General features: G+C 35.1%; 3 protein-coding genes and 1 pseudogene across 4 annotated transcripts; 3 read left to right on the top strand and 1 right to left on the bottom strand.

The window, feature by feature from the left end:
• Positions 1 to 52,848: 52,848 nt before the first annotated feature.
• Positions 52,849 to 66,554, top strand: SHISAL2B (shisa like 2B). Its single transcript, XM_016123517.2, has 3 exons — positions 52,849 to 53,054; positions 57,162 to 57,319; positions 66,393 to 66,554. The coding sequence occupies exons 1-3, from the start codon at positions 52,864 to 52,866 to the stop codon at positions 66,527 to 66,529; spliced, it is 486 nt and encodes a 161-aa protein (XP_015979003.1). The 5' UTR covers positions 52,849 to 52,863; the 3' UTR covers positions 66,530 to 66,554.
• Positions 66,312 to 102,892, bottom strand: SREK1IP1 (SREK1 interacting protein 1). 2 transcript variants are annotated; one of them, XM_016123520.2, is made up of 5 exons: positions 102,648 to 102,892; positions 92,690 to 92,737; positions 83,949 to 84,092; positions 74,972 to 75,044; positions 66,312 to 72,611 (listed from the first exon to the last, which is right to left on the bottom strand). In XM_016123520.2, exons 1-5 carry the CDS (start codon positions 102,862 to 102,864, stop codon positions 72,422 to 72,424), a joined length of 672 nt encoding a protein of 223 aa, XP_015979006.2. In that variant the 5' UTR covers positions 102,865 to 102,892; the 3' UTR covers positions 66,312 to 72,421. The 2 variants fall into 2 exon arrangements, with proteins under 2 accessions (XP_015979006.2, XP_036082086.1); XM_036226193.1 differs by lacking the exon at positions 92,690 to 92,737.
• A 174-nt stretch (positions 102,893 to 103,066) lies between these two features.
• Positions 103,067 to 273,537, top strand: CWC27 (CWC27 spliceosome associated cyclophilin). The gene is made up of 14 exons (XM_036226192.1): positions 103,067 to 103,327; positions 109,275 to 109,371; positions 115,558 to 115,670; positions 117,912 to 118,055; positions 119,460 to 119,558; positions 120,204 to 120,307; positions 122,130 to 122,199; positions 133,269 to 133,348; positions 134,334 to 134,355; positions 136,371 to 136,528; positions 195,224 to 195,327; positions 244,735 to 244,844; positions 248,705 to 248,808; positions 273,101 to 273,537. The coding sequence occupies exons 1-14, from the start codon at positions 103,286 to 103,288 to the stop codon at positions 273,261 to 273,263; spliced, it is 1,410 nt and encodes a 469-aa protein (XP_036082085.1). The 5' UTR covers positions 103,067 to 103,285; the 3' UTR covers positions 273,264 to 273,537.
• Positions 237,152 to 237,270, top strand: LOC118607427 (annotated as a pseudogene).
• Positions 273,538 to 284,361: the final 10,824 nt, after the last annotated feature.

Raw genomic sequence — 284,361 nt, 5'->3', positions numbered from 1 at the left:
AGGCTGCAATGAACATGACTGTGGGAGCTAAAACAAACGTCTCTGAAGATAACAAACGTGCCTTAGCAATCTATATCACCTATCTCCATGTTGTTATCTGCTAAATTATTTTATTAATAACATGAATCTTTGTACAGAAAAACTTGTTCACTAAATCAATTAACTTCTGTAAGCCTCAAATAAAATGGAAATAATAATATCAACATCCCAAAACATTCAATCTAATAACTGTCCAATTACTTGCCTCTTACCGAAGCTCACAGTATTTCTGAGGTCTGCCTATATATCCTGAAAGTTAGTACCCAATATTTCAAGATGTCCTCTGTTTTAAGAGCCTATGCCACACACTCTTGGGATGGCAGCATCTGCTTGGTGAAATATGTGTAGGAAGAGTAGACCCCACAGTCATGTTTTCACTGACATGCCCCTATTACTATAAAGTGGGGCATTTGGTTTTAGGCAATGTTTGTAGGATTCCACATCACTAGATCAGAAAAACTCTTTGTGAGTCTATGGACTGGTGCTGGCTGAAGCTCTGCCTACAGTATTGGCAAACCCATACCCAGGAAGCAGGTTAACTCTAGTCAGGGTGGATATAGTCAACTTGTCACTATGTAACAGGCTGTTCTCCCCCAAGGAATGGTATTGAATCAAGGCACAGTATCAATCTCTGTTGCCAACGAAATAGATATTCAGCAGTGGCTGTAAATAAGTTGACCTTGGTTAGAAAAGTCTGCACTAGTTTCTTATTGCTGCTGCTATAACAAATTACCACAAACCTAGTGGCTGAAAATGACACAAATTAATCACTTATATTTCTAGAGGTCAAAAATCAGTTCTACTGGCCTAAAATCAAGGGGTCAGCAGGCCTGCATTGCTTCTGGTGGCTTAGAGGAAAATCTATTTCCTTTCCTTTTCCGGCTTCTGAAGGCCTTCTGCATTCCTTGACTCGTGGTCCCTCTCTCCATTTTCAAGCCAGTAGAGTAGTGTCTTTCTTGTTTTTAATTCCCATTCTCTCTCTCTCTCTCTCTCTCTCTCTCTCTCTCTCTCTCTCTCTCCCCGCCCCCTTCCTCCTTTCCTCCCTCTTTCCCTCTCTCCCTCTGACTCCTACTTCCACCGTCACATATCCTTCCTGAACACTGACTCCTCTGCCTCCCTCTTATAGAACCCTTGTTTTTACACTGGGCTCACCCAGATAATCCAGGATAAATTTCTTATCTCAAGATCCTTAATATTATCAGATCTGCAAATTCTCTTTTGCCAAGTACCATATTTACAGATTCTAGGGGTTAGAAGGCAAACATCTTTTTTGGGGGGGTGGGAGGGTATTATTCCCAAAGCCAATGCTGTTGGACCCATTCATGGCCTTCACCTCTGCCAGGATCAGCTTTTCGAATGGAATGTTATTCTCTGCTGCAGAGAGCACAGCCTTTTCCTAGAATTCTAAGAGTCTGTGCCATGACTCTTTTATTGGAGTTTGCCAGAGTCTCCATAGCATCCTTTTATACCCCAAATACCTCTAGTACCTGGCCTCTGCCAGAAGACATGGCCCAAGTGACAGGACTCTTATGCTGAAACTGGAACCTGCTGCAGGGCCTCTTCTTGTCCTGGGCCCCACTTAATACTAACACTCCTAGCACTACCCAAACAATAAGTCAGAGCTCTTCCCTGCGTGTGAAATATGCTGCCTTCGAAATCTTGAAAGACTGGCCAAGCCTCATGTTTCTTAGTGATAAAAGATGCAAGGTATAGTACTTTGCTATTACTTTGAAGGGGTAACTCAGCATCCCCCAGACCATGAGACTCCTAAACACTTCACTGATGGAACCAGCCTCTTAATTTTTGTAAGGTTTATCCCCCAATCCTTTGGAGTCTGTATCTTACCAGGGCATGTGGAGTAATCACCACTTCATGCCCATCAAGTCCAGGTAACATGAAGTCATTAACATAGTGGACAAATGTGATGTCTCCTAGAAAGAACACTCAGATCGATAGAATCTGACTATGCTGTTGTGAAGCATGGCAAGGTCTTTTAAGGACAGAAAAGCTAAGTTCCAAAAGGTCGTCTGAAGACATGGAGTTATGTCAAGCCCCAGGTACCCAATCACTAAATGATTAAAACAAATATTATATAGTGAGAGCATAAAGTGCTGTAGACATGTGAGGTCTACTAGAGATAGAGAAGGCTGGTTCCAAAAGGTCATCTGAGGACATGGAGTTGGGCTATACCACAAGTACTTGGCTGCTAAGTAATAATATTGCACAATGAGTACATAGAGTTCTATTTCCTATGTTCTCATTGTTAGATAAAAGCCCAATTTGGCATAATTTGTACCAGTGCCCATGCACTTGCTGGTTGTTAAAACTTATCCAGGGCTTGCAGGGATTTCCTCTCCACCTGTCCCTAGTAAAACCTCTGCTGGAGACACTTAAGAATAGTGAATTTGTTGCATGGAAGCTAAAAGTAGCAACCATCATTAGGGACCCGCAGCATCTCTAGAATCCTGACCCTCTTCAAATTTCTTGTATCTTTTTCTGTCTAATAAAGGACAATTAGTAGAGATCTTTGGAACTGTGTTAAAGTCTCACGACACATACCCGAGTCTATATTAATCTGATCTAGTAAAAATACCACATGGGACTTCTTAGATAAGTTTGTGGCACTACACTTCAACGGCCACAATCCATCCAGTTTTTGAAGGAGCCAAACTGGTGAATTAAATGGGAGATAAAATAAGAACCACCACCACTGAATCTCTTTCATTATCCTTGATTTATAATGATTTTTTGATTAACTGCCTTGGTGAGGATGGAAGAAATTTCCGGGAACTTCTATTTAGCTTTTCCTACCACAATAACTCTTCCTTCACATGTCAAGAAATCAATATGATGGTACTGCCAACTGCTAGGTATGTCTATAAACTCATGTTTGGGAACTAGAGAAATGATTACCAAGGAGGTCCATAGACACAACTGATCCGCTGTGAGGCAGATCTGGGCCAGGACTCCATTGATGATCTTACCCCCACTTGTTCTACCCTTGATAGATGCTGAGTCCCTAGGTATCACTGTCAATTCAGATCCTATATCTAAAGCCCTTGAAATATCTAGATATTCTTCTTTCTGCATCTTTTGGTCACCTAGGCTAATGGCCAGAGACCCCTTTAAGGAAGGACTAGAGGAATCACTACCATATAAACTGTGTAAGTCCTGCAGGGATCATCTTAATGTCTATGCAGCTTCTCTTTTGGTAGGTTCAGGTTTGGATAACTGTCTCAGGTCTGGAAATTGGGTAAGAAATTGTCACTTTCCTTTGATGAAGCTGATGTCAGCCTCATGTTCATTCATGTTTGCTCTCTTCAAATTCTGTGTGTTGAGTAATAACCTGCCCACTTGTCTTACCCCTGGGGTTACCATGATCACCATATATTAGCCATCTCCAAATATCCCTGTAGGTCAGCCTCTCCTGCCATTCTGACTTTTCACCTATTACAGTAACTATGCCCACCTTGCCCCTGATGATTATGAGCTCTCTTCTGGTCTTTGCTAATCCAGGATCCCATCATCCCCAATGCCACTAGGAGCCTAGTTCAATAATAGCATTTACAATGAGCCCTGGCCTATAGAGGATGGATACCAACCACCATTTCCTTATTGATGTTGTTGTTTCATTAGCATAATCCTTATTTCCCTGGAAAATAAAGTGTCCTCTGGGTCCTCCCAAGGAAGAGTCAGCTGATGAGCTTTTTGGCCTCATAGTGGATCCTTTCTAGCCAATTTCTTCCTCTACACTTTGCTATGGGAGTCTGGTATCTTGACTTTATTTAACATGACCCATTATTTTTTTTCAAGCTTCTAAGTACCATATTAAACCCATCTTCCAGGGCCCTTACTAAAGTTTTAAACACTGTGTTATGAAAGAGTGTCTTTATATCTATCTGTTATACTCTGTCACCCCTTGATCCAGCAGCCTTTCATTCCACTTCTAGGCATGCTCTATCAGTTTCTGCTGTCCACGTGAGTCAGCTCCTTTGGTGTGTAATCTGTCACTTGCCTTCCTAAGCCCAGCACTTGAACATTGTACACCTGACCCTAGTTATTGATTTATAGCCAGAACATGAAATGGAGGCAGATCTTAAAGAAGCCGGGCATTGTTTCATAAGGCCCCTGTCTCGTTTGAGGTGTCTGCATCATCTTAAAAAGGGTAGATGGAAACTCTATTTCCCACAAGGAGGAGTATTCGCAGTTCCAGAGGGTTCAGAACAATCTGGGGATTGAATATGCTCACATGAAAACACTCAGAAGTTCCCTTTGCAGATTTCAAGAAAGATCTCTGGGTATTGAGGATTCAGTCTGCTCTGAAATTCTGCCACTCTTACATTTAAGTCTAATATCTGGTTTTCAGGTACAGGCGATGAGAGCTTCTTTAAGTTCTTCCCAAAAGGCCCACTGACACTCATACTTTGCTTTAAATTGTTGATTGATTGCCCTGAGCCTGTCATTTTCTCTCATCCATGACCACCCAATTCCAGAGCCCTCCAAATTCCTAGTTCTCCTATGCCAGAGATATCACATAAGTCGGTGCATCCCCTCCTACCTACATCCCATCAAAGTTCACCAGAGGTGGCTACCTTAGCAATTATACTGCTACAACATGCCAGGGCTCAGTGCTCTATCTACCATCATGATTAGGATAGGTTTCATTGAAACAGATCTTAACAAGGATTTGTATGCATGTAATTTTTTTTTTTTTTTTTGAAGGAATGCTCCTCGGGGCGGGGGGTGGAGAGGGAAGCAAAAACAAAAACAAAACAAAACAAAACAAACAAAAACCTGGGCAGGAGAGAAGGAAGCAGAATAGAAAACGGGAAAGAGCTGACTGTCTCAGGTAAGATCTAGGCTGTCAAGGGTGGGAGAGAGAGGGTCTTGAGCATGAACCACATTGCTTAATTGTACCCCCTTGAGACAAGAAGGCCAGCCTTTTTACTCTAGTATTCATCAGTCAATGGTGTGTACCACCTGGCAAGGGACTATGTAGAGAAACCTCTTATAGACGAGGTAACTGAAACACAATGACCCAGGTCACATAGGATGAGACAGGTATCTCGCAGTCAAGGAAAGTGCTCTGTGAACCATCAGTGGCAACCAGAAAAAGGTGCACTGTCTCGGGAAAGGGAATTTGGGCCATATACCAACAGCATCTTCTAGAGTCACCCTTCATTGAGGTCTTACATGATAACCTTATTTTAAAAAGGTGGCCTAGCACTCCCCAGGTTTCTTTCCTCATTTAATTTCCTCCAGAGAGATTATCAGATTCTAACATATGGCAGAATTTACTTATTTTTACTCACATCTCTCTTGACTACGATGTAATCTTGATGAGATTTATACTAGAAAAAATGAACTTCGACTCTTACCTTTCACCATACTCAAAAATTAACTCAAAATTTGAAGTTCAAATGTAAAATTTAAAACTGTAAAATCTAAAATTATAAAACTTCTAGATAAAAAAAAACAGAAGAAAATATTTGAGTTAGGTAAAGGTTTCTTAGATATATGAAAATCACAAACCATGGAAGAAACATTGATATTTTGGAGTTCATCAACATTAAAAACCTCTGCTCTTTGAAAAACCAAAGAAAAAAATCAAGTAACAGACTGGGAGAAAGCGTTAGGAAAATACATATCTGATGAAATGTTGATATCCAGAATATATATGGAAAAAAAAAAAACCCTCTTGAAATGCAAAATAAAACAAAGCAAATAAAAAGGTAGGCAAAAGATTTAATCCAAGAAGATATACAGATAGCTAATAAAAATACACAAATAAATGCCCGATATCATTAGTTATTGGGAAAATGCAAATAAAAGCACAATAGGATAATACCACACACCTATTAGAAATTGGGGGAAAATAACCCTGACAATATAACGTGCTTCCAAGGGTATGGAGCATCTGGAACTCCATGCCACTTCGGTGAACAGTGTGGCAGTTTTGTATTAAGTTAAACTATACACTTACCACCCCCCATCAATCCCATTCCAAAGTATTTACCCAAGAGCAGTGAAAACACGTCCACTCAAAAGCTTGTATGTGAATGTTTATAGTGTCTCTATTCTATAATTGCCAAAAACTGATAATAGCTTACATGTCCATCAACTGGTGAATTAACAAACTGTCAAGCATCCATCTAATGGAATACTTATTATGATAAAAAGGAAAAATGACTGATACATGCAGCAACACAGATGAATGTCGAACATATTATGCTAAGTGAAAGAAGCCAGACTCAAATGGCTATGTACTGAATGACTGTACTTACATGACATTCTGGAGAAGGCAAAATTATAGAGATAAAAAAAGAGGTCAGTGTTTCTGGGAACTGGGGGAAAAGGGAGGCAATTGACTTGTGAAAGGGTATGAGGGCACTTTCCAGGGTGATGAAAACACTCTATATCCTGATTCTGGTAGTTACATGACTATGTATCGTTTGCTGAAATTCAGGAATATTCACTCAAAATAAGTGTATTTTATTATAAGTATATTATACTCAATACTGTAACTTTAGAAAGTTTTCTGAAGTGTCAACTCATTTCCTGGCCTAATTTACCTCAACCTGGGACTCTAGGACTCAGCCTTAAAACCTGATTTGACAGCAGTCTTGGAAGAATCACACTAACATATTAAGAATCACATTAAATTCACAAATATTGATGCATAAACAGAATTCCAATTAATTAATTTGTAATAAGAAATGGAATTGCCAACATTAATAGATATTTATGTTTTCTGGTCAAGTTGTTCTCTTCCTGTAATCATACTTCATGGGAAACTAAATTATAATCAGATATTTATGTTGTGATTATAGAGTCAGAGTATGGAATGTTAGCTGTAACTTGAACATCTGAAAATAACAAGCTAAAACAGACTGATCTACCCATATTCAGAAAAAAAAAAAAAATCTGTAACCAGAAGAAGGTTTAGGCACCCTTTCTGCAGGACAGGTGTGGCTGGGCTCTGCCAACCCATGGCTTCTGGGACTCACTTTCTTAAGCATAAAGGGATGACCAACATCACTCTCACTGATATACCCTCCTTCATAAAAGGTATTCTTCCACTGAGTCTGGCAAACTCGGGGACAGTTTTGCCTCCTTAAGGACATTGTTTTCGGTGCTGTGATGTATTGTGAGCTAACACTGCAGTTTAATTCTTAGAGGGTAACTTCATTTCTGAGTACCTAGGGGACTTTTCATTTCCTTGTACCATCTACAAAGTGGTCATGGATTAATATGCAATCATTCCCTAAATTGTTTTATAAAATGTAATCTTGAAGATGACTCGTCATAACCCACAGGAACGACCCCCTACGGGAGGCAGCGTGTTACATTAGAGAGCACTCAACTTGAAGTCAGAAGTGCTGGATTCCATCCTTAGCTCCACCTGCTACGTAGCAGTAACAAGTTGGCAACCTCTGTCCATAACTTATCAGAGGTAATATCTGTCCTGCTGATAATATCTGTCCTGCTGATATTCAGAACTATTATGAAAGTTCTATAAATTGTAAAATTCTATAGAAATTCAGCAGACCAAAATAGGGGAATTTCATCGAGCAATTGGGGAAAGTACCACCATTCTAAAGGATATTTTGATAAATTCACCGCATACCTGTGCACACCATCCTGCTTTCACTCAGCTCACTGTGCAAGAGGCAGACGAGCCCTGAGAAGAATAATGTGTTGTTGGCAATAAGAAAGCATTTAAATAATTCGAATCTACCTGCCTAATTAGGGGAAGAAGCTACTTTGCAACCCTAAGCATGAGTGCTGGACATTCTCCTTTTGCCCCTCCAGATCCACGTCCATTCTTCTCCAACCTGCTCTGTGCTCTAGGACAATGACCCATGTGAATTCCATTCATGGGCTCCCCTAGACATGTGTGTATGCTGATGAGACTTACCTAGCAGAGACAAATTAATCATGTAAAAAAAGGGGGGAAGGTAAGTGAAGGAACAAGGTGTTGAGGAGATGAACGTGAATAAGATCCACTTTATAAGAGGAGCTGCCCACTTACAGAGGGCTCGGATAGTCTAAATTCTTGGTTCTAAATTCCAGCCATATATTAGAATGCCTTAAAAATTAAAAAAAAAAAAATCCTATACCAGTTAAACAATTTAGACTCTCTAGGAGTGAGATTTGGGAATCAGGATTTTTTTAAAATTCTACATATGGGCCCTGTTGATAACCACTGATGCATTGAAACAGAAGAGGGAGAGTACAAATGAAGGTAGTTTGATTGAACTGGTGGCTGAAAGATGAAGCAGCTTTCCTCTGATTGCTTCTATTTTCTCAGTGAAATACGAAGCAAGGCCTGAGCTGAGAGGGTCTGGTTGGTTTAAAGAGAGAGAGGGTTAGGGTATAAAATAATTTAGGAAGAAGGAAAGCAAATCTACTCATGAAATATAATAGGATTGCAAGGATTTGCAGAGCTAGAACTTGAGATTTGTGGTGATAAATGTAATGTGAGACTAAATTAGCACAGCTGTGTTTCTTCTCCAGCTACATCCATCCGGGTACAGGCAAGGAGTAGGTGGAGATGTTCTTTCTTGACATTTAAAACAGTTGCCACTACTTGACTCCTGAGTGAAGTTACAGAGTGGAGGCGAGTTGTCCTTGAAAATTTTCTACCTCCTTCCTGCTTCCTAAACTAAGATACTCCAGGCTGACCTAACTAACCCCGATCACCACCCCAACAGAATGTTATAAAAAAGAAGCTAGTAAACCCAAATAGAATTCTAATTGGTGGAAAGGTTTAGGGAGAGGAAAGGAGATTTTAACAGTACCTTATTTAGCCACAATTTACATGAAGTAAAAACGTACAAATCTTATGTGTACTGCTTGACAACTTCGCCTATTTATATGCACCAATATGTGATCACCGCTAGATCGAGAACGTTCCCATCACCCCCACAAAGTTCCCCTCATGCCAGCACTCACATTCCTAGGATGAGAGGCTCTAAGGCTGATTCTCTGATTCCCACCCTCAACCCAGAGTTCAGAGTCAGAAAGGACTAACCCCTGACACAAGGGTTTCATTCATTCATTAATTCATTCATCTGTGTATAGATACATGGGTGATACATACATGTAGAGAATGGAGGTCCGTTGTCTCACCCTGTGCCAGAGATTGCCTATCACCTCTTCCTGGGCACCTCCTGGAGCTGAAACCTACTACTCTCCCAGTTGCTGAATCCCCAAGTTGAGCTCGGGGGCAGCAGACAGGAAGCCATCTGCAAGGACTAACTTCTAATGTTCCTTCCAGCTTTAACAGCTAATCATTCCAAGAGACCAGCCTCATCAATATTCATAGCTCTGCAACAGGTGTTAGTCGTTGACTCAATTCCTTATGATTGATCTAGTAGCTAAAAAGCCTTTAGGCTCTACACCGGTGACGGTAATCACTGTTGCTGATACATTTAAAATGTAACTACATTGCTTTTGAAAAAAAAAAAAAATTATTTGAACTACACAAGAGTGTAATTCAAAATATGTCCTAAAGATGGCAGTACAATAATACTTTGTGATCTACTGTATCCTCAAATATTTTTAACTGGTAAATTATAAAACATGCTGAGGAGAAAACTTCATTATGAGAAAATGGAAACAAATAGAATTTTTATTTTCTATTATTCTATTACTGCTACAGGAACATGTCTGCAAATAATATTACACATCTGCATAGTACTTTAAAATATGCAAAACATCATGATTTCACTTAATCCTCACAACAAATCTTTATTTTCATTTATATCATGAAGTTCAGAGATCAAGTATGATTAATTTAATGTCACTTAGCTAGTCAAGCAGCAGAACCAGTTTCCAAAGACCAGAACTCTTTTCCGAACATCACTGCGTAGCAAAAAAGCAAAGATCTAAAGGTCCATACATTACTTCAAATATCAGGGATTATTATGATTTAGCAGAAATTTGGAGTTAAAATGGTAGAATTTGGAGCTGAGGTTGTCTGATAAGAAGAGTGACCAACTCATCCTGGTTTGTTTGGGACTGAATCACATCCCACCTCCTGGGAACCCCGCGAGTCCCAAGCATATTGGGACAGTCAGTGATGAGCGCCCTGAATCACCTTGTCCACTGGTTACTTGATGGCAGTCCAACAGTTCTGTGAAAACTCTGCCAAGCGGTGCCCAGCACACTGCCTTGCTCTTAATACTATTCAATACACGTATATGAAATTATAATTCAGTGTTTTGTTCCGGAAAAAAAAATATTTTCTGCTGTATCCTAGATAGGATGGAATCTTTAGAGTTACTCTTGTCGATTCCAGACTCATCAGCTCAACTCATTTGGCACCATTTTCCACTCTGGTCCCATCTAGCCTTGGCTTGGTTCAATCTTCCTTGAAGTTTTAATATTCTATTTGGGAGCGGCTTTTTGAGAGAGGGCAGCAAAGTACAAGAGATGAAAGATACTGTGAGTGAAAAAGAAGGATATTTCTCTACTTACCTCTACCCTAACACAAGGTAAAGCAAAACCAAGTTCTGCCAGACTTCAGATGCTTACGCGCTTCATCAATGTCAGTCTTTCATTACCCTTTAAACTGTAGATATGCGAAGATTAGCATGCCCTCTGGAGATATAAAAACAAAGTCCAGACTCTCAAGAGTTAGTTTTCTTTCTTCTCCCCAGTAAATTAAGTTCTCAGGCAGGAAGCCATTACGGCCCCTCAAAAAAGAGGAAAGGAGTGAAAAAGACCCCTCAGGAAGAAGGATGTGATGGAAGGGAAGTTGTAATACGACAGGAAGAAGTGGTGATTTGGACTCTTTCAGGCTCCAGGAGATTATGGAGAACAAAAGGGGACAGACATAGAGAAAGCAAGATTTGAAATATTTGCTGCCTAATTTCTGATTTCTGGGCTGATATCACAGAGAAGACAGGGTGAGAATAAAGATGCAGATTTCACAGAAGTACCTAAGGACCTTGCATCACATAATGTCAGAGGGCACAAGTATGTGAGCAGCCCTTTGAAACTCGAGGCAGGTGCTTTAGAGTAAAACTGCAAGGGTTATGAGATTGCATGGCCTTGGGGGGCTGCTGATGCTTCTTCAGCTCTTGGTGATATTAAAAGTTGGTAGTAGTTCCCATGTGGCCTGTGGTAGAACACATAGGAGCTGACGTTGCTGGCTGGTAAACTTTTGGGGGTCTGTGAGAGCCATGTCTCCAGGACCATGACCCAGGGTAAGAACCAAATAGGATTCACAGTCAGAACTTAGGTGGAATAATGCAGCGTCACCAAGAGCTGAGGTGGGTCTGAGTCATCAGATTAGACTACTCCAAGAAAAACTAGACCACGAATTCTCCAGCAATTTTAGCAGACTTAGCGATGGGAGCCAGCAGGAAGATCAGGAACAAGATGGACAAGCAACATTCTTTCTACAGAAGCACAAGAATCTACTCACAGATCAGGGCACTCTCCCCTACCCTCGTCATTGCCACAAGAACACATAAGCCATGACCCCAAAAGCCACCTTTGTCAGGGACAAGGTGGAGAATGAAGAACTATGAAATACGAAAAAATAAACATTTACTGAAAGGGCATAAACTAAAAGGAAACATTTGAAATCAGAATATAATGATAAATCCTTAATTTAAGTTTAACAAGGAGGGTAGGCATTTGGCAGTGGGGATAGGGTTACTTATAAGGAAGATTAAGTTAATTGTTGAAAAATAAAATAGCCATATTTTCTTTGCATTTTTGTGGATAGAATGAGTAAACATGCCATTCTGCTGTGGTAGTTAATGGAATGAAGTTTTTAGTGTATTGGTAATTCAGCAAACGGGTCTTTTGATGAATTACTCAATCAGCTAATTGCTAGTCCATAAATCATGATCTGGTGAACTGGTACTCAGCAAATTAGTTTTTCAGCAAACTGATCTTTTGATAAACTGCCGTGAATTGATCTGTTTCAGCCTCCTGGTAAGAAAACAGAATCCCCACTTCCATGATGTTTATTTTGACTGTGTTGTCTTAGCAACTCAAACTTTGCACTAGTTGAAAACACCTTAAGATACATTTATATTGCTTTCATATTAGCAACTGCAGCTTCATCATTTTGGCATAAACACAAAACCTCATGAACCATGCATGACTAAGTCACAAATCTGTTGGCTCTCCAAATGCAGTTCTAGCCTTTCCAGAACCCTTCCAGGCTTGATCAGAATGCAAAAGAGGAAAGGAGGAAAATGAGGTGTGGGAGGAGAGTGAAAAGGTCGAATGATACAAATAACCCTGAAGTAACCTGCACAGATGTCATGAAAATCCACAGAAAGGGTACAATGCTTTCACGGCTGGAGCTTGCATGCCTGATGCTCACTTTGAGATAATCTTCCTGACCTCAAATCACTCTGTAGTTCCACAGCACATAGAATTCTTTCTCACGTCTAAACTTTATTGGCGCATGGTATGTCACCTTTTTTCTAAGGTCTGCTTTGTATAAGTTGGGACGTTAGTGTCCCTACCATATCTGTAGTGAGACATTCTTACAATAAGAATCATACCAATGTCATATTCCACAATGTGGAAGGAAAGCCCTCCCTGCCTGACTGGCCCCATTCTAGCTTTCTCCGCTCCAGCTCAATGCAAACAAGTCGGTGTCTTCAACATCTCCCAGACGCCGCAGGTCATTCACTCCTGCCACGGCACTGTCTCCTGTCCTCCATTGTCCTGCCATGCCTACTCCCTGCTCAATGACCATTTTTTCCAGGCTCTCTGATCTCAACAACCAGACTACCTCAGCCCACGCTGATCTCTCCATTTCTTGAAGACCCTATAACTGCCTGCTTGCATCACTTATTTTGGCTCTCAAACTCCATACACCTCGTACTTTACTCCTTTCGTATATGCATCACTCCAAACCCATAAACGTCCTGAATTGAGGTGTTGCGTCTGATATTTCCGCATCTTGTTCTGTGATGAGAACATCCACATCCACTCTAATAAAGGCTTATGAAATTGAATGGAATTTTTTTTCAGCTGTAACTTAAACCCTTTGCTCTGATTTAGAAATAATTTTGCTTTCTCATATGCTCAAAATAAACACCATATCGAATCATTTAGTAGAAAGAATGCTTTCAGAAAGATTTTTATAATGACAGGGAAAGATGGTATTTGGAAATGGAACTGAATTGGTTCTTTGAAAAACAACTTTGGAACACAATAATATTCTTACAATTTTGTTGAACAAAGTGTACGAATCTAGCATATACAGATATTTCATGGGTAAGGGATAATTTTATGATCCAAATAGAGACAGAGATCAAGTAACTCATTTAATAGGGAAAAACTTTACAAAATAAAAGACAAGAAAATAGAGAAATAAATTATCTTCATGTCACAATAGGTCATAAATTAATGTAAGGATACTTTGACTGAATATGACATTGGAGTAGAGTGAATAAGACATATACTACTAGTAAACAGGGATCTAAAAATAAAATAATTTTTGATGAAGGGCTCATACACAGGTCTATCTTTAAATAGTAAATTCTTACAGTTTCCGTACATAAAATCAATTTGTTACTGTAGTTTACACATTTCTCATGAATACATCTATTAAATTCTTGTAGGCATTAAGATATATTCTTTATATCCTATTGCAATTAGTTAATCTTTAAGGTACTGAATTTTCACTTGGGAACCTCATCCAGAGGTATGGGGAAATTTGAGTTAAAAAACAAGTGAAATAAAGACTAAAAAAAATAAAGCAAAGCTTAAAGATTTTGTAAGCATGATTTTATCTCTGTAACTACTTTTGATGTATATATATCAAAATGTTACCATTATTTATTTAGAAATAAACACCAGAAGAAAGAGCTTAAAGATTTGAAAATAATACCTCTGTAAACGGAGATAGAACAGGATAGAGAAAATGGGTCTATTTTTTTTTCATTATAGCTTTGTAATACTAGTAGTTTTTAAAACTATTTATGTATTACTTTGAAAAAACTTAAAATGAAATGTTTTTAACAGTGCGAGATGCTGAGGAGATGGTGAGAGGTGCGGCAGACCTGGGCGGAGCTTCTCAGCGGGCGACTTTCACTCCGGGACCATCGGAGGTTCAGTGAGGTCTGTTCTCGGGAGCCATTTTCTTGACTTAAGTTAATAGTGTCTACAGTTGAGCAATCAAAATTTCAGTATATGTGTATTTCTCGATATATGGAGATTATCACCAGAATTAAACAGACGTTTCCTCTAAGAAGGAGTGATAGTGAGGAGGACAGAAGGCCAAATGTCACTTTCATTTCAAGCCCATTTTAACCATATTCGTGTACTACTGGGAACACTTTAAAAACTTAAAACTTGGCATATGCCTGTGGAGTTTCCCCACAAGGAATGTGGGGAGGGAGTTGGGGGCTGGCAGTCCCAACCATGCCCGCACCCCACCCCCATGGCCACAGCACCCCTTCTGCGTCTCTAGTGTGACTTCCCGCAAGCACAAGGCCGGAGCACCAGAACCTTCCGCGTTTAAAAAAAAAAAAAAAAAGTAAAAGCTTTTTTTTTTTTGCTGTAATCCATTATGCGTGTTTTCTAAAACCATTTCCCATTGTAATTGTGCCATTTTAATACTTGTTTATTTCACGTTACTGAGTTCAGAGCTTTTCACATACTAAGTAATCACTAGTGTTGAATGAATGAATGAACCTTGCTGTATCTACCTTTGCTGTACATCCTCCATTTGCCATACGAGATTAGTCTCTAACTGTATCACTCTTTGTCTGTTGGCTTCCAATTGGCTCAGCCATCCGGAGGCCCTTCCAGCAGATCTGATTATTGGGAAGAGAAAGAGGCCCTGGTATTTGCTCCATCAGACGTTCTCTTTTCCTCTCTCTCTCTCTTTGCTAGGTCACGATTTGGCAGAGGCTGTGTTCTCCCGCCCAAGTTCACAGCAGCCTTTCTCTTACAGCTTCAGCTCTTGCCAGGTGCTAGAAGCCACACTCTTTGTCCCTTCAGACCAAGCGGAGGCGACAGCTTCCTGCTCTTTCTTCACTACCTTCCCTTAACCCACAACTTTGTAAACAATCCTTTCTTTACATTTCTTCTATTTCTCTTTTGATTCTTTTTCTTCTTGATTCCTCTCCTATTTCCTGCTCAAACCTTGACAAATTCAACACGTACTTAACATAATGAGTCTAATTCAATGGACCTTTAGGGTACGAGGCATTGTGCAAAATAATGCAGGGCACACGGTCTTATCATTTAGTTTTTAAGATATCATTTAGTTGTTAAAATTCAGTCTTATTTTTTAGTTGTTCAGCCCAGTAAGGAAAATGAGAAGACATGCAAATAATTATATATTCAACATACAGATCGATTTTATTCATCACAGAAAGATAAAATATTAAAATAGACTAATTGGTAAATTCGGAGAGGGTGGAGAGCTTTCAAATTTGCTGTTCCACATTTGTTGCTAAATTTGCTCTTCAAGGGAGAGTAACTGAGTGGGCCTATGTCTGCCTTATCCTTTGTTATAACCAGGCTAGAATAATTACCTTAACATACATGTTTCTGGACCTGGGACTCACTCCAGCACCTACCTGATTTACATTTATGAGCTTTGAAGGGTGATGTTACTGGAGGAAAGGGGTCCGTTTTCCTATGCCCATCCAAGTTATCCAATGAGACATATACAGGTTTTGCAGAAAAGAAAGTGAAGGTTTATTTTAGAGAGTTGCAAGTCCCAGAGGCACAGGAGAGTTGCTTCTCAAAGACTTGGCTCCTTAACTGTCTGAGGGAATGGATTATATAGCAGGAGAATCATTAGTCATGGAAACTAAGGCAGTTGGGGTCATGGGTGCTGCTGATTGGACGGAGCTTGGGTAATTGATCATCGAGTTCAGTTCCAGAGTCAGTCGTGGTGTCATTCTGTTTGGTCCCATGGGAAAGTGGTCAGTGTGGCTGTTCCACCTGGATGGGCCTGGGGCTGAAACACACCTGAAGCCAAGAGTTATCCTTAGTTTAACTGAAACTCATTGTTCTCATTGTTCTGATGATCAGTAGATCCGAGGCTTTATTCTGGTCAGGAACTTTATGTCCTAAGGCTTAATGATTAAGGGAGTAGGCATGCCAAGATGAAAGAACAAGGGCAGAAAAAAGCAACCGTGTCATAATGCCATTATACTAGGCAAAGCCTACTTGAATTACAGAAAAGGCTATTTTAAAGGAGTAAAATCTATGAGTGGTTAGCGGTTACAATGTAGGGCAACGAGATGTATAGCAAAGGCTCAGATTCTTTAGTATTTATGAATGCATATATATATATTTTTGTTTTGTTAAAAAGGGAAGAATACCAAGACCTCAAGGATTTAAGCCAGAGATTTCCCAGGACAAAAAGAAAGAAAATCCCTTTTCCTCATCCTGTCCCCTTTTGTCTACCCTCCTCGTTTTTGTCATGTGAGTGGTTATGGTGTTTTCTGGAAGGAGAATGGAATTTGTAGACCAGGATCTTTTAAATTAATGCAATAGGCCGGATGACTTACCAGTTAAAGGCAAACTGCTGGGGTCAATCTTGGCTCTGCTACTTCCTTAGAGAATCTATTTAGCATTTCTGTTCTCAGTTATCATACCTGTAAAATGAGAATAGGCGCAGTACTTAACTCATAGGATCACAATAAAAATTAGGTGAGTCGATATGAGCCAAGCATTTGCACACAGTACATGACATACAAGTATTAACTGTTGTTCTTGTATTTTTGGAGTTTATAAAGTCATTATAAAATCCTTTTTCTGAATTAGTTGTCCCAACACTGACTCTCTTGACGAGAAGAATTCCTCTTGGCCAGTAAAACTCTTAAAATTCTGCCAGGTATAAATGTTTCTGTCTTAATTTATATTTCCTAAGATGAATCCTGATTGGATATAACACTAAGAACCATAGCAAAATTTAATATTAATTTAAGAACTCTTTGAACGGTAAGTTATAGAGGGCTCAAAGCAGGAAGAAATCCTTGTTGATTGGGAACAAGTCGGGAGACACTTCACAAAGGCGGGTCTTTGAGGTGGGACATGAAAACAATCACTGGGACTTAGAGGAGGACGAAAGGAAATGTACTCTTGCCTCTTAGGAAACGATTTTTAGTTCCTATGTTGTGTTTGTGTTTGTTTATTCCAGGGTACACTTTCTAAAAGCACTTAATCTTCCCAAGGACAGCACTAATAGTCTCTGATATTGTCTATTCTGGAAAAAAGAAAAAGAAACACAAATAAAGGTTATGTAACCATGTCACAATTTAAATTCTTTGTGTTCCACTTTGCCAGAATTTCATTAAAGGCTGAAATATTTACAATATTTAGGTGCTGAGTGTGTGCGTGTGTGCATGTATAATCCATATTCCGGCCCTTCTTTCTCGACTTCTGTTATCTTCTTCTAGGTTATTTTTTTCTTTGAGGTGGGGATGAGTAAGGGATTTGTCACATACCTGTCCTGAGTCGGTTTCATGGCGCAGCTTCTCCTCTCTGCCTCTGTTAGTGTCCCCACATCATTCACTTTACTGCCGGCTGCTGCCAGGACACTAACCTAAAGTGCGTCACTACCTCCTCACTGTAGGTGTCAGCAAAGGGGTGACTACGAAGCTGGCATTGTTACTGCTCTGACTTTATTTCCCCCATCACTAGCCCACAAGGTTGTTCTGACAAATTATATTTTAACTGAAGATTTAGGGAGTTTACTTACTAACGACGCAACTTATAATCGTGTATTAAATGTCCTTAGTCTTAAATGTCTTCTGGCTACTCCATCATTAGGAATTTTCTTCCTCCTCCTGTCTTATTGTCAAATCTCTCTCCTTTCTGAATCCTCTATCCTTCTGGATTCACCCCAGTATAAAAAAAAAAAAAAAATCTGTGTTTATTCTTATGCAGACTAATTTATCTATCTTTTTTGTTTTACCATTTTTCTCTAAATACTTGCCTTCAGGGTCTCTCTTTCTACCCAGACACAGCTCATCAAGGCATTTTCCTAAACAAAGACATTAAGACAACTCTGAAGACAATTCTGGCACCAGGTGCTAAATGGTAAATAAATTTGGTGAAATAGAGAGGGATTCTGAAAGGAAAACTGTACAAGGCAGACCTCAAAGATTCTGTGGGTTCCGTTCCAGACCATGCCAATAAAGCAAGTATCACAATGGAACAAGTCCGAATTATTTTGCTGGTGGAGGGTCTTGCTTTCAATTTTTTTTTTTTAAAAAATGCAACATTTGTAAAGTGCAATAAAGCAAAGTACAATGAAATGAAGTATGCTATAATTGAATATGAAAGGATCAGCCCGGATAGTTACCCCTCCACTAATGTGCTAGCAATTCTACAGATAGTAGCGAAGTGGAAGACCATCTTTGCTTAGTCAGGTTAAATGTTAGATGACTGTCTTAAGTTGAATTCCCTAGAAATAGAACTGAGACAGGAATTACTAAGCAAGTATTTCATTGAGAGAATGTCCTCAGGTGAAACCTGTAGAGGAATGGGGAAAGCAGGATAGCGTCAGGGAAAAAGCCAAGTAAAGATGTGAGTTCGATCAAAATCCAGGCCTATCTTGAACCCATAGGAAACTCTGGAGCAAGAATAATACCACAGACAAGGGGCCCAGGCTGTTAAACCCACTTATCAGTCAGACATTGGCTGTAGGCCATTCTTAAGGGGAAGGTGTATATCCCCCCCCCCACACACACACACATTTCTAGGTGAGATATCTTTTGTTGCCCAAGGGCTGTCTTAAAAGAAGGGCATGCCTGTGAGCTACTGACATGGGACATCACTTGTAAAATTCTTAATCTTTTACCAGGAAATGAAAAGGGGCATCTCTTGTAGAGTTCTTAAGTTCTTTTCTATCCTCCTTTCTTTGGGAAAAAGGCCCTCTCCCTCAAATCTCCATAATTGCCCTGAAACTGGTGACTCAAATCCTCTGGCTATTGTTAAGGATCATGGGCCCTTTGTAAGCAGAAATGCCTTTAAGCCAGGAAGGGCCCTTACGGTCTGAGGGGGAGGGGACTTTAGGCCAAAGGCCTTTTTATTCTTTAAGAAATACATTGACCAAGCCTGTTTTCCTTTACTCACTTAATAGACAAATCAATAATAGAAAATTAATAGATATATAATTTAAATAACAAGTTCATATCTCCTTTTCCTTGTCTAGGGACTGAGGTGGCACTTTGGCAGGAAACTCAAGACCCCACCCTGACTAAGGCAGAAAGGGAAAGAGCTCCATGAAACCCCAGTAGGCAGGGACTATGGCTATTCTCAGCAGGAACCAGATACAGAAGAGACCTTCCTTCCTTCAACATCCATACTAATAAAGGGGGTTCATGGCTCTTAGAAAAGAGTTAGGCAGGAAAATTAGTTAGGGGGTCGGGTCTGTCTGCAAGGACACTGAGGTCATCTTATTCCAGAAGGAGTCCACCCTAATCTGCCCACAATTAAGCAAGCCAGAAGTCATTTTGGGACTAAAAGTAACTCACAGAAGGAAACAAGTGAGCAGAAAATTGGGTACTAGTTTCAGCCAGTCACTCGTAACTGCGCAATAAGGACCCCCAACAACCTTCAACTCACCTAAGCCTCATTATACTATCATTATAATATGATGCATGTGCCCAGAAGTTCATTCATATCATTATAACAGACTGAATTCTAGAACGAACACATGCAGAAAGCAAGTGATGAATCACTGAGTCCTGTCAATCTTAATTGTCAATCAAGGAAGCCCACCCCTCTAAGTAAAGTAACCACCCACAGCATATAAGGATAAAAAACCCCAAAGGCATTGTTACCAGGCCTTTGAGCCATGCTTCTCTTGCTAAGTCCTGGTTCCACATCTGGAAGTGTACTATCGCTTCTAATAAAGTTTTCTATTCTGTTATATTTTGGTGTCTTGCTCAGTTCTTTTTTTGAGACGTCAAGAACCTGGACAACACACCAGGAAGGGAACTCCACTCTCCAGTAACACTGTTACCAACTAACATGTAAAGCAGAAAATGGTTACACCAGCCTCATGAGGAAGCTAGGAGCAGAGGCAATAATAGCATCCACCATAAGGAGCAATACCTCACCGCCCATCCTGATAGCATCACAGACAAGAATGCTTAGAACTGAAGACTCTAACTTTCTGCCCTTCATAGCCCCTGGCCTAGGACCACCAGTGAACAGAGCTTGTTTTAGAGATGCTAAGAACTTTCAACACTTTGTGCTGTTGAGTAAGTCTATATACTTCCCCTCTCCATTTGCTGTGCGTTAACCTGTGTGGGCACCTGATTGGTTTATCTAAGAAGGTTCCACTCAATAAGCCTGGGATTGTGGAAATACAGAAATGCTTTCAAGGGTGTTGCTTAAGCAGCTGCTTTTTTTGCTCACGACACTTCAGATTTGTTGGATTACTTGTACAGGTGACCCTTGCATAAAGTAAAGGTTTGAGGCTCCAACCCCCCACAGTTGAAATCCCATGTATAACTTTTGACTCTCCAAAAACTGAACTACTGATATAGCCTACTGTTGACTGGAAACCTTACTGATAACATAAATAGTCAATTAACACATATTTTGTATGTTATATGTAATATACACTGTATTCTTAAAATAAATTAAAGAAAATGTCAAAAAATCATAAGAGAAAATATATTTACAGTACTGTACTGTTCTTACTGATACCATAAGTTTATGCCATCTATTTACAAAATGAAAAAAAATCCACCTACAAGCAGACCCATGCAATTCAAACACGTTGTTTAAGGATCAACTGTACATTGATTGACCCAAATCTTAGCTAGAGAGGCACAGATTCACAAAAATTTGATTGCTCTTGCAAAAGGAGTAGATATATTCATTTAATGTTTTATATAGCAGTTTTTTTCTAAGCAAATATTTGACAATGTCCTATTCATCTGACAACTATAGATAAACATAATCCAAAACACAATGTAGGAAAAAGAATGGAAAACAGATGTGCACAATTGTATAGTATAGTATTAGAGCCAAGATTTTTCAGTTGTAAAGAAAAATCAAAATAATTCTACTAAAGAGCGAAGTTAATTTCAAGGACACAGAAACTGCACAGACTCCAAGGACGGACAACACTGAGGGCTGGGATTTCAGAAGCTCTCTCTTTCTTAGTGGTGGTGTGGTCTCCTTCATCTCTGATTCTTTCTACAGTCTAGCCCAATTGTCATGGTCTCTCAATTATCTTTCTTTACTTCCTCACTCACTCCACATTAGACCCCTAATGACTGAAATCTCCCTGTAGGCCTCTTGGTTCAAATCTTTGAGACAAAGAATCTAATTGAATGAGATGACTATTCCTAGACTAATGAACTCTGGACAGAATCATCCACTGTCCACTTAGCATGCCTGTAGCAAGAAAATTTAAACTAGAAAATTAAATTGGATATAAGAGATACACTGATTGGTATTTATGAGACATAGAATTTACACAAAAAACACCCATTCACATTCAGTAACTGAGTATTTCACATTTTCCTGGTTAGGCCAGAGGAAAGTTTATTCTGGTATAGCCTAAGGCATGGAGACTAATAAGGCCTTGAACAAATAAGCCTGTTGTGTACTCAGTTTACCGTAGAATAGAATGGATTCTGTGGGTGGAGTAAGCAGGAAAGAAAAAGGACATCTGGGAGAAGTTTTAGCTCTGGACTATGTCTCTCTATTCAGGGACCCAGACGAGGTAGAAAAGTCAGAGGGGGAAAAATGTCCCTAATCTTTTTCCTAAAGTCATTTTTGTTTCAACTGAACTTGAAACTAAGATGAAAGATTCTGCTCTCATCACCACTTCTCCATCTCGTCCAGCTTTCTGAAGCTCCAGGAAGGTGTCTGGCTCACAGACCAGCCTTAAGCTTTTGAGGAACAACGATACGGTGTTACATATAGTGTGATTGGAGAAGCTTTCAGAAGGCCACGTGCAAAAAATTGATCACAATGCCTGAAATTTCATCATGAGCTTCTAAATACATTCCCTACTAAAAGACATAGCACATCTTGGAAAATGGCAGATTCCAGGTCAGAGGCAGGGAAAGTTCAAAGTAAGCCTGGGACATCTTATCACACAAACTACAGAAGTGCTTGAAAACTAACTGGGTTATGTCAAAGGGACATAGAATCTGACTTGCAAGCATTTTCACTGGTTAAATTTGAAACCATTTGAGCACTGAAAAGAGTAACAATGACAATTGATTATAACCTCTTAAATATAAGTTATATTTAAGAATGAGGAAAACTCTTCTTTATTAAAGAATGTAGCTAATAAAGGTAGATGAAATGATAGAAGGAAGAAATCAACTTTTTATAACCCTTGATATAATAATTGACTGAGATAAGAATCCTTAGTGGATTTTTCAATTATTTTTATAGGTGCTGGTGTTGATTCCTGGAATCCATACCTCCCTCTTGCTTCTACAGTTAGTCCAGAGTTGCTTTCGAGCATAAGAACTTGCAACGCCCAGGCCAGTCTGCCATTTCAGCAGAAAGCAGAAACTGAGACATTTTAATAGCTCTTGGTCGATAGTGGATCCAACATTTTGTAGCCAATATAGGCTCCAAAAATACTGAGGCAATTTACACAGCCTGTAGAATGTACCATAGTGCCTACTATTTTGTCCCCTCACAAGCAATGTGTCTACTTATATATTTTTCTAGTTCGGTGGGGAGAAAAGTACAACCCATTGATTGGCTTGCATTTTTCTGTTCATTAATGAAGTTGAAATTTTTTCCAATGTTTATTGACTTCATAGATTTATTTTCATGAGAATTTAAGATTTATGGCATTTGCTTATTTACCTTTCAAGGCGTAGTGTTCTTTTCACATTTATGCAGTCTTCTATGATTTATTTTAGTTTATGACTTATCATGATGTATTTTGACTGATAAAAGTTCTTTATAGTATGATAAAAGCAATAAAAGAATATCTGATGATACTACAGAAATAGGATTCTCCTCCAAGAATTCTCTATGAAATAAAAACTGTAACTCCTTTTGTGTTTCTCGTGTGATGTTATTATTTGTATGTTCTCAAAACTGTCAATATTTTCTTTACTATTTTATCTATTATTTCTAAGCTTATAATTACAAAAATCTCTCTTCACAATCTTCACAGATGTTAAATTATATTTTATTCTAATTTCTAAACCTTAGAATTTTATTAGCCAATCTTTTAAATCCAACTGAAATGAATTTGGGAGTCAAGAAAAAATTGTTTAAAATGCAAAAATTACAAATTGACGTTCAAAATGGACTTTCTCTTTACCTTTTACACAGCTAAATTATTACTACAGTGGGTGGAAGAAGACTATGAATCCAGGCATTGCAAAGAAGATAAATACTGTGTTGTCAAAAAAAAGATTGCTCAGCCAAAAGAGAATAATGATAGAGAAGAAACTCATAAAATGTTCTTACTGAGAGACTATTTTGGTTTTATTTTGTTGTTCTGATAGCTTGATTGTTGGGGGAAGGGCTGCTAAGAGAAATGGAAACTGCTAGCTGATTTTAACTCTTTTTCTTACTGCAAAATTGCCTGAATAATATAAGAGCAAGCTTGAATTGCTACAGCTGGAGCAGGCTAGCCTAGACGACATAGAGTTTCAGGGAGAAGCTGAACAGTAACTATTACACTTTGCTGAGCTGATAATCCTTTTATTTCCTGAATAAACTCAGTAGCTATGAATCATTTCTTTATTTTTCTTCTGTTTTCCTTTGATGAAAATATTAATAAATTTATAATGTAACTTATGTTCTTTGATGAACATATTGTTCATAGATTACAAACACTCAGCTCCTTTCTCCTCACTGAGATTGTCTTCAAAGATGATTATCTTTGGCTTGTAGGCAGTCTTTGTAAACCAAGGAAAAATCGTGTGGTCACCTTTTTGCTAATTTCCTGGAAAAATAAGATAACCTGATGACAGAAATGTTCTCAGTACCCTTCCTGTGTGCTTTTTCTCTCTGGAAATAATTTGGTTTGTTGAATTTATACAGTTCTTACCTTCAGCCTCGTGGAAGGTATTTATCAAGCTGCTTTCAGACTTCACGCCTGGGTAATTCTGTTGCTTGAGCTCATTTTCACATTGGTTGTCAAATAATTTGAACTAAGTCTGTTTTTCTTCGTGCCTTAATGTTTTCATTTCCAATTGCACATAGCTCCTATCTATAGAGGATTATATTATTCAAAATAGATTTGTACAAATGTTTGAGGCTCGTAGTTGAATGATGTTTCATAATTGCAAAGGAGAGGTTAGAAAAGGAATGAGAAAACTTATGGTTAGTTTTAGACTATCAACCCTAACAGGCAATAGTGGCTGCTAATTCCTAAGGTGATATTATCTGGCCTTTGTTTTAGATGTGTTTTTTATTGTTGTTATTAAAACCACAGTGTCTTACATTTATAAGTATTCCTTAAATAAATGAATGAATGAAATCCAGCAATCCAAATTTTATACTCCAGAATTCACTAGACTATACAGCAGCCTAAAATCAACCCATTACAGTGACTAATTTGAAGAAAGTACAGTAAAGCATTTGACAGCTAGGTCCATGCTTCATTTGGAAAAATTTAATTCTATTTTACAATTTTAAAAGCTAATACCACAAGAAGGCAATTATGAACAGCTCTGTGGTGCTTTGATTTATTCTGGCCTCTTCTTATTCTATTAGAAACAGCTGATTAATATTCCTGCTGGATGTGTAGAATTCGGATTAAATAAAGGAAAAAAACACACTTTCATATTTTGAAAGGCGTTTATTTATTTATTTTAATATTTTTGTACTGTGAGATCTGGCTCCTACTAGCCTTTACTACCCAGTATTAGACAAGAAACGTTTCTTAGGTGGATTTTACCCATTAAAAGCCCCTGTGAAATGCTAGATTCTCAAGCTGTTGTTCTCTTATTATATTAGCTAGCCTGTTCCTATCCCCATGGCCTTCCTGAGGCATAGATTTAATGTGGGTATATTGTGCAGCAGGTAAGGGGTGAAGAGAGGATGGGAAATGCTGGGGTAGTTAGAAGGTAGCAGGAGGACACTAGGCATCTGTCTCTGTTTAGAGGGGAGGGGAGGGAAGGAAGAACGATAAAGGAAATGGGAAGACAAAAAGAATAAGAAATATAAAGAATAAAAATAATTTCACCCTTAATAGTCCTTTAGATAATCCGTCAACCAACATTTATTGAGTGCCTGCTGTATGCTGGCATTGTGCCAGGTTCCATGGCAGCTGTGTAGTTGTCGAAGACAGCTTCCCATCTTCAAGGAATTTTATAATCTAGAAGAAGAGACAAGATGAAGACATGATGATGTTGGAAGAAGGTAGAATGAGAGAAAGACCATGCAGGCATTCATTCATCCTTGAATTCCTCTCCTCTCGTTTTCTCTTAAATCTACTCTAAACAGGTTTTTAGCCCCATCGCTCCTCCAAAACTGCTTTCATAAAGGTCACCAGTGACCAGTTCTCAGTCCCTTTCTGACATTAGCAGCATTTGTCACAGTTTATCATTCTCCCTGAAATATTGTCGTTCCCTTGGCTTCCAGAACTCTTGGTTTTCATCCTCTCTTTTTGAATCCTTTGTTAGTGCATCACTTTTCTTAGATTGCATTATGCTGGCGTGTCCTAGAACTTAGTTGTTGGTCCTCTTCACGTTTCTGTCCATACTCACCTCCTCAATGATCTCACTATCTCACTAGTCTTACGACTCTAAATACCACCTTCTTGCTGACAACTCTCAAATTTATATCTCCAACCTAGATCTCCTTTCTGAACTTGAAATTCATATATCCACTGGGTTCTTGATACCCCTACTTGGATACCTAATAAGCATCTTATATTCGAGCTGTCCAAAACTGAAATCCTGAATCCCCCACCAGCCTCCCAAAACCTACTTAACCTACAACTTTCCCCTTCCCAATTTATGACAAATCTATCTGGCACTTGCTCAGGTTAAAAACCTTGGAGTCATCTGTGGTTCCTTTTTCTCAAACAAACTGTCAGGAGATCCTGTTAGCTCTATCTTTTTTTAAAAATCCAACATTTGATTATTTCTCACCATCTACAAAGCTACTATTCTGGTCTAAGAAACTCGGTCCTATCAATTTCTTTTACCTTTTAAATGATCTACTTCAACCTTTGCCCTCCCTCCTCCCATGTATTCTGTTATTAACCTGTCAGAGTAATTCTTGTAAAACATAAGTCAGATCAGTGAGATCATGTTCAAAACCCCTCAATGGCTTCCTTTTTCACTCAGCAAAAAAGCCAAAGTCTATACAAATGGCCCAAAGGATCCCCAGTGAGGTTAATGTGTCGCCTACTCTTTGCTCACTTGCTCTAGACACACTGCATCCTGCTATTTCCCAACACGCCAGGAATTCTTAGGGCCTTTGTATTGACCATCCGTCCTGAAACACTCTGCCCCCTATGTCTGCATGACTAACTCCCTCAGCTTCTCCAAGTCTTTATATAAAGGCCACAACTGCAATGGGACACACCCTTATTAAATGCTTCAAATTGTGCACTCCCATCTTTCTTCGTATTTTACTTTTTCATTATTACTATACTTTTTCATTTTTATTTTACTTTACCTTGTCGTTTTTCCATAGAGCTTATCACGTTCTCACATACTATATAATTTCCTTATTTATCTTGTCCATCCTCTGTTTTTTTCCTTGCCAGAATCTGAGCTCCATGAAAGAAGTGATCTTTATTTACTGACACACCTCAAGCACCAAGAACTCTGTCTAAAACGTCATAGGTGCTTAGTAAAATTTGTTGAATTGAAATTGAATCCATTCAACATTCATTTGGCAAATATATATTTAGTATCTACTATGTGCCAGGCGCTGAGCTAGAAGCTTAATATTCAGCAATGAATAGAATAGATTTGTCTTTATGTCATGGAACTCACAGATCAGCAGTAATCACAGACTAAGCAAGTAACTGAAATGTGATGATTATTGCAACAGAAGAGTAGAGAGCATTATGGGAACAGATACTTGGAATTTCACTGAGGCTTAGAGGTCAGAAAAAGCCTCCCAAGGAAAAGATTGAAGTCCAGACCTAAATAAAATATGAAGGGGAAATGGCTAGTGGGAAGGGCAAGCAGAGAGTTCTAGACTGAGAAAACATGTTGTGATGGTTTCAGTAAAGGCATGTCTAGAAGGAATAATTTCCTTATGACTAGGGGATGGGGAAAGGCAGCATGATTAAGATCATATTTTAAAATAAATTGAATTAACCAGGTAAGATGGTAAGATTGATAAGTGGTGGAGGTGAGAGTGTGCCAGATGAAAGAACAAGTTTAAACTTCAAATTAATAGGCAGGAAACTTATATGATTCAGTTTGCCTGCACAGGGTTGGGTTCTCAAGGAAAGAAAGCATTGAGAGAAGAAAGCACTGAGATTGGGACCAGAAGGCACTGGGGAAGATTTTTAAGTAAAATTGAAATGTGACTGGAACTGCGCTTCAGAGAGATTTAATTTAGCTGCGGGATGTGGATACAAGGAGCAGGTGAAAGGGTAGCAGGGGCCGTGGGGAACTCCCGGGAAATCTCTGAAGGCCCCGGGTGAGGACCTTATTTGCACTAAGGGGTTAAAAATAAAACCATGATAATTAAAATGCACTGAAGATTAGAATGATCATAGGAATTATAATTCATTTATTTACTGTGAGAAATATCACTGTCAAATGAACTGGAAATTCTCATGGTATTTTTTTTCATGAATGGAATAGGAAATCATAAGGAAACATTCTTTTAGAATATGCACAAGAAGCTTCGCAAGGACTTGAAGTTTAGCTTGATGGATGAGTATGAACTCTTCTATAGCTGAACTCTAGGCAATCAGGGGATTGCTCAGTGAACATGGAATGAAGATGACTTGTCAGCTGTCTTGGGGCTAATGGCAGACGTGAACCCAGGTAGCCTGCTAAGCTTGTCTCACAATTGAAACTTAGAGTATATCAGAGGTTTTCAAGTTTGAATTACAATATCCTGGAAAGGATTTAGAAGATACAAGGCTATCACACACACACGCGTGCACACACACATACACACACACACACACACGCGCACAAATGGTAAGTATGTAGAGGTGGTAGATGTTAATTAGCTCTATTATGATGATCTTTTCACAATGTATGCGTACATCAAACATCTAGTTGCATACCCTAAATATATACAATTTTTATATGTCAAAGATATCTCAATAAAGCTTTCAAGAAAACAAAAAAACAAACGAACGAACCTGGGCACCATCCCAGGTGACCTGAGTCAGAATCTCTGTGAGTGGAGCCCAGGCGTTGGTATGACAGGGGTCGTTTTACTTTACCTTCTCTCAACTATCATTTCAGATGGGTCCAACCACAGGCCCTGGAACAGCACTTCTTCAACAGCCTCTGGAACCTCCCTTGAAATCTCTGCAGTAGTCCAGACCCCGGGTTGAAACTGGGTTGACAACAGTGGGACAGAAAAAGAATGGAAAGGACAGGGGAGATGCAGGGAAAAGAAGGAAAGATGAAATTAATTGTATTTGATCCAAATTATTCTCTTTGTATTAAATTTGTTTTAAATAGAGGAATAATTGAATTGGGAGAGGTGATTCACAAAGCATCATGATAGAAAATTATGTGGAAATTGATCTTCATTATTTTGATGTACTGACAAGCTAACCACAGTTTTTAATTAACCACTTGAACATTTTTTTCTAATGTAACTCAAACATTTCACCTTTTTCAGTTCCTAAATTACATATTGTATAGCAATTAGACAATTTTTTTAGGTCACAGAATAGAAAGCTGAGCTATCAATAAATGAGTTTTGGAAAAGCTAGTAATCACCCCATGTATGCAGGCTTAGACCACCACACACACACACACACACACACACACACACACACACTATATACTATATACTAAATGCTATATTCAAGATGATTTCTGGTAGTATTAAATAATTTTGCAGTCCTTGGCTTTTCTTTGAATATGCAGGCAAAGGATTAAAAAACAAAAAAATAAAACAAAAAATTTTAAATTAACCTCTATTACAAATGTCTCCTATAGTGTTCAGTGTTTCAGATAAGAAATATAATTGCTTGATTTACATCAATGTTCCCAGAGATGTTTAAAGGCAACATGTTGTTTTCCAAATCTCTTTCAGGTATTTTCCTCTGTGTTCAGGGATGTAGCACAGTCACATAACCATCTAAACAGCTATCCTACTGAGTTAATAATAGTCAGCACACTATGTCATTTTAAAAGTTACCTTTTTCACTATTTGGATTCAATGGCAGCCATCTCAATTACAGAGTAAATCAAATTGAAAAGTTTTTGATAGAGGTAAATATAATATCTGAAGTTTTAGAAAATCAAATATTTGCCGAGTTTTAAACACAATTGCTTGACATCGGTGGTTTAAATATACATCTATCCTTTTGTGTTAAAAACTTTACTGATAGCACTGAGAATTTTTCCAAAGTCATACAGTAGGCCCTGGGGACTAAAAGCTCTTGAAATACAGAGTCCTCCAATATAATTGTAACCGTACAAATCTTCACTTCTTTAAAATGACTTTTTCTCTTCTCCTTGATTGAAACTGGCCTTGAGCTCACTTGCTTCATTTGTTCCCTTATCCTTCTGCATACTGTTCAACCACTCTCTTAATCATTAAGCCCTTACGTGAGCATCAAATAGTCTTAGAAACAAAGCCTCAGGTCTGTTGACTGCAAAAACAATTTTGGTTCAAATAAAGGTAACACCTTGCAGCTCTAGTCCCATGAAGCAGAAGGACCCTACTAGCATCCCTTTGAAAGCAGATAGTATGATGCCATGACTGACATTAGGACCTGATGCAATGACCAACTGCATTCAACCCTAGCCCTGACCAATCAATGGAGCCCACCACTTCAACTCCCTTAGTTACTAATGACATTACCCCTACATAACCTATCCCCTAGAGGCCATCAGGGAAACAAGTCTTTGAGTACTAGCTCACCTGTCTCTGGGCTCAGCACCATTTCCTTAAACAAACCTCTACTGTTTTTTTTTTGCTGCAAACTGTTGTCAGTGTCTCCTTTGGCTTTGATGTGTGCAGGCAAAACAAACTCTTTGAGTTCAGTAACATAATCACCAGTGGGATTTGGAAACAATATTGACAGAAGCAGATACTCTTTGGGAAGTTTGCTCTATCTCTGCTGTCCCCATGTGCATCAGTTAACTTTTGCTGCAGCAGTAATATACCTCAAGACTCTTAAGGCTTACAACAGCAAATATCTATTTCTTTCTTTCAAGTCTGCAGGTTGACTGTGGTTCAGCTGGCTTAGGTCTGTGTCTCATGTCTCTCATCCTCTTGTTTGTTTGTTTGTTTTTAACTCTGGGAGACAGGAATCCAAGAGGGTAAGTGGGAACACACAATGCCTCTTAAAGCTTCTGCTCAGAACTGGCACAGTGTTTCTATTGCTCCTTCACCCATGTCCCACTGGTCAGAGCAAATCACATGGCCAAACTTATATATGTTGAGGTAGCAACTTATAAGTATCACAAGGGTAAGGAGGGAAGGACAAATGTGAAAATAGTACGATTCACCATTCCATTTTTAGCAAAGCCAATTCTCTATCTCCCCGGAGTTAGGGCTCTGGCAGAAATGTTCGTCAGTGATGTTGGAACATAAAACCCAATTCTAAAAACCATTATCACAATCACGATATGGTACAGTCTTACCATTTGAAAATATAAATAGTAAAGCTGACTTACTTTACTGTATATGGTAGGCAGCCTCTAAAATGTTTTCAGTGATCTCTGCCTCCAGGTATTTATATCCTGTGAAATTCCCTCTTCTTGAGTGTGGACTGAACCTGTTGACTGTCTAGGTGAAATACTCCTGTGTTTTTCTTTTCTCACACACCCACAGTACTTCTGATACTAGATGTTTTTCACACATCACGCAGTTCTCTGCAACATCAGCTTGGCGTCCTACAATTCAATTAAATTCTGACACTATCTACCTGGAGTTAGCGCAGATCCCACAAGTTAACTGCCTCCACTTCAGATGGCAGTCGCAAGTCCCAGATTGTCATCTGTACTTTTGACAATCAGCTACAAACTGGGGTTCCCACAACCTCTCCTTGGGTTCAATAATTTAACAGAATGGCTCACAGACTTACGGAAACACTTGCATTTACTAATCTATTGTAAAGAATACAATGAAGGATGCGGATGAGCAGACCGATGAAGAGGTACATAGGGCAAGATGTGTGGGAGAGGGTGAGGAGCTTCCATGCTCTCGTCAGGTGCACAGTCTCCCAGCACCCCATGCGTTCACCAACCTGGAAGCTCTCTGAACCCCATATTTCGGGAATTTTTATGGAGGCTTCATCGTCTAGACATGATTGGTCATTAACTCAGTCTCCAGTCCCGCTCCCCTTCCCAGAGCATGAAGGGTGGGGTGGAAAGTGCCACACTTCTAATTGTGGTTTGGTCTTTCCATCGGCCAGCCCCCATGCTGACTATCAAGTTAACCATGAAGAGTTGCCTCATTAGAACAAAAGATGCTCCTGTTACCCAACAAATCCCAAGGGATTTAGGAGCTCTGTGTCAGGAATGAGGGTCATGTTAGAATAAAAGCTGTTCCTTACGTTCTCATCACTTAGAAAATTATAAAAATTTTAGTGACTCTGTGCCAGAAACTGGCAGCAGAGGCCAATATTTGTTTTTTCTATTATTTCTCAGACTTCTTTTTAATAAATAAAAGATGACTAAAGTAATGAGATATCACTTCTGAGATGTCTCTCTCTCTCTCTCCTCTCATTATGGGAAAGCAAGTTGTCATGTTGTGAGTGGCTGACGTGACAAAGAACTAATGTGTTCATCTAACAGCCAATAAAGGCTGCCAACAGTCATGTGAGTAAACTTGGAAGCACAGGAGAGCCTTAAGATGTCTGTGGCCCTGACACGTTGACTGCAGCCTTTCCAGGGACCCCGAGGGAGAGGTGCCCAGCTATGCTGCACCAAGATTCTGACCCACAGAAACTGTGAGATAATGAATGTTTGTTGCTTAAGCTGCTAAGACAGCTTTGAGATAATTTGTTATGCAGTAATAACCAGTACACCCTATGAAAATATGAATATTTAAATTGGCTAGCCTTCTTGGTAATTTTCTGACTTACTAAGATAAATGTTATTATTAAAAAGTGACACATGAATCTAAGGAAAAAAGAAAACCAAATATCTAAGTTAAATTGCTAAGAATGACATCATTCTACCCCGCAGATGGATATACCTGGAATAAATTTTGTTTTGTAATAATGTCATGAGGTAATAGTAGCTATTTCATAAGGGATAAGAGAATGAGGATTATTAAAGACATAAATAGAATGAGGATTATTGATGCCATGGTCAGCATAAAGAAAATTGCAAACCTTCTTACAGTTTAGCTAGAATGCATCACCTCTGAACTTTCATTTAAATTCATTTTTATTTATTTATTTGAAGCTCATTAAATTCTCCTGAAAATGAATACACAGGGTTCCAAACCTTGCAGTCATTTTTCAGTTTGCAAACTTGTATATATTACGATTCCAGAGAATTTGGTTTAGGATTTCAGATATCACTTATCTAACAATCAAACTCTTCATCAGAAGTTTTTAGGGGCACTTTGCTTTTAGAAGTCATAGGGAACTTCTGTCTTAAAAAACATTGTTTCAAGGCTCAAACCAATTATCCACAGTAACAATGTTAATAGGATATTGCATGAAGTTTGGCTTTTCTTGTGTCCCAGCAAGATATTTTAGTTTAGTTGACTTATTTGATTTAAAAAAAAAAAAAAAAAAAAAAAAGCCTGTACCAGTTCAGATAAAAGTGTTTTCAAGGGTAGATGGTACCAAATATATGGGAGCAGGCTGCATAAATATCCTATCCATATTGCTCTAGTCTATAGGAACTCATACTAGAAATTTCTACAGCTTTAACTACATAGTTCAAACCTTGGCCCTAAAAAAGATCAGGCTAACCATATAGAAGATCCATGCAAAGAAGACAATGGGCCAATCAGGCCAAAGACCAGATTTTGTATGGATGTCTATACTACTTCAGGTTCAGTCATTTGCATAAATAGAAAACCTATCTCTCTTCATTTTTCTTTATTCATTCCTTTAGATAGAAAGATTCCTTTCGATCTTGGGTGACAGGCTGTGACTGGCATATTGTTAGTGTTTGATAAATACTTACTGAATGAATAAATGAAAGAATGAAGGGAGGAGTTGAAGTTCAGAGACTGGCAGGGTAAATTGATGAGGCGTATTAGATAGTAATCTTTTTTTTTTTTTTTTTTTTTTTTTTTTAAGAAACATACTCCTCAGGTTCCCTGAATCATGTAAACTATAAAAGTTGAGCTATGACTATAAGACTTTTTTCTAAGTTATATTCAACATTCTGCAATGTACCTGAGGTCTTAGCATGTTCACTTTTAGTTCTGAAATCATGTATACATTAAGAAGTGCATTTAATTAGCCTCCTCTGGAAATGCAAATCAAAACCACAATGAGATACCATCTTACACCTGTTAGAATAGCTAAAATCAATAGGACAAGTAATAACAAATGTTGGAGAGGATGCAGAGTAAAAGGAACCCTCATACACTGCTGGTGATACTGCAAACTGGTAAAGCCACTATGGAAAACAGTATGGAGGTTCCTCAAAAAACTAAGAATTGATCTACCATATGATCCAGCAATCCCTCTACTGGGTATTTACCCCCAAAGAATTGAAAACCCATATCCGAAAAGACATTTGCACACCAATGCTCATAGCAGCATTATTCACAGTGGCCAGGACATGGGAGCAACCGAAGTGTCCGACAATAGATGATTGGCTAAAGAAGCTGTGGTACATATATTCAATGGACTATTACTCAGCCATAGGACTAGATAAAATACTGCCATTTACGACAACATGGATGGACCTCGAGATAATCATGCTAAGTGAAATAAGCCAGACAGAAAAAGTTGAAAATCACATGATATCACTTATATTTGGGATATAAAAAGCAACAAATGAACAGGACAAACAAACAGAGACATGGACTATAGACAATGGTTACCAGAGGGTAGGGGGTAGGGGGAGGGGTGAGGTAGACAGGGTAAAGGGGATTAAATATGTGATGACAAGAAGAAATCTAAGTATGAGAGGTGAAAATACAATGTAAATATATATATGCCTTATTGTTAAAGTGTACAGCTGAAACTTATTGGATTTCACTAACCAATGTCACCATTAAAAATTAATTAGTTAATTAATTAGCCTCCTCTGATAAGTTTCTCCTTCATTCCTTTACCTCTTGGCAATTTCTTATTAGAATTGCCCTGGATGAAAGTCATTCTTATAAGGAAGTTAGTTTTCTCTAAAAAACAAAATAAGTTAATAATGTTCTCAGCAATCAAATGACCAGTAAAAGCAATGGAGGATATAATTCCTATACAAGGTCTGTAAGTTAAATATACAACAACAGGTCCTTAAATTGTACATAGGATTGCTATTAACTAGCTACTGTAAAAGCCAAAAAAAAAAAAAAAAAAAAAAAAGCCTGCCGTACTAGATGATTTCTGAGGTACTTTATTATCTGGTCTCTTTTATGAAGTTACTTTCCATTTCCTTCACATACCAATATCTGTCAGACTCCATGCCAAGGAAAGAGTTCCCTTTGCCTGGAATTCTTTCCCTAATCCCCATTTACCTTGCCCCTTTTTCTAGGTCCAACCTAAGAGATAGCTTCTCTCAGATACTCACTCATCCACCTTCCACCACCCAGGCAGAGCTGGAACCCCCAACCCCATAATATATATGTCTCTATCAGAGCATTACTAGTGTTTACTGACATGGCTTTCTCCTCACAAGATCAAGAACTTCTTAAGGATAAAGGCTGCGTCTTATTCAACTTTGTATCCCCAGTGACAGGCGTGGTACTCAATATAAAGGTGCTAGAAAAATGATAGACTAACTTTCTCAATATTGTTAGGAGTTCAAAATCTTCCACCAAATATTCTTATTGAAGGAAACTCCTTATTATATAAATAGTCAAATAAGAAGGAAAATGTCATTATTAAAGCATTTTAAAAATGTTTAATGGCTGGGTAGGCCCCTTTTAACGTACCAAGTCATTCAAGTAAAACTAAAGCAGTTACATGGCTTTGAAAAGAAGGCCTAAATGAGGCCTCTCTCTTCCTCTCTCCCAGTTCCATCATCTTCGATGTTTTATTCTTCCTCTCCTCACAAAGCCAAAGTTCGGGTATTTCCACTACAGTGAAAAGAATAGCCACTTCCATCTTCCCCTAATCCCCCAACCTCCAGTCTCCCTAGCTCGTGCCTGGGGCATTAGCCTGGAGAAGGATGCAACTGGGAGGAGAGCAAGCAGAAAGAACAACCAGGCTGCATCTCAACTTTTCCCGGTGGAAAGAGGCTTTGCCCTTCTTAATTGCCAGTGGCATGGATCCAGAAAATAGAACACAGAGAAGACATGTCACCCCTAAACACCAATCTGTGACATAAAGTTACCTTGCCCACTAATAAAAAATGGCCCCAGTAAATGTCAGAGCTAATCAATCAGGTTATCGACTTTCTCCCACAGTCAGGAGCCAATGAGGGCTTACAAAAGGAAAAAGAGGGCTGCGAGTGTTTATTCCCAAATTCATTCCTGATGACGTGTAGGTCCTTCAGGAAGCGCGCTGAGGAAGAGTTAGGAGTATAACAGGTAAGTGGGTAGGAAAGGGACAAGAGAGTGCAATACCTTGGAAAGATACAGTAGGAAGTAGGAATGGGCAGGAAGAGCTTTGGACCACAATTCTAACCTGCTGTCTGTAAAAAGAAAGGGGGGGGAAGAATCAGAATTGCTAGGAAGACTCTCAGATTTCAGTGCAGATCCAATAATCTCAGCCAACCAAATGGGAAGCTCTGAAACAAAGATCACTGTGATGGTTAATTTCAAGTGTCAATTTAGCTAGACCACAGTACCCAGATATTTGATCAAACATTATTCTATATATTTTGGGAAGGTATTTCTTAGATGAGATCAACATCCAAATTAAGACTTTTACTTAAACAGATTACCTTCCATCACATGGGTGGGCCTCATCCAATGAGTTGAAGGCCTTAAAAGAAAAAGACTGACCTCCTCAAAAGAAGAGGGAATTCTTCCAACAAAATGCCTTTATACTCGAAACTGATTTTGGTATATGTAAAATAATAGAAAATTTATATATTGGTCTCTGCCCCAGTTTCTGACATAGAACTCCTAAAATCCTTACAATTTCCTAAATGATATGAATGCGAAGGGACATCTCTTATTATAATATTTGATCTGACGTCTTGGATTCAGCCTACTATGAGAGAATAAATTTTTGTGAATTAAGATGACCAATTGGTGGGAATTTATTACAGTAGCCACAAGAAACTGATATAGCTCTCTATCATGTCCTCCAAACTGAAAAAACAATGATTATTTTGGTTGGGGAACCGAATCTGCCTTGCATCAAGATGATATGCTTAAGATATTCTGGAAGGAGATATAGCTGTTATCTATGAAAGAGCAAAGATAAGAAAAGCAGAGGTTTCCATCTGCTTATTCTTAAAATTGTGAGATTAACCATTTCTATCTTCGATACTTACAATTAGTCTTTAACAGTAAACAAGTCCTTAATGTATAATATATATGCACTGAGGTTACCATTTCACATATGAAATCCTGTGGTTTTGTCCTCTAAGGTGTACGAATTCCTCTTATTTTAGTATCCTTTAGCTGTTTGTCTTTTGGGAGTCTTTCTGTTCTACTAATTAATGTTTTCGAGGATAAAAAAAAGTCCCTGTTATTGATTTTTTTATTTACTTGTAGTATGAGATAGAAGATTTTTCTAAACTTTATTTTAATCATATATTTATGAGATGGAATTTTTTTAAACCATGTTTCTCAACATACAATTTTCATTATAATGTACCCAAGATTTCATTTCTTAATACATTTTCTTATGCATTGTTTCTTATTACAATGTATTTTCTAGAGTTATTTAAAGTCATGGTTTATTAAATCAGGAATGTAAATGTGGCAGCATCTTTTATTTCCAGTGCATATGTGTGCCACAAACACCACTCATTATAGAAGTTGCCTTTTATGTTTTTTTTAATTTTTATTTTGGGGTGTATTATTTGTTTGGTTTTTTTTTTCTTAAGTTCTTTGGGAATTATTCTTATGAGAGTAACTTCTGTAGAAATGAAATGTTTAGAGAAAATGGTTTTCATTGCTGCATACTCTATATTACCTCTCAAATTTTCATACATTTTATATATCGAATAGGAAGTTCGAATTTGACAATTTCTATTATTTACAGTATTTTATTTATTGCTACCAAGTTGATTGTTCTCTGCATCCTTTTTACTGTTCTATTTTTCATCTCCAATATGAAAAGTAAATTTAAATTATTTTATACACAAATATAGACCTACCCAATTTATGTCATTAGAAAAGTAATGTTCACTTGCTTTGCACAGTGTTTTGATGTAAGGATCATTTTTTTAAAACACTTTTATTGACATATAATTCACATACCATAAAATTCACCCATTTAGAGCATATATTTCAATGACTTTGGGTTGTAATTTTCATTCATGATTAATTCCTTACAGAGGACTCCCTGTGAAACATGGTCATTCCAATGGAAAATGCATGGAGGGTTGGAGAAGAAGCTAAAGAGGCTATAACCTAAGGTTTGCAGACGGACTACCGCCAGCAGTGAGGAAGACACTCTCCCCTCTGACCATGCAGCTACTCACTGGAGGCACAGGTACTGGGGGGCCTGACTCACTTAGAGGAGAAGTATGCATCTAAAAAAGGGTAATTTAGTGACAATCTGCACACTAAATTGTAAGATATGTAGCCTCCTTCACCCAATCCACTCCCCTGAATGCCAGCAGCCAGTATTACTCTCACACACGCACACACACACACACACACACACACACACTCACACACACACACACACACATCTGGCATTTGCAGAAAATGGAAGAGATGTACAATGAGGAACAAAAGAACTTTAAGGAGAACAAAACATTGTACAAGAAAGGAAGCATAATCATATTATATAATTAGCCTCAGTAGTAAGCAATTATAATAATTATTAATTATAATGTAATTATATAAAATATTATTACACTGTCAAGGCAGATTAAGAAGGTGATATAACTATATTGGCAGGGGAAAAAGGAATGGAGGAATATATTTGAAAAAAGCTAAATCATCTATGTCATAAAGTAAATCAATAAATAACATCTAAAATGAATAAGTCAATAAATAGCAAATGTACTATATTAAAATATGGAGAAAAGTATCAAAATTAACAGCTAAGTCAATTGTAAGTGACTGCCTCTAGGAAGTGAGATTGTATTATGGTGGGGTGGGGGCACATAGGAAAATACATTAAAAATTACTGTTTTTCATGATAAACCTTTTAGTACTATTTGAGTTTTTAACTATCCATATGTATTACTTGATAAAGAAGAAAAATTAATTTAAAATAAAAAATCCATATATAATATTTTAGTTGGCATTGCTTGGTTTGTTTTCTAAGTTACAATTTTTAAGGAGAGAGAGTGAAATCTTTTGTGCTGATAGCTATGTAAATCGACCCATCTTTTGAATATTTTTAAGTAAACTGGTTGCATATTTAGATGATCTCTGCAGAGAAGGAGGTGGAATCATAACTTCTTGAGAATATAAACTTTGAAATTTAAAAAAGAAATCATGCAATAATTTCTACTGCAAGAAGGAAATAAAAACTCCCAAGGATGGTAATGATAATAATTTTCTGTGGCCTTGATGGCCGGAGGGGTGAGGGCCAGGCTTCCTCTGCCCCTTTCACGCCTAGTCGCTCACCTCCTCCACCTTTTTTGCCTTCTTTTCCTCTCCTCCCTTCTTCCTTTCTGTCCCCTCCCATGCTGCAACCTTTTCCCAGCATTAGCCATAATACGAGCTGACAGATTTCTTTTTTTTAGGTATACCTCATTGAAAAATAAGAGATGAGTGAAGCAGTAAAAATTTCTCTGTTTAAACAAAAATCATTTTTTAAAAGCCTACAAAGCCCAAAAGAACTATGTACACTTTTCACTTGCTCATGGAAGTGTCAGGAATACCTAATACTAAAAGAAGATTCCACACCTTTGACTTAAAAGAAGAAAAATGCATGGATTATATTCATCAGGTTATAGCTGATGAATACATGGTTTAAGGGCTTTAAAGGACAGAAACAGAGGCTCCTTCAACTCGCTGTTCTTCCCTTAGGCACAGTGGCTCTGGGTTCAAACTCGATGGCTGAAGATAGAATGTTTTCCATCTGATGATCTTTCAGGTGGGAATAAAACCTTCAGATCTCTACTCTCGACTTTTCAAAACTGCCTATGGCATTATGTCATCTGATGAGTTGGTCCTCGTTCTACTTTGCAGAGAACAGAATTGCCCAACAATTTAAAATGTTAGCATTTGATTTCTGCAATTCTTGAGAACCATTTATGACTATTTTAATCTGGGAAGTTTTAAGCTTTTTGAATGGTAAGATACATGCTTTTCTCTGTGTTTGACAGAATTAAAAAATCTCCATATTAGAAAGACAATGATAAGGAAAATTTATTTTAATATACATTTAAAATGTATCTTCTAACATTTAAAATAACTTTATCTGACATGTTATTCATTTATTTTTCTCTCCATTTCTGATAATTCTGGGATTTACAGAATCCTTAGGATTTCTTTCTTCCCTCCCTACTCTCTTCCACTCCCTATTTGGGTTCAGCATGAAATCAGTCTTGTTGCTTTCACTCTGAGTTTGTACTGAGAGTGCACTTGCTGGTACTTTCAAGTGAGCTTGTATTTGGTTAAGCAAGGACGCCTTTGCCTTCTTCCTTGTAGGCCACATGTACCCAGTTTCAGAGTAGATAGCTACAGAAAAACTATGACAACTCTGATAATCAAGGAGGTGGCTGTTGCTAGGCAACAGAAAGGCAAGCGAGATGCCTTGTGCTTAGGTCTTGGCAGTATAGTAGGAATAAAGAAGGTCTGCCAATCATTCCTTGTTCTCAGGGAACCAGTTTAATGTGCAGGTGCACGGTGTGTCCACAATGTGGGGATTCAGCACTAGTATCTGGCTTCTCTCTGTGGCTCTGGATTGTTCATCCCTATTCTCTCCCCTGATGCCTTATTCTGATGATGGGACTCTTGCGGCAAGTAAGGATCTCTTTCCCCCAATACATTCTCCTTTCCCCTCCTGACACATTTTAGTTCCAAGGACCAGGCTTCTCAATGTTCCCAGTTGGAGATCCTGTTTCATTTTTGAGATTCTGCTTTGGGTTTCCAGCTTTAACCCCAGCCTGGGACAGATGCCTCAAAGACAACTGTGCTTTCTAGCTGTCATCACTTGCCCCTGCCTCAATACCGCTGAGTTCTTCACCTGTCGGGGGCTTCCTCTATTCTCCCTGGTCCATGATTAACAGTGACCATTTCCCAGTTCCTTCCTGGGTCCCCCCAAGTTTTTGCCCTGCCTGACTAGAAGGGTCCAGTACCAAGCCCCAGCCCTCACTCTTCCTTCCAGTTGCAGTCCTTTCTTCACGTACACCCTAACTTCCAGCAGCCATGCCTCTTTGATAAATCCTGAGGTATGATGTTACCATCTCTTCGTGACTTGCTTTGATGTCCTTATTTTGAACCTTTGTTCAGAAGATTCCCACACTGTGTTTTTGGAATAGTCTAGAGCTCAGGGTCCAGATTATACACGATGTATCAGAGGGTTTCTAATTTATAAAGGGCTTTTGTTCCTGCAGGAGAGTCTATTTAGAAGACAATTGAGTCTATGGGAATAAACATTTCAGCATTGATGTTTAATTGTAGTTGGGCTCTCATGTCAGCCTTTGCAAAGCCTACATGATACAAAATGCACCAAAGATAAGAGGTACTACACTCAAGCATTATTTCACTGTTTCTGTGAAGAAACAAAATTTGGGTTTTAACTAGCAGTTCCAGGATCAAGCCCCTGAACTCTAGCAGTTGATAAGAAAACTTTATTATTAGTTTCTAACAAGGGCTGGTGGAATCAGAAAGAAAGGCACTATTGGAATACAATGAGTTAACTACAGCTGGATTAGGAATGGAGGGGTTGATGCAAATTGACCTCAGTTACTGCTGCAGAAGCTGAGGACTCGGGAGCCCAGCTGGTAGAGAAGGGGAGGTAGAGTAGACACTATCTTTTGAGAACATCATGCCAGAGAAGTCAATGTCATTGCTAAAGTAGAGAGACAGCGAACTAACATGACCCATGATGGTTACAGCAGCTCTTGCTGTAACAAATCCGGGGCAGGACAAGCCTGGGACAGGACCAAGATTATGAAGAAGAGAGATATAAAGAGCGGTAAAAACCTATGGGAATTTCTGCCCAGAACCTCCTTTGAAGAAATTGTCTCCTATTCTCAACCCCTATGCCCAGCCTGGGACCACCAGGAGAATTCAGTGACTCTATCTGAAGCAAACAGATTAGACAAATAACGGGCCTTTCACCCTCCCAGAAATTTGATTTTAAGATTGGCAGAACTGAGGTATTCTCAGTAGACCTGCACGTAAAATACAAAACTTCAGGGACTATGTACTGGCGTGTTCTGCCATGTGGCCATGGAACAGAGGAAATTGGCAGAAAAGAATTAATTAATTTGTTTATTTATTCATTCAGTGAAGGGAAAAGGAAAGAAAGAGGAAGGGAACTAATATTTCGTGAAACTATGCACTAAACAGCAATTACACAGACGTTAAAGAGAAAATCAGATAATGGTCGAGGATTGGGTGGTATACTCAGTGGGGAGAATAATTTGATTGTAATAATTAATTCAACACAATCTGGAGTCAGAGCCTAAAGGGAGTTTTTCTTTGCTGAGTGCCGCAGACTTATAAGAATCTCCATGGATAGCTTCTGAGGATTAGTAACTTGTCTTCTATATGCACATTGGAAAAACTAACCATCCAGCTTGAATAGCCACAGTATTCTGAAAGAAAATAGAGGGCAGTGTTGAGAAGAGAGTATCCTAAAATAGAATCCCAAATAATCTGTAGAGTGAGTGAAGCACCCTGCATAACACTATGCACATTTGAGTGCTTAGTTAATACTTCATGGTTTAATTGATGAATTCTGTCTTACAAAAATGTGATCTTTTTGTCATCTTCAAAGATACACCATCACCCACATTACACGCAACAACATGTTATACTGACAAGACTACAGAACAATAATATAATCAGCAATGAACATTACCATGTCCCACAAAAATGATGCCAAGTTATAATTAACAAATGCAGTGACTCAAGTGGAATAAAATATTTCCAAGCTTATGTGATTTAAGAGTACTACAAATTTAATCAGTTTTACTTCTTTGAATTGATAGCACTCACAAGAATTGCTGCTTACTTAACTGTAATTCCACAGTACCCTTGACTAATGTGGCAAGATAACCCAAGAGAAAATTCAACTGTAACATGTTTATACATTCTTAAGACAAAACAATGAGATGTGTTACTCCAAATTCTCTGTTCCCATCCTGACCTAGCTCCTTCTAATGATGCATACAAAAAGGAAAGTTTTCCTTCTGCATCAGGGCCGTGTCATGAGAATTTTATTTTTAAAACCCAAGCAGCAAGCAGCACAGTCCAGGAAGAATAGGGTACCAAGGCTAAGGAGGAAGGGGCGAGGCCTGCCCCAACATTAGAATGAAGAGCTGATGGCAGTTACTCATGGCCCCCACATTGCCTACAGCAAGGCAGAAAGTGGCCATTTTATTGATGGGCAGTACATGAGCACCCAGGAGCCACGGAAACTGTCGCAGTGACGGCTGTGGGAAAACCAGCACCTTTTAACAGACCCTACTGCCCAGAGCAGGGGCACCTTTAATGGACTGAACGCCAGAGCAGGGGCAGAGCTAGCAAATTTGCCACCAGGAGCTGATCATTATTTGGACATCCTTATCTCAATCAGTGAAACTGTTTAAGAAATTAATGACATAATAACTATTTTAGTAATTAATTTCTTAGTTTTAAAGTGTTAATATAAAATATAAATATTCAATTTAAACGTTATTATGCAAACTCAGTAGGATATTTCATGCAGGAACTAAAAGGCACCAAATGAAAACATCCTGCACTGTAATTTGCACTCTGATTCACTGTTTTAAATTTTAAACACTAATAAAAATTCTAAATTGTCATATAGAAGGGGCGAATTTAAGTAACTGAAGTTCTCTTTCTTTATCTGTATAATGAATGTTTTATCTTTACTTTTTTAAAATTGAATCTATTGCTTAAATGCAAGAATATGTAGCATATAAGGATTCGCTCAAATGATTTCTAATCTTTAGAAATTTATAATTAGATAAATGTATATGACTGATGGATCCAAGGCAGAACTGATAACTGAAGGTTCTTCTAATTGAAGTTCATGTAGAATAAAATATTAAAGGCTAAGAAATAAAAAAGTGCTAATTGGCAGTTTACGTAAATATTATTAAAACCTCAACAGTATTCACAGCAATTGTTTAAAACATATACCCACAACTTTTTTTTTTCACAGTGAAGTGTTTATCACTGACCGTTTAAAATTACCAGTGTGTGGCAATAAGAAAAAGCAAGCAACTTTCTAATCAGCATTATTATTGTTCTTAATTACCTACAAAAATGCACCCCCTGTTGCCTGCACCTGGGGCAAATTGTTCTCGCCAGCCTACTCTTGGTACTCACAAATTGTTTGAAATTGCATAATTTCTCCAGGACATTTGCACTACTAGGGGAAGAGAAAAAGGCTCCTCAAAATATAACTGAGATTAAATTTCCCACTAGTTAGACTGGCATTTGCATCAGATTTTATTTGATTTTAAGAAACAATGTTTTCCTAAGTGTCGTAAGGCACATTTGTATCAGCTATGATAATGTAGTATAATAATGCTGTCGTAGCATAACTAACATAAGTGATGCATGCTTAACCATTTGATTTTCCTAAATAAAAATTCTAAGCATTCTTGTTCCGCACCACCAGCCCCGGCGCCCCCGCCCTGGCCCCCCACCCCGCCCCAGGTAAAATATGAAAAGAGGTGGTCAAATTTTCAAAATCATAAAATAAATCACAGAATTTAGTAACAATTTTTTTCTAGATAATTCTCCTACCAGAAAACCTTATACAGACATGGTAAAAAAAAAAAAAAAATACACACACTCACACACACTTTCTTTCTCTCTCCAAGTTGGTAGTCATTAAAAGTGTTCCAGGCTTGAAAACGACTAGGCCTCTGTTTTCACAGGCTGCGCCATTGCAGACTGAAATGTTGTCGTTTGTATTGTAATTAAAAGCATTCCTTTGCTTCAGCTCTGCCCACTATTTCAGCACTTCCAGTCACCTTCCACTCCCCAACTGCCTGCATTTATTTATAGGTGAATTAGAGGGGTAGCTAATTTTTGCAAATGAGCCCCGTTGGCCTTCATCAACTCAGTGATCTCTACTGCCCCCCAAAGCTTTGGAACCTTCGAAGGCCACCCATCCTGTCATGATGACCCTCTGCTTCCACAGAGCACACTCGTGTCACCTCCACAAAGCTGTTGCCGTCATTGCTGTTGCCATAGCCAGTACTGGTGCAATGGCCCGGCTTATATTTGACCTGTGAGATCCCTACAGACATTTAAATATTAGTAGCAGCACTTGAAATTACAAAATTACAACCAAAGTTAAGAGCATGGACAGGAGTAGAACAAAGAGAGAATGTACCCCAGAAGCATGAAGAATCTGAGATGGACAAGAGGCAGCCTCAGTTCACAGTGTATAGAAAACAAGGTCACTTCTCCTGGTAGGCACATCCCCCCCGCCCCCCAAGGCCTCCAAACTTTCAGACTAGCGGAACCCACCCCCAGTCCTGGATTCCCAGACCTATGTAACCTAGCAGAGAGTGAGGCAGAATTTTTGAGTAAATACTGGTTTAGAGCAGTTTCTCCAGCTGTACATGTCAAACGGAACCTTGGTAAATTGATTGTCGATTTTGTCCTTGAAAACTACCATTTCCATAGACCAAAGCTAAAGACCTAGATGCGTCAGGCTACCCTATCTCTGCCACGCTCCGAGGCTTACCTGCCCCTGGACCACCTGTTCTCACCATGCTTAGCCTCAACCAGGGCAGTGCCTGTGCCATCCTTATACCCATCTCCAAGAACACAAATGACAAGTTTCACTACAATTTGGGAGAAGGGGGAAGGATGACTTAGTTCCTCTTTCTAACAATACCAGATTCATAGGAAATGCTAAATGAATGAGAGCCTTTTTCTCTTTCTTAGAGTGGAGAGAGCAGCTTAAACAGTGACTACTAAAAGTAGGTTAATAATGAGTAAGTGCAGGTTACTGCAGTAAGAGAAAATCCTTTAAAGATTAATAACATACTGACAAATGAAACTTTAATCAAATTGCTCCCTCAAATAACAAAGGGACTCTTTTTCCTGCCCCCACACACTGAGGGTTCCAGAAAAAGAAGAGGGTCAGAAATCAGTCATTGTGCTGTGTCATGAATCAGTAACCATGTCTCATTTCTGTTTCACCCCAGGGACCAAAGAAGAACGAGCCCCTTAAGAGTTAGGAAAGGCTCTTCTCTCAGCTCACACCGTGTGTCTTACACACTGTGCTGTGTTTTCAATCGAACATTTGAATCACTTGTTGGTGACAGCTACCACTTTCTGATGAAGTACTATTTGTCTTCAAGGTCACTGACTTTGTTCTGTTTGGTCATGTTGTCATGTGAGGGCACAAACTCTTTGAGCATCTTGACATGTGATGCTCATCCCAAAGCAGAGTGTTAGCCATGTCCTGGGCCATGAACATGAGCCCTTTTAGCTTATTCACAGGCCAGATGTCCACCAGGAATGTGCAGGTCTTGAATGAAATCTGATACTTCTTTCTACATCAGGCTGCGAATTCTAAGTTTGCTGCTGCTTCTACCCTGTAGCTTCTTCAGGAGGGGAGCCTATTCTCGGCCAGGTATACTTTTTCCACCAGAAGCCGAGGCTGAGAGTCCCAGGGTGGATCCCAGCAAGTCCATTTTGTTAGGTGGGGGGATACTCTGGGGATTCTTTTTACCTTTAAAAACAATAATATAAAAATAAAAGGTAAGTAATATGTAATTTTACACATATAAAATATACACACATACAAAATACATAATTTAAAAATATAAAGATGAGTATCCTTTCACAAATCATTGAAGAGGAAGCTTGGCGTCGAAGGTAAGCTGTGCTATAAAGGGGCGGAGAAAGCAGAGCCACATTGCAGGAGTTAAGTTCCTACTCTGTCTCTTACTAGCCATCAGACCTTAGCCTCTCTGTGCCTGTTTCCTAATCTCCAAAGAGGAGATATTCATAGTTTCTACTTCCAAGGACATCGTGAAAATGAAGTGAGACCACACATGTGAAGCGTTCATGACAGCACCTGGCACATAAAGAATGATCAATAAATGGTAACCATTAGCATTCGTTTTTGTCTGAACGTGTTTGGAATCCTGTGATGTGAAGAAAAAGAGAGCCGCTCTGTTTTTCTCTGGCATTGAGGGGGGTATTGTTAGATCGCACATGGAAATAAAGACAATAAGCGCTGGGTAACTTCCTAAACTATGTTGCTGATCTCTCCCCAGGGAATTTGATATTTGCAGGCATCCCCACTGTCACAATGCATATTAATGATGCTCCACAGCCTGCTATCTGATAATGCTGCTGTCTCTGACTTCCATGTGCCAGTTATAAAATTAGTCACATGGCTTTTAATCTAATGTGTGGTTTATTAACCACACTGCTGTTCCCTGTAATCGTTTTCAGTGGAAGCTTCTCTGTAACTTAAGTGGTTAAAGCTCCTAAATCAAGCCTTACTGCACAGCAACCAGCCTTGGCACAGTACTTTCTTCTCCTACCCATAAACCACCCTATGGCTAGAGAGCAGGCTACCCGCCAATCACTCCAAATGGTATAATCTTCCTTCTGTAGCTTCTCCATGAAGAAAGGTCAAATGTGTGCAGTGTGTGTTAGGATACTTTTGGTTACAATAGAAAACCCAACTCAAAGAGGTTTAAAGAATAAAAGCAACTGATCGGCTCATATAACAAAAAACTCCTGGGATTGGCTGACCCAGTGACTTAATGTGGAAAAGAACCCAGTTTCTTTCTGCCTCTCGGCTTTGCCATCTGCAGTGTCCTCTTTATCCCAAGGCAGACGCCTATCATGGTTCTAGGATGGCAGACTGGCAGCTGCATTGGACCTGTGCTCTCCTTCATAGCCAGGAGACAGACAGCTGTCCCAGCATTTAGAGCAAGAGTTTGAAATTCACCCTGATTTGACATGCTTAGGGCCTATGCTTAAATCTTCGACCAGCGATTACAGCTAATTGGTCAGGGGCTCTCCCTGGTGCTGGGGCAAGGTCAGCTACCTCTGAAGCTCAGGGGCTGTGTGGAGAAACTAATATATGGATAACCTTAAAAAGCAAGAAGGGAGGGATGGATGAAGGTAGACAGCAACAAACATCCATTATTGGCTTGATGTAGTTTGGAAATGGTGGAGAGATGTGCATCTTAAGGTTCTCTGACCTTAGGTATTTGGTCCCAAAGAGCAAATGACAATGGTGATGTAAAATATATTAAGGAGAACTTCCACCCCAACCATGGGCCACTCACAGAAATCCAGGAATAGCCAGCTCTCCTGGAGATGCTCCCTGAAGGATACAGCAGAGCTCTGGAGACAGTCTGTTATTAACCCGTTCAGAAGCAAGAGCTCATCCACACCCCGCCCACCACCACAATTACGCTCACTCAGTAACTCTCCTCTCTGCTTCTAACCTTTTATTGCTAACAAGTCGTTTCACTCCTTTGGTCTTCTATATGCTTATGCATATGTTCCGCTGCCTTATAGCTTGTAAACCATAATTTCAGCTTTCTTATGACCCTTCTTTCCTCACAGCCTCTTCATGTGTATCTTTTCAGATTCTTCTCTACTTAGGAATTACTCAATTTTATTAGTTTCGGGGAAGTTTCAGGGAGTTACAAGGTGAGAAAAAAATCCTGTAGCTGAGCTTTGAAAACTGAAAAGATTTGGAAAGAAAGAAGCAAGTCATGGTATTTCTTGGACAGGAACACGTAACGTGAAGATGTCTCTGGGACAGGAAGAAGACTGATTCCCCAGATTCCCAGGTTCCCAGGGGAACGCACTAGAGATGATCAAGAGAGCAATGAAGCTGGAAAAGTCGAGTGGCACTGATTATAGAAAGTTTGGAAATAAGAATCTATTGAAGGTTTTTGAGCAAAGCACTCTTCTGGCCTTTTCATTATTTCTCCAGCCAAGTCAGCTTTGTTTGAACCTTATCTTGCTTTTTGTCCAATAGCCAGATATTTCTTGTTCCGAACCTCTCTCCTAGCGTTCTGTCATGCCAGTTCTGGGTGAACCCTGTTGGGCTAGTGATTACAAGTAAGGAGCAGCACTCACCTCTGAGGCACACCATTTGCCATTGTCTTACTGATAAGTTATACCAGTCGGTCCCAAACCTTTCAGACTCAGTGTTTCCCATTTTATAAGAAATATTTCTATAATTCTTCTTTTACTGTCTTGAAAGAAAATTAATCTATAATATGATGGATCTATATACCTAATTGTATGGGATTAATTGCATCCCCTCAAATACATATGATGAAGTCCTAACTTCCATTACCTCAGAATGGGACTATATTTGGAGACAGGATCTTTAAAGAGGTAATTAAGTTAAAATGAGGGCATCTGGGTGGGCCTCAGTCCATTATGACTTGTCCTTGCAAGAAGAGGAAATCTGGATACAAGCACAATAGGAGGAAAGACAATGCAAAGACACAAGGAAAAGACAGCCATTGATAAGCCAAGAATAGAGGCCTGAAACAGATTCTCCCTTCATAGCCCTCGGAAACAAAACAGTCCTGCCAACACCTTGATCTCAGACTTCTAACTTCCATCCTGTGAGAAAATAAATCTCTATTTAAGCTTCCCAGTCGGTGGTAATTTGTTATGACAGCTCTAGCTTAGTACACTAATTATAAATAATGGCTTTATTATAATGTAAAGAATAAATAGAATGTAATCTACAATTAAATGATGTATCTCCTTTTGTAAATGCTCAAGCAGAAGTATACTGAAAGATATAACATTGTCACCAACACTGTGCATGCAACCAGCTATAAATCACTATGGAGGGACAGTACTAATGCAAGCTGACACAGATGGTGGGCAGTATTGGCAACTCAAACACGAAATCTTAAACAGCATTACCATTGGTACATCATTATCTAAAAGAGTGAAAAACTCTTGGTAAAGTGCCAAACAAAACAAAGAACAATCTTCCTTCAATTTACATGATGGTTACATTCCTGGAAAATTCAAGAATTACGTTGTATTTATTTGTAACACAGAAACAGGTGCTAGGCGCAGATAATTATAAATAGGTTTTTCATTTACATGAATGTCCTGTGGAACATTTGGAAGTCACAGCCAGTTCTTCATTTTTTTTGTACATATTGCAGGATGTCAGGATGTCTAACATCCCTGGCCCACGTTCCTCTTTGTCACATCATCGTGACAACCGAAAATGTCTGCTTATTTCCAGAATATTCCCTAATTATTCCCTGAAGTGGGGTAGCATCTTTGTTGAGAAACAGGAAGATACAAGAAAATAAAAGATGTAATTTACCTTTTGGTATTGGTCCAGCCCCACCCTCACTTCCTGCCAGAACAGCTCCTGAGAGGAGGAAGAGACCTGGGCACTGGGTGATATGGGACCACACTGCAGGCAAGTCAAGCAAGTGATGTGTATCTTCTGCACTGGTATTGTTGAAAACCGCGGTCTTGATACTGTCCTTAAGCCTCATGTGTTAAAAGGCTTCTTTTTTGCTTGTACTTCAGAGGCCTCAAAGTACTAGAAGCTTGGTAGTGTCTAGCAGCTATAATCCTGACTTTCTGTGTGTTTTTGTGTGTGTTTGGGATGTTGAAAGAGCTAAGGTGCTACTGTGATTACAGAGGCAGTAGTGGTCCAGAGCACAGTCCCAATCATCCTGACAAATCCTACTGTCCATTTCTCTGCCTCTCTTCCTGGACTGCTGAACATTCATTGTTGGAGAAAATCACATGAACCAACAAGTTGGTTCTACCGGAAAGCTATTATCTCTAACTGCAAAAGGACCCTCAATGATGCACCCAGTCCCTTGTCCTACTCTGCCTGACACCCAGGCATGTCCCCTACAGGGCTTGCTCTCAACCTTTCCAGTCCCTTCGAACACTCGAATTCTACTTTGTCGACTCATGTTCTACAGAACACTTCTGCATACTTTATTGACATAACCAATACCATTGTCCAAAACACCTTCTCTTCTTTTTTATCCCAAAATTTATTTTCCTCTTGCACAACAGGAAACAAAGTCTACTTGTGCTTCCTGTTCCTCCTCTTTCCAAGGGAACGTGCTCCACTGATTAAAGAGTTTCAGTTTCCCCCTTTCAACAGCCTTCTCCCCTCACCTTTGCCTGAGAGCGTGCTGTATGATTCAGAACTCTTTTGTCGCAAGAAGAAGAATCCAATTTGAAAATGTTAACCAAAAAAAAAGGGGATTTTACTCTCAGGCATCATAGATGTCTCAAGAAATGCAGTGGCAGAAATGCAATGGTCTTGAACTTGGACGAGAACTGCAAAGCCATTGGCCTTCTTTTCACCCTTCTTTTCTCTTCCTCTCAGTTTGCTTCATTTTTCTTTTGTACGCTCACATCTTGTGGCTTCGTGTTCGCATGGCCGAATCCCAATTTCGAGAGAGAGAACCTGAAATTTCTAGCTTGGATGAGATCCAATCTTCTGGCCAAGTCCAGCTAAAATGGCTTAGCAGGGACCAGATTGATCATCTACCCTGAAACAAGTAAATATGCAAAATATAGAAAAAATGTGTTTTTTCCCATGGCTATCAGGAAGCACGGAAACAGTGATCCCTGAGAGAGGAGACAGATGAGGTGAACCTATGATTGCCCCATCTTGCTGCCTGGAGAGAGTTTCCAGGTTGCAGCACAGGGTGGGGGAACCCAAGTGGAGGCCAGTGGTGTCCCTGAGTTGAGAAGACACAGCTGGGAGTCCAAGGAGGACACCGTGGTTAGAAGTAGCAGGACAGAGTACCAGAGCGAAGATAGCTGGAGAGCAAGAGAGTGAGAGAAGAAGAGAGATGGGGGTTGGGGGTGGGAGGTGGGGTGGGGGTGTGTTCGCAATAGAGTGATAGAGAGATAGAGAGATATTTGGATCACTAGAGCATCCCCTTGAGTTTTCAGCTGAGTCCCGATCAGTGCATCCCTATAAGGAAACCACTGGCAGCCAGGAAAAGAGCCCCCTAAAAAGAGCAGAGGGAACACTCCTTGGAGCTCTCACAAAGTCTGAAACAGTTTGTTTGTACCAGTCAGAATAAGCCTCGAAATTCACAAGGTATCCAGTGCAGTACTCTAGTGGGGTAAAAAAAAAACGTAGTCCTCAAGCATGCTCTGGTCCTGCCTAACAGAGCTTAAAAGCAAACCTGAAACAATTCAACTGTTTTCAAGTATCTTAACTGCATTCCAGAAGAGTTCAAAAATATTTATAGGAACACAAAATTACCCAGCACCCAACAAGGTACAATTCATGATTCTGGCATCCAATCAACCCTCTGGCCAAGGGAAAGAAGCAAAAAATAAAGAGGAGGGAACAATGTTCAATCTGTCTCAGAAATTCTGTGAATGTTATAGTTGCCTCCTCTCCCATCATAAGGCTATTATTATTTTCTTTACACACCAAAGTATTGTTTGACTTATTACAATGAGTCTCCATTACTATTGTTATTTTAAAAGACTTTCATGAACAAATGAATCATGAAAATAAGAAAACCAAACAAAAAGGGGACAAAAGCAGTTTCCACAGCTGTCCAACTGAAGGTCTCTTTCTCTATTTCCTTTGCCTCTTCTTTTTGCCTGCCTCTGAAGAAAGTCCTTACTTTCTTAATGGAATCTCTTGCCTTTCTTTTTTTTTCCAGATTAACTGAACACAATGCATGAGAAATTTTTTGTTTTTTTATCTTTGACTTTTACTTTGGCAGATTTTAATGTTTCATGTGCTCTTCTCAAAGAAGGGATGTTTCTCAACACCCATCGCCCGCATTCAATGCCTTTTGCTGTGTCCACTACCCCACTCCTTGGGTCAATGGCCCGTGGTGGGTAAAAGCCCCCTTCAGCCCACCTCTGTTTGCGTGAACTCCAACTGCCCGTCCTCGGGCAAACAGAACTGCAACTTCGGCTGCACTGTCCACACGGCAAACGTGCCCTACACCTCCACTTCTCCTTCAGGCGAGATTTCTTTCTGGCATGGAGTGGGGACAGCTACAGTTCCCAGGCTGCTGATGAAGTAAGGGAAAGTGGAGGGGCGTCAGGAGAGCGCGAAGAAAGCAGATGGAGGGGGAGATAGAAGAGGTGTGCCGAGCCAGACACCAGCACGTAGAAGGACCGACCACTCAGTAGCGAGAAGGAGAAGCGCGAGTAAGGCGACCAGACACCATGTGGCTAGGGGGAGGAGAGAGAGCAGAGGAGGCGCGCGAAGGCTGAACGCCCAGGCAGCGAGACCCCAGCTCGCTCAAGAGGGGAGCCGGGAGGAGGGGCTCGGCGGGCGCTGCGGGTGCGGTCCCAGGATAGATCGGGGTGGCAGGGGGTCTCGCGTCACCCCGCCCAGAGCCGCCCGCGATGGGCGAGGCGAGCCGAGTGTGCTCCGGCTACTACAGCCTCAACCACAGCTTCGTGGAGTCCTTCCAGTGCCCCCGGCGCGGCGAGGCGGCCGCCCTCCTCTACTGCTGCGGCTTCGCAGACCTCAAGTACTGCTGCAGCGAGCCCGGCAGCTACTTCCCCTACAAGCACAGCTACATGTGGAGCCTCAGGTGGGCAGGGCAGGAGGCTGGCGGACAGGAGGGTCTGGGGAGGAGATAAGCCGCGCCACTGAGGGAGGAGGGAAGTCACCTGCGTCCCCGCGACCTGCTTAGGTCGGGTCCCTCCGGAAGGATGCGGAGCCCCGGAGGATGAGTGAGGGCCCTACACAGACGCCTCAGTCAGGTTGGAGATGTCCCGGGAGCTGGGACTCGTCTGGCTAGGGTCAGGTGGTGGCCGCCGGAGGTGTGAATCCGCCGAGGGACCACAGGCGCGTGCGGGAGTAGCGCGGGCTTTGCGCTCAGGGCGCGCCCAGCCGGCTCCCGCTGGCCTGTCTCAGCTCCCAGCCCGCCTACCCTGGGCGGACTGCTCTCCACACTCGCCAGGAACCAGTCCCAAGCAGGCAGCTCTGCTGGCGGAGAGACAAGACACACAACTAACTCGAGGAGGTTTTAATTCTCTTTTTTGATTTTTTTGGGCATATGGTGGATTTGAATATAAAGGGGCTCCTATGGGACCCATTTTAAGGCATTAACCAAGGATCAGAGTCTTTTAAGTCTTTGGCAGGTGAAAAGGAATTGGCCGTATTCTTTAAAAACCAAAAAGGTAGGGAGGTAGGGTGTATGTGTGTATGTGTGCGTGCAAGAGACCGGGCTTTATAATTTGCCCTTTTCATCTGATCTGACATTGACCTCGAACCGAAGTGGAGATCCACAGAGTTTTAGATGCTATGGTTACACAATCTGTAGAAGCTTTCCGGGATACCTCCTTTCCCAATGCCTGAGCCATTTGGCCACTCCTGAAAAGTGAAGAGACTTTCTGAGGCGGGGCCTTTCTTGCCTCTTTTTCCTATGATGGGAATTTTACTTATTCCAACTAGTATTTATGCAGATATTTTTCATTCCCCGCACCCCCTTACACTCCAAAGAATTGGAAACTTTGAAGCTGATTCTTTCATTTTGCATGGAGAATGAATGGGATGTCTGGATTATAGGGACGAACTCCCACTCCACTTTAAATTGTTTCTTACAAACCAGTTAGCTTATGTTTAGGAGTGGAGAAAAAGAGGGAGAGGGAGAGAGGGAGAGAGGGATAGAAGGAGGGGGGGGGGGAGAGAGAGAGAGAGAGAGAGAGAGAGGACTGCTACTAAGAGGATGAATAATTTTTATCCCAATCACCTTGGATGATCCAGAATTTGGCATACATACCGAGTCTACGGCAAATTACTTTAACTGTTATTTCCAAAAGCAGGAAAATATATATATTTTTATGTATTGCAAGCTTCAAACAAATCTCAGAAGGAGTGCCCACTTACCAATGAGTTTAACTAACAAAGCTGAAATGTGTCAGTTCAGAGTGGGGCAAAATCCCCCCAAATAATGACAGCTTATCTTTATAATTTAGGGAAGCAATCTATATAGCACTGGCATATTATTTGGCCTTTTTGAAAATAATATAGCAACTCAGCTCTGAGTCGTTGGAGCTATTAACAATGGTGTCAGTGCCTCCAATAGAGACTGGCAACCCTTAAGTCAAACTCAATTGGAAAAATGCCTGAGATTCTCAGATACCTGACTCATTGCAAAGTGACAAGCAACAGAGGCTATTAACTCTTCCTAAGGCTTCTGAACAGCTTGCCAGGGTCTTCATTCAGCACTGACAAAATGGACAGTGCACCTCAGCTCCTGGGAAATATAAAAATCATTTCAACTGATGGAATCAGTTGGCAATATTAAACCTGGGGTTCTTTTCGTTTGGGCTCTGAGAACACATCGGGGAGGTAAAAATTTAGACTTACGTTTCCCTCATATTCTTTACTCTCAAACCTCTAATTTAAAATAGTCTAACTGTGAAAAATATTCCAGAAGTCACTAGCATTTGTTCTGAGATTCTGTAGCTGCTGGAGAAAGGCACAGGTATAGCTACTACCTGTAAGTGAAGTTGCTAAGTAGGAGAATTGGTGCATTAATGTGACAACAGCTTCAGACTCTTTGTCACCTCAAGGATTGGAAAGCAAACTGCCATACAGTGCTGAGGAAAGGATAATTCTCCCTTTTCTGTGTTTGGTCCACTCCCATCTCTTTCTCTTACAGATCCCTGACTTCTTAGGACTCTGGACCTATTGTACAGGACAGCACATGAGTTCAATATGTGTTTGTTGAAATGAATATTTTAGGAGATTCCTAGAGCTCCATATTTATCTAGAGGTTCACATGCATAAAGGAACATTTCTATAAAGTGGAACTGTGACATTAAAACGGTTTTTCAACATTATGAAGAACCTCCTTTCATAACAGAAAGCTTTATTTTTGTTTTTCCTTCGAATAGTGTGGACCGGTTTTTAAATTGCGTGCATTAAAAGTCCACAATATGTATATTGAATTAAAATGACAATTTTACTTTTAAATTGACTAAATTGCTCTCTTACTTTGCAGATTTTTAAAAAATAACCAGGTTCTTCTTTCAGGAATCTTTCTAGTTGCCTGGCCTCCTAGCTGCCTTGTGCAGCAGATAATATTAATTAAGTAGGTTATGTTCCTATGTGTCTTGTGTAGAGGCCTAACCATCCTTGACACCTATGACCTACAAAGTCAGCTTTGGTGCAAACGAGCATGAAAGAGGAGTTGCCAGCAGCAGGAATCTACCCCTTGAGAGAGAGTGCACCAAGTGAGGGCAAACTCCAATTTAAATATGTAACTATATGCTGACTCTAGCCACAAAATTACCTAGGAAAACAGGGCTGATATTTATAAACCAAGCACAAGAATTGCTGGAAGTTCGGCTCTGTGTCTGTGGCTCAGGAGGCAATCTCTGAACTGTAGGGGTGCTTTATCTCAAAAACAAGGATAAATTGGATGAGCTTAACCCCTCACTTTTAATTCTGTTCTCCTAACTCCCAAAGCAGTGACACACCTGGCCTCCCTGCTCAAATTCTCTCTCCCCTCCCTTTTAGTTCGTGTCAGATTTGTCAGGGCCCTCCCTAATCTCTGGGAAACAGCAGAAGTCTACAGGCAAGCCAGGAAGATAATGAAGGAAAAGATCATTACTTTTTAACGATGATGATGACTTTTCAATTGCTACAAGTAGATCAATCACCAGTAAATTATTATTCACTTCCATTTATGGAACATTTACTACATGCTAAGTACTCTACCAAACACTTAATAAGTGTACAACACTATGGGGAGGTCAACAGAAGTCTCTGCTCTTGAATAGCTTAAAATCTAATTATGTATTATATACATATGTATATATACACACATATATATATACATTTTTATGTATATTTTACACATCCACACATACATATGGTTTGTGAAAGTAATGTACATATATTTGCATATTAGTCTTCAAGATAATTCTTTCCTTCAAGCTCCATTTCCCATTTAAAAGTATTAAGTTCACAGATTTATGTAAACTATGTTATTTCTCAATTGATCAGCCTCATAGATAACTGTATCAGAAGAAATTACAAATTCACTGAAAACAATATGATATACATTTTATTTTTAGAGAAAAATACAAAGGTTTCTTCCTTAATGCTAGAAGCCACGGGTGCTACGCTCTTTTAGAAAGGAAAATCTCAGACTGAACAGACTTTGTATAAATTTCTGTAACTGTTGCTTTCCTTTAATTAAACCTTCTTCTCCTCTTTTGTAATAGTTGTGGTTTCATATACTAGTAAATGCTATTTTCCACACATGTCTCCAAACGAAAAGTTCTACATTTCTGGTACACATTTGCTTCATTACTTTTGCAAAGGTAAACATTTTCCTACTCATCGTTTATTGGGGAATCTGATCTTACCTCCTACTATATATTAATAAGAGGTTTATTTGATGAGATGTTTTTGAACTATCCCTAGAGAATTGTTACCTTTTACCTGTCATGCGAATTCACATGATATTCTATACTGATATTAACATATACATGTGTAGAGAAAATATGATAAGAATTTGATGGTAGAAAAAGGTGAGCTGTAGATTTTAATCACATATTGTTTGTTCTAAAACATAATTTGGTAACAAATTCCTGAGGCAAGAAGTAGCATTTAAACCTTCTCTTTAGTTCCTATGTAAACCTATCTGTGTAACAGTCACAACGTTTTCTGTTTTCCTCAGCATTGGTGCCCTGACTGGACTGGGAATTGCTGCCCTTGTTTTACTTGCCTTTGTCATCAGCGTCTGTGTCCTTTGCTATTTATTTCTGTATACGAAGCCTCAAAGATTTGACACTGGCCTTAAACTTCAACACCTAGAGGTTTCTTCCACTCAAGAAGGTAATCGTATCCATTATTAGTAGCCAATTACCTGCACTCTGTTCAAAAGAATAACCTTTACCTGGGTAACAGATCATACTGTTAATGAATCCTTTCTAAAAATTCATTATGGGCCTGTGTAAAAATTCACGAGAAATTAGGCCTTAATGATGAAATACCTTAGAGAAATTGTGCCCAAGGAAAAATAGCGGCAGGATGTAAATGTTCTCATGAAAAAATAATACATTGATCCAATAAATCCACTTTAATGTACTATGTCTCTTTCAGTTATAAAGGTTTTATTCTCTTGGAATTTCTAAATTTTGTTTTTGATAGAGCCAAAGAAGTCAAATAAACAGAGGAACGAAATATTTGATGATTAATTCTCAGTGTTGCATTACTTAGATGGGTTAGTCAATGGTCAGTTAAGCAGTTACCTGCATACGTATAATGTACAGAATTCGGAGGAGGCATATAAAATAACTCAGAGGCATATAAAAGAGACAGAAAGATAAAGAGAAGACAGTCTCTGTTCCTGAATAGATTATGAACTAGTTAAGGTATAGTTGTGTGTGTAGTGTCACTATAAAGTAGGAAGAAATTTTTATGTATGGTTTGTGGAACTGGGTCTCATTGTTATCTTGGTATAAAGTGCTGCACAAATACTAATTATTATTATTAAGAAACTCTGAAAAAATTGTTAAAATTTTGTAAATATAAATTTCTATTAGTGTATCTAAAAAGTAATAACCATGAATTTTATTGTGATATGTGTATTTAAAATGTATTTTAATAAATTTACAATATATATAACATGTAGAATATATATTAGGATATATAGACAATATATATATATTTAGAATAAGACATAGATGTTCACTGTCACTTAAAAAGTAAATGAGAAATGTCTAATTTAAAAAAAATTAGAAAATCTCTTGCCCATATGTTCTATTTTAGCTGAATCCTAAAACATTTTTATGGAACATGTGTTCTGTGACTTTATCAAATACACCACTACTGCATGATTGCATGAGCTCTAGTTTCCTTTTTTGGAGGAAACTAGGAGTTGTCTCTGAGAGGGTAGCCTGTGTGCTCCCCTCTGTCTACCCCCCACAGAACAGCCAGAGTAAGCCAGTTAAAACCAAAGTCAGGTCATGTCACTTCCCTGCTCAAAACCCTAATCACTTCCCATCTCTCTCAATAGATATAGCATCTTAACTGTGACCTACCAGGGCTGTTGTGTCCTGCCCTCTCCACCCTTATTTTTCTCATCCCCTAATACCAGGTCTCATTAGTCTCTTTGCCGTTCCTGGAAACTCCTGCCTCGGGACTTTTGTACGTGCTGTCACCATTGTCTAGAATGCATTTGCTTTAGATACCTGCATGACTTGCACTTTCTTTAAATCTTTACCAAAAGGCACCCTCTCGGGGAGTTCTTCCCTGTCACTCTACCTGCATTTTTAACTTTCCTTTAATATTTCATACCCCCTTCCTGCTTTATTTTTCTCTTAAGCATTTACTACTAATATATTATATATATTAGTTATCTGTTATCTAACTTTTCTCCACTCCAACTAGAAATTAAGTTCCAAGAAAGTAATTTTTGTCTTGTGTGCTCGCTACGGTATTCCTAGTATCTTAGAACACCTAACTGAATGTTTGCTGGATAAATTGAAGGGAATAACACTGCACGTCTATTGTAGGTGATCAAAGGATCAGATTTATTGTCACCATTATAGTCATTAAACATCCATTGAGTGCCTCCTATCTACAATGCACTGCACTAAATAAAAAAAATTGGTTATTTTCCTGGTTTGTCTCAGGAACTGCTCCAAATGTTATTGCATGTTGGCTCTGAGAACCCAGCAACAGAATTAGTTGGCTTGTTGATTGGTCTTGTAGTCTTATTGCTGTTCAGCTGTGGAGATCAATTAACACACTCCCTATGTAGTTAGTGAGACTGCTTTCTTGCAACGAAATGTCCCCACTCTGCCCCTCTCAAAAACATATTTATCAAGTCAGCAAATTAATTCAACACATTTTTCCTGAGGACTTGCATTGGCAAGGCAGGATTCTATACGACCCACTGCCTTCCAGCTGCTTTCAAATGAGGTGATTTTGGTCCCTTGGGTTGATTTTAAACAAATCATAGTGGAGAGCCCAAAACAAAATAGGTAATCCAAATGTCACTGGAATAAGACGAGAAAATGGTTTATATTTGAAAGCAACCTTTTGAAGTGATAATTAAAAACTGCTGCTTTACCATTGTTAAATATGCATGCTTCCACTACAGTGATATTTCCACCTAGGGATGGATGCTGGTGTGATAGCAACTGAGAAAAGTCTTTACTCCATTTAAGGAATGCCTTAAAGGTTAGGCATGTGATAAATGTCTGCAGAATAATCAAGCAAGTAAACATATATGGAGGAAAGTTGGTTTCACCAGCTACCACTCTTTTCTTTCAAAACTTTCTATACATAAGAGTCAACCTCTCATTATTTTAAATTAATTTTTATAATTGAGACTGTTTTCGTTACAGGCAATTTGAATGGTCTCGAGGGAAATGTGGGGATTTTTTGTGTGTGCATATACTAAAACTGGCTTAGGGCACTGGACTTTTTTTGTTTTTATTGGGTTTCATTCTTTTCAATGCATACAATTGAAGGCTTTGTACATTTTGAATTGATCCTGAAGGAAGCAAGTGACTGATAGTGACTGTAAAATTTAATTGGACTATCTCCAGGGCTCATTTTGTAGAGAGGTCCAATTGCGAAGCAATTGATTTGCCTTTAAATTGTGTGTCATAATCATTTTCTTCCTTTTTAACTTTTGTGTTTTGAGTTATGCGTGTTTCAAATGCCAATGTTTAGAATATCCACAGCTTGTAAATTGTGCTCTATAGGATGGACATACAGTTTTGAGCAGAAGATGGCTGTGTGAAGGGCGTCTTTCTGAGGGTGAGGTCTCATTTCTTAAGATGTGGAAGAATTAATGCCTAATAGAGAGGAAGTGAAAGGGGTGAATGAAAGCACACCCACGCTTCTCAAACTTTTCTACTGGGGAATCCTTAAAGGTAGACAAGAAAGGAACTTGTACCTCTAGAATTCCAAGGTCTTGAGTGAAAAGGTCTGCTTTAAGTCTTATGAGCTTTAAATTATTTGAAGTTGCCCACTTTATTTTTTAAGTTTATGGGAATTGTCAATTTGACTGCATAATATAATGCCTTATTTTACTCTAATGATATCTTCTTCTTTCCATATCTGAGTAAAATAGATGCTCTAGGAAGATAAAACCTAATCAACCCTGTGGTTTTGAGTATTCACTGACACCCTGCACTTGTAGACATGGGTTGAGAATTGAGGAGAGGGATTCTTAGATGCAGAATTTGTGATGAAAATTAGAGAGGCAGATATTAGCAGAGCTGCCTGACACACATAAATAGTACAGTTGTATGGGATTAATAGACAAGCCTCTATTTGGTGGTTTCTTTTATAAAGGCAAGTGATATAAATGAAAAAAGGGCAAGCTAATCAGCAGTAAGACACAGTTGTCTAAGAGAAAAAGACAAATTAAATATGAAATACTCAGAAAAAAAGCAAATTGTAGATCATATCATTTATTCTGCCTGTGAGCAAACTAGGACTTGGACTGCTCAGAATGGTCTGCTATAGTTCTTCTTAGAGGACATCCTCCTTCCCCCATTAAAAACAAAAACAAAAACTTTCTTTCAATTCACTTTCATTGTAGGAAAATTAGAAAATATAACAAAACAAACAAACAAATAACATTATCTGTGATCCCACCACACAGAATAAGATATTAAGAACCTTGGTGAATATCTGTGGATTTTTTTTCTATGTGTCTTTAGATACATGTACATAACAAAATGAGTGGAAAATGAGTCTTCTAACATGACTTTTTTTTCACTGAGCAACGGTGATATTTTTGTTTGCCATTAAATAAACACCTTTGCCATCATTTTTAATATTCTATTTTATTACCTTGATGGACTTCTGTTTTTATTTTCTTATAATTTGCAGCTATCGTGCCTTTTAACCATAAATATTTCAGTACATATTTCCTAAGAACAAAGGTTTCTTACATAATTATAGTACATTTATCAAAGTCAGGAAGTGCAACATTGATCAGTAATATTATCTAATCTTCAGTTTATATTCAAATTTTCCTAATATCCTTAAAAGCTATTTTTTTCTTATCTAAGAGCTAGTCTAGAATTATATCTTGTAATTAACTATCGTATTTCTTTAGTGTCCTTTAATCCTCAGCCTTTCTTTGTCTTTCATAATCTTGGCATTTTTGAAAAGTAAAAGCCAATTATTTTATATGGTGTCCCTCAATTTGTTTGTCTGATGTTTTCTCATGATTGGAAGGAGATTATGCATGTTGACAGGAATACCACAGAAGTTATATCCTCCGGGTATCGTATCAGGAAACACATAATATTGGTTTGTCTCATTATTGGTGATGTTAACTTGGGTTCTCTGGTGAAGGTTGTATTTGCTGGATTAATTCATTGAAAAGTCATTATTATTTCCTTTTGTCATTGCTAAGTAGTTTGTGTGTGTGGGGGGGGGAGGTGTACTTTGAAACTATGAAAACATCTTGTTCTCCCTTAAATTTATACCTACCCATTAATGGCTGATTTTTTTCATTCAAAATTTCAAAATAATTTCAGATTATTCTACTTGTAAAATGTTGATTTCTAAACTCATCATTCCTTCTACATTTATTAGTTGTTATTCAACTCCAGGAAAAGCTTTCCCCTTCTCCCCTACTTATTTACTTATTTGTTTATTTATTAATTTCAGTATGGACTCAGATTCTTTATTCTAAAATATTCTCTTACTAGTATTTACCTTCGTTCTTGAGTTATCTCAAATTTAGCCTGTGGAAGCCACTTTAAATTGGGTCTTGTGTCCTTTTGAAATGCGTCCATTTTTCGAGCACTTCTTTGCTTTCTGTCACAAGATGTTCCAGGGCATCCTGTACTCTCTCTCCTTGTTCCAGCCCTGGAATCTGCCATTTCTCCATGAAGCCTGGTTCATTTTAGTTGTGAATGGTATTTAGCAACCAAAGTCTGGGTTTACCAAATTTTATTAAATTAATGACTTTGAACTAGCTTCCATTTTCCTCTTATGCACAAATGTTGAACATTTAAGTATTTCCTTAACATAAATCCCTGCGAGTGAAATTGCTGACCAAAGGATGAGCACATTACTAAAGGCTTTGGATACAAGTTGTTAACTGCCTTCCAAAAAAATACTATTTCATGAGTATTATTATTTCAAAAAATGTAGATTTTACTTATTTCATGGAGTGAAATAATGTGGTGTTTTATTTTATCTAATTAGGAGAGAGAAAGGACATTTCATGGCTTTGTATGAACTTTCCATACAGCAACCAAACTCTTTTCACATATATTGTAAATGTTTTTCATAGTCATTTCCTTTTTAATTTTGTATGTGTTCATTTTTCAATTTTAGTTCTCCGTTTGCGATTTCTTCCTTTATTTTCATACTTAGAAAGTTCTCACCTCAGTATAAGATATAAAAATATTCACTTATATTATCTTCTAATACATTTATTCATTTGTTTTTATTATTTAAATCTTAAAATCCTGGAATTTTAATTTTGGTGAAAAGTGTGAGGTAGGGGTCCGCCTTTATTTTTATTTTGCAAATGAGCCAATTGTCCAAATATTTATTGGATAATTCATCCTTCTCTTGTCAATGTAAAATATCACCTTTGTCATAAACTAAATTCTTATGTATACTAGAATGTTTTTAGATTTTTTGTTCAATTATCGGTCTGTTTATGAAGCTAGTAATATACTTTTTAAAATCAAGTGGTATTTTGATCGTTTTTGTACTCAATGTATGGATATTTTTCTTAGTAGGCATAACACTCCAACAAAATCTGCTTAAAATTCATCGATTAGGCTGCCAAATTATTTCATATCACTCTTCATTTCGGAAAGGCTTTAAGAATTCATTGAGATCTTAGTAGACCAGGTAATTTGAATTCAATGGCACAAAAGTCCACTTGTGTTTCCTAAAGGGACTTCCTAGTTAATAATGAGTCTGGAATTTCCTATAAGTTTTTGTTCCTGGAATGTGGATAATCAAATTGCTCAGCAGAGCTTAGGGCACAGGGTTAGGCTATCCTAGCTGATGTTGGAACCAAAATGAAAACTAGAACTCAGTCTCTCTTTGTGAATACTCACTTAAAGGACTTAAAATATCAGCTAAATTCCTTTGTGAGTTAATGTAGTCATCAATATAGAAATTTAGCAATGCAGAAAAAGCAAGGAAAAAAAGGCCAATTGTGGAAAAAAAAAACAGTAGGAAAAACATTTCTGGATAGAACTTAACCTTTACTCATTCACAGATGGGCAAAGCAATAGGGCAAGTCTAAGACTCAAACTTACGCAATGAATGTTTAGCTATATTTACATGAGATACCTATATATATTCTTGAGGGCACTGAAGGGAGAGGTCAATAGATCAGCAGGTACTTACTAGTCAAGTTTTGCTCACTTTATGATTTATCTCAGATCCAGTCCTGTGCATCATGTTAAATTTAAAGGGAAAACAACCTCTTGTAAAACAAACAAACAAAAAGCCCTTTTAGGGTATAAATGTAAGATTGCTTGTTTCCACTAGAAGGAACTGTGGGATGAGTGGGATGGACATATTATTTCCTACTAAATAATAAAGTAAGCCAGCCTATTAGTAATTGGAAGCTGCTGTAGGACTGCAGAACGGTAACACAGGACCCAGGATATAGGCAGACAGTGGCAGGAAAGTTTAATTACAATTCTGCCAGATTGCGAGGAGCTGAAGACCTGCAGAGGTCCCCAGTATTTGTTGTTGTTGTTGTTTCAAAATGGCAGGCAAGAGCAGAATTCATAGAAGAGCTATAGAATAAACGGATCTCTGAGGAATGGTTCTGAAAATGAATGCAAACTTCGTTATCAGAAAAAAATATATCGGACTAGTTTGTGATGAGGATAAATGGAAAGATTTTATTTGATGAATGATTTAAATGATGGCAAAGGCTAAAGCTTTAATTTAAATGCCAGTCTGATATAGGATTAAAGGAAAGGTTGAGATTTACATATCACCAGACCCTCCTGTTCCCCCCAAAAAGAACGAAGATGGAAAGTGAGCTGCAGAAAGAAAAAATGTCAAGCTAGGAAAGCATACAGATGTTGGGTCTTTGCAATCTGCACTCAGGTAAAGAAAAGGAGGAATTAAATAAGAAAAACCCTTTGTGTGTAACAAATCCCTTGGGAGCTCAATGAAATTCCAGATTTATTTAAAATCAAATCCATATTGTAATCTGGTGAGAGGAAAGAGGCAGCTGGTTTTATCTCTACTTTGGTACTTAAGAAATTAGTTTCTGCTTATTAAAGCAAAACTTGGAAAAGCTGAAGTTGCTGGGACTTTTCCTTCTTTCTCTTTTCAAATCCTTCCAAAAGGATGCAGTTAGCTCGACTCTGTTACCACTACAGCCCAATTCATGGCAGTTATTTTTCTGTACATCCAATTACTCCAACTTACCAGAGGGATACACACTGATTTTTATAAGCTGCAGGAAAAAGCGAACATCAGGAATATTAACTTGCTATTCAAAGCTCCTGCTTCAAATGATGTTTATATCAAATCTTTTCCTGTTCGTGTAGCAAATTGGTTTTGTTAGAACTGCCTTGTCTTCATAGGCCAATCCGAGAAACAATTTTTGTACCTACACTGGTTAGAAGGATCCAGCAGCCAAGGAAACAAGAAGTCAGGGCTGGAGAATGGGGGTCTTTACATGACTTAGATGAAGAAAAATCTATAATACTGGCCTTTACTTTGCAAGACTTTAAGTCTCTGAGGGCTGTAGTCAGAATAGTGAACTCTTTCAGTTGTTGCCAGGAAAATGCATAATGGAAACTAGAGCTATCGGAATGGAGATGACAGAGACAACCCCAAAGTAAGTTTAGAAATAAATTCTCGAGTTTATTTACCATAAAAAAATACAAAAATGAAAACTGAATGAGATAAAACCGCCTTGAAAATTTGATTAAAATATTATGAATTTAAGTATGTAAAAAGCTTTAGGAAACACATTAAGGACTTGAATTAAACATTAGTTTTCAGACTTTCAGGAATTCTAATAAAATATTTAAAGAAATGATCATATAAGATACAAATGCTACACAGATAATATGAAACTAATTTACATCTTATATCCTTGATCTTTTATACCTTTTACCTGCTATGATACTGAAGAGTATAAACAACACATTTTCCAAGTATTACATGAGGAAAATAGTAAATACTTAAGTATGTAGTAGTTAAATTTGAATCAAATATGTTTTTTAAAGTCTACTTTGCAAATAACGGTCAAGACCTGATCAGTTTATCAAAATTTCATGCCAGCTTTCTCTACTATATTTGTCTTAAACAGTTTTGCTTGCTGATTGGGCAAAGGAATACTTTGCGGGCTAGAAAATAGTGTCCCTTCAACAAATGACCTTTTAAAAAATCAAATTATATGGTGGAAATATCATGATGGATATTTGAAAGTAGAATATTATTTTACCACCGAAAGAGTTCTCTACTCTTGTGCACTCTGGACTTATATTTATATATAAGTGAATGAGATTGTAGTACGAATATCTTCTTTTTAAAAATTTTATCTACATTGATTATGATGGCAAAGCCTTAAAGAATGTTGCAAATTATGATTGGCTTTAGTATTGTTTTGTTGACTTTATGCATAGGGACAGTCACACTTTTATTAAGCAACCCATAAAACTGGTACCTTCTTAACAGATGTGTGGTTTCCCCCATGGAAGCATGGTGAAAGAAAGGTTAGCATGGAAATAAAATTCGTGCTTCTGCTACTGAATATTTCCCTCATTTGACTTTCAGGAAGAAATGCTAAAAAACAAGTTTGAAATAATTCAGTTCTCAATCATTCACATCACGTTCTCAAGACATATTTTCAAAATTGCTACAGTTTATTTGTCAATTTTTTTGTCATAATTTCACATAATTATTTTTTTGTTCTGTGTATTTGCAGGCAACTCAAATAGGAAAACCAAAGCCCCCAATTCAAATGCAGCATCAAATTCAACAAATGAAACATCCTATGAAACTGATGATGTAATTCAAGAAAAAACAATGGATACAACACAAATCAACATTGTGTATTATTAAGAATCCTATGTTGTAAAAGCTCATTGGAGAGATGAAACAATAAAGAGTGCATTTCAAATAATTTGTAATAATAGTTTTCAAAAATTCGCCACTCATAAAGCAAGACACAGCTGTATTTTTTATCATTCAATTAATTTACTGAACACCCACTAAGTTTTGATAGTTTTTTATGTGTGTAAGTTTACATTAATTTACTAAGATCTTTGTACATTACATGGAATTATTCTAATACTTCAGGAGACATTTAAAAAAATTTGGTATTCTTATTTATTTTTCTATTACAGTTGACATTTAATATTATTTTAGTTTTGGATGCACAGCATAGTGGTTAGACATTTACATAATTTATGAAGCGATCCCCCTGATTAATCAAAGGATTTATCCATAACACAGACAAGTAAATCTATCTCAGTGAGGAACAATAAGAAATTTATGTCACATTACTTTTTAGTACTTAGAGGCAGTTACTTTTATAAGAGATGGTACTAGATAGGTAGATTTCAGGGAGAATGGTTTTATAAACTATGTCAGTCTCTTAGATATCAACCCACGCCTTTTTTAGAGAATTGCTGGGCCTATAAACCACATATTGCCTTTATAAAAGCTAACATTCAGTAACAAAATGTGTCACATTGGATAATCTGCCTAATAAATATTTTCTGCATGCTAAGGGATAACCATAACAAAAATCCTTCACTGATAAAGTTCCTAAGGAATTTCCATAATGAAAGCTATAAAACAAACAAGTTTTCTGATACCACTTAAGGTTATTGCAGTAATACCACTTAGACATCTAGAAATAAAACTACGGTTTCTGCAAACTACAAATGTCTTAAAAGATATTTTTTCTTAAGTACGATTGCTATTATAAGAACACAGACCTGTTTTTATAATGGAATTCAACAGGAAAAGAGGATTATTTTTAACCTGGCTGTACTGAACACATCTAATATGTTGTATAGAGTTTCTGTAGTTGAAAGAATAGCCTTTCAAAGTTTTATGAATATAGCTTCCTGTCTGACAGATAAAAGAAAAAGAAAAAGGAATGCCTATTGGTCTCAGGCATGCAAAGCTCAGGGTTAGAAAATTTTGATCATTAGCTTGTGAATATTTCTACCAAAAACTGAGGATATCTTTTAAACTAGTACTGTCCAGTAAGAGTTTCTGAGAAGATGGAAATGTTCTTTCTACATTTACATTGTCTGGCATGATATCCAACAGCCACATGTAGCTACTGGGGACTTGAAATGTGGCCAGTGCAACTGAAGAAATATATTTTGATTTTATTTAATTTAAATAGCCACATGTCTCTATATTGACATCATAGTTCCAGATTATCATTGCAACAGCCTACTGCCGGTCTTAGATTTCATGTTTAAAAAGAACACAATTTTGCCAATGCTTAAATATTAAAATTGCTTAGAGTACATTCATGGTTTGAAAATTGAAACATTACCATTATAAAAATGACATTTTATGTGGTCATAAAAGAATTCTCATTTTTTCTGTGAAAGCACATAAAGCATTTGTGGTATTTCTTGATCTTTTATCCAGCTTGACTAAAACAATTAAAAATCCCAGAAAATCTTAATACACAGATATTACCAATTATATTATTAATTAGATGTTGCCTCATGAAAATCTGGGCTGAGAAAGTCTAGTTAAGGCACTGGCACAGTTCTACTTTTGTTGCTCAGGGGCAAGGGCAGGTACCATGAATGACACAAGCAGCAGGAGACCCAGGGCCAGCAAAATGCTCATGGTTCCTAGCCTGTGGGCCAGGCATGGGGCCAGGCATGGCTGGATGCGCCATGGGTGTGCTCTGGGAGAGGCATCCCAGTTCTCTGGAACTCTGCATAATTTAGAGGAGTTGGGAGAAGACAAAAGAGGTCAGAAGACCCTGGGCTCTATAAGTAGGATTATCTGCAAGTGGCATAAGAAACCTACTGTTCTTGGATGCCAACTGCTCAAGAAGACTGAATCCCAGCACTAGTCTCAGTCGGAGTTCTTGAAGCAGTCCCAGCTAAGCCAGGTTACCTGAGGGAGAGCCGTAGACTGTCAGTCAAAAAAAATCTAAAATAAAATTAAAAACACATCTCAAAGTATGTGCACATTCATGTAATTCTGGGGATAAGTCTGATAATACAGTAGATTTGTGTTTTTAGAAGACTTAAGTCACTATTTTTTGGTAATAATCAGATCTTAGAAAAGTGGGTCTAGAAGAGGAGTACAAACAATGACAAAGATTCAAATTATTTTCTATGTGGCCTTCTAATGAGAGCAATTTCATCTTTAATTTCATCTTTTAAAACTTGTGGAATTATGAAATGGATGAAACCGAACTCCAATAAAAGTTATTTGTTTCCTTAAAACTCTCTATTGGTGTCTCATTGCTTATAAATTAGAGTCCAAGTTCACAAACATGGAACATAAGACCTCCTTCTTTTGTTCCTGAGGACTTAGAATGTTAGTCTCGATTCTTACCATTTCCTGCCTCACATATTCCTTGTAATTCTTGACACACATACACGCAAACTTTTTCTACTGTGGTCTTTGTTCACAGCACCTACTTGTTTCAGGAACTGTCATAACTGCCACTTTCTTCCTCAATCAAAATGCACTTCGGGCATTACTAAGTAGCCACTTCTAACTTCTCCAGACTAGGTTAAGTACCCCTCTGTGTTTCTGTAAACCCACATTCAGGTCAATTACTGACTGCATTTATACACAATGATTCTGCTGTTTTCTCTGTTTCTCCTACCAACTAAACTGTGAACCTCTTCATGGAAGCGAATGAATCTTTTTTACTCTCTGTATCTCCAGTACTTAGCGGTGTGTTTGCCATGCTAGGCCCTCAACAAATGTTTGTTGAAGAAGGGACTCAATGGCACTTTTGTCAGCACTAGTAAAAACTCTTCAACCTAGTTTATTGAAGGTGACATAGGGTTATATCATTTTAGAGTAGTAAATAGAGACACATACAGTTGTTTTACTTCTTATTTGCTGATGTTTTGGCCTCAGAGAACCAAAGATGCAAACAGATCTCTATTAAGTATGAAGAACTGGGGGTACCTCTGACAGATTTTAGCCAACAGATGATATGGAAAAAAAGAAATAGGGAGTTGTGTGGGGGGTAGGTCCATCAGCTCAAAAGCAATAGCCCCAAAGTGTTTAGCTAATCTGGTTACAGATACAAATCTAAACATAAACTCTGCCTGCATCTAGTGAAAATGACATATATTGGGTGGTAAGGATCACCCTCAAATACCAATGATTTGCTTAAGCAGGTTGAATATGTTTGACAGATGTATTAAAAAGTTCAACCTTTACCATCACAGAATGCTTCCTGCTTATCTGTAGTCATTTCTAAAGTGGATACTACTGCTTGAATTTAGTAGATACTCATATATATTAAGGACTGGAAGGGATCTCAGAGATAATTTGGTACAATATAGATGAAAGATGCCAAGGACCAAAGAAGCTAAAATGACTTTGCTGAAGATCACAGAAGTAGTTAGAAAGTACAGGATTTTTTGTATTTTTACTATTAAATTCAGTTTTCCTTCTGCTACATACTGCCTGAGAGGAAACTTCACTATTTTTCCCCTAAAATATATCAGTGAGATTTGCATCCAATCCCAATAACAACAAGATCACTTTAGAAGAAAATTAATTAAGAAAAATAAATGTATGTTATTCAGATGAGATATTCCATAAAGTAATCTCAAATGATGAAAAATTTACTGAATAATATTTCTAAGATTGTGAAAAATAATTACTGAGCATTAAAATCTTTTAATTTGCATACTATATTAGTTAATGAAGGCTGAATTTTATATAACTCTTCTGAACCATTATTGTGTCACCATTCAGAAAACAAATATAACAAGCCAAATCATAACTCGTTAACAGAAATAAAATTTACAAATTAAACTTAAATTTAAATAAATATTAAATTAACTCTGTTCACTACAATTACTATCATTTTTAATCATGTCATACGCTAAATGGAATTAGGCTATCCTTTTGCATGCAGCATTTTCCAATCATTTAAAAAATTTTTTTACTTATTATTTTTTATCTTGATAGACAAAGAACTATATTTTTATAAAAGTTTTCAAAAATACATAAAATAAAGCAAAGGAAAAACAAACCTAAAAGCTCCATGTTTCTCTCCAAATAACTGACTGAACTATTTAAAAAAAAAAATTCTTTTTTGAGGCAGCCATATGACTACATCAGGTTATGGAAAAGCTAGCCATGTGAGAGCTTCCATGGCTGGAATGCTAGAATAGGGATGTGGGTGTAGCATCCCTGGAATCAGAACATGGGAAGCAAACATAAGAGGAGTTATGAGGCCTCCCCCACTCTTCCTGAGGTCGTATTAGGCAGGGGTGTTAGGTAAAGAAAGAATCAGTGCACCTTTCCAGCCTGTGAGGTTATGTGTACTTACCTGACTTCACCATAATAAATTCATCTGCAGCCATGTCTGTGGGTTACAAATTTGAAAATTTACAATTGAACCACAGTGCAGTACTTGCAATCTTTGGTGTTGTGCCATGATAACTGATTGACTTTCGATGCTACTACAATAATAAGTATTTAACTTACTGGGCATAGGGGATACCCCAGTGTTAAGCATAGGAATTAACACTAATCATTGTTGAAATTAAAACTGTAAAAAACATTTATATCTACTAATATGCATTTGAAAATGCTTACCTATATAAAATTTCCATTGTTATAGAAAGACTTTCATGATGCAACTCCCTGGTTTTTAAATTTTAAAAAGTACAGAATAAAATTCCTAATCCTAAATTCTTGTCACTGCTCCTGAGGTTTATGACTAAAGGAAGAGTGAAACACCTCAAACTGGTCATTTATGAAACCATAAATTCAGTGTGAAACCTGCTTCAAAACTACAAATTATTTCAGAAAATTAAATATATATGTTCGCATTTATAAAAATTATCCACATTACTCATAGAAACAAGCTTCATAAAATTTACATACTGAATACGATAACAATTAATTCTAATGAAGATTTAGCCGTCATTCTCCTAAATAAAAAGTGCTGTGTTTGAGGTATCACTTTACGACATGCCAATATGGCACATTTGTAAAACAACACAGGAGTCGATCTTAAAAACCCTGTCCAACATAGCATCATTTCTATTGGACGAACAGGCTGAACTAGAAGAAATATTTTAATTGTTATAAAAACAAAAGAGGTGGGTATTAGAAACTTTGCACGTCATAAAACAGTGAAATTTTGTTATAAATATTTTCATTATCATCTTCCTGCTAACACTATTCATTCATTTAAAAAGTCCTGGTCAAGACCAATAGAGCAGCTTCATCTTCTAAGACATCCGAAAAAAAAAAGCTAGAGATTTAAAAATTACAGTGAAGAATTTCACTATCTTTATACATTATCATAGGCTATAAAAAGGTATTAAATTTATCAGTGTCAAGAGCAAAGCATTATCCCCTACCTCACTGTATCATTGGCAGGCGAACACTTGATTTAGCAATACTCATTAACTGCTAGGTAGATTACCCGTGTTGACTTTAGTAAAGCCATTTACAATAATTTATGAAGCAATAACACTAGTCAGACATACAAACAAATACCAAAAAGGATGTGTTTTGTGTATAGATATCCATACTTGGGGCATGGTTACCAAGTAATAACACTGATTCAAAACTTTATAGTCATAACATATTAAAAATATATTGCCAGAGGATAATGGTCCCATATACATAAAAAAAATGTCTATATAGAAAAGGTTGTGATTTATTGCAAAGCATAATTATATAGCAAATTCCAAGAAAGGGCAAATGATTTGCAAAACAAATTTGAAAATTTAATGGCTTAAGCCATAGTCTCAGTTACTTTTTGGAGACTTCAGAACTATTAGGGGTAGAAGAATGCTTTTCCTTTTTTCTTTTCTTTTTTTCCTTTTTGTGATGTTTTCCCTTTTTTGACTTATTCTTTTTCTCTTTTTTCTTTTCTTTCTTCTGATATTTCTGTTTCTTTTGTTTTGAAGTGTCCTCTTCAGTGGAACTGGATGAATAAGACCTATGGGTAATAATATATACTGACTGATAATTGCATTAATAGCTGATAGGTAAATTTAAATGGGATTTAAACTGCCTTAAATACTTCCTGGAGCAAAGTGAAGGTATAAACAGAGAAACTCAAAATGTGCTTTATATATTTGTATTCTCCTAAAATGCTGAATTTAGAATTTTTGCCACTTGGTCACAGAAACTAACTGACAAGACAAATATCAATTTCACTCAACTCTAGTAATAAATTTTAGATTCAGTAAGGATGAAATGGTTTTTCTGATTTTCAGTTTTTCATCCCGTTGTACCCTTCAAAATCTTGTAAGAAAAAAGAAATGGCATTTACAAAGTCTTGTTATGTACACAATTATGTACACTTGTGCATGTAACAACTTGTTAGCATATTTTCTTAAAAGAGCCACAAAAGAATGCAATTATATAAAAAGGGCTGTAATTATACATCTGTATAAATGGATGGAAGATGGAAATTAGCAAAATAAAAACACTTTTGTTAATTCTTTTAATTTTTCAAGTTAAAGTACCTGATTCCTCTAGATGCAGAGTGATACAAATGAATACTTATATTCCAAAATAATTTTACTAGATAGAGAAAAGATGGTTTTAAATGAATATTCTATATAAATGAATGAAGACGATTTACCATTATACTTTATTTTTCTGTTACTGTAATACTAAATTAGAAAAGAATTGTAGAATTCCTTCTTCTAATATTAAAAAAAAAACAAAACCAAAAACAGAAGCCATTTGTTAAACTCTTATATGAAGAGATGTCCAACAATCCACTCACACCCAAACCCCAAATATGAGTGACAAGAGAGAAACTAGTTAATTTGAAATAAAAAAGGCATCTCAAGAAAAAGCTCAGTGACCTAGACATTAGAAGGTAAAACTCAAACTAAGAAAACCTGAGACACATACAGAAGGAGAGAAAGTAAACCCAGGAGACTACAAGGCTGTGTCCACAGAGTAACATGTGTGAAACTCCTTGACTGCCTTGTTTAGAGACTCAGAGTTTTTCCCAGTTCTCTGATAATGTATTTCTTTCTTCTCCTTGTCTATTTACTTAGACTTCTGGCCATTTCCCAAGGTCATTTTCTCATGTACTCTCTTCCTTGCTCTGCAACTCTGTTATTCTCAACTCTTCTCTGTTTTCCTGCTTTAAACACTGTGCTTGACCTCTGGATTCTGATTTAGGTTCTTCTTCACAACCTGTACATTTTGCTTTGCATTTTTGGTCCTGCATTCTCATTTTTAAGGCAAAATGTTAGACTGTGGCACAGCAACTCTGTTAGGTGGCAATAACTCTGCTAAGTGTGCCTAGAAAAGTTCATATAATTTCAGGCCCTGACTGAGGTCTGTGAGGCCTGAGAAAGAGAGGCTTGAATAAATAATGTTACTATAAAACAAGTATATTAGAATTTGGACAAAAATAGATACTCACTTTTCCTATAAGCAATCTTCCTTGCTGTGCTTATGCAAATGATTTAATAAAATAGTAGTCAGACTACAAAATACACTGAGCTCTATCTTCCTGTTAGTTTTTATATTAAAAATTATTATTTAACTCTAAGCACTTGTAAGTAAGCTAACTATTCCAACTTATAAAATAGCTGAGGTATTAAAATGCATATATTAAATGCTCTACAAAAGTTACAAAGTGACAACACCTGATTTGCAGAATCTACTGTCAAAGAAATATGATCTAAACCAGACATTACTATTGCCAAATGCCTTAAAAAAATGTCTCTGTGTATATGTTTGTTCTAGTTAAATGAAATTGCACTCATTAATCATGGAAAAAATTGCTTATTCATTCTTTTGATCAATTTATTTAACTAGTTAGCTGTTAAAAGAATTGATATAAAAATTCATAGGTGGCTGATGAAGGTTCTGAAAGACCTAAAGGAATTTTTATCATAACAAGTGAGTATATAAATTCTATTAATGAATTAATTTCTTAGACATGACAATGATATTTTGAGAATACAAATATTTAGGCTCAAATTTCACATAAATGAGGACAAAAATATATGTAAAGAATTTAGACTATGTTCCATTAATAGATTAACTAATGTTCTAAAAGTAAAATAGAAAACATGAAACATGGGGAGGCGTTACTTATTTATACCTTGATTTGCTCCAAAAAGAAAATTTAAGGTGGCTGAGTGTTGCTTTATTTTTGATTCCTGACATAAAGGACTTTGGTATTTTACTGAAACAACTGAGCATCTAATTCCCATTAGGAAAAAAATTAATGTTAAATAAACTGTAAATAAATATACATGAAAATATTTTATAATTCATCCTGGATTCACAAGTCCTTTTTTAAAAATGATGTTAAAAAAATACCTTTTCCTTTTCTTTTTCAACTTGATTTTCTCTTTGCTTTTTGCTTGTTTCTTCTCCTCTTCTTCATTTATTCCTGTGTGTTGAGGGAAAAGAATCAGGTCACCATGGGTTTATATACTAAAATGGTATGGATATATTTTTTGATTTTGGTTGTTGATTGGTGAATTTCACTCATTAGGATATTGCACTTTTCTTGTAACAATTTCCCCTTTCTTGATTTATTTTTTTAAATTGAGGTATAATTGACATGTAACATTGTATTAGTTTCAGGTGTACAACATACTGGTTCGATATATGTATATATTACAAAATGATCAGATGACTATAATAAGTCTAGTTAATATCTGTCACTGTAACAGTTGCAAAAATATTTTTTTTCTTGTGATGAGAACATTTAAGATCTACTCTCTTAGCAGTTTCAAACATACAGCACAGTATTTTAACTATAGTCACCATGCTGTATATTACATCCCCATGACTTATTTTCTAACTGGAAGTTTGTGTCTTTTGACCCCCTTTACCCATTTTGCCCTCATCCTCAACCCCAACCTCCATCGCTGGGAACCATCAATCTGTTCTGTTATCTATGAGCTTAGTTTTTGTTTGTTTGTTTCTTTTTTCTTTAGATTCCACATAAAAGTGAGGTCAGATGGCATCTGTTTTTCTCTCTGACTTATTTCATTTAGTGTTAATGCCCTCGAGGCCCATTAGTTATTTGTATTCATTAAAAGTATTATATGCTTTTTATAAAAATGTCAAACACTAAGTATGTTAAGTAAAAATAGTCAAGTACTCTACTTCTTATTCCTATAGCAAATCAATGTCAACAGTTTGGTGAGTACCACTCCAGATCCTAAAGAACAAAACAATACAATCAAGTATAGTTTTTTGTTTTTGCCTTTTTTAAAAACTTTCTCTACTACAATGCTGAACAGAACTGGTAGGAGTGAACATCTCTGCTTTGTTCCTTATGTTATGGAAACATTCAGTCTTTTATCATGAAGTATGACATAATCATTCAGTTTTTATAGACGTCCTTTATCAAATTGATAAAGTTCCCTTCTTTTCCCAGTTTGCTGAGAATTTTTATCAGAAATGGACAATGTACTTCCTCGAATAATTCCTTGAAATATTATAATTATCATATTGCTGCTCTTTTTTAGTGAATTATACTGACTGATTTTCAAATGTCAAACAAATCTTATATATTCCTGAGATGAAGTACACTGGTCATAATATATTATCATTTTTACATATTGTTGGGTTCGATTTGCTAAAATTATTTTAATTGCTTAAAATTCTCTTTGTGTTTGTATTTATGGAGTCTACTTTACTTGTGGTATCTTTATCTGGTTTCGCTATCAGGGTAATGCTGGTCTTATAAACTGAATTGCAAAGTATCCCCACTTTGATTTTTAAAAGATTTTATTTAGAAATGCTAAGTAAAACAGAGTATGAAAAAAAAAATCCATACTCTTAATTCCTTAGGTCCTTTGTAAAAAATGAAATATTTTTTACCTTGACTTTATACACTTTATACACTTTCTCCTTTAAATGTTTAGCAGAATTCATGAAAGAGGCCATTCGGCTATGGAGCTTTCTTTGTTAAAAGTTTTAAAAGTAAAGATATAACTTCTTTAACAGATGTAGGCCATTCTGTTTACCTATTTCTTTTTGAAAGTTTTGGTAGTTTGTGTTGTTCAAGTAATTTGTCCATTTAATCTAAGTTGTCCAATTTACTGGCATGAAGTTGTTCATAATACTCCCTTATTTTAGTATCTGTATAATCTGTAGTATTGTCATTATTGGCAATTTATGGCTTTCTTTTAATCAGATCAGTTTGGATAGTAATTTTTCATTATAAATCTCAAAGAACTAGCTTTTGGTTTCACTGATTTTCCTTATTGTTTTTCTATTTTCCATTTCTTTGATTTCATCTCTGACCTCTATTTCCTTTCTTCTGCTTGCTTTGGGTTTCATTTGCTCTTCTTTTTCTAGTGTGTTATGGTTAAAGCTGAAGTTATAAATTTCTTCTCTAATATAGGCAGTTAGTGCTGTAAATTTGCCTATAAGTACTACTTCAGGGGCATCCTATAATGTTATGTTGTGTTTTTATTTTCATTTGGTTCAAGATACTTTCTAATTTCCTTTGAATTTTTTCTTTGACCCAATGGGTTGTTTAGAAGTATGTTAGATTACAAATATACTTGGAAATTTTCTGGAAGCTATCTGCTACTGATTTCTAATTTAATTTCTTTGTGGCTAAAGAACATGCTTTGCATAACTTGAATCCTTTAAAATTTACTGAGACTTGTTTTATAGCATGGAATAAGGTCCATCTTGGTAGATGTTCTGTGTGCACTTAAAAAATTGTGTATTCTGCTGTTGTGGGGTGAGGTGTTTTATAAATGTTAAGTAGGTTAAGTTGGTTGAAAATGTTATTCAAGTCTTCTATATCCTTTTTAATTTACTGTTTACTTGTTTTATCAATTATTGAGAGACATATGTTGAAATCTCCAACTATAATTGTTGATTTGTTGAATCCACAAAAATTATCTCTGATGTTTTTATCAAGTTTTTCTTCATATATTTTGAATTTTGTTATTAAGTGCATAAACACTTAGTACTTTTATGTGCTCATGACTAAGTGACCTTTTTATCATTATGAAAAAACCCTCTTATTCCTAGTAATATTTGTTTTGGAAACATCTTGATCTCACATTAAAATAGTCACTTTAGCTTTCTCTTGAGTAGCTGTCTTATTTTGTAGCTACTATAAGTTCAGAATGACTATGTAAACATATCCAAAAAAAAAAAAAGTCATAAGAAACTAAGCAAATAAAACAGTAGCTATGGGAATAATTTCCCTTTCCACTGACTGGATTACATAGAGAGATTAGTTCTAATAAAACAAAATAATTCTAGAATTCAAGAAATATTTTTTCCTAGCCACGTACCCTTACCAACTAGCAGTACTGACAATAATAGGAAATGAGAGTTCAAGCACTGAAGACAAAATTTATTTTAGATAATTCAGTGTTTCTATACTACAACTCATAGAACCATTACACCTCTATTTATTGAGGTTCCTTCTGAGAAATGATGTTGAATGTATACAGGCATAGGAGGAAAAAGATTTGAGTTTTTACAAAATAATATTTTCATGGAAAATAACAATCAACCTTTGGAGTTTGAGATAGAAGGCAATAGAAGGCAAGGTCTTTATGTACTTTAACATTTAAATTTTGTGATAATCAGCAAGGGTGGTGGTCTCTAATGTAACATACAGGAGTCAGAGGTCGAGATCCACTGTTTACATGCTGCTTTGGGATAGGATGGCAGATCCTTCCTAGCAGCACTAGCAGGCTCAGCTACTAGGTCTTTGTTTGCATATCTATCACCGGGTTTGTAGCTACTCCAGCTGCTCTTAAATACCTGGCTAAGCAGCTCTGAACCTAGACACATTCATCTAAATTCTCATTCCCTCTTGGGTCTTCCTATCAACTGGTTAGCAAATATCTTTTGTAGCTGTCTCATAAAAAGTACATTTTGAGCCAAATATAAGCTTTACTCCAATTACCATGTGAGTTCATTTAAGCCTTATATTTATGAAGCTTGAAACCACCATAAGTCATTCAATTGAATCTAATTCTAGCAGTTACTAAAGGGAAAAAGAACGATTATGGCAATATGTAAATATCTGATTTGGGCAATCTGTCCTATGCAGCTCTCAGTGTCAATCATATTTAAATGAAATCAAGTATAAATTTAACATAAAACTGTCTTAAACAAATAAAACAAACCAAAAAACCAAACAAAGTCAAAACTCGACTAATCTGTCAAAATAGAACGTTTCTGGATTAAACCAAAAATATATCATAAAATATTAAGAGATGAGATATGAGGACATGACTATCTTCTAACATCAAGCAAATTACTGATTAATATTAAATAATGCTAAGTAAAACAGTATGAAAAAAAATCCATACTCTTAATTCCTTAGTCCTTTGTAAAAAATGAAATATTTTTTACCTTGACTTTATACACTTTATACATACTGTAACATAAATACGTCTTCAGATACTTGCTACTACCAATTACAATTCTAAAATTTCCTCAAGAAGTTAAAAACACAGCATAAAGCCTTAAAAAGCTTCCTGCAACACTGTAGTGCCATCAGACAGTATGTTCATACACACACACAGACACATACACATAGACACACACCCACAGAGTGAGTGAGTAAGAACTTATGGTCCTCGTATGCATTGATTGTTTGATCTTTCCCTGTTGATAGCATTGGTGATATAATTTCCTAAGGAGGCATGGGTTCCAGGTTGTCATAGCATAATGACAATAATGCTTGTTCTCTCCATGTCAACTTCTGCTCTCACATTTTTGTTCGGTTGCTCATGGGCGCTATTACGCCAGCGGGAAGGTGGCTCAATACCTAAGAAGGCCAACAGCTCACGACCAAAGTTACAGCAGAGACTTCCCTGGCGGCGAGATCAGCCAAACGGAAAAGTCCCCGCCCTGTAACCCCACCGACATCCTGGGCCAAAACCTTTAAAAACCGCGCCTATACCCTAGACACGTGCGACTTCTCTGGCCCCTTTCCTCGGGACCAGAGAACCTCGCCCGCAGACCCTAATAAAGCCTGTTTTATACTTTGCTTTGGCTCAATCTCACCCTCGTTTTCATCTCCTCCGGCCAATCAATTTTCTAATTTGCAACAAAAATGGATGTTTGTCATTTAGACTTTTGTTTTAAAGATATTAAATTTTTAGATGAAAAATCAAGATATTAAGTGCATTGAAAAAAATTCAGTATAATAGAAGAAATGTATACAGAGGCAAAATAGAAAACAGAATTCACACAAAAATAAGTTTTAAGTCTTGTTTTTTTTGGTGACATTCCTCTCCCTTTTCGTGTCTCTATTTCATAATAGCAGAACAACTATTTGCATAAGTACACAAAAAATTCTTTGCTTTCCCCTGGCTCACCATTTTTATTCCATTATTAAAAGCTACAACAAAAACAACAAAAACCTTACCATATTCAAGATAATTGGTACAAGAGCTCTCTACCTCTAAGGACCAAGGAAGAATTCAAGGAGCTCCCAGGATTATCTAAGGGATGTGGATGAGAACTCACATTCGACAGGTCAGTGTTCTACCCTCACCCTCTTAGAGAGTCTGAGCACTATTAGAAAGGTATCAGTGGATCTAAGAACCACCACCTCTTTATTGTTCTGTATGTTTAGGAATCAATCTATTGTTTCTTTGGGTAGCAGTCACTGGGCTTGCATTAGGTAAAATAAATATAAATCTCTTTTATGATACTTCATTATTGGGATCTGTGTGATAAACTGAAGTAAGCACTGTTCTGGGTGGGAGTCATGAGACTTGGAAACAAGTTCAGAGACTTTATGTAACCATAGGCAAGCATATCTTTTTAAGAAAAAAAAAAAAGCTAGATCGAGTCAACCATTCTCATTGTGAGTGAGGTTAAGGGAAAGCTGATTCTAACAAGGAAGGCTAACCAACTATTCCCTATCACGGAGATGATGATATGTTAACCCCTCCCATCTTCCCAGGGTGGATTTGTCCCAGGTCTTCTAATTGAAAATTGCCTCTAGAATAAACCACTATTCACGATGGAAGTGTACCTTATACTTCAAGACTGATGTGGTGAGAAAGATAAAAGTCAGGAACCAATAGACCGGGTGATCTCTAAGGCTGGAGAGCAGCACGTTGTAATGATAACAGTATAGGACTAGTAGTCAAGAAACCTGGATCATAGTGCTGGCTTTACTATGACCAGTCAGTGACTTTGGAAGTTACTTGTCCACTCTTTCTTTTCTATAAAACTAAGTGTTTAAATTGTGTGTTCTCTAAGCTGCTTCCTAATTCTAAAATTTCATGTATTATTATTATTATTTTTTAAATAGAGCAGTGTAGATGGATGGGGTAGAAACCGTCCTTGTGGAATTGATGATCTTAGACTTTCTCTCCTGTCCTGCTATGTGATTTGGCTGCCCTCTGTGCCTGGTGCAGCTGTCTTCCTGGGATCTCCCTTTACCAGCATCCTAGGCATTTCCTTCTTATCTCGTTTATTCCTATATTCCATGTCTTCTTTTTTTTGGTCTACTTCCTGACTTTGGTAGAAAATCTCTGGAATAAATACTCTAAAAAAGGGTATATGAGAGGTAATTTTTTTGGAGACTCTGAATGTCTGACAATGCCTTTATTCTACTTTCCCACTTGGTTGATAATTTGGTTGGGTGTACCATTCTAATTTGGATATAATTTTCCTTCAAAAATTTGGAAGCATTTATCAGCTTCCAGTATTGCTTTAGAGAAGTACAAAGCTATTCTAACTCCTAATCCTTCACCCTCGACTCTGGAAAGTCTGAATTATATTCTCCTTGTTTCCTATAATCTGCAGCTTCATAATGGTATGCCTTTGTGTAAATCTGTTTTTAACACTGTGCTTAGTACTTGCTTAACATTTTTGTCTGGAAATTAATGTCCTTTAATTCTTATATATTTTTTCTGTTTTTTTTTTTCCTGGCTTTATTTAAATGAAATATTTCCTAAATTGATCCTTAATTGTCCTATCTTTTTTTTTTATTTTGCTCTTCCTAGATTTAACTTTATCTTCTATCACATTTTTCATATCTGCTTCTTTTTTAATTTCAAAAAGTTCTTTTGTTGTTTTGTTCTTTTTATAGTATCTTATTCACGTTTTGTGGATGCTATATCTTATCTTTCTATGAAACTGAATATTATTTCTTAAGTTTTTTCCTCCCTTAACAAACTGTATCCTTTGAGCTGATTTTTTTGTTGTTGTTGTTTGCTGGATTTGGTATTTATAGTTCATGTCAGAGTCTTTCCTCAGAAATTTAATGCTCCTTGATTGTCTAAAAAGCTGACTGGAAGCTTTAGCAAGCAAGCTTGAAAATCTGGACTTTACTGGTAATCTGGCCAGGTGATGTCCTTTAAGAATCCCTGATGTTAGTATCTTTACTACTTTCTTTTTAGACTGGTCATATTTCCAAGAGATGAATCTTCAAATCTTCTGCCCATGTGATAAGTGTCTGGGAACCAAATAGGTTACAATTGCTACAAAGTTCTCACTATTTTGTATCTAACCATCATCCGTGTTGGGCATGTCCCAGTTTAAAGACTCTTTGTCTTACCCTGTCTAGAAAATAGACCTACAGTAGTCTACTAAGGTGATAGAGTGAAGCCATCTGCCTTTACAGAGTAGGAGAAGGGAACTGAGCATTGTACTACTTCATATTTTTAACCAATCCCTCTGATTTTAGACTTATGCACATCTTCACTTACAAAGGTACCTAAGAATATTCATTATCAAGCCTTAGGGAGTTTTAAAGTATATATCAGGATACGTCTCGGCTTTCCACACTGTTAAAGGACTTAGCTTTCTCAAGTGTACAGTCCATTATCACTAACCCATTGACTTTTCAGCAAAATTCTGTTATTTTTGCCTCCTGTGGGTTTATGTCTTTAAAAAATATTCTTCTACTATCATTTCAGTGATATTTCAGTAGGGAACAAAAGTAAGTGCGTACATTCAAGCAGCTGTCTTTACCTGAAGCTGTATATGCTCATATGTCATGTTACTTTTGTTTGCTCTCTTTGGGACATTCTCCCTCTTCTGCCTTCTCACTTGTCCTAGTACCTTGGCATTTGACTTCTTCACTTATTTTCATTGGATATAACATGGAAAGCTTAAAAAATGTTAAAGTGTTTATTGTTATCTGATGATCTAAAATAAGTTTACCCTTTTGTATTTCTCTCATCTCATGCCTAAACCTATATTCAAATAACTTGCATTTTGCTTCTGTGTGACATCTACCATGTGGCATTCTGCAGTTTACAATGTATTTTCACAAACAGCATCACATTTTATCCCTAAAAACACCACTGCAAGGATAGGTCATTTTATACATAAGACATGAAAGAAATGGTTAAACAATATGTCTGCAATTTCTCTTCTCTTTGAGGAAAAAGGAGGATGCTGCAGGAAATAAGTCACTTTGTAAATAAGCCAATGACGGACCTCCAGGAAACAAATGGATTGGCTGGCTAGAGAATCCTTTCTTCATTGGGGGCTACTTAAATAACAGAAATTTATTTTCTCACTGTTCTGAAAGCTAGAAATCCATAATTAAGCTGTTGGCTAGAGAATCCTTATTTACAGGCTGCTTAAAGCAGGATGTACTTGGTTTCTCTAAGATTGTTTATGGTAAATAAACCTGGAATCTATGGATTTATGGGGCATGGCTCCTTGGCAAATTTAACCATCCAGACATAAAATTGAGATGTTTCATGATTAAAATGACTTCCTTTTGTATAAGTAATGTAGAAACCTCTTATGTTAATCCTGGGCGGAGTGGGTTCTGAAGCAGAAAGAGAGTACCTGGGAAGGCGTACTGGCAGGGCTAGAACTCTGGCTGCTTTATCTCTGCCTCCTGGCACTTCTATACTTAACCTACTATTAAAGCTTAATACTAAGAGCTCTGATTTGAATGAGTGTGATTTGACCACTCAATCCTTTGTGTTACCCCACAAGGAAACTGAGGGTCAGAGTGGTTGATTTGTTGAAAGTCACATGCTAAAAAATGGTCAAGTAGGGCTAGAAACCAAGTCTTAAATCAGACTCTTTGTACCACGTGACACATCCTAGTATGATGGAAAAAAAACAAAACCTGAGTTTTGGAAACAAAAACAGACTTGCCTCCTGGTTCTATATCTGATAAGCGGTTGGATTTGGGGCAAATTACTTAGAATGTTCAAAGCCTATTACCTTACCTATGTAGTACCTCTTACATATAATGGAAAAACTATCTTAATGATAAATACCACAGAACAATAGAAAAACATGACATTAAAGAGTAGAACATTTAATAACATTTTCAAAGGATGGAGAGAAAAAAAGTATTACTTACTTTTTTCTTGTAATGCCTGCAATTTATTCAGTTCCTCATTCTCCTCATCACTCTCTTCACTGCTTGTGCTGCTGACATCCAAAACTATGTCCCTTTTGGGGTCTACGCGAAGAAAATTTCGGCATTCAAAAGTCAGGTGACCAGCTAGGTAAAATTTAAAAATATAATATATTTATTGTTTTGTTGCCTCATGATAAGCAACAACTTACAATTCTAGTAATATAATGTTTAGTTTTAACTTATATTTAATGGGTGGTAGTTTGGTATCTCTGAATGCAATGCTCAGAGAGAGAAATTTTCCCTTTCTTCATCAGGGCTTCTAATTCAACAAGCATTTTTTTAAGGGTATTGAATTACTATATTTTTCCTTTCTATGCACTAAAAAAAATATTCTCATACTTAGGATTTTATATTTAATTCCTTTCCCATACCTTTTCCTTCCCAACTTGACTACTAATAAAATTACAGAGCTTTCTTGTAATTAAAGGTATTATATTAACACAACTGAACACCTTCCATAGAACACCTAAAAATTTACTTCTGACATCATTCACCCTATATAGATTCTCTCTATAAAAAAACGACAAGTTATCTACTTATACGTGACACGATTTAAAAAAAAAAATTAAATACCAGAAAAGTACAGGAAAGAATATAATCATCAACCAAGTGCCTATTATCCACATGTTAATGTTTTGTCATATTCAGTTACAATTTTTTAAGGGAAATGCTTGCATGTGTGTGTACACACACACACAAAGTTGGAGAGCTTGCCACATTCTTTGGAACCCCATTCTCATCCTATTCTACTCTTTTTAACTTCAGAAGTTGGTATACTGCAGTTGGTGCCTATCTTTACCAAACAGCATAATGTTATATTATTTTTTTAAATGTAAACTCAACTATACTTGCCTATTATTCTGCCACTCAATATTATGCTTTGTGATTTATCTATGTTAACATAAGTAGACATAATTATCTCATTTTATCTAATGAATAATGTTCCATTGTATAAAAATATTTACCCTTTCTACTACTGATAGAATTAAGGCTGCTTCCAGTCTTTTGCTTTTATAAATAATGCTGAAATGAGTAGCTGTTCATGTTTCTGTGCATACATGCTACGGTTTCGCTGAGGCACAGCTTCCAAGTTTTTTTGACCAAGACTCAATGATGGTAAAAGAATAACAATGTAACCAAGTATAATCCTACTGGTATTCATATACAAATATACACCAACACACAAAAATCAAATAAGTTACATGAAGAATTACTACATTTGACATTTCAGGAAAAAAAAAACAGTACAGAAAGTGACCACATAATTGATTTTGTAACCCACAAATAATTCACTACAACTCTGTGCTGGGGCTTATTTCTAGTTCTCTCTTACTTTGAAGGTGAAGTCCTCTAGAAATTCAAGATTTATACAAGGGTGTCTGCTATTAGAGTCTCAATCTTGGGAGGACCCTAAACCCTGCCAACTCATGAAAACAGAAGTTCAATAACTCTGACTTCAGCAAGTATCCTTAAGACTTTACCTTTTACATTTTCAGCTTTCCTTTGGTTTTGGGCCTCTGAGTATTTTTTAATTCTTATTTACTTCCTAAAACACTAATATATCTAAAATACATATCGTACATTTTATATAATTTTCTTGGTTGTTTATAAGAGGGTCCAGTCTACCATAATGATATAAACAAGTTTCTTCTGTTGTGATTTGTTTCCAAATGAATCACTGGTAAATGTTATCTTTAGTTTCCAAACATATGGAGTTTTCAGACTATGCTTTTGCTGATTTCTAAATTTATTACACTGTTCTCAGAGAATGGGGTCTATATGACATAAGTTCTGAGATTTCTTCTGTGGCTTATCACATACTAAACTTAGGAGGAGATTTTGTATGTACTTTGAAAGACTATATGCCACTATTTGTTGATCAGAGTTCTATTTTGTTGTTCAAATCTTCTCCACCTCATTTTCTCTAATAATTTCTGATAGTGCAATTTTTAAGTACCTCTATCATTACAGATTTGTCAATTTCTCCTTGTGATAAAGATTTTGCTATACATATTTTGAGATTAATAAGTATGTTCAAGTTTATCTTCTTGGTTGATTGTTCTTGAACCTTTCTTTGTCCCTAGTACTGTTCTTGCCTCAAAAGTCTGATATTAAAATTGCTCTACTGGTGCTTTGTTATTAATAGTTGAATCATATGAAGCTGCTGTTTTTATAAGTAAACAGCTAAATATCAACAGTATTCAACCTTCTATCTGCTCTTTTCTCCCATTCCTTTATTTTGAAATTTTCTATGTAGTTTTTACTTTTCCATATGGTTTTATTACTAATGTTTCAGTTTCTTAATCTAATTTAACACCAGACCAATACTAATGTTAATTTCTTAGCTTGAAAAAATAGCTCCTGCTTCACTAGAGGCAGTGTAAATTTACGCCTCATACACACGGTGTAAGCTGGGGTTGCCAATTCTTGATTATTCCTTTTCTTTTAATCATAATTTTATAGGAACTCAAACATATTGTACATTTTTTTTTTTACCACTTCCCCTAGACAACAAGTGCAATTGTTCTAATTGCTGTGTCACAACCTTTTAGAGCGGTCTGGCTCCAGTAAGAGCCTTCCCTCCAGCCTTGCTGCCATCCCACAGGGCTCTAGCAGTCCATAAAAGTCTACCCAGGTGGCCTGTGGACCGTGTTTGTTTTCAGCTTTCGTTCTCTGCTTCGACTGTGAACTTCTTTTCATTCCCAGTACCTGGGGATTTCCTGTTCATTCTTCTGAACTGGATTATTTTGATTATTATTGATACTAACATTTTTCTCTAGAATCTCTATTTGTTTGGAGCAAAAGGAAGGGCTTTCTATGTTGCTATTTTGAGCAGAACGCCTGATGATTCAATTTTTCCTTTACTTAAGCTAGCTTTATACCCAAACACCTCATATTGTAATGAATATTAAAATGAATAAAATACTCAAATAATAACCACATTGACAGCAGGCTCTGCCTCATATCCATTTTAGCTTTACTTATATGAAACTGATCCTAAACTGATTATAAGATTACTTACTTATGAAGCTACAAATAAAGTTTCCTATTTTTCTTCTATTGGGGAATACATGAACAGGCTTGGATAATAATTGTACTCCAAATTACAGTTCTTGTGACTTCTTTTCTAAATAGATTCTAAGTAGATATTAAGTAGAAAATACTTAGGTGACCAAAGGCTTAAATTTTTGACCACAGATATGTAAAGATACTTTAAATTCTAACAACGTGGTAGCTGATTCTAAAAAGTGATGTGGCCTTTTCATTTCTGATCCTCAAGTTCATATAGAAATTCAAAGAACCCTAGAATAGCCAAATCTTGAAAAATAACAAAGGTGGAAGACTTACACTTGCTGATTTCAAAACTCAATACGAAGCTACTGTAATCAAAACTGGGTGGTACGATCCTAAGAATAAACAAATAGACTAATAGTACAGAATCGAGAGTCCAAAAATAAACTCATACATATATGGCCATTTGAATTTTGACAAGAGTGTCAAGTCCATTCAGTGGGGGAAGAACAGTTTCTTAAACAGATGGTGCTGGGCAACTGGATTTTCACATGCAAAAAAAAAAAAAAGAAAAAGTTGAACCCCTCACCTTACAACATATGGAAAACCTGACTAAAAATGATCAAAGACCATGACCATAACAACACAAGAGCTAAAACCATAAAATTCTTAGAAGAAAGTACAGGGATAAATCTTCATGACCTTGAATTTGGCAATGGATTAGATATAATAGACCAACAGCACAGCAGCAAAAGAAAAATTGATCAATTGGGCTTAATCAAAAGTTAGAACTTTTGTGCAAAGAAATTATTATGAAAGTGAAAAGATGATCTACAGAATGGAAGAAAATATTTGTGAATATTATTGAGACCTTCAGTCCCTCAATCCCTTCATTTTCTCCTAGTCTATCAAACCTCTCATTCCTGACCATCTGAACATTTTTTTTTTTATAAGCCTCTTTGACTCTTTCACATTCTTGTTTTTCTACTGTACCTCACTGTAAAGCAGCTAATCTGACTCAAAGCTACCCTTCCTTTGGGTTGTGCCTACTCCAGGGCAGCCAGGGAACACTTGAACACAATCACAAACTCATTATTTCATTTTTTATTCATTCTTGGTCAACTTCCTCTCCTATTTCCCCCAATGACTTTTCCAAACTTACACCTGACTTAAATCATTCTTCAACCACTTCCCTGCCCCACTCAATGCCCCCTTCCCAGGGAGACAATCCTGCCTCCCAGGTTACAATGAAAATTAAGATTATCGGGCAATGTCCCCTTCCACTTTTTGTCTCCATACCTGAAAACACCATACCTATCTTCACCTATATTTCCTCCAAATTTAAGAGGTAGCCATGTCATATCTCTTAAAGGAACTTGTTTAATCTTCTCCTGGCTACAATATCTACAACATCTCCTCTAACATCCCCCCGGCTCATATCAATTTGTTATACAGTAGTCCCCCCATCTGTAGTTCCCTTCTGTGGTTTCAGTTATTCACAGTCAACCACGATCTGCATATATCAGATGGAAAATTCTAGAAGTAAATAATTTCTAAATTGTAAATTATATGCTGATCCAAGTAGCATGACAAAATCTTGTTTCATCCTTCTCTGTTAGCTCTGGGATGTGAATCATCCCTTTGTCCAGCATCCATACTGTATATCCAGCCGACCGTTATGCACTTAGTAGCCATCTTGGTTATCACATCGACTGTCACAGTATCACACTGATTGTATTTAACCCTTATTTTACTTAATAATGGGCACAAGAGGAGTGGTGTTGGGAATTCAGATACGCCAAAGGAAAACTGTAAAGTTTTTCCTTTAAGTGAAAAGGTATGTGTGTATAGGAAAAAAGTATATATAGTATAGTGTATGTGCATGTGTATACATATGTGTATATGTGCGTGTGTGTATACATGTATGTGTGTATATGACATATGATTATATATTATATAATCATATATATACGTGTGTACGTGTGTACGTGTGTGTGTGTGTGTGTGTGTGTGTGTGTGTGTATGACTTGGTACTACTTGCAATTTCAGGTGTCCACTGGGTGGGGATCTTGGAACGTACCCCCTGCAGATAAAGGGGGGATTACTGTTTTTTAAATATAACATTACTCTTTTATCTCACATTCCCTTCTGGGAATTATTCAATATGTTCCTGCTGTGGTCTGAACATTTGTGTCTCTTTCCAAATTCATATCTTGAAATTCTAACCCCCAAAGGTAATGATATTAGTAAGTGGGGCCTTTCAGAGGTAATTATTTATGAATAGTATTAGTGCCTTGCAAAAGAGACTCGAAAGAGATCTCTAGCCCTTTCCCCCATGTGATGATAAAACAAAATCTGGGACCTAGTAGAGGGCCCTGACTCAACCACGCTGGCACCCTGATCTTGAACTTCCAACCTCTGGAACTATGAGTAATACGTTTCTGTTGTTTATAAGCTACCCAGCCTGTGGAATTTTGTTATAGCAGCAGGTCGTATGGGTTCCAACAGTTCTCTACATTTCTCGGGTCTACTTCTTGAAAACAGAGGCAACACAGGCTCTCTCCACTTTTTTTATTCCTCACTATTCAGGCCTGAATCTACCTAGTTTGTTTCATGATCCAGAACTCTACTTAGACTGATCTAAGGTCAGCAAAACATCCAAACTGCCAAATCCAGTGAACATTTTTGAATCTATTTCTTATGAATAAAGTTTGTCTGTCACACCTGACAATTTCCCCTCAAGTTCTGAAATCGTCACTCCTTTGGCTTATGTGATGCTGCCCGCTCCTGCTTCTCCTGGCGTTGCACTCCCTTGGTCACTGCTTCCTCAGCTAATGTCTATACATTTTACTTCATTCGTTGGTATTGGTATTTTACCAAAAGTCTGTTATTGATTGTACAAAATTTGTTTAAATAATACCATGTAGGCCAAAACATGAGTGTGGGGGAAAAAAAGAGTGGTTGTTTCTACAGAACAGAGCTGTACTTTTGGAAAGACGTGATTTAGATGGATCACTTAAAAAAAAAAAAAAGCAGCTTTCAAATTATGCATTGGAAAGAAGAGGGCAAAATATAGGGGGAAAAAAACTTAATGAGAAAAGGTACCTATTTCTCAAAATGGATGTCAGTAGCATTTTGGACCAAACCATTTTTCATTGTCCAAGAGTGTCCTATACATTGCAGGATGTTCATAATCCCTGGGCCCTACATTCTAAATGTCATACTGCTCTCTTCCACCCAGTTATGGATGACTAAAGAAAAAAAAAACTTCCATAAATTTCCAGAAAGCAGTATCACCCTTAGTTGAGAACTAATGATAGAAGGCTTCCACACTCAGATTTCTTTACAAGTATCTTAACTGCTTCCCCATCTTTGAAGAAACAAACTATAAAAGTAGAAAATGCATTTTGGATATGATTTGCACATAGTCAAAAGACTATGTGTAACACCAATTAGCAGACCCAAAGGCAAAGAAAAGGTGATGACTGTATATCAATAGATTAACATTTTAAGCTAAATAAAATGTTAAAGGTATTTAGGTATATTTTTATTTCCTGCTGCTGTGATCAAACACTCAGCTGTAGTCTATTATATTGAATTGCTGAAGTTCTAACACTCAGCTGTAGTCTATTATATTGAATTACTGAATTTCTAACACTCAGCTGTAGTCTATTATATTGAATTACTGAATTTCTTTTAAGTATATTTTCTGAGAACTATCATAATTATTTGAGATATTTATTCTATGGTCAAAGGCTTAGTGTTCTGGTAGCTTTTATATTCAAAAGTTGCCAACTTCAAAAAAAATCAAATAAAAACTCATTTTAGCAATAATCATTCTAATTTTGCTGAGGAAACTCAACCATGAAAAAGTGAGATCCATATTATTTAGTAACACATTCATTCTTAACTTGAAACTTTTTTTAAAAAACAATATAACCACTATTAAAACATACTGAGAAATATATTTCGATCAATATTAACATTCTTTAAACTGATACACTCTAAACCACTATTTTCACAATAGAGAGACAATAATTTCTTAACTGACTGATGAATATCTACATTTTTAGGCATTAAAAACACTTCAAAGGGTCGTGTTGATCATTCCCTTACCTCTACGAATGCCTGATAGTTTTAAAATGTAGATTCTAGCAGAAAAGACATGTAAATTGAGAAGACCTTCATCTCTGAAGCTGTAAAATGCAATTTTAACTCCAAGGGAAATGTACTAAATTTTTCCACAGGAGGCAATTAGAAATTGTTTAATTAGAAATTGTTTAATAACTCAATCACTAAAATCAAAGATCTAAATAGTAAAGCAGAAAGAACTAAACTTAGAAAGACTGTCAAAACTATTTCCTTATGTGGCTTCTCTAAAAAAATTCTAATTACTATAGATGCTTCTATTATTGTCTAAAATAAAAGCAATGAGATGACTGGATCAACAAATAGTCTCTTTCCAAAAATTATTTTAATTGCTTTTATTTTAATTGCTTTCCTACAAGTCTTATGTTAAAAGAAGTTTAAACAGATAAACTGATATTAGTTAAACTGGGAAATCCATTCTGAATTTTGAAGTAAATACAGCATTAATATATAGATTCTTAAGTCTTGAATAAAGAAATAAAACATAGAAATTAGCAAGGTTTGAAAGTAAACATAGCAGAAATAAATATAAACAAATGTTAACAACTAAAAAGATTTCATTGCTTGCAAGCAAATGTATCCTTCAGGAGTTTTTATTTATATGAAAAATATGGGTAATTATATGCACACTTTGCTAACTGATTGAGTTTCCTTTGAACCAGGTGTTGGCCTTTGCTTGGAAGCTTGTGCCTTGCTTCTCCCAGCATGCTTTTTTTGGGAGCCCTTCTAATGAAGATCTATGGCCAGACAGCTTTATTTATTTGTTTGTTTGTTTGTTTGTTTATTTTTAAAGCACATATTATGGCATAGAAATCTTTTTCTTTCAATCATCTTCATTTTGTTACAAAATAACTCTTCTATGAATTGGAGTATTAACAAGAATCCAGGCTCACCTACATGGTCTCCAAAACAACTTAGGAAATGTGAATATGACTATTATAGCTGTTATCAAAATCTTGGGAATTTTTTACATTTAACTAAAGAAATACTTGTTTATAGTACATAATTACAAATTTAGAGCATACAATTGTACATGCTGAAGTTTACTTTTCGATTCCATTAATTATGATGGAGATTAATGATTGTTTAAATCAAGTTTTTGTCAGTGAGCAGAAATTCTAGGACTAAATTCCTTTACCTTTGTAAAGAGTACAATAAATGGGAAAACCCTTCATAAAGAGTTTTCATTGCTTTTCTTACTTCACTTAGTATCTAGAAGTATAAGGAGTAAAAGGATAAATATATATGTACTTTTGGAGGGAATATACTTTCTCCAGACTCCTAAATCTACTACTTTACTTGTACTTTCTATCTTTGCTAGCCACCTGTTACTGAGTTTGTAGCAGGAAAAAAAAAAGTGAATATTAATGTTGATAGAGGAATTTCTGAATCAGCTGCAAACCTAAGCTAAATAACAGGGCTAAGGGACTATGCCCAGGGCCCTGAAATCAGGATGCGGAATCACATTGCTAAGTGAGGCAATGATTCACTGTACAAATGTTATTTTTTAATGTACTTACGGTAGCCACATTTTTTACAGCCTGCTCGGACACTATCCTTGTTGCAACCTATAATACAATTGGATAACATTTTAGGAGACATATAAATAAGTAAAAACATAAAAATTTGATCACATAATAATAAAAAAATCATCCTGACCCCACTTAGTAACACTACTCAATTATTATGATTATTAGAAATTATTGGAAAAGCCAAGTTACTCGAATTATTTTCTTTGACAAATACTTTAAGAACATACTTTTCTCTAAGTCAAGAAATACGATATTATAATCAATAGTTTAAACATTCCAGGAATTGTATAACACTGAGAAAGAAATTCCAGGGTACTTTAGCTTATCTTCCATATGTAAAATAATTAATTTACTAGATATATATGTGAACATTCAGGTTAATGTTTTTCTGCTTTCCCTTAGAAGAAAAAAAAAATGACTCTCTTAAAGGAATTGGTAAAATTCCAGAAAACTAATTGCTAGGCATTGTAAAAAAAAACTCAACTCAACACTCAAATTTTGATAAAATGAAATAGTCACATATCCAGTGTGATCAATATTTAGAAATATTTACAGCATCTCTGTATAATTATTGGTATATGCAGGTAATACTGAAGATATAAATAACAGATGAAATAAATTAAACCCAATTTATTGTGATAAAATATACGTAACATAAAATTCACCATCTTAATTCACCATTTTTAAGTGTACGACTCTGTGGCAGTAAGTATATCTACATGATGTACAACCATCACCACTATTTCTAAAGCTGCTTCATCATCTCAGACAGTAACTGTACTCATTAAACAATAACTGCCTATTCCCCCTTCCCTCTGGCACCTGATAATCTCTATTCTATTTTCTATCTCTACAAATTTACCTATTCGAGGGATCTCATATAAATGGAATAATTCATTATTTGTCTTTTTGTTTCTGGCTTATTTTACTTAGCATGTTTTCAACATTCGTCCATACCATGGCACATATCAGAATATCATTCCTTATGGTTGCATAATATTCCATTATATGTATATGTAGTTAAAACTGATTTTAACCTCCATTTAGGGCTGCCATCAACCAATTAGTGGCTAGCATAAACTTACTCTATTTTAGTAATAAAATGCATCTAACTCCTAGATCTTTCAAATGGAGATATTATCCCAATTTAATAATTTTATGAATAAATAAATTTATTATTAAATACATAGTACAAATATAAAACAGTGCTAATTTTTTTTAAAAAAGATCATTTTCAAACCATTTCTTTAATGTCGTGAAGCGAAAACATTGCTCATTTCCCCCAATTCCAATTTTGCTTTAAAATATACTTTATTGAGTTCTAGTACAGTCAGTTTTGCTATAATGCTTATTTAAAAAACATAAATTTGTTTCAGTGTGACTGATATAAGAAAATGATTTGAGCATAATGTGACTTTTGTCCATGAAAAACACTAGGTGAATGCAGAAAACTTCATGTTGCTCTGAGCCTCACAGGGATATGCAATACGCACATGCACAGATACATCTCAAAAACCTTTCTAACAGCTTGAGCTCACTGTGCGTTGTGAGCAGTGCCCATTCGCATCTGACGTGACAACTTCACCTCTGATTTCGATCATCACCTTCCTACCATCACTTCAGAACAACTCACAAGCAAAATTCTTCTGAACTACATACACTTACACAGCAAACTTTGGGTTTTTTAAAAGATACAGTGCCCTGTTTATTGTAGTATTTATGTACCTTTTAACCAATTAACATTTGCAAAATTATACTACTGTTTTTATCAGGTTCCTAATATTTTTTATGTATCGTTGATGAAGTTTTTGAGTGTTGTGTTCAATCTCATTTTTTCTCATAAATGTGGTTTCTATTGCATAAAGTAGAAACATGTACACTGCACTGTAGTAGAACTATGGAATAAAATTGGATTGATAATAAAATTTGAGGCTTTTTCAATATAAATAATTGCATGTTGAAAAAAAGCTCAGAGAATCCAGGTCAATGTTAAGTCTGTTTCCATAGAAACTGTAGATGCTGAAAAACACTAAATAAAACTCTGCTAAATGCACCATTACCATTCCTACAACAAAATAAAAAATGTAATGGACAGATCCAAAATGATTTAATGTCAGCATGTATTAAAATTAACTCATTTGTGACTAAAGACACTGATAAAACTCATCATTTAACTATCTCATATTTTTAGAGTGAACAAAATATGCAACTTTTTCAGAGCAGATCATCTTTAACAAAGTTATAGCTTTTACAAAAAAAGGGGGGATATAACAATAACTCTAAATAAAGTAACTCTGTATTAGCTATTTTCTCACTAGACTTTGGTTAAAATAAGATTTCAAGTTCTGTTTGTCAATAATTTTCATGACTGCCTGGCCAACTAAATGCTCTGTCTGGGACTTTGAATCTGATGCAACTGACACAATAAATCTGAGACAAGTGACACAATGAAGTGGGGACAGTGAATTCATTCTGCTGTCAAGATCCAGTTTCTACTGGCAGTGGCGGCACTGAGGGCAGCAGTCCTACCCAGGTCTGGGCCTGTGCGGCATCTTGACTATGGATTCCCTTCCCTTGGTATTATCTATTTTCTAGACTTTGTTTAAATTCTGTAGGCTCCCCTGATATCTTTCCTTTTCTGCTTAAATTAACTGGTTAGTTTTTGTCACTTGGAATAAGAACTCTGCCAATACAATTGTACATACTCAAAGTTCAAGTCAAACTGAACATTGTGAAGCCCTTACTCCAATGAAAAGTTATCCATTTCCCCATCTTATGGCCCCATACTGTTCTTTGTTCCACGTTTCTTTAAAGTTGGCTTGGTCTGTTCAGAATAATAGAGCCAAACTCCCTCAAAATGTTCTTTTATTATCATGACCTATAATCTAAAAGCCATTGAATAAAAATGTATAAATTTGACTACATAAAAAATCTGAATGACAAAGACCACCAAAAGCAAACTCAAAAGATATATGAAAACTTCGAAAAAGTATATGCAACTCGCAGCACCAACAAAAGAGAATTATCCCTACCATATAAAACCCAGCATATCACTAAGATAAATAATGAATAGAAAAAAAAAAAAAAAGAGCAAAGGTGCTGAACACGAAGTTCACAGTAAAGGAAACAGAAACACCTTTGAAACATACGGAAAGAGTCTATCTTATTCATAAGTGCCATGTACATTAAAATCTCTACTGGGATTCCACATTCACTTATCAAAATTGTAAAGATTGAAAAGGTTAAAGAGGGTGTGGGCGGGACATACTCAGTACATTGCTGGTAGGAGTGTGAGCTAGTACCATCTCTATGAAAAGCAAGCTGACAAAATCTATCAGAACTATGAAGGTACATACTCCCCCGACCTAGCACTTACATATCTGAGAATTCATCCTCTCAATTTACTTGCACAAATGCATACTGACTTATGTACACAGTTATTTACTGCAGCATTGTTTGTAATAGTAAAAGAGTAGAAATAATTTATACAAATTATGGTATTAAACAATGAAGATGACTTTAAAGATAGGAGATGATTTCTAAGATATAAAGAAAGAAAAGCAAGGTGTAGAAGTGCTTATAGTATGTTGCCATCTGTATATAAGAAAGGAGATTTAATATATATATAAATATAGATTCTATATGGATTTCATTTAAAGATAAAGATATGCAAAAAAAAATCTCTATATGAATATACATTGGTTATCTAAAGAAAAGGAGAGCTGGACTCAGGGAAAGAAAGGGTGAGAGACTTGTCACTCACTACACACCTTTTTATACCTTTAAAATTTGAAATGTGAATAAATTGCCTTCTCAAAAACTAAACCAAAAATCCTCAATCAACTCATACTCCAATACTGAGAAGAGTTGCTGTCATGTAAGTATTCTTTGACAAAAGGCAATGATTGCACTTGTCAAGTGCTTCAGAGAAGTTACATTACAGATTTTCAATAAAATTGTATTAACTGGTGGATTTAGGAACAAATTTTAGAGGCTTTATTTCTTGTATTTGTTAAATATGTAGAGGACTTACTCTGCATCCAGAATTCTGTCAAACAACTTGAGCAGTAGGGATGGAAACAGGTTAAGGGGCTGGTTCTTTACCTCCCAGTAACTTAAAGGAGTAGAGCATGTCAGCTTCTCTAGATTTGGAACCATGCCAGACAATTTTGCATGTAACTCAGTGCTTGGCATAAAGTAAAGTTGTTAGGAGGTTCTCAACAAATATTTGTTGCTTTGAGGTTTAAACTTAAGAATATGCTTCAACAGTGGGGAATCAGTAACTTCTGTAGCGCCCAGTAGCCAGCTATGAGACTGGATCTGTAGCCAGCTATAAAACTAGTGTCTGCAGTATCATTGGTCCATCTGAGGCATGACAGGCACTACAAGAAAAAGAATAAAGAAGGATAATGAAATTAAAACAATAGTGGCAGGGGAGAGAAGGGGAAAAATGACAGAGGCACGAAAGAACTTTTTGGAGGATTGAAATATTCAAAATCTTGATTGGGTGATAGGTAGAAATATACAAAATTCTTTAAGTTGTACATTTGTGATTTATGCATTATAACATATGTAAATTATACCTTAATAAAGTAGTTACCATAAAAGGGGAAAAAAAAGTAACAGTTGGGCAAAGAAGGAAGAGAAAAGAGAAAGGTTCGAGAAGACCAAAAAAGTGGGGACAAAGATTCAAGGAATGAAGGAATGAGAAAATGTGAGAGAAAGGAATGGAGTATCCCTGACAGTTGCCTCAGGTTTCCAGTGACTCTCAAAGGTATGGCAAGCCATCCTATTGACCTAAATTTATTTTCTTGAAATATCACATCGCTTAATGTTTCCAAAGTCAAAAATTTAGTCATTATGAAGTTTATTATATTAGTTTCAGTGACAATTGAAATAATATTTTTCTCTTACTGTCGACTTTAGACTTTGGCGAAGGTTGTCAAAGTTATAATCACTTAACTTTAAAAGTAAACAGCTGAAGTAACTAAGTTTTTCTTTGTATTAAGTAATTCGCAATTGCAATCACCTCTGTCCATTCTTCTCATTTTTAATTTGATTAGATTCAATTACAGTCCTTTTCTGTTTGTAGCACTTTTGGTTTTTCACTTTGTTATTCCATTATTGTTTTAGTTATCATAATTTGGGGACCCTTAAATATAACTTCAATTTATTCTGCTTTTAACATTTAAACTGTGGCCAGAATTTATACCATACAGATGTTAACATGTACATAACATGTATGTATTCTGATTAAGTTGAATGCACAGTAAAACTCCAAGTATGTAACCTTTCTACTGCTTTATATTAAGAATTTATAGATATAAATCTTTCTTTGGGGTCCCTGAAGGACAAGTAGAAAGAAGAGCAGAAATGAAATTAAAAATTCTTAGTGAATTAAAAAAAAAAAAAACAGGTTAAATGAGTTCCCTGATATGAAATTTTGAAAGAGGAGGTAGCCTCACCTTGGGTTAAAAATGCTTTCATAATCATTTAATTCTCAAAAGGCAAGATAAAAGTAAATCAAAGAGTTGCTTATTTTAAATTACTGATGTGGAAGAGCTACCATTTAAGTAAATGTATAAAATGCTTTCATCCACTTGCCTCGGAAAAATACATATAACCTGTGGAAAACAGCTATAAATATTACCAGTTTACGATAAGAAGAGACATGGAGACATTTAATTTACTATCTAATGGAACATAATCAAGATTGCTGCCTAGTTTATCTGTTTACTTCAGTAATAGACTCTATTCAGCACCAATTCGAGTAATCAAACCTCTAAATATTTACCTATTATGGGCATAACTCCGAAATGATGTTAGAGAAGTCATAAAGTGAATAAAGTTCCAACATTAAAGGAAACTACAACACACTAGGTTATCCAGGATAATGTACCTACAGCAGTAATATATGCTAGAATGTGCCAATATACAAGACACGCAGCTCTATTAATAAACAGGAAGAACTCGCTGGCAAGATTTTCAGCTGAGAGATCAGGAAAGCTTGTCATAGGCAGATATGGACAGTAGAGAGGGGACAGTGATAACAAAAGTGTGTAGGTAGAAAGGCACGTGATAGGTTCTGGAAATGGCTGATCGAGTCAGAAGATTGTAGAATGCATGAGAGGAGTGGCGAGATGAGAGGGTAGCAAGAGTGAGTTGGCCATACTTTGGTGTGTGCACTTCATTTTTGAAGAGATGGAGAGCTCTGGCGTTACAACAGTTTAGAAGTGAAAGAAGGCTTAATCATCAACTCAGTCTTTAGAGAGACAAGGAAACAGCCTCAGAAAGGTTAAGTCGCTTGAACGGAAACGCAAAATTCATAGATCCTGCCTCCCAGGAATGACAGGATTAGATATATGTTTAGGAAAATCATTTCAGCAGCAGCGATGTGCAGCATAGACTAGAGAGAAAAGAAATTATGTATAGTATGGTTTAAAAGTGAGATGAAAATAGATGTAGTATAATTTAGAATTCCTCTATTACTAAGATGCTACGGTAATGCGTTTTAAGAAACTGATTCACTTTTATATGCCAGGTATAAGGTTAATTTGGAGACACACACACACATAAAACTCTACCTTGGCTATACAGATTTCCCTGAAGGAGAGAGAGAAAAAAAAGAGTTTTTGTGCCAACCACATAAGTAGCATACACTGCTACTTGTGCCAGGTCAACTCTTTATGGGGAGTGGAGAATCATTAAAAATAAATGTCAGAACTAATTTCAACAACTGTGAATGGGAAAAGCTGTTTTTAAAAGAAAGTAAACTTCACTGAAACCTGTGTTTAAATGTAATTTCTTTACTAACAAATAAGTCTATTATTTCCCTTACTGAGAGAGTACATATTTCATTGTTATCTACATAATAGTGTAAGCTTATATACAATGCTGTGGAGAAATAGCTGAAGTAGATGACCGTTAAATAACGAGGCTGATTTTCTTTGCGGAAAGCAGACTCATTACTTTAGTCATACCTTGTAATAATCACTAGCACGACAACTCAAGAAATGCCATGCTGAATCCATATGAGCATTATACCTAAAAATAAAAGAGCGTAACATAATACTTGTCTTTCTTGATGATTATCTCAAAATGTTTCTGATGGAGCCCTATTTTCCTTTAATACACTACCAGGATCGATCATCCAAGAAATTATCTTAACATTTTCTGTATCTATATTTTCTAATGGTACTTGCATTATACTTTTACAGTGCTTATTATCTCAATTTTTTTGCTGGGTTTAGATAGTTTATCTATGTCTTACCATCTACCTTAATGATACAATTTAAGATTATTACACATTGAAGCATTATTTTGAATTGAAAGAAGGTTAACATATCTATAATACTGGTCTAAGTTTAAGGGAATTTCAATAAGGACAAAAGAAATCACTTCTGTCCTCTTTCTTAAGTAGCACATTTTCATTACTAGACAAAATTTTATGAGGGCACAGACTGTGACACTGTGTTCCCCCGAGTCCCTATACCATACAGGTACTCAAAATGCTTGCTTAAATAACGAAACTAACAGTGAAAGCAGGTCAACTTTAGATGCAGCTGTTTGATGCAAAGATCACCAGGGCTGACTTGACCTATCAGGATACCCAGGCAATCTACTATGCAGACTGGCTGTTCTCTGAAGGCTCCATACATGTTGATATTCTCCAGGCTTCAGCTCCATATTGTCTCTTCATGCTCTACACACCCCTCCTGAGCAAAGGCATCCATTCACATGGCCTTAACTCCTATTATATGTGTAGATGGCATTAAATTGTTGTTTTTGATTCTGGCTTCTTTCCTAAGCTATACATTTTCTCTACTGTCTATTAGATATCTCCATTCCTATGTCCGACTATGCCTCCATACAAGCCCCAAACTAAAATCATCAGCATCCCCCTAAAACCTGCTCCTTTTCAGGTTTAATTAATAGCCTGTACTAATAAAGAGCCCTCACCGAATTGCCTAATGGTGAAACTGACATATACCTCATTTATTCTCTTATCCACTTATGCTGAATCAATCACTGATTCCTAGGAATAGCCGAGAATGTATCTCCAATCCATTTCCTTCTCTCTTTTCCTACTTAGACCATCGCTGAGTTATCATCATAACATACCAGACTAACTGGGTGTTTTGCCTCCAAACTAGCTCCCTCCAATCTACTGAGCAGCCAGAATGACCTTTCCAAAGTGTGATCCTATTTAAAAATCCTTAAATGGCTTCCTATGGTACTTAGGAAAATGTCCAAACCCTTTGTCATGGCTTACAAGGTCCTTTGAGAGCTGGAAACTACCTTGTAAATTATACAATAACACGGCAAAATAGATAAGCACACAGGGTCTAGAGGAGCCAGATTGACTTACTAGCTGTTTCATAACAGTAAATTACTTAAAAGTTACTTAATTTCTCTGTCCTTCAGCATCATTTGTAAAATGGAAATATTAATAACTATCTCGGTGTGGGTGTGAATGTTAAATGAGATGAAATACAATGTGTGACACAGTGTCTGACACATCTGACACATAGTAAATGCTTAGTAAATACTAGCCAGTGCTATTATCTTTCTAGTGAATTTCCAACTTCTCTCCCTTTTATATTCTTGGTTCCATTCATAGCAAACATCTTTTGTTTCTTCTTATCACACATTTCTTTTTCCATTTTGCAACCCTCCCTTCCACCACTCCAACCTTCCTGCAATTCTTTAGGTCTCACTCCAAATGCCACATCCTCTGCAAAATCTTTCTAGCTCCTCCTGTCTCCTATTAGGTGCTCTTATTATGAGCTCCTGAAGTTTTCGTATTTTCCCTGCCATACGCTTGACTGACTTTCTGGTACTTTTTCACTCTTCACTGCTAAATTGTAAGTTCTGTGTGAAGAGCAACTGTCTGTCTGCTCAGCACTGTATTCCCAATGCCTGGCACAGTGCATAGATTGCAGTAGGCACTTACGAAAGATTGTTATGTGTATGAATGAATATATCTTCACTCACAATCCACCCTGTGCTTCTCCCAAAACCGCAGCTGGTAGAAAAAGCACAATCTTCCCATAACAGCTATCTGTAAAATACAGTTCAGAAAAGGCTGCCACAGAATGTGGTCATATAATACTGGGAGGGTAGGTTAAAACAAAGTTGAGGCTTCTGAACCCCTAGCAGTCTTTTATATGCTAAAGAGCATTGTGAATATCTAAGTTGCGTGTGTGTGTGTGTGGGGGGGGGGGGGTGGGGATATGTTTTTCAAAATATCTCCTTCGACCAGTGTTCTGCAGAACACACTGTGGCAAAGGTGGTTTAAGGGGATGCCCTCCCCTACTACAACTTCCAAGTAAATTTGTAGTTGTGAATGGGTAATCCCTGAAGCACTTATTTCACAGGGTTCACAGGGTTTAGGTCCGTATTCACTCTACACAGAATCTATATGGTCTGTTAGGAACCATAAACATAAGTCAAGGGATCTTTTTCAGAAACTGGAACCCAGAAAGGCAAAGCGACCGGCGCACGGCCACACAGTAACCACATACAACAGGAAGAGAGAAACCTATTCCGTCCCTGAGATTTCCACTACAAACAATGCCTCTGGCTAGTTGAGTACGCCAAGTGTTCCTACCTCAAATTTTATTTTCAAGTCATTTCAAAGTAAGGTCAGTTTTTCTCGGCCAGCCGCCCTCTAGGCCTACAGTTACTGCCTCCCGCCCCCTACTTTCTCTGTAATCCATCCGGTGCAGTTGGAGCTTGGCCGGGGCGGGGGAAATAGTGTCTTTCTTTCCTTCAGAGTTTTTTTTTTGGAGTGTACACCTTTTTTCACGTAAACCAAACGAACCTGTGCATTTTAACGCTTCCTCCTAACCCCCCTTGGACGCTACTCCGTATCCCAGCGCACCCCGACCTGCCCCAACCGCTCCCTTCCTCGTTCAGACCCACGGGCCCTGCCGTTGGTCTTCACCTGGGACTGCCATGGCGCTGGCAAGAGAGATCGCAGGAGCCCTAGGTTTTCGAGAGTACTCTCGCTTCCCGCCGGCCGCGAGGACAACGCACAGCGAGGGTTGTCTCTTCTTTCCACCCGCGCCGCGGCACCTGGGTGACAGTCCGGGAAGGCCTCCTAAGCCTCTAGCGAGTGAGGAACCAAGTAGCCGCTGGTGCCGTGTCCGGGGGGAAGTCATAAGGCAGAGCACATATGGTCGGAACCATTACTGACAGTTTTGGGGAGCGAACAAGACCTGCACGCCCATGCAGTGAAGTAAACACCACCAAGACTCAGGAATCATTCCTTTTAAAGATGCAATACAAATTAAAGTTATCTATAGAAACTTAATAATTTTTTTTTCGTTCCCTGGATGCCGTTGGAATTCCCCTTTTCAGGTTTAGCGGTGCTTGGGTCCGAGAGCAGTATGGCGGCGTCCGTGAGGGGCTAGTTTTGGGGAAAGGTAGTGCTCGGTGTCGCTGTCTTGCATGATATTAACAGACTAGATCTTTGCGCGACCACCCGCCTTAAGAAATCGTGTACTGATAGGTGGATAGCTTTAGTAATCGGCTGTCCGTTCTCATCCCCAATTAGGAGCAGAGTCTTGAGCACTGATCAGCATGAGCAACATCTACATCCAGGAGCCTCCCACCAACGGGAAGGTGAGAGCCTCATCTAGGATACCTGGGTTCTCCAAAGTGATACGTCACCGATTAGGGAGTTTGGGGTCTTAGATTTGGAAGAGATTACAAGAAGTCTTGTCCTTACCCCGGTCTCTGTCAGGAGTGCGTCAAAAAACAAATATTGGCACATCTTAGCATATATTTGAAAAAGTCCTCAAGTGGAGATTTCTTCATCTACCATCCTTGTGACCCTGTTTCTTTTGCTTCAACCTAACCCATGTAGGCGTTTCTTAGGTAAAAAACTACCTTTTAAACTTTGACTTTTTAGTTCTTTTTCTTATTTTTTGTTAGTTTTGCTTAACTTGGAGATCACTCTCAATTCGTTCTACTATCATTTACTGAATGCCTGCCAGGCACCGGGCACTATAGTAGGTGCTGGGACTACAAAGGCGGATAAAAAAGGTCTAGTTGTTGTCCTAGAAGAACTTATGGTTTAGTTTGGGAAGTAGGCAATCTTATGTCTGGTAGGCGTGCTTATGGAGAGAGGCGCATATTGTTATGGTAATACTCAGAACAGAGCTACTGAGAAAGTAGGAAAAAGCTTCATGGAGGAGGTATCTTTTAAGCTGGTCTTAAAACAGGAGATGGTTGTCAGTCAAAGTGGGGAATGGGAAATGTTCCCACATTGGAATGGTAGAATGATTTCCTCATCGATTCGATAGTAAAGATATGTCAGTTCTCTTCTAAGGTGTTTGTGTGTGCTATGAAGCAGAGGAGTCAGTACTGGCATAAGTATCACCTGAATTGAACTGAGGCCTCGTTTATATCATACACTAAACATGATGAACCAGCATAATGGACTGAAACTATATAGTTGAAATATGGTAAAATAAATTTGCATAATTCTGTAGCATGAGTGTATCATAAATTGTGCAATATTTTGTTGACTGACATTATATAATAAAGGCCATTTGAAATAAAAAACAAACATTTTATAATTGATATCCCAGCAAAAATTTTAGAAGATGTTTTTGACAAAGCAGTTCTTTCAATTCTTTGTTGTTTGAACTTTTCCTCACTCCCCACTTCTATTCCACGTCATTGTGAAAACTCAGAATCCCTACCTCTTTATATTTCCAAATGTTTTTTGAGGGTGATAGCACCCCTAGTTGATAAGCACTGGGAGATATTTAATACATTACCTATCCTATTGGGTAGAGCCTTTACACATGTTCCATTCTCTAGTAATACTTTTTGGCCTGCTCAAATGTCATCTTAGCAGAGAGGCCTGACCTATCTACTGTTTATAAAATAGAAAAACTCATTTATGTCCTGCATCCCAGCATTCCCTAGCCCTTTAAACCTCTTTAGTTTCTTATACAGTACTTATTATTTATTGCTTATTGTTTCTTCCTCCTCCCCTTTTCCACCCCCATAAAATGCAAGCACTATGAAGATAGAGATAAGCATACAAAATGGTATTGACACATTGTAGAAGTTCTGAATGAATGAATGAATGAGTGAATACTATTTTTCTCTGAACTTCTGAGAAGTCTTAAGCATCAGTGAGTTCGAGGTCATACTGCTGCTGGTCAAGGACAGACTTAGCTGTTTTACTCTGCAGAAAGATTTGGTCTGACATGGTCACAAAGATAAAAACTTAACAGTGGTACACGTGGGAACAGGAGATCTTCCATTCAACAAATATTTATTGAGCACCTACCACATGCCAGGCTCTATGCTCGGTTTTAGGGATACAATGGAAAGAAACAGCATTGTCCATGTTATCATGGAGCAAAATATACGTTAACCAAATAATTACGCAAATAAATGTATGCAAACTGATAAATACTGTCTTTTTGAACAGATTTGGGCTGAGGGAGGATATCAGGTATTGGCCCAGGTCTTACTTCGAAAACGATTTGGGACTTTTTCCAGCATAAGGATGATTGAAGATAGTGAAATGTTCAAGTTCTGTACCATAGAGAGCCTGGCGAGAAGTTGAACTTGGAAATGATTTAAAGCAGCTATGATAACAAATTTTGCCCAGTGAATGTTTGTTTAGTGCTTAATACTGTCTAGCACTCCATTAAGTACTGAAAGGATATATTCAGAGTAAATGGGACAAAATTCCTTTCTTCAAAGAGTATAATATCATAATATCACCTTGAGAAAGAGTTAACATATTATATCACTGGTTGAAGATTGTCCATAAATGTGCTGTGATTTGCTGTGTTATGCTATACCTCTGGCTTCCGAAGATGAGGCACAGAAGTATACTACTTGATAGAAATTTCCTTATCGACAGAGAGTTAAATTTCTACATATTATAATCATTTAATCTAAATTGTATATTAACATATATTTATTCCTAAGAAACATTTTATTATCAAAGTATTGTCTTATTTGGGAGCTTCAAGAAAAGGAGATACTGACAGCTGACAAAGCAGTGATGCCCAATAGGAATGTATGGCTAAAAAAGGAGGGAGCCATGTGCTTTCTTTTTTCATTCAGTAGTTTATCAGATTAAGTTTATCAGAGTAAGAAACTGTGGTAAGCAAGGTGGCTCAACCATGTATGCATTTTTTTTTTTAACTAGGTTTAGGTGGCTTGTGTCTGAAAAAATTGTATAAGAATGATAATTACAACAATAATAACTACCATTTTTTGAGTATTTACTATTTGTCAGGGACTGTTTAAGCAGTCTATTTATAATAACTCAATTTTGCGATCACAACAAACCTATGAGGCTATTATTATTCCTGTTTTTAGATAAGGAAATTGAATCACAGAAATGTTAGACATTGTGTCCCAGGTAATGAAGCTACTTTACCCTTCATAAGTCGAGAGGGTCAGTATTTGAATTTGAGCATCCTGACTCCAGGAAGATTGGTGTACATTAGTTTGTTATTTAGAGTAGTGGTTTTTAAACCAGTGGGTAGACACTTGAGGGTGTGTGTAAAACCAACCACGGGGTGCAGGAAGAAAATCTATATTTTTCACTTCATATTTATTTTCTCCTTTATTGGTTTAAATGCAATATTTCTTATATAAAGAACAGATTCAGTTACTCATTCAGTCACTTTTTACATATGATATAATTTTTCTTAATGCTTTGCTAACTGTATTTACATTGCATGGTATGTAGATAAACTAAACCAGCCCTCACAAGTTTTATATTGAAGATAATATTAAAAATGTAAACATAAGGAAACCATAAGAAAATAGTAGAGCTAAAGCTTCAGCATGGGAAGTCTGTCAAAAATTAGATATTATGAAAATCATTTGAAATATAGGTTTCTGTTTATTATTGTTAATAATGAACTTTGTCTTAAATGTATATGTATCTTGACTTATATATTAGTGAGAATATAATGCCATTTTGATTTTCAAGACATTTAAAAACTAAGTATATACACATTATATGATTCCATTTGTATGAAATGTTCAGTAGTCAAATCTATAGAGACAGACAGTAGATTAATGGTTTGCCAAAGGATAGGAGTAGGAGGAAATGGGGAGTGATTGCTAATGGGTACAAGATTTCTTTTTGTGGTGATGAAATGTGTAGATAGATAGTGGTGTGGTTGCATAACTGAATTATACTAAAAACCACTTTAAAAGGGTGAATTGTTTGGTATCTCAATAAAGCTGTTATTTAATAAGTTTCATAGTACCCTTAGTAAAGAAAATGAAATTAAGAATTATTTATTTAAAAGTTTTTGTGTAATTCTTTAAATTTTTTTATTCTGTGTGTCTCTTATAATACCAAAGTAATATAGTACTACATGTATTTTAATATACATATTTTCATTGTGTGTACTCCCAGTTCTTATCTCCCTTCCCACTCCCCTTTTCTTTTTGCTAATAGTGATGCACACTTACAAAAAGTTTGGAGATCACTGCTTTAGAATTGCAAGGAACAGAAGACATGTCTAGGTTCCTTTTAACAATCATGCTTTATTTCAAATGTACAAGGGGATAATGAGGTAGGACAAGACATTGTCTTTTTAGGTATATTGTACTTTTAAGATTGGTATATATATCAGGCCTCATGGAAAATCAAAAGGTGTTACACAGTACTGTTTTAGATAAAATCTGAGGTAGAGGGAGTATACTTCTCAGGAGAATGAGAATCCAGTTCGGTTGATTTGTCACCAACCATAAGAGATATGGAATATCTCTTTTGGGCATTGTTTCATGCCAAGTCGAATTATGAGGCCTTGCTCATGTCCCACCAATACATGATTGCTTTTGATTTAGGCACTGTTCTCTATTCAAATCAGTTGTGACCAGGGTAACCTGAAGATTTCTTCTGAGACATGTGGCAGGACCCTAGAGCCTGATGGACTATTTTTTCCAGTATAGTATGAAATTCATGGAGAACTTTTTGGAGGCAGTATGGTGGTATAGAAAAAGTATGGGCTTTGGAGCCAAACAGCCTTTGTCTTAAGTCATTCACTGTAGGACCATGGACAAAGTTACTTTATCTGAGTCTCTGTTTCATCATGAGTAAAATGGAAGTAATGATAACTACCTTACAGTTGAGGATTAAATGATATAAAATATGTAAAATGTTTGACATAGAAACTGACACATGGGGGGCACTAATGTAGAGGAAGTATAACGGATTAAAAAAATTATGCAAACTTACATTTCCAGTTCTTTTATATTTCTTTAAGGGTTAAGGAAGCCATTTTAAAAGTTACGATAACATAGATATTTTTACCTCCTATGTCCTTCATGGTCATTGAAGAATAGTTATAAAGGAAATATGTAGCTAGTTAAAGCCCAAAAAGATACACTAGATTCATCAATGTTATATAAATTATGGCAGTGTAATCTGGACTTCTGAAACAGATTGAAAGGCAATTATAGCAAAAGTGCCCTGGATGAGGAGGAAGCAGAGGGAAATGCTATTCTTGCTTTGCGATTAACAAGCTCCCTGATTCCAGGCAATTTACAGCTTGTTTAGGGGCATCTATATAAAGTGAGGATGTAATTAAATGACTTAAAACATCTTTCCAATTTCAAAAAATTTGTAGAAGTTGGGTGAGGGAGTTTTGGGACATAAAATGTGCGACTTATCTCAATGATACTGACTTCTCATGAGCATCAGTCTCTTGTTTTTAAATATGTAGTAACTGCATACTCTTTATATGCAAGAACATTCTAAATTATTGTGATGGTCACAGATCATTAATCATTGATCATTGATACTGATCTACTTTGGTACACTGCAGGAGAAAAAGTGATACTAGAGAAGTTGGATTCCCAGTGTTCAAATTTAGAGTATAACATTCTTTTTGTTTATTTGTGGTTGTTATTAAGACATTTATAAACTATTTCCTCCTGTGGGCTCAGTAGCGGTTCTGGTTGTTGAAAGATAGCTTATTGCACCAAGTAGTAACCACCTTCATGACAGAAGGGAGGCCATCAAAGGATTCCATTTACTGTCGATGATGATTTTAAGACGTAGCATTTTGGTAATATACAACCCAGAATTAAACTAAGAATGTTCCTTTGTAAATTAAGAATGGCATGATTTTGAATGAGAAAGTAGAATGTTTGTATGTGAAAAGATAATGGTGAAATTGTCTTGCAGTGTCACAATTTCATGGGTTCATTGTTCTTTAATTTCTCAATGTGCTACACCATTTTTATTGGAAGAAAGTTTCTTGAGTAAAACAAGTTTAAATTATTTATTTTTAAATGAAGGAGTTTTTTTCCCTGTGATTAAGAAAAGGTATATGCTATTTTTCTTAAATCTTTAATGATTCTGAAAATGGTATTTAAAAGATATAAATATACAACTTGTACTGAATATTTGAAATTTCTTGAGTATAAAAACAAAAGCCAAGCAAAGTTTCTAATTTTTATTTTAAATTTGAAAACTCATTAGTAAATGCTTCAAATGGACAAGACATCCAACTGATTATCAAGCAAAATGATAATTTGATATATTGATGTTATATTCTTTCTACAGGTTTTATTGAAAACTACAGCTGGAGATATTGACATAGAGTTGTGGTCAAAAGAAGCTCCTAAAGCTTGCAGAAATTTCATTCAGCTTTGTTTGGAAGGTAATCTTAACTCCGGAATCTTTTCTGTAGGAGGACATTTTATTAATTTAAAAATAAACTGCGTATTTTTCTACAACATTGGAGACTGGTGTTAAATAGTGGTAATGAATGCTAGGAGTTGATATGAGTGATGTAGTGTTGAGCTGTGTGTAAGGAAATGGAGAGGAGATAACAACTTTCTTCCAAATCTGTATATGTTTAACAGAGAAGTTTATCTCACTAAATAATACTTTGATCCTTTTGGGTCTTCTTGGCTATTTTCTGCTTCTTTCTTTTATCATCTGAAAATGGGTATTCCCTAAGATTGCCATTATTGCCTTTACTCTTCAATTGTTATTTCCTTCCAAATGACTATCGAATTTAAAATCCCAGCTATTTCTTCCCTTCTTAGCTCTAATTTACATATCTAATTGCCTAGTGGACTTTTCTATTGGAATTTTCCATTGTCAGCTAAAACTAAACCAGTATAAAACCAAATTTACCAGTTTCTTCTGCAGACTACCTTGACCTTCACCTACATGATTGTAATTGTCTTCTACCTGGTCTTCTTCTCTCTCATCTTTAATCTCTTTACCCTATTATTTATTCATCTGATAGTTGAATATTCAGACAGCTCGGCTTCTTAGCTTTCCAACTTTATTTTTTATTGCACTAAATACCCACATGGTTTTAGTCGATGATTACCTTTATTTCCTGAGCAGTTCCTTCTCATTTTCACTTTCACATATATCATTATACCGCCTTCATATCCTCAATCTCCTCGTATCCTCAGTTTCTTTTTTGGAATACTTTCTCTTCCATTTTTTACTGTTCAAGTCTACCCACACTTGAATGTCTGTTCAAAATTCCACTTTCTCCGCAAAGCCTTCCATCCAGTATTCAGTGATGTTATTATCAATGTCTTTAGTATTTTTTCAGATTTGAGTCATAAAGTGACTCAAATTTTTCTCTTTAAGAGACTTTACAGAATTATACACCTACTTGAGTGGTTTTCCTTTCAGAGTATTCCTTTATAGAACTAAACATTCCAAACATTTTTGTAACTTGATTTTTAGAATGCATGGCATATGGTTCAGATATCTCTAGTAGTGGCAGTTCATTGCCTCCTAAATTAAATATGATTTCTAGAGACAGACAAGGTTAATCAAGATATCAGAAAAAACAACAACAACCCATTTTGAATCAAAAGCAAGGTATAAAAGAGAATCCAAAATAACCAGTAGTAGGGGACAGGGAGAGCTCGCCAAATAGATAATTGATAAATAGATAATTACCACGGGAAGATTGAAGGAATACATATACCCAGACCAAAAAAGAAAAAAGAAAAAAAAAAAGAAAAAAGAAAAAAGACATCTGCAAAGACCATTGTTAACAATTACTATGGCAGGCAGGAAGGAAATTGAGTCAGACAGGTAGTTCAGTCAGAGAAGCCTCAAATAATTATCAAGAGTCGAGAAACACAGTAGACACAGAAAAGTCAGATTTGTTTCTGGAAAGAAGTTTTGAAGAATCAAAAGCTCAAATTTTATAGTAGAAGAGAGAAACTACAAAAACATTAGAAAGAATGAATGGTAAATTATAATCTATGACTAGGTGAATGGAAGAAACAGAAAACATCTGGATATGATATGACAATAAAGAAGAAATAAAGTTCTTAAGTTAGGTGATGATGAAACAATTATAACAACAAAAAATTGCTCCTCTATTTATAAGAATACAAGAAGAAAGAAAAAAGAATAGGAAAATAATAAGAAAAATAACTCAAATAATTGTCTTAATTGAACAGGTGAGAGATAGAATTATTATTGCAAAGGCTAACAAGAATTAAATTAGCAGACTAATTTACATAAAGATACTCCTAACTGAATAAAGTCAAGGTTTTGAAAATGTAACTCAGAACCCCATTTTAATTCTCTGGCACTGTGACTCATTTTCGATTTATTTATTTAGCAAGTCATGGTAATCTAGATCTTATGATATTCATATCAATATTAAAATTTAAAAAGGCATGGTTTCCAGAATTAAAAAGTAAATGAATGAAAATGAGGAAGTGGCAGAGCAGCTTCATAGAGAGCTCTCAACGAAAATGGTGTTCGCAGTCGGAAGGAAGTTCTTAGTCTTTTTTTTCCCAGCTTCATGGAGGTATGAGACAAATAAAAATTGTATACATTTAGATTGTACAACATGATTTTTAAAAGGTGTATAATGTGAACACTTATACACATGCATTGTGAAATGATTACCATAGTCAAGTTCAGTAATGTGTCTATCACCTCACATAACCAGCTTTTTATTTTTAATTATTATTTTTTTTTTTGTGGTAAGAACCCTCTTCAGCAAATTTCAAGTATATAATACAGTATTATTAACTGTATTCACCATGCTGACATTAGATTCCTAGCACTTATTTTATAATTGAAAATTTATACCTTTTGACCAACATCTCCCCACTCTCCAGCCCCTGGCAACCACCATTCTACTCTGTGGTTCTGTGAGTTCAACTTTTTTAGATTCTACATGTATATGAGATCATACAGTATTTGTCTTTATGTGTCTAAGGGAAGTTTTTAGTTTTTATGAAAATGAGAGATCTCCAGTTACACAGACTTGATCTTGGATTATAGGTCTTTGCAAGACGGTTAAATGAACATTTAAAAATGAGCGAAAATTTTAAATAATTAAAAGTTTAAAAGGTAGATTAAAAAGATGTAAGAGAAATAAAAAGAAGCTTGTGAGCTTTGATAATTTCTTTAGTTCCTCTGAAGTATTAGGAAGGAGTAAAATTTTAGGTCTGCATAACAAAGTGGGGAGCAAAAAGAGAGTAGATAAGAAAAGTAAATTTTTTATATTTTATGTAACTATTAATCTCTTTTTATTCATCTCTTTACTTCGATTTTACCTCAGCCTTATCTCTTTAAGGTCCGTGCTTCATCAGTTACCTTTTATCCCCTGTCTCCTTTGACAATAGTTTAATATTTCTTTAGAGTGACAAAGAAAGATATATTAAGAGGTTAAAATAAATCTTTACAAAACTAAAATATTTGTTTAAAAAACATGCTGAAATAATTAGGGCAGATAGATCACAAAAGGAGTTTTTTTAATAGTTATTCTTGATAATATTTACAAAATTAAACAGAAAACATGATTCTAGAAGAAAAATATATGACTTAAAAATGCAAATATAAATTCCTATATGTACTTAGTCAGAAATATAATCAGTCAAAATATATCATGACATCCATTCATTAGACAGCCAGAAATAAAAACTATCATGACTAATACCAGAATCAGAAGAGCCAAATAGAAACTTCATTTCATATTTGAGATATATGTACATTCCTTTTCCAATAGTAGAGAAAATTCAGTAGGAAATTATGAACATGCATAAGGAAATAATAAAATCTCTTTCTATAAAAATACTTATGAGAGTGGTATATAACAATTTAAGAAGTCAAACATTGCAAGCAGCAAACTATTATAGCACATAGTAAGCTATAAAGACAACTGTAAATGTATAATTCAACAGTAATAATAAATGACAAGGAAATAGAAAACTATAAATGCATAATTCAACAATGATTATTGATAAGTTTCAAGGAAGTAAAAAAAGCAGATATGGAAATTTTGTGGATACTTGACATTCTAGTCTTGATTGTATATAAAATTATAGTGTAATTAAAAAAATTCCTACTCAATATAAATGGTATTATAATAATTTTATTCATCCAACAAAAATATAGTTAGGAAAATAAAAAGGAAAAAATTCAAAATAAAAAGCCAATATCACTGAAAGACTTGATAAGAAATAGGAAAACGGAATAGGTAATTTTAAAATTTGAAAGTTCAAGTAATAAAGACCTCTTTCATGTACCTCTTCCCTCACATCAGATAAATTTCTAAGTCTCATAGATCCTGCTTTCTAGAAAATTCTTGAGTCTCAAGTAAGGCATAGTCATATTTTAACTCTTGGCCCCCTACCATCTCTCTCCAGTCTTGTTGCTTTCCATCTGTTCTTCATACTTGGAGTTTGAATAATCATTTGAAAAAGCACATCTGATCTGTGTTCAAAAGATGTTGATTGACTGCCTAAGGGATTATTTTCATTTTCTGATATAGACTGGGGTATGTTTTATATTCATATTTGAATATGAATTTCTAGAATTTAAGTAAAAATTTTACAGTTTGCCCTCACGATTGTAATGAACTTTGAAAATTTATAAGTTGCCTCCACATTATCTTATTTAATCTTTAGAACAACTCTGACTTAATTTATATTTAGTTAGAATGAGAAAATTACATGTACAGCATGGTGGCTATAGTTAATACTGTATTGCAAGTTTAGAAGTTGCTAAGAGAGTAGATCTTAAAAGTTCTCATCATAAGAAAAAAATTTTCGTAACTATGTATGCCAATGGATGTTAACTAGGCTTGTTGTGGTCATCATTTTACAAAGTCGCATAAGTATCTAATGATTATGTTGTACACTTGAAACTAATATAATGTTATATGTCAATTAAATCAGTAATAAAAAGAAAAAGAGAAAAGGAAATTGACTTTATGGTTGCACCGCTAACAAGAGGCAAAACTCAGAACTCCTGATTGCTGTATACAGTGTTAATCTGAGTATTTGGTTACTTAGGGATACAGGAGAAATACTTTTATACCTCTTGGTTTTTATGGTTTCTATTTGTAACCAAGAAGAACTTGTCTGCATTGGGGAGCTCTTGTGAATATAGCTCGACAGCTTTTCACTGGGAGAAAGGATTGAAAAAAATTCAGTCAGTCTTTCTACTTTTTTTTAGTCCATCCTATGTACTGGATACAGTTATTGGATTACAGAATACATTTTTTAAAATATGAATTTTATATGCAGTTATATCTTGCAAGTGTTAATAATTACAAGGGTGCCTACAAGTCACTATGTTATAGTACTTTATGAATTGCAATAAATAGTCATGTTATGACTTATAAAGTGTCACAAAGTACTTATGTAATAGGTACTTTATGAATTATGTCAGTAATTGTATCAGTGCAGTTTTTCCATAGTGACTGTACCATTTAACAATCCAACTAGCAGTTTTTCCACCTCCTCACTAACATTTGTTATTTTCTTTTTTTTGTGATAGCCATACTAGTGGGTGTGAAATGGTATTTCATACTAGCTTTGGTTTGCATTTCTCTAATACCTAATGATGTTGAGGATCTTTTCTTATGTGTATTGGCCATTGTTGCTACCTTTTAATATTAATTCTCTGGTCCAGTCAAACCCTAAATCTTGCCCTTCCATTCCCCCCATTCCCACCAAATTCTTTGCTTATGCTTTACCTCATGAGATGTCATGCTTCTGCCATACCCAACTTCTTTCTCCTCTAAGAAATCTCCCTAATAATTCTAGGTTCTAGATAAAAAGTACTATCTGGAGATCATATGTGATCTCCCTTGTATATTTATGGCTTCCAAATAACATATTTATATGTAAATATAAATAATTTCTTTCCTTTAGTTTAATTGGACTCAATTACATATTGCATTGATTATTTGTTTAATTTATTCAGAATTTCTTGGGAGGGTGCATTGATGGTACTGTATGTATAACTAGTGTGTGATTTTGATATATTTTGGGTTTGTATTTTGTTTGTGTAAATTAATTTCCTATGGGAAGAAGAGGAAGAATTAGGAAATAGGGCATTCATCTCTACCAGCGTTTCTCAACCTCGATTCTGGTGACATTTTGGGCCAGTAATTCTTTGTGGTGAATGTCCTGTGCTTTCTTTATAGGATATTTACTAGTATCCCTGGCTTCTACCCACTAGATGCCAGTAGCATCTCCCATGTGCAAGAACTATATATTTCTAGACATTGACAAATAACCTCTAGAGAACAAAATTGCCGTTGCTTCTTCCCCCAGTTGAGATCTACTGATCTATACCAAAATTCTCTAAATTTTATTTTGAAAACTGAATGAATCCTGGAAATAAATTTTAAAAATCACCACCACCATAGTGTCGGTAGAAATTGTACTGTATTGAGAAGATATTTTATAGTAAGTGGGGAAGAAAAGGTTTTAGGTTAGGAGTCTATTTAACGTCTTGGAGTGGGGAGAGGGGAATCTTATGACTCTAGTTGTATTAACTCTGATAACTATACTTTGTTTTAGACTTTGACAATTTACTTTAACTTTTTCAGCATATTATGACAACACCATTTTTCATAGAGTTGTGCCTGGTTTTATAGTCCAAGGGGGAGATCCTACTGGCACAGGGACTGGTGGAGAGTCTATCTATGGAGTCCCCTTCAAGGTGAGATCAAATTGTTATTATTATTTATTTGCAAGTCAGCTTGGATTGCTTAATTGAAAATGATTATACCCCACAAGAAGAAAATACATTTACATTAGCGCACAAAAGCACATATCACATATTTAGAATTACACAGATATAAAAGCGGCATTTACCCTATCGAGCATTTTAAGTTGTCTTATTGCAAACTTTTATGCTAAATTGGATTCAGATGGAGCTAAAGGTAGCTGTGAGAAAAATGTGAGTCAAAAAAAAAAAACAAACTATATAACATATTTCCTGATCTCTGACTGTATCTAATCTTTGCACCTTTGTAAATATAAAACATTTTAAAAACATTGTATATGCCATATTATTTTAAAACATTTTATTTAACACTATTTGGACTTTGTATTAGTCGGCTTGAATCACTATAACAAAATACCAATGACAGTGGCTTAAACAAGGGGAATTTATTTCTTACAGTTCTGGAGTCCAGGAATTCCAAGATCTAGGTGCTAGCATTCGGTTCCTGGTGAAGGTTCTCTTCCTGGCTCAGAGAAGACTGCCTTCTTGCTGTGTTTTCACATGGTGAAAGAGAGATCTCTGGTGTCTTCCCCTTACAAGGGCACCAGCCCTGTGAGATTAGGGCTTCATCCTTAGGATCTCATTTAACCCTTATCATCTTCTATTTTCAATACAGTCAGATTTGGGGTTAAAGCTTCAACATATGAATTCGGGGAGAGGGGAGAGCAATTCAGTCTAAAACAGATATCATTTTTTTAAAAAAAATTTACACAGTAGACCTCTGTAACACAAAATGCATATTGTAATGGGAAATCACAAGGTGAAAAGGAGAAAGAAGCAACATAAAAATTGTTAGAAAAGAGTGTGAATATTAATCAAAAATAGGTTAGCGATTTACTGTTAACATGGATCTAAAAAGAAAAAAGATTAATGTCATAGTTAAGATATTAAGAATAACAGTAGGTTCAAGTAAATGCTCAAAATTTGCTTATTGATAAAACTGATGGTACCAATATCATGTTCTTTAAACGAGTAAACATGAACAGCTCTTAAAATGTGGGCATTTTTGGAGTCTTTGTGTTTGTACTCATGGGATGAAGTGTCTGGCATTTCCTTTAATTTTTTACTGGATCACTGTATGTTTCTTGAGAAAAATACTTGAACTATTTGCTTTAATTTCTAGTTGATAATGGCCTTAGAAAATGTGGAATGATTATATATAAAAAAGTCTCAAATGTCACTGTTAGACTTTTTTATATTTTACCAAATTGAGATGCCTCATAATTTTAGAGCCTCCATCTAGTAGAAGCATTCCTTTATTCTATTATTTGGTATAACAGAATAGTTCTATTTGACAATTCTTTTCTAAGTTGAGATTATTTGCTCATTTTGTTAAGCAATATAGTTGTTAAGTTTTTCCATTGTATTGTTTTTAATACTGTGTACAGTTATGATCCTTGAGGTTCTAATCTCTTGAGAATTATTTTTTAAGGGAAAGTAACTTCCTTTCTGAAAAGCATTGATTACATATCATGGCTATGTTATAAATGAGTGTAGTTTCATGTTTGGGTAGAAATTCTGTTAACAAAGAGACTAATGTGTATGTCATGTGGCCCTACCATAGCTAGAAAACCACTTTAGGAAGGCTTGCTACTGCTCTTTTGAAAACTGGCAAATGGGACCAGTGACAGTTCAGAGAAGATTCAACTTAAGATTCTAATAAACTCAACAAAGCACATAACACAATCATAGTAGATGCCTTAAATTAAAAAAAAAAAAAAAAGGAGAAGAAGAAGAAAGCAATTGTTTTGTGACATTTCGAATGCAGAGGGGAGGGGCAGTAGTTGAAGACTCAAGAATAATTCAAAGATAGTTTTCTTTGAACAAAAATAAAAGGTTCTGAAAGCTTAGATGAATTTGAGGGATGGGAAGAATAGGGGAATAACTCTTAAGAAATTATTCGATTTTGAGTACCATTTCTCTATGTAAGTAGACAGCTTTCCACAAAATAGGCTAAATTTGTTGCTGGGTATATTTAGAAGATACAGGCTAGTGACGTCAAGTTTAATAGCATTGAAAGAATAGTAAATACTGCATTTGATTGTACTTGAAAATCAGTTAAATAAAAACTCAGCTTTTTTGATTAGAAGTTGTATTGGACCTTGCTGTTGAGCTGAATATGAAGGGCCTTATAACTGAGGTCATTCACCCAATCTTTTCTTTTTTATGCTTCAGGATGAATTCCACTCACGGTTGCGTTTTAATCGGAGAGGACTGGTTGCCATGGCAAATGCTGGTCCTCATGATAATGGCAGCCAGTTTTTCTTTACACTGGGTCGAGCAGACGAACTTAACAATAAGCATACCATCTTTGGAAAGGTTCGTGTTCGTTATCTTAGGCTTCTGTGATACGATCAACTTCTCTAAGAGCTGCCTTCATAAAAATATTCCCTAAGATATTTATTTATTTCCAGAAATAATGGAATATTTCTATTAAAATGAACTGTGAGGGACCACCTGATTTTTGTGTGTGTGTATGTTTCAAATAAGTCATTGGTTATGATTTAAACATTTTTTTGCTAAAATTATACTAATGATATTAGACACTGTGTCACTCATCTGGTACTGTTCTTATGTTTTTAGAAAGACACATAGGTAACAAAATTTAGTAGTTTAAAATTTATTTTGTTAGTGATAAATTCTCTTAAGTTTAAAGTAGAAGTTATAGTTGCATTGAAACTTTTTACCTGAAATGTTACTGCGAATAGTAACTATTTAATCCTGCTCACATTTAACATCATATCAAGTAATGTCATTTCCATAGAATTTTCACCAGTTTTCTTTAAAAAGGGATTCAGAAGGTTTTCTTTTTTCACTCTTCTCTCTTATAAATATCCTCCCATATGTTTAGTCTTAGGCCTGTTAGGCATCGCTAATGTGTCAGCTCCCTCTGCTGGCTTAGTAAGAGCAGCTTCCCTGTATCCTAGGCAAAACTGGATTTTGTGATGATGAAAGGGAAAAAACAAACAGCACAACTGTAAAATTGGTATCATTTTAAAACTCCTTAAGAAATATTGAATGAATGGAGTCATGCTAAGCACATGAAATACTTATCAACATGGGTTAAGAAATAAGCATTAGCACATTTAAGCTGTCTGACACAGGTTGTCTGATGTTCATAGATTTTTCCTGCTTTATTTTAAAAATATAAAAGTATAATGAAATGAGATTTAGGTTGACATTCTGCACCATTGTTTATAGTTGATATTATATAACTTATACATTAGAGATAACATATAACATCGTGGTTAGAATTCTGAAAGGCCATCACTGCTCTATAACTTTTTTGAACCTCAATTTTCTTATCTGGAGAATAAAGATAATGATAGTATCTACTTTTAGGATGTTTGTGAAGATTAAATGAGATAATATCTGCAAGGCACTACATTGTTGTTGCTATTTGCTTGTTCTAAATTTGTTTAGCATGTTTGAATGAAAAGTCCATCAGTTGGAGATTATTTGGCATTATATTTTAATTTTTAATAAAAAGTGATATTAAATATATATTGAACATTTTCCAAAAATTTTATTGAGGGATTGAACTACATTTGTGCTTTTTCCTCTTAAGATGAAATTGCTTTATTTGCATTATGTAACACATATGCTCTTATGTAACAATATGAAATTTTCTTTTAATTATTTTAAAAATATTTTCAGAAATGTTCCCTATTTCAAAGAATGAATGTAATCATTTACAATTAAATTTTCATTTTTATTTGGTAGATTACAGGGGATACAATATATAACATGCTGCGACTGACAGAAGTAGACATTGATAATGAAGAAAGACCACGTAATCCACACAAAATAAAAAGTTCTGAGGTAGGAGCATGATTATTATGAGAGATAGTACTTAAATTGTCACTTAAGAGAAATCGATTATTAGTATTTTTAAACTGTCAGATGAAGGCTTTATACTAAATTAACATCACATCTAAGGTTTTATCTTTGTAATTTGGGCACAGTTTGTGATTAAGAATTATTTTTAAATCGAAGGTTTTGAATTCAAAGATGAAACTTTAGCTGATAATCCAATGAATAAAAAGCCTGACTCATAATGAAAAGTTAGAGGGATTAGGTTTATTTAACCCAGTGAAGTGACTTCCGAGGTAATTTCAGAAGGATCTTTCATTGAGGAAGCCATTGCGGATGATTCTTAAAAGCATTTGCTTTGGAGTCAAACATCAGATTTTGTCTCTCTGATTATGTATTAAGTTTTCTTGAATATTTTTCCCTTTTATAAAATAATAATAAAGTATCCTTTAATTAATAGCGCATAGGTTATTGGAAGAATCCAGTGAAGCCATGTAAGTGCAAGTACTTTATATAGTATGTGCATCACTATACTTATAATGGTTACATGAGGAAAAAATATAGGCGCTAACATCAATGCAATTAAATATTGGTTTTAATTTTTTATGACATCTACAAAATGGAATAATGTTTTCAAAATATTTCTTTACATAGGTGTTGTATAATCCTTTTGATGACATCATTCCAAGAGAAATAAAAAAGCCAAAAAAAGAGAAACCAGAAGAGGAAGTAAAGAAATTGAAACCCAAAGGCACAAAGTAATCCTAGTAGAAAGATTTTCTTTTTTTTTAGCTTGAAAAGCAACACTGATTCATTTAGTTCACCTAATTTTCTTTTGTAAAAATTGTTTACTAGCAAGAGGGAGGCCAGTGTGGACCAGGGAGATATCTGATTTATGAGTGTTTTTTTTTTTTTTCTAATTTTTGTACACAAATACAGCATATGATTTAAACTTAAGCTAAAGAAGTATTGTCTCATGTTTGTATAAAAACCTATATTAATATATGTTACTATAGCAATTTATATAAATGAGTTATTGAGCAATTTTTTTTTTTTACTTTTTTCAATTATTTTATGCCTAGTATTAAGAAACTTGCAAAGTAAAGTATCAAGAATATAATGACCGCATGTTTATATAACTTTCACTCCTTTTGGTGCTATTAAAAATATAAATATTTTTATTTTTTAAATTTATTTAATTGAATATTTTAAATTTTTTAAATAAATATTTTTAAATATAAAGATTTTTCTGTATTTTGTATATTTCTTAAGTTTAGTTTTCAAAAAAATAGAAATTTCTTTTTTACTTAAGTTCCAGTATTTTTTGTCCAGTATTCTTTACATTATTAATTTGTCTGTTTTGTTAAAATAGATATCAAAGAGTTAGATTTCAACTTATTCTTCTATTGAATTATAGCATCCATATTAGGGATTTTATTATACTTATAAGTAGTAAGTGTTAGATCCAGACAGTTCTGAGTATAATCCTGCCTAGCCCAGTTAATAAGAAGCAAAGTTTATTAATCTTTTAGGACTTTAGTTTCCTCATCTTATAAAATGGAGATTGTAATAAATATAACACCTAGTTGTTATGAAGATTAAATGAAAAGGAGAATTTGAAAACACCCAATAGTGTAGGTATTCAATACATACCCTACGATATAAAAGTATGTTAAGTTGCTTTTATATACTGTCAGATAGTAGGTAGACATTTTAATAAGCAGTTGGTGTCTTGTGCCAGAATAACTTCTCATAAGTCTATATATTTGATTCCCTTTTATTTTTCGATTCATATATTTTGAATAATCTCTGGGTGAAAAGTCACTCTCACTATATTCAGATACAATATTTCTTCACTATAATTTATCTTGACAACAAGCCCAACAGTTGGGTGTTTTTATTTTTGTTTTTAAATCACTATATTAAGGATGCTGTGCTTATCATTGATTACATCTAGATTTTAATGTAAAAATTCCTCTTTTATTGTCAAATCTTTTATTTTTCTAATATTTGAGAGAGTTTTAATAACTTCTTATCTTTCTTGGGATATCTTTGGTTTGAAGGCTCAAAGAAGAGAGACTTAGTATTTTTCTCTCTGTGGGCTATTTTTTTAGTTAAGTTTATTGCTCGTATTTGTTTGACAATTTTGTGTAACTTATTCATTTAAAAATATTAAGCCATATTTTGGCAAACACTAGATTGTTTCCCATTTGTAGTACTCTTGGGGCTATATATTTATTAGTTTTTCAGAATTCTCCATTTTGCAAACCAGTTTTGATAAAAATAAAAAGCTTAATTATTTCTGTCATGCTTGACTTAGTATATTTAACAAGTACTCAGAATGGATTTTTGGACATTAGTTTAGTCTAATATATGAAACCTCTGTGAACTGAGGCCAAAATTTTAACATTATGCTGAAAATACAGATCCTTAGTATATTTCTACTGAATACTAAGTAATATTAACTATTGTTAGATAGAATGTATTTCTTCTTGTAAGTTCTATTTTTTGAAAATAGGATATTTATAAGTGTTACTTAACTTTTTCTTCCTAATTCTTTTTTTCTTTTTTTTTGGTTAGAAATTTTAGTTTACTTTCATTTGGAGAGGAAGCTGAGGAAGAAGAGGAGGAAGTAAATAGAGTTAGTCAGGTAAAACTCTAATTTGCCCTTTGTTCTGAATTATAAAAGAAATTAGGGTCTGTATCTTACTCATTTTTTGTATTTCCTGCTGTACATGGCATAATACATTTACAGAATACATATTTAGTAAATAGTCATTGAACTAATTTGTAAAACGATTTGTGGTCAGTAATATTTATAACTTCTGAGATGATTTGCCCTCTTAAAATTGTAGTTTTTTTTTTTAACCTGGCATTCTTGTTTTAGTCAATGAGAACTAGAGTTAAAGAATAATTCAACTTTATGATTCATCTTTTAATTGCTATTTGTTTAATTGGTTTGCTAAATAATTATTATTATTAGAATAACAGTGACAGACCAAAGCTCTTCTATTCATTTTAATATTATTTATATATTTATTCATTTAATTAATTCTCATCATGGCTCTTTAAGATAGACATTACTATTATCCTCATTTTACCTGTGAAGAAATTAAGGTATAGATAGGTTATAATTTGCTCAAATTTACAAAACCAATAAGGAGCTAGAGCTGGGATTTGAAACCTACATCTGTCTCACTATAAAATCCATGTTTTTGGACTATACATTTCCTTCTGGCCTTTTACCCTGCTAATGCTTCCCATAGGCCTTTAAGTGTGGTTTTCCTCAGTATCACTTTCATCATGATACTCATTGCTGAAAAACTTACAGTGTCCTGTCATTGTTTAGAGCAGTGATTCTGATAAGTACATTCCAAGGAAATCATCTCAAGGGTTTTTACTCCCAAAGATTCTGATATGTCTTCCTTTTTTGAAAATTAGTCAGTGCTGAGATCTAAAGGATTAGGTTCAAAGTCTTTATTGTAATAATTAAAACTGTGTAACCCAGCACTGCCTTAGTTGCTTAACATATAATAACCTATTTCTTACCAACACTAACAAAGGCATTGATTTAGCACATTATCGTTACCCTTGTCTTTACTTTTTTTTCCGTGTGCTCTGTTGTCCTCACCACTGAGCATCGTTTTGGTAGGCATATGGTAAGCACTCTACTTACTCCCCTTACACCGAAACTGAATTAAAATGGGCATGTGCAAGAAATATTTTGGTCATAATTTTTCTCACTGATTTTGGTATTCTTGAGTGAACTATTTGATATCCTGATTAAATTATCACCTATATACTAATATTCTGAACTAGGAAACAGGGCCAAATATTTTTTCTGGACTCATAGACTCAGTATGAGTTTCCTTTAGGAAACATCTCTACTTTAGATGTCAAAATTAAATTCATCTTTATATGAAAACTTTCTTATTCCTTATCAGCATTACCAATATCTCTGTCACCCCAACAAAATCATCTTCTTTAGATGTCGATGTACTAGTCTTGCATTATTCATGATTCAAATTTGTGCCTCATTAAAATGAAAGATTTAGTATATGTTATGATCCTGTGGGTATATTTATAAATGGACAGAAACACAAATATTAGATCTAGGAATTGTTAGGATTTCCTTTCATTGATGTTTTCTAAAGATGTCAGGTTTCTTGGCCTTTTCATGCCTTCCCCATAGTTGTCCTACCCCCATTTTTTCTTTTGCTTTAAGTGCATGCTCTCTTTTATTTGGCTAACTTTTGTTTGTTTTTCTTTTAAGATTTAGCTTCACTATCAGCTCCTGACTACCTCTCCTCTCCCCGCCACCCATCTCCCACCCATGCAGAGCTTAATTCTTTTCAGTGGTAATCAATGTTCTTTGAAGCATTTATATGCATTGTAATGCTTTATTTTTTTATCTGCTACCTGTGCTAAATATTTATTTTGTCTCTATAACAACCATGAGATATGGGTATTATTATTCCTTTTTTCATAAATGAAGAAACCAATACTCAGAGCAGTTAGTTGTTTATCCAAGACCCTGTAATTAGGAGATGGTGGAATCAGAAATTTGAACATAGGTTTTTATAACTAAGTGTCTAATATGATTTTGAATGCTGCAGAAGATACCTACTTTGAGCTGAAGGCATCTAAAAGACGTGAGAAATTTCACTGGTAGCACAGCATTCTGGGTGGAAGGCAGCTGAGTACAGTTGGCCCACTGCCCTTCCTAACTCCCATGGGGCCCTGGATTCTAGGCTAAATAGCCTTGGTGAGCATGAGTAGAAGAGGGGAATTTCTCTTTCAGTCTTTTTGTTGAATAAAATATCTGGTCTCAAGTAAGTCTTATTCACAATTACTTTGAGATTGACTTCACTGGGAAATTAGTTTGAATTTTTTCTGTTTTTGACAATAGCATGTGTTAAATGTTTAAAGCTTATCTTCCTTTTGCTGCTTACTATTGCATAATAAAAAATTGATATATTTAACTTATACTGAATATAGTGAACTTGATACTCCAAAAGCAATTTGTATTTGCTCTTAGGTTGAAAGGATACTACCATAGATAATGCTAGCCTATTCTTTATATTTGCTTTTAAACCTGAGAAACACTTCAAACAGTAGAAAGATAAGTAAATTCTTTTCTCTTTGCCAAGAAAATTGCAACCCGTAGTTCATTAGCAAATGAGTAGTATAACCCCAGTATTATGTCATCATATTTCTCTCATCTGACTCTTTAATGGGGAATGCTGTGTGATAAAATTATCAAATGTTTATTTCGGACTCTCAAATCTATAATCTCTAGGCTGGCTTACTCCTCTTTTCTCCAGCTTCCTACTGGACATCTCTCGATTTCAGTATCCTACTGGTTACCTAAGCCCTGGCCAAGGCTTAATTCATTATCTTTCCCTCTCACACTTCTTCCTGTTCTGTGGCTTCTCTTTCTGTTCACTTGTATAAGTATTCGCTGATCTATTTCTCATTTACCCTAAGATAACTCATGGATTACAGTCCTAACCTTACCCGCAAAGTTTGCCATGAAATATCTTGCTTTTATTATTATTTTCTCATCGCTCTAGTATATAGATAGTCTTTGTTGACAAATGACATCATTCTTTTTACAGCATTCTGTTTTTAGTGGTATTTCCATTTACAAAATACAGTAATTCTCAATCGCTGAAAATGTCAAATCCTAGAAAGCGTAGCGTTCCTATGCATGATGTTAAATTAACATTGGCAGCAAGCTGCATTTTTTTTTTTTACAAAGGGGAAAAGGGCTAAAGAAGAATTTTAGATTCAATTTTGACTTTTTTCTTATTTTTTCTCCATGTAATCAGTTAGTTGCACTGTCTACCCATTTTTCATCCATGATGTATTTCAAATCTATTTTTTCCCCTTAACTTACTTTGCTACTACCCTTTTTCAGGCCTTTATTATCTCTAGCCTAGACTGCTACCATAGTCTATAAACTGGTCTATCTTTCTTCTCTTCTTTCCCTTCCACTCATTACTATCAGAATAGTCATTCTGAAGCCTCCTTAAGATATTACAATTGCTTTCTGCTGACTATAGAAATAAGGCCAGATTCTTTGGCCTATTATTTCAAGCCTCTGCTTTCATGACTCCTCTTCACCAATTCTGTCTTTTAGCCTAATACTTCTTAAATTTCTCTGCTGATAAAAATCACTCCCAGTACTTTTTTAAAAAATTGAATTCCTAGGCTCCATCTCAAACCTACTGAATCAGAATCTCCAAAGGAGGGAGCTTGGGAAGCTGTAATTTTGATGAATTCCCTGGAATTCTTATCAGGGAAATGTAGGAAACACTGTTAGCAGTTCTGAACTATTTGCTATCCTACATAAATGCCTTATATTTTCCTTTTTGTGTGTCTTTCTTTATGTTCTTTTCACTGCCTAAAGCGTTCTATCCTATTTCTGAACGCCTGAAATACCATCTTTTCTAAATGTCTTCTCCACTTTGCTTACTCTTTTTTTCTGATTTAACCTTTGCCTTTTGTGTGATACTTAAATTTTCTTTTCAAAAACATCCTTTTTGCTTTATTACATAAACATATGGCTGTGTTATCATTGTGTATTACTGAAACATTATAACCTCTTCTTTCTGACTTATTGTGTAGAATTCTAGGCTATTGGCTCCTTGATGATAAACTTTGTGTCATCATCTTTGAGTGAACAGTGTGTTGGAGCAGAAATAGCATGAATTTAGGATCATACAAACTTAATTAGCTCTTTGCTTTCCACCGATTCTCTGTGATAGTGGGTAACTTAGTCTCTCTGAGCCTCAATTTTCCTCTTTGTAATGTGGAAATAATATGTATCATTTAGAATTGTGAATTAAGGATATGGATATTTCTTACTTTGATATGTCATACAGTCTTGCAAATGTTTCTGAAAGTCAAATGTCTTAAAGTAAATACATATTCTGTGTTACAATTTGTATTTATTTCTCAGAGAACTAAATAATATCAAACAATCTCTTATATGGTCATAACTGTTATGCAGAAGTTGCCACCGTCACGTTCAAGTAGTCTAGAGGACGGGTGAGAAACTTCCCAGCAGCTTTGTGGGGTAAGAAGCATAAGCTCAGCACAGTCAGCCTAGTGCCCTTCTGAGCACACCCATGGCATCCTGGATAGTAGCTTGAGCATCTTTGGAGAGCATGGGTATACACCTGTACATTGTAACCCAGGTACAACCCATTCTCCACATGTGAGTCAATCTTGGTACAGTGTGTACAGTCTTTGGGCTACAGAATTTAGCTGTTTTGTCTTTTTATATAAAGGAACCATGCACATATTTAGCTTGAGAAAATAGAACAACAACAAAAACTCATTGAAATTTACTGGCTTAGAGGAAAAAGAAATTCTGTAGATGGCATGAGATAAGTTCTAGACAGAATCAAATGGATGTGTATGTTGTTAATTTTGCTTTTGTACTGTTCTTCAGACTATGAACAGCCTTTGAATACATTTTACCTTATGGATAAAATGAAACCTTGGTAAGAAAAGGGAAAGCTAGCCTGAGTATTAGAAAAGATGACTAAAAGAATACACATATATTTAAAAATTTCACCTTACTGTTTTTAAATGTATGTAATAAGTAGAGCCAGAGTAAAGTGTCTTTTACAATGACTGAGAACAATTTGCAGTTTCAGTGGTTGCATGAAATTAAATATTTCTAGAGGACTTGAAAATAATTGTTTCATTATTCACTTCCTTATCAAGTTTCTTTTTTCAGTGACTCCACAGTGTTAAGCTTTATTCCAGAAGCAGTCTAACATCACAAGTTAATAATTGGTGAAGTCTGAATTGAGGCTTTACTTTATGTGAAAGGAGAAATAAGATAGAGTCCACTCTGGTTTATGGATTATCAGTGTGGGATTACAGACACTGCTTCACCCCACTCATTTATTCACTAAAGGTGCCTCTCCCACGTGGGTTAGCTTTCCTTCATTCTTTAGTTCAATATCTTTCTATTACCTGATAAAAATCTCTTTTAGAATAATAGAATTTTATAGCTCAAAGGGATCTAGTCCAACTTCCTTTCTTTATAGATGAGGAAACTGAGACTCTGGGTAAGTGACTTGCCAGACTGACTTCATTTCCTTTTTGATAGGATTGCATGATAGGAGGATGCCATACTATGAGTTCAGGAAAGCACATTGTCAGAGTCTCTCATGACATTCTTGCGGACAACATGAGGAAATGTGATCTGGGAGATAGCACTGTCAGATGGATTTATAGCTGACTGGATACTTCTGTCCAAAGAGTGCTTTGTTATCAGTGTGTGCCTGATTATTTGAACGAGTAGGTTGAAATGTAATAGGAGTGCATGTAAATTCTGTACTTCAGTTTAATAAAATCAGCTGAATAAGTACTTAATAGCCTGTAAGCCCTAGTTGAATTATTAAGGGTAAGGTCTCTAGAATAAGGAATTTAACATTCTTTGCATTTTGGAAGATCATATTTGCAACATGTTGTTCAGTTCTGAACACATTTAAGAAGGACACTGACAAACTAGATGCATCCGGAGGCTGGGAGGGTCGTGAGGAGGGTGGGGATGATGCCAAAAACCGTCTGACATGGGGGCTGCTTGAGGAACTGGATATGGCTTGGAGAAGTAAAACCTAAGTGAAACTGATCCTAGGTTTCGAATATTTCAAAGGTTTTTATCTGGAAGATTCCCCCCAGCCCTTCATATTGCTTTCTTAAGTAATAGTTTCATTCAAATGTCTGTATTGGTTTCAAATTTACTTGTGACTCTTTGTGTATAGCTTAAATACAAATGTCAAAATATTTTTCAAGTGAAAGCTTACAATCAGATAAATAGTTTTCATGGGGTGAGTTAAATGGTAGGTCCATTATAAATGTTCCTCAATAGCTAGATTTTAAAATAGTGTTTTAATTGTGCCACATTCATAATCGTGCTACACATAGTTTTTCTCTCACTTCAAGATATGTTCACATTTTTACTTCAAATCTGAAGTTATAAAAAGGCTTTTTTTCTCACCCAGAAAAATTTGTGTTGACAGAGAAATATACCACTTTTGAAAATAAAATAATAATGTTTTGTCCTATTCTTGTTTATGTTATGAAATTAAAGTTTTCCAGAAGTTGGGGCATGGGGATGGGCATGGCATGGAGAGTGCTGCTAGGCCATTTGCGCAGAGGTTGTCAGAAATGTTAAACAGTTTAATTTATAAAATGTTTTTGCTCCATTAAATTGCATTAAACTTTAAACTTACTATCTTTCAAGTTGTTTAATTAAAAAAATGTTAATATGATTGTATTAATTCGTATAGTAACAAATTACCATAATTTTAGTGGCTTGAAGCAAAACGAATTTAATATTTTACAGTTCTGAAAGTCAAGTCTAAAACCGCTTTCACTGGGGTGGGTATTGAAGTATTCATAGAGCTGCCTTCCTTCTAGAGGCTCTAGGGAGAATGTTACCTTACGTTTTTGAGCTTCTGGAGACTACTTGTATTCCTTGGCTTGGAGACCCTTTCCCCATCTTCAAAGCCACCAACAGCTGGTCGAGTCTTTCTCATACTTCATCATTCTGAAACTGACTCTTTTGCTTTCCTCTTTTACTTGTGTGATTACATTGGAGCCTCCCTGATAATATAGGATAAGCTCCACATCTCAAATTCCGTAATTTATCTGCAAAGTACCTTTTGTCATGTAAAATAACATTTACAGGTTTTGAGGATTAGAATGTGAACATCTTTAGGGGGCCATTATTTTGTCTGCCAATCTTTTTGTATCTAAACTAGACTCTATGTAGTATACCTAATAATGGGAATTGTTTGTGGTTCATTTTTAGTTCCAGATGGTAGAACTAGGTTTGGTTTAATGGTTTGGATTTTTTTTTTTCTTCAATTAGAGAATTGTCAATAATGGAAGACATTTAAAAAGTGCTTTTTATGTATGTGTTGGGGGCGGGGTGGGTGGGGGTTGGGATGTTATAAACTCCCAGTCAATACTGATTGACTAGTCAGCAGTGATGTCAGAGAGATTCCTGCATTGGGTGGGAGACTAGATTAAGTTGCCTGTAAGATCTTTTTTAAAGCTATTAAGTTTTTATGATCTGCTAAAGGTCACAGAATGTAATTGGGTTCTTCAGCAAAACAGAAAAATATGTGTGTGTGTGTGTGTGTGTGTGTGTGTGTGTATAGAGAGAGAGAGAGAAAGAGAGAGAGCGCATTTTAGACTGATAGATCTTTTAGAAATTGTGTCATATGTTTGTGGGGGCTGGCTAGTCTAAAATGTTCAGAGTAGACCAACAAGCTAGAGACTCAAAAAAGAGTTGATGTCATGGTCTTGAGTTAAAAATCTGCAGGCTGGGAACTCAGACAGGGTTTCTGTGTTGCAGTCTTGAGGTTTAATTGCTTCCTGTTGGGAAATAGCAGTCTTAGCTCTTAATGTCTTCAACTGATTAGATGAGGCCCACTAACATTTTGGTGGATAATGTGCCTTACTCAAAGTCTACCGGTTTAAGTGTTAATCATAGCTAAAAAATACTTTGTAGCAACTTATAAACTGGTGTTTGACCAAGCAACCGGACATGATAGCATAGAATTAGCTATCACTCACAGCTCGTTAGAGATTTAGACCCAGACCTTCCAACTTCTTGACCTATTTTCTTCCTCTGTACCACTATGTGACTCTCTTCCTTTCCTTTCTTTTCTTTCTCCTTCCTTCCTTCCTTCCTTCCTTCCCTCCCTCCCTCCCTCCCTCCCTCCTTCCTTCCTTCCTTCCTTCCTTCCTTCCTTCCTTCCTTCGTTCCTTCCTTCCTTCCTTCCCCTTTCTCTCTCTCTCTCTCTCTCTCTCTCTCTCTCTCTCTCTCTCTCTCTCTCTCTCTCTCTCTCTCTCTCTCTCTCTCTGTGTCTCATTCTGCTTGTACTCTATTTAATCCCACTGTTTCATTGCCTCTTTGCTCTTGTGAATGAAGTGCTAGAGATAGTGTAATTTTCCCATCTTCCCTTTGATGTTCATTTTCAGATTTGCTTACAAACAGTTTTAATTTACTTTGGAACTCCTAGTACTGAATTCACCAAATACATTTAATATTTTGGTCAGGATCTAGACCCTTTAGCCAGCTGCTTTTCTGTAATTTCTAAAAAATCGTTTTAAAATATATTAGGTATTTGTTTTTCTTCTAAAGTTATTGCTACCTTTTGGTATAAATAAGAACCTTAAAATAGGTCATTCAGAAAGAACAGTCATTGAAAAGAAATATACGAATTCATTTTTATCCTTTTTGTGACTATCTCTGGATTTCTCCAGTTCTTCCACGATTTGTTTTGTCTGCCTGCAGGATGCAAAGTCTACTATAGTTGGAAGGGACATCTAAAAAATTGCTTTCGATCACATATTTCTATGCTAATTTAATTTAAAAAGTTAATTAAAATTTGAAATAGTAATGATCATTTAGATTAATTCACAGTTTCTTTCTATTAATTCTTATTTTAAATTAGTATAAGACAAGTTTTGTTTCCCTTTAAGCTATTTTAAGTTTAGGAAATAAACAAGAACCCATTTTTCAAAATGTTAATTATACTAACAATTGTAAACTAACTTTTACAAATAAATGAAATAGTATAGTTCATTGATGGACCAAGAACCTAGAGATCTGAATTCTAATCTTCTTCCTGTTATTTATTAGTATCACTCTCATTTTCTGATCTGTTGTTCATTAAGAGAATGAACTAAACGGTCTGAGGCTACCTCTAGCTGTGATTGTGATTTGTGATTGTGACTCTAGAAGGGAGCCACATGGGAAGAATTAATAGGGGAATATTTATTAGAGTAGATGTAGGTAAACATTGATGGCTAAAGATATAGAAGGAAGAAATTTTAGGGAAGAAAAGCATGAACAAAAGATGTTCAAGTTTTATTCTATTTTAGGTCTCCTTTTGTGTTTACTTATATACTTTTGAACATATTTCATTTAATTCTCTTGTGAAATAGGCAAGTCTGAAATTTTTTCCCCCCATTTTGTAGATGTGGTCTAATGAGGTCATTCTACTTCCTTAAATGGTACAAGTTTTGAACTAAAACCCATAGAATTACTGAATATTGGGTTTTGAAACTTATTTGGTCCAACTACCATCTTTCTTCTTGTCTTGTATTCTTTCTAATACAACACCTGTTTTTTGAACAGTAATTGTTCAGTTTTCATGTTGAACAAATTGTTAAGTAATTAGTTGATATTTTGCCTTTTCATCATTTGTTGGTTAATATAAGGTTATGGAATTAGAAATATTGATTAATTGCATAATTCAGATTCTATGACTTTTTAAAACTACAGGTAAATAGCATCTTAAGGCTAACTGGGAAAGGATTTTGTTTTGTCTCAGGAAATTAGACTATAAGCATGTTTTACTTGATTAGGTTTTTAAAATGTGAACTCCATGTTAATACAGAAATTTAAAAATTTATTATTTTCATTATGGAAATATGTTTCAGAAGGTATACTTTTACCTCAAAGTAAAACCTGTCAAATTTAGAAAGATGTTCTCAAAAATTGTTAAACCGTGGGAAAGAGGTATTCTTACCTCTCTGTAGCTGACATTTAAAAATTTCAGTTAACACACTTTGTAATGAATTTTTCAAAACAAAATTTTTCTTCAAAAAAAATAGAAATTATTCTTTCTTGCTCATCTCTAACCTCTTGCTGTTCACCCTCAGTTGATTGGTTAGGGGTGGGGTTGGTGAGAAGCTTCCTATCTCAAGATACAAGGTATAAATTTGAAGTTTTCCCACCCTGTGGTACAGAAGTCTGTAGGATAGTCTGCATCTCTGCAACCAGGCCAGTGTTCTGGGTCCATAGGGGACTCTTGGCAGGGGGTAGGAGGGAAGGATACATTTGGATTTTTGGTATATTATTGTGAGATAGACCCAGATTTAAATCCTAGATCCCTATCACTGATGAGCATTGTGACCTCTAGTACATTACTTAATCTCTCTATTTTCTATCTATAAATATACTTTCATCTGGAGAGGGGAGGAGGTGAGAGTTAGGAATACTGTATTATAACTCAGTGCCCGGCACAAAATATATATATAATAAATTGGAATAATAGTAGCAATGGTAGTTATTTTATGGTTCTAATTTTTATATTTTTCTATGTCTTGTTTCTCTATTACAGTATAAATTTTAGAATTTGAACTTTGAAATTAAAGCGTTTAATAAATATTTAGTCATCAGTGAATGTTGTCATAATTGAGAGGGTCTTCTACATATATCTTTTCTGTTTGTTAAGTGGTACCTCATAGACACAGTTAGGTGGTTGCTTGAGTACATTTTTAAAGTGATTCTGTGAAGTATAAACAGTATATTTGAAGAATAATAGTTTGCATTTATTTCAAATTACTTCTGTGATTTATCTTCTAAGTTTTTATATATGGGTCAAAAATTAAATAGGTTAATTGTATGTAAATCATAACGAGTATTTAGAGTTAGGAAATAGTAATCAATAAACTTATTTTTAGGGCTATATCCATTTTTGAAAGAAAAGATGTTTCTAAAATATTTTCAGTCAGTGAGAGAGTAAAATTTTTAGTTATAAAACTTTATAGTGAAAGTTTCATGAACACATTTCTTTTGCTAACCATGTTATATTAGTACTAGATTTTATGTAAATTTGTTAACTTGTCCTTTTTTCCTCTCCACTCATGATTATATTATGCTTTCCTTTCTAGAGCATGAAAGGAAAAAGCAAGAGTAGTCATGACTTACTTAAGGATGATCCACATCTCAGTTCTGTCCCAGTTGTTGAAAGGTAACATGGTGTATTGTGATCCTAAGTTTTTATTTTCTGGTTCAGATCATTTTCTTGCTTCCTTGTGAGTAAACAGTCAGTTCTCATAAGTCAGAATTTTCCACCCCAGCCAAAAAACTAAAGCATCTTGATAACGGAGAGTAGAGCTTCCAGCATAATGGGGAGAAGTACTGTAGTCACCTTCACTCTTCTGCTATCTACCTCTGTTGAACTAATTAAGTTTAAAATTAATTGTTAAACTTTTAAGTTTGGGAATACTTTGAATACTAGGAAACTGTCTGCTTTAACAACTTAGTGTTTAATTCAAATTTGCTTTGCTAACTTCTTCCTTGAAGCATTTTAGTCTCACTCGGTATCATGGGTAAAGAAATCAGAGTTAAAGTGTTTTGTGAAGAAGTTGCCACATTTTGGACCAATCCCCTGAATATTATTTATTATATATTTCAGAATCTAATAGAAAATTATCTTACTATCTTTGTTGCTTCTTTTTGAGAAGGGAAGATGTCTTACTGTTGCATATAATTCCACATGATGTATTGAGCCAGTGTCTTCTCAAAAGGGGACTAAAATACTATTATTCTGAGTTTAGCTCATTTTCAAAAATTCTATTTCGAAACAATCTTTTCTTAATATCTTTGTCTTTGAAAGATTTGGTATCTTCAGCCAGAATACATCAAGCTAATGAAAGAAATTGTTTTCTGCAGCTCTTAGTTCATAAAAATAGCATTGTTGATAATCGTTTGCATTTTTTCTTTTAATTCAATTGATTTCACGTATGTGCTAATGGAGTATACCTCTTATTCTATTTATAAAATGGCTCCTTTTTAGAATGTTTCTATGTGTTCTAGAATGACATTCTGAAATTTCTATGTTGAAATAAGTTTCTGAAATATTAAACAAAACAGTCTAAATTTTTGGATTATTGAATAATTTTATTAGTTTTTTTCTGAAGCAAAAATTTACTTGTTTTTCTTATTTTTTATAGCGAAAAAGGAGACTCAGATGATGTGAGTATTTTAGTATATAGTTTGAACAATTTATAGAAAATTCAAAATTTTATACAAAATTATTACATTTTTCCTAAAAGGTAATATGTATTACTCTTATAATTATACATATAAAATTTTGAAAAAATTTGGAAGATTTGAAAAATAAATCATTTATTTTGATAATGTTATATTTTCTTACAACTATATGTTTATATGTGTGTGTTTCTCTACAAAATGGAATCTTAAAGATGAATTTCTAGCCTGTTTTTTCTTCCTCTGATATAACATTACTTGAATACTCAAAACTCAGATGTCATTGATTTTATTTTATGTTAAAAGTCTCAATGTTGATGAATGGTCATGCTCCATGATGTATAGGAAATGCTTGGGTCAGTCCTTGGTAGTAGTATTCCTTCTTTATATACACATTTCAGAAGATTCTCTTTCATGACCATAGTGATTTTTCTTTATTAGTTGTACTAGCTATTGAAGCTGTTAAACCAGAAGGCAGAGTTTTCTTTATGTATAAGAGATCAAGTTTTCAAGTCATCCATTTGCCACTCTTATGTAAAAACCCATCGATCTGTGTATTGTATAATTCATTAGGAAGTACATAACTTTCTGTGCATGAACACAGCTTCATCTATTACCATACTCAAAAGAGAGGGTTATTACTAACTGTGTATAGTAAAGAAAGGATAAATATGTAACCTGTTCAAGAAAATCTTCCTGGAAGAGATGATTGTGTTGTGTCTTATAGGAGAATTAGAAGTTAGTTAGATCAAAAAAGAATGTGGTGAGGGGCAGGATTCCTCTAGGTCTTAGAACAGCGTATGCTAAAGCATGGTAACAAGGAGAGATTATATCTTACTTAGGGAGTACAAGCTGAGATTAAAGTTTGAGAAGGAACCGGCTTTATGTGAAGAGCAGGGAGGAAGAGTGTTAAAGGTAGAGAGAGCTACATGTGCAAAAGGCTTTGAAGCAGTGGAGAGTTTGTTGTGTCCAGGAGCCAAACGCAGACCAGTGTGACCAGAGTGCAGTGAGACAGGAGTAAGAGTGGGATGAGGCTGGAATGGGAGGGGGAAGCCAAATGTTAGCGGCACGGGCCCTGTGAGGAGTTTGATTTTCATCCTAAAAGTAATAAGGAACAGTAAAAGGGTATTGGTTAAAAAAAAGAGTGCTATGATCAACTTTGCAATTTAGGAAGATCATGGTTGGCAGTATTATAGAGGACAAATTAGAAGAAACAAATTGGAGTTAAGGAGACCCATCGGGAAGCTATGACAAGAGGATAGTTTGACATAACACCACAGCTGTGAGATGGGAAAGAGATAGATTTAAAAGAGGTCTGAGAGGTGACTGATTTCCATACTATGAGATGAGGGTGAAAGAGGAATCTAGGATAGCTGCCAGATTTCTGTTTGGCAATTCGTTAAATGGGTACAAGTGAAAGAGTAGGCTTGATTTGGGGATAAAAATGAAAAATTGTGGTTAATATTCTACATTTTGAGATCCAGAGTACTTGTAGACATCCATGTAACAATAATATGGACATAGAAGGTAAGATCAAAGCTTGATGTAAAAGTATAAACATGTTCTTATGGTTTTCAAGGGGGCAATGTCATCTAAGGGTAGTGTATGGGCTCTAACCTATTTTGAATTAATCCTTGGTCGAGGTTAGTATGCTGGCCAGCTGCTTCCAGAAGCCACATTTCCCATTGGAAAGAATGGGAATATAAGTTTACACAATATATGAGGTGATGCAGAGGGAGTCCAGTCTATGCAGCACAGAGGGGCTAGGTGTGAATTGAGCAAATAACTCTTACTGGAGTGTCATATACTTACTTAGTTCACCTAGAGCAGACCCCAGGGGTATTTCCACCTGTAGCAGATTCTTCAGGCCCTTACTAATTCAAACAAATAAAACAGAAAACAAAACTGGCCTAGAATGTAACGAGGAGGGTTTGAGATGGATCTCTAGAAGTGAAAAGGGAAATGGAACTCCTGCAAATAGTCCGTTTCAATTTCCACAGGATGGAGAATTTGAAAGTGCAGAGCATGATGAAAATATTGATGGTGATGAGAAGAACCTGAGGAGAGAAAGAATTGTGAAAAAGTTAAAAAAGGAACCAAGCGCAAATGTTAAATCAGCTGGAGAGGGAGAAGTGGAGAAGAAATCAGTTAGCCGCAGGTAAGTCACGTATTGTGCTTCTAGGTATCAGCGTATTTATCTTTTTATACTTCATTTTAAATTAAGATTAAGTCCTCTATTCAATTTATTTTTTAAAATATAATTTTAATTTTGTTTGATACATATACCAGTTGTGCTAAATTAGCCCATTTGGAGGCCTAAAAAAAAATAGATTAGTTTTCAAGTAATTACATCAGTGATTCTATGAGTCAAATTCTACTTTATTTTTATCTGTTCTCTTCTATAAATTTTTATGTATGGGACAAGCAATATATTCACTGGATATGGAAGGTTGTATTTGTTTAATATCAATAAGAGCAGTAGAGTAATTGTATAGAACAAAAAGAGATGGCTTCAGATTAGGTGAGTAAAATTTGTCAAAACTCTTAAGAAAGTATGTGGGCCTGAAACCATACTTTTTTTTTTAAAATTTTTTTAAAAAAAATTTTTTAGGCGAGGCAACCCTTGGTTGATCTCGCAGATTACAAGGATCTTGTCAGTTTACAATCTCTTATTTTTTTATTTTTTACGCCTGTAGCACCTGGTCTTCCTAGGTGGTCTCCCATCCAAGTACTAACACTACTTAGCTTCTGAGATCAGCTGGGATAGGGTTGTTCAGGGTAGTATGGCCATAGACTGAAACCATTCTTAAATCTCTTGTCGAATCTGATTTGTACTATATACTCCTCCTAATCTCAATGGTATCATAAAAGAAACTTCAGCAAATGTCTTATGATAAAGTTGTTGAATTTTGTGATTCAATATTTTATTCTCTTGAAATTAGACTTAATTGAAAAACTCTTGTGATTTTGTTATGACTTTTAACTATAAATTGTATACATTTTCAATAATACTGCTTTAAAAAGTAGTAGTATTTGTTTGTTTGTTTGTTTTTTTTTGGATGGCTTACGTTTGGGGATTTAACTACATATAATAACCATTCTTTTTTTCTGTTATATTTCTCATCTTCATATAGAAAAACTTAAAAGTAACAAATATTTCCATGTTGTCAATGCTTAGCTCCTTTAATTTTTTCCTTTATGTAACCAGAAAAGTAATTCCCAGAAATTTCCACTGATGGTATAACCTTTTGCATTCAGAAATGGTACTTAGAAGTTACCTTAAACATCATTTTTTCCAGTATCATTTACCTGACAAATAATCACTATTGAATAATTTAATATAATAGATGAACTTTTGGCCACCATTCATTGAAGATTTTTAATGATCTTGTTATGCTTATACATAAATGGAGTTGATGAGCTTCTCATTTGCTCTGTAACTTTTAGTCAAATCATGAATATAATCAAGGATACTTTTTTCTCTCTCTCATTTAAGACATCTGTTTCCTGATTTTTAATAACTATGCATTTTTTAATGTGACAAAAATACATTTTGAATTAAACGAACCAACTATGTTATATTTAAATGTTTCCTTAAGTTCTCAACTTTATTTTGTTGGCCTTAATACACTTTTAAATATTTATATATTCTGTAATTGATAGAACTTATAATTTAGCAAAGCTGAATTTTCTTTAAGAACTAAAGAAAGCTTATTTGGCAAAATTTGCTTTAATAAATGGTGGAAACACCAACATTCTCCTCTTTCCAAAAATTTCAATATTCACATCGCTCCCTCCTTAATCCTGTCTCTTCTTCCTACAAAGAGAAATAAAAGAAAAATGAGGTCAGGAGGACATATAGAATTTCTAAGGGAAAATACAGTTTTTCACCTTTGTTTAGTAATTTCCACGATTGTCTCATGACCATTTAAGTACAAAAATTTCCAAAATCGTTAGCGCTTCATTATAGTTTAAGTCTCAAGTTAGTTTATATAAAAAAAAAAAGAAAGAAAGAAAAAAGAAAGAAAAAGAAAGAGAACATCCAAGAGTCTTAAATTGTAATGTTGTGAAAAAGATAATTATATTTAAAGGAAAATCTCTGCTTAGCCTAAGTCAAATTATAAGGGAAATATCTGCCAGCCGAATAGGATGTCAGTGTGAAATCATTTTCTATTTTTAAAAAAAGTCGTCTTGCTATATACAGACTTTTCATCTGGATGTACTTGAAGTACTCTATTATCCTTCCGACATTTTTTTATTCGAGCAGTAGGGATCAGGACTAGACTAGCCTACCAGCCCTTTAGGCAAGGAGCCATTCAAAGTATAATTTTACTGAAAATTTTTGGTATTACTTTTATTGATAAAGAAACATTTAGAATCTGTTTAAGCTGTTTTTCACTTTGGATGTTAAGCCTACAAGCAGTTTTGTTGATTACTTAATGTTTAAGATGAGAATGATTTTTTCTGCAAAAAATTTACATCGAGTAGAATCTTTCCCTAATAATGTATTCTCAGCAATGTGCCTAGTCTGTCGTTCCATTGAAAAGTACTTAGGAGTTCAGGGGAAAAAAAATCCAAAGCTCTTCCTACCCGCTCTCCTTTCACTATAGTTATTCTGATTTCTTTAGGATTTCTGTCCCTCAGCTCTTCCGTTTTCTAAATGCATCAGCCTCACTCTTATTCAGCCCACCTTCTCTAAGCCTGTTCCTTGACTGCTGGATGTGATGAGCAAAATCACACAGCCATGTATAAGCTCAGCCTTAGCTGTCCTCCAGTGCCTCTTCAGTTTCAACCCCCACAGTGCTTACTTCAGACTTCAAACTTACTCACTCGTACCAGATCATCTGGCTTTCTGTTCTCTGAAATAAGAATAACCTTTTCAACTCTTATTCTTTTCTCTTTTCACCCTTACACTTTCAGACCAATTCTTATCTTTCTCCTGTGCTTTAAAGCAGGGGTCCCCAACCCCCCCGGGCGGCAGACAGGTACTGTTCGAGGCCTGTTAGGAACTGGGCACACAGCAGGAGGTGAGTGGCCTGCCTAGGGAGGGGGGCTTCATCTGTATTTGCAGCTGCTCCCCAACACTAGCATCACCCATCACCACCTCAGCTCCACTTCAGATCATCAGGCATTAGATTCTCATAGGAGCACTGGTCCCTGGAGCCAAAAAGTTTGGGGACTACTGCTTTAAAGGGAGAGGAATCCCTCTGCCCTTTCAAAATGATTCCATCATTTTTCTTTTGTCTTTAGTTTTCTGTCTTCACTGGTTCGTTGCCTTCAGCTTGTAAATAATCTGAAGCCTCTCTCGGCATTCAGTAGTTAAAACAAACAAGACCACTGCACTTTATTTCCTGTCCCCACCTCCTTACTTCCCGTTTCTTTTTAAATGTATATCAGTAACTTTTCCCTCACCACTCCACTGAAGCTACTCTCACTCAGGCCATCTAATTGACAAATGGCTACTTTCCAATTTTTGTTTCTCTTGGTGTCTGTGTTGGCATTTTTATTTGTTCTTGCTTTAAACCCATCTCCCTTGAGAACCTGCTTAATTGTGATTTGTGGACCAACAACACTGGTATCACTTGGGAACTTTTTAGAAATGCGGTCTCAGACCCCACCCCACAATTTCCTAATCAGAATGTACATTTTAATCCCCAGATGATTTGTATGTATATTAAAGTTTGAGAAGCACTCCTCTAAAATACTGATTTTTATCCTCAATGTTACTAGACTAGTTCAAGTTTATATCATCTTAGCTCCAAGGCCAGCAACTCGTTAGTACTTTCACTGACTCCCCTGGGCATTTCTATTGCACCTTTCTCACACTTTGATAGTTAGTATGCCATTAGGTTATACTTTTTTTTTCTCCTTTATGTACCTTATACTATAACTGTCTTGAAGGCAGAGATTGTGTTTGTTTATGTTTATATTTCTGTGGTCAAACATCATAGATACCTAAATATTTGTATAAATGAGCGAACAAAAAGATGAGTGAATTCTTTAAAGACATATCCTTTTCTCCTCCAGATCTTGTAACTTGCTTGTGTTCATCACATGGGATTTATTGGTTTCCCTATCCCTTGCCTAGACTGAGTTCCTTCAGAGACTGTCTTATTTATCTTTACATCCTCTGAGTGTAGTATAGTATGCATATGGTAATTGTTATTAAAGTATGTTTAATGAGTGGATAAATAAATGAATGAATACTTTGTGATTTGTTAGAAGAATGGTTTTCACTCCTGGCTGCACATTGGATTCACTGGGGGAATGTTTTTAAAAAATACTGGTGCCTGGGCCTCACTCCCACTGATTCTGAATCAGTTGAAGTCTGGGCACATTTTTTTTTTTTTTCACTTTTTAACTTAATTGAAATATAGTATCCATACAGGATACATCTGTATGAATTATATTTCATAGAACATATATCATAAGTATACAGCTTGCTGAAATTTTACAAACCAATTATACCCATATACCCATTCCAGATCAAGAAATCTCCTTCTTGTCTTATTCTGCCCCGTTCACCTCCTAATAGTAACCACTTTTCTAACTTATAAGAACACGCATTAATTTAGGGCAATAATACTTTGTAAAATAATACTTTGTTAAAGCTCTCTAGATAGTCTGATGTGCATCGAGGATTAAGAACCCTACTCCCCACCAAGCACATACTCCCTTGATTACTTCTGAGGTGTAGAATAACATAAAATGGATTTTAAAAAATTGTATTGTCAGCTCATCTTTTTTGCATTCTAGTAGGGATAAGACATTTATATCAACTTAACTTAGTTTTAATCTTTGAAAAAGAAAAGTGTCAATTTAGCGGAAACCAAGTAATTTTAGAAGAAAGAAAATATGGTATTTGAGTATTCCTAATGTTTTTAGAAGATGTGTGCTGGTAAGCGTTTAAATCAGTGTCTCTCAACCTTTTCTGTACATCTGAATTACCTGAGAACAGGCCCCTCACCTGATCAAGTCATTCAGAATTTTTGGTATGGAACTATAGGAGTTTTAAAAATCACCCATGTTATTCTAATTTGCACTCAAGGTTAATTGAAAATTTGGGGGTAGTTGGAGTTTGTCCTTTGAAAAGTCCTATTTTAAAGCTTTTTGTAAAGAATCCCTTTTTTTGGCCTGTAGGTGGAGCTCAGCTGCTGCAAGTTAATCATGTAAACCAAACAGTTGTCTGCGCCACTTGTTTTTAGTATCTGTGTATTGCTAGCACAATAGATAGCCAAACAGTAAAATCAGGTGTAGCATATAGACCAGACAGTAAAAAAAAATCAGTGGTTTGTTGTGATGATTACAATCATGGAAATTCTGTCTTTTATTGTGTAATTTCTGTCATTTGTAATTTTATTGTGATTAATCATCTAAATTATCTTTATCAAATGGAAATTTAAGTAAAAGAAATCTTGACACACATCATCAAGTAGCAATCATTAAAGATTTGATAGTAATGTTCAAGATTAACTAGAACGTTACTAGTTTTCATGTTCAAACAGGTTCTGTTTTGATAGATGTTCTCTTCATCATGTTTAGTTGACCGGCACTATTCCTTTTTCGGAAAACAACTCTCTTATTTGGCAAGGTTAAGTAGAATTTGTGTTTTACTCATGAGCTATCTATATTAGGTTGACTAAATATGAAATATCTTACTATAATGTTAGCATCAGAGATTTAGATATAAATATTGCAGTTGACATTGAAGAGGTAATGGAGTTGGATTGAAATTTAAATTATGAAGCAAGGGATAATAGTCTTAAATATCTCCTGAGGTCTTTGTGAACACTCAGATGAGCTGCTGCTAATTTTAGTCTCTCACATCTCCCTTTTTTGGGTTTGAAATATGTGACTAGGATTTCTTTTGGAACTTTGAATAATTTTTCTCCCAGTACTTCTAGCCTTCTCAAAAACATAATTTTTCTGTCACTCTTTGGGAATTTTTGAGTCTTAATGTTTTCTGGTTTCTCTTTCTTCATGGTTAGACTTTGGAAGTACAGAGCTGTCTTTGTACATAAACTTCATTTGTTTTAACAAATTGAAAAGATAATACACAAAAATCTTAAAAATTTAAGAGAGGGTACACGTTTTAAATGATGGTACAAATTTTAAAAGAGTACCATAATAAACATTGAAATCCACTGACATTCTAGTAATCCTATTAAAACTGTTCGAATCATCATCTCTAATCAGAACATTTTACAAGCAAGGAATGAAATTAACCAGTTACAGCATTTCTGCTTTCTTTCACCTTCTTTGCCTCAAGATGTTGTGCTGAAGCAAACAGTAAAAGAGAAAAAGAAATGAAAGATATAAATACTGGTTAACTGGTCTCTGAAGGAAGAAAATTTACAATTATTATTTCTTTGGTTTAGTGGTTGTCCAAATAGCGTATTTTCAAGAAATATTTGGGTTTAACAGCAGATACGAAGCTTTGGAGCAGTCCTGATTTCAGTGAAGCTTGCATTTAGTAGAACTTGATTTTTATTTTTTTATGTGTTCTTTCCTAACCGATCATTCTAATTCTCAAATATATGTTACTCTTGTTGCAAGTCACTATGCAGAAACTGCTGCTTGTCAAACTGTGCTAGGCTTCAGGAACATGAAAATAAGGAGAAATGGCTTCTGTCTGCAAACTTTCATAATATAATGTAAGGGTAAGAGTTACAAAAAACTCTTACAATTCAGTATGGCAGGTGCTCTTATAGAAGTGCATGCAAAGAATTAACGGATATTAAGTAGGCAATATATATTTTAGGAAAAGTTCAAAATACCAGGTTAAAATATGGTTGAATATAAAATTGCCATATTTGTCGGTCAAGAATATTCAAATAGCAATTTAATAAGTTTCACCCTAATGCTAGTAAGATAAACTATTTTTAGAGCCAGTATTTAAAAGAAATAACATTTTAACATTAAGTCCAACCCTTTAAATTAATGTTACATAATCTCTCAATGTAGACTAGATAGTTTATTGCCTTTACCTGTTATGTGTAACATTTTGGGATAATAACAGTTATAATATAAATCGTACTATCTTTTGTCATTTCTGGCAAGCTTCCATTTTTCTTCTGTTTGGATCTTCATAGGAAGAAATCTGGGTATTCTGGACAAAAGAATTTCTTGGGCTGTTTAAAATAAAATACCACTTTAAAAATGTCAAGTTAGTTCACTAAGAACCTTAATCCATATCCAAGGAATCACCTTCTAAATAAAACAAAAAAATCCTTGAATTTCAGTTACTTCAGAAATATGACAACCCTACTGTTTTTACAATTAGATTTTGTATGGCAGACAGGAAGCAATGAAATGCACATGTGGGGGAGAGTCTGTCAAAATAGGGAAGAGGTATTTGGATCTCTTTAGAATGTATTGACTTGTATTACCCTGAGAGAGTTACATTCTATTGATCTTGCAGTATCAGTTGTTTATAGGGAATGGAATTATACACTTGAAATGTAGTATTGAGATTATGTGCAGAAAAACATTCTTTAAGTTATCCATTTGAGGAGTGTTTTCTACTCTGGAACACATAGAGTCACGTTGAAAAGTTTTGAATTGTTCATTGCTTTCCTACCTTCTTAGTCTTCCTAATGAATTTGCCTATAAATTAAATTGGCAAGTAGAGTCTGGGTGAAATAAGGAAGTGAAGGTTCACCCAAGATGCAAAGGTCTCTGTTTAACAAGAAGTTAAAAGCACATGAAATTACACAAGGACCTGACAGAAAATTACAGTTAGTGATTTCATTTTTTCTCTCTCTAGTCTTTTTTTCTGCCCCCTTTCCCCTCTGTTTTACTACTTTTCAGATATCACTTCATTTTTGCACATTTTGAGTTCTTTGTACCGGGCACTGTGCTAGGTCCCAGGATACTCACGTTAGTAAGTCTTAGTGTCTTCTTAAGTTGCTTAGTGTCTAGTAAAGACACTAAGAGAGGCAGTCATATAAGCAAATAAGGACTGTGAAATATTCATAGGTACTCTAGCCAGAAAATTGTTCTGTTATTCCACAAATATTTATTGTTTTTCTACAGTGTGACCAAACATTTTGCTAAATCAATTTATTTCTTTAATTTAACCCCTATGACACATCTTAATTTGTATTATTACCATTTTACAGATCGAAAAAAAATTAGATTTAAAGAGGTTAAGTGACTTGTGGTTAGAAAGTGGCAAAGCCAGTACTTGAACTTGCAATGGTCTGACACCTTTGCAGAAAGGGGTCGGCCAGGGCCAAATCATATGTGTGCAACTAAAATGTGACTCACATGGGATGCTTCTAGCAAAGGTTTAACATTATTTTAGAAATATTACTCTATATTCGTGTAGGGGATGGATTAGAGGAAGGAGACAGAAGCAAAAAGACAAATTAATAGATTATTATCAGCCCAAGGGAGAAGAGGTAGCAAGGATCTAGCTAACTAAGGTAGTATCTGCGGAGATGGATTTGAGGGATATTAAGGAGATAACAGATTGGATGTAGGAAATGTGAAGGGAAAGGATGTAGTCCAGTGACGCCTAGGTTTATGGTTTAGGCGACTGCGGAAGTGGTGTTGATAAGCACTGAGGCAGGAACCCGGGATGTCTTAGTGCTCCCCTCAGGCATTTTTGTCCTGGTAGTCCTTTCTGATATGCCTCAATGTCTGTACACATAAGCATACATCCTGAAGTGTTTCTTATTTAGTCGTTCTCTTTATTCGTCATCCTAAGTAAGGTAATGCTATGGTAAGAAACAATCCCCAAATCTCAGTGGCTTAAAATGACTAATGTTTGTTTTCTTGGATCTTACTTCGTCCTAATGGGATCTGTGAATCGATTCCAAAGCATCTTCATTCAGGGACCCAGGATGAAGGCAATAGCCTCTTTCTGAGAGGCATGGCAGAGGTAAATATATTCTAGCTCTTAAAGCTTTTACTTAGAGGTAGAATACATCACTTCACTACTTATTGGACAGAGCAAGTGATATGGCCAAACCTGATGTCCATGTGGTGAAGTAGAAACCTTTCACAGGGAGGAGTACTGTATTATTATAAGCAATAATACAATCTACTACAGTCTCTGTGCTTTAACCATAAATTGCTATAGCCATCTGTGACTATGTAATAAATTCAATCATTGTCTTCCTGGCAAACAGGACAAAAAGAAATAAAGATTACATGATCACCATTACCTGAATTTTAAAAAAAGATATCAATTCCTAATTATGTCAAACTTTTAAAAAGTACAAAACCCTAAAGAAAATTTTATCTTCTTGGAATTATCTTTACACAAGAAGAACACAGTGAACATCTTCCACCAGTTTCACAGATAATGCAAAATACTTCATATGTATAAAATATAAGTTTTTTGTTGGATATTTTAAGGATTCTTTGGTTGTAGGGAATAGAAACCTATTCAAATAACCTCACATAAAGGGAATTCTATATAAAGGGTTAGGGAAGTTACACAGAATCTAGATAAAAGAATTGCATACAGGCTTCACAGGAAAGGAAGTTGTCAGAAACTTCTATTTTCTCCCTTCCTCTGAAGCCTCAGACTTTCTGCTATTCTCTGTTCATTTGTTCCATTATCTTTTACAGTCTCGTGTTTTCTCTGGAGGCCTTTCTCTTGCAATTCAGTTCTTCAGAAGTAAATTAACTTGATTTCTGTGTCCCAAATATAAATTCTCAGGAGAGAGAATTTATACTGACTTGGCTTGGGTTAGGCATCTATTTTGTTATGTTATTGGAGAGGATAATGATAGTGGAGGGGAGTTAGAAAGCCATGAAGTATGTGGGTATGACAAATATGGCTTTTGTCATCTCTCCTTCCCTTCTTAGTAATACGAACCCCAATTTTTAGCTAGGCTCGTAACTACCTAGCTAAAAGACATTCAAGAGTCTCCTTTGCAGCTAAGTATGGTCTTGTGACCAAATTCTGGTTAATGACTGTGATAGACTTTCAGGCAGCATTTTTTAATGGAAAGAAGAAAGGCTAGGAGGCTTCCTTCATCCATTTCTTCTGCTACCAGCCAGGCCACAAGCTAAAGTATGGATGGAAGAATGACAAGGCTGAAGGATCCTGGGTCCTTGAAGACTTAATGGAACCACTATTCCAGCATGCATTGCCTATCTGGACTTTTTCTGTGTGAAGTAAAATAACCTTCATGTTGTTTAAACCACATACATTATTTGGAATTTCTGTTAAGTGTAGCAGAATCTAAACTTGTATGCTACAGTAAAGCTCTTTCTCCCACGCTGTAGGTAGATAGGCTCTCTAAGGTGGGAATATGGGCAAGGAAGAAATGAAGAGCTGTTTCATTATTCCCAATGCCTTTCTTAGTTGATTTTCTTGTTGTTCCTGGAAGAGAATCATGTTAATTAATAACATCCACCACCTTCACCTCCCTTCTCACCTGTGGCTGGCCACCTTGCCTCTTATTTCTTTAGGAAAACAAGTAGCGAGAGAACTTCCCCATTTTCCCACTACTAGATCTACTCATCTGCATCTGAATCCATATTCTTCTAGTAAAGACAACCCCTTTGCTCTGTGCTTTGGTCCTCACACCCTTTCACTCTCTTATACACTTTGGCCAAGTATTATCTACCTTACTGTTGTTCCCCTCATACCAGACATGTTGTTTTTACTGTTATACAGACACACCAAGCTCATTTTTCTTTTAGGCCTTTGCACTTTGAGTTACCTCGGCTCAAAACTTTTTTTGAGATATTCTTAGTAACTATTGCTTCTCTTCATTAAATTCCTTGTTCAAGTAACATCTCTTCAGAGAGATCTTTTCGCACTATTTAAAACATGAATTATCCCAATGACCTAGAGACAAATTTAAAAGATTTTTTGACTTTTACAAAATGCATATTGAAGACCCACTCCCCTCCAACAAACAAACAAAAAATCATTCAGTATGTCTAGCATGTGGTTTGCTCATAGTTTTTTAGCCAGTTAATTAGTTACGAAAATACATGTTATTTAACCTTTCCCTGTATATCGGGAACATAGGCGAATAAAGGTAAATAAAGTTAAAAAGCAAGTTTGGATCTAGATTATCTATCTTTCCCTGGGCTCAGAAATTTGTAGAAAACAATGGTCACTCTATTTTAGGGAGACAGAATGACAGGATTCCTTCTTCTAGCCGAAGTCAGTTTTTGTACAGTTCTACAACTTTTTAAGAACAATTGCTATAGTGTTTCATCAACATTAATCTTCTAAATGAGTGGATTTTGTTCTATTTTGCTAGCCTTGTTGAATTTTTGCCTTTATTTAAGCTTGTCTTTTAAAAAGTAGACACAACATAAACTATTCACTAATGACCTACTTTAAAGAGTATTCTCACAGAATTTATTCCAGTTCTTTTCTACTGTTTTGCCAGTTCTGATATGTTAGTAATATTTGATCTCTCTTCTTAGTCTTTATTTAGATGTTGCTATATCATGTATATCACTTCATTAAATATGTGTACATTTATATTTATTTCTGTTTACTATTAAATGCACTTATTTGCTTTATTTTTCTTCTACTCAGTTTTTTTAAAAAAATCCCTTTTTAAAAAAGATCCTTAAAACATTTTCCCATTTTTTCTCATTGCTAATTTTACAATGTCATCTTAGTCTGATTTCAGTTTTAAAAGTTACGGTGCTGATTTAGCTGTTTCTTTAAAGAATTGTCTAGTTTAAACAGTCTCAAATTTATTATATGGTAATGGGTAGGTTTCTGTTCCTGCTGAAAAGTATTTTTTCATGGTCAAAGGCATAGATATTAATTGGCATATGAGGTTAAGTACTGAGTCATTTCTTTTTAATTTGTTTTTTCAGTTCAAGAAATTCATTAGATCAAGGTATACATGTACTCAACAGATAGGAAGTTAGAGTTGTTCTTTGCTGTATATTTGATTTTCTTTAGTCTATGAAAAAGAATGTTTTCTTAACTTTAAAAGTTATATAATGACTTCTTGCCAATTTCTTCTTCCTTTTAGATAAGGATTTACTTTTTTAGTTTTATTAATCATTACATATTAATAGAAAATTTCCGGATATGCTTATTTGTTCGCAATATTGACAGTAACTTGAAATACCTTAAGGACAGGCTTTCTTTAAGGGAGTTAAAAAGAAAACCCTTGGCTTCACTTCAAAGAATTATGAAAGATATGGTATAGGCCTCAGACAAAGACATGAGTGTTACAGTCCTTGTATTTTATATCTTGCAGCTGTTCGGTAAAACTAAGTGAGTTTTAGGTATAATTTGTATGTACTTGCCCAGACACCTAAAAAAAGATACGTTACTGACTTGCCAAAATATGTTTAGTGAGATAGAAGGTGAGAATCTCACCTTGATGCTGCTGGAGAGTAGCGCAGAATTAGAGATCAGGATAACATTACAAAGTTATTCACTAGCCTGAATTATTTGGCTTTTTGCTCATTTATTGTAGTTTGGGTAGGATTTATCAATATTCCTGTGAAGTTTTTAAAATTATATTTTATTTCTTTTAGTTTTTAGCTTATAGTATATAGTATGGAAAGAATGTCGAAACAAAATGTGTTTACATTTTAGTAGATATTTAAAGGTCTTTGCAGCAAATTAGTTTTTACAGCAAATTAGTGATGAAAATACACATCTTAACCTTTTCCTATATGTTAGGAGCATATGCAAATCAAGGTAGATAAAGTTAAAAAGAAAGTTTGGATATAGATTGTTTCTTGTTTTCAGTGCTATATATACTTAGACGTTTGCAGAAGACAGTGGCCACTCTACTCTAGGGAGACATAGTGAGAGAATTTGTAGCCATACCTCGCCTTGTTTCTAAGCTGTGCCAGTCAATAGCAATAATTTCTGGTAGGAAGAAAGAGATGTAACACCTATTATAGTACTTTAGCATAGCCTGTAACAAAGCATATGCACTTAGGACCTTGAGTGGAGTTATAACCTAAGGATGGTTGAATTGCAGCATCACTGCTTTGAGTCTTTGGTGTTATGGCCATAATATTGAAGGATGTTTGAATTACCTTAATTCATGGAATTTTGATTCTTAAAACAGAAAAATCCTTATATAGAGCTATGATACCTTGAACTTGAGTGGCTACCTAAGTATATGCTATTTACCAAAATCTAGAGCATTACATACTTATTAAATCTGAAAAAGGAAAAAAAAATAGCCAAAGAATAGAGAGGTAAATCAATGGATCAGAATACAAAACCCAGAAATAGACCCACACAAATATAGTCAATTGATTTTTGACAAAAGCGCAAAGACAGTTTGATTGAGAAATGATAATCTTCTCAACAAATGATGCTAGAACAATTGGAGATCTATATGTAAAAAAAATGAACCTAACATGTAGCTCACACTTTATAAAAATTAACTAAAAAACTATTAAGCTTCTGAAAGAAAACATAGGACAAAATCTGTATGAACTTTGGTTTGATAATGAGTTTTTAGACAAAAAACAATGAAGTCCATGGATACATTGGACTTCATCAAAATTTTAGAAGACTGACTGTGCAAAAGATGATGTTAAGGGGATGAAAAGAAAGCCATAGACTGAGAAGTATTATTTGAAATTGTATATCTGATAAAAAAACTTGTATCCAGAATATATAAAGAACTCTCTTGTTTAAAACTCAAAACTAAGAAAACAAACCAATTTAAGAAATGGACAAAAGATCCGACTAGATAGTTCACCAAAGATATGTGAGGCAAACATTGAATGAAAATATTTTATATGCTCATTCTTGCTGAGCTAGACCACCATTGTAAGCAAAAAAGGACTTAAAAATTTATTCATGTTATTACTTTACATTTTAGTATATAGTGAATAAGGAGATAGAAAAACACAAAGTTTAAAGCTTATTTGTTTTTAAATCTAGAACTTCATTAATTACTTCTACCTACAGGGAACCTAGAACTTACTTTCTAATGCTAGCTCTTAGTTTTGTATTTTACATAAAATGCTGAAGCTGCCCACCAAAGCATAGGAGCAGAGTGATATTATTGCAAAAAGAGTAAGGAAAGAATGGTGAAGCTAGAGAGCTTTCCAGTTTTCCTTGATTGCATTTGCAGAGTTTAACTTACTCAGGATTATTCTGCAAGTAATGGACAATCTAGGATTTCAACACAGATATGTTTGACTTGACTGCCATATTATACCTCCCCTGAAATGAGGCATAAAAAAATGAGATATTAGAATGATGGACCAAGGATGTAGATAGTATATGCAAGGGGAAAGATGAGAGTTTAATATCCTGATAACTATGGGAACTTGTGTACACATCTGTAGGAAGTGTAGTATAAAGTATTAGAAAAATAGACTGGGTCCAGATCAAGATAGGCCTTGTATGGCATGTTTAGAAACTGGAGTTTGTCTTTTAATTGGTGGAAAACAGTATAGAAGTTTAAAATTGGAAAGTGACATGCTTAGGTTTTCATCTTAGAGGGATCACTGTGGTAATGATATGGAAAATAAATAATTGGGAGCCAAAACTAGAGGTTGAGGAGATAGACTAGAAGACTGCTTTAATGGTCCAAGGCCAAGTGAGATATCACGAAAACCGGAATTAAGGCAGTGTTCTATTTGCTAGGTAGTTTGCATTCACAAACATTTTTTTTTCAAACATCTACAATATTCATGTGGTAGATATAAAAATAAAAAAAGATACTACCCTTGTCCACGAAAAAGCTCTCAGCTGAGCCAGATAGATAGCCATCTGTACACAATGAGCTTTATATAAAACAGAGGTTCAGAGAAAGTACAGTAGCTTCATGGAAGAGGGGGAGATTACTTTTGACTTTAGGGATCAGGAAGTCTGTATGTATGCAAAGTAGATAGCATTAATACCAGGCCTTGAAGAAGAGGGAGAGTTTGAATAAGAGGAAATGGGTGGGAAAGGGAATTTCCAGTAGAGGAAACTGAGAAAAGTACAGAGTGTATTTGAAGAACAATCTGTTGTGACTAGAAATGAAAATATAGTTGGAAATAAAGCTGGAAAGATAGGTTGGGACCAGATCATGAGGTACCTTCCAGGATAGTAAAGTGCAAATATTACTCATTTGGCTTTATTTATGTGTTAATTCAAGTGTACAAATAAACATAGATTAACTTCTTTTTTCAACTAGAATAAATCACTTTGAAAAATTCAAGGTTGGGTGAATATTGGATTTCTACAATTTGGGAGAGTAGTAATTTGAGTAGGAGGGTTTGGTGAGATTATTATATTAGATAATTGTGTTTATTTTACTTTTTATAATTTGAAAATGAATACCAAATCCCTATGGTAAATGAGGTGGTTAGTTTAGGGAGAGGAATGAATCTACTTAGTGGCAAGATGAAAAATTTTATTTCTAGTACTATGCTAAAAATGTTATTTGTGTAATGAATCTTACTCAAATTAATGACAACGGCGATCTATGAAGACTTTGATTCTGATCTCAGTACCTTCAGTCTAAATGAGATCTGAACAAATCAACATTTCTGAATCTGTTTCCTCATATGTAAAATATGTAAAATAACGTATGACCTTCCTATCTCTAGAGTTGTGGTTAGGTCAAATGAAATAATGTATATGAAACTACTTTTAAAATGTGATGCCGTTGATAGCCTATGATGATAGAGCTTAAAGTGCCTTTGATGCCACACAAAGCAATTCCTCTTATTTAACAACCATAGAAGAGTTCACTTTCTGATACCCCCTTCCAACAACGGCATATGTCAAAATAAAATAAAAAATTAATTTGTCAAGTAATTGACAGTAGTTATTAAGTATGTATGGCAACCAGCGGAGTATTTAAGGGGATGCATGTATATAAGGGGTATGATACTAATGAAGCAGAAGAGATGAACCCAGTCCATGGGGACAATCTGGGGAGACAAGCCAGGTCAACCTAGAAAGATAGTCACTGCTGTCCTTCATTAGCCTCTTGGTTCTCCCACCTCCTATATCCTATCCCTCTCTTGACTACAGAGAATGTACTCAGCATAGATGCGGTGAGTGCCTAAATCATGCTCTGTAAATTATGAGCACAGGAAATTACTTAAGAAAGTAATACATTAAAAAGTACCAAATGGCATAGACAGACTGAGTACTCTAAATACACGGGAAATTCCAAGTAAAATATTGTTAAGTCAGATGAGGTTAATTGGTATTCCTGAAGGTGTGTGTTAAGGCACGTTTACAGTGCCAACAGGCAGAACTTAACTGGAATAAGTACATTGTAGGAGTAATTTTGCTAGTAAAAGAAATGGTCTCTTCTAAGATAATGGGTTTGCTAATTAGTTGTGTTTTACTTAAATTGTTAATTACTATTTTTATTTCATGTTGAATGTTTATAAAAATGGAACATTATTTTTGAGAACATCCTGTTTATAATAAAAACTTAATGACAACTTCATAAAACAAAAATAGCATGTGTCTACAGATGTGATTATGGACATGTTCACTTAAGGAAACAAATTTAAAAGATAAAATTCTAACTTTAGCTAGTGTATGCAACTGTTTTATTTTAGAAAGATAAATGCCCTGCTGAAAATTCAATGGTGACATTTATTGCTTAGGAAAGCATGTTGCTTTAGTTTTTCCTCCTATGTGTTTTTTAATATAGCACTTTATTAAACAAAAAACCCTAAAATGTCACTTTTTAAAATGAAATATTGGTGATAAACTTTTTTGTCTACTCTTAATATTGTGATTCTGCTTGAATATTTACAATATTAGAACTTTGATACGCCAAGAGTTTTAAGATACAGCTTGAGTTTTAAGATACGATTTTAAAGGATTTTTTCATATTTGACTCATTTGTGAATGGAATACTTTTATGGAATGACATTACTTGATTTTCTGCATTTGACAAAATTATTGATAAGCAGGGCTACTAAAAACAGTATTGCAGATTGTGACCTGAAAAAGAGGGCTTAGCCATGGAGTGTGAGCTGGAGCTTCACCCCAAGCCTCGTGCACTGGTGAAGAGCCACATTAGCCCCAATGACTGGGTGTAGTTTTCTAATCTTTCAGCCAAGAAAAGGTATTTATTTACTAGGTCGTTTTCCTAGAAGGAGGTACCCTTTTCTAATTCACTTCAAGGTACTTCATATGCTAGCCTATGGATAAATTTAAGTAAAAGGTAGTGAGAAGATAGGTATGGTGGTATGCTTTCCCTGTGGTTGCTACAGCACTATGGCGGATTTTTAGTGACACGTAAGGCAGCTCGAAGACAGTATATTGCAGTTGGAGGAGCTCTGGAAAGGAGTTCTGGAAACTAGGAGGGTTCGAGTTCCTGCACGGCTTTTTTCCCAGCTGTTTGACTGTGGTGTTCTTTTCTTGAAAATGAAGGTATTGAACTACCTTCCACATTTCAGGGTGCATCCAGCTCTCAACTTATATGAAAGTTTTATCTGGAGCATTGTAGGCAAGGAGAAGTTGGAACTGGGAATTTTCCAAACTGGCACATCTTATATGTCATTAAAAATCCTTGAGATATCTACTTACATGATCTATAATATAATAGTAAGTCTTGAAATCAAGTAGTCCTCCAACTTTCTTCTGTTTACTTACTTTCTATTTAATTTGCTTCCCCCTTCTTTTTTTCCTTTTTTTCTGTTTTATTGTTTTTAAATTTAGTTTAGTTTTTTAGCTTCTTATGCTGGAAGCTTGGATACCTGATTTTGGTCTTTCTTCTCTTCGAATGTAGACATTTAAATCTCTAAGTTTCCCTCTAAGGACTGCTTTCTGTGCATGTCACCAATTTTAATATGTTATTATGATAGTCAGTTTTATGTGTCAACATATCTAGGCTATAGAGCCTGGTCGTTTAATCAAACACTAACACAGGTGCTGCTGTGAAGGTATTCTACAGATGTGATTAAAGTCCACAATCAGTGCCTTTTAGGTCAGTAGATTATCCAAGATAATCAAGGGGCCTGACTGAATTAGTTGAAAGCAGCAGAGCTGAGACCCCCTGACAAGAAACTCCATTGTGGAGAGCAGCTTCGGCTTGTGCTGTGAAGAGAGTTCCAGCCGGCCCTGATGGTCTGCTTGCTCACATGCTTGCTCACATGCTTGCTCCAAATCTCTTGGATTTACCTGGATATATATATATTTAAGATACAGCTTGAGTATCTTATATATATGTATATATATATATGTATGTGTGTGTATGTGTGTGTATATAACAGAATATAATATAATATAATTAATATAATACAATGTGATGTAATGTGATGTAATATATATTTTTTCATTCTACTAGTCCTATTTCTTGGTTGAACTTGGATTGAAAGAAATGTGCTTTCAATTTTACTCCGCGCAAAATATATCCTAATTTTTCTTCTTAGGAAAGGCCTCTTTGACCTATGGGTCATTTAAAAGTGTACTGTTTATTTTCCAAATATCTGGGAATTTTCCAGATATTGTTCTGTTACTGGTGTCTAAATTAATTTTATTGTGGTCAGAGGACATATTGTATATGATTTCAGTTCTTTTACATTTGAGATTTGTTTCTTGGGCCAGGATATGGCTTATCTTGGTGCATGTTCCATGTGCACTTGAAAAGAATGTGTATTCTGCTGTGGTTGTTTGGAATGTTCTATCAATGACCTCAGTATTTTTGATGGCACCTTAGACTTGCATTTTAATTCTTAAGTTATACCTGGAAGCTTGCAAATTCCTTTGATTGATCAGATTTTTTGAAATGAGCTTATTTCTGAAAAACTAAAAGACCAAGCAGTAAGTTCTGACTTTATACTTCATTAGTTATTTTAATTAACAAGTAATAGTTATTTTTAGTTTTGTTTCTTGCTACTTTAAGGTCATATTGTAAATATGTCTTTTGCTTTTCGTTTCATCCTGTGCAGTACTGAGAAATCTTTCTGTTTCCTCTTGATTATCCAAGAATAAATTTTTAGTTGGTAAATTTTCTTGGACTTGTCCTATTTAATTTTCTTCAGAAAATTGTATGTGTGTGTGACTTTTGTTTTCTTACTCTAAGAACTGATAAAGTACATGGAAATGAAAAATCAGTATATTGTTCTTTGGAGCAACTTTTTCCCATCTTTAAGAAAGTATTATTAGCCAGGGTTAAAATGGCCTTTTGAATTTTCAATGTGTTTTTCTTTTAAACAAACTCATTGAAAGAAAATACAAAGTTAAATAAAAGCAAGTCTTTGGATCTTTTCCTAAGAAGATTCTCTATATTATTTCCTTGAATTATATGCTTCTACTTATGATTAATCTACAATTTTATGTCGTATATGTTGTAAATTTCTGTAATGAGTGGAAGATAGATTAGATAACCTGTTAAGTTTCAGTGAATAGGGAATATTACTTAAATTTGAGACTTGGAGGATGCCCGAGAAGCCATCTGATATAGGATCTCACCCAGCCCCAGAACTCATTTTACTGGAATTTATTTCATGTCATAAAGCGTTATACCATGTTTGTGTGGGATTTATTTTTCCATGTTGTTCCTTTTCCCATTACCATTAGTAATTGAAACCTGACTATAAAAAAAGAGACTCATTTGTAGGAATCAAAATGTATTATGTTGTTGTAATGGAAAGAATATTGCTTCGGAGTCAAACAGGCTGAGGTTGGAATACCAGCTGTGCCATTTTTTAATTTAGTGTCTTTGATTGAATTATTTAATCTGTCTGAACCTTGGCTTCTTCATTTTAAAATAGGAATAAAAATGCCTGTTTTACCAGATTGTTGTATGAGGAGATGAGTCGATAGGTATTCTATAAATCATAGTTATTATAAATTACATGTTATAATATTTTTTTATTTTTAAGATGCTATATACTCATTATAATATCCTCTAATATATTTTCAGAACCTTTTAGGTGATTCTTTCTAGATACTGTTGATTTTACTGTTTGAATTTCTTAATTTAAGAAAAAGCGACTGATATATAATACATTTTTTAAATAGCAAGGATGAGTCATTTATACTACTTGCATTTTCTCATCAAGTAACATTCAATCTTTTGTCCCATTTAATTTTCCTGTGCCAAATACTCACAGCACCTAAATAAAATTACAGAAGTATAAAGTTGGAAGACCCATATCAACTCTCTCATATTACAGGTAAAACTTTTAAGGATAAGTGACTTGATCAAGATTATTTTTTTACTGTCAACTTAGGCAGTCTCAACGAGTCTGAATGTGAATCTGGCATACTTTTTCCTGTACTTCACTCTGAAAGTTTCCAAACCACTCACCAGTCTATAATAATGTATTAAATTGTGTAAGCAGCTATTCAATTCACGTTTTTCTTCCACTCACTTAATAGTTAATAAAAAAGCGTACGTGCAAGGGAAAGACCTGGAAATATCTAGGAAAGTGGTCACAGCTTCTGCCAGTGGTCATCTGGTATATGGTAAATATTCAACCATTGGTAAAGGAATGAGTGTATATTGAATCTATGATCATACAAATGATAGTACCCGTAATTACTAAAAACAAAAGTGTGATTTTTACTATTTTAATATTTTTTAAGACAAATTTTATTACAAACGAATAATTAGGATATTAATGTTATTTCTTATAAAATGATTTTTGTTGATTTGGATTTTCTAAAAATAGGCTTTACCTATACCTTTTAAGACATATATTTTATTCTTGTATTATGTTAGGTCCAGGAAATTTAGTCAGTTTCCAATTTTAGAATTATTGGCTTAATGTCAGTATGCTTACTGACTTATAAATGGATCATACTTGAATTTTATTTGTATGTTATGTAGAACTAAAGAAAAATTTCCTATGAAACAGGCTGTAATTGATAATTGGTTTTCTTTAGTTTGAGAAATTTAATTTAGGGTCTATTGGAATGTTACTATGGAAAAAATGGTATCAAGAAATAAATTATGTAGCCTATATTTGGATACATGTACAAGGCGTGTGTGTGTGTGTGTGTGTGTAAAATTTATGAAATACCATTAGAACTACACACAAGGCCACACATTCAAGATTGCTGAAGATATCCTAACAGTAATTTCAAGGGCAGGTCTGGGGAAGGAGAATCATTTTAATCAGTTAATTCACTTAGTTTTTTGGTTAACAGTTAACATTTATTGAGCATCTGCTATGTGATTATGGCTTATTTTAAGAAGCTTATATCTCAGCTGGATCTCTTTTTTTTTTGAAGCTTTTAAAAAACATTTAATTTGGAAAAAATCCTAACATTACAGAAATACTACAAGAATAATAACAGCACAAAGAACGCACATATACCATTTACTCAGATTCACGCATTATTAACATTTTATTCCATTTGTTTCATCATTTGCATCATCTTTATATCAATCTGTGTAATATTTTTGGATCATTTGGTATTAAGATTCAGCTGGATCTTTAAGGATAGATAGGATTTGAATAGGTAGTTTATTACATTATGTAGTGCTTTTATTAATATTTGCCTTACATTATAAATATGGCCTGTTAGTGAATCACACATTTAATTTTGTGTTTTTCAAACATTTAGGAGTACTCAAATAGGTTTACTGGTCATTTGACCCTTATGGCTTTCTAATTTATTATTACTATTTTTCACTTAGCAAAAAGACTACTTTTTAAATGATGGATAACAATTTCTTGAATTATAGAATTATAATTGCCAAGCTGATTTTCATGTTTGTGGTTAGAACATTCTCTTCCCATTAGGAAAATAGGGGTCTTACTTCAGAAGCAAAACAGACCTCCGGAAGATTAGTGACTATGGAAGCAGCCAAGGGCTATTTTGTCACATAAAATATTGTGCTCGTGGGTTGAAATTTCATAAAATTAATAATTTTTACTGCTTCATCAAGGATATTCTTAAGAGAAAAAATTTTTTCTTTACTTCCTGGCAGTGACAAATACAATGACTTTTAGCACAGTGTGTTTTCACTGCCTTGATTCATACTACACAGTTTTACCCATCGTTACTTTTGTACAGTCAATGCAAATGTCAAAACAGTGTGAAGGGCAAATCACACCTTAATATTACTATTATTAAACTAGTTTTTACCAGGTGGACTCTTGAAATGGTTTTAGGATCTTCCAGGATCCACAAACCATACTTTGGGTACTGCTTGTATAGTGATTTAAGAGCATGTAGGATAGCCCCTAGACCTAAATGAATCTGACTCTAGAGGTCTGGGGCAAATAATTTCCTCAGCTACCTGGCATAGAGTAAGCCTATGTGTTTGCAAATTATTATTTTGTATTATACAGATTAATTCTGGATGTTTGAAAACTTTATTTAGGTTTATCTAACAGGTTTCAAATCAGCTCGTACTGAAAGCAGACCAAATAGACAGTACATATTTTAGTTCTGAAGATCCTCAGAGACAGTTTTTTGTGTACCTTGTTAATACTACTTCAGGTTTCAGAATATTCTTTGAACTGCTTTGCTAGCAGTGATAGAGAACTTAATGCTTCTATCTGTATTTTACAACTAAATTCTCTTAGGGATCAATACATGCTTTTGAGATGATTCCTTCTACAATTTAAATGGTGTTGGAGGTATTTTCTGTGTCGTCGGATTTTTCTGGTGTTAAAGGTGTTGTTAGATTTTTCTGGTGTTAAATGATGGCACAACTTGTCTTAAAAGTTAAACAACTGTTAGTATGCTTTCTATAGGCTTTTACTTTCAGTTCATATATTTTTTTGCAACCTGGATTCATTTGAAAGTTGTTAGCTCTGTGACGTACTTAAAGTTTTAATTCTCTTTTTCTTGTGGTCTTCACTCAGAGCTTTGCGCTAAGAAGATAGTTATTGCCTTGGCCAACACAGTTGAGGAGGAAAATGTTAAGTCTCTAAATATAGTCAAAATTAATCTTTAAGATAAATCCATCATTTATTCAGAGCACACAGACTGTTGATTGCTTCTGTCTTTTTTGAACATATTTGCTAGAACTTCTGATTGAATGTAAAAATAGCTTAACCAAACTTTGGGGGCCAAGAGGAGTCTTTCTGCTATTGATCAATCACACTGAATGAAATTATTGTTAGAATAGTAAGTAACAGTTACCTAAATTTGTATCATATCACTAAACATGGGATGGAGGAAAAAACAACTGTGAATTTATTTGGAAGCAACCTCAAAAATTTGCTTCCCCTTTAAAAAAAAATCACGTTGCATCATTAATATCCAAATTGTACATTCTAAAGAAAATAGAACCAAATTAATTCTTAGAAAATTTTCAACATTCATTGAATTATATCTTTTTGCATAAAAGAATAATGAGTACAATTTTTTTGTCATCTTTGTAACCAGCAACAAAACTCTGTTCTTTCCTGATTCGAACTCTAAATGAACTTTTCTGTGATGCTCTGATATTATGTCTCCTCTTACTGACTCAGTATTCTACATATCATCAACACAAAGGAACTTTTTTTTTTTTAACCAAGGGAACTTTGATGTAATTTGCTAGGACCCTACAAAAGATCTGGAATAATTTCATATTTTGTTTTAGCCTCATGTTTATAATTTGGTTTTTGGAGTTCTATGAAACGCCTTTCACTCTAAGTTAGACTAGATGATAATCACTTTTCCCAGCCTGGCCAAAAGGTAATGCTCAGTCCAGTAACACAGTCAAAAGGAAAATGGAGAGATTTCCAAGCATTTATCTGAACTTTATTTTTACTGATGTATGTCCTTTTTTGTATTTTCTGCTGTTTGTTTTGATTGAAACTAAAGTATTTCTTGTAAACGCCAAGGACACATACGCATTCTATACCTAGGGCCCAAAAGTTTCCCATTCAGATGCTTATACTATGGTGTTTCTTCAGACTTGTGTACACCTAAGCCCTTAATCCTTTCCCCTGAGCCATCTCCAAAAGCAAGCTTCACATTTGGTGAAGCAAGAATTGTTTCTAAAGATTGTCCTTGGATTCAGTTGTAGAACAGGAAAAGAATTTGCAATTCTGGGAGTTCCCCTGGCTCCACTGCCAGAACAATTGAAGGTTTCTAGAGCCTGCACAGGTCCCCCTCTTAATAGTACAGAAACACATCTTTTAAAATCTCAGTTAACAAAACAGAAATGGCGAACATTATAATAAATGTCTATTTTCTTATGGTTTTTAGATTTATAATTATAATTTTATTTATTTCACCCTTTCAGGCACATAACAGTAGGCTGAAGAAACTTTTCTAACAATAGGATCTCTATAGTCGACTTTGTCAGTATGTGTGAATATAGTGTGTTTAAATAGTAAACATCTTCCAACATTATAACTGGAAAATTTACTTTCAAAAAGTTACTGAATAAATGAACAATTATTTTCTATGTAAAGAGAAGTCTAAATCACATATTTAGAGGATATTAGGCTAAATCTGTGTTCGTACTTCCCATTACATGCATGTTCATAAAACAGAAGTAGTCTTGGCTATGGATATCTCATGCCTTCAAACTCTGTAGATTGCTGAACGTTTGGCAAAGATCATTATATACTTTGGCTTGGGATGTGGAAACAGCACACTTTTCCACTTTCCATTATGTAAATTAGCAGTGGAAATAGCTGTATATTTCTCTATGATGTTATCTTGCTAAATATAGGTAATGCAGATTCATTTCTATTAGAAGGAATAATTTGTCACAAATCCATGGTCAAGTTTTTGGTATAACTTAAATTTTATATTAATATTCTTTCATTGTCCGGAAGATCCAGTCTTTTCCAATAATTTAGTTTTTCCTCTAAACGTCTATGGAATTATAGCCTCTAGCAAAATTAATCAGACTTCTCTGATGACTTGTTTTATAGGATATCTTTATATTATGGGTGTTTGTTTTTATGAGGGAGACCACTGTCTTCTTGCCTAAGGAAAAAAGACCTGTTTTATCATGATATATGTTGCTTCTGTAGCTTGTTTCTTTGTGAGCCTATCTTAATTTTTAGGACTCTTGAAAAGCTCAAAGATTTAAAACTTCCTAGTATGATTTTAATGATAGACATTGACAGATAAAATAGACAAAAAGAAAATATTTAGCGAAGAAGTAAACTAGTTTACAGATCTTATACTACATCCAATTTAACAAATATTTAAAAACTAAGTAAGCTTCTAATTCTCATATTCAAGGTTCTTGGTTGAGAGTATCTTATTCATATCAATTTATAAAATATAAAAAATAATGGTATCTAGTGAACCTTCAGAAAATTGTTTGTAATTGTTTGAATATTGCTGAGGCCCCACTTTTTTTCAAAGTGTTTATAGGTGCTACACTTTTGAGGTGACCTAATAATGTTCACTGGTGGCTTTAGAAGACAATGGACAGGAAAGAGAAAAGAAGTGACTTTTAAACAGGCACAAATAGCACTGGTTATTCGCTGTGGCTTTGTAGAGCTTTATATGATATATTCTATTTTTAGATTTCACTTAACTATTATGGTTTTTCTTTCATTCAATTGCTAATCAAGAGTTTCCTCTGTGAAGATGTTTTTGCCATTCTTGGAACTGCGTAGAGCCTTCCTTTTAATAATACTTTTGCTATGGTCCCAGGCATGTGACCTTTGAAAAAAAAGGGAAATCATTTTCCTACTGTTAGTATGTATATAGTTAGGAGAAAGTTGGCCTATTCACATTAAGCTTAATTCGATGTGAGTTAGTACTAAACTTTGACAAAATCCATGGTTTAAAATTCAGACTAGAAGTAGACAATAAATCTTACTGTTTAAATCACCCAACAGGGTAGCAGTACTGTTTGTAACACTCTCCAATGTTCATTCCTAAATCTGTTATCCTGTGATGTAAAGCCTTGGTTTCTTTTCAGTATTTTTAAATTTGTTTGCAGAAGGTGGAGTCCAGAAAATGTGTCCATCATTGAATGGTCTAAGTTTAGCTGAGGAAAAGCAAGGTTGCTGTAATGTTTCTATTCTAAAAAAGTTGTATTTATCTGAGTTACAGGACTGGTTTACATAAATGAGAAACTAAGATTTTCCATACACCAGGAAAAGTTTCAAAAGGATAGCTTTTGTGCTTGCCACTTCATACCCACCAAATGTTACAAACAAATACCTATGTCTGCAGTAGGCCATTTGTGGCTGTGTGTGTAATTGCAGTTCACAAGTCATTCGAGCTCAAGGTTTTTCCAGGTACACATGAGAAAATCTCAGAAAACTAGCGTTCCGTCTAGATTTCTGGAATGAAGTTGAGCTTTAAAGTTTACAAATCTAATTTTTGCACAAAAGTAGGTGTATTAGAGACTCCCTTTATTTTAGGAAGGAATTCTAACGCCTTTGGTGTGAAATGACACTGTTGTAATCTTTATCATATGCAACTTACATTTTTGGTTTGAGGAATTGGGACCTCAATAGCTTACTTTGTTGGTTAACTTTTAAAAAACACTTTGTACATGGGTAAGTTTTTAATGTGACTCCATTGCTTGCTTTGACTACTAAAGTGCCAAATTTGGTTTCAAAACTCTTGAGAAGATTTTAATGAGTCTCTTTGTGATAAAGAAACCAAAAAAGATTTCAGTGAAGTTGTGTTTAATATTTAGGATTAGTTTTATCTCTTATATAACAAATGGCTTGTCCTTAAGCCAACAAGAAAGAAGTCCAGGCATAATGAAACCCATCTTATCACTTTTTTTTTTCTTTCTCATTTTGGACTTAAAAAGCAAAAACAAAACAAAACAAAAACAACTCATAGGGATCTTTCTTATTTAGAATATTACAACTTTACAACTTACTGAATTTAGTGTGTGCTTTTGTTGAACTTGTTCCAGAATATGGAATCTCAAGTAGCTGCTGCTGGTTTTAGAAACTTCTTCCTTTTCAGAGTAATTTTGAAGTTGAAAACTTTTAATACTGTTTCCTTTGGAAGGCATTTTTAACATTTTCTGTCTTTTGAGGTATCATTTCTAGAAAGTTGAGGTATCTCTTAAATTTAAAGCACCTTACTAACACTGCATTTTTCCATGAGATTCTTGAATTATCTACATATTGTTTTCTGATCAAGTGTTCTCTTAAGATTAACTCTCTTCAATTCATCAAATAAGCATTCTCCACAAATAATATTGATCACATAATTGATTTATTCTTCAGTAATCAGCATTACTTAAGCAAAGTGTTTAGATTGCCTTTGCTATCTTAGTTTTTCTCTAATTCAAGTACAGTGTTTTGGTTTGGTTATAGATTGACAAGAGGAGAACATATAGACATACATACATACACATGCCTGCCTTTTAGCTTTAGTTCCCAATTTCAATAACCAAAGATTCAGTATTTTACCAGAAGTAAAGTTAAGGTAGAAGTAGATGCAGTATAGCTCAGAAAAGCTTTTCTTAGTCACCATGGCCCCTAACAAGGATCAGCAGTTGCTAAGAACAATATGCATACAAGATAGGATCCCCGAATCACGAAAGTTCATTTCTTGCCATGTCACTACTCTTTTATATTCACTATTCTAAAAGAAGTAACAATCTGTGGGCCATTTCATTTTCATAACTATTCCAGAAGAACTTGAACTAACAATCTCTGGGCTTCCTTTTAAGGGAATGTTTATAATTACCAGACTTTCTTAGTTCTTGAGCTAAACTCAGTGTTAACAAGGACACTTTCTCATCCAGACGAAGAAAGGAGAGTTAATACCCAGGTGTCCTCTGCCTCTTATAAGTGTTCTGGAAAGCCCATTTCCCCATAAGTATTAAAGCTGAAATTTATAACTTTGAATCTTAAAATAACCCAGTAAGCTCTTGATTTTTTTTTGCCTCAAAGAAAAAGAACAGAAGGAGGGTAATCTAAATTGACCAAATTTGTAAAATCACTTGTTTGGATTTAGAATGATTTTTACATTCAGGTTTGAACATGGTCACATGTGTTTAGGGTATTTATGAAAAATAATGAATCATATTATGAAAACTTGACTCAGGAGGAACTTAGAAGCTACTAATGGGAAAAGAATCCTTCAAAACAATGCAAAGTTTTATCATTAAAAAAAAATATTTCCTCTACTCGCAACACTTCTGACACCAAATGTGTGGGGTTTTTGCATCAAGCCATTCTTCACAGATACCAATTAGGTGTCGTACAGTTTAATTCTGATACTTACTAACTGGAGTTAGCACACACCCCATAGGTTTCATACGTCTTACTCCCCTGAACCATCCTGTTTTTCTTATACTGTAGCTTTTTAACCCTTCAAGTCCCACAAGACTGCCTGTCACTTCAGACATCAATTCCAAGTATGTGGTGGGTTCCCAGGTTACCCACACTAATGTCTGACTTGGCTACAAATCTGGGGTTCCTGCAACCTCCTTCTTAGTTTTGATGATTTGCCATAATGGCTCAAGAACTTAGGGAAACACTTTTGCATACTAGTTTATTATAAAGAATTTTTATAAAGGATACAAATGAACAACCAGATGAGAGGTACATAGCATTATCTGGAAGGGTGCAAAGCACAGGACTTATGTCCCCGTGGAGTTTAGGGTGCGCCATCCACCTAGCGCGTGGATGTTTCACCAACCCAGAAGCTCTCCAAACACCATAGTTTAGGGATATTCATAGAGGATTCATTACTAAGTTATGATTGATTATTAACTCAGTTTCCAATTCCCCTCTCCTCTCCAGAGAATGGGGTGTGGGGCTGAAAGTTCCAAGCTTCTAATCATAGTTTGGTCTCTCTGGTGACCAGCCCACATCCCGAAGCTATTCAGTTAGCCTGCTGAGTGTCACCTTATTAGAACAAAAGATGCTCCTATCACCCAGGAAATTCTAAGAAATTTAGGAGCTTTGGATAATACACTCTTATTACTCCCATCACTCAGGAAATTACTATGGTTTTAGGAGCTGTATGTCAGGAACCAGGGGTATAGACCAAATATGTATGTATATATTTTTTATGTCACAGACCATTTTTACAATTTTAGTTCGGTCCTCTTTGTGAATTCCTAACATCTGTGCCTCAGATATATTAGGTGCTCAAGAAGTGTTTACTGAATGAATGAAGTACTCGTATCTATTAACTACTTTCATTAGGCCCTTAAATATATTAGGTGCATGGAGGGTAGAGACGTGAGGATACAATCTTGGTCCTTAAAATATTTGCTGAGAAGAAATGGGTATTTTCAGTATTCATCTGCTATACATTGAATTATAGTGTACATTGAAACAAGATTCCGAGAATGAGAAGACGAGGGTAAGAAAGCTGTAGTATAAGGAAGTATGGCATGAGGCAGGGGGAAAAGTTGGGGAGCAAGTATATATGATATAGGGAGTGTTAAAAGAGTTCAAGTTGACTTTTATGAACAAGGAAAGTTTAACAAATAAGGCAGCATTTAAGCTAAGCCTTAAAAACTTGAGTGGGCTAAAGACAGGTAGAAGAAGGTCATTCCTTTTTGAAGGGGAATTGGGAAAGTGCCGGGAAGCTGGAAAGCACAGGCCCTAGTGAGGGAAGTAGGAGAGACTCATCTTCATAGGCGAATACTGGGAAAAGAACTGGTGCATTGGAGTGTAAAGAACTTGAGTCTGCACTGTTCCAGCTCTCTTCCGAGGTCTGTTTAAGGTTTCTGAGCACTACATTAATAAGATGGATTATAGTGGTGGAAGACTGGAGGCAAAAAGATCAGTTAGAATCTGGTACAGTTATACAAGGGAGAGATTAAAGCACTTGGGGGAAAAAAAAAAGAAAAGAGAAGATGAGGAAAAGTTAGTTGTGAAAAAAGAAATGGCAACTAGATATGGTAACTGATTGAGTACCCAAGGAGGATATAATCAAAGAGGATTCTTACACTTCCTGTAAGTAGCATGATAACTGCCTGAGCAAAGCCATTTGTGGCCAGAAGTCTGCACATTATAAATCCCCTTAGACCTAATCTCTAAGGGCCGTCTTTGGGAGGAAACTATTGCAGATGAGCTCCCTGCCAGGGACATAGTACTTCAGACTTGTCTTCCCCAGAGCCACATCTCCAAGTCTGTGCCTGGGAGTCATTTCGGTGGGAACAAGTGGCTAAGTATGTCAAGCAGAGAACTGAGCTCTGCAGGATGCTCAGGAGGACCAGTAGTAAGAGCCAGAGAAGGAAGGGGTGACTGCTGCACCCAAGAGATATCCTCAAATGATAATAACTGTGAAGACAAAGGCTTCTCAAGAACTGATCAGAAGGAGTTGATAGAAAAGGAAGTATGTCCTTCTGTGTGGGTGTTTTAAACTTTATCTTCCTTTTCATTAAGTAATATGTACTCATTAAGGACATTTTATTTATCTTTTATTTTTTTCATAAGATACTGTTATATCCATTTATTTATTTATTTATTTATTTAATTTTTATTATGGTGACATTGGTTAATGAAATCCAGTAAGTTTCAGGTGTACAATTCAACAGTAAAACATATATATATATATACACACACATATATATATTATACATATATTACATTGTTATATATTATATAAAATTACATTGTTTGTTCACTGCCCATAGTTAGATTTCTTTCTGTCACCATATATGACCCCTTTTACTCCATCTACCATCTACCTCCCCTCTTCCCCCACTCTCTGGTAACCACTAGTCTATTGTTCATGTCTATGAGTCTCTGTTTGTCCAGTTCATTTCTTGCTTATAGGTTTATATCCTACATATAAGTTGTATCATATGATTTTCAACTTTTTCTGTCTGGCTTATTTCACTAAGCATGGTTCTCTCAAGGTCCATCCATGTCATCACAAATGGCAGTATTTCATTTCTTATGGCTGAGTAATATTCCATTGTATATATGTACCACAGCTTCTTTATCCAGTCATCTGTCATAGGATACTTCAGTAGCTTCTGTTTCCTGGCCATCGTGAATAATGCTGCTGTGAACATCGGTGTGCAAATATCTTTTTGGATAAATGTTTTCAAGTCTTTGGGGTGAATCTGCAGTAGAATAGATTGCTGGATCACATAGTAGATTAATTCTTAGTTTTTTGAAGACCCTCCATACTGTTTTCCATAGTGGCTGTACCAATTTGCAGTTCCATTAGCAGTGTATGAGAAGGAACATTTTAGAAAACAGGTGAAAAGGGAAAAAAAATGTTTTCACTGCCTACGTAGAGCTATTAGTATTTTGTTATAGTTTCTACAAGGTTTTCTCTAAAGCAGGCATTTTTTTTTCTTTTTTTTGGCTAAAGATAACCGTATACACCATAAAAAGGCAAAAGAGAGCTAATATGATTGCTTGTTACTATTTGTCAATAGCAAATAGATAGAAGTCAGATCAAAAAAGGGCTCATTTGTTGTTGGGGAGCTATTGAAGAGTTTTAAGCATGAGCGGAAGGCATGGTTCCTATGTAAACAATATATAAGAGGGCCCAAGGCCTGATGCCAGGGCACCAATTCTGAGGCCATCCCAATAGCCTGGGTCATAGAGGGCTAACCAAGGCATTGGGAATAGAGTACAAAAGAAATTCGAAAGTTTTCTAAGGAAAAACTGACAGGATATGGTGATTGGTAAGGTATCAAGGTGGAAAAGTAGGCTATACTTTTCTGTTCTGCTTTATTATATTCCCTCAATTTAAAACTGTCTCAATTAGATGTCCCACAGGAACTTTAGATGCAACATGTCCAAAACAGAAAATATCACCATTCTTACTAACCTTATACCTCATCATAGATTCCCTCTCATAGAGACTGTGTCCTCACCCACCTGCTTGCTCAGCTAGAAATTTAGAAGTCATCCTAGACTCTTATTTCTGTATGTCTCCCTCTGCCAGATCTTCTACTTGAATCTTTAAATCAGTTTCTTTACATCTTCATTGCCACTGTATTTGCCAAGTTCTAGTGTTTATTTTCAACTTAGAATAGGAGTTGGCAAGCTACAGCCTGTAGACCAAATTCATCCTGCCCTTGTTTTTTGCTTCACCTATTTTAAAAGTTCCAATAGAACACAGCCAGGATATTTGTTTACATTTTGTCTATTTCTGCTTTTACACCACAGTGGCAGAGTTGAGTAGTTGTGATCGTGACCATGTAGCCTACAAAGCCTAAATATTTACTGTCTGGTCTTCTACAGAAATACTGCTTATAATGTTGTATGACTGGTTTCCCTTCTTTTAGTCTTCAATTTGGCCTTTACTGTGTTGATGGAGTGATTTCCCTAGAACGCTGTTCTGTTCATGTCAGTTCCCCTGCTCATATTTCTTAATGACTCCCAACAGCTAACACAATTAAATCTACAACTCCTTAGCATTATAGGTGATGTGTTCTAGTATAGTTTTTCAAATTGCAATTCTTTTGCAAAATGACTTTGCCAAAAAACCCTAGATCTTACTCTTCAAGTCATTTGCATTAGTTCACTTTAAAGGGATCATTTCTATGAGAACAATCTCCACTAATGTTATAAAGTTTAATCTTTCAAGGTGTTGTATAGGGATTCTCTAGTGAATCTGTATTTTTATGAGCTATTTCTTGAAAAACTCTGACCCATTGTTATCAGACGTGTATGTCAGTAAAAAGGTAGAGAGTAAATATTATTGCCAGACATTAGCTTTACTTGTCCAGTAGGAACTCTGAGGCTTGCTGAGATTTTAACACCTCTGCTGTTTTTCTTCATTTTGTGATTCAGGAAACTCAGAGAGCCTTTTATAGACTTAAAAATTCTCCACAATGGAAAAAGTAAGAATAACTTTCTATGCAAGAGAGAATAGAATCAAAGTTTTGCTACATATATGAGAGAGTATTCATTTAGCATTTCTATTTTTTTAAGTGTTAAGGCATTTCATTTGCAAGTTTAGTCTCAGATTCCATTAATGATATGATTCCCAGGAAAGATTGGCAGTATCCAGAAATTAGTCCTCTTTTCATCCTCTATCCCAATAAAACCTGATGCTATGTAAAATTTTTGGTGTATCTGCATGTAGTAAAAAGAATTCTAACAGAAGAGAATTTCTCATTTTCTAGGCTGAAAATGAGAAGAACTGGTAGATCAGTTTGGAGAAGGTGACAGATGCTTCAGAAAGGAAATTACTTCCTTATCTCTTTCTGAAAAGTAACATTTTATAGTACTGGAAAATCAAAATGGAGATGTAGTTGTAGCCATTCAAATACCTATGTAGATTTTTCTTTTTTTAAATAAAATGTACTGAAAATTTTTGAGAAATATCAAACTAAGTTGTATGATTTTATTCAGATGCTAAACAAAAGATACAGAGTAAAAAAATCTGCTCATCTCAGTTCAAGATTTATCGAACACTTACTTAGTGCAAGGCACTTAGATGCTCATTTATTCTATACTTTATTGAAACTTGATCATATTTACTTTATCTTACTCATTTTCTTTTCCCCTTTTATCTATTCCAACCTTTTTAGAAGCTAATAAAAATTTTAATTAAGTACTTGAAACCAGACTTTTCAAAAGAGTTTATAATTATTTCATAGCCTATCAATATAATTTAGAGAGCATAGTCTATTGGTATAATTTTTAAAACTGGATATTGTTGCCCAAATTACTAATTTCCTGAAATAAACTTTCACTAATTCTTAAGCACAAGAGATTTCCTTAGAGATGAAAACATAAGTAGAATGCTTCAGTAATTTTATATCTGCTGCTAATGCCTAGTACCAGTTCCATGTTTATATGTGTTCAAGTGAACCCAATGATTGCAGTGACTAAAAACATTCTAATCACTTTAGATGTATAAGTGCTAAACAGCTAAAATCTCCAACACAATTGAAAATGAAATAAATAGTTATTAATAAGATATACTTCTGTCATAACCTACAGTCCGAAGCACTTTGCTAACTGCATTTATTAGATGTCTGAGAGCACTTGGGGAAAGGATAAAAGAGTCAAAAGCAGGTTCAGGGTCTGGCTACAGTAATTCAAGAAGTAAAAACCCTTTCAGTTATTAAATTAGAGGCTTATATTTTCAAATAGAAAGAAAACCTAGAATGATAAATAATTTCAAATGAATTATCATTCCTTTGAAAATTTCTAATCAGAACATTTTAAGCTGTATTTTAAGAGAAAATGATTTAAAATAATATGGGTCCTGTTGCCCATCCTTCAGGATTAATGGACTTGCTGGCAAAAACAAAACAAAACAAAAAACTAAAGACTGTGGTATTATAGCACTGTCCCCTAACTCCTTTATATTGAAAGGTGTTCATATGAAAGAAGAGCTAAGTTATTTCTATCTTCTCTCGAGCTCTTAAGGACAGAACCACAATCAATGAATGAAAGTTACTAGGAGGCAGATTTGGGTTCAACAATGAGGGAAAACTTTCTAACAGGTAGACAAGCCCCAGATCGAATGAGGCTGCCATATTACAAAGAAGTACAAATTTTCAAATCAGAGCTAGACGTCCTTTGCCAGAGGTGCTAGGGGAGTGGACTTTTTATTTATAGGTTTAAGAAATTAACTTTAAGGCCCCTTTTGACTTGAATAATGAAGCTCTGCTTTCCTTGGAGGGAGCCAAATAAAATTTTGGACCTTATTTCAGCATACCATCAAGGATTTAATTTGCTTAATATGTAACGAATACTGTCATATGCAAAGTATTGACATAGTTTCTGCCCCCTCTCCCTGCCCCCAGAATTTACTTTTTAAATTTATTTTTATTTTCAGTTGTGGCAAAATACAGATAACACAAAATTTATCATTCTAACCATTTTAATTATACAATACAGTAGCATTAGGTATATTCATGTTGTACAACCAGTCTCCGGAACTTTTTTCTCTTGTGAAACTGATGCTCTGTACCCATTAACAAGATCCTCATTTTCCTTTCCTCCCAAATTCCAGGCAACCACGATTTTACTGTGTGTTTCTATAAATTTGACTACTCTGGATATCTCGTAGAAGTAGAATCATAGAATATTTGTCTTTTTGTGACCGTCTTATTTCACTTAGCATCATGTCCTTGAGGTTCATCCATGTTATATAGTATGTGTAGAGTTTCCTTCTTTTTTAAGACTGAATAATATCCCATCGTATTTCTGTACCACATTTAATTTATCCATTCATTCATTGATGGACCCTTGAGTTGCTTCTGCCTTTAGTTGTTGTGACTAATGCTGCTATGAACACAAGGTGCAAGTATTTATTTGAGATCTTGCTTTCAGTGCTTTGGGATACATACCCACGAGTGGGGTTGCTAGGTCATAAGGTAATTCTACTTCTAATTTTTGGAGGAACCACCATATTGTTTTCCATAGTGCTGCACCATTTTGCATTCCCACCAACTGTACACAAGGGTTCTAATTTCTCTACATCCTTGCCAATACTTGTTATTTTCATTTTCTTTTGCTTTTTTTTTTTTTTTTTTTGATAATAGCCATCCAAATGGGTATGAGGAATACTGACCTAATTTTGGCTCCCTTGCCTTGTGTAGTACCCTACACATAGAAACTGTTTTATAAAACATTACAGTTCAGATATACTAAAACTTTATGTTTTGTTTTCATACAGTGTTTGCTTTATAAAGTTGATCTTGGATAAAGATTCTTAATAGAGTCAATGTTCCGAGCTTGAGGATAAAATAAAGACACATCTTAGAAATAGCTCTTCTTCTATGTATTGCTTTATTAGTATTCCAATTTTCAGCACTGATGTTGACTTTTTTGTGTTATTCTCATAAATACGCATCACTGTCCTAGCTTAGGGTCATAAACTCCATGACTTTAGTAGTGTGCTTCTCTATTTTATTCCAGCAATTTTTTTATAACACTTGTGAAAGACAAACATGCTGATTTCTCCTGAAGAAAACTATTCAGTATACCTAGAAATTAAGGTTTTTGGAGTTGTTTTCTTTTTTAAGAACCTTGTCAAGAAATAAGAATCTGGTTTACTACATTTAGAGTTGTGGTGTTTAGTTTTTCTCTATTTTCCTTCCCTGCAGTGCCTACAGGCTGATATGAGATCACTGGTGCTCTGAGCCAAGTTTATAGTTAGTGTGGTCATGTTTAAATTTTTGCTATCTTGAATATATGCTTGGTAACCTCAATATTAATGGCCTAACAATTAGCAATTCTTGGCCTTTTGGAAAAGAGATTGTTGTTGTCATATTTGGAAAAAATAATTTGGGAATAAATAAAAAAGTAAGAGAGCAGAAATTTTTTACTTCCAAGTAATTATTGCAGAATTTTTTAAGTGGTATTTTGTTAGCAGTGAGTGAAATCAACATTCTTACAACTAAATGTTACATATCTTTCTCTGAACATGTTGGTATAATGAACAATCAGGTGCTTTGTTGCTATTTCACCTTGTATATTGTTGATACAGAGCAAGGCTCCATTCTGTGTTTAAAATGAGATTTCAATTAATCTACTGCTTCTGTGAGAGCAATATAAGGTATAGCTGCTATGAGGCTCAAGCAAGTAGAGCACCTTCTTTTAACCTTACAGAGAGAAACATTTATTGAATAATGACCAAGGATGCACTGGGATAATCTGGCAACACTGCACCTACTTAAATTATGTCCCATCATGAACATTTCACAAATAATATTTGGTTGAATACAAACAAATTGTTCAGAAAACTTCTTCAGGTTTTCTATTTTGCTTAATAGGAGAAGGCAGATGAAAGTATAGAAGTACAAATAACTATCAGATTGAACACACGGGAGTAACCTTTCTTATTCAGACATTTTCTTCACATTTTCTTTTATGGAATAAAATTCTTTCATGATATAATGCCATCTTATATTAGCCCTTCAAGGAATAAGCAAAAAAATAAAATTGCTGTTTGTAAGAAATCTATAATGTGAACAGATCAAATGTAAATTTAGCTCTCAAGAGGGAACTTGGTTTAGGGGGGAATTATTATTAATGGCCTTAAAAATCACCATGCTCTTTAATCCAAAAACTTATAGATCATTTTTTTTTGTTTGCAGATTTTATTTTTTTAGATGACTGGAATCTTCAACTTTAATGATTTTTTTTTAGCAGATATCTCTCATTTTATTTAAAAAGCTAAAGGGGAGGGTCCTTCGATGAACCAATTACATCACTAGCACTCACCACCTAATATCAAGACTTATGATTTGCTCTAATTGTTATAGTTTTTTAAGTGTTAATATATTCATGCTTCAATTAAATTACTTGTAGAGTATATTTTAAAAAGCACATGCACGTAGTTTTTCTAATTAGAAGAAATATAAAGCATTTACTGTGAAAGTGATAGTTTTTAAAAATTTTCTCAAAACTATTTCCTATATTTATACTTTGAGAGTCATTATGCCATTTGCATATTTATTTTAAATTCATTATGTGTATGAGAGGTTCATAGATTTTAATCTGAATTTTTAATAGTTTAGCTTTTCAGCAAGTTTTTGTTTTTGTTTTTCAGTAATGGTGTTTAGGGTAAGAAGTTTGTGAGGTTCTCTTATTGCTCTAGTTGCAAAGAGTTGTTCCAAAAAGAATTTAGGGACTTAGATCATTCAAGAATACCATGTTAATTAAAAGAAAAGATCATATTAAGTGAGTGGTAGTTTTAAGGGATACAAATTGTTTGAGTTCAAGATAAGCATTTGTAAGACTATTTGGAGGCAATTGAAATTGAATTATTCTTAGTTGTTTTCTCACACCCTTTCTGTATAATAAAACCCATTATTTATAATTCTGAAAGTCAAATCTGCATTAAAGTTTTATTTTTGTAAATGATCTTCACACAATAACACTTTGTGATGAACCAGATGTGGCTAACTAATGTAACTAGCCCAGTTAGAAAATATAAGTATGTTGATAAAAATCTATAAATATATAAAAGCCTATGAAGAACAGTAATATTTTAGTAGCAAAGAGAAAAGTGTCAGTTGACAATGTATTTTCCAGTCCATTCTCCCCAAGAAGGTACCAGATTAGAGATGTCATAAGCTGTTACTTGATTTAAAGTTTGAGTAAGTTAACAGCTGGGCAATATATATTGTTTTAAATAATAAAGTCTAGGCAGCACCATTTATTACTAGTTTAAATTTCAGTATTCAGTTCATTCATCATTGCCTAATAAAGACTGTACTTCCTTTTTCACCACATTTACTTACTTACTGATATTATTCCACGGTCCAAAAAAAGACAAAGACAAATGTCTATGTGTGGGCAGGATATACTCAGTCAAGATTTCACCTGATGGCTCCCAGGTTTAAGAAATCCAGCAATACAGGCCTATAAAAGTAGAACCCCTGATAGGGACCTACTGTTAGGTACTTTAAGAATCATACCCACAAAGTATCTGTTAGGAGTTTTTGGCAACCTGGGGGATATATCGAGTACCTGTTCCATATTAACACCCAATTGGTTGACTTTGGAAAAAGGAGTCAAGATAATACTCAATACGGTTGCATGAATAAGGTAGCATTGCTAAAATAAGTCAGAGGGAAAAAAAGACTTAAAAATGGAAAGCCATTTAGTCAGGTCAGATGTACAGAATAGTAGAAGAAACCCTGAATCAAAAGTCAGTGACAGATCTAGCTAGGTCTCTTATTGAACACTTACTTGAGCCTCACTGTGTATTCTTCTGTATTTAACAAATGATTATTAGAATTGTGATTGCACTTTACATAATTTCAGTATGAATTGCACTTTAAAGGTATATCAAGGACTTCCAAAAAATTAAAAATTTCCACTTCTCAAAAGGCATCATTAAAAAAATGAACAGGTGGTCACAGATTGGGAGAAGATATTTGTAACATGTATATTTGATAAAGACTTATATCTAGAATCTTACTATTCAAAAATAAGAGGCCAGTTTTTTAAACAGGGGAAGGACTGGAAAGGGCATTTCACAGGAAGACAAGTGGGTGACCAATATGCTCATGAAAAAAATCTTCATCAAATTCAGAGAAACAAATAACTATGAGATAACAGACACCAGATTGGCTAAAATTTTTTAAAAGACTGAGAATACCTAATTCTAGCAAGGATGTAACAAGTCAGAACAATTCAGCACAAATCACTGATGGAAGTGTAAAATGTGACAAGCCATTTGACCATTTTTTTTAATAAAGTTAAGCATACATATACACAGTGACCCATCATATGTAGGTATTTTTTATGCCCACGTATTTATCAAAAAGAAATTAGAGCATTTATCCTCCAAAGTACTTGTACATGCATGTTTATAAGAGCTGTATTTATAATAGCCAAAACTAGAAGCAACCTAGATTTACATCAACATGATAATGAGCAAACAAACCATGTATATTCATATGATAGAATAGTTTTCAGCAATTAAACAAACTACTGATAAATACTACAGTAGTTTCTGTGAATCTCAAAAACACTTCGTGCTGAGCTAAAGAAGTCCGACACCGAAGAGTCCATACTGTATAATTCCATATTTATGAATTGTTATGACATGCAGACCTTATATATGCAGTGATAGAAAACAGAACAGCGGTTGTGGGCAGAAGGTGGGGAGATAGCAGGACGGCAGAGATTATGTGTAAAGGGGTCAAAGGGAACTGTCTGAGATGGTGAAAACAATCTAGGGGTTTGGGTTACACAGGTGTATACATCTGTCAAAACTCATTGAACTTTATACATTTAAGATACAGTTCATTACATTGTATTTAAATTTTACCTCAAAGAAAAAATGTTAAAAAGATAGGAAGACCTAATTAGAATTCAGAGTAGAATGGCAAACATCTAAAATGATAGGAAGTAGGCCTATCAGGAATGGTAAAATTATTTTGAGCAACCGAAAAAGAAAACAGACTATTGTTATAAAAGTTTGTCTAAGGAAGGTACTGTGTATAAAAGCAATAAAAAAGTGACATGTTAGAAGCTGAATCAGATGATTTCTTATGATCTTTTCTTATTAGGATTTTATTATTATTATGAGTGCTCTTATGTACACAGACTATCCTGAGTTCTTTATGTTGATTTTCTCATTCTTAGACCTTTTCAAGAGAGTATGAAAGTTTAAAACTTGATTGTTCATTTTTTTTTCGACTTTTGGAACTGTAACATCAATACTTTATTGTCGGTAAAATTAAAATGTAATGATAAATATATGATACATCTTATCTACATGCTCTTCTATATTAATTCATTAAATGGTCTCAATAACCCTGCAGGGTAGTTACTTTTATAGACCCATTTTTGAGTTGAGAAACCATGGTCAAAAGCTAAAAAGTACCACAGCAAAATTTCAACCCATGTAGTCTCCCTTCTGACAGCCATGTATTTTTAATTGCCATGTTGTACTTACCCTACAATTATATTCTTAACCATAACAGGCTGTCACCTGTCACCACCAATTTTTCCTTTGAATCTATGAGTTTGTTTTTATTTTGTTTGTTTATTTAATTTTTTTAAGATTTTACATGTAAGTGAAATCATATGGTATTTGTCTATCTCTGACTTATTTCACCTAGCATAATATTTTCTAAGTCCATCCATGTTGTCACAAATGGTAAGATTGCATTCTTTTTTATAACTGAGTAATACTAGTCCTGTGTGTGTGTGTGTGTGTGCGCGCGCGCGCGCGCGCGCATGCGCAGCGCATGCACATGTGTACCATATTTTCTTTATTCGTTCATCTATTGATGAATACTTAAGTTGCTTCCATATCTTGGCTATTGTAAATAATGCTGCAATGAACATAAGGGTGCATATATTTTTTCGAATTAGTGTGTTGGATGCAATCCACAGATTCAGTGCAATCACTATCAAAAACCCAATAGCATTTTCCACAGAGCTAGAACAAATAATCCTAAAAGTTAAATGGAACTGTAAGAGACCCAGAATAGCCATAGCAATATTGATAAAGAAGAACAAAGCTGGAGCTATCACACTACCTGATACCCAACTATACTACAAAGATATAGTAATCAAAAAAGCATGATACTGGCATGAAAACAGACACATAGATCAAAGGAACACAATAAAGAACATAGAAATAAACCCACACCTATGTGGTCAGCTAATCTTTGACAAATGAGGCAAGAATGAGGTAAAGACGGTCTCTTCAATAAATGGCGTTGGGAAAACTGGACAGATACATGCAAAAGAAATGAAACTAGACCACTTTCTTACACCATATACAGAAATAAACTCAAGTCTATGGCCACCCTGAACACGCCCGATCACCTCTGATCTCGGAAGCTAAGCAGAGTCAGCCCCGGTTAGTACTTGGATGGGAGACCACCTAGAAAGACTGGTGCTACAGGCAAAAAAATAAAAAAATAAAAAATAAAATAAATAAAATAAATAAAAAATAAATAAACTCAAAATGGATTATAGACTTAAATGTAAGACCTGAAAGTATAAAACTTCTACAAGAAAACATAGGCAGTAAACTCTTAGCAATATTCTTTGACATCACTCCTTGCAATATTTTTTTGGATATATCTCCCCAGGCGTAGGAAACAAAAGAAAAAATAAACAAATGGGACTAAATCAAACTAAAGAATTTTGCACAGCAGTGTTTTAACAAGCCCTCAAGTGATTCTGATCTGTGTTCAAGTTTTAGAACTACTGTTTAAACTATATTGCATTGAAAACACTTTCCACCTGTCCCCATTGTTTTCTTAAGCTATTTTTAAGCTCTTTTGTTTTGGTGTTGAGGGTGTAGTATGTGTGAAATATATCATTTTTATTCTCCCAGGTTTATACATTACACTTCTAGTTATTGTACACTATTCTCCAGGCAAGCTAAAGTGTTAGCTCATTTGCTTTGCTGTTTTTTTTCTTCATTATCTTTTCATATACCATTTCCTCTGTCCAATTCCTCACACCATTCCTTCTGTCTAGTCCCCACCTGTAAAAATAAAACCCCTTTAGAGTTTGATGTGAGAACTAAGTGAGATTATATACATGGATGTGTATATTAGCACAGTACTTGAACCATTTTTGGAATAGAAAAAAAGATAGAAGTAACCATGTGAAATTGTAATCATATTACTTTATTGATTATAATTTTTTTCAAATTTAACAACTTTATTGAATTTGCAGACACGTTTTATAGTAATACATGTAAAAATCACTTTAATGAATTTATAAAGGAAAATTATAGTTTATTGACAGAATTAAGGACAAATATTGAATCTTGCCACATATCTCATATTAGTTTAACAAAAAGTAGTAGGCATACAAGAAGTCCAACTCTGTACCTTATTCTATGAAATGGTACCTTTTATTCATGAAACATGAATCAAGCCTAAATTAAGAACTCACATAAATATAAATAAAGCATCCTTTCCATTTGGACTGAACTAGTTTGGATTTCACATTAGCTAAATTAAAAATATGTTTTTATTAGGTGCAAGTAGTTTCCAAAGTGCTTTTCCTGGCTCACATCTTGTTCTTATTTTCTTGAACGGTTGGTCTAGCACAGTTCAAGCAAATTTTTTGGTCCTGTTTGTCTGCCAGGTGGTAACAGAGTAGGAAACCCACAGAGATGTTGTCTACATAGACTTATGGAAAAGAAAAACTGGCCTTTTCTGCAGCAATAGCCTGGGAATTAGTTAGTTCTTGCACCTATTCACTAATGCCTCTGAGGATACAACTTGTTTTCAGCTAACTGCCAGCTAGGTTCTAGAAGTAGAGAATCTGAAGATTAATTTAGAGCAAATCTTTAAGCCACAATGCAGGCGAGACTTTAAAATCAGGAAGCACAAATCAATGGTCCTTGCTGTGGCTTAGTGCCTATTGTATTCTTAATACTTGTATACTGTATTGTTTCTGTTATGTAACTAAAGAAGAAAGAAAACTGTTTTTTTCCTCTAAATTTGGAGCTTTATTATTAACTGTTAAAAAAATTGTGAAACCTTTTTTCTCACTATCTCGTTTCCTTGCTTCTTCCCCCTACTCCCTGCCTCTAGAGCTCTTAGGATAGGAAAGAAGCTTTAAAAAATGTAAAGGTTTGTATTCGTTCTCCAAAATACCTTCTTAGTGGTATAGTGGCCATAGAACAGAAGCATATATTTGTGTAGTTTCCAAAATGTTTAGTTATAATATGTGAGGTCAAATTTGAGCAAAATGTTTTTGAGTGGCTTGAGTTTGTAGTTTTATTAATTAATGCAATGAATTGAATTATCCATAGTGATAGATAATAAAATACAATGGAAATTTTAAGAAACCTTCACTTAAAGTCTCAGTGCTATTATTGTGGTAATAGACTCATTACTTAGTACAAATTGGAATATACTCTATGATAAAATTCATTTGTCTTGCAAACAAACAAACAAACAAAAAATCTAAGCATTGTATAAGCAGACATTCGGTTATGCCACATCCTCTCTTCTCTTCTTGATTTGTTATACTCTATTAAAATACTCTAAAATATTTGAGATTATGCAATGAGACCATTGTGGGAATCAAAATGTTTTAACAACTGGATTTTGAAATCAGTAAAAATGGTGTGTTAAGCACCCTAGATATCAGAGTACATTTGATTACAATAACTTCTTAGTTGTAATTAAAAAAAAAAAATTTTAGAGAAGGGCACAGAAAGAACAGTGAACTATACTACCTATCAGCAATATTCAGGGGAAATCATTTGAAATCGTCTACCTAAAAAAGAAACTTTTTTTTTTCTAAACAGAAATAGATTTGTCTTTATAGCCAGAATTATGAGTTTATAAAATCATTAAGTCACATGGTATTGCACTGTACAGAACTAATTATTGTTTTTATTTTGATAAACCTTTCAAATTTTTCTTTTTTTTTTGTATGTTGGCATGTACACACATTTGATTTTATATAAATCAAATAATACTTTGTCTTTATTATGTAATTTATATTATGTGGTCTAATTATTTTAAGTAGACATTTCCCATTATAAGCAGTGTTGTAACGAATAGCCAGAAAATTCTTTTTTTTATTTGTCCAGCTTCTCGAATACTTTTGGGTCCTTAGGATGAATACCTGGAATTGCTGAGCTGAAGGTTACACACAGAATTGATACTTGGGTAGTGCTTAAGAGAAATGAATTATTTTCTAGCCTTAAATGTACCGTTTACCTACAAAAATGATGAAAAATTGTTATACTAAGCAATCTTAAAGAAAAATTAGTGCTACCAAAAATTTAGTTTGATTTGACATATTTACTGAGCACCAAATACTGCTTATGTGTCAGATTCTGTTAGTTATTAGGGTTGCAAAAATGAAATGACTCAGTTTTATTGGACTAATGGAGATTACAAAGAAGTAACAGGCCATTAAAATATGATATGGTAAGTATGACATAAGGGTAAATATAGAGAGTTTGTGTGCCAGTATCAGGAATTCAGAAGTTCTTGTAGAGAAAGTGGCATGGAAGCTGAGACCTGAAGGATAAATGTGAGTGATAAGGAGAAGGGCAGTGGAAAGCAGGAGTGTTTTTAGCCCTGAGGAGTAGGTAATCAAAGATTATGATGCATCCTGAGAGCTGATATGATTTTGGAATGTGTGGAACACATGCAGCGGTGAGGCACCAGAGGTGGAGCTAACGTGTAAAATTTTATGATTCTCTAGAAGCCAATTTGTATGATTCTAATCCATACTGATGAAAGTCTAGCCAAATGCCAGAAAAATTTTTACTTCTACTTCCTATTTAGTCCATACCATGTATTCTATTTAAAAAATCACTTGTTCACGGTTTCATTCTTTTACAAATGTTGACATTGTTTTGATAACAAGAAAGCAAAGTTAGCAAGGTAAGAGCACTGCGGGAAATGAGACATCTTTAATAAATAATTTACATAATATTTACCTGTCACCAGTCAAGTATGACCTTCATAAAAATGAACTTATCCTTTTTAGGTATACATTATATTATCTGATGCAATTTCTTAGTGATTTTTATTCTTACCCAGCCCCAACTCTTCCCTCTGATGGTTTCCAGGTTTGGTATTCTGATACCATTTCTCCTTTAGTTTATGACTATATTTATTTAACGTGTGCAACATATTGAATCACGGGGTTAAATACTGTGATAAATAATGTAGCTCGTGAAATATTTTTTTCTAAATGACTTTAGTTTTTTGTAAAAATGGCTACTCATAAAATAATTAAGGTGAGATTCAGAGAGAGAAGAAAATAGGCAACCCAAAACAACCACACACCTAAAAACATCCAGAAATAACTATCATTTTAAAGTAAGTGAACATGATTCCAGATATCTCTTGAACTCGGGACTAGAGGTACTGGGATAGAAGAGATGGTGGTAAACAACGATCCATTTAAATATAAAACAAAGACTATACGACTGTGAAAATTACATAAATAAATCCTATGAACATTATAATGTAAAGACAATAATATAACTAACCCAAATTGGAAAATGAAGGAAAAAGTGGAAAAAACGTTAAGTATACTGATTTCCTCAGCCTTTAGGACAAGAAGTTAATCGGTATAGCCTAAAATTGAATCATGTAGTTTTTTTAAAAAAATGACTCTAATGTCTTAATATTTTCATGGCTTTTTTTCATAAAATGGAAGAATTTCTTAGGAAATCTCTGAAACAAAGAAACATTTACATATAATTTAGAAATTTGTTTAATCTCACTTCTATTTTGTATTTTTGTTAAATTCAAGTAAAATAAAATATAGCATTCTCTTTTAATAAAATGATCTATTTAACCTTGCAGTTTTCTCTTCTTGGATCCCTAAGAGAGTTGAGGACACAGGGCAAACCTCTGCCCCCAATTTTGGTGAGAAACAGATGAATACAGGGAGTTGCAGCTTGCCTAAGCACAAGCAGAAACCTCCATGGGAACAGTGCTGGGATGAAAACTTGAATTGTAACTGATGAATGCTGGAGGCTCAGTGTGGACAAGTCTGAGTTAAAAACTCCAGGGGGACCCAGTCATAGGAGGGTCCTCCACAATATTGAGATTTCCTTCCCAGAGCTCAACTGGGTTCTCACAGTAAATATCACAGAAAAATCCCCTAGTGCTTCCTCAGGGGGTTGGGGGTGTGAGAACCATTTTGAAATATGACGTAATGCTCTGTTCTTTTTGCTTGCCCATAGGGAAAGCTAGTTAACCAGAGCCTAACCTGGAGTATTATCAAACCCTAACTGACCTGGGGGAAGGAAATAGCCAACTTCAGCTAGCTCTATCCTCCTTGTGGGAGCAGCTCCAGCCCACTTCAGTCTTCCATGTGGAAGAAGGGAATACAAACTCCAGCCCATTCTAGCCATCCTGCCTCACCTAAGGGAAGGAAAAAACCTGAGAAACACTTGCGAGTTTCACAGTCTGGAAGCACAGGATCACTAAAAGACATCTAATCACAGAACTATAGGACACATCCCCTTTCCCTGTACTTCACCACCACATTATTAAAGTCCTTTATAGCAATTCCTTTTACCCAGTAAATCATGTCTGGCTATCAAGAAAAACTTAGAAGGCATACCAAAAGGCAAAAAACAAAAACAAAAACATAACTCGAAGAGAAAACAAGCCTCAGAATCAGACATGGCAAGGATTTGGGAATATCAGACTGAGAATTTGAAACAACTATGATTAATATGCTAAGACCTCTAATGGATAAAGTAGACAGCATGAAAGAACAGATAGTCAATGTAAGCAGAGAGATGAAAATTTTAAGAAAGACCCAAAACAAAATGTTACAGATCCAAAACACTGTAAGAGGAGTAAAGAATGCTTTCAAAGTCTTCTTAGTAGACTGCACTTGGAGGAAGGAATCTCTGAGCTAGAGGATAGAACCAAAAAGCCAAGAGAACAAAGAGTGAACAAAATAGAACAGAACATCTAAGGACTGTGGAACAATTATAAAGGGTGTAACATATTCTTATTGGGATTACTACACTTCTCTTAATGAGACCTATGTTCGTACACACTTTCTTGGCAGCCACATCACAGTGTTGATTCAGATTGTACTGTCAGCTAAATGCCCTTAGTCTTTTTCACTCTTGCTGCTGCTATTATGCCTCCTACCTCCTTGTCCCATCCATATGCCCTTTCCACGTGTGTAAGTCTACTTTCTCTGTCAAAGAAAAAAGTCAACTTAATTTTCAATCATTTCTTCTTATTAATTTATGCTAGTCATTTTAAGATCACTTTGGCTGTGGTGCTCTGCATTTTGACTATGATATGTCTACGTTTGATTTTTAAAAATTTATCTTGCTTGAATTCATTGAGCTTCCTAAATCTGAAGTATAATGTTTTTCATTAATTTTGGAAAATTCTCAGACATTATTGTCTCAATCTTAGTCTCTTTATTTTCTCTTTCTACAATTTCACTTATACATGTAGTAGACTTCTCACTCTGCCTTCCATGTCTTTTTAACCTCCCATAGTTGATTTTTTTTTCACTCTGTGTTTTACATTCTGTGTTGTGTGTTTTCACTATACCTCCTACTTTACTGTCTTTGTTAGCTATTAAACTTTTCATTGTGTTTAACTTTAGTTATTCATTCATTCTTTCCCACTTATCGTTGTGGATTGTATATTAATTTTTTATTCCCTTTTATTCTCTTCAAAAATAAGCACATTTGTTTTATTTTTGCATTATCTGGTATTTTGAGGTTTTGTTATTTGTTGTTCCCCTGATTCTCCTCTATGATGCCTTGTTTCTTTGTATATTATGAAAGTTTTTTTTATGGGGAGCTAATTTTTTTTTAAACCTCTTCAGAGTTCTGTGAAATCTGGATCAAGGATTCCTTTCTTCAAATCGAATTTGCCTTTAGTTTGAACAAGCAAATTAGAGTACCGTAGATCATTGATGATTTTAATTAAAAATACTCCTTAGATACCCTGAGAATATTCATTAACTTGAGAGCCTGCTTTATCTGCATGAACCTGAGACAGATAGGCTTTTTGTGGTCTTCTTATATTGTTGTTGTGGCTTTTTTCTTTTTTAATAGTTTATTCTCATCCTTCTAATGAGTGGAGAATCCTTGGCTTTATGTGTAAGAGTACCAGTTCTATTCTCTTGATAAAAATCCCTTGTTAAAACTCGCATTCCTAGGTTACTCAGACCAGTAACTCAATAGTTTCAGTGCTTCTCGCTCTGATTTTCAGTCCTCGCCTTGTTTTCAACCCCTTAGTTTTTAGTGAGCTAAGCTATGCATTTAAAGGAGGTTTTTGTTGTTGTTGTTGTTTTTTAATGTACTTATTCACCATTTCTAGGTGTTAGATTGCAAGAGAGTTTTCAGGTAACCTGGTATACTGAATTACTAGAAATGGAAATCTCATTTGTTTTTCATATTGAGTTAATATCATTTGTAAAAGTTGGATTGAGGAATAGGCAAATGGCTAAAGACCGAATTTCTGCCACAACAAATTTGCTCCACTTCCCTCAAATATTGGTGAAGCCAAGTTCTTGCTGTGAAACAACATGTCTGATTCTGAACTTCTTACTTGGTGTTTAGACAGAATAGCAATATCACCTTCTCTTGTCATGGCCATTTTATGATTTTATGCAATATTCACTCTTGTTTAGTCTATTTTGGAAAAGGCAATACCATTTTTTAAATTTTGAAAGAGATTTTACAAAGATTAATGACACTCTACATCAGATGTCTAAACTTTTTATTTAAAAATAAATATGACCTTTCACATGAAAGACGTAAGATTGTAAGTCTACAGGTTATACATGGGCGCATTTAGATTTCTCCTTCTTTCCATATTGTATTCTACATTCCATCAAGGGCATATAGAACATTACCTCTCAAATTAAATTTTATCTTCTGATAGATGCCTTCCAGGGTCACTAAGACTATGAGAGAGGTTCTGTTAGTCTCTCATTGAATTTGTAGGTATATATACATTTCATTGTTAATGTGTTTTTTACCTTCTCCACCAGATTATAATGAAAGAATATAAGCATTCAGTTCCTAGTGTTACTGACCAGAATTCGGAAGTGATGATTTTGTAATTTTTAGTTTTTTAAAACTAAAACTGTTACATTTCTCATTTTCATATCATATAGTCTTTAATCCAAGCAGTGTGTCACATGCAAAGATGTATCAGTAAGCTATTGAAATCTATGCATCCATGAGAAAATGGAAGGATTTGCCTTTTTAATCTCTTTACTTAGCCAGAGGTCTCATTTTGTCAGTAACTGAATCCGTAAATATGGAAGTAGTGTTTGTGATGGAGATAAAAACAATAATGATAATAATAGAAACAAACTAATGTTGAGTACATATTCTAGGCCAAGCACTATATGAGGTATGCTAAGTAATTTTCATGGAATCAAATATCTTTCTTACAACCTTTCTGTTATCTCATTTAAGATGAGGAAATAGACTTAGATGGATTATCTTAGTTGTCTAAAGGCATACCATTAGTAATAGGTAGAACAGAGCTTTGAATGTACAATGAATTTCTCTGATTTAATTTGATTAGATATTTCCTGGATGTATGTATATATTTTTCAAAATTCATGTATAAACTACAACATATTCTGATACTTTATTGTGTATGGTAAACCTGCATTTTTGCTACTACTGATACCAAAGTCTAAAACTCATGTCATACAAGTATAGTTTTAATACCTATGATGGGCTTTTATTACAGCTATTTTGTGATTTTATCAATAGCCAAACTGTTGTTTCATTGCAAACAGATTCAGTATCTTTGTGATTATAGCAATAGACTAAAAACCATGAAGGATGTACTGTTTGGTTTTCAATCATTTCCATGTGTTATGAAGTCCTATCAGATGTTGGCAAATAACAGGTTTATGCTAACTGGAAGTATTACATCCATGGTCCAAGAAACAATGATCTGTAATGGACATGTGTTTACCTGTCAGCTGGCTTAACAAGGTCTCTAAGCAAATTCATTTACTGCCCTATATAAGAAATTTATACACATTTCATCACTTTCGTAGATTAAAATTGTTTCCAAAAACGTATCAATCAAATGCTTAGGTTTTAACAACTTTACCTTTCCTTTTTTTTTGAAGGTAAATGTTAGAGAAATTCATGTTTGAGTTCATCACCCTTATATTAAGATAGTATTTCTCATGCCATAGGAAAAAAGAACAGATAAAACTCAAAATTTTCCTAAGGCACATTCCTGGAAACTGGAAGAAATTAGAAGAGCATCTGGGAAAAAATTAAAACTGACTGAAAATTATGCAAGAGACTTGTCGTTGCCATTTTATTTATTTATTCATGTTTATTTTTCAGTGTCTATTCTCCTCCCCCCCTTTAAATTAAGTTTATTGAGGTAACATTTGTTAATACAATTATATAATTTTCAGGTGTACATTATAATTTGACATCTGTATTGTCATTGCCATTTTAAATCTTCAATCTCTCAAATTGAAAAGCTGCATGATTTTAGAAAATTGCAAGTTATTTACACTACTTTTATAAAGTAATATAAGCAGTCTGATAAAAACTTTCCCATGTAGTCACTTATTCATAGTGTCTTCTGTTCTATAAAAGTTCAGATTAAAAATAAGGTATTCAACTCCAAATGTACTTTTTATTCATTGAGAAGTTAGCAGATTAAGAGAGAAACTGCATAAAGAAGTAAGATACCTGTATCATATTTAGAGGGCAGCATTGAAAAAAATCCCTTCCTCTATACTTCAACTTCTTTGTGTCTAAGATGAAGATAACTATATTTAGCACCTCATCATTTCCTTAGATAATGGGCTCTAACATCCTAAATCCACGGGAAATGAAATAAAATAATCTGTAGAGCATAATTGCTTTTTACATTTATATTATGATTATGCAATTCAGAAATATTATTTCACACCTTTCTCAGACTATTCTCGGTTAATGATAAAACTGAGGCAAAGAAGGAGGATAAATTTCAAGTGGCCACGTAATGATGTTTGGTCTAGATCGTCTGTTTAACATGTTTCTTTTTTTACCCAAATGTTTTGTTAAATCTTTTGGAACGGATGCTAGTTTTGAAAAGAAAAAAAAATCCATCAATAACATTAGAGTAGATATCTTTACTAGTAATCTTTATTATTTTATCTTCAATTTTACTTAAAATCATTTATTTTTATTTACAATTTTCTTTAAATTGATTATGTAACTTAACAGTCATAAGTTGATTGTAGTATATTTTGTCATTAACCCGCTTCCCATTTAGAAAAAAAGTGCAGCTCACTGCCAACATTAATTTAATTTTACATAAACACACTCTTTAAGACTAAAACAAATCTGACTGATTTTCAGTGTGAAAATAAAATATAAAAACTGTTCTTGGAGTTATTTCTAAACAGAACTTGTCTCTAATCCTAAGGTAACGAAAATGTATATGATGATCAGTATTTAATAATTATTTGTGTGTGGTAAATTTCAAAGCACAGAACCTCACATTCTGCACAAAAATATCGTGTTTCTCTCCAGATCTTCTTTCTTGCTATCTTTGTCGCAAACAGCAAATATTGCAGCGACCAATTGGATTGTTTACCTGATATTGGTGGTATGCTCTTGGGGAAATGTCTTTCAGACAGGCAAAGAGATGTGGCATCATCAGAGTACAAACAACCTTGAAGACACTGCTGCCCTGGCTTGTGATGCTTTTCAAGCATTCTTTCAGTAAACATCAGTCTGAAGTTTATGTGGCTGATCATGTGCTGAGGATTGGCCTTCTCGAACAGGTTGTAGAAGTTCAGCACTGTAATGTTTAGAAGGTGGTGAAAGACTTTTTTATACCAAAACTTTTGTGCTCAGTTGAGTAAAAAGTGAGCCAAGTCATCTACTCCCATATTCCTGTTATAATCCACAATGACACATGGCTTCTTGTTTTTCTTTCCATTTCTGTTGTCTACGTCAGTCACAATATCATTGTGGAATGTTGACAACGCTGTCACCGCCTTCATTTCAGTACAATAAGTTCACCACAGAATCTGGCTACCATCATCCCCTTTGCAGTCCTTTTTTTCAGATCATTTGGCATCTGTTTTCTTTTCAAACAAGCTGTCCCAATTGCATCAATCTTGTTTTGATGTAATTCTCTGAAAAACACGGGAGATGTTTGGCAAACTTAGAGGGTACGTTTAGGACTGTAATCTGCGAGCTGTCTTGGGGTAAATGCTGCATCCTCAAGTGCTGCCATGAATATTCTTGGGGCAAGCTGGAAATGGGTTAAAAAACTGCCTTCTAAGCACCAGATAGTGTTCTTACTCATATTAATTCTTAATTTTTACATTAGTCTTTTTATAATACATATGCTGAATATAGCCACAATATACAGATGAGAAAATTGAGGCTCAGTGAGGTTGACAATCTTGCCCCAAGGCTGTGCTCAAGTCCTACTCTCTCCATGAAGCCTTGAAAGATGAGGAAGATTTGGGTAGACAGAAACAGGGAGGAAAGACCATTTTAGGTGGTGGAAATGTCATGTGCGAAGAGGTATGTGTGCTGAAGCTTAAAATTTGCCAAGGTAATTATGACTAGTATGTTTTGGCTGAAATTTAGAATAACTATAGAGGATATAAGAGAGAGAAAGTTGAACAAGTAGTTTGAAGGTAGCTCATGAGAGGGTCCTTGATGCTTAGGAAATAAATTAGTGCACAATTCAGTGGGATTTAGGGAGTTATGAAGATCAGGGGAGTAGAATTGTATGATTTGGCATAAGTGTGCAAAATGAATGGAAGAAAGGTCAGAACAGAGGCATGTAGACCAAGTAGGAGACTATTGTAATAGAAGAGTCATGCAATGCCCAGACAGCTGTCACCACAGAAAGGAAGAGACTTTGTTAAAGAAGAAGGATGTGACCACTTAGCAGCTGTAGAAAAATAAGAAAGTAATACCAGGAGTTAGACCTGTCAGCCAGCATTCTAGTGGCTTTATCCAAAATGGAAAGATAGCAATAAGGTGGTGTTTTCTGAGGAGGTGAATGATCAATCTGACTTTTTTTTTTTTTTTCATTTTGTTATTTGTTTCAAGTATATAGTACATTGGTTAGACATTTATATAGTCTATGAAACGATCCCCCTAATTGCTCTTTCTCTCCTCTGGCTCTCCACCTAGCCATTACATTAATGCTAACTGCATTCCCTTTGCCGTGCTCCCCATCCCTGAGACCATCTGTCAACTACTGATCTGTACTTTTTTACCTCTTCACCTCTTTCTCCCAGCTCTCCACCTCTCTCCCCTCTGGCCATCACCAGATTGTCCTCTATATTTGTGAGTCTATTTTGATTAGTTTATTTTGTTCCTTAGATTCTGCATGTAAGTGAAATCATATGGTATTTATCTTTCTCTGTCTGACTTATTTTATTCAGCATGATAACCTCTAGGTCAATCCATGTTGTTGCAAATGGTAGGATTTCATTTTTTTTTTTTCACAATGGCTGAGTAATATTCCATTGTGTATATGAACCATAAATTTCTTTATCCAGTCATCTGTTGATGGGCATTTAGGTTGCTTCCTTATCTTGGCTATTGTAAATTGTGCTACAATGAACATAGAGGTGCATAGATCTTAGGAATTATTATTTTGATTTTCTTTGGATCAGTATCCAGAAGTACAATTGCTGGGTCAAAAAGTATATCCATTTTTAATTCTTGAGGAAATTCCAGACTTTTCCATACTGGCTAGACCAATTCACAATCTCACCAACAGTGTATGAAGATTTCCTTTTCTCCACATCCTCGCCAACACTTGTTCTTTGATTTATTGATGATAGCCATTCTGACAGGTATGAGGTGATATCTCATTGTGGTTTTAATTTGCATTTCTCTGTTTTAATCCATTTGACTTTTAAAATGGTAGATCTGATGCATTTATGGGATATCTAATGGATGCATCCATCTGGCAGTTAGAAATGCGAATTTAGGCTTAGAAGTGAAAATGTATGAAGAGCAGCAGGCTAATGATCCTGATTTTATATTTTGACTGCATTTAGATGGATTCGAAGTCCTGAATGTGGATGAAGTTTCTAAACAGAGAGAAGATAAGTTTGAGACTAGGCTACTGAGAAGCACTTACTATATTTGAGGAGCAGGAGGTGGAAAAGTAAAACCACGGAAATAGAGAAAGAATATCAAAAAAAGGAGGGGATCTGGCACGGCAGTGCCTGAGATAGCAAAGGGTCAAAGATAAAGTGGTCGACAAAGTCAGATTCTCCTGAAGGTCTAAGTTCCAATCTAAAAGGAAGCTGTTGAAGTTTTTAATTAGGAGGTCATCAGTTACTTCTTAGAAGACAGCAATTTCTTGAATGTACAGGTTACTAGTAAGATGTTAAAATAGGTGGATAGTGAGTAAAATAAAGGCAATAAGAGCAGTTAAGAAATTGATCATAAAAAAATTTTTGGAAGCTCAAAGGTGTGGAAAAATTGAAGGAAAATATTCTCACCTGGCCACTCATAGACGCTTGGCATTTACTTTGCCCCAGAATCTCTTCCTAGCTCTCTCTTTTGTTACTAGCCCTGCCACCCCTTTAAAACATTTATGCTTTAGCAAAATATTTTAACATGGACCTGTATTTTCTCACCTCTCTGTCTTGGTTTAGACACACTGCTTGGATGTTTCTTCACTGTATCTCCTTACATGGCTACCTCTTACTCATCCCTCAGGGTCCAGTTCACATGCCTCCTCAATGAAGCCATTCTTAGTTAAGCCTATGGTTATCTTTCCTCTCTGAATTTCAAAGTGCTCTAATCATTTCTTTGTCATGGCAGTTACTACTTTTTATTATGTACTGTTTTTTTTTTTTTTCTTATGTACTCGACTTATGTCCCTCCTTGGAATTTAGTCTTCCTTGGAAACTTTTCTCAAGGTATCGGTGTACCATAATGGAAAGAACGTAGAGTTCAGATGATCCCATTTTTAGTTTCTAGCTCTATCACTTAGACTGTGTCACTTCAGGCTAAGTATTTAATCACCGTAAGCCTCAGCCTTCTTACCTGTAAAGTGCTTATATCACAGCTCATTGAGAAGATTAAATAGTGAGGGAGGAAATGGATTTAAAGAGTTTATCCAAGTTAGGTTCCTCTCTCTTATTCATCTTGATTTCTGTGCCTTTACTCAGAATAGTACCAAACAAATATTAGATGCTCTACAAGTTGTTGAATGAATTAGTAATTTCTTTGCTATTATTAAATATATAAAAGCTACAATAATTTCTAGGCTACTGATATTTTATTGGGCTGACATTTTTAAGGATTTTTTTTTTTATTAGAACAGAACATATTACAGATTTACCAGATTAAGACATATATACAGTGCAGAATTATCTGGTGGATAACAGCGTTGTCATATAAACCATATTAAAATTCAAATGAATTCAAATTAGAAGCATACTGTTAGAAAAAAAATTAATTAGCTTAGAGTTAATAGCAGCTTATAGAAGCCATTTCTTTTACCATACAGGCAGAAACTAGGTTCTGAGGGAGCCAACAAAATGCTATGTGGACTTTAAAGTAAGCCCATAGTTTGTATGCTTGCTTTGTAAACAGTATACCTCAGGCTTACAATTTTCATTCTTATCATGTCAGATTTAAATACATTTTAATTAACGTCAATGGATAGGATTTTATTCCAGAGAATATAAGATTGGGAACCCTAAAATTAGACTATGATCTGAAGACTGTTCTAAAAACTTGCATTTTATTCAAAGAGTTATGGATTCCACAAGTACTAACAAATGGTGTTGTTTAAATAGAAAGATTTTGACAGTGTTGTACACTCTTAATCACCTGAACAATCTGATATAATGAAGCATATCTTAATAATCTGTATAGACACTTCTCTGTCTCACTTAGTCTTTTTTGAGTTTTTATTCATCATTGTTCGGTTCGTATATTACTATGGCTACTTCAATAGTTTATCTAATTCTTTGACTGTTTAAAGATAGATTTTTAGACGGTACTGTTATACTTTCAATGCCTTTAAAAAATTTTTTTTCACAGAGTTGATCTCCATATGTAGTAGAGGTAGCATTCGTCTATAATAAATAACATAATAAATATCCCTATATGGCAAACATCCCATAAATGTACTCCTAATTTGAACATATGATCTAAATAATAATAGCTACCATTTGTTGACATGTATTGAGTATCCAGTATTTTAAATGTCTTACTCTGATTTCGTAGTTAAGGAAACTTAGGCTCTGAGAAATTAGGTAATTATTTTTAGGTCACCCAGATAATAAGTGATGGACTTGGCTTTTATATCAGGACTTTCCGAATCCAAAGTTGATACTTTTAATAACTCTGTTCCACTGCCTCTACAAGAGTATGTACTTTTATTGCCTCTCATTCTTTGCATACTTCAAATTATTCTTTTAACAGTTTATTTAGCCATTGCACAGCATGTCCTTTTCTACTTTCAAATAATCTTCCCCTCAAAGACCTTAGCCTTCTGGAAACAGAATCTAAATTTCTGAATTACTTACCAAAATAAAAAAAAATTTAAGCCAGTATATTAAAAAGATATGGGTATTTAGTAGACAGAGCAAAGATGTGGTTGCTATTCCCCGTGTTCTTATAACTTCCAATATATAGGAAGTAATTATATTTTTCTGAGAAATACCTGAGAGCCTAAACTAGGCATTGATGGTGAAAGTCAAGAAGAGTAGTTACATGTGAAAGAGACTGGAAAATGACATACTTCGACAGTGATTCAGTGAAAGGGAGGGGGGACAGTTCCAGAGATAGCTTTAACTCTGGTCATTAGACAGAAAAGAGACTTCAGAAGAAGGAACAGATTTGGGCAGGAAGAAGATGACTTCAAGTTTGGACATAAAGCATTTGTGATTATTGCGACACCTAGCCTCTGCTATCCATCTAGATCTGAGCCCTTGAGATGTGGCTACTTTGAATTGAGAAATATAAAATACACACTGGATTTAGAAGACTGAGTACAAAAAAATGTAGAATACCATATTAATATTTTTACATTAGTTGCATGTTGAAAAAATATTTTGGATATATTGAGTTAAATAAAATATATTGTTAAAATTCATTTAATCTGTTTCTTTACCATTTTTTAAAATGTGGCTGCTAGGAAACTTAAAATTGCATATGTGTCTTACCTTATATTTCTCTTGGACAGCACTAATGTACATGGAGATTTGTAACCGATAGTTAGAAATGCAGGACCAAAATCATGACAAAACATGTAGATTTGTAAATAACTTCTGTAGAAGTGATAGTTGATGTTATGAAATTAGATAAAAATGCCAGCGTTCAGACTGTAGAAATGAGAAAAATGCCAACAATTATAGGATGAGAAGAGAAAGTAACTTAGAAGTAGAATCAGAAAATCAAGACTCTAAAGTGGTACGTAAGTCTGATTAGGATAGAATTTCAAGAAGAAAGGAGTGGGTAATATCATTGAATGATAGAGAATCAAAAGAGAAGAGAAGGACTGAGAAAAGGCCTTTTGGTTAATACAGAAGCAGTTTCAGTAGAGTATAAGATGGATAGACTGCAAGAGATTAAGCAGTTAGAGATTGATGAGGTAGGCTGTGTATATAAACTATTCTTTCAGTTGAGGAGTCCACTGAGAAGATAATAATACTTGATTGGAGCAGAGTCTAGAGAAATTTGAGTTGGCTGAATGCAAGGGCCTTTAAAGTAGGAGTGCTCGACACTGTAAGGAAGAGAAGATAATTTCTATAGTAAGGCCCTAAAGTACTGGGTCCCAAACCTACATAATGGTATCACCTTCAGAATTTGTCACAAGAGCAAATTTTTAGGCAGTTCCAACACCTAAAGAAATCATAGTCTCTGGAGGTATGTCTTCTGGAATATGTTTTAACAGGTTCTTTTAGGTGATTATGATATATCCATAAGAACAAAGAAGTCAAGAAAATTAAGGGTGCAATTGAGGACATCTGTGAAATGGCTGACCATAGCATTCGGAATGGATAAAGAGCCATTTGGGATTGGAATAGGGCTGGTGGACTATGAACTATGGTTAAGGAGTTAGCTCTTATTATTATATGTGTGAGCCCAGGTTCAGTAGGAATGAAAGACTGAGAAAGCTAAAAAGGTAGTAGATGTTGACTAGAGAGGAAAGTTTCAGAGTTCAGAATCTTGGACGCCAAGCAGATACAAAATATGGCTCTGTGTGTGTGATGTGGAGAAGGGACAGAACTGAGTCATGCACATTGTTAAGACCTGTCGGTTTGATGACTCTACAGTAGGACAATAGTAAAAAACATGAGATTTGGAGATCAGTAGGAAACACTAGAACTATTTAGACTTGAGAAGATTCCACTAATCCTTGGCATGGGTCTTTAGGAACCATTTCCAGAATGACGTGCCTGCTTAGGCTATAGTGTTCGGTCTCTGTGATCCACTCTAGCTTTTGTTGAAAATAAAATGGATGCTTGACATTTACAGATGTAAATTACATACTTTGGACTTTTCACAGGTGACCATAAAGGTTCATGACATGGGTAGTTAATAAGTTTTTCCAAGGCATAAATATGAATTTCCTGTCCTAAAACCAGCTTGTGGAAACTAGTCACTTAATTAGTGACTTGCAGTGAGGTCAACATTTACATTTCAGTTTGCTGTTAATATATGATTGAATTCACCATCTCAGCAACTCAGTCTGGTAGGTTTCGCAGAAGAGGACATTATTTTCCAAACTGTGGTATTAAATGGGTTAAAATTTGAGTTTAAAAAATTAAGTTTAAATAACTGAAATACTTAATAAGTGATAGTTGCTTGTTTCAGTTGAGGAATTCAGCAAGTTTTAAAGCCAGATCTGTTTGTGTATGCCCAGGTTTAGTGAATAGTACTTACATTAAAATTTTGTTTTGATTTGGATCTCCATGAATTATTAAACTGAAACTAGAATGTTAAACTTTCATGTAAATTCGAGGGAGAACAATGGGTCATTTATCACTTATCTACTTCTGTTTAATATACTTGAAAGAGGGTACATTTTTAATTCATGTTATATTACTATCATGAAAAATCATAACTTGAAAAATATCCTTCAAGCATGTTTCCATACCACATGTACATATACACATTCTTAGAGATTTAATGTATCTGAAAACCAGATTTACTTGTTTTCGCTAAACGACTTTCTCTCAGTATAATATATGCTTATATGATATGGTTGTTTTTCCTTTATAGTGAAGAGCTCAGAAAAGAAGCAAGGCAATTAAAGCGGGAACTCTTAGCAGCAAAACAAAAAAAAATGGACAATTCAGCAAAACAAGCTGAAAAAAGAAGTGAAGGTAAGGGCTTTTATCAAGCTTATATTTTTATTTAGTACTTCTTCCCTCTTTCCCCTCTTTCCTCCTTCTCTCTTCCTCTTTCTCACCTCTTTTCTTTCTGAGTTTTTTTGTTGTTGTTGTTGTTAATGGGCAACAATAATGTCTTTGGACAGATAGCCAATAAAATAAATTTCTACCTAAGACTTTTGTCTGAGAAGTAAATTCAAAAAAACATGATCATCTATTGTTCCTAAATAAAAAAAGTACTTGATGTCAGCCAAACCTTAAATGTTGCCATAGAACATATCTAGAAGTGCACAGAAAGTAATGTTCATTTTTTTTTAATATTGTATACCCTTTAAAACATCTAAGAAAAGTACTTAGGCCCTATGTTTGAGACCTATGTAAACATTTGTGCATTGATTTGAACGGCATTAAATACAAAGTCTTGTTTTTGTTTGTTTGTTTGTTATTTGATTCATGTTTAGATGCAGAATATCTAATGTTGATAAAACAAATCAAAAGTTGGTCAAAATGATACTCTGCTTTTTATACAGGTTAAACATGTTCATAATTTCACTATGGTTTTTATAAAGCCAGAAGCTTCAAAAAAGCTATTTCACTGAAGAGCTCTAGTTTAAAACTGTTTTAGCTATGAAGCATGTAATATTCCATTTCCAAATAGCAGGTTGGATCCCTCAAATCTGTTTTCTTTTTACAATCATAAATTACATAGGAATTGTATCTTAATATTAAAAACATTTTAAATATGTGAAAGTAATTCCTTTAAACTAGAAAGGTCTTTTACTTAAATATTTTATTGATTTTGATTAAATAATTATTAGTACCCCCGTGTCTCAAGAATCATATTGAATTAGGGGTGTGAAGTTGGCAATAGTTGAATGGTTCTTGCCTTTGTAGTTCATGATTTAGTAGGAACGAGAGAACTGCAAGTAGATAATTACTGTAATAATGCTGTATGATTATGGCTTATATTAGATATACATAGTGCTGTATTTATTTATATGCTTTTGAAATATTGAACACAATTAGGTAAAGAAAGATTTGAGCTTAAAGAACGATTTCTTAACTTGAAAGAGAAGATTCTTATGGAGCTTATTTCAGTTTATTTATATGAAAGTTAACCATGTTAAAATCTTTTTTTGTGTCATAATTAGAGAATCATATTAAGTAATTACTTTTTGAATTGAATATTTTATATCATCTAGAAATTCAGGTTTTCCCTAAATCTGAATGACTGTTAAAATTATCTTCCCAAAACTTTGGATCATTATGGTTGCTGTCATTTTTCTTCTAGTTTCAGAATGAGCCATTTTATTTATTTATTTTTGATTGTTTTATTTTAAAATAATTTGGATTTACAGAGCGGTTACAAAAACAAGAAAGTGCTCTTATACCTTTAATGTTAAAGACTTGGATAACCATAATACAATGATCAAAATCAAGCAATTAATGTTAATAGGATAATATTATCTACTGCAGACCTTATTAGAATTTCACCAATTTTTCTAGTGCTGTCTTTTTTCTATTCTATCTTTACATCCAGAATTCCATAATGCATTTAGTCATCATGTGTCCTTATTCTCCTTTGATCTGCGACAATTCCTCACTGCATAGCATTGTGCAAACAAAGTACGATTTTAGGCATCCTTGAATGTATGTTAGAACTTAGCTGATCTTCCAAGGATAGAACTATATAAACTCTGGGAACAGATCAAAGGTTTTATACATTGTATAATAAGATTATCACATGAAAAGAAGTTGGAAAGTGTTATTGACCATGGCTCTGTAACTTCGTGCATCAGTTGATCTGAATACCCTCCTGAACCTGTTCAGGAAAGATATCTTCATTGGGCTATATGACTACATATCAAGCTTTTGTAAAAGCATTTTATTTTAGTCCAAGACTAAATTATCCAAGAATTATGGCAACTCTGGATGATTTGGTCTTTTCAATATGATATGCTATATCTGACAGGAGCTTAATGCTATGCTTCGTTCTATGTATTTTATGTTTTCAGATCCTACATTCAAATCTTTAATCATTTTGAGTTAATATTTGTGTATGGTGTAAAGTTGTAGTCTGTTTTCATTCTTTTTCATTCAGTTTTCCCAGCACCATTTATGAAGAGATTTTCCTTTCTCCATTGTATATTCTTGGCTCCTTTGTTGTAAATTAGTTGTCCATATATATGCAGGTTTATTTTTGGACTTTCAATTTATTCCATTGGTCTGTGTGTATATTTTTCTGCAAATATCATACTGTTTTAATTACTATAACTTTGTAATATAGTGTGAAAACAATGAGTGCAATACCTCCAGCTTTACCCTTTTTTGCCAGGATTTCTTTGGCTACACCCACTTTCTTTTGGATACTATTTGCTTGGAATATCATTTTCTACCCCTTCACTTTGAGTCTGTGTTTCTTCTTGGAGCTGAGATGAGTCTCTTGACAGCATATAGTGTGGAGCTTTTTATTTTTTCCCCCCTAATTCATCCAGATACTCTCTGTTTTTTGATTGGTGAGTTACATTTAGGATGATTATTGATATATGAGGGATGTACTACTGCCATTTTATCATTTGTTTTCTGATTGCTCTATAGCTCCATTTTTTTTTTCTTTTTCATTGTGTTTCTGTTTGTTTTTTTACTTTGGTAGTTTTTATGATGTTTTTCTGTTTACTCTTTCTTTGTGTTTCACGTCTCTGTTCTAGATTTTTGTTTTGTGGTTACCTTGAGGTATATATAAAACATCTCAAAAAATAGTCTTTTTTTTCCCTTCTGATAGCACCTTATATTCATTTGCCTGTACAATTCCATCCTTTTCCTTATCTCCTTTTATGTTTTTGTTGTCACAAATTATTCCTTTTTATGTTGTATGTTTGTTATCAAATTGAAGTAGCTGTAGTTATTTTTAATGCTTTTTCCCCTTTAACCTTTATGCTGTAATCAAGAGTTTAATACTCTATTTTGTAATAGAGTAGCAATTTTCTGATTCTGTTTCTGTTTATCACTTTACTCAAAGTTCTATGTACTTTACTTTTTGGTTTCCAGTAGAAGATCTCCTTTCAACATTTCTTGTAAGGCAGGTCCTGTGGTGCTGAATTTCCTTTGTAGGTTATAGTCTTTTTTCCCCTGGCTGCATTTAGAAGTCTTCCTTTACTGTTAACTATTCACAGTTTTAATATAATGTGTCTTGGAGATAGTCTTTCTGCATTGAAATAATTAAGTGTTCTGTTAAGTTCTTATACTTGTATGTCTAGCTGCTTCCCCAGGTAGTTAAAGTTGTCATCTATTATTTCTTCTTCTTTCTTCTTTTTTTTTTTTAAAAAGTTATTTCTTTAAATAGGTATTCTGTTCCCTTCTTCCTCTATTCTCCTTCTGGGATACCCATTATCCTTATGTTTCCCTTTCTAGTGGAGTCAGATAGTTCTCATGGAGTTCTTTTTAATTTTTTTTTTCTTTTTTTAGTTCTCTCTCCTCTTCCACCTGATTTCTAGATTTCTATCTTTATGTTCACTTATTCTCTCATCCAAGTGATCTACTCTATTTCCAGTGCTTTTTAGTACATTCTTCATCTCATTTGAGTTCTTCAGCTCCAGAATTTCTCTTTGGTTCTTTTTTAGAGTTTCAGTCTCTTTGGTAAAGTACCCTGTTTATTCATTTTATTCCTGAGCTCATCGAACTGCCTTTCTGAGATTTCTTGTCTCTCATTGAGTTTCTTCATAACAGCGGTTTTAATTCTCTGTCATTTAGATCACAGTCATCTATGACACTGAGTTTGATTTATGGAGAATTGTCACTTTATTTTTCTTATACCCTGTTATTGTGATTATTCATGGTACTTGTTGGGTTATTCCTCTATTGCACATTTAAGTAGGAGCAGTTTTCTTATTTAGGTACAGCTTTCTTTAAATTGTAACAATACAGCAGATTGGTAATTAGAGCCCTTTCCTTATCCCTCCTGTCCCCCAGTAGGTGGTACTTGCTATTGCACAAGCTTTTGGTTTCTTTTACCTGAGATGACTAGTTATATTTGAAAGCCAACACTTTATACCTTCCACTACCTCTGCTAGTGGTGTCACAGATGACCTCTTTATTGCTGCTTGTGCCTCCAGGGTCACTGGTGCCTTGCTACTACCAGTGCCACCATGTTTGTGGGGTTTGCCATAGTCCAAGTGTCATCACTGCCAGAGTCACAGGGATGCTGTGTGCCAGTGCTGTGTCTGGGGCTGTCTTGGGCAACTTTGCTGTGGTCGGGGATAGAGCAGGTGAGGCAGGGTAGGGAGAGCCTCGGTTACAAGCGCCACAGCTGCTGCTTCCCATTTCCCTATGGCTGCTGGTGCTGCTGTTCCCGGGAGGTGGGAGTATCCTACATCACTTCAGTTTCTGCTACTAGGCTCTCTGGTAGTGTAGCACCTCTGCAGCTGGGAGAGGGAGTTGAAGTCACTGGCATTGATGTTGCTGCTTTCCTTCTTTTTCTTTTGCTTTGCTAGGACAGTAGTGGGGGGGAGGGTAGGGGCAGAGTTGTGAGCTCTGTCTCTGCTGTATCCACTGTGCCCGCTAGAGCTACAGGCACAGCCACCACTGCCAGGGAACCAGGGTCATGGGCACTGTCCCTGCCATTCCTTCAGTTTCTCCTCCTCTGTGCCTTTCAATCCACTCACCTTCGTATATACAGATGTGTGGATCTCTCAGGCGTTGTAGTGTATTGCAGAATAATTTTCATTAAGTTATACATGTCCCACTAGTTGTAGATTATAGGGAAAAGACAAAGGAAGCATCTCACTCATCCGTGATTCTGACATCACTCCCTCATAAAAAAAACTTTTTTATATAATAAAAATGTTATGGAACTATGCATTTTCTCTTCAGTCTTAACAGTAAAGCTCAAGATCTGATATTCCTTATATCACAAGGGTATTGCCAGATAATGGATATAATCATACCTCTTTATAAGAAGAAAAGCGTTGCCTAAATATAACCTCATAATTTTTGCCATCGGTTTGCCATCTATTTACTTTTTAAAGGCTTCAGAGAATGTATATAAGGAGGCTTCAGTAAATGAAAGAAAAGAATGTCAAGGAATAAAACCATTATTATAGTTATATAATTAGAATTTTTTGTAGTAGCATGAAATTTGGCTGTAAAATTCAAGAGTTACATTTCTTTGTTTAATGCAGAGTCTGCAGTAGGCTCTAACACCGCAGTTTAGGTAAACAAGAAATGTGGTGTTTTACTTTAGATACCAGCAATGTCAAAAGAGATGTACTGCAGGACAATCCTGTTTATAGCCTGGGAGTCCCTTTAGTACCACTGTAAATCATCCAGGCCTGTGCATAGGATTTTTGTGGGGAGTAATAAATTTTGAATAAGATTGATAGTTAATTGGAGATAGTATTGGATCTGTCAAGTTCCTTAATGAACTGTATAATCCTTTTCATTAAATTACATCTCTAAGTCCTTTGCAGGTTTCTTTAAGTTTCATTATATCAAAACTAGTACTAAACTGAACTTAGTCACATAGAGATACAGGTTTGGACATATTCTCTAATTAGCTTTAGAGAGATAAGGTGTCATATCCTCTTTTCAAAGTTATAAGCACACAATACCTGCTCTATGGTTAATGCCAGAAATTAGAGGAGGAAGGGCAATCTGAGCTTGCAAATCAAAAAATAATTTAAAAGCCCCTTCATGAAACACATCTCTTAGGTGCTTAGTACCTCTCAAATTGCATTGAGTCATTTTAGGTTTCTTCAGACTATTTTTTTAATGCTGATTAAGTCAGACTAGGGCCCCTCAGGCTTGATAGTTATGAAAGTGTATAATTTTTGACTACTTTTCATCTCTAACATATGATGTTAAACTAGCTTAATCTTAGTTTTTATAAGAAACAGAAACCCTTTTGGAATGTTAGCTCTGCATTGTGCCTGATTCCATGTAGGATTAATTTCTCTCTGAGCAAAGTAAGCAAAAATTCTTTTTTCCAAAGCAGTTTTCTTTCTTCAGATACTCTTGAATCATCCCACCGCCACCCCCACCTTGGAGGCTAGAAGTATCACACCTGTTTTTCTCAGAGTCTACTTTTAAGCTATGTTATTTACATGGAAAAATGAAAGGCTATATATGCCTTTCATAGAAAGGCTATATATGCAATTCATAGAAAGCCTCTCAGGCCAGCTATTAGTAATACTTTGGGCATGGTGCTAACAAACTGATTATCTGGTTCTAAGTTTATAATAAAGAATAATAAAAGGGAAGGAGAGTACCCTTTAAAAGGGCAAATCATAAAATTTATGAATATAACATATATATAAATAATTTTTCAGGAATTAAAAAAAGTAAACAAAAGAAAAACAAGGGCAGAGGCTGGCCTGTGGATCTGTGTCGCCTAATATTTTATTGGGATAAAAAAAATAAAAGATAAAATAAGTGAGACGGGCACAGCTAGAGACATCTATTCCAGCACCAGCAAGAGGTGATAGTTAAACACGTGACACAACACTAGGTAAGGAAACACAAGAATGCAGGAGTGGAATATCATGGATACATTTGCTGTAGATGTACTTCATCGTATTCTGAGAGAACATGTCAGATGCTCATTATGATAACCATGATCTGTTAAGAAAAGTTTAGATGATATTTTTTATTGTTTAATAAGTCAGAATGGGTAATAATTCTAGCCTTATTGGTAAAATTTATTTTTATTATTTTGATCAATTAAAGATAAGATTCTCTTATCCAAAATATTCAATTGCATGGAACACCTCCTCTCCCGGAAGTCCTAGAAAAATAAAGCTGCTCTCTGTAGCCAGGACAATCAGTTGCTCAAGTGAAATTTTACTGAATACATGTTACTGCCTTCATGTACCAGAAAGCACACTGTATTTTTAACAATATATCTTTCAATAACATAATTTTTAAAATAGTAAAGACTTTCAAATGTATATAGGAAGCATAAAGATATATATACTTTCATCGTTAGATGAAGAATTTAATCTTTTGAGAAGATAAATAAGAGATGATCATCTTTGAGAGTCCGTAAAGCACTTTTCTTCTTTTCTTGAACAGTTCATTTCAAACTTTCTCACTAGTTATCAAGAACAGACCTTGTTGAACTTTATTTTAGAATCATACGTTAAGGGCATATTTAATTTTATGTGCAAAGAAAAATAAACTAACCAATTCATGGATTTTCATATGTCTTAAATGCTGTGCCATCTCACAGGCTTCCTAATAGTAACTTAGGTCTCATCTACTGCTCCTTTTAAGAACCAATGTGCAGTACAATTTATAACAGCTAAGATAGAAGCAACCTAAATGCCCATCAACAGACAATTGGATAAAGAAATTATGGTTCATATGTACAATAGAATATTACTCAACCATAAAAAAAATGAAATCCTACCATTCGCAACAACATGAGTGACCTAGAGGTTATCATGCTGAGTAAAATAAGTCAGACAGAGAAAGATAAATGTCATATGATTTCACTTACATGCAGAACCTAAGGAACAAAAGAACAAACTAATCAAAAAGAGATTCACAAATATAGAAGACAGTCTGGTGATGGCCAGAGGAGAAGGGGCTGGAGAAGCTGGGAGAAAGCCATGAAGCGTTATGCCGGAGCCAGCCGGCCTACGTCGAACAGCACCCGAGATGGGGAGTGAGGATTAAAGAAAAGACAGAGACAAAAGATAGATTCCGGAGGGCTCACAGTCAATACTGCAGCAGACCCGAGTTTATTTTGCAATACATACTTATACCCTACTGAGTGAGTAAGAAGCAGAACGCCTCTAAATAACAACCAATCACGTAAACTCTGTAACATTCCATTTCCCGCCCCCACACCAGGTGCTCTTCCTCCAGAGTCAGCAGACTGCACAGCTGGCCAACTTTGCAAAAACATCCTGCTTAACAGTCTTGTTTAGCTCAAAATGGCTCCCGACAGCATTAAAGAAGTACAAATTAGTAGTTGATAGATGGTCACAAGGATGGGGAGCATGGCATAGGGAATGTAGTCAGCATTAATGTAATGGCTAGGTGGAGAGCCAGAAGAGGGAAAGAGCAATCAGAGGGATAGTTTCATAAACTATATAAGTGTCTAACCAATATACTGTATACTTGAAACTAATAACAAAATACAATTTAAAATAAAAAAAGAACCAATGTATTAGAGGCACCTTTCTTTGCAGCCTTCACTGTCTTTACGTAGTTTTTAAAGAAGCATTCTTTCTGCCTGCTCATTGATGTGATTCCAATGATAGAAGTTTGACAAGAGCCTTTAGCTCTATTATTTGTCATACTGAATGTGTCTTCCTGTTATTAATATCAATGCCATTTCTAACCCAGTAAAAATAGGTTTGTTAATTGATACAAGTAGTTATTAACCTTTAGCTATAACTGTTTGATTTTTAAAAGCTGTATTATTTCTTTCAGTTATAAAAATAATACATGTCCTTTGCAAAAATATTAGAAATGTATAGAAAAGCATATAGATAAGAAGAAAGAGATCACCCCATAATACTGCTGCCAAAGACAACCATAGTTAACTTTGTGAAATTTATTTTTTTCTGGGCTTTTTAATCTTCATGCCAGAAATATACGTGCTATTTTCTAATATGTTATTTTTTTTATCATCTTGTTTGTAATATGCTTTTTAAAAACTTTTCAAGTGAAATTGAACAACTCTTAAGTCTCTCATTTCAGACAGAGTAAGGTATAGAAGACAATGGATGTAAAGATTATGTAAACGTAGTGAGATGAAAAATTCCCACCGTTTTCAGCTGTAGAGTTTAGAAGATGTCGAGGGCACTGACAGCCAGGGACTTCATCTCCATTGCTGATGGGAATTATTTATACCTCTCTTAACTTAAACAAAACAATAAAAAAAGCCTGATTGACACTGCCTGGTAGCCTGCCACCTTTTCATTTCTCTGGTGGCCACTGGTAAATCTGCAAGGAAACATGATAAATTACATTAGCTATTTGGAGCCTGAATTGAACTAATTACAAATTTTCCCACTTTAGAAAGTAAAAGGGTTGAGAGCTGTGTCTATGCATGTGTGCACATGCACATGCATATGTTGTTTTTAATTTTGTTTTAGTATTTAGATCATCTCAAGGCACGGAGACTAATATTGTCATGAGGGTCTGATGGTGATCAGAACCCCACTGGGAATGGAGTTGTTAACTCTCCCGAACTGCTGTCAAAATCGTGTTTTAAGTGCGGTGTTTTCCTTTCATGTGGCATTTTCTGAGGATTTGCCAAAAATGACATCAAACATATAATTCGAGTACTGAGTTTCTTCAACATCTCGCAGCACTTAATCAAATTTGAAAACGAAATTCTTTTCACAACTTTATAGTGTAAACCTGTGAATATGTTGCATTAAAACTTACTTCAGACAATTTAATCTGTGTGGTATTTTTTTAACAGTTAATGCAACATGCTGACAGTTTTAAGTGGTTATATTTTCAAAATTCTTCACTTAAACTCCTGGTAAATGGTAGAAATGCAACTCTTGAGTATTAGTAATTTTTCATGCAAAAACTAGATGATTCCTAATTATATTAATAGCTACATTAAAGAACCTGAAATGCCAGAAACAACAAAGAGAAAAATGAAGTTCTTAGAACTAAGATGATATCAAAATATTAAAAATTATTAAGTATCTATTTTGAGGTACAAAAGTAGTTTATATTATTTTTTTAAAATTGCCACACTAGACTGTTAGCTTATTTAAAACATTATGCTGCAGTATATTTAAAATGTGAAAGTGGGCTAGCTTTAAGAAATACATTGTGCATCAGAAACTCTGATTTTGAGTGTGCTCTATTTATATTGCATACTTCCGTGCAGTTATCATAGAGTTTTGGTTCTGAAAGGAGCATCCGGCTCTATCCCTTTATTATAAACGTTGGAAGCCAAAGTCCAGCCAATTAAGGTGCTTACTCAAAATCACACAGCAAAGTAGCAGGACTAGAACTCAGGTCCCCAGGCTTCCAATCCAGTATTCTTTCCGTGACTCTATTTTACAATTTGATGTAGCCTTGAGTAGATATAGTCTATAAAGTTTTAATTGGTATTTATTAAAATCCACTTTGGTTCTGGTGAGAATAATTGTTTCTAAAACCCTATAACAAACCTAGAGTCTTTTAGAGACCACATTATCATACTTATTGTGCCTTTTCAAAGACTAAACATGTAGTCTTGGAATGGGTGTCAAAAATTTAAATGTTATAAGAAATCAATTTCTGGCAACATAGCTGCCTCTTTTCTTCAATGGCTAAATTTTTAAAAATAATTTATTTTTCAATTACAGTTGGCATACAATATTGTATTAGTTTCAGCTTGTACTGGTTGCCTCTTAAGGAAAGAAGTTAGGGAATGGAATGGAGCTTGGGGCCTGGAAAAGGAGATGTTTGTGAATACCTCTTACTTTGTGTCTGGGTGCCTAAATCCTTTTCTGTCTTAGTAAAGTTTAACTGAAAGTGGACAGACCTGTATAGGTTTGTTGCTTCAAATCATATCAATCTCTGAAATTAAGTTAAAGTGACCCCGAATTGCTAGTACCTTCAGGCACTGGCAGAAGGCAATGTAAATCATCACTGGAGGAAATTACATCATCCTAGGCATTATAATTTTTTACAAACAATTCAGCAAATGCAGTATCCAGCATACAATAAAACATAGCCAGACATACAAAGAGACAAAATCAGTTAACTAAAACCCGTCAGAAACAACAAATAGAACAGCCCTAAAGGGACTCCAGATATTGAAATGATCAGAAACAGTCTTTAAGATAAATATACTTACTTTGTTCTTGAAGTTGAAAGACAAGACTGAATGAGTATCCCCTTTAAGAAATTAGAAAAAGAACAGTAAATTAAACCCAAAGAAAGAAGAAAGGAAATAAAAAGTATAAGTAGAAATTCATGTAGTAGAAAGTGTACATGATAGTACGAGGATGAAAAAGGCAAACACTAATTCTTTTAAAAGACTAATCCCATTGATAAACTCAATGAAATTAGATAAGAAAAAGATGTAAATAATCATCAACAATTCATGCTACAACTTCTGCTACTAAGAAATGTTTCACCTTACTAAGACTAATTTAGAAAGAAGTAGGATTCTGGGTATTACTCTTAGAGAAATCAAATCCATAATTTAAGACTTGTACAAACCACACCAACCTTATAGAAACTCTTCTGGAGACTAGAAGAAGAGGAATCACTTTACTCTTCAATTTATAAAGCTATTAAACCTTGATAAGAAAACCTGGTGAAGACATTGCAAGAAAAAATTATAGACCACCTCCTTAAATTCTAAACAAAATGCTAGTATATCAAATGAGGCAATATTTTCAATGCATAATACATCCTGACAGATATAGATTTATTCCAGGAATATGAGTTTGGCTTAACATTCAAAAGCAACCATTTTAATTTAACATATTAATATAGTCATTTTATCATTTTGATAGGAGAAAAAGCATCGAATAAAATTCAGCATGTGTTCATGATTTTAGTAAAACATTCTAGCACACTAGATATAGGGCTGTACTATTATAAAGGATATCTTTAAAAATATACAGCAGATATACAGAATTGGTATGGTGATATCTGGCATGAGAAAAGGATGCACACTATAATCTCTTTTATTCAACATTATAACATTTATAAAGATTTACTGGAAATCGTAAGACAAGAATTAGAAATTAAAAGGTTTAGAAAGCAAGGAACTGTTCTTTTTCTCAGGTACAATTATATACATACAAGATTCAAAAGAATCTATAGGTAAATTATTAAGATTAATAAGTGTAAAAAATAACTATATAAGTTCAGTATACAAAAATAAACTTTTCATATACAAGCAACCAAGATTTGGAAAATGAAATTTTAAAAGATCCCATTTATATTAGCATAGAAATGTCAAATACTTTGTTTAAATATTACACAGAAAATTTAAACACAGACACAGAAAACTTCAAAACCTTATAGAATGACATTCTAAAGATGATCCAAAGAAACTGAGAGATGTACCACGTTTATAGATTGGAGACTTCAGAACTTTACAGATGTCAATTTTCTGCAAACTGTTCTTTAGTTTCAGTGTAGGTTTAATCAAAATCTAACAGGTTCTGTAGAACCTGAAACCCCATAACAGATTCTAAAAATGTATAGGGATCATCACAAGCTAAGATAATCATAAAAGAGATGAAGAAGGTGATAATTCTGTATCTATCTGATATTGTTTTATTTTCAAGTATGACAGTATGGGACTAGTACAGTGACTGGCAGATATGTGAAATAGAAGGGGGAGCCTAGAAAGATGGCCTTGGAAAGCAATGAGGAAAGGAGAATCTTTTCAGTGGTGGTGCTGGAACCGTTGAATTATTAGAGAATAGAAAAATATTTGACCACTAACTCACACCATACATAAAAATCAATTCCAGAGAGACTTTAGTTCTTAATATAGTATGAAAGGCATAGCAATAAAAGTTCTAGAAAATATATTAGGAGAATGTCATTATGACCTTGGTGTAGAGATTTAAAGATTAGGACACAAAAAGAATTAGTGATAAAGGAAATGTTTTCTAAGCTTTACTATTTTAAAGTTAAAAACCTCTGTTCATCAAAAGACACCCTGAAGTAAGTGAAAAGGTACACTACAGGAGAAGATGTTTACAACATAGCAAGAATATCTAAAGAACTGTTATTAATGACAAAGATAAATAACCCAAAGAAAAATGGGCAAAAGATGTTAATAGTCACTTCTCAAAGGAAAGTCCTAAGAAAATTTGCTCCACTTCATGTGTATTCAGGAAAATGCAAATTGAAGCCAATACTAAACACCCTGTGGAAGACTGAGAATATTACTGATTACTGAGAATGTGGGACATTGGGCCCCTCATCCTCTGGTGTTCTAGATTGGTGTATAGATTGAGGCCACCATTTCAGGAAACAGGAGGCTTTTTTTTTTTTTATTTTTTATTTTTTTTTGCCAAACTTAAACCTGCCGATTGTATTCTTAGGTACATAATCATCAGAAAGGTGTGCACATGCACAAGCATGTTTATGATAGCTATATCTGTAACAGTCAAAAGCATGAAATAGCATAAATATTCAATAACAGTGGAATGGTTAAAAATTGTGATAGACTCATACAATAGAATACTATATACCAATGAAAATTAGTGACCTGTAATTACACACAATATGGGTAAATCTCATAATGTTAAACAACAGAAGCTAGACACAGAAGAAATACATGATATGATTCCATTTATATAAATGGGCTAAAAAGCAAATTTAAATAGTGTTTAATAACATGCTGAAGTAAAACTATAAAGAAAGAATGTGATTATCACAAAGCAGGATAATGATTGCTTTTGTAGGGGAGCAGAGATTAGTTAATAGCTGGGCTGGACAGCAGGGCTGCCTCTGCAAGGCCAGCAAGGTTTGATTTCCTGACTTGGGTGCTCACTTTGTGATAAATCATTGAGCTGTACCTTTTAAATCATCATACTTCAGTGTGTGTTTTATGTTTCACAATAAATACAAGATTTTCCCTCTCACACACACACACACACACACACTCACACACAGACAAGAGATCCTGACAAAGAATTAAAAATTCGGGTCCACTACATACTTTTATCCTTTTTGTTTCCAGCTGTGTGTTAGTTCCAGACTCTCCTCAGCAGCCTGGAACTGTCAGTCCCCTAAACATTGTTACCTGACTCGATTTAATGACAACTACAAAAATAATAGCAACTACCAATTTATAAATGCTTACTATGTACCAGGCTCTATACTATAAGCTTTATATATATTATTTACAATCATCCCTCAGCATCTGTGGAGGATTGGTTCTAAGATCCCACAAATACCAAGATCTGGGGATGCTCAAGTCCCTTATATAATATGTCATAGTGTTTGCATATAACCTTTATTTGCATGTAGGCTCCAGTAGGATATGCCTACACAGCACTTCATTCACATGGATTCAGTGTAGTGCTCAGCGCATGGCAAATTCAAGTTTTTCTTTTTTGAACTTTCTGGGATTTTTTACCCAGTTGACTGAATCTGTGGATGAAAAACCTTCAGATATGAAGGACCAACTATAATTTAATTCTCACACAGTGACTTTATATAGATAGACATTACTAACCCCATTTTACACATAAGAAAACTGAAGCTCAGAGAGATTAATTTAGCCCACTTCATATAATTGTAGAGCTAAAAGTATCTGAATGTTTGGGTCTTTCCATCGCATTAACCTGCAATAGAAAGTCTGTGCTCTTTTCACTATTCACCTGCTTCTCTGAAGGTTTTTGTTCTCATTTCTTCTCACTCACTGAGAAAGAGCCAAAGCTCAAGTACCATTTTCTTATGCCTTTGGCTATCCTTTTACATAATATCCAGATATCCCAATACAAATATGCCCACTGAAGATTTTCCCTTTCAATAATAAAATTATGTTTTATAGAGTAATTTTACAAGATTTTCCATGTTAGCTTAACTGCTTTCAAAAATTTTACTAAAGAAGCCAAGATACAAAATCAGGAGAATGCTATAATGTCTTCTGGTGGCAGATAACATTACTAGATCCCAATATTCAAAAACCAGTGAGGTGTCGTGGTTAAAGCACAGTTTTTGAAGTCAGAAAACTCTAGGTTTGAGTCTTATCTTTTCTACTGATACCCATCTGCTCTTGGATAGATTATGTAATATATCTGCATATTTCTTAAGAGTCTTGGTTACAGCCAACTACATTTAAGTCACAGGATGGGAAACTGAATTAGCACACAAAATGGAACAAAGCCCTGAATAGCCAAGCTTCAGGAAGGGCAGAAAGACTAGGGGTCACTCCATAGCCTCGGATGCATTAACTGCGGGACTTTTTTCTAGGACCTGTCAACATAAAACTCACCCTACCTTCTTTCTAGCCTTCTTGAGCACCTGGCTCCCAGGAGGCAGACACTGATTGATCATATGTCACTCTGTCATTGTCAGGATCTGTTATCAGAAGAAGGGATCAAAAGCACCCTATATAAACAAAAATATACCTACAACACTTGTCCTCTCCTTGCCTGAGTCTCCTCATCTGTGAAATGGGTGTATTTATTTGTTTATTATAAGACTCAAGTATGTAAAGTGTATAGTATTTTAGTAAATCTCTTTCTACATATATATGCATCCTACTGGCTTTGTTTCTCTGGAGAACCCTGATTGATATACGTGATAAATTAAAAACAAAAAGAAAAAAATCTTTTTAATTTTTCCAGTTGAGTGTTTGTTTTTCAGCATCCTACTGTCAGTCCAGAAAGAGAAGGAAGGAAGAAGAGGGGAGGTGTGTGTGTGTGTGTGTGTGTGTGTGTGTGTGTGTGTGTGTGAGAGAGAGAGAGAGAGAGAGAGAGAGAGAGAGAGAGAGAGAGAGATTAGCATCTTGGATGTGGCGGACAGACAAAAGGCACTATGGAAAGTTGAGTTCTTAATTTAGCAGATGATACTCAATTTTTAAAAAATCTTGAATATATCTATATATTATTCTAATAAAACACAAAAATGAGAATAAGACCCATGGTATTAATATTTTTCTCAAATTTAACAAGTGTAATACAATCTTACCTTGGATCTTTTCTGCTTGTTCCTTCATGGTTTCAGTTTAATAATGTCTTTCACTTCCTTTCTTAAATGGTTGTATAATGTTACCGCTGTGTTCCACAGAATATCTACCACAGTCCTGTCCACTTCTTTACCCTCCCACCCCACTTCCATCCCTCAGTGGTTGCATATTGAACATGAGCAAAGTCGTTCTTCCAGGTTTTGTAAAGCCCTTTGGGATTATTGAGAGTGAATGGTGTTATATAAATGTCAGATTGTTTCATAACAGTTCTTAAAACAATGAGATAATGTCTGTTAAAGAATGTTAAGTTCCATGGAGAAATGCAGAACATAAAACAAGTCTTTTTGTGTGTGTTATAGCCATGTATTTTTTCTGTACAACTTAAAGCATTATTATATCCTTTAAAGATATAAATGTTTGAAAGTGTGTGTGTGTTGCTCATTCTATAGAACTAAATAACTAGATTTTGTTGTTTTATTTTGTCATTTGGGTCCAATAAATTTGTCACTATAAATACTGGCCAGAGTAAAATTGGAAATCTAAAGCAATCTCTTTTTGGGATCAAATATAGTGCTTTCTCTTAAAGCTTTGTACATGTGCAATACTCAACTTCTCTTCTGTATATTTAACGATTCACTGAGTTTTATAAATGCATCAGTAAAATTACTTTTTAAAAATAATTCTCAAGTCCTTTTTTCTAGTTCTGAGCTTCAGGCTTACATTGCCAACTCCCTTTTAAACAAGTTTACTTAAATCTAATAGTGACCAAAATTCAGTGTTTCCTTCCCCACAAAACAAACCCCAGACCTAATGTTCATACTACTATTATTAATGGCAACACTGTTCCTCCAATCAGCCAAGATAAAAAATGTTCAGTATCACCTTTGGCTTCTTCCACTTCTTTACTCACCCCTCACCCTTAACCCCATGAACAACCCTATGCATTTTTACCGTCCTTTCAAGTCTGTAACCTCATCCATGCTTTAGGTGTGTTTCTCATTATCTCTTCTAAATTACTGTAGTTAATTCCTAATTGGTTTCCTTGTCTCTAGTGTTTCCTTATTCCAATTAGTCCTAGACTTGAGTTAAGACACACAGACTTGGACTTTTAATCCTAGCTTCCCCTTTTACTAGTTGTGTCCCTTAGGAAATTTACTTGAACTCTCTGAATCTCAGTTTCTTTATCTTAAAAATAACTACCTCACAGTTAATTCACAGTGATAATTCATTAAGATGGTATATTGTTCTAGTCTGTACTGTATTAGTTATATTGTTCAGAAACTAGTCAAGCTACCTTAAAGTAAAGGAGATTCTTGTAAGCATGCAATGGAATCTCAAGGGTACCTAAAGGTAGGAACCAAAGAGGAGACACAGAATATGATCAGAAACTGAGGCTGTTCTCCTTCCAAAGCTGTGATCTCCTTCTCTCTTTGCATCTCTGCTTTTCTTTCCACATGTCCCCTGTCATCTTCTTTCTGTTCAGTCTTCTCTTTTTATTCTCCTTCAGAATTTTGTGTTACTCCTGGTCTCAAATGACCACCCTGACTCTGAATGTGCATATCATTTTGCATACCACTAACTGGCTAAATCTTACCATATTCCCAATAAAAAAGGAATCTGGTTGGCTTTTCTAATATTTTGATTAGCTATATTAGTCATAGACCCACATGAACATACATGGCTCATATTCCACCTGTGGCCCCAGCTTCTGAGGCTAATAGAAAGAGCAGCAGTTGTAGACAACAAAGAGTAACTTAGAAGTGGGTCTGGACAAGCCAATAATAATTGGCATCTGTAGAAATTTTATGTGAAGCACTTAGCATAGTGCTCAATGTGTAGTAGTTATTATTTTTTTTGTACCAAAATAAGCTAAGAAAAGTTGAGCTCTGATTCTCTCTCCCTCTCTCTCTTTTTTAGACACACATATACACATACATATGAAAACACACAAAATAAAAAAAAATTGTAGTTAGCAACATGGGGCTGGAGCCATCAGATATGAGTTAGAGCTGTTATTTAAACATATGAGGTAAATCTGTTATTTAAAACCTATATGATCTTAGACAAATTACCTACTTTTTCTATCTTTCAGTTTCTTCATTTGTAAAAAGAGAATAACATACTATCAGTTAGAAATCTTATGATTTCACATAGCTAATCAGACTTTGCTGAAAACCTTAGTTACATTGGGGCTATCGGTAAAACTGATTTCAGGCACTGGTTTATCAGAGGCTAAAATGATGTCAAGTGGACCTTTCCTCTCTATGTCTCACCATCTCTTGATTCTGCTTTCATATCCCCACCCCATGTCCCACATGTACACCCTAATTTGTGCCATTTAGGCTTTCCCCCCATGGGTTTGAGGGGCCATAGCACCTACTCACATCTTCTCAGATTCCAATCCAGTGGACTAGGATGTTTGCCTTTGCCCCAGAAATCTCAACAAAAATCTCTTACCATCTCATTGTTGCTAATACTGTCTTGTGCCCGTCCCTGAATTGATTATTGTACCTGTAGAATTAAAGACTCTACTTGGCTAGTCCTGAGTCACATGCCACTTCTCAAGCCAAAGATAGAGTCAGCACCACTGGAGTTACACGGACTTAGGGATATAGGTAAAGGTATGTCTATCAACCTCATGTGATTGTCCAAAGAATTAAATCAGAAAAAGTAAGCAAAATCTTTGATCTGTATCCATCCTGTTCTTAGCAAACTATATGCAGAATCCTCAAGATCTGCTGTAATACAGATATCAAGTCCTTTTTTCCATTACTTCCCTAGACAGAGTCCATATTCTCTGCCCTCCCGGATCCTTGACTACACCCCACTCTTTCTTGTCTGTGTCATGTTGCTTATGCATTTTCATTGATCTGAACACCTTCCACCATTTTAGTCTGTGGAATTTTTTTCCTTCATGTCCCATCTCAAACATTCTACCTTCTATGAACCTTTCCCAAACTCCCTTAGATTCTACCCAAAATTCCACAAAAGACGTGGTTGCTTATTACATTGCCAGATGATTCGCCATTCTTTATTTCTTGCTCCAAGCCTCAGGCACATTTTAAGACACATTTACTTTGATATCAGTGAACATTTATATTACATAACTACATACTACCTTGTATTAATCTCATGTATCAGTCTATATCATATTCTAAAGGCTCACCATAAATATTTATTTCATTGAATTAAACATAGTTTCACTAAATATACATAATTTACAGAACTTTAAACCATTTATTTTACTCAGGACAAAATTTTAATCTTTAATAAGGAATTTTATAAACTCTTGAACTCTGATATATCTCAGATATATAGCAGTGATCTAATAAATCAAATATATAGTCAATTCCTAGTAATCCACAAATAGGTGATATTACTTGTATCATAAAAATGTATTTTTAAAACTTGCTTTTTCAAATATAGAATTCTATTTTGATTTTTCTATATATTAATCCATATGTATTGAGTGCCTATTATAAGCATTAGTCAAGGCACTGAGGATAAAACAGAACAAAATGATGAAGTTTCTGTTCTCGTTGGGCTTACATTTCAGTTCGGCATGGGTGGATAGGGACAAACAGTAAAGAAGTAAATATACAATACGGTTAAGTCTTCACTTAACATCATTGATAGGTTCTGTGACTTTGAGCAAAGCAACATTGAATGGAACCATTTTTACCATAGGCTGAGTGATATGAACAAGAGTTAAATTCCTACAGCATCTCATCAATGTTATAATTAAACGAAGTTGAACAAAACAACGCTGCTCAAGGAACTGCTGTATAACTTTAAGTAACAGAAATTCTGCTACTTTTAAGTTGCCAGAAGATTGGTTGGTTGGTTGGTTGGTTGGTTAGTTTTTAAAATCTATGTGTTGTAAGTATAGTGATGGAAAGGAAATTATTAAGTGGTACACTTCAAATAAAGGGAGGGCAAGAGCAAGTGATATGACTTCCCTCCCAGAATTATCTCAGTGAATGTCTTGACAGCTTCTTTAACTTTTTTACTTTTTAATCTCTCTCTCTCTCTCTCTCTCTGCTGGGATTAGCACCATTTTATATTATGACTAAGTTGGGTTCCTTTGATTTGCTCTAAAAATTAAGTTATTTAAAAAACTATTCTCAAAAAAGTAGTGAATATTACTACATAATAGCAATGTTTGTTGAACATTAAACATTAAATCTCTTCATTTTGCTAAGTACTATAATGACGTATAGGATTTCTTAAATAGTTAATATTATTACTAGCTTAAAGTAACAAATATGTATGCATATAATCACAAATGTACATATTTCTAATGCAGATTTAGCAAAGGCTATATTTTTTTAATTCAACTTTTAGTTGAGTTGATATATTGTTTGATTTTACAGGATAGCTTAAAATTTTTAGTTTAATAATAGAAGGATGGCAACAGTTTCAGAACAGTTACATCATTTAGAAAATCTGGCAAGTATTTCACTAAAATAGGGAAAAATCAAAAGGGTTTACTTGTCATTGACATCATCAGTTTTAATGTAGGTAAGTGTAATTCACATTACTAAACTCTCAAAACTGAAGAAATTCCAGTACAGAGATTGTCATGTTTATATTGTTTATTCTGTACTGTGTTCACCACACGGCCTCTCTGTGCCAAGTGTTTTCCATAGTCCTCACATCTCCAGTGCCAACCCCGCCTCCGTGTCCTAGCTTTTCACAGATTACCTCATCTTTACTCTTTTGAAAAGACCATCTAATCTGAGCTTCTTCAACTTTACTCCTTTCCACCACAGAATTTCTTTTTCCCCACATGTTTTTCCAGCCAGTCTTTTTTCTCAGGACAAGGTGACTCTAGTTCTTTTCAAGGCTAACCAACCCTTCACTCCTTCCCACAATCTTCAGAAAGATTCTCTTCTGTTCTCCTGCAAAATTAACTTTTCCCCTCTCTGTCTTACATCTGTTCGTTTCTCTACTGACCTTAAAGATAATGTTTTAACCTTGTTTCTTCTGTGTTCTGCCTTCCAGACTTGGTGTTCCACTGTTAACCTGCTTCTGAAAAGAGTAGTTTTAAATCCCTGGCTCTCCTTGATCACAACTCCTAATTATATCTTGGAATCTAGATTTTTAAGTTCACAACTGTGCCAAAATTGTGCTTTTAAAAGTCAGCAGTTACCCATACTTACTACCTTTTCTCAGTCCTCATTCTCCTGATAAACTTGGTTCTTTTTCTTATCACCATTGACTCTTCAGGCTTACAGCATAGGTATCCCAGTTGCTTCTCTGAAATACATTTTTCACTCTTGACGTAACTGTTCATTTAAAAGTACAGATATGAAATATAATATTAAGTAATGACAACACTGCTTTCTTTCAGTTGTCAGAAAGTTTCTTTGTTTTCTCCTTTTAGAAATCTCCGTTTCATGACTAGTACTGGAAAGGGGATCATTAGGGAGTGACTTCAAATAAAGGCAGGGAAAGAATAGTAATTTGCCACTTCCTTCCCAGGAATATTCTAGAAAATTCCTTTTCAGGATCTTAAATTTTTTTATTCTTTGAAAGTAAATGAAAAAAAAAAAACTGGCGCAAATATATGGCTTTCTATGTGAGAAAAATGAAATAAGAATACACACATAACACACATACACACACACACACACACACACACATCCTTACTTTTGCTAACAAAACAAAACAAAATATAGGACAGATAAGCCAAAAAGCAATGAAGCTGATAGTTTTTAAGGAATGAGAGAGCGAGAATGGATTGAAGAGACGGGGAGGCAGTGCCATATCTTTTGATGTAATTTTAACCTGTAGAAATGTATTCATGTCCTATATATTTTAAAAATAAAATTAAATCAACAAATGTGGGAAGGAAAAAGAAACTAAAACAATGCAAACAGAAATAAATAAACCCAACTATATTTCAAATGAGGAATATTACACTGATGAGGGTAAAAGAATTAATCCAAATTTCGAACATAAAGTTTTGATTATATTTTTGGTTTAGGGCAGAGAGAATAATAGTAAATCTTGAACTCTTTTTAGTAAAAGGTTTATTTTTATAGTGCTGTTTTATTTTTATAGTGCTATAAACATACTAATTATAAAATTATTTTATGTATATGATAATATTTAGTAAATGAACACATATGTTAATGGTGTAGGGAGCCAGGGTTCTCATTATAGAAGAAAGGAGATAAAAATATAGAATGAGGGATGATAAGGAAAAACTTTGGAAATGGATTGGATTTGCATGAAATCATGATTTCCTATACATAGGTGTGTATGTGGATGTGTACATATGTGTGTGTGTGTGTGTGTATTCATTCTACCTTTAACTGCTGAAAAGGTCTAAAAGCAAAAAATCAGTAGCAGTGAGCACACCTGGCACCAACATCTTGCTTTCTAATATAATTTCCCACTGAAAGGAACCAGGGCTCTTTAGGAAAATGGCTGATTCCCAAGCCTGGAACACCTGTTATGCAAGAAAGTGGGAAATGCTCCAAAAAATGATGGTCATGTGTTAAGAGATCATAGAAGGCATCTTGAAAGTTCAAGAATACAATTCAAGAATACAAAGAAAAACAATCCAATTTTTTTTACTTTTGTTTTTTTTTTTTATTACAGTTGACATTTAATATTATATTGGTGTCAGGGGTACAACATAGTGGTGTCAGGGGTACAACAAAGTGATCCCCTTAATAGGTCTACTACCCTCTTGGCACCATATATAGTTTTTACAACGTTATTGACTATATTCCCCATGCTGTACTTTATATCCTTGGGACTATTTTGTAACTGCCAATTTGTATTTCTTAATCCTTTCATCATTTTCACCATGCCACCTAATCCCTTTGTCATCTGACAACCATCATATTATTCTTTGTATCTCTGAGTATTTTTCTCATTTGTTTGTTTGTTTATAGATTCCTCATATAAGTGAAATCATATGGTATTTGTCTTTCTCTGTCTGACTTATTTCACTTAGCATGATACCACCCATGTTTTTTTGCAAGTGATAAACTTTCATAATTTTTTATGGCCAAGTAATATATCATGGTATATATGTACCACATCTTCTTTATTTAATCGTCTATTGATGGGCACTTAGGTTGCTTGCATATCTTGGCTATTGTAAAAATGCTGCAGTGAACATAAGGATGCATATATCTTTTTGATGTTTGATTTAATGTTTTGGTTTTCTTCAGATAAATACCCAAAACTGGAATTGATTTTTTTTGGAGCACTTCTCATTTTCTTGCATAATAGGTTTTTCATTCTTGGGAATCAGCCATTTTTCCAAAGAGCCCTGGTTCCTTTCACTGGGAAATCATAGTAAAAAGGTATTTCTATTTTTAATTTTTCAAGAAACCTCCATACTGTTTCTACAGTGGCTGCACCAATTTGCAATTCCATCAGCAGTGCATGAGGGTTCCCTTTTTCCCCACATCCTCAACAAACTTGTTGTTTTTTGAATTATTGATGATGGCCATTCTGACAGGTGTGAGGAGATATCTCATTGTTGTTCTTTCTCAATATTGCTTTGACTATTCTGGGTCTCTTGTAGTTCTGTTTAACTTTTAGGATTATTTGTTCTAATTCTGTGAAAAATGCCATTGGTATTTTGATAGGAATTGCATTGACTTTGTAGATTGCTTTAGGTAGTATGGACATTTTTACGATGTTAATTCTTCCTATACGTGAGCACAGTATATGCTTCCATGTTTTAATATCTTCTTCAGTTTCTTTCTTCAATGTCTTGTAATTTTCTAAGTACATGCCTTTTACCTCCTTGGTTAAATTTACTCCTAGAATTTTTAATGCCATTGTAGATGGGATTGTTTTCTTAATTTCTCTTTCTGATAGTTCATTATTGATGTATAAAAATGCAGCCAAATTCCGAATATTAATTTTGTGTCCTGCTACTTTACCGAGTTCATTTATCAGTTTCAATAATTTTGGTGGAATCATTAGGGTTCTCTATGTATGCTATTAAACAATGCAATTTTAAAATGGACAAAACATTTGAATAGGCATTTATTTGAAGACTATATTCAAAGGACCAATAAGCACATGAAAAATGCTCAACATTGTTAGCTATTAGAAAATGCTCAACATTGTTAGCTATTAGGGAAATGCAAATCAAAATTACAATGAAATACTATTTCACTTCCACTAGGATAGCTATATTTTAAAAAAGAATTTAAAAGTGTTGGCAAGGATATGGAGAAATCGGAACCCTTATACATTGCTGATTAAATTAACTGAACCCAGCAAGAGTGTTTAGTTAGTCGTAAAATAGTATAGCCACTTTGAAAAAAGCTTAACAGTTCCCAAAAAGTTAATCATTGCATTATCATATGATCCATCAATTCTATTCCTAGGTATATACCTAAGAGAAGTAAGAGCAAGTGTTCAAACAAAAACACGTATACAAATGTTCACAACAGCATTTTTCATAATAGCCAAAAAAGGGGAAACAATTCAAATGTCTATCAACACATGAATGGATAAATTAAAATGGTATGTCCATACAATGGAATATTATTTAGCTATGAAAAAGAATGAAGTACTGATTCATGCTACAACATGGATGAACCTTGTAAACATTATGTTAAATAAAAGAAGCTGGACACAAAAGGACACATATTATATAATTCCATTTGTATGGAATGTCCAGAATAGGCAAATCTATAAGGACAGGAAAAAGGTAGTGATTGCCATGAGCTGCAGAGAGGTGATCATTGTGGCTGACTATTAACAGTATTTCCATTGACAGATGCAGTGTTTCTTTTGGGGGATGATAGAAATGTTCTAGAATTGATAATGGTGATGGTTGTATAACATTGTGATTATTCTTAAAACTGCTGAATTCTACACTTTAAGATGATGAATTTTGTATTACATGAATTTTGTCTCAATTAAAAAATGCAAAAAAAAAAAAGTACTTTAGGATAGTAATGAAATTTAAACCATTGGGGGAAAAAAAATAGAAATTCCTGAATCCATAGTGATATAAATGAATGAAGGATGACTTAGAAGAGAAGAGAAGCCTCCTCCTTACAATATGATGCCAACCAGTATATGTGAAAGGAGCAGTAGAGTTGGAAAACTATTATTTTCATCGTGAAGATAGTTTGGCCAAAAATCATCTAAATCTGGGGGAAGTGTTTGTCGGAGAGCAGTATATTCACATGATCGTACATTGTTTCCCCTATTAGTTGCAATGTACAATATATACAGTATTTCTCTTTACAATAGAGAAACTATATGACACCTTGACCGACATATCAGAACTAACATCAGCAGTGAGGTACATCATGTATCTCCTAACAGTACCCTACAAAAGACACAGAATCACTTCTATGGTATTCTAGCTAGGGGTCCATAACTGGAATCTAATTATAAGGGATCATCTGACAAACCCAAAGTTGTTTATTAGAAAAACAACTGCTCTGTATTCTTCGAAAATGTCCATGTATGAAATGCAAAGAAAGGCTGAGGAGACTAAAGACACATCAAAACTAAATGCTATATATGATCATGGACTGGATCCTAAAAAAGCAAAAAATAGTGCTAGAAAGGAAATTAGTGAGACACTTGACAAAATTGGAATATGGATGGTACATTTAAACATTTTATCAGTATTTTCTGAAATTGATAACCATACTATATATAGGTACATAAGAAATTCGCTTTGTTCTTATAAATTACAAACTGAAGTATTTAGGAGTAAAGAGCCATGGTTTATGGCAAACTATTTTCAAGTGATTGAGAAAAAAATAATGTATATATGCAAAGGAAGAGAAAATAATGAAACCTGTCAAAAAATATGTAAATTTTCATATAACTCTTCAACCTTTCTGTAAGTTTAAAATTATTTTCAAAATAAATAATTAAAATATTAAAATGTATTAAATACATTTTTAAAATGTATTTAAATTAATGGACTATTTTTTTCTTTTTCCTTTTTTTACCTCATATTTTAAACATACAGAAAGTACAGGGATTTAACCTATTTTTTACCCAACTAGTCATAATTTTTTTCATGTTTGTTTTAGATTCTTTTTTCAAATGTAAACTTTATAGATACCATTTAAGTTCTCTCTAAACACTTCAGTTTCATTTCTCTCCTTCTCCAAAGTACTCACTACCTAGAAGTGAGTGTGTAACCTTCTCTTCCTGTGCATGTTTTTATCTTTTACTACATGTGTCTATAGGTAGCCATTAATAATAATAATAATAATGTTGATATGCCACATATGTAAGTAGTATCAAATGGTATATATCTAGTTATACCCTGTTTTTCACCTAACGTTACGCTTTGCACACTTACCCATATTGTTATGTGTAACATAGTTTATTTATTTTAAATGATGTATTAACTGAATGCTTATACAGTTTATTTTTCTCCTATTCACAGACTTTAAGGTTATTTCCATATATTTTCTATTTTAAACATTTTGGGACAGCATCCTTGTACATTTCTCCTGTGCACATAAAGATGAGTTTCTCAAGGGTTTGTCTTGAAATGACATTGCTAGATGTGAGTTGTCATCATCATATTCATAATGCCGGGTATGTTTACCATTGATATGTGCCAGGAGCTGTCTAAGTGCCTTATATTAGTTTTTTTAATCCTCAAAACATTAGGCAGACACTATTATTTTCCACATTTTACAGATAAAGAAACTGAGTCATGGACTAGTTAAGTAAATTGTCCAAAATCCTATAGGTAGGAAGCATCAGAGCTCTGATTCAACTGATGTCTGCTCTTAGCAAATGTGCTATACACAAACCATATTCTGTGGGTTATGTATGTACACCTTCAGTTCCTCTAGATATTGCCATTTATTTTCCAGAGAGGTTTTAACCAATTTTTACTCTCAATGGAAGTATTTTTTAAACTTAATTTGTTAAACTAAAAAGCATTTTATCTATTTAAGTTTGTTTGGAATGTTTACAGATCTCTAAAATCTGCAAGTCTGAAAACCACTTCCTCAGTTGACCTCGTTTAGGGAAACATGCTTTATAGAATCATAAGGCCAAATGACTGGTTCCTTACTTGACATTGTTTAGAAGAATGTGCTTTTCTAAGGCTGGGATCCTTATCCTTTAAAAGGCCCAGCTATAAGAAGTTTTCTTGAATTCACCAGAATTCAAACTGTTCTATCAACTGTCCAGCCTGAAAATCTCAGTAACCATTGATGGCGTTTGTCTCTTCCTTACCACTTCCCCTGTCCTCACTCCTGTTTCCGTACCCTGTGGCTGTGCCACATTCGGCCAGTTGATAGGACTTAGGCGTTCACCCATTATGGAATCTCTTATCTGTCCTGTTCTAGTCCCCTAAGCTAGTTAGGGTTCTTAACACATCTTTTTTTTATTTTTTTATTTTTTAGAATTCTTGTGAGTTTATTTGAGCCAAACTGACAACAGGCGCCTGGGAGCAAGATCTTATTGCTCTTAACACATCTTTCTTGGCACTACTAGAAGGAAACTAAAACTGTTTTTTTTCTCTAGACTCTCCCAGAAGTGATCTTAATATAGTTATTCCTCAGCTCACAGATCTTCAGTAGTGTCTTATTATATACCATATTAATTATAAAATCATTTACCTCTGTTCTCCATAATCTTGCTTTCAAATGGTTTACCATCTTATCCCCTATTACTATGCTGTGTTCTATCAGTATAACATAGATAGGTCTGGGGTAGAGCTGAGGAATTTACATTTCCGTCAGGTTTTCAGGTGAAGCTGATGCTGCAGGTCTAGTCCGGATACCCACACTGAGAACCAGTGATCTAGCTAATCTGTAGGACCTGGCATGGCATCTTATAAATGAGCTGTTCATTGGATATATGTTAAATGGAATTAAATCTCTTTCTTAAAGCCTATAAAAACTGATTTTCTAAAGGTCCTAGGGACTAAGCATTCAAATTATAAGAGATGGTTACTTATTTTGAAAATAGTTTTAAACTTACAGAAAAGTTACAAGAACAGTACAATGAATGAACCTTTATGTCTCTTTCACTTTGATTCACCAGTGGTTTACATTTTATTACATTTTCATGTGCTCTATGTATGTATGTATATATGTCTGTGTGTCTACATGGTATTTTTCTCAAACTATTTGAATGCATCTTAGTGATGTCAGGTCTTTCTTCTAAATACTTAAATGTATATTTTCTAAAAACAAGGACTTTTACATAACCAGTATAGTTATCAAAGTCAGGAAATTTAACACTGATATAAGACTATTATCTAATTTATAGTCAAAATTCATAATTAGTGTTTGTCCTAATCATATCCTTTAGGCTTCTTTATCCCACACTTCAGGAACCAATCCAAGATAATGCATCGAAAATTTAGTTCTATTTAGTTGTAGGGAGATATTTTTGAGATTATGTAAATATCTCATTTCTCATCAAACTCTCACCCATTACTTTTAGTATTCACTGATGACTTTCTATCATTTCTTCTATGTTTATAGTTTGCATGCCATTATTTTTTTAAAAAAAGCTTTCCTTTCTTCCCCATTTATTTATGCATTTCAATATAAACTCATAGAATCTAATTTCATGAATTATAGTATGTTTTTATCATTATTTATTTTGGTGCTCAAAATAATTATTTTTATTCTATTTTTATTTGGCCCTTCAGGGTGGCTCTTTAGATATTGTCCCATTATTATTTGAGCACTTCTTTTTTTCTGATTTAACTAGATGTTCTAGACTCACATTATACTTTTCTAGCCCCAGCCTGAAATCATGCTTTTTTCTAAGGAGCTCTGGTTCCTTGTAGCAGAGAATAGTATTTAGCAATCAAGATCTGGGTGCTAGGTGTGCTCATTTCTATTGCTTCTAGGTTCTCTCAGCCACAGGCCAGGGAGATATACTGATAGTTTAATTGTAGTCCCCCATCGAAGGGTACATTCTTGTCTTCCCACCCTTCCATATTTGCAACCGTGTTCTTCAATAACAAGAATTCTTGTTCTTTTGCTAATTCTCTTATTTAGGCAAATATACTATTTAAAATTTAACACATTTTTATCGCAGAAAATTTTTATCGTAAAACAAAGAAAATAAAGTCACCTTTTTTCTCACACAGAAATAGCCACCGAAGTATACATTTCTATTCTTTTTTTCTCTGTACAAATATGTTTTTAAATAGAGAAATAATGTATATTTGTAATACAGTTTTTAAAATAGGATTGAAAATTGCTAAGTACAAAATCTTACATTTGTAAGACATTTCAGCCCCTCTGCCACACTATCAGGAGTATGATTTTACGGAATCCCAGCTCAGACAGATGTGGGCTTCATTACTCACTGATTTGGGGATGGGCAATCTTGGTTGGGCAAGTCATTTCTGAGCCTCAATTTTCTTATCTGTAAGATCAGAATAATAATAAAAAATAAGCACATTATAAGATATTGAATAATATATATAAATCACCAATTACAGACTTCTTAGCATAGCAAGCATTCAGCCATTTATAACCATTTCACAGGTTATTAAAGCAGTTATTTACATGTGTATACAAATAGTTAATAAGTTTGTTGGTATGCTGAGTATATTACATTAGATTAAAACACTTTTAAGGGCAGGGAGTACTATATCTTATACTAGTGAAGAAAAATTTTCAATAGTTCTTTTTAACATAGATGGACAATATGAATATATATGTATATGCATAATAGCATATGACATATTTAAGGCAAAGTTAGTTATACTCTCATTACATATAAATCCATAAATTAGGAATCACAGTTTCGTATACACCAAAAGATTGTTGAATACATGTATTTATTGTCAGCATGTGCTTGGTCAGCCTGTTTTTAGCTTTTATGCTTGTCACGAGTAATGAAAACATTGGCTTTTCACAGGCGACCAAATATTTGTTTTGCTGCTATTTACTTGTTACTGTAGACTAAATAATTTTTCTTGCCTTAAAGAACATAAATATGGTTTTAGTTCAGGCTTTGGACCCTTCAGCTTTAATTTTATTCCTGTGCATATAATGCCACATGTGTTCTCCTATAATAAAATTATACATACTTTATCTTCTGTTGTATAGTGAAGGAGCTCATTGTACTCAGGTATACAAAAATGATTCCAGGAAAAAAAAAAAAGATAATGGTATCTGCTAAAATGAAAGAAAGAAAAAGCATGCTGGCATAGAACATAGAAATATAACTCTTCTAAAGAAAAAAACAGACATCAAAACTCTTAAATGTTTAAAACAGGGCATCCTGTATGCTTTTCAATAAAAACTGGTGATAGCTGTGGTAAAATGCTTCATCAGTATGAGTGTACTCCTTGGTGAAAAAAAGATGGAGACAAGGGGAAAAAATGAAGTCAATGAATAAAACAAATGTTACCCAGGACCTTGGTACTATTTATGTCTTACCAAGGAAAAATATAAGGATTATGTGAAATGTAATTATTTTCAATTTATTTTTATAAAGATATTGAAGAAGTTATGGAAACAAAACATTTTATAATTAACATTTGAACAGTAGTGAGCGGAGTTTCACAGTCTGAGAAGAAATTCATTGCATTCGTGAGTCAAGATTAACTAAACCTGACTTAGCTTCTTAGCACCCTGTTCTTATCCGTGTCTCACCTCTTAGAGCATGGGAATGTAATTACCTCTTTCTTTGCTCATGGATATTACTATACTATGAGTTTCTGAAAAACATGGCCCATCTTGATCATAGTTAATTTATTCAACAAATACTTATCAAGTGTACTATGTGCCAGGCACTCTTCAGATATTTTGGATACACCAGGTAACAAAATAAAGATCTCTGGAATCTTTTCACGGTGTGTATGTATATCAAGTCATTATAGTGTACACTTTAAATATCTTACAGTTTTACTTGTCAATTGTACCTCAATAAAGCTGGGGGGGGGGGGCACACTTTAGTCCTAATGGACCTTACGTTCCACCCATAGTTTGCAAAGTTACTAGAACATTGTAGATTTCCTCTCATGGTCCTAAGATGTCCACAGCAGCTCTAAGCATCATGTCTTCAGAGAATAGCATCCAAAGCAGGAAGGAAAGGTAGATGCAAAAGACCTTTCTCTTCTTGGCCCTTTCTCTTTATGGGAAAGAAAATATTTCCCAGATCCCCCTACCATATCAGACTTCTCTTTATATATCATTGGCCAAAACTGGGTCTTAACTATGAGCAAAAGAAAACTCCTTCACTTGCGCACTAGATCCTGCTACCTATCACCTACTTGAAGACACCACAGGAGTTCTCTTCTTTCTCTACTACATCTTCATATTCCCCTCTTTATGGAATCATTTACCATCAGCATGAAAATACTCAGTATTTTCTATTAAAAATAAATAAAACTTCTCTTGTCTCAACATCCATCTCCAGCTACTGCTCTTTATCTCTGTCCTTGTTTCCAGAAAAACTTCTTAAAAGAATGTACATGCTTGCCATCTCCAATTCCCCTCCTTTCTCTCCCCTCTTAAATATACTCATTACACTTCCATTCTCATAAGTCACCTGCTTAACCTCCTTCTGAGTGATCTGTCAGCAGCATTTTGCACTGTCGATCTCTCTCTTCTTTGAATCACCTTCTGTATTTGATCTCCAGTATCTTCTCTTTTATACTACATTTACTTCCTTGCTCATGTCTTTTAATCTCATGGATTTAAATATCAATATGCTAATGTCCAAAGTGTTTAATAAGCTTCTTAACATGTCCCAAATTGAACTGATCTTATCTTCCAAATGTGCTGCTCCTGAAATCTTCCCTATCTCAGCTAAGCTTACAGTTGCCCTTGACACCTCTCTTTCTTTTATTACCCCAATTGAATTGATCAACAAATCCAGAATATAGAATCTGACCACTTCCACTGCTACCACCCTGGCGGGAGCCACAGTCATCTCCCTCCTAGATAGTGCAGTTGTCTCCAGACTGATCTCTTTTTCCACCAGGGCCTTTGACAATATATCCGCAACATACCAGCCAGGATAGTCCTTTAAAAATCTAAGTTAAATTTTGTCACTCCTTTTTTTTTTTTTTTTAACCAACCAATGGGTTTCTTAAAAGTCAAAAAACTTATGTTTGTCTAAAAGGGTCTACATAATCTGTGCCCCTCACCTCCTTTTTTACCTCTTTGATTTCATCTCCTTAATACTTTCCTCTTGTTCACTTTGTCCTAAGCACAGCAACCTCTTTGCTGATCTAAGTATATCTTTGTCATGTTTCCTGTCTCACAGAAATTGCATATGCTGTTACCCTGTCTGAATTGAAGTTTCTCCAGATATCCACATGACTCATTCCCTTACCTCTCAGGTCTTTTTTTTTTCATTGAGGCCTTCTCTGACTATCTCTGCTTGCTACTTCCTAATTGCCCTTCCCTCCTTCATTCTTCTCTGAATTATCTTATCATATTCTGATATACTATATGTTTTACTTATTTATTGTTTTCTTTCTTCTCCACTGGAATATTTGTGTTTTCTTTATTATTGTTTTCCCAACACCTAGAATAGTGTTTTGCATGTGATGGGCATTCAAAAAATTATTTGGAGAATCATTGAGTGAAATGAAAGATGAAAGATGAACTAAATTGGTTAAAACAGTCATGATTTGCCCTCTGATACTGAGCATTCTATTGCCTAAACCAACCCTGGATTTTGTTAGCAAAAAAAGAAGAATAATTATTACTTGAGCAAATACCTGTGTCTAACACAAGCTCAAACTTGTGAATAACATCATGCCTTTTTTTTCTCCTCCTCCTCATATCTCTCTTACAAAAACTCATAAGGAAGATAGTACAGGTGGTATTTTACACACGGAAACTGTGGCTCAGATAACTTAATTGAGTTTTTCCCCCAAGAGCACCAACACAGCTGGTAGGACTGAAATTGCCTGATAGCAACTACAGTCCTCCTTCTGTAGTGGTGACAGGATAACTAATGTCAGGAACATTAGTTATCATTTGCATTGTGGATAAACAGATGTCCAGTTTCACAAAATTTGTGAGTAGAGTGACAGACATTCACGTTGGCTGTTCAGTGGAAAAAACACAGTGGCTACCTTTATGTTCTATCATGAGACTGGATGATGGAGCAGATGGAAGGGGTTGACTTGTATTGGTCTAGGACTTGAGAATGAATACATCTATGCTGAGTTTATGAAAGGTGTTAATGAAACTACTGTTACCTTTGCCCCTATAAGCTTTTATAGTTATAAAACTTAACTGTCTCAAGTTTTACTTCTTTCCTGCAAATAGACAAGCAATTTCTTTTTCATCTCATTTTCATATTGGCATCATAGATTGTCTGTCTGTAGTTTTTGGTTGGCATGGTGAGTAATCAGGCCTCTCAGCTGACTAGAACTTACCATTTTTGTCTTTACTATTCTTCTCATGCTTAATCTTCTGACGTAAAAGGACCAAACGTAATCTTGTATCAACTAGAACTCAGTTCCATTGCTCGTATGCATATCTATGTGCATACTTTATATTTATTTATATTTATCTCAGTGTTTGAGTGCCTTCTTATGTACATTGGCCATTTATTTGACTGTTTTTGATCCATTGTTTTTTAAAAGTAAAAACAGTTCTTTGTTCTTTTGTTAGTATTTTATTTTATTATTAGTTTCAAGTATACAGTACATTGGTTAGACATTTATATAGTTTATGAAATGATTCCACTGATTACTCTATCTTCCCTCTGGCTCTCCACCAAGCCATGACATTACTGCTGACTACATTCCCTATGCCGTGCTTCCCATCCCTATGACCATCTATCAACTACTAATTTGTACTTCTTTAACCTTTCACCACTTTCTCCCAGCCCTTCTCACCCTTCCTCTCTGGCCATCACCAGATTGTTCTCTATATTCGTGAGTCTATTTTCGAATAGTTTGGTTTTTTGTTTGTTTGTTATTTAGATTCCGTATATAAGTGAAATCATGGTATTTATCTTTTTCTGTCTGACTTACTATGCTCAGCATAACCTCTACTTATATCCATGTCATTACAAATGGTAGGATTTCATTTTTGTGTGTGTGTTGTTGAGTAGTATTCCATTGTATATATGAAACATAACTTCTTTATCCGGTCTCCTCTTGATGGGCATCTAGGTTGCTTCCATATCTTGGCTATCATAAATAGTGCTGCCATGAACGTAGGGATGCATAGATCTTTACTAATTATTGTTTTGGTTTTCTTTGATAAATACCCAGAAGCACAATTGCTGGGTCAAAAAGTAAATCCATTTAAAACCATTGCTTATATCAGCAACCTGTGACAGTCCATTCCAACTATGTTTTCATATTCATCTGACTGCTGCTTCCTAAAAAGGAAGCATTCCCTGCAGCCAACAACTGTTCCACCTTGTTCCTCATCAGTAGGGCTGGCACTGGTTCAAGTTCTGTCAACACTGGTCCATCAGATAAGGCTGTTGGTAACATAAAGGATGAGAGAGGACAGTACGCACACACATGATTTAATCTCCAGTGAGCAGGCTAACAGCATTCTTACTGCTCCCATGTTAGCCTTTATGCCTGTGCCCTTGCTTGAAGTCGACTCTAATTTAGCTATACCTTAGCACTTAGAGTGACACTTGCCCATGCGTGTATCAGCATCTGTCTGATAATAGTTGAGTCTTTGAATAAGAACTCATGTTTTCTGTTTTTCACTGACAAATGGTCAATAATTAAGCATCTGTACAAGATCTTTATATAAACATCATTTTTAATACGCGAAAAGCCTGATCAGAATATAAGCAGTCTGCAATCTGTTACTACCTGTACTGTTTCACTAGTTATTAACAGAACTGAATAAGCTTCACTTTTAGAAAATGTTATGCAGCATGGAAATGGTATACAGTTCATGTAGCATAATGATGATCTTCTAGAAGAAAGCAAGAAAAGAAGTGTCAGACAGAAATATTCCCTAAGGGCTTCCCCTCTTTATGAAAGAAATCAGGTATTACATGTAAAGTTTTTTTGGATTCAGAAGGGACTTTAGAGAGAGCCTTATAAAACTTATCACTGTGTCTCAAGTGCTAACCCTCTTCTGAACATTACTAGACAACTCTACTGGATCACAACCTATGTTATGGTGATCAGTTAAGTTATCAAATCAGAAAAGATTTAGTCAGAATCTCCAATCTCTGAATTCACTGCTTTCAGTGCGATCCTTGCCACTTCTGCTAAGCGTACAGAGAGTTTCTAGGCAGTTGCACCATCTGTATTACTTACTGCTCTGGCCACTTGTGAGTCTCAGTCTTTTTATCATGTTAGGTTAAGGCTTACACTAGAGGCAGGCCTAGTGCATAGGTTAGAAGTTAAAGTAGGGTTTTTCATATTATAGGCAATAATTCACTGGTGGATCATGAAATCAATATTGTATGTTAATCAGTATTTTTGTTTAATGGAATGGCAGACCAAAAAAACCAGTGCATCACATGTAGTAAGGATAAATAGTGTTTTATGAAATTTTGAAATTTTTTCACTACATTTGATGGAACAATATGAAATTGCTATTTTGTTGATAAAACAATAGAATGTCAGTAATTTTATATGGTTCAACATTATATATATGGTTTTATATGTTTGCTATATACCAAATATGTGTATGTAGAGTCCAGATGAAAATGTATATTTCCTATATTAGGTCATGGTTCAAAGGATTCAGAAACCACTAGGTTAGAATAAATGTTTAATAACACTGTGCTAAGCTCAGGAAAACTCCACCTTTGCTGGATAGAACAAGAATAATTCATGGAGACATTTTATAATTAATAGTCAAGCAGTATTAATAATCAATAGTCATAATTAAACACTATTCTTGATTAATAGACATTTTAAGTGCTTAATTTAGTGTACAGATGAACAATAAAGCTTCCTGAAATTCTGAGCAGTGAGTGAGAACTACTCTAGTCACGAAAAGCTTCCTCACTGAGGAGGTGAAGTGAAGCAATGGGTCCAACTGCAGGAGTGGACACATTCCTGTAACATGGTCATTTCCCTAACATGAGTTGGATAGTTCAGTGGTTTATAGAACCATAATCCCACAGAAGAAATAACCTACATGGGGGAGAAATTGTGACTAGTATATGCTTTTGATGAAATAGGATCAGAAAACAGTTTCATTTTGAAAACCGCTAGCTTTAACATGGTCAAAGACCTAATATTTGGGAAGACTTTTAAAATCTTACTTTAGAGTTTCTGGTACCTTATAAGACAATTTTAATTTTACTTAGTTGGTATTTTCTTTTGGGGGGGGCAGGGTATATTTGATTTTTAAGAACTTTGGGAAATATGAAAATTATCATCTCAAGGAAATTTATTATTTTACTTAGGAAATAAAAAAAATTTCTTAAGATTTCTTCAAATGAATGTGAAATCAAAGACCTCAGGCGTATTTTGGAAACTTTCATTGTCTAGATACCTAGAGGTATTTTTAGAGAAAAACATCATTTATCATGTGACAGTGTGGGATCAATGTTTGTTTTTCTGAATGAATGGAATTAGGTTAAGATATTAAAGTACTACAGTATCCTCAAAGTACTATGGTACCTTTGTCCATTTCTCTTGTAAACTCCACCTCTTTCCTACAGGTTTGTTTCTAGTTTGTGCCTTATGTCCTCCAGTGACCATTTCAGCCACAATTTTTTTCTTTTGGGTTATTTTAACAACCTGCTAACAGGCTGCCAACAGATCTCTTTGCCAGTCTTAGGTCCTGCCAATACATTCTGTGTGTGTGGCTTTTCTTAAACACAAATCTGATCATGTGTCAATCCCCTTCAGAAAGTCCTTTAATGGTGTCTCATTTCCTTCAGGATAAAATCCTTTGCATGCCATACAAGGCCCTACCAGACCTACGCTTTGCCTGCCATACTTGTCTCATCTCTCATGATGAATTCTCTGCTTCATTCACAAAAGCTAAATTTTTCTACATACCAGCTCATTTCTAATCTCAGCCTTTGCTGTCACAGCTCCCTCTTCCTAGAATGCCTTCTACATGTAATGAGTTATTCCCTTCATCTTCAAGTCATTTTTAGGGTCATTTCTCTAACATGCCTTTCTTGATCACTGCTTCATCACTGGACCAAGAGTCCTCAAACTTTTCTGCACATTAGAATCATGAGATTCCAAAACTCAGGAAGTAAGATCCAGGTGTTAGTACTTTTTGAAGCTCCCCAGGTCTCTGGTCAAGATGGTTTCAACATTCATCCCTATCTTCCTTTAGTTACTTTACTATTGTGCTTTTACTTGTAATTGCTTAAGCTACCTGACAATTATTTTAATCCATAATGTGGGATGAAGATATAAGATTTATAGTTCAGCAGATAAAAGAGACAAACTACCAGATATTAATACAGCATGGTATATATCCTCATGTAGGTTTGAGGGAACAAAAGAAAGGCAGTTAATCTAGATGGCAACATATCTTTCTAGATATACTAACCAAAGTAGAATCATCAGTTATTGAAATAGGTAGTCTCCAAAAATGTTTACACCTGTAGAATAAAGTTTTTGTTTTTTCATTTTTTCTTAACGGTTTTATTGAGATTTAGTTCATATACCTATAATTCACCCACTTAAAGTATGTAGTTCATTGTGTTTTGGTATATTCATAGATATCTTCAACCATCACCACAGTCGATTTTCACCATCAGCTTAGAAAGAAACTGTACCCTTTACTATCTCCTGATATAGCCTCAGCCTCCCCACCCCATCCCTAGACAACCACTCATCTACTTTCTATCTCTTTCTATCTCAGATTTCTCTGTTCTGGGTATTTCATATGAATGAACTCATTTAATATGTGGCCTTTTGTGACTGGCTTCTTTCACTTAACATGTTTTAGGTTCTTCCTCTATGTTGTAGGATATATCAAGTACTTTGTTCCTCTTTATGGTTAATAATATTTCATTTTATGGCTAGACCATATTTTGTTTATCTGTCAGTTGGTGGACATTTGGTATAAAAGGAATTGTGAATACTTCCAGTATATATATATATATATATATATAGTTTTTAAAATGTGTTTATAACTCATACATAGGTACTACCGAACAAATGTATTGTATACTACAATACATAACATACATACACCAAAAAAAAAAAAAAAAAAAAACAGTTTCAAAGATACATAGAATTCTAACATTTTCTTTTTATTTCTCAGTGGGTCATTTTGTACACTAGATACCTCTCACTTTCATAGATTTTTGAGGCTACTGGTTCAGGTGAGTAAATACTTGAATGAAGGTATTCCCAGACAGAAAATACGATGTGTGCAAAACACATGGGAATGAGAAAGCATATTACCTTTTCGTATCTTTAAGTTGTGTGTCTGGAACACAGAGTGGAAAGGGTATGGAATTTTTCATGTACTCATGTTTATCCTCTCCCTCAGTGTATAGTTTTGTTCTTACTATTTGGCAGGCTATTTTGGACACTATATCACTATACTTTCTCTCTAGAAGCGACCTCATTGTTTGGACTTCTTTCAGATAATCCCAAAAATTAGCAGCATTAAGTTTCTTTTTTACAACTCTTTTCTGGTTTATTTCCAGTGACTTTAGGAGACTGACTGAGTCTGCTATAGAAAAACAACATCAAAAATAAGTCCTTTGTACTTTTCCTTCTACAAAACCTGTGGAGAAGTCCCTTGCACTTGATTCCATATTGTGCTGAGTTGCCTTATGAGGTATATGGAGAAGAATAATTGTGTTTATTCTTACTGATTTGGTTGTAGTTAAAGAGACAGTGGTTATAATATTTACTCTACCACAGCCAAAGACTTTGCTAGTCTGTTGTATCTTGTGAAGATGCTGGGCAGACTCTTGGGATAGAATCCAATCCGTTTCTCAGAAATATTTCTCAATATTGGCTTTTTAAATTTTTCTATTATTCACACTCTTGTTATTCTGGATATTTCTAACAGTGCATTACACTAATTAATTTATTACATTACATACCTTTAAGGCAATAGTGACTAATACTGAGTTTACCATCTAAAAAAATAGAGACAAAGCATTTATAGGGTTGACTTAAGCCTTTACTCCACAAGTGATGGAGCTGGGAAAAGAATGTGAAGTTGCTAATTTGAAATATTGAACCCAGTCCATTCAATGTGTTGACTTTGTTTTGTGACTAAGCCAAAAATTTTTCAAAAATTAATCAGTGAGAATGTGTCTGTAATTATGTTCTAATCCAAAATAAGAGGGTGAGAAATTTTCCACTTCACCAAGAAAAAAGTGTAAGATTGCTTTAGTAACAATTTCAGCTTATGAAATTAATCAGACTAAAACAATTCTTCATTAAAGAATTAATTAATACCATTTCAAAACTGAGGCACTTTAAAAATAATTATCCTTTTTTCTTTTCCCCAGCAAATGTGTTTTTGTAATATAGAGTTTAAGGGCTTTAACTTTAGTTGATAAATCACTTTGATGAGTATTATATACCTATTGTTTCCTAATCATGTTTGGCTATCTACTACATAAGAAACATTCAGAGACATTAAGCCTAAGACTTGGGACAAGGAACTCCAATTATTCAGCCTACTCTGCTTTATCCCTACCATCTCCCTACTCTCTTTCAATTACTTTCTCTAGGAGTCCATTTTCCTCTGAAAAATCACTTTCCTTTAATAAAAAAAAAATTTAATTCATTTATATGATAATGCCTGAAAACTTATAGATACTATTCTAGGCTCTGGATGAAAAATGGCAAATAAAGCAGAAAGGTCCCTGCCCTCAAGGAACACACATCCTTGGGTACAGCTTTGGAGTTCCACTCAGTCAAAGCTCACTCACATTCACTCATCACATATTTTTTCCAGTTGTTAGTTTCTTCAAAAAGGATAGGTTTCCAAATGTAATACCCTGGTCTTTTTAGCAGCACCTGCTTTCTTATTATATTTTGGAGAGTTATTTTGCATATGGCACTTAGAACACTGACTGGCACGTTGAAAGCACTATTTGTACAAGTGTTGGCTATAGGTGGAAGAAAGGAGTAGCAAAGCATTTTCCATCCTATCAGTATGTCAGCAGATGCTGCTTATTCTTAAGCAAATTCAGAATTATAGGCAAGCCTCATGATAAGATTGCTGCTACATTTGAACATCCAGATTTATAGAAATATAAATTAAGCATCGATAATTCACTTCACAGCAGCATTCCAATTATGTTTTATTGGTGCCTTGAAATTTTGATTTAATATATAGAAATATTTTTCATTCAAACAAGTATGTTAATAAAATGAAAAATATATCTATTCCTTCAAATGAGATTTAATCATTTAAAGGGAATCATAACTAATAAAGTAGCTTATAGGCATAAAATATGGTGCCCTGTATTCACTGCCAGATAATAATACTTCATATTTATATAACACGAACAGTTTACAAAGTCCTGTCACATGCCTCATTACATTTGGTTCTATAACAGTCCTGAGAAGCAGATTAAACAAGTGTTATGGTTTCCATTTTGCAAATGAAGAAACCAAAGCATTAAAGATATTTAGTACTCATGCTAACTTAAATAGTAGATTTGAAGAATCAGATCTGTCCAATATTCTTTCCACTATAAAACTGCAAACCATTGTTTCCTTAAAAAATAAAATAAGCCACAAGCAATATGACCTGTTAGTTGGAAGCCAGAATCAGCACACTGAAGGCTGACCTACAGTTCACAGCAATACCACCAAGACTGAGCAAGGTGACCCCCGCCCAACTCACTCTCTATCCTCAGCTTATAGAAAACATGTTTGGACACAGGTCACCTTCAGATGAAGCATGGTTTGGTGACCTTTTTCCTTTCCTCACATCATCTCAAAATTTAGCATACTGGAGATATTGGTAGAGATGGAGACTGGGAAAGGGGGGTGGAGTCTGAACCAGAATTCGTGTACCTGTAATAGAGAACATGGTCTAGGCAAGTAACAAAATTCTGAGACAGTGATTAGCCAGAAACTGAGTGTGATGCTTTCAAATAATTGCATATATTTTCACATTTCAATTAGAATTTTGATAGATGTGGAAAAATAATTTTACCCAGGACATTTTTCAAAGTTTATTCTTAAAATAGTCATTGAAAATCTCAACGAGATTTTCGGAGTCAGACCTCCTCACTATCTTTCTCTCTTCTCTTACTCACCTGTGTTCTCTTGTTCATTGAACTACTGAGGAATGCATTGTTTTCATTAATTGAGAGAAGTATGAGCATCCCGAAACTTGAAACTTTACCCCCATTTTATCAGCTAACTCAAACTAGTACCATAAGAAAATACCCTTTAAAAAATTTTTAGAAACAAGTTAAAACAACATAACAATTTAGGGTGGTTCAACACACTTCATTTAGTTTTATAAAAGGCTCACAAATACTTGTGGATGATTTTCTTGTGGCTCAGACCCAAAAGATATAAATTTTGGCTGCTTGTTGTTTATCAAAATAAAGTTCAAATTCCTTGATCTAGCATTTAGGGACTTTCATGATCAGATTTTTATCTTATTTTCTGTATCCCCCTTCTTATGCACCAATTCTTCATTTTCAGAAAGCTTTTTTTTTTCTCTTCTTCATGTGCATCCTACAGTATGTTACCTTCATGCTTTGGTTATGAATGTCTCTCCTACCTGCTATGGCTATATGGTCTTTCTCCTTCAAGGTCCAGTTATAGTGCCACTTCCTCTACCCAACTTTCCCTCTCCCTCCTCTACACGAATGTCATAGTACTTTATGAGAATCTCTCTTACATCGCCTGTAACACCACACAATAAAGAGTATATCTTATTCCTTTACCAGCCTCTAAGCTTCCTGACATGGAAACTATCTTTGTTCTCCTCACTCTCATGCATAATAGTGCCCCTCTGCCCCCTGACTGTTTGCAGTATAATAGAATAGAAAAACGATGGGCTTTGAAGTCTGATAACTTGGTTTCAAATCTTTGCTCTATAATTTATTAGCCATATTAACCTTGGACAAGGTACTTAGCCTATCTGAACCTCTGTTCCCTCGTGCATAATATAGAAATGATAATACCCTTTCTGTTGTTTCAGAATTAAGTGAGAATGTCAGCACAGAGTTCTTAGTATTATATCTCAGATGTACTAGGTCCTGAAAAATGGTAATGGTCTTGGTAGTGGTGGTTGTATTTGTTTTTCAGAAGCTACTTTATTGCTTTGGTTTCCTGAGCCATGTAGGGGATATAAAGAATACTCTGCCATCTATGGTCATGTTTCCCTGAACAAGCCTGATCCCGTCTGATCTTGGAAGCTAAGCAGGGTCGAGCCTGGTTAGTACTTGGATGAGAGACCACCTAGGAAGACTAGGTGCTGTAGGCATAAAAAATAAAAAATAAGGGATTGTAACCTGACAAGGTCCTTGCAATCTGTGAGGTCAATCAAGGGTTGCCTCGCCTAAAAAGTAAAATAAAATAAAGAATACTCTGCCATACCACACATACAAGTACTTAAGGACCATTTTGAACCAATTTGTAAACTCTTATAATTACTTGGAGAAAAGTATCTCATGAGTTTACTGCAAAGTAATAGAACCCACCTTATTAACATTATTAGAAATGTAGATATTCTGCAGTGTTTAATTTGCTAGGGTAATCATAGCCATAGGCAACTTTAGGTAGCAATTTTTTTCTTTAGTATTCCCCCTTATTGGTTTTATGAAATCTTTTTATCCTAAAGAATTTTGTTTTTCTTATTGCTGCAACACAGAGTATATAATTTGTAATTGCCATGTCCAGAATGACAGGGCAACATAGGGATATCATCAAAGTGACCATCAAACGACAAGAATTGTGAGTCACACCATCTGGAGAATTACAAATTGTCTTCCATTGAATGACCCAGGAGCAACATCAGTCAACCTTTGTGCCAGTCCCGAGGTCCATGTATGGGAGAATGAGGTAAACTTGAACAGGACCAACACAATGCAGCTGGCGGGTGGAAAGCTGGAGCCCCAAAAGAAAAGCCATTCGTGTCCCTCAGTAATTCTCAGTAATCATTTACATATTGTAATTGTTTTTATGATTACTATTAAGACAAATGGAGAAATATCTGATAAAAATCTTTTCAGATAGACTCTATTTAACTTATTAGTAAAAGATACACCCAGTTTAAAACCAATTTAACGTTTAATGTTCAGGATCTATATTTATAGTTCACTTCATCTCTCAGTTTATTGGACAAGTTCACATAATTAAATTCACTTAAATTTATTTTTTGTATAATACTTTGTGGTAATTATGTGCTATTATGACTGTAAGATATTACCAACATGGCTATTTGAATTATAAACTCAACAAACCAATATACTCTAGAAAAGAGATAAAATTTTGTATTTGGATAGGAATAGAGCTTTAAAGACAAGTTTTTAAAAGTGTCTAATATCTTAAGGGAAAAGAACAAAAGTAAAAATTAAGAAAAGACCTAATTAGAGAGTTAAATCTGTATTGGGGATTCATGCCATTTTATAAATGGTCACACTGTACTATAAGTGTAGGTAATTTCAAAGTGATTATTAGATCGTAATGAAATATACCTGCAGTGATTATTCATTGCATACAGAAAGTACGCAACTAGTATATAGAGAGAAGAAACAATATTGGGTTGTTGGAAAATCTGATTTCCAATATTTCTAGCCTTGCACAATCACTTAACTTCTTTAACCTCAGTTTTTTCATCTGTAAAATGTGTTGGTCATTGCTGCCTAAGAACTTCTTAGAACTAATATTTTGTGTTGTGATTCTGGACATATTTCTTTTCAACTGAATTTTAAAAATAAGATTAAGCAGTAGAATATACATATATAAAATATATAGTACCCCCATATATGAACACTCATATAGTCGCAAGCTACCTCTTCTACAAGTATCTAATAGAAAATACAACTAAAAATCAGTGAGTATATTTATAATTTGTATTCTAAAATGGAATACAGTTCAAAAATCTGGATAAATGTAATTTTTCAAATCAGCTAGTAGAAAAAGACAGAAGAAAATATTGTGTTTAAGAATTATTTTAAGACCCAAAATAACATGAAGCAATGAAGCTAGGATAAACAACAGAGAAAGAAAAATAAAAACTCCGTGTGACTATAGACTGAATTCTGTTTCATCAATGTCAATGTTGAAGCATATTCCAATATTCAGTGTTCAGTGTTCAAGAACACTTCAGGTCTTCCCTCATTTAACCACTTTTAACTGGTTTTCATGACTTTAGAGGCTTATTTTGACCACCAGATGGAGCCAATATTGTTCAGTTTGTACAATTAAAAAAAAAATACTAAAAATAAAAATTGATTAAATTAAATAAATTGTAGATTTCCTATTTTCATTTATGGTACAGAAAGAAATTAAACCTTTAGCTCAGTCTTTGCCTAAACTTTTGTGTAGTCTTTGTAAATGTACATATAGATAATGCCATTAAATAATTTCTTTATTGTGGCTCTTTAACTGGATAGAAAGACCAGTTTTCTTCTTATTCACATTTTAAAGGTATCATCTAAGCAATTTTCAATTATCTTTAAAACAAAATTAGAACAAATTCAACCTCTAGTCAGTCAATAAATATTTTGGATTATAATTACAAAAAAAAATTATAATAAAGAATATATTACATGTAGGCCATCATTTTAATGTCACAGACTATCTTCATTGTTATCATTTCTATAAAAGATTCTCTTAATAAAACAAAACAAAAACAGGCATGCTAACTGGGGGGAAAGATATGTGGTTTATTTATACCCAGTAGCTCCTCAAGAAGATGGTAAAGCCTCAATGAGTAGCTGCCACTCTCACAGGCATTCTACCCAGAAAGCTCATCGTGCGGGAGCATTAATCAGGGATAACTGCCTTAAAGTCAACTTCTCCTCCTCTTCTTACCTATTTAATAAATGTCAGAAATTATTTAATTCCTTACCCATTAACTTAATTAGGAAACTATATATTGAGAAAGGTATTTGTATGCTAGGGGCCTCTAAACCCCTAAAAGCCCCTCAAGGAGTTACTTCATCTCATAAGAGCAATACGACACTGGGGACACTATTGTAACCTAAGACCTAAAAATGATCATTCTGTTCATTCGTCCATTCAGCTACTATTTATTGAGTATATATATAGCATATACTCAATATATGCTTCAACATTGACATTGATACACAGGGCCACAAACAGGGCATAGTTTCTGCCATGTGAGTTTATAGCCTAGTGGGCAGTACAGACAAGAAAGCAGTTATGGTATAGTGTGGTTAGGAGCTACAAAGTGTTTAAAAGTTCACATGAGGGGAAAATATGATTAAGGTGAACCAAGAAAAAGCCATAAAAGATTCTTCCTAGGTGGAAATTACTTATGTAAACCCACTCTTTGGCAAACTGCACTTCTCATTTGTTATGGTCTGGGAGGAATTTAGAACCTTTAGTAAGATTTTGTTTCATCGGGACATATCCACTTGATGACCTGATGCCTTTTTCTGTCAAATTCAAATATTTTCTTCTAAATTTTCTTGTGTCTTGGACATACAAAAGGAAAAAAACCACGCTGGCTAAGAGATTGTACTTTAAAACAAGATTGCATGGGTTTATATTTCTAAGTTTATAATCCCTGAGATAAATTATTTAACCTCTATTGTCTTGGTTTCCTTATTGGGCTAATGATATGCCTTCCTCGTAGGGTTGTTGGTTATGAGGATTAAACAAGTAATTCAGGTACTAGTATCTGACACATAGTGAGTACTTGAAATGTTAACTATCATGTTAGCTATTTTCAAGTCTGGTACTTTTCTTAGAATCAATTTAAGATTTGTTATAAATAAAATTTTATAAAAACATACTTTGTAGCTTCTAGAAAGTATGATGAGATATGAGATATCAGTAGACTGATAATTTTCTATATCCATTAAAGTCTACCCCTTTTGTTTTCAAATACTGTTTACTGTTATCAGTAACACATCACCTTTATTTATATAAAAGTTTTCATCTATTATGGGAATTTTTCAAAAACTTCCTTGAAGTAGTGGATCCAGATTTTAAAAAATCACTATAAGCAGCCTTACTAACAGTTTCTGACACATAATAATCACCCAAACTTAAAAAAAAAAAAAATGAATGTGTAGCAGCTTGGCTCTGTTAGGACCTGAACTCTAGTCTTGAAACAGTAGAGGGTATAACTCCTTTTATCTGTAAAATGAGATTTGTAGATGGATACCAGTGGTTCATTAGCTAAGTAACAAATAAGTGAATAGTCATTACCCCTTTATTCTCAGAACAAAAAAGTTTCATAATGAAGAGGATCAAGTGGAACAAGGATTGAGTTTCTGACTAGCTCTTAAGTGAAGGGCTGGAGGCATTCTTCATGACATACAGGGACAAAATCGCAGTACTTAACCTTCAGTCTTACTACAGATTGTCACTTAAACTACAAGTCAGAACACAGGTTTTAGACCAGGCTCTGCTTCTAATCCACCTGGGACACTAGTTAAGTAACCTCACTTACCTGGACCTTGGTTGCCTCACCTATAAACTGAGAAGTTAGATTAGAAGATCCTCAAGGTAACTCTCACTTTGGTGCTATAGTAAACTGATGCTCTAGTAGTAAACTGATGGTTCGTAGTGATGTTAGATATTCTTTTTGTCAAGACCTTTCAAACATATAACCTAATTTTATCTCGAAAAAGCTAAGATATGTTAAAATTTTTATTCTAACACTAAAATGTAGGGAGCTTTAAGCCCTCTAGGAGGCTGGTATTCTACCCCAAAATCAGCACTTTGACATTTGTATATCAATGGCTAATTTCTTAACGATTTTCACATTTATTATGTTCATTTCACTCTTTAGATTACTTCCTATAATAAAAAGCCTGTATCATATATGTTTTAGATACCTTTCATAGCATTTTTGAGACTGCCAGGTATACAGGGGACACTTAGTAAATTTTATATTCTGGATTGAAGTTTTAATTGAAGAAAGTAGGGCACAATATGAGCCTTAAGTATCAGATAGACCTGGGCTCATTCGCAGCTTTACTACACTCTAATTGTGGTCCAATCTTGTTTCCTCATTTATAAGATAAGAGATACTTTCTTCATGGATAATCAAAGCACTTTAGCATGGTTCTTCGTAAATATTCTTTTTCCCCCCATTCTTCATTTCTGTTTACTAGTATGTGTTTTATAGGAATTTCAGTTAATGACAAATAGTTATTATTTATGAATTATCATCTAATGTAATTGAGATTTATACGAAGAGTAAAAATAGAGCACTCTGTACTTAGAGAACATGAATTTTTTAAACTCCTTATATATTTTATTAGCTTGTTTGATGTCATTCAAATCACTGTAGCTTATTCAATTTTTGTTTATTCGAGGGGATTCAAGTGCATGAGAAATCAATGTGCTACTTCCTGTTATGGCAACATGGACTGAGTTAACAGAACTTCCTTCTCCTACAAATATATAAAAATACTGGATATAATACAATCTAGCTCAATTTAAATACTTAGCTGAGCTTCAAAGAGACAGGTGGGCAGGGGGAGAAATAGGGAGGAAGGAAGGGAGGAAGGAAGGAAGGAAGGCAGGATGGAAGGAAGGCAGGAAGGAAATAGAAAAAGGAAGGGGGCGAGAAGGGGAAGGGAAAGGGAAAGGGTAGGGAAGGAAAAATAAAATAAATTCCCAGGTACCAGAAACAAAAGAGAAGCATAACCAAAGCATTAAGTGGGCAAGCTGACACTAGTTGCCCAGAGAGATATTGGAACCAGATGTAGGCTCTAATAGCTGGAAGCTGAGGTTTTAATTTTATACTTGGACAGAGATATGGCCTTGGGTCAAGAGAGATAGAAACTAGAAAAACTGTCCACCTGGTCAGGAAGGCCACAAAGAAGCTTGTCATTTTTCAGAACTATGTATTAGGGGGAGAGGGGTAGGAAAACTCTGTCATAAAAAATCAAAATGAAAACTCTAAACTTCTACCAAGCATGGCTGTAAAGTCTTAATGTACACTACCTTTATGGTACAGGAATCCTGAGCCAAAAAATTAACTTGGAAAATAAATGGTTTAAACCAATGGAACTCTTTAATTGCCTGGTAGAAACAAATGCAAAAGTTCTCTATAGAATTTCTTATACAGTACTGTGTGCCTAGGATTCCTGTGGAGCGTGATGGAAATGAAGCTGTAGCTGAAGATAAACTCACAATTAGAAATTAGAAAACACATAGAGAAATTACCACTCTAGGAAGAAAGTCAGAAAACATAACAGGATACTAAAGAGACAACATAACAAGTATGTTTTTAATATATTTTTAAAGGGATGGAGATCATAATAAAAAACTAAGGCTATCAAAAAGCATGAGAAAATTTGAAAATAACCAAGTAGAATGTCTAGAAATAGAAATAAAAATATATAATTATTAAAATCAATGACTCAATTTGTCTCAAAAACTGATTAGATACAACTAAACAGAGAATTAGTGAACTGAAATATACAACTGAGGAAATTAGCTCAGCATACACTGTTGAGAAATAAAAACAAGAAAAATGAATATGCCATGATCATTCATAGTTGATCACACTATAAATAGAAGTACTTTATACTAACTAATATGATATACCCATTAGGAAATAGAAGAGTTGGGCAAATTTTTCACACAGTTGAGTTTGTGCAGCAGATTTCATTGCATTTGGCTATATGTACCACGTAAAAGTGTTTGAGTTATAATTGCCATTCAGTCCAGATGGAACCCTAGGAGACTTAATCCATGTATCACTGATATACGTAATAAAAGGCCAGCCAACTTCACAGCTGTTCTCAAGCTGTTTGCCTGTTCGTTTGGGCTAGAAATTAAAACAGGAAGAGGGGAAAGACATCCTTAAACCAGGCAATTAAAAATCTCAAGAGACTAAGAACTAGAGAAGGCATTGTAAAATGAATGCTTACTGTAATCAAGCTAATTGAAATGTCTATCAGCTCAGATAGTTACTGTGTGTGCGTGTGTGTGTGTGTATGTGTGTGTGTGTGTGTGTGTGTGTGTGTGTGTGTTTGTGTGTGGTGGAACGCTGACATTCTTGATAACATCTAACTCATTTTGGTTTGCCAACCAAAGATGAGAAGAGATAGGTTTTCTTTATTAAGTCACAAATTTTCATTAATATGTATACATGTAAGATTTTGTAAACTGTTAGTACAGTACTTGTTTTTTTGTTGAGGCAAAATTGTATTCTGTGAACCCAGATATTAATCTTCATATAGAATTATTGCAGGATCAAATCTCTACATTTGTTTTGTAATTTAGTGAAAAAAATTCATTTTGTCTCCTGGTAACTGTTCTGACTTGTTAGATATATTTACATTTCATGATGCCATCAAATTGAAGTTGTTTGTTATTTCTGTTGTTTTAACTGGGAACAAAAGTGGCAGGTTTAAAAAATTAACCAGTATTGAAAGATTATATCTTATAAGGCAAGAGAATAATATAAAGTGGTATTACTGAATTTTAGGAAAAATCTAAATTGTAAAAGTGAGATAGGTGATTTTATACTCAATACAAATGGGAACAGCTATAATAGTATAGTATATAATAAAGATGTCTATAAAATTGATAAATTAACATCAATCGCTTTCTAATCTAGGAAATAATTGTGGAGCTGGTGGAGTTTATTGGTTTGATTTTTCAGTTAAATAGAGGAAAGAAAACCAATCTCAGGTTCTGACCTCCTCTTTGGTGATATGAACATAGACATTAATATGAATGCACAGAATCTTTAACTGTTTATTCTAAGAATATTTTTATTATTCTTCAGAGGAAGAGGCTTCTTTAGATGGTGCTGTTGCAGAATACAGAAGAGAAAAACAAAAGTATGAAGCTTTGAGGAAGCAACAGCCGAAGAAGGGAACTTCCAGGGAAGACCAGGTAATTTTACAAGTAAAATCCATACATAATTCATTGCCTTTTAGTTGTCTTCAAGTGTTGTTAATGGACCCTAATGTGATTATACATCCAGAAAAACACTACTTTTTTTAAAATAAAAAGAAGGAATGTATTTATATAGGGTAGGGTGACAAGGCCCTTGGCCGCTTATGCAAAAGTCCAGATGATAGAGTTCTTTCCAGACAATATAGATGAAAAGCCTAAAACTTTCAAGTTTCGAATTCGTACTTCCTTATCAAGCACAGGAACCTTATAAAGTCACATATTATCAGATACTCAGGTAGAACCTTTGTCGAAGTAACCACTGTGAAACAGAGAAGTGGTGATTATAAATGAAAGGCTCTCTTCTGACCCTGCATCTCACATGCTGACTAGTCAGATCTACTTGAAATTGTACATTGCCTATAAATAAGGTATTTGGTCCACTAGTTATAATAATATAAAGTTCTGCTTATTGCAAGTAATTCCTGTATCTTTAAGTAGTAATTTAAGAAAATTGTCAGAAATAAAGAATGATGAGATAACAATTTGGGAGTCAACCATACACAACATGCAGCACTTGGAACTCAATAAAATAAATCTCAACAGCCCTTCATAATAAAAAGCTAAGGAAGCAGACCGAAATCTTTTATTTTTGGTGCTGCTGTATATATATGAAAACATGCTGTTTTAAATAAAATAGGCAAAATAAAAGTAACTTAAAAAACCTAAGCCTGGAACTCTCTATTTATGAATGACACCTAATTACTGATAGGAAAGGATTGTGTATCAAATTTTAACATGAAAATAATCATAGGGAATGTTCAACAAGATGTCAGGTATAGGAAATCATAAATACAGATAACTAATCTATACAGTATTCAAAAGACATGGAACATCAAATGAAATTAAGAAAAAGTACATTATTAACTTGTTTTCACAAAGTCCTTTGAATAGCAAGTACAGTGACTATGCTACCAAAGCTACTAAGGATCACTCTTATTTATACATTCCTCTTTTTTCCCCTCCCAGTTAGTAATTATTAAGAACCTACCATGTACTTCTCACTGTATTTGGTGGTAAACAGGTAGCTATATCCCTGCCCTTTCTGAGCTTTCAGGGAAAAGAATCAATTAAATAAGCAAGTAATACTAGTAAAAGGGGCTGAGCATTATGACAGGTTAGGTACAGAGAACTGTCAGTGTCTAACAGTAGGATCTACATGTACTGAGAATCTGGAAAGGCCACTCCGAGAAAATTTGTCAGCTGCTTTGAAGGCTGAATAGGAGATATGTGGCTAGACAAAAGGAACAGTATATGAGAAGTCTTTCATATCTGCAAAGAACTAAAAGATGTGACTGAAGATAAATGAGAGAAACGAAGCCATATCTCAGAGGTAAGCAAAAGCCAGTTCATGCAAAGTATTTTTGAGCCTTAATAATGAGTTTAAATTTTCCCTATAGGCAATGGGCAGCCATGAAAGGAAGGAAGTATTACGATTTCATTTGCAGTTTGGGAAGATCCCTCTAACCTGCCTGCAGTATGGAGAATAGACTGGGCCTAGGGCAGACCTGGAGGCACAGAGGCCAATAGAGAGACTCTTATGTGTGTAGATAAGCACAAAACAGCTTCTCCACTTTGGGAAGGCTCTCCCAGTACTAAAGAGCCATGCTTTAAGTGGTTGACCATCCATTCCTTCAGCAAAAGCCAGGAGATGAATTCCCTTATAGATACAAATCAGAAATACCTCCATGAAGATTATAGCTTCTTCATCCTATGTTGCGCCCCATTATTTTTGTGATATTTGTTTTTTCTGCCTAGTGTCTTCTCTTGCCTTTAAAATAGAGCTAGAGATAGCCCAATCTTGAATATAGGAAAAACTAAGCAAGGCCAAGAGGATATTTTTTTGTTTGTCACAACCCCCCTTCTTTGAACAAATGGCAGTAGCATATTAACTGGCTCTAAAAAACAGGCTGCCTTGCCACTTTAACTCAAGGAAAAAGATTCAGGTCTAGCATAAATTGCTGTTTTAAAATTTCATTCCACTAAAAATTCTCCTTTGTTTTCATTTTTCTTTATGCCCTCAGAAAAGACATTTCCAAGTATACAAATTGGTGGGGTTTACTTTTAAGCTAAAGAGAGAGAGAGAGAGAGACATGAAGGTACATATGGAGACATATATAATATAGATATAGGTATATAGGTATATAATGTAGATGTAGGAAATATTTTCTAATATTTCTACAATAAACTTTTTTCTTATTATAAAGCAAAAACAATAAAAGTTTGTAAGCAATAAGGTTTATTTTAATGAATAAGGTTTAAAACCAACAGATGCTTTCTTTATCTGTTAATACTATTGAAGAGCTTAGTCCTATAATTAGTACTCTAGAAATGGATAAAATAAACCCAAACATACTAGGTAGCCCTCATAATGCCTATGAGAATACTCTATAGGAATTTATAGGTTTTCCCCAAAAATCCTCTCATTTAGCATCTATGATATTATATATTTTTTTCAACTATTGTCTATGCAGGCATTAAATTTTGAAGAAACATATAATACACTATCACTTTTTAGCTAACTGCCTTTGTTTCTTGCAGTTATTTTGAGCTTCAGTTCTAGACTACCAAAACTTAATCTTCTCATGAACTGTGGTCTTAATCATATTTGCTAGATAACTTCTGGAACCTAACAATTTATTGTGACTCCTTATTATATCTGTTATTCACATATTCCATTATCACGCAAGTCAAGTTTTTCCTTATGAAATGTATTTTAGTACTGAATTCAATGTATCAATATCTTAGATACTTGATTTTTATATGTAAGTAGTACTTTATCCCACTTCATAATTAAGTACTTTCTTAAACTCTAGAATAAAAACTTTTTTCTAACTTCTGTTCTCCACTCAAATTCTGGAGTAGACTGTTAAAGTATAGACAGAAGACAATGTGATTACTAAATTATAAGCATTTGTTGTTTCTTCTTACCCACATAGGGAATGGGAGCCAAACAAGAATTAGAAGAATGGTCTCTTAAAAAAAAAAAAAAAAAACTACTTAACATAGTTATATCCCACTTATTTCAATTAACAATAGAATTTAATGCTTCATGTATAGAATTTTTAATAATAGTGTAGTAGCATATTCATTGCTTTCTACAAAATTTATGTAATTCTTTATTGCTAGACATTTAACATGTTTCCATTTTTCCACTTGTGTGACTGTTGCTGCAGTGCTCATCTTTTGCATAAGCCATTTTCTGTGTAGATTATTTTTCTACATATAGTCCCAGGATTTGAATTATAGAATCAAAGAGAATGGTCATCTTAAAGTTTCTAATACATTTTAATAGCTTTCTAAAGTTATCACTTCGGTTTAGCCAGCTTCCAATAGTTAATGCGTTCATTTATTTAGCCTTCTCAGACATTGATATTTTTACATTTTTGAAAATTTGTTCAATGAAAAATACTGTGTGTTGGTGTTTTGTTTTAGCATTTACATAAAATAATGAAGTACCTCTCTGTCTTGTGGACATTAAAAAGTTAGCTATTTATAATAAGCATGCATTTTTAAATTTAAGCATCTTCTTTATAAGCAAATTTATGTTCCCCAAATAAGAAAATAGTCATGTATCTCTGAGGTAAAATGTCAATGCAAATGCAAACAAGGTAATGTCAAGGTTTGTGAGTATCAATTACTATTGCAGCTAGAAGGCAGTTTTATTTCCCTTCAAAATTAAAAATTCAAGCGTTTTTACATCCTGGTAGGATATTTTCTTTTCTAACAAAGTAAAGTGTATTTTTCTAAAATTATATTTATCCTTACTAGAAATTTTAGCAGTCTTATTCTTATTTCAGACCCTTGCGCTCCTGAACCAGTTTAAATCTAAACTCACCCAAGCAATTGCTGAAACTCCTGAAAATAATGTTTCTGAACCAGAAGTAGAAGATGATGAAGGATGGTAAGTGCTTTGATTTCTTTATATCAACTGTGAACAAATAGGCTCAGAACAGAGACACTATTAGGTCATTTCTACTATATCATCCCTTTTTTCCCTCAGACAATACCTTCAGTCATATCATAATCATTATAGGTCTTCAGCACCCTTTATTTTACTTCAGAAAGCATTTATTGAGTGCTTGGTATATACCAAACATTGTGCTAGCCAGTGGAAAACAGACTATCCCTGCCCTAAATAACTTTCAAATAACAAAAAGCCTATAAAAAACAGCCTTAAAAGATTCTAAATCATTAATATTTTACATTTTCCCATGAACATTTTAGAACTCAATAATCCATTTCGTAATCCTACCAAGTTCCTCTTCAGATTTATTACCTACAGGATCTTAGCAATAAATGAATAGTAAACTTATTTTTATCTTGGATATTTTTCAGCTTTTTAAGACACTGATAAGAAATAAAGGAATTAATGACTCGTATGTGTCCTGTGTTTAACACTTTATCCTATACTGGCAAAAAAGAAAGAAAAAAAGAATAAGAATTGTGTTTTTCCTTATCACACTCCTCTGTCCTCCAGTTGACTTCACTTGTAGTATATTAGGCCTCCCCACACCTAACTGCCTCCATCTCCCACTGCACCCTGGCTCAGGCGCATGGCTGCAAGTAGGCCAGTTGGTTACCCCCCACACATGACTCAGCCTCTGGAGCCTCTGAACTGTCACATGTACCATTACCCCAACCCAGAATCATAGCCTCACTCCCCTCTGCCAAACAGCATCTTTCCCTTATTTCAAAATTCTGTTCAACACTCCCATCCTCCAGGAAACCAGTCAGCAAGATTTGTTGAGCACTCACAAATCTAGCTAGCGGGTGGAGGAAAGGGTGCTGGGACACACATAAAAAAACAAACAAACATAAAACACTCATTAAGAAACATTTGAGCAAGTAAGACTCTGCAACTATATAGTTATAACAACTATATAACTTTAATCAAAAGGGCTGAGGGGGTGATGATTTGAATGGAGTGAATCCTACCTACCCTAGGACCCTGAAAGTACATGTGTATTTCTCTCTATGTGGTGTCTGTATAATCTGGGTTATAATGCCAAATTTTTTGTAAAGCCCTGGGGCCTTTTTAATAAGTTTCTATTATTTATGTATATTCGTTTATACTTATTCAAAGTTGCTTAAAGACAGAAGCTGGCTCCTCCCACAGTTCTTTGCCAAAGGCAAAGGTTCAGTGAGTGTTGATTGACCCATAGAGATAAATGCAATTGCATAGAACTTTCTGTATTTTATATGACTGGACGAGTTTAGTTCTATTTTGGATTCCTTGAATGTCTCAAAATATCTTTCAAATGTTTTGGGTTCAGTCACCACACAAAAAAATGTCTTGCCAAGTCCTCTTCCCCTTATTTTTGAATCCATATGCATTTTTTAAGGAAATATGACCCATGTGTTTCTGATTCATTTACACTTAACTCATCAAGAGGGTGTTTTGTAAGAGCAGTTTGATGCTCAATAACTTTTTTTTAACCTTTTTATAAGCCATTTAAGTCCTTTTTTATTGAACAGGAAAGTGACCAACAAATTTAAACCCAGAACTTCCATTTGAAACTCATAACCCACAGGATTCAAATTTACTTTCCCCTTGGCAAGAACGTTTAACTTCCCAAGGTTCTTCCTAGCCCCTTGTATTTTCTCATTTTGAATTCTTCATTAGCTTCAGATATCAATTAGTGTTTCTAAAAGTGTCATTTTTTGTGTGATGTAATTTCACAATGCAATCATTGTTTTACCATTCTCATTAGAAAGTGAAACAAATGGGAAAACTTTACCAGATAGAGAAAAAAATCACTGGTCAGTGATGTTGTCCAGTTCTCCATCTGGGGAACAAAAATAGGTGGTAAAGAAAGGGAAACTCTGTTACAAGAACTACTACCAGGTCTTCAGGGGGCTTATTGCTGCTTTTACTTGCAGTCTCTTAAACAGAAAGTCAGAACCGTACTCTTATGTACCTGCATATTGTTTTGTATTTGCTTTATCTAACATCTTATACTTTCAGTGTTCAAGGCACTATACAGAACCATATATAATCCCTGGGTCCTTATGTAATGCCCTTTCATTGCAATATAGACCACTGAAATTTTCTAACCTGATTAGCAACAGCACCATTTCTTTTCATAAATAAACCAGTTCAGTTTTATCAAGTCTCTGGTGATTTAGATCATCTCTCATAAAGTATATTCCACTCAGAAAAGAAGTCTTGTATTCAAAATGATTTATAGCAAATATTATGAGTGTATGGCATGTGCATGTGTGTTATGCATAAATTACATGGCTTCCAGACTATTCTGTAGGTCACGGTTGCTGCTTTTCTAAGAAGTGAGAGTCAGCCAGTGTTGTCCTGCACTGTCAGGGTCTGTTATCTGAGGTAAAATGAGTGCTTCTAAGACATTTTTATGTGTCCGCATGAGTGACCACACATTGAGGGATCATTTTCATTTTCTGTCAAGATAGAAACCATTACCAATTTGTTATGTTTTCTTTTACTTGGCAAACTGTCCTATTCGCATTTTTGGCTGGGCTCCTGTATTGGCATGGTATACAACAGACATTTGGGTACCATTCAGCAGCATTCTATTTTTTATGAAAAAAAAAAAAAAAAAAGAAAGAAAGAAAGAAAGTGGGAAGGGGAGAGAAAGAAAAGAAATACGATTCTATTGTAAACACTATATATGGTGTTTGATAATTATTCCCAGATTTCACTGTCTAACAAGGCATTTAAAGAAGTGTTATTAGTAGATCTAAGCTGAAATGCATGATAGAAGTTTTTCACTCAGAATTATTAGTATTCTTCCCTTTGTTGGGATATATACTGCCAATACTTGGTGGCATTGTTGGGCACCAGATTCCAGTGTAGCAGCTCAGGTCTCGCTGCCACTACATTCCTGTACCCACAGCATTACACTCTCATATAGAATCCCTCTTCAAGCATGGATTTTATAAAAACGATTAGATACATGGCTGGAGTCATTAGCCAAAGGAATCATATGACCACGTGGATGAAGTCCATATGCCATTTTGGGTTTGTTTAGATAAAGCTTGGTTAGCTCCCAAAAAAGTTTTGAGAGAGCTGTGTCTGACAAGGCAATCGAGAGACTTATAAAAAAGAAAACCACCTGCTCCTTACACAACAAAATCAGCATTCCGAGAAGAGGAGAAAAATTAAATCTATGAGAGTATATTGCGATCCTGTGAACCTTAACTATTCACTACTATGTTCCATTAAAAATTCTTTCCAGGTTGTTAAATATGAGGTTAACATAAAACTTCACAGCAAACACATATGATAAAATGATACACAGTATAAAGATCTGTCTGCCTGCCTCCCTCTTTCTCTTTCTCTCTCTCCCTTCCACCACTTTCCCATAGTACATACAATATTCAGTATTATAAGAATTAGAAAAACACTAACAGTTGCATGGTTGCCTCAATTAAATATTTAATAATTATTTTTGTATTATATAAGGAAAAGATGTTTTCTGTAAAAAAAACAAAAAGAATTACAGACTTCAAACAAAGTAAATCACCTTTGATCCAAAACTCAGCAATAAATACTATTAACTTAAACATGTATATACCCCTCCAGTTATTTATATGCATGTACATATGTTAAGTAGAAATGAGATCATGTAATGTTACAATTTTATAACTTGCTTTTTTCCCTTAGCAATATATAGTAAATACTTTTCCTTGCCATGCATAATTTTATGATATAATTTTTATATTTTGCATTATGACCATGTAATAGTTCATTATGTGATTAACCACAATTTACTTCATCAGCTTCATGTTGGATGATATTTAGGCTCTTTCTAGCTTTTATTTTAATTATCATTATAATATACAACACTGTAATGAACATCGTTGTATCTCTGTCATTGCCAGTTTTGTCAGGATAAATTTCTAAAACTGGAATTCTTAGTCAGTGGGTATGAATGTTAGGCTTCAGCTAAATGTTTTAAAATGACCCTCCCAAAATATCATTCCAGTTTATACTCTCAAGTAAATATCATTTTTATGACTTGCTTTTTAGGGCTCTTAGAATCTCAAGACTTAATTAAGGTATTTTGCAGTACTCAGTGAAAGAGAATAACATTTTAGAAGAATGCTTTGCCTTTGTAAACTTTTAATAAATACAGTCTGGTTTGCTTCTGTTATTAATAAAACTGGAACAAATGTCAGTGTAACGCCTCAAGATCCTCAGCTTTGAGTGATCTTGTTCTTGGTTCTGAACAACTCTCCTAAAATAATCCTATAGGTTTTTTGTAAATGCTTTTATTATGCTGAGGAAATTCCCTTCAACTTCCAGTTTGCTGAGAATTTTTAACATGAATAATGTTGAATTTTGTCAAATACTTTTCTGCATTATTGATACAATCATGTGGTTTTTCTTCTTTGACTGCTACTAGGGTAAATTATATTAACTGATTTTCAAATTCTGAATAGCCTTTCAATCACAGAATAAACCCCACCTGGTTATAGTGTATTTTCCTTTTTATTTTTGCAGAATTAAAATTGCTAATACTTTGTCAATGATATCTGTGTCTGTGTTCATGAGGGCTACTGCTCTATAGTTTTCTCTTCTGCTTCTGTGTGGTATAGGGGAAATGCTGGCTTCATAAAATGAGTAGGGAAATGATTCCTCTTCTATTTTCTGAAAAAAAAAAAGATTATGTAAAATTGGTGTTATTTCTTCCTTAAATATCTGATAGAATTTGCCAGTAAAACCAAATGAACCTGGAGAAATTTCTTTAAGAAAAATTTTAATAGGCTTTTTTAGTGCAGTTTTAGGTTCACAGCAAAATCAAACAAGAAATAAAGTTCCAGTATTCTTCCTGCCCCTGACTCCACGCACAGCCATCCCAACTGTCAACATCTCACTCTAGAGTGGGACATTTGTTACCACTGAACCTACATTTACATATCATTATCCTTCTCAAAGTCCATACATTAGGATTCACTCTTGGTGTTGAATGTTCTATGGGTTTGGAGAAATATATAATAATGTGTATCTACCATTACAGTACCATACAGAATAGTTTCACTGCCCTAAAAATTCTCTGTGCTCTATTATTCATCCCTTTCTCTCCTTCTAACTGTGCCAACCACTGATCTTTTTACTGTGTTCATAGTTTTGCCTTTTCCAGAATGTCATATAGTTGGGATCATACACTATGTAGCTTTTTCAGATTGTCCTCTTTCATTTAGTAATAAGCATTTAAATTTCCTTTATGTCTTTTCATGGCTTCATTGTTCATTTCTTTTTAGTGCTAAATAATATTCCATGTCTGGGTGCAACACAGTTTATCCATCTTGGTTGCTTTCAAATTTTAGCAATTATGAATGAAGCTGCTGTTAACTTCCATGTATAGGTTTTTTTGCAAACCTAAGCTTTTGGATAAATACTAAGGAGCATGATTGCTATATTGTATGAAAAAAATATGTTTAGTTTGGTAAGAAACTGCCAAACTGTCTTCCAGAGTCACTGTATCATTTTATATCTCTACTAGCAATGAATGAAAGTTTCTGGTGCTCCACATCCATTTTGGATTTTGGCCATTCTAATAGATGTGGAGTGGTATCTCGTTGTTTTATTTGCAATTTATTAATGAGCTATGATGTTGACCATCTTTTCACATGCTATTTGCCATCTGTTTATCTGCTTTGGTGAGGTATCTGCTAAAGTTTTTGCCCACTTTTTAAATTGGGTTGTTCTTTTTTTTAGTGTTGAATTTGAAATGTTCTTTGTATAGTTGGAATAATATTCCCTAATCAGATTTGTCTTTTGCAGATATTTTCTTCCATTTCATGGCTCGTCTTTTCATTCTCTTGACATCATTTTTTGCATAGCAGACATTTTTAATTTTAATGAAGTTCAGCTTACCTATTGCTTCTTTCATGAATCATCCCTTTACTATTATCTAAAACATCATCACCATACCCAAAGTCATGTAGGTTTTCTCCTGTGTAGTCTTCTAGGAATTTTATACTTTTGTATTTTACATTTATGTCTGTAATCCATTTTGATTTAATTTTTGTAAAGAGTGTAAGGTCTGTGTTTAGATTCATTATTTTTGCTTGTGGAGCTTTTCTGTTTTCCCAGAGTTTTTGTTTTGGCATGCCTGCAGAGTTACTTTAATGTGAAATCGCATCATTTCTTTTAAAACCACTGGTTAAGTATAATTTTAGCCAATTATCAATCATTCATGTTAATTAACAATATTATACAAAATAATCGACAGAGTAGAAGTCACTTATACTTGACTTTAAAGTAAATGTACATCCTTCTTATGCTTTCTTACTCTGACTCTTCTACTAGTAGTAGGAGATGAATGTGGTTCTGGATCCCACCATTTCCTTCTCCAAGCAGTTGTTTGCATGCACTACGCAGTTGACCTTTGAACAGCAGGGGTTTGAACTGCAGGGGTCCACTTATATTCAGATTTTTTTTTTTTAAATAAATACAGTTGGCACTTTTTATCTGTGGGATTCACATCCTTGGATTTCACAGCCCTGAATCAAAAACAGTATTTTTGCATTCCCAACCATAACCACAGATTCCTAACTGTGGATCGAATATACTGTTTTCAATCTGAGGTTGGTTGAATTCTTGGATGCAAAGGCCAGCCGTAGTTAAGTTTGGGGGGAGTCAGAAGTTATACACAGATTTTTGGCTGTGCAAGGGGTTGGCACCCCTAACCAATTCCTCAGCATTGTTCAAGGATCAACTGTATTTGAGGTACCCCGCTAGGACCTTTATGCTATCTTCTGTCATTAACCCCCATAAGAGCCTCATGAAGCTTGTAGGTTAGGGACCTGTTGTGGCAGGTTTGTTTCTTACAACTGCATCAGATAATTATTATTCCCATTCTACAAATGAGGATGATGAGGCTCAAAGAAATTAGGTTATTTGTCCAGAGTCACACAGTAATGAATGATGAGGCTGTCTGTCACATTAAGCAGCCCACACTGTTTCCAGAATACCAGCTTTTACCAAAACGATTTCATTATGAAGTAATAATCAGTAAGTTAAATTTCAATTTGACTTTAAGAGATTCTATATAATATCTGTCTTCTAGAGCTGGTTATAGCACATATCACCCACTCTAATCTTTGAAATATTTTCCGCATTCCTTTAAAGAAATGCACCATCATGGAAGCTCTCTCTAATCCTACATGTTGGATTATCTCCTGATTATACAGTAGACTGTTAAATAAATCTGAGTTCAAATCCCTGCTAACAAAGACCTGAGCAAGCAGCCTCTCTTGCAAGCCTCAGTTTCGTCACCTGTAAAGTGGAGACAACACTACCTACCTCAGAGTTATTATTAGAATTAAGTAAGACAATTCATCTAAAGTAGTCAACACAGTGTCTGACTCTTAGGAAAAGTTCAGGAAATATTAAGTATGAGAGAGGGAGGATGGTGGATGGTACTGAGGTAGCAGTGTTAAGGCTCGACAAAGTACTCAAGCAGCACAAAATAAACATCCTAAATTAACTTGGCAGAATGTTAGTTATACAGTGCTCTTGTAATAACCACAAAGAAAAATAAAGAAAAGGTGAATGTTAACTTACTTCAGTTATGTTATCTGCAACCTAGAAGGAATGTAGATATGTTCATTAAATTTGCCAGTAGTGCTCAATGGTTCTACTGTAAATCTGCTCAGAAAACGGGAAGAGTATAGTAAAGCATATTGTTAAGCTGAGGCTTATAGAGTTTTAGTGACTATAAATTTAGCAATCAGAGAGAAAGAGGGGAAGAGTAGACAAGATTACCTTTTCTATGCTAGGAATATTGTCAGATTGTGGACTCTCTCCAGACTTTTTCTTTCTTTCTTTTTAACAGACAGCATTTTGGAACAGATCAATGCCATGCTATGTAGGCAGAAGTAGTTTATTTCTGTTGGAAAGAAAGTTTAAAGAGCAAGTATCCTTGAGATTAGCACAATGTAGTAGGCATCTCACAATAGTAGTTCCAGATAACAACAAAGCCTGTACCAAATGAAGGTTCCCATCATACACAGGCAATCAGGAAATTATCAACAAGTACTGTGATACTGTAACCATATCTGGAAGTTACATGAAGTTACAGAATGGAAAAACCCAAGTAGTAAAAGATTTCAAGTGAAATTTAGTAAGATTTTAGGTGAAATTATATTCTTTAAAGGCAGTTTTAAGTAATATGTCATTTTCTTTCATAGAGTTATTAGGTAAAATTAATACTTATTATACTAGATTTTCAAATAAACTAATTTATGTTTAATATATAAAAACATTGAAAAAGGATACAAAAAAATGACTAGTAATTTTCTATTCCACAAATAATCATCATTAATGCTTTTATATACCCTCATATGTATATGTTTGTGTGTGTATTTTCCAAGAATGGAAAAATCATCCAATTTTTTTACTATAAGCTTTCATTAGTTAATAATCCAGTAGTTAAACACTTTCCTTAGGCTAAAGGAAGTGAAACTGCTGAGTCGAGTGTGTTTAAAATTTGTTTAATTGAGCTATAATTTAAATATAAGAAAATACACAGTTTGTATCTGTTCACTTTGATGAGTTTTAACAATTGTATACTCCCATGTAAATACCACCAAGCCAAGATACAGAACATTTACCACACTCAGAAGGTTCTCTCGTACCCCTTTCCAGAGAGTTCCCTCCTCCCAGCCACTCTGCTTTCTGTCAGCTCGGGTATGCCTTTGATGACATTTTTGCTAGATTGCATTCAATAGATAAAAAGTTCAACATTTATACATATCTCTACCAACAATGTATGAAGTTGCTGATTTCTCCTTACTCGAGGTATTACATGAGTAAGCATGTGTTGTAATATATCACAGATAACAGATATAGATATACTAATCTTTGCCACTTTCTACTTTGTATTATTTTGCATTTCTTTGTTTACTGATAAAGTTGAACTTTTTAAATATGTTAATTGACCATTTATATTTCATCATTGTTCTGATGGTTGTTAATTACACAGCCTAATGTGATTTTATATATTTCTTGTTAATTTAGAAAAGTTCTTAATTATTAAGAATATTATTCTTGGTTTTAAATATTTTTACCAGCTTTTCATTACATTACAGTTTGTTTATGGAGGTTTTTGTTTGTTTTTTTCACATGAAGTTTTAAATTTGCATTGCCAAATCTGACAGACTTTTTCTTCATGTTTTCTACCCAGTGTCGCTCTTTAGGTCTTCATAATCCCAAGATTATATAAATACCTAGTTATAGCTTTTTCTAGTATTTTTATGGTTTTGTTTTTATTTTTAATTTATGTCTTGAATCCACCTGGAATTGATCTGGTGTAATACATTAAGTTAATGCTATAACTTTATTTTTTTTTTCAATTGCTAACCACCACAGTTGAGTATGTTTCCCCACTGATATTAAAAATGTCCTTTTTCATCTATTAAGGTCTTATATATGTATATTTTTTGGTCCGTTTCATTATCTTACATGGATTTTTCTGAATATTCCTATTTCCTGTGTCAATACCTCACTGCTAAATTATCATAGCAATATAATACTATATAATATCTGGTAAGCAAGTTGAGCCTTTATTGTTCAACACATATTTTTACTTTAAAAGCTTAAGCGTCTGGATAGTGTGCTATAATTATTTTCTGTTAGCTAACCACACCTGGAAAAAACTTAGACAATTGAGCATGGAGTCAATAAAAAGGCCCCATTATTTAACAGGTGCCTGCTACCTGAATTGCGGCCCTAGTGCCAAAAAGGAAATAATCAGGCTTTAGACAACCCCCTACCTTCAAAGAGATGGAAAAGATCACATGTGGAAAATAAGTAGCATGAGGAAGAAAAAAGAACAAAATCTAGGATATTTGATTGCCATTTTTTGTATAGTCATATAAATGTTTTTATGAGAAGTTTGATCAGAATTTTTTCCATCTCTTTGGTACTGAACAAAAATGCAAAAGATTAACAAAGTCGCAGAGTAGATAACCTCTCACTTATTTTATATGATGTGAATCCCCCAGGGCATCTAGAATAGCCACATGTAAATATAAAGCACAAAGTCCTTTTCCAAAGACATTCATTAATAATCTTTTACTACCTGCCATTGAATTATTAATATTCCCTTTTCTTGGTGGTATTATGCAGATAATCAAGTTAAACATAATAACAATGTTCTGTTTCTTGTATACAAATAATCCAATTGACCATGATAAGTAAAATGTTGGGCTTGAGCTGTTTTTAGTAGAAATAAAAGGTATAGTAGGAAACTAATGTTTACTGAACTTTTAAAAAGCACCAGTCAACCTGTTTTCTAAACCTATACAAAAACATTGTTTTTCTGTCCAAATTATATGAGAAGAACCTTAGGCATGGAAAGGTTAAGTAACTTAGGTCAAGATCTCAGAAATAGGCAATCATGCTTGGCCCAATAGTTTAATGCTATTTGTTTTTATTTCTTGTTTGTGATTTTGTATTGTAACAATTTCTCTGACTGAGCTAGTCTGTATATTTTTCAAATTTTCAAATAATGTAGTACTATTATTTTAAACTGTAGTAATAATGTAAAACAAGTGACTTTAGGATTTTGTTAACTCTTGGTCAAAAATCATCTAGTCCCCTTTAAGTCATGGAAGATATTAAGTCTATATCCATAATATTATAATCCTGGTAGTATGTGAAGAATTAAAAATTAGAAAGTTATTTTAAAATTTGCTTAACTTGAACAAGAAGTTTCTGCCACATTTACCCATAATTTTTCATAGGAATATAAATAGTAGAGTGGTATCACTATGGGATTTGTTGTCAGACCTGAATTTGAATCCCAGCTTGGGAATTTACTAGCTGTGCATTCTTGGGAAAATTATATATCCTTTCAAACCCTGGTCCTTAAAGTGTGAACTGGGAATAATAATAGTACCTTCCTGGTAGGTTAGTGTCTAGATTAAATGAGATCCTGTTCTTAAAGTATTTAGCAGGGTGTCTGGAATAATCAGTGCTCAATAAATGTTTTGGTAATCTCATCTTTAGTACTCTCACTGATATTTTTAGGAATTGATTTCTCCAGATTTGATTACTGTCAGTAAATCTATCAAGATAGTGATTGGAATTTATGACATTTCTATGTTTGACGGTTCTTATGACCTTTTCTTAGTTAACTCATAATAAGTTGCAATGATTAATGTCATATTCTTAACATTCTGAAATAAAATAAATTTGAGATTTGAGATTTTTACAGTGACCAGTAATGCCTCATTAATAAAATATTGGCCTTTCCTCGAGGCTAGTACTAAAAAGAAAAAGGAGAAGAGACATCGATTGTAAGTACAATTTAAATAGAAAGCATATCATCACTTTGGAGAACATAGAATTATAAGCTTAGTGTAATGTAAATGTTTTGCTTCCATTTTCTCTCTTAACCAAATTCTAAGGTAGTAGTAAAATGAAGCAAGAAGGAATGTGATTATACATCAGGTTTCCTAATTAATGTGTTCGTTTTATGCAAGAGTATAAATAGTGCTGCAGAAAACCAATGTGACTCTTTCTTAAATAGGTCTTGTCAGAGTTGCTGACCCTGGAAAGGTGATTATTTTAGTTCTAAGCCCTCTATTCAATCCCTGACTTCACCTTTCTTTCGGCCTTCTTTCTTCTGGATGAAGAAAACTCATTGGGATTTACTCTGTGCTTTCATACAGTTTGCTCTGAAATAAGTTTCTATCACATTAGGGAAGTTTGCTCTGTGCATGGAATTGTTTTAAAAGACAGGCAGATAGCCATGTACCCCAGCTGCTTACTGGGCCTTTTTGTTTGGGAACTCCATCTTCCCTGTGTTGTTTTATTCATTCACTTGTCATAGATTATCTTATTGGCTGAGCAGTTGATTAAACGCAGGGCAGGTGTAAGAATTCATATTACTGATTTATTCTGAAAAGGCTCTTAAATCTTTCCACCTGCTGACTATTAACCTTGTTAGATAGACCTCCCCCTCCAAAAAAAAGAAAGCCAAGAAACTGTGCATTCCCATGTTGCCGAAGACGTTTTGAATATTACCTCTTTTACATTTGCTCCGATAATACTCAATATTTATTAAAGACATTCTATAATATAAGGATTTCTTTTTCATGACGGAAACAAGGTATTTTTAAGAGTTGACTTTTCAAAACCCCAAACTGTGGGGAAAATAGTAACATTCATTCAAGTTCAGAACAAAGGAGGTTTTCCCATGTTGACTGTGAACAGTAAAAAAAAAATCCACAGGTTTCATCTGTTTTTCTTTTTTCAAAGGCCAGCGTGTATTTTCCTCTCTGCTTGGTTTACCTAATGCTCTATTTTCCTGTACTTATCTTCGCTTGTTCAAATGTTTTTAAATTTTTTGTTTCTATTTTTCTTCTGCCAATTTTTACACCTGTCTTTTGAGTTTTGGCCATTTCTGTCTACCTTTTTTTTTTTTTACTTCCTATAAGTTGCTGTTTCTATTCTTCATTTTGAGTCGTATTTCATTTTTACTTTTCCTCCTAGATTTCTTTCTCTTCTTTAGCCTTTTCTTTTTCTCATTCATCTCTGTTGTGCCGCGTTGCTCTGCTGGACATAAAGAATGCCAGTGACCTCATTTTCTTGGACTTTTTTATATATATATATATATATACTTTGATCTCTGGACTCATTCTTGTTTGTCTGTCTCTTCATATGAATTAGTGTCACCTCTACTATTTACTTCATGTTGAAAAAAAGATTCACACTTCCTTTTTCATAGGTGCTGATACTTTAAAACTTTAAGTTCTTAATTCCTAAAGAATCATTTAACATTTGTGAAAAGAGAACCCTACTTGTAATCAGTGATGGAGAAAAGTCCTAAAATTAAAAATTAATAGTTTTTACCTAAATATTACATTTTGATAGTTAAAATACGAAGACGAAAGAATCATCCATTTGATGTTTATAAACATATTCTAGAAATCATAGGAAAATGTCAAAATTTTAAAACAAAATTGTTTGTATTTTAAATGATATCAAAAGTAAACTAAGAATCATAGAAGAAAAACACAGTTGTGATATTTGGAGTTGATAATGTCATCATTCTCTATATGTCTAGTTTTGATTAATTTATTTGAAGTGACTCTAAAAGCTTGTGATTTTTGTATTACATGTATTTTCTTAAATTTGCAGTAAGTACCAAATGTTCTTTAACAGTTACCTTAATTCTCCAGAAATTATTTTGGTCTTTATTTCATTCACAGCAAAAGGACCTATAAAAGTGTCAGTCATATTTAGGCTTCTAGGTATTCTAGATTATGAACTAGGAATCAGGCATCCACTTGGTTAAAAAAAGAAAAAAACAAAAAAACAAACTTCAATAGCTTCTCTGCAGTTGCTTATCTATAAAATGGAGGAAACCAAGTTATTTGCAAATCTAGATTTAAAACTATCTATAAAAAGTTCTAAGAATTCAGTATTGTGGCCAGATAAAAAAAATATACAAAAATCAATAGTAGTTGCTTTGAAATGATCGCTTAGAAAACATTTTTTTAAATTAAGAAACCTGCAGCCTATTAAAGGGTTTGATAGATATACTATGTTCCTAGAATGCCTAATTCTTAATAAACACCAAATTATCTCGAAAGTATTCTCAAATCTAATGTAATCTAAATAAAAATACTAGTAGAAGGAGGGAGAAAAACATGCAAGTAAAAATAGCTGTGAAAATTTTTGATAAACAGTAGCGAAGCATAAATCCTGACTGCTTAGTTGTGGGCTTCACATAGTGACTTTCCTCCAAAGAATACAACATGGAAAGCAGGGAAAAAAATGAGTTTACAGTGGAGTTTACACTACCTCAGCAAGGTAATCAAGGTCAACATCAACATCATAAATCACATTGATAGTGTGTACCCTTGACTTGATGTAATGACAATTGTACTTTATATCATGGTCTTTATCCCAATAACCCATAAGCCCAATCTTATCATGAGTAAAACATCAGAAAAATTCCAGTGGTGGGCATCCTATAAAATGCCCAACCAGTACTCCTCAAAACTTTCAATGTGATAAAATAAAAAATAAAAAAGGAAATTCTGAGAAATTACCACAGTCATGAATAGCCTAAGGAGACATGACAACTAAATATAATGTGATATCCTGAATGAGATCCTGGATTAGAAAAAGGACGTTAGGTAAGAGTTAAGTGTATTAGTCTCCTAGGGCTGTTATAACAAAATACCATAGACTGAGGGATCAACAACAGAAATTTATTTTCTCACAGTTCTGGAGGCTAGAAGTCCAAGGTCAAATTGCTATAGGTATGACTTCTGGTGAGACTTCCCTCCTTGGCTTGCAAACAGCCTTCTTCCTGCTGTGTCCTCACCGGACTTTTTCTCTCTGTGCATGTGCTCCTAGCATCTCTTCTTCTAAGGATTAGAGCCCCACCCTTATGACCGCATCTAACCATAATCACGTCTTTAAAAGCCCTATCTCCAATTATAGTCACATTGGGAGTTAGGGCTTCAATATATGAATTTATTGGGGGGAACAATCTAGTCCATAACCCTAAAGAAATCTAAATTAACTATAGACTCAACTTAATAATAAGATAGCAAGATTTGTTAATTAAATCTAACAAAGGTACTATACTAATATAAGATAATAATAGTAGGGAAAATTTGTAGGTATAAGGGAACTCTGTACTGTCTGTAAAACTAAACCACTTTAAAAAATAAAATCTATTTAAAAAGTAAAGTATTTTTTAAAAGTAACAGGGTAATGATCTTTCCCAATCAGAAGCCAAAATTACAATAATTAAAATGATGGGTGATATTCAAGAAATGAAGTTGGAACAACTAGGTAGCCATTTGGGGAAAATAATTAAATTAGAACTTCTCTGACCCAATATACCAAAAGAAATTTCTCAATTAGCAGAGGATTAAAAAGACTTGTAGAAGTGCTAGAAGAAAATATAGGTGGATAGTCACATGGTCTTAATATGAGGAAAGACTTATTAAGTATGACTTTAAAGACAGAGACCATAAAGAAAGAGACCATTCACTATAAATATATAAAAAATTGTAAAGCTCTATATGGAAGGAAGGAAGGAAGGAAGGAAGGAAGGAAGGAAGGAAGGAAGGAAGGAAGGAAGGAAAGAAAAGAGGCAGGGATGGAGGGAGAAAGAAAGGAGGTGAAACTCCACGGAGAACAAAATGAAAGGACAAATGACAAATTGGAAAAGATATTTGCAGTTTATGTGATGAATAAGGATTTATATTCCTAATATATACTAAGAGTTCTCATAAATCTATAAGAAAAAAGATAAAAGTTCTATTTTTTTAAATGGGTAAAGGATACAAACATATATATCACAAAAGAAGAAATATAAATAGCCAAAAACATGGCGTGGGGGGATGAAAAAAATCAATCTAATTATATTAAAGTAAAATATGGCACTCAACTGCTGAGAGTATGAAGTGGTGTAGCCTTTCTGAAGGAAAGTAAGATGAAATATATCATGTGCCTTAAAAATGTACAAATCTTTGTCCTAATAATTCGACTTGTAGAAATTTATCCTAAGCATTTGTCAAGATTCTCTATTACAAATTATACAAATACCTTAAATAAAAAATGACAAATTTATCACCATGGGAAGTTTAAGGAGTAGAGCTATGGCATGGCTGGATCAGAGAGTTCAACCAATGTTGGGAATCTCTTTTTTTCTGTCTCCTGCCTCCATTTTCTCTTGAGATGGCCTCATCTATAAGCTGGCTTCCCCCTGGGTGGAAAAGATGGCCTCCAGAAGCTCTCGGCTTACGTTTCCGTTATGACCATTATGTTCCCAGTACTTCCAGAAAAAAATTCTTGAATCCGTTCTGTTTGACCTTACTGAATTCAAATGCCCATGCCCTGATCTAATCACTGGTTATTCCGGGCAGGCCTATACCAAGCATCCTCTTCCCACTTTACCCACAGGGACCGAGAGTTGGGAAAGGCCATTTCTGAAAGGAGAGGAACAATGCTACCAAAAGAAAGAATGTCGAACCAAGCAAAAAAAGCAGAAAAAAAGATATTTAATACAAATTTTAAAATCCAGATATTTATTATTCACATGTATACTATTCACAGCATTGTTTATAAAGCTGGAAATTTGAACAAGCCCAAGACTCCTAAATATGGGAATGATTATAAGTTACAGGATCAAATATTATACAGCGAATACAATGATGTAGAAGTATAGTTATTCATATAAAAAGATGTAGTATAGTTGGATATGAAAAGCAATTATAAAATACATTATGATACCTTCAAATATATATATACAAGTATACATTTATACTTACATACATAGACATTCATAGAAAAAAGTGCAGGAAGTGATATGCCTATATATTTACAGTAGTTGGTGATCAACTATGGAGTTATCAGTAATTTTTTTGTTTTATCTTGTTGCTTCTCAGGATTGTTGTACTTTGCACAAAGAAAAAGCACACAGTTCACATAATAGAATATATGGATGTCAAATTATAATGTACACCTGAAAATTATATAATTGTATTAACCAATATTATCCCAATAAACTTCAAAAAATAATAATAATAAAGAAAGAAAGAAAGAAAAAGCACACAAAACAGTGAATATGTTAATTATGCTATAAAAATTGGAAAAATAAAATAAAATTTTTATAATTCTTTGATTCTGTGAACAGTCTCTGCCCTTTGAATGGCTTAGTATAGATGGGATATATTTTAAAATAGACATATAAGCCTCCAGAGTTAGGTAGGCTCAAATAGGTTATGTGTGTGTATGATGATATAAATGAAAACACTTTGAAAATGGCTATGCAGTATAATCAAATATTATAAAAGTGATAAATATTTATACAAACACAGTTTATATGTAACCACGTACACACAAAGTACGAAATAAGTTAAAATGGTAATATTTGGATCACACTTTTTCAGGTTGATGTTTGAACCTCATTCTAACTCTGTGAGATATGTCAGGTACATATTACCATCCCCTCTTCACAGATGAGGAAACAGAGGCCTGCCAAGCAATGCGACTTTCCTGCAGAAACATTTAGTGACCGAGTCCCTCAAACCCGGGCCTTCTGACTGCAATCCGCAAAAGTTTCCATAGAGAGTGTTACGGAAATTCAAAGTCAGAACCAGGTCCTGAGGACAGGGCAGTCAGGGAGGATTTTTAGGAAGAAATGGGAATTAACCTGGGCTTTGAATGGACTGGTGACATAGAGCGGTGGGTAGGGGGTGGTAGAGCATTCTGGAGAACTGACATGGACAAAAATATGCTGTAGCTCATCTATGACATGGAGCAGGGTGTGGTCTCTTCAAAGAGTGAAATGGGGGCAAAACTTAAAAATTGTTTTGTCTTGCTGAAATTTTTCTATAAAAACAAAAAGACAGATTTTGCTTCTCAAATGCAAGTCTCCTTTCCAACTCTCCCCCACCAAAAAACAAAAACAAAAACAAAACAAAAAAATAAACTTAAATCGGATCTTTTAAGTTTCTAATACATAGTCCCATAGAATGATAAATTAAGTAGTAACCAGGAGATATTTAGTTGGGTTTCTTAAGAATTCTGACTGAATAGAGAAAATAGAAACTATCACACAGTATACTAAAGATAAATTATGTGGATGACAAAGTTTCACAAGGAATGGCAAGACCTTTCAACCCAAGTAGTGGAAGGCCGTCTGAGGACAGTATATACATTTCTCTCCCACCTCATACCTGACAGAGACTCAGTATACAGAATGCAAATGTCATTTTGAGAAAGATCAGTGTTAGATTTTCATAGCATAAACTTAGTGGTGGTAGAAATGTTTTAGCTTTTTGAGTATTTTTCTCTGGCATTGTGGAGTACTTACTTGGAAATCTCAAGGATTTATAAACATAATTGTTAAATATTTTGGAATTATGTATTAATACAGCCAGGGAGAAAGGTGAACAAAACCAGAATTCTAGCCAAAGGTTTTAGAGGTGACCAGCTACCCAGAAGCATTTATTTATCCAGCAAATATCTATTGAGGGCATTCTTCTCGCTCAGCATTAGTAACTGGTGCTGATGCATGGGTCAGTGAAACAGAGCCAGCTGTGGTCTAGTGAGGGAGACTAAACTGGAGAGTTGTAAGAAGAGCATCTTCACCCTACTGGAAAAGAGCAGGACAGACCAGGAGAGGTATCAGGGACTGGTTCCCACAGGGGATGACATCTCAGCTAATAGGCAGGAGAAGAGAAGTGTATCACCGTGGAGAGGTAAGAAGGAGGCAGGAGAGAGCAGGTTTTGTTCAGGAAATTGCCAATAATTTGGGATATCTAGAGCATCAGATCTAATGGAGGAAGGTGACAGGAGCTTGAAGAGGGGAGCAAAAACCAAATCATAGAGGCCACATAAGAAATTTGGGGTGCATTGAATAGACAATGAGAAGCCACTGAAGGATTTAAAACAAACGTTTTCATGGCTAGTTTTGCATTTTTGAAATATATGCATAATAAAAAAAGACCTGAATATCATCATTAACCATAGGGCATTCCGTAGTAATTTGATGCCTGAAGGAGGAGATTGCCAGACATCCACCCTTTCAGGCTCAGACCATGGGCCCTTGGCTCTGCCCCTCTTGGACCTCCAGCTGAATGGGGTGCTCCTACCCAGCATCCTCATTTTAGAAAGTATTAGGAAAAACTGGGACCGAGATTCCACAGAGCAATGATTAAAGGCAATAACAGGATAAAAATTTACAGTGAAAATTAACGCTTCTTTGTTGTTAAGCAAGTGTTTACCTAGAAGAGGGGGTACCTTTTTCCCAAGATGCTCCCACATTGATCAAGATGTTTTTGGAACATTTTTGGAATTCTTTAAAGACCAGCCTGGGAGCCACACAAATAATCGTTCTTCTCTCTTTACAGTTGCATTTTTTTATTTTTGTATTCCAAAATAAGCACTACCGAATCTGATTATTTTATCCCACTCTCTAGACTTAGTCCTGAGTTAACATTAATTTATTCTTAAAGTTAAATCCATATTCACGAAATAAAAGTTTGTTACTTCTGAAGACATTCAAGAAAGTAAGTACCTGGTCAACTACTTACCATCTATAAGTTTCTTGAATATGAATCTTGCAGACTACATGTGAAATGGCGGTGACAATAACATCTTTCCTGCCTATCCCATACAGTTATTATGGAGATAATACCAGACAGCATATGAAAGCTTTTTGTAGAGTGCTATGTCAGTGGTCATTCTTATTGTTGTTGTCTCACATTTTTCAGGCAGTTCCAAAATATGCATTCGTTCTGGTGTCCATGTGTTCATCTCCCTGATAGACTGTTCACTTCAAGAGAGCAGGGCTTGGGTCATATTTGGCTTTGTATCCCTGGTGTGTCACACATAAACAGCACTCAGATGTTTGTTGAATGAATAATTGAATCTAGCTCCTTGCTTTATCGTCAAACCATATATAAGAAATAGATGATACACTTGAGATTATTCTGTTAGAATAATAGGCTCAGAGATCACTTAAGCTTCTTCAAGTATGTGAGTAGTTTGTCATTAGGAAGCATCTGTTCTTCATCTCTGAAGGAGCCAGAACAAATGGCTGATGGAATCAATCAATCTGAAAGTGTAAAGGTTCTCAAACATCAGTGCTTTGGTCTTAACTTTGGCTCTATTTTAAAAATCACCAGGAAAACATTCTCAATCCCCGATGCTGGGGCCCCATCCTAGGACAAATGAATCAGTACTTCTGGAGGTTGAGATCTGGCATGGGTAGTTTTCAAAACTACCCAGTCGATTCTAATTTACAATCTGTGTTTGATGCAGGGTTCTAGAATTAGATTTTAAGAAACATTGCTTTAAAACATATCCTGTCTAGTTCTACATTAGGTACCATAGGAAATGGAAAAGAACATTCGGCATGCTCCCACTGCAGTCTCTGAGGAATAAATACTAGCAGTCACTGATAGGAGTGCAGTGGGAAAGTGGCAGTCAGTGTATGCCGAGCTGTGAGAGGTCATGGAAAGGTGGGCTGTGCTGAGCATGAGACTTTCCGCAGAGCCTGTTAGACATTTTAGAAGTTTATCATAGAAATAAGAGACAATCCCTGCCCACCATAGGAGGGTCAAGTGTTAGTTTAGCTGACCAGCTAGTACCAGCCAGCAGGCCTGGCCAGCACAAAGGGTCTGAAGGCTTTGATTCACAAAATAAATCACCATTCTTGGCACTGGGAATATGGTTGTGAACAAGATTCAAACTGTCTGGAATAACTGACAATTTGCTCACAATCAGGTAAACAGGCAGTTGCAAACTGGTGAGAGTTGATGAAGGACATGAAATAAGTTTGGTGAGATAGGAAGATCCAGTTAGGATTTTAAGGATCAGACTAAAGTATGTAAGTCTAATACAGTAATAGCTAGTTGCTAGTTCCTATTCAAAGGAATGCTAGGAAAAAAATGTGTAAGAAAGATTACTTTAGAACCTTTGGAGGATTAGAAGATGGAAAAATAATACAGATGTGGAAGAGTTAGGACACCTATAGCATCTAAGGTTTGGGTGATAAGTTCCTAAATTAAGGAGATTTGGAAATGGGAAGGAGTGGTTTATAGAATTCCTCATGAAAAAAAAATAGCTGCTTTCACTAAATAAATATAAATAATTTAAATGCATTTCAGTCACAAATGAATTATTAATATTGAAATTTTATTTTGAATTACTATATATGTCTGAGAATGAATACCTCTCTTTCGTTCCTCATTACTATTAATTGGTGTCATATCTTAATCTATTTCACAAATGTTTGAGAACTTTAAAAACAACTGGCTGTCAATTTAGTGAAGATATTCAAGGTCCAGGTTCTTTTCAAATAAACAATTATTTACTTTTGTTTATAATCCCACACAGTCTCATACACACACAAAAACACTTACCTGTCAAACGTCTCTGTGAAAACAGTAAGCCTCCATATTTCTGTAGCACACTAAAGTTAATATTTTTATTTGAGAATCAGCTTATATAAAGCTTTTTATTAGAACTAAATTTTTGTCATTGCCTTCAAATAAATAAGCTCTAAAAATTTTCATATGTAAATGAAAATTCACTACTCTTGTTGGTCCAGTTCCATGACCAGCTACAGAGTGGATAATATTGAGTTATTGGTACATACAAGATTGTAAACTACCGGATCCTTATGTACTCGAATTAAGTCTGTGTTATAAGTCTGCATGTGTATTCTCACAGGAGACTGTAAAATGTGGGCATGCTTTCAATTCATGCAGTTGGTGATTTATGGAGGCACACAGGTCAGAAGTTTATTATGCTGAAAATCATAATAACTGTTTTGTTTGCTTTTTAAAATGAAGTGATTGAAGCATGTTGAAAGATAAATGAGTGAAGCATTTTGATTATGCTTTTATTTCTATTAAAGATTAAATATTATTGCTGAGTAACCAGCCATGCTAAGTATTATGATATTAAAGCTGAAGTAGTTTGTAAGCTGATAGCCCCTTCTTTCCTCTGAGTTTAGGTTTGTTATTAATCAAAATGTTGGACTTGTTTAATGCAGTGGCGTATGAAACAAACAGTTGAAAAAGACAGCTACTTTAATTTATGGCTTTCTGTTTTTTCACATTTGTAGGAAAATCTGTTCTTTCTGTGGACCTTGTGCTGTGGTTCACGTATCTAGCTGTCATTTCTTACATCAGAGCCAACTAAATCCAATACTTGCCAGATTCTCTCATGGCAGAGAGAGGAGGAAGGTGCCTTTTTATGGTTGTAATTGACAAATTCTGATAAAGTCATTTTGAAACACAGGCAGTCCCTACTAGAATGGATATTACACAAAACCCACCTGTATTTTGGGGCAGAAAAAAATGGATAAATTTGTAAATAGAAAAATGAATAAATGGAAAGGTATTATAAGTTAACCGAAGTGATGGTTTTTGTTTTTTAATATCAATATAGGAGTATTGAATAAAATTATTTTAGAGGGCACATGATTCCAGCTACTTCCTGGCTTGGGCTTAGGTGTCTGCCCAAGAGTCATTTGGAAAGCTGCTAAGCATTTACTGAAATACGGGGTGGGGGCCGGGCTCCCCATATTGTGTAGTAAAGTACCTTTCACAGGAAAGTCTTGCCATTCTTCTTAACTTGGTCCTTAACGGTGGTAATGCACTTACAATTTCTAAAAAATAATGCACTTCATGAGGAATGCAGCACAGATTGTAAGATGTGTCGAAGAAAAAGACCACCTCTTCGTATCTGAAACAAAAGGCTGAATTTATTACTTACTAAAGTAAGGGAGAGCTATGCTCTTAGGCACAGTCTCTCGGCGGGTTGCAAATCTTTATATAGATTTCAGGGTTAGAAGTTTTTTTAGGGGTTGACATCAGCCTCAGAAGCCCCATTATTCAGGAGAGACTGTTGGTGATTGGCTGGCTTTCAGAAGCATGTTCGCTGGAGCGAGTCCGCCACTGATTGGCCAACTTTCAAAAGCATAAGGCTGTCACTGATTAGTTGGCTTTCAGAGATGTATTTGCTGACATGAGTTGTCACTGATCATTTAGGCCTAGGCAAGTCATCATTAATTGATTAAATCTGGTTTAATTGTGTCTCAAACTGGTTCTAGTGGTCATTTGTTACCAAGGCTACAGAATAACTGGCCTTCTTCTAGGAGTTGGGGGTTGTTTTATTCTCAGAAGGTAATACTTAAACACTGTAGGAAATTGAAAGCACAAGAAAATTCAGACTCTGAAGAGTCTGTCTAAATAAGCAATTATCCTATGATGCATTTTGTAAATAATGGTGTTTACTAAAGCAACGGGAAGTGTAAAAAGTCAACTGTTCTCACATGTGAGATGGTATGTTCCTGTATTATTGAGATCAGTTATGAATTTGATGCAAATAATGTATTATTAATAAAAAACTATGGAAGTGTTTTTTAATTTACTAAACATTACCTCATTTAGTAAATTAAAGTAGATTCTACGTCATTCATATAATAATATCACTAGTACTCATTGCATTCCAATAAGCTTTTTCTGGGATAGAAGAGGGTGGGAATTGTAGGAAGACTCCACTTGCCAGCCCTGGTGAATAGTAGCTACTGAACCCTTAGTAATTGTAGTATCACTAATATTGTAACATTTTATTTCCCTCCCAAAATCTTTTTTTGGATTCTTTAAAATCTGAGCATATCCATGGGAGTTGTCTCATAAGTAAACCTCACTCAGCATTTGTGCTACTGCGAGGGAAAAGACACTAATGTACTATTTGGGTTTCATCTGAAAGTCGCAACTGGTGTGTGGGGAGTTTAATTTTATAGGCAAGTTAGCTCTATCTACTGTAATAAAAGTACTGGGCATGCCTATTTTAAAAATTGCTTAAATAACTAGTCATTTTGTCTATATATACACACTGAACTCTTCTCTTTCTGAATTCATTCAGTTCTATGAAACCTGGTCTTTTGACTTCCCCGTTTATTCCTGATACCTCCTAGTGGGGGCAGAGCTCATTACTTAGATATTTCCCTGCTGCTAAGGATAGCCAGCTTATGACCACTTATGATTCAAGCACATGTTGATACCTTAAGACCAGTAAGCGTTTGATAAAATAGGAAAGGAGGGTGGTTAGATTTGTTGCAGTCAACAGTAAGAGGAGGAAATTAGTCCATGGAGCTGTGCCAAAAGCTTAGTTTCCTTTTGTATGAAAAAAAAAAAAATTAACCCTGCAACTCCACAGAAAAAAGGAGTCATAACACCATTTGAACAAGAATTTTCTTAACAAATGCTCTGCTCTTGACCCATATAACTACTGAAAACAACAAGAAAAAAAAACAGATAGGGCCGGTTTATTGTCAGGAGTTTTGCTCTATAACCTGGCTCACTCTGGCTGAGTGAGCATGCTCTTTCAAGAAAGCTAGCAGAATGTTCTCTGAGTTTAGTTTAAGGAACTCTTCTGGGGAGAACTCAACCTCCCATCAGGGAAGGAACTTCAAGTGAACACTGAGGCAAAAAGACTCACTACTAGAAATACAAGCCAACAGAACACACTCCAGACATGTTTTTCAAATTTGAGTGTTTTCTGAGAAGTTGGTTTCCATGTGGTATAAGCACCAGTAAACAATACACGCATCTTTGTGTATTGTGCCCTGAGAGTTCATTATGCCAGGGGTAGTGTAGTATAGAATTTCTACTTTCAGTTTTCATGCCAAAATCACTGTACCATCTCTCTCCCTCTTTAGGATGTCGCATGTACTTCAGTTTGAGGATAAAAGCAGAAAAGTAAAAGATGCAAGCATGCAAGACTCAGACACGTTTGAAATCTATGATCCTCGGAATCCAGTGAATAAAAGAAGAAGGGAAGAAAGCAAAAAGCTGATGAGAGAGAAAAAAGAAAGACGATAGAATGAGACTAATGATAACCAGAGCTAGCTGAAAGCGCGCCTGCAATAAATGGCCTTGTAACCGTTGTTCCCAACAGCATCACTTAAAGGCGTGAAAAAAAGTATTTTTGAATCTGTTGTCTGATTTTGAAAAACAGTTATCTTGTTATGTAAAATGTGGAATAGCATAAGCAAATGCTTTTGGTTACTGGTACATGCGGTTTTTTTCCTAATTGACCTTTTATATTGCTAAATCTGAAATAAAATCATTTTCCTTCCAATATTCATGTTAACCATTTGCAGACTGTGCAAGCCTGTTTGTGTCTTTTTACCCTAAAATATGATGTTTTATAAGAAGTTCTTGAAGAAAGACTAATTGGGGAAAACCTCCCTAACATTCTGTTACTACAGTACTAACTTGGGAATATAATTTTTAAAATAACAATACAAAGATTGATTTTTCTGTTGTTGTTTTGTATATACATACCTAAGAAGAGCCAAATTGGTAAGACTCAGTAGCCCCATGCCTTAAATCTTAAGGAATCCCTAAGTGAATATGCATCTAGGCTAACACCTAGGTTTTATGGACGCAGTCAAGACACTAACACACTAATGTCAGCCAAGCTCATTGCACGCCCTGGCCTGACAAGGGGCCACCTGCCCACTCCTCTGCCCTCAGCACAGTAATGGCAGGAGCCTGTGCAGAGGCCCCAGTCTGGCAGTGGAACTCATTAAGAATTTAGCCTTTGATGACAAGTACTCATACTGGTTATTCACGATGTATTATCTATATTTAGTCAGTTTTTTTCCTAGAATCTGAATGCTAAAATTATACCACAGGCTACCTAAAAAAAAAAAAACCTCACCAGGCACATTTTTTCAGATAGTGTCTAATCAGCCCTCTTTTTCAAAGTGTAATCCAACAGACGTTCTTTAGAGCATTAGTTCTCAAAATGTAGTTTCAGACATGACACTACAGTAGCAACAGCGTCACTTAAGGACATGTTAGAAATGCAAATCCTTACCGTACTATCCACCACCACCACCCTCTTCCAGACTAACAAATCTGAAATTCTGAACCCTGAGGGCTTGTGAAATAGACTGCTGGCCTCACTGCTGGTGATTCGGTCTTTGGAGATTGATGATATCAAGCGAAGCTGAAGATGTGCATACCTGTGATTCAAAAATTCTTATCCTAGGTCTGTACCTTAAAGAAATTCTCACACATTACTCAATTATTATACTAAATATACAGTCAAACATCACCAAAGAATTGATAAATAAGTTGTTCTGTATATCCGTACTATTGAATACCTTATATTGGGGAAGATCAATAAACCTAAGCTATATATATTAACTTATCCTAAAAATAATGTGAGAAAAAGGAGACCATCTATATAAAAATTTAAAACACGCAACATACCATTACATATTGTTTGTGGATGTATACATATGTAGCAAAATATAAATCATGTATGGAAATAGTGATTACCCCTGAGGAGGCAGAAAGAATACTTGGGGAGTTTTGCTTGTATTTGTAATGTTTTATTTCCTAAGGTAGATGGTAGGTAATCGATCCTTGTTATAGTATTTTCTGTACATTTTGGTATGCCTGAAATATTTCGTAATTTTTTCTTTATGACCTTTTCTATAACCTGGGATGAGAAGACAAGACTTTCAATATGAGAATCCTTTGTTTTTGCTTTAGGAAGCTCGAGAAAGTTCCAAAGGGGAGGAGAGGACAGGATAGGGGTATTCTGGAGAAATGTCAACCCTCTCAACTGAGGGGTGATCAGACTCAAAGCCACCAAAAAATAAGCTAGTATTTGGAAGTGTGCCGAATCTTCTCACCACAAAGTGTGATATCAGTACCTCACAGATACAAAGCAAAATTTTGTTTTCCAGGCTCATAAAGTCTCTGTGGGTGCTCATGATCTATTATCACCAGTTTTATTTGTACTGATGTATCCTATAGGTTTCTCTACCATTCCTCCTCGAATGTGTCCACCTTTACCAGTGTGATATTGGCCCAAGAACAGAGGAAACCACGGGCCTCCAGGGCACGAGCCAGAGAATAATATATGTAGGTGTAAAAAGATAACCGAATGACAAAATTAAGCCCTCGGATTGGTTGAATAGTCCTTATCCTGCTTTAGTCACAGGGAGCAGAAAGATATGAAATTCCACAGAGATTACAATCTTATCAGAAGAATTTCACCATGGTAATAAAATTTACTTTGAACTTAACTAAATAATAGCAATAACAATTTTTAAAAGCTTAAGAACATATTTAAATTATGTTAAATATGGTATTGCGCTTATAGTAAAGTCTTTGGAAACGTTTCAGGTATGTGTTTGGGTCATATGAATTGCAAAAAAAAAAGTTAAAAGACAGTAATGATGAAAACGTAAGAAAATTAGCCTTTTTAGTTCATTCTAATTTGATATTTCTTTGGATTTATTTTTCTTTTCCGCGTCTTGCCCTATGGATGTTATACTGAAACAGTAAAGTCTGTTAACATTCCTGTTCATTGTCTATGACAACGCTGGATGTTATAGAAAGCAAAGAAAAAAGCAATTCCTGGCATTTTTTCCCCCACTTTTCTGACAAGCCATTTTTCCACTGTGGTTGAAGCTGTCGGCAAGGTGAAAGTTAAAACTAACCCTAGACCTCTCCTTTCTCAGTAGGTAATTGAAGTAAATGCAGATCTCTCTAGAATTTTTTAATTAATTTTTATTTTTCAATCATAGTTGACATTAATATTACTTTGTATTAGTTTCAGGTGTACTCTCCAGAATTCTTAATAGTGCCACATTGTCACAGCCCATGGCTCTCTGTATGCTCTGAGGCCACACGGTAATGCATTTGCTGCATCTAAAAATGGGGACACCATAGAACAAGGTCATTAAAAAGTGTGAGGAGATGAGTGGTTTGCTGCTGTTGTTTTTAGAACAAGTTCAATAAGCGATGGTGTCCTTTATCAAACTGTCACTACCAAGTTCCTTGATAGGATCTGACGTGTGAGGTACATAAACCTGTTCTGTTGTGTCAGTGTGGCCTGTATGGAAAAGGTTAGATAAATGCAGAATATTGCCCAAACATGCTGTTTAATCTTGGTGATAACAAGAAAGAAAATGGAGGTGTGAAGTGAGTTGCCACCGAGGGTTGTATAGTGTAAGCAATTTGTACGTACGGGGTGTAGAGAAGTTAAGAGGGGTTACATTCTTTAACACTGTCATTCACAAAAAAAAAAAAAAAAAAAAAAAAGCAAGTCTGGTTTCTCTGTGGCTTTGACTTTGTTCCAGTGACACTATACAGTTTATCAGGTGGCACCACTTCTGCTTACTAGAAAGCAGGAAGTTTTCCTATCCCATATATTTTATCTCCTTTCAGATTTTAATGAAGAGAAGTGAAACAGGAACCATTTTTTTAGAGAAATACTTTCTACTAAGGACTCGATGATATTTGAATTCCAAGAGAAATAATAAACACTAAATCTTACTGAGATGAATATTAGAAGTTACTTGCTTATAAAAAGAACGTTCATTTATTCCCCCAAAACCCTCCTTGCCAAAGTCATATGTGCATATCCACAGGTGCAAAGGGCTTAATTAACCCCTGTGGAGAGCTGTTTTCAGTGGTGTAATGGTAAACTAACTGGCTTCCTAAAAAGACCACAAAGCCCTGATTTTCAGCATTTGCCGATTTCCATTGTGTAAATACTCACCAGGGCTGATTTCAACCCACCAAAGAAAGCCCCAGGATATAACTGGTTATTTTTCCCATTCTGTTTCACTGCTAGCTAAAAGCTTATATAGTAACTTGAGCTGGCACTAAAGAACTCACAAAGGTTTTTAACCTTTCTCCAAGATCACAATCTTCATGCATATTTCTATTTTATGTGATGACTAAACACAATTTGGTCAAGTTCTAAGTTCTGGCAACATCTGCACACTATGTTTTTATGACTAGTTTGTACCTTCAGATTCTCTGTTGGAGTTTTCAAAGCCACTTGGCTCACATTTATTTTTCCCACTGCTTGTCTTTTTTGCCTCAGTCATATGTCGAACTCGAGAAACAACCAAATCTCACAGAAAAAAAAAAATGGAAGAGGGAGGAAGGAAATGTAATTATAGTTCCTTGAATTATTCTCTAGAAGTTATAATGTACAAATTCATCATTTAAATTTTTAAAAATGGTATTTTGGCTTAGAGATGGAGAATCCTACCTGGAGAGAAGAGAAGACTGGCTTCTAAATAAAAGGCAGGCAGAAATTGGTCTCTCTCTTCCACATCTGCCGGGAATTATTCCTTTATGGTTAGATCATAGTATTAATTCATGTTACTGATCAGTAAAAACATCTTTGGAAGGCTTTCTTCACAGCACCAGTCAAAAAGAAGGTGTTCTTAGTCTTTTAGAAAATTTTGTTCTCATTCTTGTGATGCCAAAATATATGGCTAAAATTCTGGCACTTTTTAATAATCTATATGATTTTGAGAGCGGGAAACTCTTAAGTGTCTCATCCTTTTATTTTCTGAACTAATCTAATTGGAGCTTTATTATAATATTCAAATACTTGAAAACCAGTATATTCGAAATGAAGGGTATTATGTATGGAAAATAAATGAGTACTTAAAGTAATATATATTTCATGGTTAGTTTTCAACTTAAAATTTGTGAGTTTCCTCTTGTTTTTGTGTTGAGTATAAATCATTCTTTGATTTGCAAATTTTGAGAAAATCTTTTATTTTGGGTAAGAAGTATATGATCATTTTATCTCTGTTCTAGAGTTATACTATATTGTTGGTATAAATTAATAGATTGATTAAGAATGGGTATTATCTTCTCAATTAATCCAAGAATTCAACAAGTGGGTTCTAAATTAATTTAGTAAAGTCATATATGACATTATGTGAGGCCTAGGTCCATTTCAGAGTGAAATTTCATGATGTCCACCACGTGGTGTCACGTGCCATCAAACCCGATGTGTCATCTATACTTTCTAGCCCTGCATCCACCAGATGTCCTCCATCTGCACTTTCCCCACCTCTGTTCTTGGCAATGCCATTTTTCCAGTAGCTCAGTCCAAATAGTTTGGATTCCTGTCTTTATCTTACACCCCACATCTAGTCTGATATTCTATTGGCTCTACCTTCAAAATATATCTAGAATTTCACCATCATTTACCACTTCCTACAACTAGCACCCTGGCCAAAGGGACCATCAGCTTTCACGTGGACTAACATCATAACAAGCCTCCCTGCTTTCACCCTTGTTTCCCTATAATGTGTTACTAACTTAGCAAGCCAAGCAAAACCTTTTAAAACTTAAGTCACATTGTTACTCTTCTCTGTTCAAAACATTTCAATGGCGATAAAGAAGCTGTGGTACATATACACAATGGAATGTTACTCAGCCATAAGAAGAGATGAAATACTGCCATTTGCGACAACATGGATGGAACTCGAAATAATCATGCTAAGCGAAATAAGACAGACAGAAAAAGTTGAAAATCGCATGATATCACTTATATGTGGGCTATACACCTAAAAGCAACAAACGAACAGGACAAACAAACAGAGACTCATGGACATGGACTATAGACTAGTGGTTACCAGAGGGTAACGGGTGGTAGAGCAGTGAGGAGGTAGATGGGGTAAAAAGGGTCAAACATAGAGGGATAGGGGGAGGGCGAAGTAGGTAAAGGGGATCGAATATATGATAACTGAAGGAAATTGGACTTTGGGTGGTAAACACAATAGAATATACAGATGTCAAATTATAATGTGCACTTGAAAATTACATAATTGTATTAACCAATGTTACCCCAATAAATTTAAAACCCACTTCAATGGCTCCCCGATTCATTCAGAGTAAAACCCCATGTCCTTACAATGGCCTAAAGGCTCTATCTGGAAAACCACTACCCCTCCCCCTCAATCTCTGACCTCCTCTCTTATCACCCTCCGCATCCCTCCCTCTACGCCAGCCACACCGTATTCCCTGTGCTTCGTCAGGTGAGCTATGTGTGGTCCATCTCACACGCCTTGCACCGGACTGTCCCTCTGCCTGGAACACTTGTCCCCCAGATGTCCAAATGGCTCACTCCATCAACTCCTTCAGGTCTGCTCAAATGGCACTTTCTCAGTGGGACCAATAGTAACCACTCTCCTTTACAATTGCAACTCATACCCTCCCTACATGCTTGGTCTCTCTTAACTTTCCTCTCTGGTTATAGTCAATAGCACTGTAACACCTAGGCACTTTGCCTTATTAACTTATTTAACTCTTCCAAACAACCCTATGTAGGAGGGGCTCTTGTCATCATTTCACATATGAAGAAACAATTATTTATTGTTTATCATCTATCTCCTACCCTACAATGCCCTCTATGAAGGCAAAGAGTTTTGTCTGTTTTGTTTACTATTGTTCCAGTGCCTAACCATGCCTAACAAATAGTAGACACTTAGTAAATATTTGTTGAATACATAAATAAACCATCAAAAATGGTATCCCATATAGGGTTATTCTATATTTTATAATTCAATGTCACCATTGTTTCATAAAATTGGGACATTTTTACACGAAAAATGAAAGAAGGTTACAATCTTAGTTTTGGGACAGCTCTAACATTTGAATAAATTTAGCTTCAGGAAAACCTCACTAAATTGCTTTGGGTGGTAAGATACTTTGTCACAGATGGGCACAGACCCACAGACCAGTTTTGGGGAATCACTGATATGTTGGAAAACACATTTCTACCTATATTGCTTCCTTTATAAGCAATAGTCTAATTCTGGAGACTAGAAAGAACTCAGGGCCAATATGTAATGTGTAGAAAGCAAGACTATCAGGATTTAGACTTACGACTGATGTAACAGGCAAGAGGTAGAACCTCTTAATATCTGTTGTCTCTTCTTTCACCTGGGAGCAATGACAGCTGCCTTACCTACCTAGCTGTCACAGTCAAAAGAAAGAACAAGCAAGAAAACTAAGCTTTTACAAAGCTTATAATGATAAGAGTTAACATTTAATGGATACTTATTTTATGCCAGACATTCTTCTAAGTACTTTGTCTGTATTCTCTTTTAATCTTTATAAACAACTCTATGAGGTAGACTCTATTATTATCTCCATTTTACAAATGAGGAGGAGACTTGAGGCTTAGAGAAGTTAAACAAGTTGTCCAGGTCACACAGTAAGTAGAAGAGCTTGGATTTAAAACAAGACTGACTTTCAGAGTTTCTGCCCGTAATCACAGAGGCTACAATGCCTCTCACTCCACAAGCCAGACTCTTCATGGTACGACTTACATTTACCTATAGAGCTTATAATCTAGTGGGGTGGACGGAAGGGAATAACACCTAAAAATAAAAACACCAAACACAGTGATTTCTGCTGAAAAGAATTATATATGTGAAAACTAAATGAATGCTAGCGTGAGCCAAGAGATCGATTTAGTGGGATTAATCTAGAACTGCTTCATGGCAGAGGGAATTTTGACCATAATTTGGCAAAGGAAGGGAGAACATGGCATCGAGGAAACAGGTCATGTTCCAGGTCGAGAAAATGTTGTGCAGACAAGCTATTAAGACAAATGCAGGAGACAGCAGTGCGTTTACATAATGCCAAAACATCTGGTCAATTCAGTTTTTAAAAAACCCTCCATCAATGTAGTGAATTTCTTCAGTCAATCCAGATGTTTGGCGTCTTGTAGACAAAACATCCAGATGATTAACTGAAGATTTGACATAGTCGACTGGATTAACCAGATGTTATAGCATTGTATAGACATAGCGTCAGGACGTTTGCTTGGCTGAAGTGGAGTCCAGCTGTAAAGGAGATAACGGCTCAGGCAATGAGAGGGGGTTTGGAGCAGAGGACCTAAAGCTTAGATTTGATGCAATTGGGAGCTGCTGGACAAGGGGCGTAATGGAAATGATGCTTAAGGAAGAGGATGCTAACAACTGTGTGAAGAAAAAAAATGGTGAGAGAAAAAGTTGTAGACAGGAAAGAGGGTGTTAGGAGAGTGCAGGTGTGTGTGAGGTAATTAGAGCCTGGACCAGAACCAGACTTGGGAAAACAACAGGGATCTGAAAAACATTACAGAAAAAGAAGAGGAAGTCATGGTGGGCTAGACAAGGGGTGAAACTGCACATCACCCCAAGGCTGGAAGAGTCCAGCCCTGAGAAAGCAGCTGCCAGTCAGCCTCACCACAGTAGTAAACTGAGAGGAGATCGATCCCCTGGAGGCCCCTTCTCTCAACCTCCTATCGAGGGCCACAGCCAGGTCCACAGGTGGAGGGAACTTGGAGACCACAAAATGCAACTCTCATACTAAGGCTCCCTGATCATTTTAGAGACACCTAAATTGACTTTCCTTCAAGTCCAATTTCATGAAAGGATTGTGAATGCTAGATTCAGACTGTCAGGTAGACACAACTTCAGGGAAAAGTCTAAAAAGGCAATAAATATTTTAATGACATTTGCTTTTATACAGCATATAATGTAAACTAAGATATATAGGGTGAATTAAATAAAATGATATTATGAGAAATTACACAGTTCCCATATTACTCAACAGATTAGCATTATAAAAACCTGTTAACAGGCAAAGATTGATGGCCAAATCCAAGAATTTATGACATATTTTGGAATGTTCAACTCTTGGTTTAGATATTTCACAGAATTTTTAAAATTTTCGTATATCTGATAAGAATTGAGTTTATCTTTATAAAGGGTCACAAATTCCAATTCATTTAGGATTCAAACTATGACAGTTATATGAAAGTGTGCTTTGGCTTATTTTTTAAAATATTCTAAATATCCATGCAATTCATGGTTTTGCAAATTTGCAGTTTCAATTGTTTTCATCCCCAGGCTTATCAGCCCATGTGGCCAGTTTTGTGCCCTTTGCAGATACAACCAGATTTTCTCCAATTACTTTCATGTTTATTTCAACAGAAAAAGAACCCTCGACAGAGGTTAATTTCTCTCTGTTCATGGTTTGTTATAAAATTGAGAATCAATCTCTCTCTCTCTCTCTTCCCTGTTGCCCCACCAAGGAACAACACTGAATGTGAGATCATAAACATATTAATTTGTTTCAAAATTGCCATGGAGGAGGTGGAGGGGTCATGAAACTTGTCAAAATCAGTTTCCCAGCACTCAGAAATGACAAGTTCATTGATCTGGGGTGGGAGCCCAAGATTCTATTGTTTTTGTTTGATTTTTAACCAACTCCTCCAACTAATTCTGATGCTCATTTTCTGAAAATCAAATTCAGGCAGATGCTGCCCTAGAGCAGAATGCTAGAGAGTAAAAAACGTGTTGGACACATGAGTCTAAAACAGTAAAATAGCTTTACATTTTTTTCTTAGCCAAGAACCACATTTCTTAATTATTCCTTTATGTACTAAGCTACTAGGCAAATTCACCGTGATCTTTGAACTGCAGAATTTTTCACAGAAACTGCATAAAATCAAGTATACCTACGCAATCACGCTGAGTAGACAGACAAATAGGACAAGTAGGGCCACTTGCCTGTTCTCAACTTACAGCACTGCCCACAACAGCCCTTCCTGAATACAAAGTTTACATAATGGGAAAATGTAATTAATGATCTTGATAAGTCTAGTTCTTCAAGGCTATGTGAGTCACCTATTTGTCAAATAGAATAAAAACAGTTGGGTTCACTGAAACAATGGGTGATTTATCCAGGTGTTTGAAAACAACCTTCCCACAGCCATCATTTGGGGAGAAATACCTCAGAGTTAGTAAATAGCAAACTAGTCCTCAAAAAGTTAATCAGCGAAGTGTCCCCAGTCATAGGATCAAGATGAGAGTCTTTGTTCTTTACACACAATCTTTTAGGTGTCTCTTTTTTGGCAGTACTAACTATACTGCAAGAAAGGTGAGTGGACCTTGTGGTTCCATTTGCCTTAAACTCAACTCATTCTCCTAAATCTTTTCCCAAGGATATAGGAAAGGAAATAACTTGGGAGAATTTTATTAGAGGTCCTTCATTGCCTAAGGTGTCACAACCGAAAGTCTGATTTACTTTAATATGCTTTGAATGATACTTTTGAAACATGTCAAGGATTTCATATGTAAGCCAAGTGGTTTTGGCTTGAGTAGTAATTCTTTCCCACTTATCCATTCTCCTGCCACTTTCAAATCCCATCTAGCAACCACAGGAAATTGTCTCTTGCTCTAGTGTGAATCAAGTAAGACAAGATAAAATTAGAGCAGAAAACTATTAGGAATTTTGAGCACATATAAAGTACTTGTGTTCTAATACAGGTTAAAATAGAAAGATTCATTTCTAGTGACCTTTTTCTAAACTCCCATATGAAAATATTAACCTTCAATTCCTCCACCTTAACCATAATATCGATAGCGGTAGGAATAAACAAATTCTTTTCTAGAGTGCTTCATTGACTCTACTGCTTTAATATCATTTATTGCATGGAATGACTTTTGGGTACTGTATTTTTTTCTGCAAGGCCATTGCTGGCCCATGGGGTGCCTTTGTGTGAATTAGAAAAAGGTACCCATTCCCTAACACATTTTACGTCCTTATGTCAGAAAATCTCGATACTATACTAATGTCCTTTGAGCAAGGCACTCTACCTCATCCGTGAGAAAAATTGTCGTAACAAATATCAAATCTGTGTTGCTTATCATATGGATCGTTTCCTCTTAGACATGGTGCAATGCTTAACAGCGCAGCTTTTGTGACAGCTTGTCCCTCTCTCCACCTTCACCGTCAGCCTGCTCCATTTGCTAGCCAGCCCACATGCTCCTTAGAGTTCTACTGAAACCCCATAACACTGATCTCTCAAAGATCACTCCAGATATTCTTCCTGACAAGTCCAGATCTACCTTCTTGGAATTCACTCCTTCCACGCTTAATTCTGATTCTCTTCCTCCCTTTCCTATCAGCAATTCATGTTCTGCTCCTGTTTTCTGTGGACGCTGTTCTTCGACTAGTTCTGGTTCTGAGGAATCTGGTCAATACTTCCTGAGATGAAATAGCTTTTAGGGCCAAGGTATTTAGCAGGTGGAAGCTAAAAGTGCTGTCTGTTCTATTTGACTTGGCCTATACCACTTCACTGTCT

The sequence above is a fragment of the Rousettus aegyptiacus genome, unplaced genomic scaffold, assembly GCF_014176215.1.
Source record: "Rousettus aegyptiacus isolate mRouAeg1 unplaced genomic scaffold, mRouAeg1.p scaffold_m13_p_8, whole genome shotgun sequence".
NCBI lineage: Eukaryota > Metazoa > Chordata > Mammalia > Chiroptera > Pteropodidae > Rousettus > Rousettus aegyptiacus.
This window is presented reverse-complemented; position numbering and strand designations above follow the sequence as displayed.

Excerpts from the sequence above, each read along its gene's own strand:
- SHISAL2B (XM_016123517.2), top strand. The coding sequence starts at position 52,864 with ATGGGCGAGGCGAGCCGAGTGTGCTCCGGCTACTACAGCCTCAACCAC. Across the intron at positions 53,055-57,161 it reads AGCTACATGTGGAGCCTCAG|CATTGGTGCCCTGACTGGAC; the intron begins GTGGGCAGGGCA and ends TGTTTTCCTCAG. Across the intron at positions 57,320-66,392 it reads GGTTTCTTCCACTCAAGAAG|GCAACTCAAATAGGAAAACC; the intron begins GTAATCGTATCC and ends GTGTATTTGCAG.
- SREK1IP1 (XM_016123520.2), bottom strand. The coding sequence starts at position 102,864 with ATGACTTCCCCCCGGACACGGCACCAGCGGCTACTTGGTTCCTCACTC. Across the intron at positions 84,093-92,689 it reads CTGTAAAAAATGTGGCTACC|CTGGTCACCTGACTTTTGAA; the intron begins GTAAGTACATTA and ends AATTTTACCTAG. Across the intron at positions 75,045-83,948 it reads GCAGGCATTACAAGAAAAAA|GAATAAATGAAGAAGAGGAG; the intron begins GTAAGTAATACT and ends CTCAACACACAG.
- CWC27 (XM_036226192.1), top strand. The coding sequence starts at position 103,286 with ATGAGCAACATCTACATCCAGGAGCCTCCCACCAACGGGAAG. Across the intron at positions 115,671-117,911 it reads TCTATGGAGTCCCCTTCAAG|GATGAATTCCACTCACGGTT; the intron begins GTGAGATCAAAT and ends TTTATGCTTCAG. Across the intron at positions 133,349-134,333 it reads TCTGTCCCAGTTGTTGAAAG|CGAAAAAGGAGACTCAGATG; the intron begins GTAACATGGTGT and ends TATTTTTTATAG.